This window comes from Argiope bruennichi, chromosome 4 (assembly GCF_947563725.1).
Source record: "Argiope bruennichi chromosome 4, qqArgBrue1.1, whole genome shotgun sequence".
Classification (NCBI taxonomy): domain Eukaryota; kingdom Metazoa; phylum Arthropoda; class Arachnida; order Araneae; family Araneidae; genus Argiope; species Argiope bruennichi.
The window spans coordinates 26,166,560-26,421,740 of NC_079154.1; the positions used below are offsets into that span (position 1 = coordinate 26,166,560).

Here is a 255,181-nt window from a genome sequence, read left to right on the forward strand (position 1 = left end):
TTAATATTCATTCAAAATAAATTCTTTTTCCATTTAAAATTATAAACTACCAGATTTTGTTTTATATTAACCCTCTGATGAGTTTTCACTGATCCAGCAATAAGGCAGTCGAACAAAATAAATCTGCAGCCAGCTCCGTAAATTGTAGGATTCTGCTGTCGTATGCTTCCTTCATGGGTTCGATTTCGGGTCAAAATCAGTGGTCTGGACAGAAGCCAAGAATTATCAATGCCCATGGCACATGATTATTTTCGGATCCATTTTAATTTGACATGTATGAAACCTCGTTTATTCTACCTTTCTTACTTGTATCATCCTTTATTACAAATGTAATAAAAATTATATATCTTCTATCATAGCAAATAACTTTTGAAATAGTATAATTTTGTAATAAAGAAAATTGTAGGTGGAAGATAAAATATATATAGCAGAGCACAAGGTAAGCTTTATTGATGAGTAACAAGGATAAACTGTAGCAATTAATTTAGAACTGTCAATTAATTTTACTCGGAACATGTCTCACATGTATGTACATTCGGAACGTTAATTTTTTTTCACTAACTCCAATATTGTAATTTTATTTTATAATTGTTATACATTGTTGCAAGTGAAATTATACATTTTTTGGAGTTTATAGAGTCAAGAATACCATTCTTGGACAGAACAAGAATAGGGCCATTTCTATTTTACTAAAGTACCATACCCCCCGGGGGGCACCTCGAAATGAGGATGAGATGCTTCCGGCATGGTGGCTGGGTCTCGCCACCCTGGAGGGTGCACTAATAGGTGGGGGATCTGACTCTTCCCAACGATGACGGGATGTACTTCCTTCGGGGAGGGTTGTACCGTGGCCGGTGATGGCCCTTAGGACTCAACCACAGTTCCCGCAATGTTGCTGTTGCGGTGATCCGGTCATTCAGTTTTTATGGTTTAAATCCGTGTGCTTTCGTGGCGGGTCGGAGAGTTAGATGGCTGACTTACTAAAGTACTATGAAGTTTACCATGCGGTACTGTTTGTGTGCCTTTACCGTTTTTTCCCGTTTTATGTCTATTATGCCAGTACCTGTTTTTATGTCTTTTAGAGAAGAAATGTTTCGTCACCTCTAAATTCTGAATTTGTAATTATTGTTAATGGAGCTTATTCCAGTGTAATGCTGCTGTGACCACGATACAATCAATGAAATAAACTATACCAAATTTCAGCCGTCAATGCTGTTTTGATTTATAACATTCATAGACTGACAGATAAGCGTAATACCCCCCCCCCCCCCATCAAAAAATGTGTTTTTTTTTGGACTCGGAAAAACCTGAAATGTAGAAATTCATCAAAATTTGGATTTATAATTTTTTGATGGTTACAATATTTTCTCTGTCATTCTTATAAAAGAAAGTAAAAATAGAAGCATTTATCGAATGATGTAGCAAGTCAGACAGCCAGATTGAAATTCTTTAAAATATTTTAGGATGGTCTCAGGCGAGTTTTTGCTGCATGATGTCAACCAACTCACATAACTTCCATAATTTAAAAATACTTCTGTTACTTATATTACTCAAAACTCATAAATGAGAATGCCACAAGATCTGATTAACAACCTAACTTTTAGCATGAAGGCCAGCTTTAAGGCCCATAGATTATTTGGAATGATCACTCTTCGTCTGGAAGTTCATTCTTAAAATATTAAGTGTTTTGGCCATTTTAATCTTGTATAAATATTTGAAAAAAAAATCACTTCTTTTTATTATGCTATTTTACGGTTAGATATTGTTACGAAATTTCCGGGGTTCGTTTGGATAGTGGGAGTTATATGGTGTGGAGAACACTCAATCAGCAGGCGGCAGTAGAAAATGAAACAACGACGTTTATTTACATAAAGACACACAGGACAGCACAAGGACTACAACTATATACAGCACAGAAGACGATTATCTTCAGCCGAGACGTGCAGCAACAACAGCATACACAGCAGCATATAACAAGACAGACAGATAGTAGCGCACAGCTTAGTTCAGCACTAGCTTCACTCCGTCTCTCTGGAAGGCCAATTTTTCACCGTCGCTAGGAACCTCTCAACCAATCAGGAACGTTCGAGGCGTATCTCCGTTCCTACTGGACAGATCGGGAAAATTCTCGATGCTTCGGGTATAATCTATTTTGGCGCCAAAGTCGCCAAGTCGCCAATTGATCGCCAAGTTTGTCGCCAAGCTCCGGGACCTCCTATGGAACCAACTATGCTGGGAAGCAGCATCGCAGGTTCGTAACAATATCTAATAATATTGGGGAAACGTGTCCAACATTTCATTCCAGTAAATAAATTATTATCCGACATATAGCTTTTATAACCTAACCTGTAAACATAGTGTAGATGTTACGGGAAGTCTTATGCTTAAAATACGGTTTTTGTTTTCCTTCCAGGAAAAAAACCATTAAATTTCAATCACTAAGAATTTTAAAAGATTGTAATGTAATGCTTTATTTTAAAAGTCATAATGGTGATCTATTTCAGGATAATCTAATCTAGTCTTTAATCTGTTTTATTTTCTCGGTCCAAAAACCTTTATTGCGTATAAATTTATTTTTAATGGAAAGGAAATTTATATTGCACCATCATTCCATCACATTTTTTTTTTTGCAATATATAGTTAAATGACTTTCAATTATTTATCAATATGCAGCAGAAATATGCTTTTAATGAATGAATCATTTAATCATGTATATTTAATCAATTCTTTCAACTCCTTCAAACATTTGAAAATTAATCTATATTATTAATGTTAAATGTTTTTTGTCCTATTTTTTTTAATTCTTAAGAAATGAATACTGAATCAAGTTTAATTAAATTCATTTATTCATTCATTCATCATTTTTATGGAGATTATAAAATTATATAATTATTTTAACTGTTGGCTAAGCTTACTCTTATCCTTAAATTTAAAGTAGTAATTTAAAATATTAATAATTAATAATAATAAATATTAATAATAATAAATATTAATAATAATAATAATTAATAAAAGTAATCACTCATTTTAAATACGAAACATTGCTTGCTTGAAAATATCTTTTTAAGTCGAAAGGCAAAATTAAATTCTTTTTTTTTTTAACAACAAATGCAATGGAAAGAAAATTTCATAATCTTTCGCAATTTCCTCCCCTATTGTCATAAGAGTTGAAGCTATGAAGATGATAGAAAGTGGTAAAGAAAACTATTGATTAGCCTTCCAACGAAGTGTCACACGAATAAGTTAAAAAGCAATTAGAGTTTAGGGAGTGAAAAATTACTTTTTGGTTTATAATTTTTAACCATTAACCAATGAAGAACTTTCAATATAAACATTTATACTCATGATAATTCGATAATTTTCATAATTTTTATTATTTTTAAATCTTCAATTGTGACGTATGGCTAAAAAATTAAATTTCATCTTCTACCCTTTCACACCCCTCGTAACTGGACACCCATTCATGAATTCAGTTGATTTTTTTTTCAATCTTTTATATAACACATTCTTCGCCGGTTCAATTCTAATCAAAATTACTTTAGTCATAGTATTCGTTTTCGAATTTAGGCAGTGAAAACTATTGTAATAGGTAGTATTTATATATAATATAATTAAAAACTTTGTTGAATATTTTTTCAAAGGAAGAAAAAATAATAAAAATAATATTTTCAGTCAGTTAAAATACACCATATATCAATTACAAAAAAACCCCCATAGAAATGAATAAATAAATTTTATTTTATTTCATTGGAACAGAAACTGGTGTACTTAAAAAAAGAAGAGTAAAGAGAAATTGGTCAATTTTAACATTTAAAATAATTCATGTAATCTAGATAAAGATATGAAGTTCAAAGTCCCAGAGATCAAATAAATATATTCTGAATTTATATAAGGTACAATAAATAAATACTAAAATTTACAGAAATATAAGTTTATTTTGAGATGAGACTGCTTAAATAACAAGGGAATGACGTAACAAGAGAAAAGTGCAACCAAATCTAAGTATATTTTTCTTTCGCCTCTTTTGTCCTATATGATTTTTAAAAACTGAAATAAATACTTTAATATTGTGTATTTTTTATATTTTCAACTGAAAAATGGAAAATATAACAAACATCAGAGCATGATCAGGGAAGGGAGCAAAACATTCTTTGATCCCTTACTCCCCTCCTTTAACTATACTACTGAAATAAAACAAGAAATGCTCACAATAGTTTTATCATTTATGATATAGTTTTTTTTTCCTCTGCCCAATATTTCCCTACCACGTAGTATATCTAATTTATAATTGCTCTGAAGACAGACATCGGGACGCGGTGGCCTGATGGTAAGGTCTCAGCTTCGGAACCGGAGGGCTTCAGATTCGAGACCCGATTTCATCGAAGAATCGTCGTGTAAGCGTTTCTGGTACAAGTTAAATCAGGTGGGACCAAATGTCCTCCTGCTGGTGTAGAAGCGTGGAGAAGGGGTGCCAGCTCAAGTGTTTTCCACTTCATCTGACCACGGTTCAAAATTAGGCTGTCCTTCTCAAAATATCCCTATTGTTACTTTAAAATGGGATGTTCATATAACTAAACTGAAAGCTGACACAAGGCGAAAATTACTAATTGCTTTAATAAAGGTAACTATTCGCATCGAAAGCAACACAGGTTAGTATCACTCATTTTTGTCTTGAAAATATTTGTGAGGAGTTTCATAATTATTTATTTAAATAATTTTCTTTATACTTATTTGATTTCAAAAGTAAAGTTTTTTACTAATGAAATTCTACTTATATAATTTAAATTCCCTAATTAATAATTTAAAAAAATATGCAAAAGATTTTGTAAATTTTTTTTTCCTCGTAGAAGAATTGTTGGCCTGACCTATAAAAAAACTAAAAAGTACGAATATTCAAATTAAAATTAGGATGAAATAATATAAAAAGTAGCCTGTAATATAAACTATATTATATGCGACTAAACATAATAAAGCTAAATAGCACTGTCATATCAAAGGCTATTTATTTACTTTTTCCATAATTTCTTCTTCTTTATTACAGAGTGAACTTATTTTTAACCTGCATTGCCTGATCAAATGATCTCGTTTTACGGCGTTTTATATATATAATACTTTTTGCGTAATATGACAAAGAAATTTCATTCAGCTATTTTTAACTGATCGAGAACGAAGATATTGGCATGGGATGACGCGATTGGCTAATGGGAAATGCCAGTACTTTGTTATAAATGTTCCCGTTTGAAATGCAAGGGTCTCTTCTAAAAAAATATGAAACAGAAACATTTGGGTCCCCTAATGGCAATGGAAAAAAAGGATCTTGAAGTCTCGATTATTGGTGGTGGGCTGGTGAGTATTTTGATTTTTGTGTTCTCTTGGAAATAGAATTTAGTTCTACAATGTACGCTTTTTATTTTCTTGTATAGGAGTACATAAAACGAATATTCTCTGATGGCATGTTTATTCAGAGTACTCCGTTGAGGTACTACTGACAACTGGAAACAAGTTGGTGCTGTCAAATGGCGGCACATATTCAGAATTTTTCAATTTTACATAAATTTGTTTGCCGCAGATATGAACATTTTATCGAAAATACCAACATAGTAGTCTGTATTGTTTGACATTTTGATTAAAAAGTAGATCAAAGCTTTGTACATGTTAAAGAGCATAACTTGGAAGATAGAAATATTTTTTATTCAATAATGCATTAGAGAGGCAAAATAAAAATATTTTAAATAAATATGTTGGTGATTATTTTATTATAAATATGATAAAGTTTTAGTCTTATATTCTTCCCCAGCTCAATCTAATCTTTTTCTGATATCTCTTTCTTTAAAATTAGTATGCATTATACTATTTTAAATAATAGCAAAAGCATTGTATTAAAAAAAATGACAATTTTAAGTTGATTTTATTTACAAAATACTATTCTTTCCACTTCAATTTCGAACACAAAATGTAAAATTGGTGTGATAAATATATCTAGCATACAAAATTTCTAATTTGTTTTTTCATTTCCTAATTTAAAGCTTTTTATATATTCATTGTATAAACTAAATAATAGTTATTGATGGAAGCGTAAATTGTTTAATATCATTGAATTCTTGTATGCAAATATTTCGGTATTATTAATATTACTCTTTGACTATTCTAAAGAAACTTCTAATAAATTCAGGTTTAAAAATCAATGAAATACGTAAAATGTTAAACATGGACATAAAATCCACAAATTTATTGAATTTTATCTATATCCAGTTGTTTTTTACATTTTGCACCGACTCTTACCAAATCTGTGAATTACATATGATTAATGTCAAGATAAATGAAATTTCAATATTGCCAAGTATTTATTAAATAAAATTAAAAATCATTTACTCATTAGATGATATCAAATCGAAACTCATTTTATGCATATCTTTACCAACAGCTCTTTATTTACTGTCTAATGATAACTAAATTTTTATTCAGTACTCATATAAAGAGAGACTGCAAGTTTTATAATTAATAAGAAAATGATGCATGTTTATTATTTGAACTGATATATACAAGTAATTTTAAAAATTAAACTATTAAGGGAAATGATTTCTTTAATCATTCTAAGGGTATTAAATTCATCTTTTGTATGTAAGAGAAAGAAACAATTTATTTTTCTATTTTAATATAAAATAATCTGATTCAGTAATCAGTAAATAATCAGTAAATGCATATTACTAAATACTATATTAAAACATGTAATTTCAATCTGATAATTCGATAAAGGAATTAATTTTCTTATAGTTTAAGATTTTTTTTGTGTGTTATATATATTTATTATTAATATCAGAATTATTTTCAGTTTATTGTAGTTCTTATTTTTTTTTAAAATCAGTTCCTCTTTTTTACAGAAGGTTCTTTACAGGTTCTCTTTCACAGAATAAAACTTTTACCAGTTTTTTTAGTTAATTTTTTTGTGATTTTTCAATTAATTATATTCTACATGAACTTATATTCAAAAAGTTTAGTCATTCAGTTCATTTGTGTGTGTTCTTGTACTCTCTCAAATATTATCACTTTTAATTTATGTTATTCATGTAATGAAATTTTTTGTACACTCTTGTTTACACTGCCTTACTATGTTCTTTTATATATTTGTTTACATCACTATAACTATTCAAATTTTTTTTTATATATAAAGTATCTTAATAATAGGTTTTAATAATTCTTTTATACATTTCATTGAAACTCATTAAGAGTTTAGATGAGTTCAACATTATTTAACGTGAAATTTTTAAGGGATCTGTGATTTTCATAATTCTAGCTTCATATTTGAATGTCAACAGATGTGCCTTTTTTTAGCGGTAATTTAAGAAGCTGTTTTTAATAATATAAATAGTATATGCTTATAGTAGAAAAATAGAATATTAATCACTTATTTTCATTTGCAATTTTTCTATGAAAATTATTAAATTAAAACGGTTTTCTGAATTACTTTTTTACTGATATTAAAGAAATTGATGTCAACATTCAATACCAGCATTTCTTTGATGCTCTTGGACTGGACATTTTAAATTAAGAAGTACTAACCTTAATGTATATTAGAAAAAATGAAAGAAAATAATAAAAAGAAAAAGTTAATTTTTTGTTCATTTTTCAAAAATAAAACAGAATAAAATATATGAAACAACATATAATTCATTTCGTACCTAATTTCTTTATCGATCTTATACCAATGTAAAAACAGCGTGATTAAAATCATGTAAAACGAACTTTTTAAACAAAAAAAGAGTAACGCTTTGTTTGTGAAATAAGTTAAAGAATAAGAATAAATTTGGATTAAAAATTTAAAAAAATATTTACTGAAATAAACACGCACGCACATACACACACACACACACACACACACATTAAGCTTTGTTAAATTATATCTTTAATTATACATTTCATACCAGTTGATGTACTTTTGCAACTATGATTTTTAAAAATAATTTTATGGTAATAAGTTAAGATTTTTCTTTTGCTTGAAATGTTCATTGTCATTGTCGATTATATTCCTATAAATTTAATACTTTTTTTTGCATTATTTTCTTCAATATAAACGTGTTGGGAAATGAAGCATTTAATAATTGGATAAGATTTCAGACTTACTTAATCTGGTAATTACCAGATCTTTAAATCCACCAAATGGTTGGTCATCTGCCCATGATTGTGGGTATGAACATGCTAATTGAAAAAAAAACATGCTATATGGATGAGAGAGTTTTGATATTTGTAGATTTATCAATTTCTGGATTATTTATATCAAAAATTTGAATTCAATCGCTCTGAAAGGAGTTCCAAAATTCCTATCTTATATTCTTCTTTATATTAGGAAGCAGAACCATATTGTGTAAATATACAAAAAAGCTAATAGAAACATTCCTTTGTTGTTTTAATTAAAGATGAAGATCTTTACTTCTCATGCAATACTATTTGACTATTCCTCGGAAAAACTCAAGATTCAAAATTTTGCAGTTAAACTTTCTGCCACATCGGATTGTTTGATAGGACCCTGCTCCTAGACGTGTAATTATACCGTCTAAAAATTATATATTTTTTTGACTGGTCATTTCTTACCAGAGCAAGCTTTTTAAGAAATATTATTATAAAGCCCACATGAGCTAAATTTCGAAATAAAAACATAAATTATCAAAATTTGTTGTCAAAAATTTAATGGAGGACTTAAACAAAAAATGAGATCATTAAATAATGGTGCTTTTTGTTAAAAAAAAAATATGATTTCAATAAAATTGTTGGAGGAGGAAGTGTTATTTGATGGTAGACTGGGGCTAGGTATATCACTTCGTCAACAAAATTTAGCAATTTATTGTAGTGTTGCGATGTTTATTATTTTGAATGAAGAATTTTCTGGAAATCTTTTGATGAGATTTGCATTTTTTCCCTTGCAACAGTAATTATTTGTTGTCATTATTTTTGGATTTAGATACCAAAGATTTAGATTGCTCTGCTATAGGTTTTCGGCTTATACCTCTAATTTGCTTCGACTTTGTTGGTACAAACCATAAAAAAAAAATCTGGCACTTGTTATTACTGATAATCAATAAAACTTAATTTCAAGTTTAAAATGTCATTTAATAATGGAAGAATATCCTCTTTGAATATATATAAATTAGATTCGCATGAGGAGGCATCAATATATTTGTATTTTCATAATCTCTAAATTTTCCAATTGCAACCCCTAATATTTCCTATTTTAATTGATTCTGCATAATGAGAACCAGATCTTTAAATCCGTTCAAAGATCTTTAAATCCGTTTCCAGAACTTTAGAAAATCGTTTCAAAAAAGTCGGAGATATATGAGAAAAAAAGTTAGGGTATATTTCAATATATATACAACGTAACAAAGAGTACAATTAATATTTTTCTTCATTCAAGTTTTCATTTCAGTAGTTAATACGATAACTTTTCTGTAAGGAAAATTAAAGTTTATTTTTTATTTTTATTACTGTTAGTCTTTTACTTACTAATATACGAAATATAGATTAAATATAATAATCGTCAAAAATTTCGAACTAGATTTTGAAAAATCTCCACTTTTTAGACCTCTCTGAGCTGAAAAACACATTTTTGATCAGTCTATCTGTGAGAAAGATAACTCAATTTGAGCTCGATGAATGAAATTTGGTAAACGATGTTCAGACTAAATTTTTGGATTTTTAACAAATTTTTAGAAAAATCTGTTCAGAGGAAGTCTGTCTGTCCGACTGTCCGAATAAATGTTAACACGATAACTACAAAAAGAAGAGAGTTAGAAAGATAAAATTTTGTACATACATTTGACATCTATAGTATAGACATCAACCAAATTATGAGCCAAATCTAAAAAAGGGTTGATAGTCTATACTTTCAGAAACATATAAACGCGATAGCTCAAAAACCCAGATACTTAAATATATAGAATTTGGTTTGTGAATTTTCGGCTACAAGTGTGGCTCTGAGTAAAATTTTTGTTTCATTTGGTTTGAAAAAACGTGCTCTTAACCACATGCCAGGGTTTAATCCCCAAAAAAACTCAGCAAGGATCACACGATAGATTCAGTAAAAATGATAAATTCGTCACCAAAAGTTAGTATTTCATAATTATTGAGTGCCACATTAAGCGTTGTCTGAGATATTACCTTTATTAGAGACTATGCGAGAAACCCGCTGGTTTTAATTGTAATTGGCTCTCATTTATTTTGAAAGAAACTTCACTTAAAATATTATCAGAGCAGAATCTGTTATATGTACCGATTTTTTTGCTCTTCTCATCTCATTTATTTTAAGAAGCAAAAAAAAAATGATTTTAATCTAAATCAAAGCTGAAAGATATATTTTGCTTTTCATTTATTTTTAATGATTTTTTTTAGTCTTGCTAGAGAATCCTTTTTCAAAAATTTAATGCACCTCAAAAGATCTGAAATCATGCTGTTCTTAAATCTTGGTTATTACTATACAATAACTATTTGACGGAAATGGCTAAAATTCGGAATAATGCTGTTTTAGATCTTGATTCTTTGACTGACCTTAAGATTGTTACTATTGAACATTTTTTAATTTCTTTATTTAAAAATTGAATATAAGTATAAAATATACTTTCTTAACTTTAAAATTGAGTAATTTATGTTTTACTTACTGAATACTTTAATGCAAATTAAAAACATAGTTTTCTTATACCTTAAAATATATTGAAAAAAACAACAAACCGGAAATATTATTTAACATTAGAATTCAAATTTGCAATTGCTTGTCAACTATCAATCGTTTATTCAAAACTACATGTATTTAAGTTATTTTAATTTGAGGAATTCAGATTGGTATTAGAAATTGGGTATTGCTATTTCAAAAAATTGATTTTCAGTTAATCTAAATATGGTGACGATGCTTTATATGAAGATATAATTGATATTTTTTAGAAAATATATTTATAAAAGGATAGGCACTAGTTGCGGAATAAAGTACAGAGTCCGGGTACTTCTTTGGCAGACTTACCTTATTCTAAGAATAATAAGTCTACTAATAATAAGAATACTATTCGTATTCTAAGAATAGTATTTTTTTTTTAATAAATTGCAGGTTCAGTGAGGCCGAGCAAAGGGGATGTAATCTTTTAACCCTTTCTAGGGCTGTGGGAAGTATGCTTCACACCAAATTTATCAATCTTTGTATGAAATTATGTAGGTTGGCATAAGTTCTGACACATTTTTTTAGTAAGTCAGAAACTTAGATGCTTCAGTTCTTTATCTCAGACAAAATGATGTGTCTTGATTTGTTATTTAACTATTAATTAACCAAATTAATTAATGAATCAAATTAAATTTATCTAATAAGCTAGATGAATCCCTTTTCTTATTCTAATTTCAAGCCTAAAAATATTTTAACATAATATGACTAGAAAAAAATGGCCCTTTAAAGGGTTAATATGACAACAATTCAAAATTGTTAGATCTATCACAACATGGCCTTCCTTTAGCTTTAAACGTTATCTAACTAAATATGAAAAGTCTATTTAAATCAGAAATAAAATATTTGTAAGGGTAATTTTTACAGTATACGTTTACCGTAGGCATATTCTTACAGTGTGTATTTTCTTTTTCAGGTCGGCTCTCTATGCGCTTGCATTTTAGGGAATCAAGGAATTCGCGTGAAAGTGTACGAGTATCGAAGTGGTAAGTCTCAATGCTTCTTTTACGACTTATTTTATGTTTTCTTTTCATCTCGTACATTTGAGTGCACTGTACAAATCAAGTTATATGTGCTCATTTTTGTTTTTGAAGTAGCGAAAGAAAAACCTATATAAGAGTACAATGAATACTGAGTATGTGTGAAGTGATAAAATTTAATTTATGTTATCAAATGGCATATGCCACGCCATCTTAAGAATTTAATGATTACACAGGAGAATGAAAGGGCGTGACATTGCAGAACAGAGAGAGACTACGTGCAGTTCGATGACACGTGCACGGATGCGTATTACTTGGCAATGACATTCAGTGAATTGATTCTCGTGATCTTGTGACATATGTGAAATGTGCTACTGTAATTTATTTTTAAAATCCATTTCACAATTCATAAGAGAAAGGAAGGGATGTCACAGCACATTTGTAATAACGAATTCGTCAGTGAGCGTGTATTTCGATAACTGCGATAAATGAGGTTCAACTTTATTTTTAAAAATTTATATGAATAAGTTATAATTGAATAGTAATTTTTCATAATCTCTTTATATTTGTTGACAATTATGACTTGAGTTAATTATTTTGACTTTAATGATGTATTACATATTTTTTATGATGAACGACCGAAATTTTATTTAAGTTTGCTTATTACAATTTTACTATATACTTCACTAAATAATAACTGTTATTTAACGACGCAAACAAAAAAAAAATGACATAACGCTTGATTATAATTCGATAGAATTCAGATTACGATTTAGTTAGATGCTTCCATTTCAAGAAAATTAATAATACAATAATAATTCACATAATTTTCAAAATTTCTTGATAAAAATTCAAACAATTCTATATTTAAACACTATAATTTCAGTGATATCAAAAGTGGAAAGGTATGAAACAAAATAAAGATATTTTTATCTACGTATATGCTACAGTTATTGTGATAAATCGATTATTATTAATAATAACAAGCAAAGTGATTGTTTCATGTAGTCACTCAATCGTGCGTTTCGATGTATCACATGTAACAAATTTGTTGGCTATAGGCCTAATGGTCTGACTTGTAAAGCCTCCCCCCCCCTCTCCCTACACACTGCATTCGTATATATACGTATACGGCTTCTACACTAAACTACTTCCGAAAAAAAAAGTGTGTTAAATCATCATTATTATTGCGTAATGTGACCAATATGAATATTTTTAATTTTAAGTTGTTATGAATTAGAATCTTTTCTCTGATTCTTCGAACTTCCTGTTACATCATGTTTAGTTCAAAGAATACCACAGATTGTAAATTTTTTTAAAAAGTTCTTAGTTTTTTTCATTGATTAAATGCAGTCATACTTCATATGCAAGCTAACACTTTGGCCTTGCACTCTTTGGTCTTTCTGGTATTGATCATTTCTCTTGAAACTTTTTTGATTAAATGCTAATTCATTATTTGTACTCACAAAATTATTTTTAGGTGGCATTCGCAATGCAGAAATTGTAGAGGGTCGCAGCATGAACCTACTTCTGTCTGAGAGAGGCTTGTCCGCCCTGCGTCTAGCTGGAATGAAAGAGGAAGCCATCATTGATCTGACCATTCCGATCAAAGGAAGAATTCTGCATACTAAAGATGGTCAAAAAATACCATTTTTATCGGATCGTACAGGAAGAGTAAGTGATTTTCCTTGAACTAACTTTGCTTAAATTTAGCTGGGATACAATGGTTTTGCATTTAAATTGCTGTGGAAAATTGTAGATTAAATTGTTCGTAGAAAAAACGTGGAGGCTCAGCTTCAGCGCACTATTTCTATCTCGCCCTCACATTTTGATCGGAGCGGTTCAGCAATAATTTGGACAGCTATTAGATGAGAAACAGAAATTTCAACTATTTTTTAAATGTAGCATTTTATTTAAAACAAAGGAAAGAAATTTGAGGAGTGAAATATGAGAGTGATATATGTTATTATTGGAATGCTGTAGACTAAATGCTGTAGACTAATGCTGTTTTATATTTACTAACTGACAATCTGTTTGTGAATATGAAAAAAATCGATGAATTACGATGAAATTACATAGAATTACAATGAAATTCGATTTTTCAGATCAATTCATAAAGACGAACTTTTTTTGCACCGTTTGTGTGTATCTTAATTCGATTTCTAGGTCGTCACCCATTCTTACATGGATGTAAGCTTAATTTTTATTAAAGATAATTTTACTTAAGTTTAATTTTGCTTTTTAAAATTTGTTTTTTCTTATTTAGTTCTTTTTTTTCAAGACATTTATAAAATTTTAAAATTTTTATTAAGTAAAGTTTCAAAAATTACAAGAAGTTTACTATGAAAATGAATTTTTTTCATAAGCAATATAGTTAATATATTTTAGAGTATTGTGATTTATGCATTTGTTTAGATTAAAGAAATATTCTCATTAATAAAAAAAAGTTATAACTTATTAAAATATAATAACAACTCTATTCTTTATTAGTTACAAGATCTTTAAAAATTTCTTTGAATCAGTTGCATTAATTTCTATTTTTTCTTTTAGTATGTCTATTCCATAATTAGAAAAGATCTAAACGAAGTTATTATAGCAGGTATATTATTGATTTTTAATTTATTATCTTTATTTTTAATTTATATTATTATTCTTTTACTTAATATTTTGTTTACTCAATAGCTGCCAAAAAAAATCCGAACATTGATATCTTCTTCAAACATAAATTTATCAATTATGATTTCAAAATAAATAAATTCCAAATTATGAGGTGAGTAAATACTTTATTTTACATGCAATAGTATTATTTAAGTTGAAATTTTTTAAAGGTTTAAATTTTATCGCTTTTCTAAAATTTTACTAATTTTCTCCAGTTCAGTTGCTCTTTGTTGTGAAGAATGTTAAATTTCTTATTCAACTTTCCATATACGAGGAAAAAAATTTTAATGCTTTATATTAGGTGTAATGATAGTATAGAAATTATAGGGAGAATCTGATTATGCATTTGAAAGTGATTTATATATGTACAAATTAATTTTCAAACAACAGTAATTGATATTCTGTTTAATGAAATGTTTACATTTAAAACAATAATTGTTTAATTTTATAGATATGTTTCTGTAGTTCTAAGACACGTAGAAACGAGTAAAATATCACGTGTTACCCATAGTTTTCTAAGATTTCTTAATTTGAGCTATTGGAACAACTAATTCCTACCAGAAATTATCAATATTCATTCCGTGTTATTAAATGATAAGATCTCGGGTTAGAAACCAAAGTGCCCCATTCGAAATCTATTTTTGTCGAAGAGTTGCCATATATGGGGGGGGGTGGATTTGATGGATGTTAAATCTGAAATAGAGGAGTAAAGTTTCTTACACTGGCTTGGCATGGAAATTTGGTGATTGTGATTGGAACCAGCTCTAAGTTATCCAATCGCGGTTAAAATTTACAACATTAAAATCAATCCTTATTACACTGGTTTGGCATGGAAATTTGGTGATTGGAACAGGCTCTAAGTTATCCGACCGCGGTTAAAATTACAACATTAAAATTAATCCTTATTACACTGGCTTGGCATGGAAATTTGGTGATTGGAACCGGCTCTAAGTTATCCGATCGCGGTTAAAATTTACAACATTAAAATCAATACTCATTACACTGGCTTGGCATGGAAATTTGGTGATTGGAACAGGCTCTAAGTTATCCGATCGCGGTTAAAATTTACAACATTAAAATTAATTCTAGTATTGTATTAAGATACCAAATATAACCTAAAATTGTATTAATTAAGTCCACATCAGGTAACCTTGAGTTTCTCTTAAGAATTTGATATCTTCAGGAAAAATGCATCTTATCAGTCGAGTGGGCAACTTGCTAATCACGTGCATGCTATAGGTTTGGCCATTTGCGCATCGAAATCGTACTAACACGAATTGCTAACAAAGATGTTGAGGAAGAAATTGTGCTTATGCTTAAATTTAAAAGAAAAACCAAATTACATTTAAATATCATTTTATCGCAAACATTATGGCTACTTGGGGTGTCATATTCCGCGAATCGCTGTATCATTGAGTTTTAAACACGTTGGCCTTTAGGGAAATGTTTATGTATATTCTGATAATTGTTACAGTGTCAATATTTATCGACTTTTTAAAAATATTTTTTAAAGTTATGTTTTTATATGAGCAGACCAGATGGTGGAGTAGAAGAAAATTCAGCGGACTTATTGATTGGTTGTGATGGCGCCTATTCCGCCGTTCGCAAACAGATGCTGAGAACTCCGAGATTCAACCACAGCCAGTCATATTTTGAGCATGGTTATATAGAACTTGCGATACCGCCCACAAGTACTGGAGAAGTAAGTGGTTAACTGAAATTATATTTTTACTTTTTAAAAATATGTTTTAATACCTTTATTGCACATGTATAGTCAGCTGGAAAAGAGAAAATAAGAGGACCAAATGAACATGATTTAATGGATGAACATGAGTTTCAATTTAATTATGCTTTAAGTACACACCCACCTAAATCAAAATCTACTAAATTTAAGTGAAAATAGTGATGGTAATAATATTTATTAGTAATTATATCTATTATACTGTTGATTCAATTGTCACAAATAATTATATTTAATGTACTGTTCATCCACATTTAAAATAGACACATTGTGTACAGGAGAATTATAAAAGATTAAAATGTTATAAGCAGTAAGGATTATTCTGTTGGAAGTTATAGATACATGCCTTCTGATGTATCAACTCTACAACGTGCGTATTTTTCAACCATAGTCAATGAATTAAAGTAAGTTAACTTAATGGAAAAATCTAAAGGATGGATGATAAATTCTGTTGCAAATATTGAATCATTTTATTTCACAAATATAAAACAGAAAAGGATAAATTTATCCATAGAAATAATTTTTGCCTTAAAATATTCTAATCCACTAGAATTCAAATTCGAATCGAGTCTTCATCATAATAACCGATAATTAGCTCTGATAACCGATGATTATCTCTTAAGCCATTATCCACTTGTAGAAAGAATCACTTTAAGGGATAAGTAATGTGTCGCAGTTACAGATTATAGAAGCATTAATATCTGAGAGTTTTTTCTTCTTTTTAAGTATTTACTTTAACCTCCGATGATGAAGGGGACAAAGCATTTTGCTTGAAAAAATTTAGGCATTTGGCATGGGATACTGTTCCGCAGAATATAAAGCATACGGAGAGTTTTAGGATAAATTCTGATAAAATTCAAGAGATCATAAAGAATTTATAAACTATAAAAAGAGCTAGATAGATAAAATTTGATATACAATTTTAGTAACTAAAGTATGAATGCATAACAAATTTTGAATGAGATCTATCGAAGAATTGGCAGTCTTTCAGTTTACATATTCGCACTCATGTAAACTTGATAATTCAAAAGCGAATGATTTAGTTAAATGAAATTTGCAATACGATCATGTTATTGAATTTGTAGTTATGTGTTATATCTTGGTTTCAGCCGGTAGGCTAAAAAAGGATCAAAATACACAATCGGTTTTCATGATTTTGCTACGAAGCCTAAAACCTCACGTATGACACACTGAAAATAAAAATCTGAGTACTTGTCACGTGCATGATCTTAATAACGACCAGAAGTGGAAGGAGCGATAACACTTTAATTAGGAAGTAAGCGAAAATTTTAAATTCTCTCACGCTGCTCTCATTAAGCCTATTTAAAAAGAAGCAGTCTCTTCCAATAATCGTCCATTCTTTCAACGGATTCAAAAATACAGATATCATCGTCAAGGCCCATATCGTAAAGTCCATATCCCCTCAATCTTAAAAGCCCATATAATTTAAATTGTGGCATCATGGCACTAGTAGACTTAAGACTAGTGAATCCCTTTTTAAAATATTACAGTTCATGAAATTCTGCTTTCGTCTGATACTTTTATTAAATAAAAAGAAGAATAAAGGCTAAAACAATTTTTAATAAAATTAACATATAAAATATTACAAAATCCAAATTATTCTTACTGCCTGGAACATTTTTAAAATTTTAGATAATAATAACAATTAAATCAGATGATTTTTTTTAAAAAAAAACCTTTGAAAGTTTATTTTCTTTTTAGGTTATTTATAATTTTAAAAAAAGTCCTGTAAACATGATTAAATGCTAGAAAACTACATGTCGAATTTTATTAAATAAAAGGATTGAAAATACATATGATATTTTCATTCAATAGGATTAATGGCTAAAAATAAACAAATTTTTCTATACATGGAAATATAGTTTTTAACCAAAAAATAAAAATAATTTAATTAATTATCAAGAAGCATTCAACAAAACCTTCACTATGCTTCTTAGTATTTGGGAAGAAATTTCATAAAAATTAATTTAGAGCTTATTTAAGTATTCATATATATATATTTATAAAAATTAAAACACTTTTTACATTAAAATTGTTATGAAAAAATTTGTTAAAAAAGTTTTCTATTTTATTTGAAAATTGATTGAATAATTATTTAATTTTCTAAAAATTAAATTATGAAAGAATACGAACAACGTAATAAATTAGCACTGTGTATTAGCGGATATGCACAAATTGTGACTATTTATAATGATTTAAGGCCGTTTATGTTTTTGAATAACCTAGATCAAAATAAGATGGAAAGATTAAAAAAAAAAACCAAGAATAATTTTATTCTTCAAACCGGCTTCAGATTCTTTAATATCCTGGATGTAATAAAATATTAAAAAAATAGATGAAAATTAAAAAAAAAAAACCCTGTTTGGCGAAGAGGATCTGAAAACAAACATCTACTTGTACATTCTTAGTAATTATGAGTCATTTTTAGATTTTTAGAATACGCATGCATAAAAATTTCTTTTCCTAATATTTATTCTTACAAATAGTTTTCCGTAGTGTAATTTTTGGAAAATATTTTATTCAATTAATTTCCTTCTTTCATAATTTTGAACGAATATTTGTTTTTATCAATTCAGATCTGCATTTATTCCATACGTGCAGCTGACGTAAAAATCTAATAAAAAGTTTTACAATATTATTATTACAATATATTAGATTTACATTTAAAATAACAAGAAAAATTTAATAGAAGAATATATTTCCCTTGATTACCTTGCAATTTGTTTTCTTTTTATTTAAATTAAAACACCGATCATTTGTTCCTAAATATATTATTGCTTCTAATTACATGTTTTAAATTAAACTATAATACTATTTATAATTCTATATTTTAAATTAAATTTGAAATTCAAATTTTCACAACGTTTTTAAATAATTGAATATGGATATTTCTTTTCAAAACTATTATAGTCTTCGAGTGGGAAATTTCTTTCCCTCACAATTTGAAAAAGAAAATAATTCTGCTTACCAGTTATCGCAGACGATATTTTTTCTAATATAGCTCATGTTGCCAAAAGTTTTTACTTTTGTGTTTTATATATTTTTTTTACAATTTCAAATCAAAATTCTACAAAACTTTGTTTTCTTTAACTTTTATTATGCTGAATTTTATTTATTCCGAAAATACTTTGTTTGCTCCTATTTTTTTAATCAGAAGAAAGTAATTTGTTAATAATGTACATGCATTAAATACATATTTTTAAACAATCAAAATAAACAGATGAAGCAATCAATCTGTAATAAATGAAAAATAATTTTATACATTTGTTTTTGGCACTGATTCTTCAGTTTAATGACAAACAATTATACAAATACAATTCATATAATTCTGATTTTCAAAAAAATACATTTCCCTTTTTCTGATATAAAAATAACATCTTAAAATGTTTTGCGATTTAATATGCTTGCATATTCTAATCTTCCTGTAAAATCTGCCGCAACAAATGGTACCTGTAAACGAAAATGATTTACTTGCAACATTTCTAATTATTATTGAATTCTAAGGATTCTTTCTGGCAATTGGATTTATCAATCGTCATTTATTCAGAATAATCTATTAATGTGTGTAGTGAGCTTATTTTTACTTTAAAAAACTCGAATAAATCACATAATTTGAATTTGAAATGTAGGCCTTTCTGTAAATGAATATAAAAATTTAGGTAAATGAAATTTTTTGATATGGTTCCTTTATGAATCATTTAGAAATTTCTTTTAAAAAATATTCAAAGAAGGTTCTGTTCTTTAACTCGAACCATCACGGTATGATAATACTTTTGGCTTGATACGTTTATCTTAATTTAATTCTTAAAATTTGCTCTTAATTATGTAGTAAAAAGTTTTAAAATTTTACTCAACAAGTTCAACAAAAACGTTAAAAAAATTTAGAATTATATTCTATGTATTTGCTTAATGATAAGTGCATTTAATATCATCGAAATGAACATAAATATAAATTCAATATCTGAAACATTAAAATGCATTATTATAGAATTAAAAATATTTTTAAAATTAGGAAAAGCATACTCGGTAGTCAAATTGGTATTGCCAGAAAGATTATTCTTTGAATTTAAAAAAAATATATATTCTTATGTGTTAATATGCTGAGAATGCATTGGAAAGAAACTCATTAAAATTTTAATTAATTTTTAATTAAAAGTGCAATTAAATTTTTTAAATGTTCTTTTATAATGAGAACCTAGTAAGCGAAAAAAAAAACCAGAAACCGAACTATAAAGTGAATATGGTAATTTTATATCTAAAGTAACTCCTATTAACAGTAATAACAGGCCTTTTTTTCCAATCATGTATATCACGTCATACTTGTCACTATTTACAAATAACATGTCAACTTATAAACATTATTATATTAAAAATATTTAGTTCTAACAAATTAATGAATATAAATAAATGTAATTTAGTGAGTAACAGGGTCAGTTTGTACTCTCGGAATGTCCGTCAAGTACGATGTACTTGTTTTAGATCTGATATCTATTGACCATCTAATGAAAACACGTGACTCATGTCTAGCTTAAGACAACAAGCAGTTAGTTATTAAATGATAAACGAAATCGCGCATGTCATTTGTTGGTAAAATCACATGAACTGACTTCATTACTCTAATAACTACAGTTTGCCCAGAATTCACTTTCTAATGCATTTTAATTGAAGATAAAATTTTGTTATGGAATGATTTGTTTCAGTTTGCAATGGAAGGTGACTTTCTCCACTTCTGGCCCAGGGAAAATTTCATGCTGACAGCTCTACCCAACCGAGACTGTTCATACACTGTTTCTCTATTCATGCCGTTTGAAATGTTCGAAAAGTTCAACACGCCAGAGAAATTGTTTCAGCTGTTTAAAGAAAACTTCCCTGAGGCCATTCCTCTTATCGGAAAGTAAGAAAACCAAATTGATTATCCATTACTATTAATGAGATTAATGAATGCATTTATCAAAATAGATGTGTGAGTGGATGTACTGACAATGGCACATTTTCCAAAAATTCGCATTGAATTATTTAGCAGATTTAAAAATTGATTAATAGAAACTCAGTTTAAGAGGCGTTATAATCAAATGTCGATTTAGAAATCTGTGATAGTTATTGAATCAGCAGCTTTTATCAAGGAGTTTATATTTGAGAAAGTGACGAGTCACTGTAATAGTAGACGAGTCTAGTAAGGAGGAATCTTACAAAAATAACTTTATGAATTGTTTAGTAGATTTAAAACTTACAAAGCAGGAACACAGTTTAACTGCTGTGACAGTTCAGAGTCGATTTAAAAATTTGTAATAGTGTGTCAGTAGTTTATACAAACACGTTTATATATGCGGACATGATGTTTTTTTTTTTGTTGTTTTTTTGATTATGACTAGTCAAAAACACATTAGATCACCTGAAAAAGAAAAGAAAAGATTACAATTTGTTTTTGAAGACAATGGAAAACAGGATATGTTGTAATTTTTGATACCGTAAGTGAGCTACTACTACGTTAGTAAGCTACTAATCTTTAAACATTGCAATACAAGTACAGTACACTCCCGATTATCCGCAGAATTGGGTGGCGCGGCCGCCGCGGATAACAAAAATCGCGGATAATCCGAAAAAAGCTAAAAACGGGTATAGCAAAAGAGAAAAGTCATTCCAACTTTGAAAAATCGTTTTATGTACAATAAAACGTAAAATAAACAGCAGGAAATGTTTAACTAACGCTTACTATTTTAGTATATCACTCAAAACTAACCTAAATTGCATTTTGTTAATGAAAACAGAAAAGTGCTTTGTACTTACGAAAGGCATCAACGATACACAGAAAAATCAATACATATGTACTGTTTTAATACTGTAATGTATTATGTCATTACAAAAGCATAACTGTAAAACTACACCTTTTTGAAGAAATCAGTCATTTGTGTTTGCTTCTTGCTTTTGGAAGCATTTTCTCTTTGCTTAAAAGAAAAAAGAAAAAAAAAAAAAAAAAAAAAACTTAGTGCGGCAGGCGCGGATAACCCGCCCGCGGATAATCGGGAGTCTACTGTAGATCGAATTGAGAAATCATCAACCTGGCAATTAAAAGTTTTCATAAATTAACTTCTCTCTGAAAATTCAGTGTTTCGTGGAACGACTTCTATATGATCTTGCATTTCGAAGGAATATAATATCAGCATTTGCAGCTAGTTTATAGTCTATAACTAACTTCCTATGGCAAATGATTTGTTCGATTGGAATATTGACTTTATTAACTTAATATTAGCACAGTTTATACAGTGATAAAGAATCATGATCATAAAAAAAATCAAACCTGTGATTTTGATTAATTAATCCAGATCAGACTTCACCGAACACATTTTTGGAATTCTTCTGTCCGTCTGTCTTCCTTCGGAAGCCTTCTCCACTTTTCCTTTCCTTAGAATTTTAATCAGCAAACGTTTTTTTTAAACTTGATATTTGGCAACCACATTAATCGCTTATGCGAAAATACCAACTTAGTATAAATTTTATTTCTGTAGTATCAATTTTTATTTATCGATAAATTTTATTTGTGCAGTACTGATTTTTATGCTAAATATTCTGTTTTGTTTGTTAACTTTTCAAACTTCGAATTAATGGCATTCTTTAACAGATTTTATTAAGTAACTTTTAAATTGTAATGAGTATTCTTTACATGAGTGAACATGATTTTCACTGACTGTTGCATACCGAATATAAAACAAATGATTAAATCCTTCGAATATAATGTAGAATAAATTTGTGCATCGAATAAAAAAAATTAATATTTAAATACAGAATTCAATTAATTCTTCCCCTTCACGGTAAACACTCTTCACTCTTTTTAGGAAATAAAATCCTAGTAAACTAGTATCCTATTTTAACATTCGCAAACCGAATCAAGGAACTAACTATAGAAACGCACGGAAAGAAAATTTAAATTTAAAAATAAAATTCTTCACATCTTGACATGTACGGAGGGCGAAATAATGTCAAATACAAGAAGTTGAAACAGTTAAAAGTGGACATTAAATCATGAAGCTGTTAGAAATTTCATCAACAAGATAAATAATATTTTTAAAATTTAAACGTCCTGACAGATAATTCAAATTTTGGAATATTATTCTCCATATCATGATGAATGCGCCATGGTATACGTGAAATAATATCAAACATGGTGGCAAAAATGAAAAAAAAAAATCAAAGATTAATTAAAAAAACTGTCTAGCAATTTCATTAAAAAATATCAAGAATCATCTTATATCAATCCTTATCAATTAAACATTCATCATAATAATGATGTAAAATATATGTATTTATATACGATAACTAAATAGTTCCTCCCTCCCAAACCATATTAATTTGAGAACCTTATTTGAAATCATTTGTTTGAAGTCTTTTTATTAAAATTCTAAAATTAATTAAACCCTTAAAAACACACTTCCAGACTTTATTATAAAGGTTTCTTTAGACAGATTTTAAACACTCTTCATCTAAAATTTCTAGGTTTCCATTAGGTCCCTTATAACATTCAAGTACAAGAGAAAATGTAATATTACTGGTAATGGCACTCAAACGAATATTTAAATGAAATAACATATTTAAATCTGTGATTAAGTCAAAGTAGCAATAAATTTACAATGCAAAAATCACCTAGGTGCTCTTGAGTAAGTGTCTCTGTCGTCCTTTACTTTCTTGTTTGTATTGTAATAACAATATATGTTTCAAAGAAAATTTGAGGTTTGAAAATCTGAGATCTTTGAAACCAATTAAAAGCTGAACTATATTAAAGTGTAACACATTTTTAATGGCATTATCACTCTGTCGTGTATAGTATAGGAAAAATGCCCTTTATTGAACTTTTTTTATTTATTACTAGCCGCCTTTGGCGACCAGCCGGTTTGCCAATCTTAATGCTCGTTAAAATTTTAATAATTAAATATTTTATGTAATTCCTACTTTAATAGCTTCTTCATCAAATATTTTAAAGCTTCCAATTTTGATAGTCATGTAATTCACTCATAATAATATAAAGTCCTTCAGCCATAACATAATATGTATCTCTCTAATTTTCTGTTAGTTCCGGTAGAATTTATGCTTAAAATTAAAATGGAAATGACTAAACTGCAATTAATATAATATTTTTTACTGAAACAAAGCATTTTTTTAATAATATGATTACTGATAATAGCGTTTAGACTTTATGGGCACTAAAGAATATCTTTCTTAAGTTATGTAATATCTCAAGAATTTGTCAACAAAATTTTCTCAGATTCATCATGAACAGATCGATTCATTAACAATGTTTAATTTTAAATGCATCAAACTTTAAGAAAATAAAATGAATCGTTTAAAATAATCGGTCGAAAACAGGTTTAAAAAAATACTTTAAAAACGATGTACTTAAAACTATAAGCATATACAAAAAATATATATAACTAACATAAATACAATTTAATTACAAAAGCATGCAACTAACCTAAAAATAATTTAAATCATTGAAAACAGGTTAAAAAAATCTACTTAAAAAACGATGTACTTAAAACTATAAGCATATACAAAAAATATATAACTAACATAAATACAATTTACTTACAAAAGCATGCAACTAATCTAAAAATAATTTAAATCAACCGTTGATAACGGTTGTCATGGCAACAATCAAAATGCGCATGCGTGAATTTTCTTCGCCAGCTCCGGTAACGCAAATGCGTGAATTTTTCTACGCCAGTTGGGGTAACGCTATGCAGATTATACATTTTTAATTTCCTTTATTCTGTGTTATTTTAATTCAAAAGTACTTCAGAATGAATCTGAAACATGGATTAATTAATAATGTTTAATTTTAAATGCATAAAACATTAAGAAAATAAACAGAATCGTTTGAAATAATCCGCCGAAAAATGTTAACCCTAGCCTCATTTCTGTTGGGAGAAAAAAAAATTGAAGTTGGCGGTGGGGAAAATGGAAGATTTTTTTGGCGGAAAAGTTGGCGGTGGGGAAAATGGAAGATTTTTTTGGCGGGAAAGTTAGTTTTTAATTAATAATTAAAATTCTAATTAAAATTTCAAAAAAAGGGACCCCATGTGCACATTCCCGACCTCTAAGGTATATATGTACCAAATTTGATAGCTGTATGTGAAATGACCTGGCCTGTAGAGCGCCAACACACACACACACACACATTGAGCTTTATTATAAGTATAGATTTGAAAATTTGACGGAGTTTTAAATTATTTAGAATATTACAAATATGAAAAAGAAAGATTTATTTTGAATCTGTTTGTCGTTTTAAATGCAATTTTAAATTTTAATATATAAGAAAAGATAATAGAAGTTATATGTAAACATAATTTTCAGATGAAAATCTCAGATACCGCTTGAATTCAAAATAAATTTCATTATTTTAGAATCAAAATATATCAATTTACCTGACTGATGCCTGATTTTGTTTTTCAGGGAGAAACTGATAGCTGATTTTTTTAAAGCAAAGCCGTCTTCGATGGTTTCTGTCAAAGTGAGTGCTTTTCTAATCTTTTGTTTTCGATAGAAACGGAAAAAGAGCATACCTCATGCTCAAGGCCGGGTAAAGAGACAGACAATTTCCTGCGAACTGATTCCGTTTCAATTTTGTGTTTGTGAACTGATGTTTGTTTAAAGATATAATCCCAAATTTCTTCTGTATTGTTTATTACGTTTTTGAACAATCGTATTCACAGACATTCTTTGCATTTTCCTTTTTTGGACGCGTAGTATCTCGTATGCACAAAACAAAGTACTTTCAAAAATTGAGTTTCCAACCATTATTGATTTAGTATTTCTCATTTTCGAATATCCTTCTAGTTCATCCAGATTGTTTTTCTGTTTTATATTCTTAACTGATTCTGGTTTATTATTGTGCTTTTTGTCTCCTTTAAAAGTTAATATGCGAAATTTTCAATCGTCCTGTGGCGGATTGAATTCAGCGAGGATAGAACCTGGGACCTTGTGGTTCGCAGCGCAATAACATGACCATGATACAAAAGCAATTGCTCAAGCAGCGTAGCTGTTAACTGGCTTATAAGCTTTCACCACAGTCCCTTTCACTAATTCTGATAGAAACTAATATATTAATCAATTTGAGTTTTGTAAGAGGTAAGTAGATGCATGTAGATAGTTCATGTAGGTAATTAGTAGTTTATAGAAACCAAAAAGTAATGTAGAATAAACTGAAGTAAACTCACAATAAGCATTAAAAATGCTAAATTTTTATTGTTTGGAAATATCATTAAAGATATGAACCATTGGATTTATTGCATTGCGGTCATCTTTGTGTCTATGACAATAATGGACATTAATAAAATTTAAAATATTAGCCATTATACTAGGTTTCACATTAGCTTCTTACGATCTCAAAACTGTTTTCCAATTAGACAACCTTGTGCCGGTTGTATGTTGTGCCGGTTGTTTCGGATCTACTGTCCGTCCCAATTGACCAGTCTTCTTAATTGTCATTCGTATAGTTTGTAGTTTTGCTCTATTCTTATACAGTTTATGGACACTGCAGCTCTAGTCTTCATTTTAATTAAAATTATATTGACTAGTTTGTTCACTTAAACATAATTGTTTTTGATAATAGTAGCTTTAAATTTGCGAATGTGAATGAGAGTGATGCCTCTCTGATTTCTAAGGGATGTCATGTAATCTGTTTAAGTCATTAGGTCACCTATTGCATGATTTGCAGCCATCTTTGAATCTATGAGGAGAATAAAGCATCCATAAAACTCGAAAAAATAATCCAAGATCATCCAAAGAAGTTAAGACTTCTTTCTATTTGAAGATCTTGAATGTCTCCAATCAGCATCTAAAGGCAAGAGTTTTATCATTTCACATTGGCGAAGTAATCATTTGTGATGGCTTACCAGAAACAACAAGAAATAAAAATTAGGTATAGTCGAGATAATTAAGGGCTACTGTTTCTACCTATAAACTTTAATTTCTTTTGTGCTTACCACCAGTGAACTTCTTCTTATGTACAGCCAACCACTTCGCCACCACAGAACGGAGCAGTATCGACAGGATTTGTTGTGGTCTTTATCAAAATGCATCCATATCACTGGCCTATTCTTCGAACTGGAAATTTCTTCGAGGTGGTTGCGCCCCAGCCACAAAGTAGTCAACATCTAATCTTCCTCCTCATCTTCCCTTACACCTATCATTCTATTTTACGAGATACAGCCACCACTTTGAGAAAATCTTCTCAAAATTCTCTATATAATTCCAAATGTGCATTTCAACAAAGCAGAGGCAAACACTTTTAAATTTTTAAAAGTTCGCAAAAAACTATCAATTTCCAACACTATGTCTCTCAGAGTTTTAAGATTTTCTGGCGCCTTTAATATTGTGCCCAAGTCATTATTTTCAATTTTTAGATTATTTTTTAGTTTGAGGTTTCTATACATTTTATTTAAAAATAATAAAAAATTGTTCCAGTTCCTTCACAGATGCATTTATTTTCCCATGGGAAATTTCCCATATCCTGATATAATTTCCATTATTAGTAGATGGTATTTTCTTATTTGTATTTCTGGGTTAGGAATAAAGTCATAAGTTACTCTTCCTTTTTTGAACATATAAAGCATCTGTCTAACCATTGTAGCTTTATTTCTTCTCTTAATTCCCATTTTAAGACATTATTTGATTCGGGGACAATAATATCAGCAATCTCTCTCTATGCCACCAACATTGCACATTAATCCGACCTTCGTCACCGTATACTCCAATATGTGTCTTAACCCAATTGAAATCTATCCATTTGTTAAATTTTTTTTAAAAAATATTTTATTTTATGGTCTATATTTCCCGATTACAAATGTGAGAAGATTTTGTGGCTTGCAGGAACGAGCTATAGAGGATTGTGCGCTACTTTCTAACCGATCTTTGTATAATACTTATTGAAAAGGTATATATATTTTGGGAATATCTATATTTTAGTTCATTAAAATATAGATATCAAAAATTTTAATTTGTGTTATCTGATAAATATATTGAAGTAATCAATTTATTCTGAGTATTTTTTCAGTGTAATCCATACCATTGGGAGGATAAAATCCTGCTTATAGGTGATGCAGCGCACGCTATGCTCCCCTTTAACGGTCAAGGAATGAATGCAGTAAGTTTAATATATACATTTATTACACTCAATATTTTTAAAAGTTCGCGTAAATCTTTGTTCCAGTATCCAAACGGCTGATGTGATTCTGATGAAATACTGCAAATATATTTCTCAAGATTTATTAAAACTACTTAAAAGTAAATTCAACTAATTTCTCCCTTTTAGGCAAGGTATGTCTTTGAAATGCACTTGAAAAATGCAGCATTTACAATCAAATTTTACTGATATTTTTTACTCTAAGAAAGAAGATTATGGTACAAGATTTTCAATCAATCTCTCAAGATGATAAATAATTTTAGAAAATCAAGAAAGCATGTTTTAAAAAAAACTGGAAAAATTCTCAAAGTCATAGAAACTTCTGGAAAGTTTTGGAAATTTCCAGAGGCTTAAGAAGCTTTCTTGAAAACTGAAAGAAAGCTATGGAATTTAATAAATGATTTACAGATTGCCTATTCTAATCGTGGCCATCCATATGCATTGCTGTATGTTGACTGACGATTCTTTCTCGAAGAAACCATTGAAATTCTCTAAAATAATGGTATTCAATGTTGTATAACTCTTTAGGTCAAAATTGTATAACATGCCCAGGTCTATTGCCGCGTAGATGAGGTGAATGTAGTAAGGCCAATGAAAATGTGCGCACTCAAGATTTTATTACAAAATCTAACTGATTGAGAAACTACTTATATACATTTAAGGAACATTACAGACTTTGAAGTCTCGCAGAAAATTGGGAATTTAAATTTAAATAAATAACATAGATTTGCATAAAATTAACATAGCTTTGACATAAAGCAAATTGAAATTAAAAATCGATTTTTTTTCCCTTAATTTGCCTCGCTTGTGTTCGAACCCGCAACCTCCCGTTCAGCTATGAGGTGCTTGGTTGAGCCGACTGTGCTATGATGTGCTTAGTCGAATGGAACAATTTTCGCTACACCATTGTACTCAGCTTTGCCGACAAACTCGGGGATTAATTTTCTAGAAAATGAAGGATCCAGAATATTCGAGAATCTTTTAATAACTCCATCAGGAATTGAGTTCCTGAATTTGTTACAGATCATTCGATGGCCCAACGCGAAGGCTATAAAACCCTCAAGAGATGGAGTAAGTAGTTGGCAGGTTGGTAGAGCTCAAAAAGTAGTTGAGCGAATTCTCTCTTTGGAGTATTGATCTGCGAGTTCTCTCTGAGCACTTTATGCTGCTAGGATTATTTACTACAGATTTCTGCTTGTGTGCTAATGTTTACTACAAATTCTGTTTTGTGTAAGCTTCATATGTCTTCGTCTGATAGTAATATTACTAAACGGGATAAAATTTCAAGATTTTTCAAGGTAATGCCTGTGCTGATTAAGAGGAATCTGGCATTATACAATTAGTGACAGCATTCATTGAAGAAAACTGAAGAATTGGAAAAAATATCATCAAGATTTCGTTTTCCTCTAACAGGGTTACCGTGTAATAGTTTTTGTTGGCAGAAATAGTCAGGTGTTTGTAGTCAAATGTAAAATGTGCACGAAACTGAGGGCATATAACGAAGTGCAATTTTTTAAAAATATATCACAGTGATTTCTATATTCGTAATTAAAACTGATTGACCTATTCGTGTCTGTTGAGCTCATATATTTATTATTAAAATCATTGTATAGCACTAGAAAACTGCACTGCGTGGCATTTGGATAGTCTCATCACATTCTTCATTTGACTTCAAATATTGATTTCATTTACAACTTATGTAAACAAAAACTGAAATTTTACACGCAGTGCCTGTTGGGAGGTTTCCATTAGAAAGTGGTAACTGTTTTTGCCATTTTCATTTCATTCAACAAGAAACCGCTTCTAAGAATTTTATAACGAATTTCTGATGACAAACACAGTGATCGATCAGAAAATTTTAAAGTACGAGGATGATGTCGCAAAAATTGAAGTCCCTCTTTCATTTGGGCACGCTATATAATCTTTTTTTTAATTTGAAAATTATTTTGTTCTTATTTGCATAACTTCCTATAATAAAATAATATTAATTAAAATCAATTCGCTACGTCTTAAATAGTTATTAATGACTTTTTTTTAACGAAATAATGGCTTGAGAAATATCATCTTTTACTAACTTGTTCATTACACTTGATCCTTACTTCTTAAAAACTAAACTTCTTACTTTATATTTAATTAAACTTCTATAGTTAATAAGATTACCTAATTAGTTACCTAAACTTCTTACTTTATATTTAATTAACTTAATAAACATTATTCTATTTATAATAAGATTATTTGCCTCCTTGTCATCCTGTAGAGTTTTCGAAAAGAAGAGTCTGCACAATGTTGGTAGTCTGCGAATGCTAAAAAAAATTATATGGTTTTCAAAAACTATATAATATATGATCGCAAAATGTCTTGCACAGATCATTTGCCTATTTAGCATGTATTTAAGGAATCATAATGACAGAAAAACTAATAAAAGGTTTAATACATTGTTTTTTTTAAATATTTTAATTCATAATTCTTCATGCATAGTCTGAAAAATACTATCTTAATATTTTAAAATAAGAGGTTTTTAGGTATATGATTATCTTAAAAATGCTAAATAAGCAAAACATAGGGCCGGGATAGCCTGGCTGGTAGAGCGTTGGATTCGCGTCGCCTTTGGTTGCGAGTTCAAAACCCGCCGGCCGAAGATTCCCTGCGTGTTTGGTGGCTGGCGCACGTATAAATCTGTCGTGGTCACGAAGTCCTCCATGTCGAGAGTAATACTACTGGGGGTACTGAATCAGGGGTGATCGTTCTCTGATTCAGGTCTAAATTACGATCTGTGGATGAGTGAATGAAATGTATGAATGAAGTCCACCCCGTAAAAAGGGTTGTGACGTGTGTGTAGTTAAGTCGTACTCTTGGCCCTAGTTGGCTCTATGATAAAAACAAGAGGCGCTCCCCATTCGACTTAAATCGGCTGTCTTCGAACAGCGAGCTTGTCCGTGGCAACAACAAGCAAGAAATATTTGTCTTACAAATTTTCGATGCCTTTTATTTAAAATGAAATATTTAATTTGATATAAGATGACTTCAAATGATGGCTTTATTGTTAAAACTTGTATTGGATTTGATTAATATCATGTTTGAAGATGAGATTTTTAATTCATTTATTTCTATTTCCCTGAGGTGTTAGAAGTTAAGAATTTTGTTCTCATAGTTAGTTTTGATGAGATGCTTTGCCTCAGTATTTTCGGAACTTAAATATTATTTAATCAATTAATTTCAATTTGTATTCTATTTCAGTAGTGTCATCTGGTAATTAGTTTGAAATGTAATGGATTGCAAGAAAAGGAAATTAAAACTTAGATTAGCCATCTAATAAAAGGATATATTAAAAAACTTTATTTAATTAAAACTATTATTTAGCAGAAATTCCCAAATTATGGGGTGCAAATACTAGTGAGTTTGCAAGTCAATTTTTGATAAGTAGCGAAAAGATATTGAATGTATATGCATTTTCTCACAATTTACAAAAATGTGATGTATGTTTAAAATTTCATGAAGCACACAGTAGCAACGCGACAAAAGATGCGCAATAGGCGAACAAGGGATTCGTGTCAGCTGAAACACTGCTCTCTTAAGCAGATATGATTTCCGCTATGGGCATTCAGCTTAGTTTAAGTGTATTTTAATTTCGAAGTGGTTTATTATCTTTGGTATAAAAAGAATTCACTAGTATATTTAAAATTAATTTATTTAATAATAGATATTTTTATTTTATAATAAATGTTTATATTTAATAATAAGTGTTTTTTTTATTCATAAAATTTCTTTCGGAAAAAAATGTGTTGTTCGTTTTAAAAACAGCTTCGTTGTTCCGAGGAATAAGTGAAATTTAGTTCCTAAAAACCGTGTCACATTTTTTAAAGATTTCGAAATTCCTAATTTAATTTATGCTGCTTTAACGTCTTATTGGAAAAATATAGATATCTGCTTGGGGTGAAATTAAATTCTTTGTACTCCGAACTGCACTCATTAATACAAAAGGGATTTAGTTAACTCAACTATCTAAAGATAAGTAAATCCAAAAATTAGTTTTTATTATTACATTGCCATACAAGGTATACATATACTAGTGACCAAAATTCCAAAACTTCTGCCACTCGGAAATCTGATTATAAAATTTAAGAGAAATAGCTTAGCTCTATTAGTGCCAATTAATCAAAAGTTTGTAAATAAATAACGGTATTTGCAGAGTGGGAAATACCGTTGAAATCTTCAATCTCTTTCCCGATTTGATTATGTTGATTTTGGAACTACAAACTTTTGAATAGTCTGTCTTTTTTACCAATTTTCATACAATATGCATATGTAAGAGTAAAATTCTTTCCATTTAAAAGAATATCACCATTCTCTTTCTTATTAGCAAAATGCATACCAAAATTATTAATCTTTTTAAATATTTTACAGGGCTTTGAAGACTGTGAAATTCTTTCTGAATTGCTCAGCACTTACAACTATGACTTGAGTAAGTTTTCTTTGTTACTCAAAATGCTTTATTATTTTCACGGAAAATGCTTTTATGAAACATATTCTAATACCAAATATTTTCAGAGAAAGTATTACCGGAATATACGAGACGCAGGCAAAAAGATGCTGAGATCATATGCGATCTCGCAAAAGCTACTTTCAATGTGGTAAATATAATTATAATTATTTAGATGGAAGAAGTTATTTTTTTAAATATAAATTTTAATGAAATTCTTTCTTTCTTTTTTTTTTTTTTTTTGCTTTTTAATTTTAAAGATGAAGCTCCATACATCGAAGAAATTTTTATTTCTGTCCAAGCTTGACAATCTTCTTAATACAATTTTCCCACGTTCCTGGATCGTCCTCAGCACTGAGGTAAATATTAACGATATTTTCTTAATTTTATTAATCAAATGTAGTTTTTTAATAAAATTTCTTTATACAATGCTATTTATGCTGATTACAAGCTTCAACAACAACAAAACTAGCAATGATTTTGACAGGATTTTTTTTTAAAAAATATTTTAGCTATATTTTATGAGCTGGTTTCGAATATAAAAAATAATTTTTCTTTATAAGTTCTTCTTTTTCAATACAGTTAAATTCTGAATTGTTTAAAACTTGGTGGAAAAAAACAGTTTATCACTCGTACAGATGAATCTCAAGGAAAGAATATTGTCACGTAGGTTCTTTAGTGTGGAATGCAATGACACACACAAGAAGTAGAACTAAACTAATTTATTAACTCCACTCTGAACTCAGAACACAGTGACTGACAGATCTTCTGCTTTTATACTAGCAGGGAAAGTTCCAGAATACTTTTCTGGAGACAGTAATAAAAGTCCAGAACACTTATCTGGTAAACTAAAGAAATGTCCAGACTCTCCTGGAACATGAAATAAAGGAAAACATAAAATCAAGGAACTAAATATTTACACAAACTGTGAATCGCATTGTCTCTGATGGGATTCTCTTACGATCTCTTGATTATGAGACCAGTGCTATGACCATTCGGCCATGGAGATTCCACTGTCTATTTTCAATGCGGCAATAGTAACACTTGTCTATGTCGTGTAAAGGAATATGTTATGTAAAAATAGAAATATGTATAAAAATAGAAAAAATGTATAATAAATGGGAGTTGTCGCCTCGAGACTTTCTCGCATACTCTCTAATAAAAGTATGTTAACCTTATACGCCCTATAGGCATAAAAAGTTGGAGACTTAGAACACGAATGTGAATGCCACGTATGCTTAAAAGTTTGTACAGGTGGAAAAGGTGTTCTGCACAGGAGCATTTTACGGGGGTTAGAATTTTAACACTGGCAACACTGCTGTAAAAATGCCACGCAATAAAACCAAAGAATGTCACGTATACCACACGTTAGCTACATACCTACCTTACCTTTCAGAAAAAAAAAAAAAAAAAAAAACTCGTCCTTCCTACGTCACGCGCCCACGGACGAACTGATCCTTGTATTAGCTTGCGGTCTAAAGTAAATGTTGTCAGGATGTTTTCGAAACAAGAACAACGAAGTTGGAAAGAAATTGAATGTGCCATAGGTCGTACAGCACGACAATGTCATCTAGGGCTTCAAGAGGCTTGCGGGAAATCTGCTTTGCCTTACAGAACTGTTGAAAGATGGGTAAAAGCCTTCAATGAAGAACGCCAAAATGTGGCAGACATGCATCGACCAGGTCGTCCTAGTGACAGCGAAGCAGAAGTGCATGCTGTTGCCGCACTAATGAACAGTGATCGATGCCACAGCCTTCGTGAGCTGGCCCGACAGACAGGATTTGCGCATACGACTGTTCTGCACATTCTGAAGGAACGCCTGGGCATGAGAAAAATTGCTTCACAATGGGTCCCATATCATTTGACGGAAATGCAGAAATGGCTACGATACGATGCTGCTCGAACCCACCTGGAGCGCTATGAGCGTGAAGGATAGGCTTTTTTACGCCGTATCATTACGCTGGATGAGACTTCGGCCACATCGTACCAGCCAAAACTGAAACTGAATGGCGTCATTACGCGTCACCACAAAGTTCGAAATTTCTTCAGAACCCCAACGATGCGAAAGTTATGCTGATTCTCGTGCACGACTGTGATGATGTCATCCTAACGCATACCGTTCCCTCACAGCAGAGCGTCAATGCGCAGTACTACTGTTCATTTTTGGAGCACCATCTCAGACCAGCTTTGAGAAAAAAACGGCGACATTTTCTGTAGAACGTCCTTATCAATTGCATGACAATGCTCGGCCGCATGCAGCGCAAGCTGTGACTGATTTGCTCGATCGATAGGGCTGGGAAGACCTTTACTATTCACCATACTCCCCAGATTTAAGCCCTTGTGACCTTGACTTAATTCCTCAGATGAAGGAGCCACTTCGTGGTATTCACTTCAAAACTGTTCCAGAGATTCTTGCAGCAGTAGACCGGTCCATTCGAACTATCAACAGAACAGGCGCTGCTGCAGGTGTTCTACGACTTCCACATAGTTATAAACGGGTTGTACTGGCGACACTTTGATACAATGCTGGCGACTACTTTGAAGGACTGTAAAACATGGTGACATGAATCCTTTTTGTATTCCACGTAAATAAATAGTTGCCACTATTAAAGTTCCAACCCTCGTATTTTTCGCAGTACAGCAAAGAAATGAATATGCATTTTAGATGAATTATTTTTGGTCAACTTATTCAAACCAAAATTTGACGACATAATTATAATTGAAGCAATAAGATAATATATCAAATTTCTTTTATCTAATAGCTGCATTTTTTTAAGTTAGCGCAATAACATTTATGCGAATGTGTATATCCTCAAAAAGTCGATCTGTTCCCGGTTTTGGTTTAAAACTTCATACGTTCTTACGATTTAGATACCAATAATGTTTATCAAATCTTATTTTTCTCCGCGTTTATAGTCATAGTGTTCTCTTTTATTCAGACAGACTTCCTGCGAATGGAAATACTTAAAAATCTGATAGAAGGCTAAAAATTTTGGGTTAGGACAACTCACTCATTTTCACTCGTCTAGTTCAAAGCATTTTCGAATTATTGTATTCATAAAGGAGATAAGCAGAGAGCTGGCGTACTGGCATAGTGGTAGCGCGTCTTCCTCGTGATTTGGGCGTCCCGGATCTGGCATGGTTGCTTTTCTGTGTTCTATCTGTGAGGTGTGTGAATGTGCCCCCTTGTAAAGAGGGGTTGTGAAACGAATGTGAGGCTTGAAATTGTTGAATCGTACTCTTGGCCCCAGTTAGCGCTACTGAAAAAAACAAAAGATGCTTAATCTCTGACACTCGGCTTAAATCGCTAACAGACCTGTCAGCGGGCTTGTAAAGTGCCATAAGCAACAACAGATAAGCAGAGCGATATACCAAAAATCAAGAATAAAACGTGGTAAGTGAAAGCTTTGACGTGCAAGCATCAAAATCTCAATTTCGAATTTTTCGACGTTTACAATATTTTCTCTCTGTGCATTTCATATATGAGAAAGTAAAGAGAATCCTATCTTTGGTTCTGGAAAAGGACCAAATTTCAAAAAATAGAGTAATTTTTACTTTTCCTTGGGCTTTTTCCTTTCCTCTTTGAGTTTTGGAATTTTTTTCCTTGGTCAATAAGCAGACTCGAATTATTCTAAAAGAGCCTAATTACCACTAGAAAAGAGCCACTAGATAAAAAAAATAGAGATCTACGAGAAAGAACAAGGTTGTTGGAGAAAAGAATATCATTCGTGAATTGACAGATTCATCTTGCCTCTGCTACTTATAAAGCGATGTATAGAAAAAAAGTTCACGAAATTTCTTGATAGTAGTACAACCTTAACTTTACATATTTAGCTAAAATGACAGAAAATTCCTGGAATAAATTTTACAGAAACACTTAAATATAAAATTTTCGATGGTCCTCGAGGTATTCATCCATTCGTAGTTTCTAAGGGCCTTGAATCAGAGAACTCATAAAAGACCTTCATTTCGTGCATTCTATAGTTGAAGCAAAGCAAAAAAAGAGTCAATCTCTTTTCCGTCCCCAAAATTTTGCCACTTTGTAGTGATTACCAATTTTAAAAAAATCCGTACATAAAATAGCAACTGAGTTAACTTGAATGAAATTTTTTTAAGCCGATATGAAATTCTGTATTATTTTTACTTATAAATATTGAATAATCTTGAAGAAATATAAGCTTCGAAACTTCTACGATTCCGATATTGCTCGAGGACAGCGATTCTTAATCTTTATTTCCTTTTATTCCTCTCAATTAGCCACTTTATTTTCTCATATCCTTCCCTACAATTATAATCTTTCCAATCCTTTAGGCAAAGAAATTTTATTTTAATATCAAGAAATGCTTTATCATCTGGTTCTAGATGTTCAAACATTTCAATATAATGAAATATAATTATAGAAAAACAAATGAAGAAGAACATAATTTTTAATGTGTATTGAAACATTAAAATTGGAACCGATCCAACAAATATTTGCTCTTACAATAACGGTAATGCTTATGAACATAACATTATAGACATATGCCTACGTTCGGGATGTATTTTTTAAAAAACGTTCGAAAATAGTTATATTTTTGAATATTCATATTAAAAAAAGATTGAATCAATATCTATGAAGCCAAAATATACCAGTTAAGGGGCAAAAGTTTTTTTAAATTCGAAAAAAGGACATTATTTTTTTTTTCTTTTGCAGAAGAGAGGTATAAAACAAAAATCTTCTTATTTAGAGATTTATCAAATGATTTTCTTAAAATTTTGCAGATAGATTAAAAAATATATTTAGTTTCTGAACAAAAAAAAAAGCTGTATTTCTATATATTCTTTAAATATTGGGGTCGACAGACAAAAGCGCGAAATTTACAGTTTTTTCACATTGTGAAGGATTGAAACAATTGTGAAATCTTTCTAAATGAATAGATTATTTATTCTCTAATTCAGGAACTGCAGAATATACAGAGAAATTATTGTATTAATTTTGAATAAAAAAAATATCATTAAATTTTAATTTATGAGGTTTTTAGTAAGAAAATCCTATCAAAGTTTAGAATTTCAGAAAATATCATTAAAACGCATATAAATGTAAACATAAAAATCAGTGTAACGTATTAAAACCTGACCTAGAAACAGAATTCTAGAGTTTTAAGAAACTATTCAAACATTAAGAATATTAAATGAAAAAATCATAATTTCCCTAAAAAAATCGACTTTTCAACGTAATTACCAACCTGCACTGAAGTATACACCATTAAATATTTTTGAAATTCGTGTCAATAGTTTTTTTCTAAATACATCTCCATTTAATTTTTGTGTAAAAGGATATTCAATTTTAGTATATGTATTTTTATTTTTATTTTCATCATATTTTTTAAAATTGGTATTTAATGTCACTTAGGTCACTTTCTCCAAAATGCCATATTCCCAATGCTTTGCAAGAAAACAAAAACAAGATAAAGTAAGTGCATTTTATTTTTTAATTTTATTTAGATTTCCTAATTTTCTTTTTCTGGAAAAAATTTGCTATTATGCTCTATTACCATTTCAATATCGATACAGTTTTGTTTAATAATGCAGAAACCAATAAAAAAGTTACAGTGCAAACTGATAGGATAAACTGAAAGTACTACATTATGTTTCACATTTGTTTTTAGACAAATGGAACGAATTCAACTAAACTTTCTATATTAATTATTTAAGACAACGCAAATAATACTGTTAACGTTTCTAAGTGTAAAGTTTATTAAATATTCAATCAGAAATTAACTGAAATGTTAACGTTATTTTTTTCCTTTGAATCAGCCAATTAATCCGCAAGAAAAATTTTAATACTATCTTCAAATTCAAAATTATATCTTTATAATAAAAGCAAAATTTTGAATTTCACGATATACTAATTTCATTTTCGTGCAAATTGTCCTTCAATTTTTATTAATTTTTCAAAATTCTATAAATAATTGAATATTGCAGATTTGGATGTATTTTTCTCATTTGAAAGTCGTCTGCACTATTCGATGCAGACAATTTTCAAATGAGAAAATTTATAGATATTTCGTTGCTAGGCAACGGCGGCACTTTGAATAATTTTATCTTTATATTTTGATATTTCTATTTTGTTTTTTAAGAATATTTTGACAACACATTTATTTGTTCTAAAAACGATTTTTTTAAATTCGTTTAATAAGGCATAAGATACATAGATTTTGCTTACTTTATTAATTTATTTAAAAATCGTTTGCTTATGAATGCTTTGGAATTCAATTGAATCCTAAAATTAAGAACATTCTTACTTTTTTTGCATGCGTTGTATAATTAAATTTATATTCACAAATAATAAAATACGATTTAGTTGTAATAATGAATTTTTTGTTATAATTGATTTAACCATAAGTTTTCCATTAGCAAAATAAAAGAAAATTTCATTTCGAGCCACCCTGGGTGCTTTATTTGGTAGGAATATACGACAGAACTTTACCCGATGAGCAAGGGGCTGCATGAAGACGCAAAAACAATTAGCCAATAATAATTGGAAACTCATTTAGTATCTCCTTTTGGAGATACTTTACTTATACTATACCAAAGTACTATACTATACTTATACTATACCACTTATTCTGGTTAAGCTCAATGTTCTATTTTCACAGCGAAGATACACGAATGCTGAAATATTTTCGAAATACACCGGGCATTTCATAAAAATTTGTATTGTAAACAGCAGTTTATCAACATGTACGTCATCTAATTATTTGTAAAATATTGCATGTTTTCATACTCTGTCGGAAACTTAAATGTCTAGCCCAGAAATCCAGGTATGATGCTGACAAGCAGCGCCCTCTATTTTACACAATTGGAGTTTTCGGTTATAATCTCTTAAGCTGTTTTTATTTGTTTTTATTTCCTATCTTCCTTAACAATTTTGAATTGCTCGTATAAAACTTGTGATCATTAATATAGAATTATTCTCCTCAAAGAAAAAATAAATTATACTTTCTGAAAAATGTATTTTTCTTATAAAAAATTTATTTATTTATTTATTATTATTTTTTTATATTTCAGATTGTATCAACTGTACTTTGGTCTGTAGTGATCGTGGGATTTTGCTTTGCTGTTTCCATGTTTGCTAGACTCTGATGTTAATGAAATTTAGTTTAATACCCATTTATTAAAAAAAGCATCTTCCAATTGCTAAAACATCCTTTGATAGTTGTGATCTACAAATCGTGAAATCCAGGGGAACTGAATGTTCTTTGCTTTATGTTTTAGTAATCTGGGTAAAAAGGGGAGGGGGACTGTCCTACTGAAATTACGTGATTTCCTATTTAACATAAAAATTTTTGAATTATTGTTTAGATGTATACCTTTCGGTTGAAACTTGGGAATATTTAATGCTCTCTTTGCATTTTAATGAAATTTGCTAACATAAATATGAGGTAATTGAAAATCGAAGATATATTTAATCAAGAAATTTTTTATAAAATTGTTTAAATCCATACATATCTTTATAAACGAATGTAGTTTGACAAATTAATTCTATGGTGCTAGCTGCTACTACTTAATCAAGAAATCGTATTATAACCTAAATAATATGAGTGCATTTTTTGTTCAAGAGCAGATGCATTCCAGCAATAGCTGAAAAACTTTAAAATTGTATGATTTGAAATTTTTGATTTAAATAAAAGTATTTTGTTCAAATCGATTTAATAGTGGTTTTAATTATTTATTGCTTTAGTGGTATTCACTTTAATAGCTTTTATTCATTCTATAAATAAAAAGAAAGACGTCAAATCACTTTCAGAACATATAAAAGTAAATAAGGTATCTGGCTTATGAAAGAATTTTGAAACGTTAATTGAATTTGATTATATTTATTCTTATATTTAAACATTCAACTTTAAATTTATTTGCACTTTGTAGAAGATACTTTTTCCAATAAATTAGTTCTTTTGACTATTATATTGTTGTTCTTAATTAATGTGTTCCTTTTTACGAATTATATGTTTAAAACAAACAATGCGAAAAGCAAATTGCCTTGATATACTGGTTACACATTTATTGCCATTAATTAATCAAATAAATTAACATTTTCCAACAGATTTATATTTATTCAGTATAAAAAGAAATGGTCGAATGTCTTATTCCTTTTGTTAGCACGTCTGTTTTTTTCAATTAATACAAAACCGGCAGCGATGAATAATGTATCAGTAGATGAAATTTTATTTACAAAGATGTGACATAGCATACCAATCTAGGATCATTTATATATAAGTATATATTTATATTTGCATGCATTTTTTTATATAAACAACAGTTTTTGTGGAATATTGATAAAAATTGATACATGCATTCTTTAATAAGAGAACATGTCTACTGTCAATTTTTCAAAATCCCAAAATTAAATAATATGTTCTAATTAAAAAACAAGCAACTTTTTTTGGTGTTTCTCGAATATATCTTTCGAAAATGTTATCTCACAAAATCGAAACTTTTATAATTTCAAAATTTAATGCTACTAATTTTATTTTAGTACAATTTTCTCATTTTAAAAATTTTTTAAATTTCATTTAATACAGAATCTATAGAAATATTTTCATTGTCATGATAAAGTTCACTGTTTTTTCAAAAACTTTCAATCGCTGCGTTTGGCAATGCTAAAATTATTAGAAAAAGAAACTTTATTTGGATATTAAGCTCGAAATGAAATTTTTACACCTGTTTCTGTTACGTAGTATATATCTTTTTTAAATCTGCAATTTCAATAATCTATTCTATACTGATTCCATTAAATTCAAATTTTTCAATCTTATCAAATCGCAATGTGAAATTTTAAATAAATAGTATAACTGTCAAGATATTTTTAGCGAACAAATTGATCGCCAAAGGCGGCTAGTTTCCTATAAAACACATTAAAAAAATTTAACCTCTTGTAGAAGCAAAATTCACGGATGCGCGTGCTAGAAAGTCCACTGTAACTCGCAGCGAGGTCAGACAAAATATCTAATACCTTATAAAAATTGCAAAAAAAAAGATGTTCTAAATCAGGGATGGGCAAACTTTTTCGATCGCGGGCCAAGATAAATTTTTCTAAAATTTTAAAAACAATATAAAAGCATTACAGTTTAAATATATATTAATGCGATGAATGAAATAGCGATTTCATTTTTAAAAGTAACTTATATTGAGGTTCGAAGTGAGATGCACTGATTTTAAGGAACGAGGCTAAGTGCTCATCTGTCAGTCTACTTCTGAAATAATTATTTCTAAGGTTCATAGTTGAAAACACTAGTTCTCATATATAAGATGAAGCAAACCTAGCACTGATTTCTGGGCTTGAGATATTAAATTTGGGAAACTTACTTTCGATAATGATTAGTAAAACTCTAACTTTTGTGTATTTAGAAACAACTGCTTGAAATGATTGTTAGATTGCAACTCAATTAATTCAAGCTGCAAATCGATCTCGCTGCTTCACAATTTACGTTGAAAGGCTTGGCAAAAAGATCCAATTTTGTTTGAATGGCACTGAAATCGGTACAGTTCTAGAGACGGGTACCATTTGGCGATTTTCCGCCAAATTTTTCTCGCCAAGCCTCGTGGACGCTGTAATCTTCAGAATCTTCTCAATATTATGACGATTTTCAAGAGACGCTGGCGATTTTATCTTTAAAGTTTGGCGCCAAATTTGACGGTACCCGTCCCTAGGATTTAGCCCTGAAATCTTAAAATCTGCGTTAGAACTAAAAATGAAACTTTTTCAGGCCATCGTCGTAACTCTTAAGTTTCTCTTCATTTACTGAGGGTATTGAATTTAACCTCAGGAAATGAGACAAATCGTTCTTAACTAGCTGCCCAGCAAACAGTTTAAGTGTTAGTTTAAAAGCTTTGAGCTGGACCCAGATATCATCGATAAATTGATTTTTCTCTTGCATCTTGACAAAATTGCTCATATGACAAAGAAGATCTATGAAAAATGCAAAGTCCGAAAGCCATTCTGTATTTTCTAACATTTCGCACTCCGCAGAACACTGTTTCTCATGGAAGAACGACACAATGTCTTCTTTCAGCTGCCAAACTCGCTCGAAAACGCGTCCTGCACTAAGCCATCTTACTTTCATGTAATACAATACATTAGAATAAGATTGCACGTACTGATGAAAATTTCGAAATTTCCTGTGAGTAAACCCACGAGATTGAATAATATTTACAAGGTTCATGACTGCATCAAACACGGGTTTCATATTCAATGCAGATTTACATAGAGAATCTTTATGTATAATACAATGTAGAAAAACAACATTGTTCCCGGGAAAGTTTTGATTAAAGGGTCCAAGAAATCCAGATTTTTTTTCCTGTCATATTTGGTACTCCATCGCTCGTAATATTACATATATTTGCTATAGACACTTTCAAAGTTATAAGCCCTTTCTGAAATTCACGAAAAATATGACATCCCTTTGTAGTTCCCTTTTAAGAACGCATGCACGCCAGTTCCTCGGTAATTTCAAAATTCTCATCAACACCTCTTATAAATAATACTAATTGAGCAGTATCATTTATATCAGTGCTTTCATCCATAGCTATGGAGAAAAATTTAAACTGGCCAATCTTTGACTCTAATTGTGATGTCAAATTTTTATCGATGACTTCAATTCCAGAAGTCACCGTTTTTCGAGATAAGCTTACAGTCTCAGAATTATTTTTCTTGTCTGGACATAGAACATCACAAACTTGGAGCAATATTGTTTCTACAATGTAACTTGGATATTGCTGCTTCCTTTATTGAAAAAATTTTGTCGGCCTGATAATTTTTTACAAAGAGTTTCTGCATTTTGTTTCCTTTCATATTCGGATATTGCTTCGTAATTTAATTCCTATGCTTAAATGAAAATTGATGGGAAATGTTATATTCTTTGAAGATTGCTACAGCTTCATTGCAGATGAGACACACTGGTTTATCTTTTACAACTGCAAAAAATATTTCGAGGTCCATTGATCATTAAAAGCACAGCACTCTGAATAAACTTTACATTTTTAGTAGCCATTTTGAGGTTAACCCAAACAGAAATAACCCACACAAGCTCTAGCTACTCTATATTTTTAATAATTTCACCATTATTCACAATGATGCTGTACGTCCGCAATCTTTCCATACGCAATCAATAATATTAGAACTCGGGCCAAAAGAAAAAGCCGCTGGCTGGAGCTTAAAATGCGCATATTTGAGGTCTAATTCACCTATATTGGATTCCCATATGTCTGGTGCCCAGAAAGAGATACGCTTGTTGGCACCAATCTACAGCTATAACTAACAAAGAACTTCCTCTTTTAACACTTTGCCGATTGAAAGATGTCTGTGCTTGCTATTTCCGTCGATTTATGTTTTGTAGAACAAAAGTAGAGAAAGTAAAAAGATCATCAGTCCTTTGAAAAAAAGGAATTAAAAAAACTAATTCTTAATCAAAATAGAAAAGGAGATCAATATATAATATATAAATATATATTTCTTTTAATTTGCCTCCGACTGGCAAAATTAAAATTATATCCGCGGGCCAGATAGAACCATCCGGCGGGTAGGAGTTGGCTCGCGAGCCTTAGTTTGCCCATCCCTGTTCTAAATGAATTAATTTTCAACCTCAGACTGCGCTCCTGTAAATTGTGTTTCAACAAACAATCTGAATCTACGGATAGTGAACATTATTTTTACTTTTGTGGCAATTGTCTGCTGACGTGCGCAGTAAGTAATTGACGATTTTATGATAGAAACATTGCATGACATGTCTTCCCAGAGCAAGTGGTTTAGATAAGAGGTGGCAGAAAGTTAAGGTGCGTTTTTACATTGTTCTATGACAGCATTTTTTCAGACTATCAACTTTCCACTGTGTGAATTAAAAGTTAAGCAATTAATTAATTAATTTCCAGCAGGATTTATTTAAATAAACAATTTATTTCAACGACGATATTAATTATATATACAAAACAATATAAAATTTATTTGAATACATGTTTAACAAAACTGTATATCTTTTTTATTAAAATTTGTAAACATTTATGAAAAAAAAATATATCTTAAATTGGCAGTTAATCTATATTCTGGTAAATATGGCAATGATGATGGAAAATCCAATAATAGCAAGAGACCATAAAGCGGTCCATAGAATCTGAAAAAGAATTTGAAAAGGATTTCTGAAAAAAGCTCAATGAAAATGAACAAATAATATAGTGACATAAATAATAATAATAAAAACTCGAAATAAGCATGTACAAAAACATTAGGGATATTTGAATTTTCACTCTGAAACATAAAAGTGTGATAGGATTTTAGATTTGATTTATCTATATTTAATTCTTCATCTATATTTTTTTTCTAAAGTTTGCCTTGTTTTTCTCTAGAAACGACAATAGGCAGAAAAATATATTTAATACCATTGCATTGTAAGTGAAAATTAAACCTGAAACCTAAAGTAATTAAAAGTATTATAAAATATTCATAAAAACATTTTGAAAAAATTATTGAAGTCAGAGAAAAAATTGTAGAGAAGTAACACTGGTATCAATAAAAAGTTTTTTTAAATTTAAAGTTGAAGTATTCTAAAAATAGTTTCTGTATAGTAATATGATTAGAAATTATTGCGGTAAAACGAAGAAATTCCGTTTTCAAACAAATAGACTAAACTTTAAAACGCTCCTTCTTGGTGAGCATGTAATTCACAAAACGTACAAAAATCTGCATGTCGAGCATCTTAAATAATTACTTGATCATGCATATCGCATTACACAATTTATAGATCTATACCAACTTATAAACATTATAAGTTAATAAAAAACAAATCAAAAATAAATATGAATGATTGTTGGATACAATTAGGGATTGCAATACCGGACCAAAATTTCAATACCTGTATTCGGTATTTTTTAGATCTTAATACCGGTATTAGAAATTTTAGAAAAAGAAACAAAATACAAGCGTTTCTTTGTTTTATTTGCCAGTTTTAATTAGAGAGTGTAAATAACACAAAAAATAATTTATAACTTATAAATTATAATAATATATAAAGAATCACAAAAAAGTAAAGGAACATCTTATTTATTTAAATCACAAAAAAAGTGTAGATATCACTATTCAGTCTGTGGTACTATTACAAATTTTTGAAATGTGATCTTAAAAAACATAATGCATCAATTGTACTGTCATTAAGCCTGAAAAGTAATTTTATGTAAAAACTACCAGCTGTCGAAAACGCTCTTTCAGCATTTACGCTAGTTGGTGGTACTGTTAGCAATACGCGATATACTTTTTCCAAGTATTTACCTCTAAATCCCTCATCTTCAAATAAATCGATTTCTCGTCGGATGGTTTTGGATATAGCTGATTTCTGTATTGCATTTTGGTTCGTTGAATTTTTTTTATTTATCGCTAATTCTAATTTTTGTTCAAGAGACAATTCCTTTTCACTATCGACATTAGTGTCATCATAATCTTCGATAACTGAACCGAATTCTTCTGAATGTGAATAGGTTTGTGGGTACAAAATTTTAAGAAAATTTACTATAAACTTAATCAGATTGGAATCGGTTATTTTCTTTTCTTCTTTTTCATTTTTAAAATCATTATAATTATGTAAATACCGTAAGACATTTTCTATTTCGGTATGCCTTTCTTCTGTGCGATTTTTCAATGTAATATATAATTCTTCAGATAGTGATATGTGCTGTTCTTTCATAACTGCGACTGTGCATTTTTTGTAGGGGAACGTTTAAATATCTTAACAATTTTTCGAACTTTATAAATTATAGGAAGTAATTCTTGATGGGTTAATAGTTCATCCTCATTAGCAATATCTTCTTCAACAATTACATTGTCATTATCTTCATTGTCGATATCACTCTGACTATTGCTCTCTTCAAAGTAGGAATTAGAAGTTTCTATATCCACAGTATTTGGATTCTTCTGTTCTTTATTTTTTTGGTATAATACATCTATTACTCCTAATTGAATTCCATGTGCATAGCACAACTGCTGATTTGCACCAATCAACTTTCCAACTTTTTTCATAACTGTTGCTCCATTAGTCATTATGGATGCAATATCTTCTTTCAGGGATAATCCATGTTTCGCTAATTTAGATTTAAGCCATTAATTAGCTAATTAACTTCACCCATTAGGAAGACAAAAACATAAACGTATACTATTTTGCTATGTTCGTGATCCCTTAACATATAAGAGAGACAATTTAAAAAAAAATTAGTAAATACCGAAAAACCGGTATTTAAACTTGTGAATACCGGTATTGCAAAATTGTACAAATGGCTCAAAATACCGGTATTCGGTATCCCGGTATACCGGTATTGCAATCCCTAGATACAATAAGCTAAAAAATGTTATATATTGAATTATCTAAAAAATATATTAATTCGATAATATTCAAATTAATTTTTAAGTGAGTTCTTAGCGAGGAATATAATTAAAAGAAGGAATCCTGTGACATTTTGGAGCAATATTTTCTAAAAGATCAATTAGATATTGTTATCTAGTACCTAATTAATCATCTAAACATTCGTCAAATTAAAACTACATTGAATGATCAAAATATTAGGACCATACTTGATGCAATAAACCATATTCGATGTAAAATCTTTTGCCTTGCTCCAAAATTTCTATAAAAGGCGCAGTTTGTCTGGTTATTGGAAAAAGAGGCATATTAAGGATTTTTTTGTACAGCACGATTATGGGTACAAAAAGAGACGGTTCCAATTTTCACTGAATATTTTATATTTTCTTGAATAATAGTGCCCCGAGTCTTAAAAAAATGGCAACTAAGCTCCGGTTTATGGTAGTATCTTTGCGTGGAAAATTCCAGGTATGAAGTGGGAAATTTTATTTATAGCTACGAAATATTACTAATTTCAGAAAATTAAGATTCGCCATTTTGTTCGCAAGCCTAATATTCCTTCTGTAGAATCTGTGTTTAGAAAAGTATCTGTTATAAACAGAGCCAGCTGACGTTTAGCATGATTAAAATTGCATAAATGTGTATTCCTGTTACTTTGGTCCTTCAGAATACATATTTTGTACTTCATTATTTCTGGAAATTATTATTAAGGAATAATCTAATGCTTCATTTTTCCAAATTGTGTTATAAGCTGTCTGTAACGTAAAGGAATACAGTTGAATTAATTTTGTACGAAAATTACTCATCGTTAAATATTTAGTAATAAATCCAAAATTCACATAATCTTTGGCTTTCCTATTAGCATAAGATATTGTATGATAGCGTACAATATCCGATTTTCTAAACACCGGACAATTTTGTGAAGATATCATCATAATGTTGTTGTGATTTGAAGTATACTACTAGGCTCTGAATTTCGTAAAAGTGCCCAGATGGTTTGTTTCTAATCAGCTAGATTTCTTTTAATTTTAAAATTGGAAATTGAGATGGTTTGTTCAAATGACCTGAATGTCGAAAGAAAAACAGAAATAGAGTTTATATTTTTTCGATAAAATATTTTTTAAATTCGTATTTTAATTCATAATAATAACTTTCTAATTGAAATCTGACTATTTTCAAAACAAAAATTTTCTTACTTTATCTTGCATTTGCTTCCTAGAAATGCAATGGGAATATCGTAGTTTCGAAAATGTAACCTACAAAAGAAATTAAATTAAAAAAATATTTACGATTTAAGAAAAAAAAAGCTCAATTAATGCGTCAAAAATAAAATTTCTACCAAACACATTTTCAAGGAAATATATAAGAAGGGTAGATGATCAAATACAGAAGGAACTGTTAAAATTCATAAAATTTAAGTTAATCATATCCCGGATTTCTTAGTAACAAATATTTAGATTTGAGATCTAATTGATCATGTTATGTTTAATTATGCAGACGTCATATTCGGCCATACTATGAAAGATACACACTATATGGATGATTAAAATCTAAAAAGTCGTACACATGGATCAAAAGACATTTCACTACTTTAATGTTTTCTTTCTCTGGTGTTAACTATCAAAATGACTGGCTTTTTCAGCTTACATTTCCATTGAAAGCTGTGAGCTCAATTGTTGTCGAAGAACAAGCCAAGAAATTTAAATGTTTAAATTAAAATAAAATTTATAATTCACTTTAGAGAAGGTGTAATTTAATGATTATAATTATTCTGTTAAAAAATTATCGATGGATAAAAAGGTGATGATCTAAATGAAAAAAGAGTCGCAAATGTGTAATTCATTAAAAAAAGGCACTCCCTGGTGGCGAAATTTTGAACTATTTCTTTTATTCAACCAATGTCTATTCCTTCACTATTCTTTGACAACGGATTCTAAAATTCTCTGTGCTTTTGCGCATGCGTTAGGATGTGTTTAATTCGACAAAATAGGGGTGAGAGGAAAGATGAAAGGAGGAAATGTTTACAGTTAACAATAAAGTAAATTTTGGAAATGAGCACATCCTTCTGAGCCCCACTCCTTAGTGAGATATAATTGTCGAAAAGTGGTTGTATCAGGATACTACGCAGGATAAGTTCTACGCAGAATTTCATAACATTATGAACTAGATAAATGTAAAATAAGAGCATTCTGTTATCAATATCCTGCATTAATCTGAATGCGTACTTGATAAAGATTATTTTAAATTATTCATACTATACATGGGACAAATTCCTAATATATAAATTTTAATTATGTGGACTTAGTGTGAGAAGGCTAAAACCTCAAAACTCGGGGTAATTTTTTTCAGCTCAAAAATAAAATGGAATCGTCACTTCCATACGAGCGGCTGTTTGCGAATTACCTTTCACCCCTAAATCTCAACTTTTCACCCAAAAACGCTCGAATCATAATTTTGTCAAGCTGGGCGATTTGGGGTGAATCCGGAATAATAAGAATAAAGAGTAATTTATACAGTACAATAAACGGAAGTTTTCAAATATAAAAGAAAATCAAGTTTAACAAATTAAAGCATGTTAAAAAGGTAAGGAAACAGTTCAAACATACACTGTCATAATATAAAACAAATGCTAAGCTTCAGTAATTGCTTAACCCTTAACTGGGGTGGTGAAATTTTAGGACTTAACTGGGGAGGTGCGGTCTACAAGACCGCGTTTCATTTACACTCAAATTAAATTTTCTAATGAATGTATTAGTATGAAAAACTGCCTATATATTTTGCAGATATTTTTCTTGATATATAGATATGTTTTAGAAATTTTTCAAAATATATTATCATTGAAAAAAGTAAATGCGTTGGAACATACATTTTCTTCTCAAATTACATGTTACAAGACATAATATTCTTGAAAAAATATATTACTTTTTACTTTTTAAATCATATTTATTTTTACAGTATATGAAGGTACATAGAAGACAATATAATGTAAAATTCAACAATTATACGTAAAATAAAAAAAAAATTGACAATGACCCTTTTTAAAAATTGGTAAAAAGATAATGGCCCTTAAAATGGGTAAAATTGACATTTTTTTTATCGGTTTGTGTGACTTTCATAGCACGGTTTTCTAGGGCATTTTAAACATACAGGTTAAGAACTAGTATAAAAATCAACCTATAAATTCTGTATATATATCTCCTGGTATATTAATATATTTTATAAATTTTTCAAAATACATTATTACTAGAAAAATTAATTATGTTTGAACATACATATCAGAATCAGTTGAATGTGAACTTTCATCGAAAAACTCTTCTGTACAATTATCCTTATCACTAAAATAAATTTCTGCTTCATTTAAAAGTGTCTGGAGCACTGCTTCATTAAAGGATCAGTAAATTGGATGATATTTCAGGGCCCAATTTTTAGCGCTATCTGCTAAGCCTTGTTTGTCACTGGGACACTTAAAGAAATAACTGAATTATTTTAAAAAGCATCCGCTGAAATCAGTTGAAAAAATGCACATATATTGAAGGTCACAAAATAGGAAGCTACAGGGTCAGTACATTCAATTGAGCTAAAAGTAGAATAGGAGAGACCGAAAATCCATAGCTAGCGGTCTAACAGACCGCACGTCCCCAGTTAAGGGTTAATCACAATAAAAATCCAAGGGTGAGTGATGCCACTTAGGTTTGTATAGGAAATATTACTTTTAGAACAAAACAAATGTATCGATAAATATATAGAGGAAAGAAATAAATACGTGTTAAATGCAAATGAAAATTAAATTTGAATATTTATACTAAGACACGAAATAAAACAATTAGACAGTAATTAGATGTTATTACCATTGTATACAAAGGCATCCAGGCTTTAGGACAAACTGTAAAAATAAGCTCATCCACCATTTTCCTGAATAAAAAGGTTTTTGATGTAACAAGGTGCCTCATCTGAAAATTTAAAAAAGGGAAATTAGACAATCAGAATTTTTTAACAGCATCAAAAGATTTATAAGATTTCTCGAGTTTGATCACATAAATCACAAAACAAGTAAAAATTATACAAATTTCTTCATAAAAACTGTATAGAGTTCTTAATCTACATATCATAGCTGAAGTAGTTATTTTCAGCGAGTGATAATTCTTCTAATCGAGTCCATACTAATTATATAATATAAAAGGTAACATTTTCACATTTTCTTAGAAATATATTAAGAAGCTCAAAGACCTTTTTTTGCATGTCATAAAGTATATAATACAATAATAGAAAAAGCAATAGAAAAATTCATGTTCTTAATTTAAAGGGCATTCTAATCTGTAATCAATTTGTGAATTAAATGACATATCTGAATGAAAAGAAAGTGTACATATTTCATCTACAATTGGTAGGAGAGCGACTACAACTAATTTGGATATAGAGTATTTTTTGGATCTCTTTTGAGAAAAACAGCCCAGTGCAAAGATGGACATAGGCAAAGGCGGATTTGGAACTAGGAGCGCTAGGCAGCTGCTCAAGACATTTGGGTTCCCGGAGAGAGCGCAAGCGAGTCTATTACAATGTTATAGCCTGATTGCCAAGTAAATAAATTTGCAAAAAATATGAGTTTCATAAATTATCAACTATTAGAATATGAATGACATTTTGCCAAATATAATTGCTCAGATTCTTGCCTATTTTATTGCATGCGATTAGTTATTGTATTATTTATAAAGACGAAGTGTCTATTTAAATAAAAATGAACGGCATGCAGTCAAGAATCATAATATATATAAATATAAATTGCAGCTGTTCAAATTAATTGGAATAAACATACATGTTTACCATGTTTTTTTATTAAAAATATTCAAATAAACATATTAGATTAAAATTTAAATTATTAAAATCCTTCAGTATTTTGGGAATATATGAGTGTGCAATCATCCATATCTTTTGTAAATGCCAGATGTCCCAGCATGAAAACTACTAATGCCATGCATTCATAACTTAAAACAAGGAATATCCTTATTTTGAAATGCAATAAATAAGGAAATCTAACTCATCGAATGTAAAAATTACGAAACTCAAAAAGCAGGAGGAGGGGGGAGGATGATTCATAACATAATTACGTACTTATATGTCATATTTATAACTAAGCCACATGGAAGAAATAATTGGGAGACAAACAATTCAAATTCAAAAGATTTTTCATGCATTCCAAAACTAGAATTCCAGCAAGTAAGTCATATCACTGACTCTCCGACCCGCCTGTGGTTGAGTCCTAAGGGCCATCACCAGCCACGGTACAATCCTTCCCAAAGGAAGTACGTCCCGTCATCGATGGGAGGAGCCAAATCCTCCACCATTTTATATACCCTCCAGGGTGGTGAGATCCAACCACCATATCGGAAACATCTCATCCTCATTTCGAGCCCCTCCCCGGGGGGTCATTCCAGCAAGTAAATCATTTTGAGATGAATCGAGGTAATCAGGAAAAATAAAACCTTCCTGAATGTCTATAAGCTCATTTAGTATCTTACTAAATACAGCAATAAATTCAAGATAATAAGACAAAAAAATTAACAAAATCATTGTGATTCTATTCGTTTACTCACTTCTGTGTAATTATACATCGCTAAATCGCAGATGGCCACTGCATCTTGATGCCGACGCTCTGTAAATGCTGGAAGAACTCGTTCTGAAATAGAAATTTCGAGGAAAAAATATTATTTTTTACTTTCCTTTTTAATACTCTACATATAATAGAAATATTATTACAAAAATGGGTAGTAAAATATTCATCTGGTTTAGTAAGACTAACTTCCCAGTTTTAAGCTACAAAAAGGTTATTTTGGGTTGAGTTTCGCCCGAGGACAAGGTTGATACTTGAGCCAGCGCCCTCGCTTCAATATTATATTAACTCGACGTTGTTCGATCTTGAGGGTGTTAGCGAATATCAGATTCCGGTGTACAACAGATCTTTCTTGAATTCTCTGTCGCATGAAAAGGCCGCGGTGGCCTGGTGGTAAGGTCTCGGCTTGTGAGCCGTAGGGTTTCAGGTTCGAGACCCGATTCCACTGAAGAACCGTCGTGTAAGGGGGTCTGTTTCACGTTAAATCCGTCATGCCAAACGTCCACCCTCTGGTTTTGTGTGGCGTGGAGAGGAGGGTGCCAGTTTAGGTGTCGTCCTCGTCATCTGACCACAAAATTACGAGGTCAGTCCCAAAATGGCCCCAATGTTGCTTTACAACGGGACGTTAATATAGCTAAACTATCGTATGAAAGTCATTCACATAATTTAACAAGCCAAAATCCTACTGACAGGGAATCGCCTCTTTATAATAGCTAGAAACTAAGGTTAAAATAGCTAGAATAATGGTTTATTAAAAATTTAGATATTAGTAAAATTGGTAAAAGTTAAATATTGTTTAAAGCACATAATAACAAACACCCTTGACGATCAGCTGTTTCGCAGGGAATAATATTTATAATCTTTTAGAAGTAATTTCACATCCATGTTACCGACAAATTAACAGACATTAAAACCATGTTATTTTAATTGCTTTTGCATAAGCTCTGTTAATTGAGTACAAGAACTTTCTTAGTGAAGTCAAGTTCCATGACATCATAGCGTTCTTAAAAATATAGTTGTACGGCTCATTTATCTCTTAAATTTCGCTGTACGTACCAATTTTTTTTTTTTATTTTCTAGTATATGAAGCATAAAAAAATATCGCATTCAAAAATTTGTTGAATTTTAACGTTTCAGACCTTTCTGAGTTCAAAAAACCTATTTTGAACATTATGTTTGCCTGTTAATCTGTCTGAAACAAACGTCTAACTCACTCAAAAGAACTTTGAGTTAGGCTGGTGAAATTGGATTTCCGATCACATGCAGATATTTCTATCAAATTTTATATAAAATCTATTTATAGGAAATGGGCCAATCTGGTTGTCTGATTACAAATGAATTCGATAACTCCAAAAAGTAAGGAACAAAAAAAAACAAAAATTTGGTACACAGTTTTAGCAACTAAAATGTTGATTATTATGAAATTTTGCACCAAATGTATTAAAGAGTTGATAGTCAATCGGTCTGTACTTTCTTTCACATGCATGTAAATTGGATAACTCATAAATGGGATGATTTAAATCAATAAAATTCTGTACGTTGTCTTGTGACTACAACTGTAGTTTCGTGTCAGATTTTGGCGACAAAAGCGTTCAAATTCATTCGTAAATTTATCCGGTAAAAAGATTCACACCAAAGATCTATATATCGTAACTATGACTCGTCAACGCCATACAAGCATTCACGGCATTAGCCAATGTCCGCACTGTGACAAAACTTTAACGGAAGAGCTACTTTTCCGTTAGCCGGGCGCAACCGAAAAATCGCCAAATAATGTAGAATTCCGCCAAATTTCTTATGCCAAATTCGTGTTTGGTTCACAGTTGGCGACATTTGCGCCCGACTAACGGAAAAGTAATGCGAAAAAGCTTTGGAGAGACCACTCACTGATTTCCCTTGTAAACCTAATGCTTCTTCCTTTGCTTTCAACAATGGAAGAAACTTCCGTCATTATCAAGCAAATATTTGATATACCAAGAAATCGATTTGAATTTCAAGTCAACAATCAATTGTCAATAAATAAATAAATATTGTCAAAAATTAGGGGAAATTTATTATTAATTTGGAATCATTACACACACACACACACATGTATTATTTCAAAATAGTCAGTTTTGTGCAATAAGAAATTTGGAGGCTATCGCGGTAAAACCTCACAATTTGGATTAAATTTTAATTAATTAAAATTCTAAATAAAATTTAAAAGAAATCACTCTGATGTGAGCATTCCCACACTCGAAGATATGTATGTTTGCAAGGAAAAATTTGGTAACTATAGGCCAAACTATCTGGTCTATAAAGCGCCAACAGTCACAAACAGACACACACACATTCATTTATCTTTATTGTTAGTAAAGACACAACACACACAATTTGTACAAAAAAGTCACACTTCTCTAAATTCATTTAAGAGAGAAGTAAGAAATGTCAACAATAGAACAGCTGTTAAATTTTTAATAATATTCTTATGATAGATACATGAATATATCCATTTTTAAAATTGCCCTTCATATTTGTGGTTCAAGAGTGAAGATATTATAAGCAGTTAAAATAAATCTACATTAAAATTACAAACAATACTTACTTAAATCATAGCAATAGGCTTCTAGTAACTCGGATAATATTTCACAATCTTCAAACCCCTGAAGAAAAAAACATTTTTAAATAATAATTTTGATTTATAAAATCCAAAATTATTTTGGCACATTTAAAATGATCTGATACTTTTCAACATAGCTCATACATATGAATAAATCGATATGATATTACACTAATATATTCATAAAATTTACAGAAACGTTTTTAAAACGCCATGTTTCAGAAATACAAAACTTTTAGTTTCGTTTTTCTTCGTAAATTTTAGTTTAGTTTATTTTGCAGCGTTGAATTCTTTCGAAGAGAATTTGTTTGGATAGGAAAAGATAAACATGTCTGAATTTCAAAGCTGGTTGGAGAAGTGTCAGCCATATTAAGCATACTTTGAGTACTTTTTTAACGAATAGATTTTATACCATCAAAATATCTTTAAATTATGATCGATTTTAGAGTTCTTTTTTTTATAAAGTGGCAGAGGTTTTATCAATTAAGAGTTTTCAACCGAATTTTAGATTTTTTTTTTTTTTTTTTTTTTTTTTTTTTGTATACTCAAAATCAGTTTCTCACTTTTAGGGTTAATTCTAATAATAAATATTTTCAATCGGTAGGCTTTCTCTAACAAAACAATCTAAATCAGATCAATAATTTTTTGAATGTTATGCAACAAATACCTTTGAAATAGATATACAAAAGTAAAAATTATTTAAAATTCAAAAATATTTTAATCATAGCATAGAAATTTTTTTTCTAAGCTATTAAAGACAAGAAATTCATTTATTTCAAAATTCTGGAAAAGAACTAAAGAATTATCCATAAATAAATTGTTGAAAAAATTACAAAGTTTAGATTTTTCTACAGTACTGATCTTGCTAGTCATGGGTAATAAAACATATCTTGACACATCAATAAATTTTAAATTAAAAAAAAGCTTCATTTTTCTTGGATCAAAACTGAGTAGCTTACGAATATTTGAATTTCATCAATTTTGAGGCCATTTTAGACTATTACAATGGACACCTTTTGAGAAGATGTCCCAATCAACGTCCACTGTTTGAAATATCAATGGACTTCAGAAATATAATTACAACCAAAACAGCGACTTACTGCATTCATTCCTTGCCCATAAAAAGGAACCATAGCATGAGCTGCATCTCCAATAATGAGGGCTTTGTCGTCCACATGATAGGGATTACACTAGAATATACAATAAATAGAATTTCAGAAATAGAAACTCAAATTTTATTTGGCGTAAATTCAACTGATTTATTTACTCAAAAATTTGTAAATCAACATGAACAAACATAAGAAAATTACTTTTATGGAAACGAGAGCAGATGGTGGAGTTTTGAAGAAATCCGTAACCAGTTTCTCCCTAGATAAATATAAGACAGAAAATTAAGCATATATTTATTAAAAATTAATATACTCAACATATAAGTAGGTAAATAAAAGGAAGTATCTTCATTTTATCATGAAGAATATTACTTAAGTCAAGATTGGCAGCTGAGCATATGAATAGTGTTGTCACAAGAGCAAGAACTGATTAAGATAAAGTTATTTCTCACGTTCTGTTGAAGAATAAAATGGTCAATAGCAGTGTGTATCAGTAAGGAATAGAGAGTAGTCATCTGCTTCTTCTAATTGTAAAGAATTATAAGGACAAGATTAATTCACATAACATAAGAATAATGTTTTATTAAAAAAAATCTTATGTCTCATCATAGAAGTGGAGAGAACTCGAACCAACAACTTTAATGTATTAAGATCACAACATCTTCTCATTGAGATTCTTCTGTAGAAAAGCAATGCCCATGTAATTCATCTATCACAGATAAATGAATTATACGGACGTTGCTTTTCAACAGAATAATCTCAATGGGAAGAACCACAGATATATAGAGCACGGTAGTGATTTTAATACATTAAGGTTGTAGGTTTGAGTAATTTTCACTTCTATGATAAGATATACCTTCTACAGAAGGGATTGTGCCGTGGTTGGTAATAATTATTAGGATTCAGCCTTAATTCCCGCCTTCTTGTTATCACGATGGGGGTCATTCAGTTTATCTTGGATACATACGCAGTAAGGGGTTAATTTCGATGTAATGGTTATGGAACAGATCATTCTGATCAAAACTCAAACATTTATTCTCCTAGGGAATACTCACACTTGTAGATAGTTGAACAAAACGGTGAAAGTAAGGTATCGTCAAGAAATTGCTTTTTTACTCGTTTCTTAACTTTGTCAATTATTCTTCTAAAATGAAATTAGCGTAATTTTTTATTTACCTTTGTTGATTGTGTGAGGTCTGTTAACAAAAAGTCTTCAAACAAGAAAGACAAAAAATTATTACACCAGAGTATTTTATTTTAGACTGATTTGCTTCAAACTGCTACTTGTTATAAAGGTATAAATAAAGTTATTTTACGTAGAGTGATAAAAAATAGTACAAAAGAGGGGAAAAATTCCTGTCTGCCGACGTAAATAAAAATATAAGGCTACTCAAAATCTATGTTATCATTAACATATATATTGTAACATTCCCCTTTTTCCAGTACTGATAAGACATTTACAGCCAGCTGTGTCGACGCTGTTAAATACTAAAGTCCTCGAGGTAGCCAGGTGGTGGATCTTTTCACCACCTGCAAGGATGGTCTCGCGTCTGTTCATTAGCGACTACAGTGAAAGACCACATGTGGCATTCCTCGTCCAAGAGGTATTGATAGTACCTTCAAAGAGAAAGGAGTGTCCAAACATCTGGATGCTAAATGTTTCTCATTGTGAAAGGACCTTCCCACGACCCACTGGCGCCGCTGAGGGAGCATATGGCTGAACCTCGATTGGCCGAAAGAGAGCTCAAATGACCAATGTAAATTAAGAGGCGGAGATTGTCACCGAAATAATGTGCGGAGATTTTTTTTTTTTTTTTTTTAGGAGACAGAAGAAGCGAAAAGGCAGGCGGACTGTTGGAATACGCCCACGAGTTCGGAGTCCGAGAACCAACCGAGTTTCAAGAAAGCCTTCGACTTTGACTGTTGTGTCTCATACTACAGTTGTAAATAACTATTTATTTAACCAAGATTAGAACAAGCTTTTCTTTTGTATATATAGGGCTGTAAAATAAAGAATTGTCTGGAAATTCTGCTTCGTTATTTAATCAGTCTAGATCAAGACATTACAATATATATATAGTTAATTAAATATTTGGCGTGAAAAACTGCAAGAAAAATCCCATATAATTAAGGATCACTTACTTTCCAATGAGTGGAATTGAATCCGGAAACTGCTCTTCAAAAAACTGGAGTAGTTTTTCGGGTGTCTTTAGCTTCTCGAACATACTGAAGGGCATGAACAGCGTGACAGTGTAGGATGCGTCCTGGTTGGGCAGCGCTATCATCATAAAGGTGTGCCTCGGCCAGATGTGCAGGTAGTTCTTCTCCATCGCAAACTGCAACAACCCTTGGTAATGAGAAAGCTAGCTGGTGATAAATCCACCACCTTATATAGCATGTAAAAAGTGTCAATGAGCTCTTGTATCGAAAAAGATGAAAGTATGCAATATAGGATGGGCGATATTTATAGGATGCCCAGAAAAGGACTCAATGTTTTAAAAATAGAATGATAACAGAAACTGTCACAGTTATTTAAGTTATTCTTCTAGGAGATTCAAGAAGGAGACCATAAATTTATGTCACTTCTTTGTATAGATACCTAAAATTACCAATAGGTAATGATCCAACTAGGAACTTATTAGAAATTTTAAGGTAATGTTATAGAAACGTTAACATACATACAGTTACTTATTGCGAAAGGTATGAGAAATTCATATTATAACGCAGTGGCATAAGGAACAGAAATGTAAGGGAACAACGATACCCGACGGCCAGCTTTAGAGGGCCCTATGTAAAAAAAACATAACTTTTTATATCTAAATATAATGGTTGGGTAAGATATTATTGTATATTCTATGAACTAGTTCCATCCGTCAAGAAGTTTACTACACTTAGGATTTAAAAATAACCCTCTTTTTGATGTGGTCGTCATCTACTCTCGCTACGCCACTGTTACCAACGCTTTTTTGTTTTCCGCTGAAATAGTTTCATATTCATGATCGGTTAAATGCTTCAGCTCAGCAAGCGGTACCGTCATGAATTCAGGAACGTTGCGAAGGGATTCTGCATCTCCATCTTCTGATAGCCTCTCTTTTTTTTTATCTTCTCTGTGACCTCTCCCCAGCTATCTTCTTGTAATTTGGTTTTGTGTAGATTAGATAATTTGATAGTTCTTTAAGGAAGTTTAATGAAAATTATATATTCTTGAAAAACAATATTTTAATGAATTTTATCGATAAAATAATACTATTCATAATGCATTAAACATGTTGTCACAATAAATGGATTACAAAATGTACGCACCTTATTAAAGATTCTTTTATATTGCTATCATTTTTATTCTGCAACAGAAAATTAATTGTTAATTAATTAATTAATTTTTGATTAACACAGTAGATCATTCCAATTTCTTAAACTATATCCATATCCACTTTCCCACAACTTCTAACTGCTCGCGCCCTTTAAGAAGGCCTATATACCCATCTCTTTGGTCCTATCTTGTACAATTTCCTATTGGCCCCACAAAATAAAATTATATGAAGCTGAATAAAATTCCGTAGTTTATTATGGCTAAACCATATCTTAAAAAATAAAAAGGTGAACCGTCAATTGCATTGATGCAGTTATCAAAATATTCTTGATAGAAAGAGACAAATCATTTACTCTAGTAAGGGGTTGCACTGTCTTGCATGGACAGATAATTCCCGATAAATCATCCATGTTATTAGAGATAGCCAAACATTAGTACAAATTTTAAAATACCAACTTAAGTTAAATGTATCCCTACTAAAAACGAGTCCCCGGTTTTGTTTCGGAGGGATAAATGCCCATATTGTTTCAGTTGTTGACATGGTTTCAAGCCTTAAGAATAAACTGCTACTACATATTATACGCTCATAATACTTATTATAAGCTCATATTACTTAGATATGCTTTTATTATTATTTTTGGAGATAGAGCTCATGCACATTCTTCATACAACAAATTATAATTTTGAATGTAATGGAAAAAATGATTAAAAATATATAAAAATCTGAAATCTGCTATTGCAAATTTCATCATGTGAGAACATTATTATTTTTTTAAGCCATTGTTTGTCTTAATTAATTTAAGTCATTAACCAGTTTCACAGTCACACACGAAGAAGCCAGTTTGAAACAATCACGTGACTATCAGATTGCGCATGCGCCGATATTTTAAAAAAATGGCAATGATATTTTTTAAACGATATTTAAAAAAATAAAATTTCCATCTCAAAATTGGTCGAGCTCCAAAAGCTTTTCTTCAAGTCAATTTTTTTGTTGCAAAAATTCGGTTTAAACTGGTTTGGAAGGACTAGATGTCTATTGTATTGCGGAATCGTTAATTTTTAGAAAAGTGATGATTTCTCTTATATATATATATATATATATATATATATAACGTTTTCTTCTTTGTGTCTCTTCGGGCGATAACTTTTAACCAACCATGCCCTTTACTTATACAGGCCAGACAGGAGAGTCGGACATATGCGGACATTGGTGGAAAGTTGTAATTTTTGTTGCCAATAAGTAACAACCTTCTTTATCATTTTATAAAATTGATGTCCCAAAAGCTATAAATCGTCAAGTTTCTGCCCGAGCATTTTGAAGTTACAAAATCCTCAAACCAAAACAACATCATGTTCTCACATGAAAATAAATCTTTTTATCGATCATGGGAGAACAAAGGTTAATCAAAACTGATTTTTTAAAAAGAAAATTCCCTCAAAAATTTACATTCAATTTTATTTTCTCTATCTTTTTAATAATATTCTGACTGAAATGGAGCATTTTTAAGATTTAACAAATGACTGACTCGAAAATTGTAAAAGTAACTTAACATCCACAAGTATTTCCCATGTCCGTTCAAGAAAATACTTCAGGTTTGCATTAAAAGGTAGATATTATATGTGAGATAGCTATATTGCAATCATATAAAACAAATATTTTTATAGCCATCCTGAACTTAAGCATCATTTGCAAGTCTTTATGCAGCCTGCAAGCCAGAATATGAATACACATTGATGGTTTAAATTTTATTTCATGCTCGGTAACTTGTTCTTAAGCTGCTGGATTTTGAATTTAAGTTCATGAAATTATATATTTTTTTCTTTTAAGAATATTCTTTAATTACAATAATTGAATAATTGATTTGAAGTTACCTTTCTTCGTTACATTTGCATAAGTCATAAATTTTCTGATTTCCTTACCTTGTATCTGACATACAAGGTTATTGATTACGGCAAACCCAAAATTCTGTTACTCTGAACTAATAATGTATGAGGAAAAGTTTGTCTTTCATTTTGGCGCTCTTTATGTTTCGGAATTTTTCATTGTTAACTATTTTATCATTCAATAATTAATAAATTAGCAAAGTTAATGTCAGTCTCGAAATAATATTGATTGGACTGCTTATTGTTGTTTATACTTTTCCCGGCTATAAACATTCTCCATTTTTCAAAATATCTCGAAATTATACTGATAAAACGATTGAAAAAGTATAAACTACGAAAATGTCAGTTTTGATATTAAATAATTCGTTTTGAATCATTTACTGAAAAATCCAAACCTTATGTTTTATGGGAAAAAGGAATAAGAATCTTTAATGTTTCTTCGACCATTCCTAATCTAAATTTTACAGTGTTTTAGTTTCGGGAAGTGATAGAGCTTGCTCTTTATTTTTTGACAATATTACTAAATAACCAGAAAGAATTTAATTCTTTACCTAGTAATAAAAAAATTTGGTACTATCGGAGTTTAACCCCTGCTTGGCGCAATTTTCAAAAATCGCCAACTCGCCAACAACGGTCTTACGTTTCAGTAACGTGGAAATATTTTTAGTGTTCAAAAATATTAAGAATATTTCTTAATATATGGTATATATTATTTTCTGTGCATGGTAAAAAGTTTAAGACAATATTCCCCCCCCCAAAAAAATGACACTAGTTATATGTATAATGTTAATGTTAAAAATGTTTCTGAAACGAAGTTCTGTTTCCATTATTTTAGTATAATGTTAAGAATATTTCTTAATATATGGTATATATTATTTTCTGTGCATGGTAAGAAGTTTTAGACAATAATTGTAAACTATTCATGTTTAAATTTTACTTGTTCCTCTTAAATTCTAATACGTATTATCAGTTTCCAATACAATGTAGTTATCAATAGAAGACTGGTGCTGTGTACTGTGTTAAACCAAATGTCTTTCTTTGATTATAAATAGTTTCTTTTAATCTGTAAACAGATCTGCATCGGGCGAAAAAAATATATATATATTTCTTTTTGATGCTTCGATGCTGTTTTAAAAATGCATGTTGCAGCGACCCATTTCTGCACTATAGTTTGGATGATTACCAATTTAGTGGAGATTTCACGACATGCAGCTTTGAAAAATTACTAGACGAGGGTACATTTTATAGTAATGAACTTTATATAACAGGTACAAATTCGTCAAAATTCGTGTAGGCACATGATAACCTAAAATTTGTTACAGCTAAGTTTATATTAATTTATTCAAATTTATTTTTCTAATAATAAATTTTCTCGCGGAGGCGAGACGTTTCATAAGTTAAAGTTGGATATTATAAAGATCATTTGGAGCCAAAAGCAGCTTGCATCGGCTACAAGTCATAGAAATTGATAATGCTATTTTATTGCAGTGATTCTGACTTGGTAACATTTTTGGTGATTTTGCTACATTTTTTTGGCGACTTGGCAACTTTTTTATGATTTAGATACCTGATTTGGAGTCAAATGCTTGTTTAGAAAATGTCTGGCTTGCCGATACTTGGTTTTCGAGATACAAGGGAATTTCCAGAAGTGTCGACCCCTCTCTCATCCAGGCTATAAAAAGCGGAAACTACATTGATGCTTAGTTTTAGAATTGGCCGAGCTTTGAGTGCTGTAGAGCCTAATGAACTCTTCGAAATCAATGATCACTATATAGAATAATTCATACTCTACTACATTGAGTTTCGAATTATATGATCATATTTCTCCTCACATCTGAATTTGTGAGTTATTACACTAAAAAATTGTTTGTAAGTAAAATTATTTTAATCCAGGGAACCCCCATCATTATTTGCGCTTTCATTCCCACCATGTACTGTAAAAAACGATTGTGAACAATAATCTATGCAGTTAGAATTAAATTAATGGTACACGTTCTGTTCACATTTCAATCATCAACCCCCTTTTTTTAATTAATATCCCAAGCTTTCTACTGAGTAAGCATCTTAAATTCCTGTACAGACTTATCAACTTTTTAAACAATTTATGCGTTAGTAAAGGATTTCACCTCTCCTGTATCTGTGGGTGGAATGCAGAGTTCCAGGTAACCATGCTCGATGTACTCCTGGCTATAATTGAAGCGCGGTAGCTTGAGCATCTGACGACGCACACCAGAATAGGCTCCATCGCAACCAATCAACAGGTCTGCAGGGTCCTCCTCTTTTACATTTCCATCGGGCCTGGTGGAACAAGAATCAGTCTTATTTTTACATTACACTTATATACTTTCAATATAATATCTTTAAAGAAATATCTGTAATTAATAATTAATACTAATAAATTAATGTTATGTAACTTAGTTATAGAACATATATAAAACAATCGGAATTTAAACTTATTCTAGACTCAAAACTTTTGTCTATATTTAATTCTTTCCATTACAAAACGTCACTTTTTAAGGTGTTGTCAAAAATTAATTATGCTTCTTTCAAATGGCGGATTTGTCAAGAAAATTGAGTGAATGTGTCTCAATCTTCTTTGTCTTTATCGTTCTCTAGACCAGACTGTTTGACCAAGAGTTTCCAAAATTGGTCTTTATATATACTTAGAAGCATAGGAATATGTATCTCGGAAAGAATTTAAAAACTGTAATTATAATTTCCATCAATTAAAAATTAATAGATATTTCGAAGTTTTTCCACAAGTTCTTCAATAGTCCGAAAATATTCCAGTACAAAAAAAGAGGTTCACACCATTTTAAAATCTGAAAATTTATCTTTTCATTGATATCAGTATTTTTGTCTGCATAATTTTCTTCTATTTTCGATTAATTTAAAAAAAGTATTTTAAGCTTATTTTAAATAATATATTTAATTGTTGAAATTAAAATAAATCGTTTTCATTCCTGTTATTAACATTTCATCATGTATTTTTGTTCTTGTTGCTGATGATCAAGACATAAAAGATGCGAAATTATCAAAATACGACGATTCGCTTTTTCAGTGTCGAATAACTTTCATTATAAGGAATTTTTTAAAATTTTGTTGTACTAAAAATTATGATCTAATTTCAGAGCCAGAAGTAATAGTGAAGACTTTTTAATGAGGGTTCAGTTGTAAACATTATTTTTCTTCTCTATCATGTAATTGCATATAAAAAGATATAGACCGAAAATTAGAAAAAACATTGCAACAGAAAGCTTTAAGGTTTTTAAAATAATCTGAGTTATATGCTATCAAAATTTGAAGTTTAAAAATATTTTGCTGTGGTAACCATTAAGACCAAGTTGCACAGAATATTTAATTGAAATTTTTAGCAACTATTAATCTTTTAGAATTAGTTGATTGCCAAAGTCGTAGATTTTAATATAATATGCATAATTATGTAATATGTACTCATTTTATAAGCGGCAATTAACATATATCTATCTACCCCGTTTTGGTAAATTTGAAATAGATCGTATTTACTCTAAAAATATACTTTTAAATTATCTTACCCCAAGACTTTGAATTTCCCTGCTTTGAAATCGCAGTCCAAAAACTTGTGGTTGAACTTTATCTCTACGTTGGAACACTTCTCAGCGGCTGTTTGACAAATAAAAATAATAGTTAAAAGAATAATTGTTTAACCAGTAATAAAAATAACTATATTAATCACTGCTCACCATTTAACAGAGTTTCATTTAAAAATCTTCTTCCAACAGAATAGATACACTGAAAAAAAGAAATAGTAAATATTGTTGATGAAAATTTTTACTTTCATGTATACGTAGTATAGAGTATGTATAGAATAGCCAAAAATTCGAACTCGAGATTTTGACGAATCCCTACGTTTTAGACTTCCCTGAATTCGAAAAAGACACTTTTGGAAAATATTTGTCTGTCTGTGACAAAGATAACTCAAAAACGATTTAAGCTAGATGGTTGAAATTTAGTATATGGTCTTTATACCAAATTTGTATTGATGAAAATCCATTTAGAAGAAGTCCGTCTGTCCGGCTCTTCGAATATAAGTTAAGATAATAATTACAAAATGAAGAAAGCTAGATAGATAAGATTCGGTACACAGATTTAAGATATATAGTGTAGACACGTATCAAAGCTTGAGCCAAATCCAACAACAGATTGAGTGTCTGTCGGTCTGTACTTTCAGAAACATATAAACACAGTAATTCAAAAACGTATTGAGTTAAATATATCAAATTTGATATGGGATTTTGTGACTACAACTGCAGTTTTACGTCAAAATTTTGTTTCAATCGGTCAAGAAAAATGTTTCTAAAACACAAATTTGGCTTTCGGATACTATTAACCGCATGCGAGGGATTAATCGCCAAATAACTCGCCAAGAATGACACGATAGATTCAGTAAAAATGCTAAATTCATGTCAAAAATTAATATTTCGCAATTGTTGTACGCCAATGCTATGTAAGGAGTTCTCTGGCATGAAAAATTAATTAGAGAGTATGCGAGACATTTTTAGGTGGACCATTACCGTTGGTTTAAACAAGCACGTCAAAGGATAGAAAAAATTTATAATTTTACTGACAGTTTCATTATTTGACATAAAGATTATTGTATAAAAATTATGAAATTTCCTGAAATAAAGCTCGGCTTCAAAAACCTATTTATCATATCTAAAGTGCATTTCTTGGCAAGAAAACAATAAAATATAATGAATTTCTTTTATTTTACAGCTTTTCAAACTGATAAATGAAATCAACGAACCAGAAACACGATGTCCTCCCATGTTTAATATAAATATATTCACGCGCAGTTTTGCTTTATTATGCTATTTACAATGCACGTGTTGATCAGTTACATTAAAAATAAATAGAAATCCGTAAACAGTTCATACTGTTTTAACAATTCGATCTAACGTTCGTAAAAAATAGCCAATTTTATAGCAGCTTATAATAGAAAAATTTGAATTATTTATACACATATATGTACATTGTTCCATTTTACAATCCACTTAATCTTGTCATATCTTAAACACGTCCTTCTTTTAAACATAAGTTAACAATGCATACACATAATATAAATACATAATATAATATAAATATAATATATAATAATAAAGCTATATTTCAGTTCGCACGCTTGAATGTCTTCATATTAGATTCAGGATTCTATCATATTTCTGGTTCTTTGGTTACATAATTAATTTATATCATTGAAGAAATCTTTTAAGTGTAAACAGGATTGTAAAACAGTAAAGATTTATGTTATGTAGGAAAATAAATAATAACAATTTTCAATTTAAAAATTCTACTCACAGAACGTTGAAACTTATCAATAAAAATAGCGTTGTTCGCCTTTTACTTTGCACTCGAAGTAGTGCACGTAGTGAAGTGTAAAATTTTATTTCGTTTAAAGAGTTACTGAGCCATAGAAGTAAAAGACAACATTTACGATTTCATTTATATATACTATTGATTCGAAACATTTTATTTGAATTATATTTATTCTTTACATCGTATTTTTTTTAAACATTTACATTTTATTTATTTTGAATGAAATATTTTATTTGCGCTCATCCGTTTTTCGGAGTCAAGGAAGATACCATGTTACCTATATCCTTTGAAGATTTCTTAAATTTTTTTTTAATTTAATCAATGGCCGAGTTTTTCTTCAGTAAAAGAAAAATAATAATAATTTTTTTTCAAAGCTAAATTAGAATCCAGTTTGTGTCATCATTTTCCTGATAATCCATAGAATCAATATACTATTATATTTTATGCTATTAGTATGTTTAATTAATAATTCCATTCTTAAATGCCGTTATTTCATTTTTCTTGCTCATCTACCTTCTTTGAAATCTTGTATTATTGGTGTGTTTAATTCTTGACTATACTTTTTGAGTTATTTTTGACTTACCCTCCCTTTTTTATCGTACTTAATAGGTGTTCTCCAGCCATCCAGGGAATGAATCATCCTACCCCTCATAGGAATACCATGCTTATCGATCACCTCTTCCTCCAGACCTGCCAGCGCCAAAGCTGACCGTCCCCGCACAGATAAAGCCAAGTTGATACTACGCCCCTGCACAACTTCCATTTGACGGATATCTGGAGAGAGAAAAAAAAAGTATAGCTCCTGTGAGCTACGATTCTGCTTCATAACATTTTGAAGTTGATATGGAAAGGTTGAATTTCTCTGAACGCGATTTTAATAAATAAATCACCTATAAAAGTCATACCGCTAATCACCGTTAAAGGCATACTAACTGCAACCAAATTGTTGCGTTGTTTGGTACAAACTTACTTGTGTACTTACAAATTGTACTTACAAATGAGCCATCGAACTCAAACACGCCTCAATATTCTATTGGAATCGATATACTTAAAATAATAATGAAATCCAAAGATCCAGTATTCGTGTCCTAATCATTGGTTCGATTTCGATAGCATTTCTTTTATATAAAATCACATGACTACTAGATATATCGCCAAAAGTCAACAGTCTTTCAATACTCAACATTTTCGAAAAAAGTTTCAAAAGTAAAACTTCGCTATGCATTCTTCCATATAAGAAGAAAAAAGTGTGATAGTATTTCCTAGTCTCAACTACGGTATGTGATGGTACGGCGTTTGACCCCCTACACAAGTCATGAATAGTTGCCCCCCCCCCCCACCTACCACCAGTTCGAGAGATATCGCAAAATTAAACTTTGGCAACGCTCCAGCTTTAACATTTGGAGGGATTTCTATATTCCATTCGTCAATTTACATACATTGTTTACAAATAAGATTGCTCCTTGCTTCTTATTCAAATTTAATTTAAAATAAAAAATGATTTTTAAAAAAAAAATTGTATGTAGTTAATTTTTTTGTGTGTTTATTTTTAATTATTTTGTTAGTTTAATATTAAAACCACAAACGCATTTATGCTAATTTTTAACTTTATGACGAGCAATTTATCAGAGGTATTTCTGGAAAACTCATATGTATTGAAAAATAATTGATTTGGATGGGATTTATTGGGATTGATAATCCTAGGATAATTTTTAACAAAAAAATATGGCTTTTGTTATAGAAACGATGTATAGGCAGACGTTGCAAATAGTTTTATATTTATGAATAACATCCTACGCATTTTAAAATAATAAGGAGCTGAGTATGATAATTTCTTTATTATTGTAAATATAGATTAAATACTGTAGCGTGAAATTCAAAATTTGAGTAAAATTATAATTATAATTATTGCATTGTAACGAAATATATATATAGGTCTGAAAGAGAAAATGATTTTGAAATAAAAACTGGTCATGAATGTAATGTATATCTAAGTATAATCATCTCATAATTGCATTCATGTTGCCTTTTTGGGTATAAAGTGGGGTGTTTTTTCCTATGAATTAAATTCATTATAATCAACTTTGAATTAATAAATAATCAGATATATCGATTCTAATTATTTATTAATTCACCTACCAATTCAATACAAGACGAATTAATTCTTTCAGGAATGAGGAAATTCAAAGTGAAAATAAATTATATTCAAACTCATTCTATATTCATAAATAAATAAATGAAATATTTAAGATGTTCACATATTTGATAAATTCATACGCAGGAATGCAGTCAGTAAAATTCCGAGCCGTCTCGGCATATACATATTCGCACGTTTATTTTCGTCTATGTCAATATTAGATGGCAGCCACCTAAAAATAACAAATTCTGACAGTTAAATTTCGTGCAATGGCAAAACTTTTGTAATAATAATAATAAAAAAAAAAAAAACGATTTTCGTGACAGAAAGATCTCACAGACTGAACCACATTCAAAGTATATGAGCAAATGATGTGATTTAAAAGCTGTAGATCTGGGGACATAAAATAAAGAAGAAACAATTGTGCAATCTCAGCTGCGGAAAGATAATATTGAGAATAACAATTAAATGTAATATTGAGCCGTTTTTGACAACGCATACTCATTTTCATCTGTGCTCATATAAAATACTATCAAGAAAAAGATAATAAACTAACAAAAGTTTTCATAAAAAAATAATAAAACCTTAGTAACTAAATAAGAGTTTTTGCAATAGAATGACGCGAAAGACTAAAGACTGACGCATTTAATGAATCTATGCAAATGAAATGATTTCCAACAGTAAATCTGGAGACATAAAATAAAGAGGAAACAATAGTGCAATCGCAGCTGCGGGAAGATAATATTAAGAGCAACAATTAAAAGTAATGTTGACAACGCTTACTCATTTTCATCTCTACTCATATAAGACAATATTAAGGAAAAAAATAATTAACTGATATAAGTTTCCATATAAAAATGAAACATTTGTAAATAAATAAAAAAAAATTGCCAAAAAAATGATACGGAAGACTAAAGATTTCCGTATTTAATTGATCTCTTTATATAAAAAGATTTCCAACAGTAAATATGGAGATGTAATATAGAAAGGAAATAATTGCCACGATTACAGCTGTAAAAATAGAATATTAAAAAGGATATTTAAAAGAAATTGTTCAAAAAATATTCCTGGCAGGCAGATCTAAATTCCATCAGTTTAGTTTAGTATTAATAAATGTCCAGATCACTATTTCCACGAAGGTTATTTTGACATGATAAGTCAGAAAAATATAACAAATGAGTTGATATCAGCATCTTTCTTGTTCAAACTAACATGTGACACCAGCAAGATGGCATACCAGAATTAGGGGGGGGGTCTCAGTCTACATTGTATAGAAAAAAGCAGAATATAATTCTGTTAATTTCTATCAGGCCCATGAAGCTGACACAAAAGAAAAGTATTCGTTTCGGCATTAGTTAAATTCTATCTCGATTGCAGCCAATCGATAATCTCAGCTATCTCCTGTTCGCATCCGGTGGACACAAAGTATCAGGTTGTATATTGTATACAATATTAAGTAACCCTAGTCGACCATTTTACCTCAGTGACGCTTTAACAAGCGATACATTCTTTAATTATATGTATGTATTCTTGTTTCTACATTCTTTAATTATCATTCCCGGGAATAAAATAATTTTTCAGCGGTTTCTTTAAAATTTTTCACCATGATGATAATTAACATTATATATAATTCATAGGACTTTCTATGGATAAATAATTGTATTTTGTTTTAAATAATAATACTTTTATTTGAAACAAATAGGCATTGAAACAACAGAATTATTAATACTGAAATAAATTGAAAACAAAGAAGCATTAAATGTTTAACATGAATAGAATTTCCTGGATATTTAGTACTTAAAAAAATATTTAATTTATGACTAAATATTTAAATAAAAATGAAATTAAAGTCTTACAATCAATATTTTAAACTTTATAAAAATCCTTAAATAAAGTTTCAGAAAGCGAAGTGCAAAATTAAAATTAGCAATCGAAGTCATAGTTAATAAGCATTTGGATATACATAACAGTTTCTAAATTAACAACGAGATTCATTTTAATCCTGTTGTCCAATTTCTTAACAGTTACAATACTTTTCCTTTGCATACTTCGTAAATAAGGAATTTTTAAAAAAAATTAATATCAAAATTTTGGAAGCTTAACCCAATAATTAACGATTCAGTATGCATTATACATGGGGTCCAATTTTATTTATTCGATTTAAAAGGTTACCTACGACAGATCTTTCAAGAGTGGCACTAGATTCACAATTAGCTCAAGAATTATTGAAAGCATAGTTAGGAGGATTGGGTTTTGACTTTCTTTACAGAATAGCCAGGCACTGACGAGTTGATGAGCGTGACAAAAAAATTTTTTGGTATCAGACGAGTTCATCTTCAGAGGACAAAATGAATCAAATTATACCGTATCAGCATATCATGCGATTGAAGATATATTAATATTAAAATTAAGAAAAAAATATGTTGACTTCAATTCAATAGTATTTACTCTGCTACAATACTCCATTATTTGTTTTCAGTTTCTAATTTTCTCCTCCCAACAAATATACTTCGCATGTTTGAATTCAAGTTAATCGTCAGTTCGTCAGAGCTACAATAACAGAATCTCCTTTGGAAAGTGGAATGGAATTACCATGATATTCTCTTGCAATAAGAGTAAGAAAAACGTGAAATTACCATGTTCTTTTGCAAAAAGTACAAGAAAAAAGCGGAATTTCCATGATGTTCCCTTGTAATAATAGCAAGAAAAACATGGAATTACCATGAGGTTAGTTTGCAATCAGAGTAAGATAAGCATGAAATTACCATGATGTTCCCTTGTAATAATAGTAAGAAAAACATGGAATTACCATGAGATTAGTTTGCAATCAAAGTAAGATAAGCGTGGATGATTCCACGTTTATTGCAAGAGAGAGTATCAAATTACAAATGTATAATACTTACCATCTCTAAATTCATACAGTTTCACTTGTACTCCTTTCTTTCCTAAAATGCAAGCGCAGAGAGATCCCACCTAAAAGTGTAAAAAAAGGATATATATATAAATATATATAAAGTTTTCTTTTCAATACATATTTCAACAATCCTATTTCGTCGTAATCCAATAATTGAACATGAACCTAAAAGTGCGCACAAGTAGCTACCCCGGCCCTGCATTAGCTATAACAGAAATATGAGGGATGTTGTCTCTACAAAGGTTACAACGAACACTATGTTGAACGCATAGTAGACCCTATAATATGAACTCCCTCCTCTCTTTCATAAAGGAAGGAGTTATTGGAATAGAGAAAGCAAGACCAAACCATTATTGTACCTCATCAGAAAAATGAATCAACCATTAGGGCGAAAACTTCGCACCCCCATACATACATTATTTATTGTTAAAAAAAAAGAGGCAACATCCAGTCACACTAGATATTTGGAAAATGAACTTAAGATAACATGCTCTTTTCTAAAAAGTATAACAGCTATGAATATAAAGATAACGTCATAAGAAACAAATACATACATTTTTTTTGAAAAATTACAAGTATTCCATACGTCCTGTTTCCGTTACGCAGCACGTATCTATAAGATTGTGGTAAATAGCTTATAAACCCGTTAACAGCTACGCTACCCGAGCAATTGCTTTTGTATCATGGTCATGTTAATCGACTGCGAACCACAAGGTCCTAGAGGGCCGCGGTCACCTGGTGGTAAGGTCTCCCCTTCGGAACCGGAGGGTTTCAGGTTCGTGACCCGATTCAACCGAAGAACCGTCGTGTAAGGGGGTCTGTTGCACGTTAAATCCGTCATGACCAAATGTCCTCCCGCTGGTGTGGTGTGGTGTGGACAGGGGGGTGCCAGCTCAGGTGTCGTCCTCGTCATCTGACCGCGGTTCAAAATTACGAGGTCCGTCCCAAAATAGCCCTAGTGTTGCTTCAAACGGGACGTTAATATAACCAAACAAAACCAAACAAGGTCCTAGGTTCTATCCTCGCGCATCTCAATTGGTCACATTGGTGACCTCGGGCGATGAACCTTCAACCTTCATAGAGCTGTTGGGGCGCCATCTACCCACAGCAACCCAAAGTCGTCAGATTCACTTGACGCAGCAACAGCATCAGCAACCACTCACCCACACACCCTCGCTATAACGCTTGGCGCTTCTCAAATGCTCAAAGGGGTACAGGCGCATTAGAATCAACAGCTAATACATCACCACTCAACAGCCATATCTTTCGCTCACCTCCGACTCACTGGAGGGAGAGTCTGTGGTGAATAGCTTATAAGCCAGTTAACAGCTACGCTACACAAGCAATTGCTTTTGTATTATAGTCATGTTACTCGACTGCGAACTACAAGGTCCCAGGTTCTATTTTCACGCATCTCATACCGCCACAAGATAATCGAAATCTCCTCGGAGACGTTAGAACACGTCAATGGAAAGAAATTTCATTTATTGTAGCATCTAGATGCGATACAGTTTCAAATATAAATCGGAATACAAAATCTCACTAAAAACGTATATTAAAATCTTGGATATTTAGTTAACGACGACGAGCCAGTGCTCTTGATGTGGCGAAATTAGGACAGAATATTCTAAAAATTCAGCTTAATTATTCCATACTTTTTTCAGAATATTAGCTGCACTAAAATAAGCACACACACACAAAAAAAAAAGATTAAAAAAACGCATATCCGAAAACAAACCAGCGGAAGTAGCCCCCCCCCTCCCCGAAACTTTCTCGCATACTCTCTAATAAAGGCGTTGACCCAGAGAAAGCCTTACATGGCACTGGAGTATCGTAGTTACGAAATATTAACTGTTTGCTTGAATTTGGCATTTTTACTGAATCTATCGTGCTATCCTTGGCGAGTGTTTTTGGCGATTAATCCCAGACACGACAATATCCAAAAATCGTATTTGTGTGTAGACGCGCTTTTCTCAACGTCTGATATCAAAATTTGACACAAAACTGCATTTGTAGTTACAAAATCCCACTCCAAATTTAATATGTTTAAGTTAATGGGTTTTTGAATTATCGTGTTCACATATTTCTGAAATTACAGTTCGACAAACAGCCATTGTTCTATTTGGCATAAAATTTGACAGGTGTGGTTGTTGAAAGTGTATGCCTAATTTTATCTACTAGCTTTCTTCCTTTTGTAATTATTGTGTTAACTTATATTCGAATTGTTGGATAAACGAACTTTTCGTGAACAAATTTCACTCAAATTTGAAAGAAATCTGCAAATTTGGTGTAAAGACAATAATACATTTTTCAAAATATATGCAAATATGTAATATATTTTGCAATAATATTCTTCATCGTTTTAGTTACTAAATTCATACTCATATACATTACGGCAATATAAAATATATTTTATATGTGCACTTAATTACTATATAATTACGTGCGCGTAATTGCGATTACGATTACGATTAAGTGAGAGTAAATTTTAAAAAAATAAATAAAGATACACAAATCAACTTAACAATTTTCATATTACGATGTTTTGAATTAGAAGTTAGATCTATTTTACATTTAGTTGTAACTTTTTCATAAAAGAAAAAATAAGTAATTTTTAAGCAAAATAACTTTTTTGGAGATGTTTTTAATTAATCTCAATGTGACAATGAATGTATTTAATATTAAGAGACAATTTTAGGAATTAACTTACTGATTAAATTGATTGTTCTTTTGTTTCTATAATATAATCTTACAGCTATATTTTTCATAGGAAACTATTAAAAATATGTATATTTGTTTTCTTTAATTCATTGGAAATAATTTCATTTTATTTTTTTACAACCCGATAAATTGTATTATTCAGTTTTATCTTTTTTTTTTATAAATTTATATTAACATTTTTCTTTTTTAATTCTTTTTAAAGTAAATATTAATAATATAGTTTCACAATTAAAAATATTATATATTAATAATTATACAATAATATATATTATTGTAATTAAAAAACAATTAAAATAATATTAAATATGTGTATTTAAATATATATTTAAAGAATTCAGTTCTTCAAACGTATAATAATGGAATAAAACAGTGGTAAATATAAAACTTTCCATTTCATTTTTAAGAATTAATTGAAGCGCTGAACTTCTTTTATATTCATATAGTTACACCATATTCTAAATTTGTACTATAACGGCGAAATAAAGATTTGAAGATATTACAAGCAAAAGTATTTTTCCTCATTTTGATTTGCATTTCCTATAGTGATTTTATCTGCTAAACATTTATAAAATTACTGCTACATTATTGCGGTTTTTTTAGATTTGTCATTTTTTTACAGAACAGGTGGGCAGAGAGAAAGTCTTGGCGGTCCTTGGCGTTAATAATAGGCCAAGGTCGACTCAGAGACATCTTTGGGATAATAATTCTCGATTCGTGTTAAATTAGGTCTTTGAAGTTATTTTTGATTTCATTTTATGATAGACATCCCGAAATAGCCATTTTATTCGATAATTTATTGAAAATATTTTAATTTTGCTATATTTAGCTAATATTACATGCACGCTTCCAGTTATTGCAACTGTAGCAATTCAAGATTTGGCGAGGGAAAAAAGTAGTTATATAAATAACTTTACATTCAGAGCATGAATAAGCGAATAATTTGCTCGCTTTTGATTCGATAATGTAGGCAGACGACTTTTAGAGACTTCATTTAAATATAGAGATTTGAAGCGAAATGTAAAGTAAAATTATATAAAATAGTGACATAAAATAACATTTTTGGGTTCTTTTTATAATGTAAAAAAATAATAACAATACCTTAAAATTTTTATCAAAGGAATTTTTTTAATAAATTTTTATTCTTTCTTTCTATTCTAATGAAATTTCAGAAGATTTATGAACATAAAAACTCATCCATTTGTTATACGTTAATTTTAACATTCATAATTTTGACAAAATTCAAAAAGTGTTAGAGAAAAATAGAAAATAAGTTCATTTAAAGTATCCTTACAGAAATTAGCATTTAAATTGAATTCATCACTGATTTCTTAAATATTTTACTAAACTTTTAATTGAAAGTACAGAATGTACCAAAAGTTTAGAACGAAATACTTTAAAATTAAATATTAAATTAATTTAATAATAAATTAAAGTTTAGTGTATATTAAAATTATTTTCATTGTGTAAATTAATTATTTAGCTTCAAATAATTTATAGAAATGGAATGATTCAATAAAAATAAATTAGTTCTGAATTCTGTAAATAGACGACTTTATACCTTGACAACATTTAAGAATAATTGATGACAATTTGATAACAATTAAGATAAGAATTTAAAATAAGCAGCTGCATGGAATTTATTTCATCAAAGAAGTTTACTTAACATTACTCTTGTACAATTTTCAATCATATTTTTTTACTGACCGCTTTTTACGACTAGCTGGTTCACCTAAAATATTAGTTGTATTCAATTTCAAATACATTTTTAATGCATATCTTAATGTTCATTATTCCCTCAGTGAAGTACTTTTAAGCATTATATTGTGATAGACATTGAAACTATGATACTTTAACAGCCTTACACCTACTTTTTTTAATGAGCAAATGAACCCTCCTTATGGAATCTAGTCCCATGACATCAAAGTATCATTAAAAACGTAAATATCCAATTTACTCATCCTCTAACTGCCCACTGTTTTTAGCTGTGCTCTTACTTCACTTTTCTTTTATGAAATGTGTGGATAATAAACTGAGTTTTCTTTTTTAAACATTCAAAAGTGAGAGAAAAACCACGTTATTAATGTATTATGTATCAGGGATTTAATGAAGCATTGAAAGCATTTTAAACAAGGGATTACAATATTGAAAATTTAGCAAACTTTATTTTTAAAGAACTGCAGATATTCAGAAAACAATGTCATAAGCTACTATAATTAAAGAACTAATTTTTTTTGTTTTGTTTTAAAAGAGTATAAAAATCCTTTTTGTGCAATAATTTTTGGAAGTTATCATTGAGAAAGTCAAAATAGTGCTTACTTTTTCCTTAATTAATTTTTTTTAATGTTCTGAGATAAACAATCCTGCCTTCAAAGCAAGTTTGTTCCAAATTTGGCATACCTTACTCATATTGCCTCTGGAGTACCAACACAGATACACGCGAACTTATTTTTCAAGAGGATGCAAAAGAGTTTTTTTTTTTTTTTTTTTTTTTTTTTTTTAAGATGTTGCATTTTTTTAACGTATAATTATTATATTAAATGTACTCTAAAATTTGTACATTTTTATGTTTTAGACTATTTTTAATTTTCAATATTTTATTTCGATTTTTATTGTCCTTAGTTCACTAGACGACATCACTGTCTCGAAGAAAAATAAATTATCAAAATTAACATTATATATTTTTACTTTGTTTCCATAGCTTTATTTTATGTAATTGTGGTTTTGATTTTGCTTACATTTAACATGAAATGAGCAATTATGTTCATCATTTTCTGCTAGAATTGTTATTTCATTCATATCACTTCATTATCATTTTCTGCTAGAATGTGATAGGGGGCCGCGGTGGTAAGATCTCGGCTTTGGAACAGGAAGGTTTCAGGTTCGAGACCCGATTCCACTGAAGAACAGTCGTGTAAGGGGGTCTGTTGCACGTTAAATCCGTCATGACCAAACGTCCTCCCGCTGGTGTGGTGTGGTGTGGAGAGGGGGGTGCCAGCTCAGGTGTCGTCCTCGTCATCTGACCGCGGTTCCAAATTACGAGGTCCGTCCCAAAATAGCCCTAGTGTTACTTCAAATGGGAAGTTAATATAACTAAACCAAACCAAACTAGCTAGAATGTGATAAAATCTTTATGTTAAAAAATTAGGAAACATTCTTATAAAATTCTTTTCAATTTTTTAAAAAAGTAATTTCAAATTATAATATGTATTTAAAAATTCTCTAAACAAAAAAATTTAATATTAATTATTAATTTATTATTTTTTAGCAGTTATATTGAATTTTAAAAAAATCAATGTTCACGATTTTCGAGAAAGGGTTCATAATTGAATCATTTTTAATAACAGATCTTTTGAAAAGCTCTACCTGATATGTTTTATCAGTTACTGATAGCGAAATTCAGTTTCAAGTAGAATCCCGCTTCTTCGAAAATCAAATTGGTAATTTATCTTATAGAAATGAGTAACAGTGTCTTTAGAAAATGTGAGAGATATTAAAACATTGCTATATAACACGCAAAAAAAATAAAATAAAAATACGCACGACTTTAAATAATATTTCAAAAAGCTATACTTATCCTACAAATATAGGATTAACCCCTATAATTGAGGGATAACTTGACTTTCAAACAATTTAACTATTTAAATTTACAAATATTTCTAATTTAGCTGCATTGAATTTCGAAAAGCAAAGCTGATAGGAAATATATATAAATTTATAGGAAAACAAATATGAAAATTTGTTTTCATATTTGAAACCATATAGGCCAAATACAGTCAAAATAAATTTTATTCTAAAAATTAGTTAAAAAATTATAACCCTAGCCGAAACAATTTTTCTTATCATCAGTTATAATAAAGAACTTAACCGATCTTGTAGTTTATATTTTTATATTCATTGAATTTAATCAACTTCTTAGGATATTTACGGAAAGAAGGATATTTATTATTATTTTCCATATGGTATTCAAAACTATTAAAATATATGTTACTATTAAAATATAAAATTTACTACTTTATAGAATAACTATTTCATGAAATAACTAGTTATTCTATTTAATAACTGATTAATTATTTCATGAAATAGCTAAAAATTCTATAAAATAACTGAGTTATACACTTTAACAATAACATATATAATCAGATTAAACTATTATCAGAATGTTACAGAAACTGAAAACTTCTTAAATGAAATTCTTTCTTATTATTTATGAATGAAATAAAAGTTCGAATATACTTTTTTTATTTTTATAATTTTTGAACAATATAATGCTTGCACTTGCAATACATATCCGGATTTTTATTAGATATATCGTATCGTATTTTAACCCTATTAATTCATCATGAAAAATAGATTATGTCATCTAACTGGAGATCCCAGGAAAGAAATTTTAAACCCGATCACAGAAAAACAAAGTTACTTAGATGTCAGGTTACACAGCAGCTGTCTACGAGTAGAAAAACTCGAAATAGAATTTTCTTTACCTGAGTTACGTAATGTTCACCACTTGTTTGCCATTTTTTTTTTTTTGATAAAGCAGGTGTTCGTTAGCTATTACATAACATATCATTCTTATTAGTTCTTTTCTAAAATAATAAAACAAATTTAAATACTTGATTACGACATAATATGATATTCGAATAAAATATGTCTAAAGAAGATCTTTCATAACGTAGACAAGATCTTTTATCTCAAGACGCCGTAAAGTTGTTATCTTCAAAAGGTACTTTATGTTATCTTAGAAGATATATAATAAAAACATCAAAATTTGCCATCACCATCATTTTTAAAAGTTAAAAATGATTTAAGAATGGTTTTTGTATAACAATAGCTCTCAACTTATAGAAGAAAAACGTAAGAAATTCTATTAATTTTTCAGTTTTAAAACTAAAACTTTTTAAACTAAAAAAAAATCTGAAAATTCGTATTTAAATAGCATTTATTATACAAAAAATAATCATTGAACAAATTTGTTGGTTCTTGATTCAACGGTTTACCCTTGTAAAGCTTTTTCACCAACTTCTACACCAGCAAAAACACACTAATTATTTTATAAATTTAATTTTAAATTTTAAGCATAAGTCATTTTTTTAAAAAAATAATTTCAAGTTTTAATAATATATATTTTTTAATTTGAATTTGTACATTACGTATGTCGCAGCTTACGACAGCATGTCCGCCTATAAACATTATTATGTCTAAAATACGACATCTGTTGCGGAGGGTTTTTTCCCTTTTTATTTAGTATAAAATTTTAAAAGTACAAATATGAAGAAATAACACATTTTAAATATCGTCCTTATAAAGGATTGCGTTGTTATTTTGTATGCGCACGAGTAGAAAAGGGCAGGTCTGAAACAGCACTATCCGTGCACGAAAGAATATAAGAAAAAAGAAAGAATTCAAAAAAATACCGATGTATGCTTAAAATACATTGCAATTAAATGTTTATAAAAAATTTGCAAGATTTAACGACCTCTGGCAGAATAGCCAACAACAAAGAATATTTTCTTAAAATAGCAAGATATACTGAATACAGGTTCTGTTTGTTAGTGCATGCATAGTTGGTTTCTTAAAGATCAAAGAAAAAGCAATATCTCATCAATCAATTTATTTTCCTTCTCTCTGTCTCTTATCCAGATGGTAATTGAGATGCCAGGTTGGCATATTATTATTTTGTTTTATCGCTTATTATCTTTTAACATTTTATCCAAACGATAGTTAAGCGGACGTCGTAGTACTTAATTTTGCTATTTTGCTGTCATAAATTATTTATTTAAAATTTATACATTTAAATAGGACACTTCGTAATAGAGTCTCATAGTAAAGGATATTATAATGATTCATGAGCAGTAATAAATTTAATAAAAACAACAATCATTTTTATAATAATTCAGAATATACCTATGACGGATATGTTATTCCTTGGTATGTTTGGTTCTGAATCAAGTTAACCTGACATGAAACAGCCCGATTTCATTCTGACTAAGCTATTTCACAAGTAAAAGGATTTAGAAAGACTGAGTTCTTCTCTTGGATTTCTTGTATATTTCACAATAAGGCATGTTTTAAATTTAGTTCGTCGAACAGTGAAGTAGGAATTGCGTGTCTTTTTCCACAGATTGACTTTGTGCATCCATTCAATATGTTGATATAAAAAATTTAGATCATACTTAATTTATTTGACACGTTAAATTTTTCATCCTCTGTGCTCTGATGACACGGATAAAATGATGGTTTATCCTAAATAAATATAAAGGAAAATTGAAAACAGATTTGTCAATTTGATGATTCCTCAAACTAGCTCGTTTTAGTTTTGGTATTTGATACATACGGACAGATGAACAAACAGATAATTCATTGATGGATTTTACTCGAATTTAGATAAATAACTATAATTTTAGAGAAAAGATCATGTACTAAAATTCACAAGGTTTTTTTTCGCTTTCGAATTTATTTTCGCATTGAAAAAGTGAAAGGTGGCTAAATAGAATATTAAAGAAATCAAATTTTCCGAAATTCAACTCAAACCCTTTTATATAACTCGGGGCAGAACAAGAAAAAGCCAAAGCGTTTTAAGCCAAATCATCGAAAGAAAAATCGTATCGTCAAAGCTAATTCATAATATTTTTTTGATGAAATAAAATAACAGAAATATAAGAAAAATAAAAGCTTCTAAATTTAAATGACACTTAAATCTACCACATAACTACGCTTCATATGCAAAGTGTCACAAAAATGGCACAAATGTTTATTTTCCTAAACTTAACACCTAGACATATACTAAATGTGCCTAGACGTGGATGATGTACTATTAGACAGATATCATTTGCATTTTTTTTGTATTAAATAAATTTTTATTTTTGAAAGAAATCTAATAGACAGTCTAAATAATAACAATATAATTCTGAGATAAATCATTCTATATGTAGAAATAAACATATATCTACAAATTTTAAAGACAGAAGCCTGAAACTTGGAGCTAGCATAGATGAATGTGAGAGTAACATTTTAATAACTGTCGCTTTCACTCTAAATAATAAAAAAAATTCATCTTTTAATTATCAACTTACACAAAAGTCACACATTTATCCGTTTAATGAATGGACAATGTTTGGTCGTAATATGTAAGGAAATAAAAACATGTCCAAATTTTTTAGGACACTATGTGCGTGCGTGCGTATGTGTGTGTGTGTGTAAAATTTGGGCACTCCGAGAAGTTCATTTTTGGCTATTTTGGGATGTTTCTTTGCATAGGTACTGCCATTATTTGAATTGGATGTACTGTAAATCTGTACCAAATTGTAAATAACCTGTACCAAATGTCGCTGTTATAAGTCCAGCGCGCCGGCATTCTGGCATAGGGGAGGAGCGTCTTCCTCGTGATCTGGGCTTCCTGGATTCGAGTCACGGTTCGGGCATGGTTGTTCTACATCTGTTCTATCTGTGAGATGTGTGAATGTGCCCCCCTATAAAAAGGGGTTGTGCAAGCGAATGTGATGCGTGAGTAGCTAATACGTACTCTTGGCCCTAGTTGGAGCTACTAAAACAAGAGACGCTCCCTTGGCTTAAAATCGCTGGCTTCGTCAGCGAGCTTGTCCATGGCAAGTGCCATTATAAACAACAAGTCCAGCGTTCTGGCCTGGTGAGCGCGAGCAAGCAAACTAGTATAAACACGTATTCCTCTTTATTATTAACAGAGATAGAGATTAATATTTAGTTGCTCTGTAATTTTGAAACGTAAATGAATTGTAATTTTTCGATTCAGTGAAATGATTGAATGCTTATGAATTAATTTAATAATACCTTCAACATGCAAAGTCGTACTCTATTTGTGCAACTAACCTTCCAGTAGGATAAAAGTCTAACTTAATCATGCGTCACAATTATTGGCATAATTCATAACATTAGGGAGATATTTGTAAGCTTAGTGAAGTTAATCTAGATTGGCTATTTCGGATGTTATTAAGGTTGTAAAAGTCGCCTTCAATTAGGGAATTGCTGCATATTTAAAACAACTCATGACTGTTGTTTAGTAATGCATGCGAAGTTTCTCAAGTACATATGGAATCTATTAACGATAACGGAATTTCGTCAAATGCGTTACCAACTTAAATTTAATTTTGAATAAATAAATAATTGTTTAATAAATTTAAATTTTATTTATATATCTATTTTATTTATGTGTTAATTTTTCGAATACATAACTAATTTTAAATAAATTTTATTTTGAATAAATTTAATTTTGAAAAAAAAAATTAATTTATAGATTCACAAGGCATTTTTAAAATGAAAAAAGATGTGAGGTCATACCATAGCCTTGGTAAATTATTAGAATACATACGCCTTTACATTTATCATGTGATTTCAACATGACTTTGTCTGCCACCATGTTTCAGCAATCATTAAAACATGATTTATTCTTTTTACTTTTATATTCTTCTATTAATATGTAGATCATCCATTTTTATTGCATGACCATGCATTTTCACTAACATTTTTAAAAAACACGCAAAAAAGTTATGCAAATTTTAATAAAAATTCAGAAAAAAAAGGAGATTCGAATCTCTATTTCGAAATATTGTAGCAATGGTTTTAAGCTTTATTCCTCTTTTTTATTTTATTTTTAAAACATACTCTTATTTTATGGCTCATGCATGTATATTTAAAAATGACAGCACGTGTTGATAAATACAGTAATTAAAATAATGAAAAGTATAGATAAAAATTATTAAAATTGCAAAAAAAATTCTACGGAAACACAACTGGTATCAATGAAACCTTTTTTTTTTCTGAAATTTAAAGTGAAGTAAAAATAAATTTTTTGCAATAATATGATTTGAATTTATTGAGGGAAAATATTAATAATTCGAGAATTAGTAATATTAAAAATTAGATAATAATAAATGTTAAAAATTCGAAATTGAGTAATACTAAAAATTAGATAATAATAAATATTAAAAATTAGATTTTTAATTAATAAGCGAGGATTAAAGAAAAAAAACGTTGTTTACTTTTTGCAATATTCATAAGCATAAGCCTTATCTATATTTACAATGTTTGAACAAAAATAAATTAAGTAATTAATATTAAAACAATTAATTTAATACTATTTAATATTAAATTTTCCTAATATTATATCTTAAAGATTGATAGTGTCAGTTTATAGGAGTTCTCTTAAACAATCCCAAAGCACCGTAGCATCGTAAACGCCTGCAATGATATTCTAACTTATATATAGAAGATGTTTAAGTTCTTAAAAAAATAATTCTTTTCTTTACTAATTAAAAAAAAGGGCAAATTATTTATTTAGATAATAAAGTAATAAAATATAGTTAAAAAATCATAAAAATTCTTTGCAAAGGTACTAATTACTTCGCCTTTAGATAGCGAAACAAATTTAAAGATGATGCAAAAATATAAAATAATTATTAGATAATACCTGAATTCAGAGTAAAACCTCGAAACAAACAAGAACCGAAAGTACCTCTAAATCTCATAATGAAGTTGCTCTTTCTAGCTCAGCACGTCTTTGGACTTCCGCATCACACGCATTTAACTCGCAGTAGTTCGTATGCATACAATACAATCTTTGGCAAGGCGACAAGAAAGGGAAATGTAAACTTTCAGATCACGATGCCGAGACTAACATCAACTATCATGGCCTCAAAAAACAAATATCGCTTTCTTCCGAAATCTAAATTAATATTACACGGTTGGTGTATTTTTTTTCTCTGTATGATTGATATTCGAAACATAAGTTGTTGGCTATTTTGTTGAGCAATGATTGTTTTGTTGGCTGTTAAAACGTGTCGAAAACCATGTAATCCCCCTCCCTTTTAAACCTGTTAAGTCGGTGAAATGCAACTCATATTTCATTGTTTGCACAATTTTACAATATTAACCGTTATCAGAGACTCATTTGTCGTATTGTATTATAATGCTACATTCATTGGATATCGATAGTGACTCAGATATGTCTAAATGATGGTAAAAAATAGCAGTTTTAAGTGGTACAACTTACATAAAATAGGCATTCAGTGCCTTTCATATTTATTCTTGATTTTTTATTAATATCTGTATTATTTTATTTGTGAAAAATATAGATATTATCAATAAGGTCTGTATTTTTACACAATAAATTAAAACAGATTTTAATATACTGTTGCTATTCAGTAAGTCAGCAACAGTTTAATGTAATATATGAAATTATTTAATTCATATAATTTAGTATTCAAGACAAAGTTTTATTAAAAATAGAAACTACCATATATTCAGTATGCTTTTCACCAATGTAAAGAATAAAATGTGTATATAAAATATTTGCTGTTGGTCACTGGTTTCTAAAATTTAAAAGTCTGAACTTTACAGATAGTCTCAATTAGATAAGTCTGTATTTAAACGCCGATAAATTTAATTTAATTTCTGAAGAAAACATAAAAATTTCATATTCAAAGTGTTCCCGAATTTTTTTTTTAAAATCCTTAAATAATACACATTATTTTTTACTTTTTTTGAAATAAATTTTATCTGGAGTTTAGAATTCAATCGTCTAAACTTCTATATTTTAATATGCTATTTTTATTCGTTGTTTAGTTGTAATTCCTAAAATTATGTAATTTCTAAAAATTTAAAAGTCTGAACTTTATAGATAGTCTCAATTAGATAAGTCTGTATTTAAACGCTGATAAACTTAATTTAATTTCTGAAGAAAACATAAAAATTTCATATTCAAAGTGTTCCCGAATTTTTTTTTTTAAATCCTTAAATAATATACATTATCTTTTACTTTTTTGAAATAAATTTTATCTGGAGTTTAGAATTTAATCTCTAAAATTCTGTACTTTAATATGCTATTTTTATTCGTTGTTTAGATGTAATTCCATTGAATGGATCTAAATACTTCTACAAGGGAATGAAATCCGTAATGCTGCATGAGTATAACATAATTCGTTAAAATTTATTTCAAATAATTTTGCCCGTGAAATCATTTGGAATAACGAACTTAATTTCCATGTTGCCACACACAAGAGAATTACTATTTTTTTCATGTGCTTCTGATATTGTATAGATGAGGTTTTCTTTTTTATTTGTATATTTCGAAATTGGATCGCAATTAATAAATCTAAAGAAAAATTTTATATAGAATAAATTTTACACTATGAAAGTAATTTAAATTAATTCTCTTTCAAAAATCAAATTTCTAAGTATATTCTAATGCATGCTATCGTTAAAGTACAAAATCCATTTATTTTACAAAATAATCCATGAAATAACTGATATTTCATAGAATATTACTTCATGAAGTTAATAAATGTTTAATGAAGATAATACAACTAGGAATTCTATGAATTAATCTAATTATGCACTATAACGGTATATATATAGAGAGAGAGATTAATCAAATAGATGAAAAATATCTAATAAGTAGAGATAATGTGAAAAAAAAATTCTTGGAAAATCAAACTGATCTAAAATTACCTTAAATTAAAAATAAATTAATAAATGCTATTTAATATAATTAATAAATGCTGCATTAAAAATAAATTAATAAATGCTATTTAATTTAAAGATATTTGTCTATTTATTTTAAGTTGCACTATTACACTTCGCCCTATTTCCTAGAATCAAAATTGAAAAAAGACACCCTTGAAACTAAAATTATTCGTCTTCAATTTTAAACTTCAGGTGGAAAAGAACACTCACCAATCCGCCGCCTATAATCGACACGTGAAGATCTTTAGCCTCTTTCATGATCGTCGCTCATGTGTTTGTTCTCAGCTCGAGGAGAAACTTGAAAACAACTCATTTCGTCCCCAGTCGGGTTGCAAGATTCAAGTCTGAATCGCCCAATAAGAAAGTTCATCTACTCTTCATGAATGAAATACAAAGAACGGAGACCAGCTCCACAACTTAGAACTGAAAAAAAAGAAAAGAAAAAGAAATAACTGTATTTAATTATAATTTGGACTGTTTCAGAATGAAGTTTTTCCCATTCTATGCAGACGAATTTTAAATTCAATTTTCTGTATGCATTCCATTGTATTCAAACGATTTTTAATTCCAACATTGCGTGGTTGCAATAAAAGAAAATATAATATGTGCGAATAATATAAAATAAAATATTGTTCATGACCAAATTTTGAAATGTTGGAAAAGAAAACTTCAGTTACTTTAGTTATGTTACTTTATAGACTGCATTCATATCAATAAAGTTTTGGAATTAATTTTTTGTTACTTTAAATGAAACACATAACTACTGAAAGTATAAAACATAAAAAAATGCATTGCAGGTATAATTTGTATCGAATATATGGTATATCAAATATCTAATTTAAATTGCCGATTTCATTCACTTTCAAGTTTCTTAAATTCTCTTAAGAGTTCTGTAAATAATGCAGACGATATTTTTGGAACTTTTTAAAATGACTTTGTTTTACACTTTTCGTCAGTTAATTGACAACTTTTGATTGTTTTTTGCTCCAATCTTTATAAGAATATAAAGGATTGTAGAGATACTCAACATGCAAGAGAGAATTTCGGTATTAAATTAATTATGATTTAATTACAGATTTAAATATCAAAAATTCTGCATTTCAGTATACGAGAGTCAGGTACGCCATTGTATGTGACGAAGATAATTTTTTCAATCTTTATAAATGCAAATTTTATCTATTTTTGCTTTTAGCCTACGCTGCAATAACGAGTGACTTTGCAAATCTGTACTGAATTTCAATAATTACGGCATAGAATTTTATTTTGTGGGCATGTAAGAAGCTATAATGATTGAATGTTTTATGCAATGGCATTCTTAAATATTCATAATGTCTGGAATATGTAGAAATGAATTAACGATACGAATTTCCTCTTTAAATACTATTTATATAAGGGTTTTTACATTAAAGAAGAAAAATCTCAAGTTCTGTATAAAAACAATTTTATTTATTGTATAAAAAACTTTAATCGTGAATTTTCTACATTATCTATTCTTGTTTTCTACATTATACCTATCGTGACCATTGTGAAGAGTTCACATCTGTTTATCATCAGTAAAAGCAAAGCGAAAAGAGAAAAGTTCTGATTAGGTAGAATCCGAAATTATGTCTATTCTGTTGATTCAGCATTCCAAACAATTTCGCAATTACTTTATTTAACATTTTACAGCTTCACCTGCCCGAAAGGATGTGAGGCTCATGGAAACAGGTGGGGAAGATCTACAATAACTTTAACAGAATAAAACATGAATAAATATTAAGCATAGGTTAATATTTGGAACACAATTTATGGGAATTTAGAATAAATCAAAAATGTTAATTTATATTTAATATAATCTGAACAAACCTATCTTTAAGTTCATAATAAAACCACAATAAGTGAAGGTAATATTAAAATATTCAAACTAAAAAAGCGAATTAATTTAATTACTAAACTTCAGGACTTGAAAATATATTAATCACGTGCATTAGTTACATTTAATAGGAAATGAGCGAAAATAGTCTCCTCGAAATCTTCCCGCAGATTTTCTAATAAAGATGTTATCTCCTTTTCCAGTGATATAACATCGTAGACCTTGGGCAAGCCACGACCTTCAGCTTACGAAGGTCGCGGACAAGGCCGGGTGATGCTACGAGTGTTCAGATTTTTTAGTGTCAAAACTTCGCACCAGAATTATGTGCTTTATAATAGAGTAAGGAAAATCCTACTTATGTATTATTAACCGCATATCAATGGCGAACCATATTAGCGAAAGAGAGAGTCTATAAGTGAGTGACCTTAGACTACTTTTTTTAGATTAATTGCAGGAATGCTGTTGATACATCCATACCAGAAAGTCGAATATGTATTTTGGAAGCCTATTTTCCAACCATTTTTGACAATTCGATACCGAATTGCAATTGCACTCAAAAGATCACATACCAAATTTCATTTATCCAAGTCGTCGAATTTTTGAGTTGTCTCATTCTCCATTGACTGGCTGTCAACCGCTTATCGGATTTGTTCGAAATTTAACATGGATCTACATTTTAGATGGCATCGTAAAATGGAAAAATTTTGCTAGTTTTTGAGAAGAATTATTTTTGATTCCTTAACAATTATTCCTTCCAAGAACAATAGTCCATGGACCAAATAGTAAAGGTGCCATTGAATTCGTCTAACTAAGAAGGCATTTGACGATATTCTTTTTGTACAATTTTTTACTACATTTGTACATTTTATGTTAAGTTTTTTACAAATTTCAATCAACTTTTTTGTTTTCAACTTGTTAAACAAGTGCTTGTGATAGTCAAATAATTCGAACATTTAAATATAAATAAAAATTAAACTATTTGTTTAGCTTAAGGCAGCATATAACTCCACTTCAGAATCATTTTTAGATTTAAATTCTGCATTGCATTTCGACACAATAATATAACTTTAAAAAGTCTCACCAGAAATCTGGCTTAAAAATCTCTGTCAGGCTAGAGTTTTGTCTTTTTCTCAAATTCTTGTATGCATTTTTCAAATTTTGTGCTTTTCGTGTTAGTTTTATAAATATTTCAAACGGTTGGGATAAGTTGAATAACCATAGGTATCAAAATTATGAGGACATGACATTGAAATTTGCTCTCTCTGTTCATATTAATAAGGAAATTACCAGTGGAAAGACCTTTGAAAGTTGTAATATACCTCATCAAGAATAAAAGTCAAGAGTTTCCTATAGAAGAAGCCAAGATGCGAGGAAATATTTCTTAATGTGTCTTTTTAAAGAAAAATAATCATCCTTTGGGGGCGCTATAATCACAATTCCACAGTTAATGGGAAAATACTAGCCCCTTCGAAATATTTCTGCAGTAAGTCAAATTGGGGATGAGAGAATCATAAATGGAAGAAAAATCTATGGAATGGCCTTAACAGTAAAGATGAATCTGCTAATACATTTTCTTTACATGACACATTTGGCGAGCATGTTGAAAAGTTTCACGCCAACATGACCAAGTGATTAATGGTACTTATGGTCTTCAAAATTAAAACTTAAAATGTTTGTTTTGGTAACGCCAAACATTTTGGTGATAAACTCTCTTAATTGTATGGAGATAGGGTATCTCATTTTCACTAGAATGACGAAAGGAAAACCTTTTCTTTTGTAAACGTGCTAAGAACTTTTACTGAATACACAAGATATTATACACATAAATAATCCTCCTTACAACGAACAATATTTCTGCATATTATATTTTTCTTTGCAATAATATATTAATATTTATGTGTAAAATGCTTTCATGGTTTCAAAAAAAAAAAAATTTTTAGCCTTTTATTTTTTAGAGGATTTTGATTGGTAACACAGTTGAGGAAAGCTTTGTCAGCCGTGTTTTTAACACCTAATATGTTATCTTTTACTTAAATTGTCATGTTTCAATAGAATATAAATCACACACTGACGACTTCGACCTGCCAGAAGACACAAGGAATAATCTCATTGACTCGATCGCCGTAACAACAACACTGTCGAGAACTGTGGTTCAGTCCTAAGGGCCATCACCGGCCACGGTAGATCCCTTCCCTAAGAAAATACGTCCCGTCATCAATGGGAGGAGCCAGACCCCCTCACCTTTTTGTATACCCACAGGGGTGGCGAGAACCAATCACCATGCCGGAAGCTTCTCATCCTCAATTACGAGATGCCCGCCCCCCGAGGGACTTAAAAGAATATCAAACTAGCAATCGAGAACTCATGGTTTGTAAGGCTTTGAAGAATTTTTGATAAATTTCTAATTTACAAAGAAGTCGAAAGAAAATATGGCAAAAGTCACCTAATTTAGGGTAAACCTATTTACTAAATTTTATACCTCTTTCTCACTTCATCTTTTAATTATTGTGCTATCTTATAGTCAGACATCTGGAAAGACAAACTTCTTCTTAATGGATTTCATTTGATAGAAATTTAAAAATTAGATTCGATGATTGTAAGCCAAATTTCATTTGTCCAGTGCAAAGTGTTTTCGAATTATCGTCTAGCTTAAAGCATTTTTATTCCACATGCAGATAAAGAGGTATTATTCCAAAAATGTGTTTTTCAGATTGAGAGAAATCTGAAACATGAAGATTCGTCAAAACGTTGAGATTTATGACGATCTTATATTGGATTATCTAATAAATATCTGGATACTTCAGCAATAAAATAAAACGTTGACACAGACCTCAGCCTCGACGTTTGAAAAGGGTTTTTCAAGTTTATTTGCTATTTTACATGCATATCTGACCAATCAGAATGTCTTTTGTTTATTGTGCAAGTATGATTTAAATTAATACTTTAATTTTATATAATAAAATACAGTTAATCAAATTAATTTATACTAGTTAAAAGTTATTAAATCAATGCATAAGCGGGTGATCTTTTTTTTAAAAAACCAGTTACTGTTCAGTAAAATTATAGACAATTCAAAACATTTAATTCAAATTTAGGACAAATGGTAAAAAAAATTTAGAATTATTCATTATTTTACTTTATTATTATTACTTTACATTCACGCGCATTTTATGTTTTTGACTATTTCATAGATCTTCATATAAAGTAAGTTATATAAAAGTATGCTAATTATCCTACTTTCGAGTCTATAATGGCAACCACTTCCTTTAATTATTTACTGAACTTTTAATTTCTTAGAATCTATTTCATTATTAGTAGTTGAAATTATGAAATTTTTTCTTCAAATATGAAGTTAAAAAATAGATACTTAATTATTTAGATCAAGATGCAAGTAATTACATTGAAAGTTTGGAAAAAAGTATATTTGAAATAGAAATCAGCTGAACTTTCCTCTTCATAGATACAGAATTTTCACAGTAAACTTTGAAAAAACACTAATTCCATAGAAAATGATATTTCGGGATCAGTTAGATTTTATATGAAATAATTGATAAATCTTTATCAGTTATTTCAAGAAGTAACTAGGAATTCTATGAAGTAACTGAATTATGCATTTTTTGAAAACGTTTTAAACTGTTTCTCTTAATATCTGCAATGACTGCATTAGCAATAAATATAAATTTCAAATATACATTATTTCAAAAATTATTTTAATTTCAAATGCATTTTCAAAAATTATATATTTCAATAATTTTAAAATGACGCAGAACCAGTATTTGTTTCTGGATTAAGAATGAACGTGCTTTTTATTATTTTTTCTTTTTGGCTTTACCTGAAAACGAATTTTAATGTTGAAAAATTCACAAACAAAACTTTCCGTCATCGAAAACTTCCTACTTCAACTGGAAGCTAGTGATAAGGCAGGTGATATGAGGAAGAAAGTTATGAAATTGCAGATGTTGTTTTCAATTTATCTTTAACGCATCTGGAAAAAATTTATAACACTACTGAATAAATAACGGTAAAACTGCCAACTCCTAACGACGTCTTTGGATTTTGAAATGTAATGTAAAAATTGTAGAGTTAAGTTAAAGTAAAAATAATAATGAAGTTATAATTTAGAAAATGTTCAGACACTTGATACTAAACATTCTCTTCCTTAAAACTGTTATCAAAAACCATTGTTATTTTTTGTAAATAATGAAAACCATTTTAAATTTCGCAGTCATTCGCAAATTATGAAAAGAGATAAAGATAAAAGTAAATTTATAAAATTTACTTTTATATTTATCTCTTTTCTTATTTCAGTTCTTATCTTTATCTCTTATCCTATTTCAGTTTTAAATTAGAAATATGACAAATATTAAAGACGAATTTTCAAATTATTATAAAGATTAGAATTATTTTTTTAAATCGGTGGAAATTTAAGATTTGTAATCACAGATAAAATTTGAATCGAATTTAAATTTTAATTATTTTATAATTGTAATAATATTATAAATACATTAAAATTTTGTTTACTGATAAAACAGCAAATTTTTTTTTACTTGTGCAATTTTAAATTCTTAGGTAATCAGCTTATAAAAAAATTTTAATTGCTGATCCTTTATCTAAAATTTAAATTCGTTTGAAATAAAAAAAAAAATAAACTTATAGATCATTTTTGTAATGAAACTTTGGGATAGGCAGAGCAATTTTTCAAAAGAATTAATTTGGTTTAACATATAATCTAAGAATTAAAGCACATTTGCAAATAAATGAATTATTTATTAAAAAATCGTTGATATAAATTCAGCAACTACAGTTACATAGCATTAAGAAAAAACGAACGAATTGCTGCAATTCTTAAAGCATTATTTGAATCAAAAACATCTTTAAATATGTATTTATTAATCAAATAAGATTAGATTTATAATTCAAATTTTTACAATATACAATTATACAGGACTACAAGTTTTTTATTACTTCATCGGTATAACTTCTTTGTACTCTTTAGTTTTTCTAGTCAGATTCAATACCAAGCATTTCAAGCTAAAAATGAAAATGTTGCACTATTCATTCTTCAAAAATGTAAAATTTTATAGATCAAGAATCCTTTTAAAAACCTTTAATTATGTTTTTCGGACGATTGGAGTAATTAAAAGAGATAAAAAAAATATTACGCAAATCTTTACATAAAAATTTGTTTTTTAATAAATATATTAGACGAGCAAATTTTCAAGTTAAATTAATAAGACAGTGAAAAAGAAAACTTACTATCTTTCGAATAAAAATAAACCTCTAGAAAAAAAAATTTAATTTGTAGAATTTTTTTTAGTTATCTGAATACCATTATCCGTTTTTAATTAAAGCATTTTTTATTCTTTTATTAATAAAAAGAAATTTATTAATTATTTAATTTTCTTAAATAAAAAATGTAGTATTTTGGAATCAATATTGGAAGAAATTTTTAAATGAACTCATTTATTTTTCGATAACCAGAATGAATGAAAGCAATTATCATTTCCACTTAAAAGTCTGTTTATTTAATAATAATAAGATAATTCTCTTTTTTCGACAAGTGAGTTTATTTTAATCTTTCTTGCGGTCGATGAATCCTTTTCTACTTTGTAGAGGATGACTGTTTTATTTTTAGAACAACCATCCTCCGAGTACTTAAACGAGGACATGCATATTACCGCAGAAGATGAGCAAGAGCGGAAGTCAGAAAAGAAAAAAAGAGAAGAGAAAGAAAAAGAGAAAAAAAGAAGATAAGATCCCACGTAACATAAAACAAATAGAGGACAGTGAGGGAAAAAAAAGACAGGTGAATCAAAAATTTTCGAATCAGTATCAAATTTCGAATGACCTCGGCATAAGACCGGTTTGCTTCCATAAATCTAAGGTGATGGACAACCCCTGAAGGCATGAGAATATTATTTGACCCTCAGACAGTTGATAGAGAATCGAATTTGGAAGGTTTTTATTACATAAGATAGATTTCTAAGGCTGAAATAACGAATAAAACCGCTTGTGATCGTGATAGCTGAAATCCTATCCAATGTCGAGAAGAGTGCATTTTCAAATATATGAAATAAAAGATTATTGGTTTCTTTTTTCAAATTCCTTCTCTTAAAAAGTTCTTTACTTGTTTTAAACTGTAAGTGCCATTATTTAAAAATAAGTTGCAGGCAAAAAAATAATTAATCTATGCTAAAAAAAAAGTTAGGTTTAAAATATGTAGAAAGATTTTATAGGTATGAAAACGATATTGAAATGAAAACTGAATATTTGTAAGAAAAAAAAAGGAATATTTACGTTCAATAGCAGTTTCATGATACATAGACCCTAGTATATTATTAATTTTAATTCACAAGTTCTCAAATTATAAAATCAAGATTTCAAAAAAGTTGAACATTGCAGAAAATCTTATTTAAAAATAGGCAAAAAAATAAATAATAAATAAAGGTTTGAAAAATACGGTATCCACTTTACAACAAAATATTATCTTATACCACAAGTCCTAAATTTTATATTTATCGTTCAAATAAATGCAACATGAAAATTGCTGTAGAGACTGTTATTTATTGTGTCCGTTTATGGCATCCGAAATAACCTCATTCTAATGCTATAAGTGTATAAATAACCCCTATCAACACATTCCTGATTTCTTTTATTTATTTAGATTTATTTTCTATCACTATGAAATTTTAATCTCAAAAGTATGTGCACATTCCGAACAACGTCATTCATAAGTTTCTGAAAAGGTTATATACCATAATTTTTGCATTTCTGTGAATTTTAAAGGAATTTTTTTGCAAATTTTTTGAAAATGAGCAATTAGATTTTTCAATTCAACACTAATGCTATTTCGTGTAAATAAACTATTCCAGAATTTAAATTTAAAATGCCATAAAGAGAATAAATGTTAACATTATTAACAGAACAGAACATTATTAAAATAAGTTATTAAAGTCTTCAACAGTGTAAAAAAATTATGAAAACGTTTCGAACTAAAGGCAGTGCTTAAAAAGAACATTGACAATCTATGTCCTTTAAACGAGAAAGTCGGACGATAAAAGAATATCCACAAATTAGCACTGATGTATAAAAAGAAATTGAAAAAAAAATGATGCAATCCTGAGTCTTGAAATTACGAGAAATAAGTTCCCGGAGTCTAGAAAATTCAAGAAATTGTAGTAGAGAATTTTAGAATAAATGCTAATGTTCTTTATCTTTTGTGGTAAAAACCTTCCTACATTAATGTAAACTCTGATGATATCAAACCATGAACGCGAGAACTAGTAGAAATAGAATCTTGATTTCCGAATCTAAGAAAATATTTTACTTATCTTGCAGTTATCTTTTTAGAATTAGAAAAATAATAAAAATTCGTTACAACTCAATCGCAAAAAACAGATATCGAGGAGGAAAGAATGTTTGGATATGTATCAATATTGTGGGACTAAAAAAAATCTTATATTAAAATAAAAACTTCCAATAAAAACAAAAGAATCATTTTAGTATCGACTTTAATTTCATTTTCAAGCAATTAAAAAAAACACTTTCTTTCATCGATTAACATTAATAGGTTTTAATATTCCTGAAAAGTAAATTTTCCAATTTTTTTGTTAACATGATGTTAATAAGTTGTCTGTAAATTGTGGCTGGCGTGATAAAAAAATGTACTCAAAACATTCTACAGGGCAGGGTTTTGTACCTCAAGCTACTAAATTCGGCATGTAGTTGTTTTTTGAATTGTATGTATTCACTAAGAAAAAGTTTCTCAAAATTTGAATTAATTTCATTTAAAATTAATTAAGATTTTTAAGTAAAAAAAATATTATTTTTAAATGAATTCTTTTAAAATAAAATGATTAGGTCTTGCAGAGGAAAAAACTTAAAAGTTTTATGGACAGTAACACCAGATCATATTAATACACAAAACTATTTTTGCAGCACTTTAAAATTCGAAAAATAAATTTTTCGGCGATCCAAATTCTGTTTTCGCATACTTTTGTTCAATAACTTTAAGTATAAATAAAAATATATTTTATGACAACGCTTTTCTCCATTTTAGTTACTAAATTTATACTCATGAAAATTGCGATGGTAATAAATATATTTTTTCGTGAGTGTATTATCACCCTTATAAAATTATATTTAGATTTTAAAAATAAAATAACTACAGATGAATGAACTTTAAAGCCTTATCATGCAATGATATTTCGCATATGAGCCTCAAATATGCTTTATTTATTACTTTCCCGTATACGTAATATAGAGAAATTATAGTTATTGTCAAAAGATTCGAATTCAAACTTTGACGAATCTCCAAGTTTTAGACCACCCTGAGTGTGAAAAACGCATTTTTTGAAAATGTCCGTTTATCTGTCTGTGACAAAGATAACTCAAAAGCGCTTTGAACTAGTTGCATAAAATTTGGGATACGGTATTTATAACAAATTTGTAGATTTCTATCAAATTTTAAACAAAATACTCAGAGGAAGTCTATCTGTCCGACTGTTCAAATATAATTTAACACGATAACTACAGAACGAAGAGAGATAGGTAGATAATATGTGAATGCATAGAATTAACATCTATATTCTAGACACCTTTCAAGTTTTGTGCCAAATCCAACCAGGGATTAATTGTCGGTCAGTCTGTACTTTCAGAAACACGCAAATGCGGCAACTCAAATACGCAATGACATAAATATATCAAATTTGGTACGAGATTTTTTGATTGCAATTGTAGTGTTATGTCAAAATTTTCTGTTCCAGTCGGTTGGGGAATGCGCAATTAAAACACAGATTCAATTTTATGTTCTATTAACAGCATTAATCGCCAAAACACTCGCCAAGTATGAACACGATAGATTCAATAAAAATGCTATATTCGCGCCAAAGGTTAATATTTCGTAACTATTTTGCACCAATACCGTAAAAGGCCTTATCTGGGATAACACCTGTATTAAAGAGTATACGAAAAAAAATTTGGGGAGACTTTCCAGATGATTTTTAATTTATTTATTATATGTATGCTTAAAAGAATGTTGAAGAACAGTGTCTATTTTTTAAAAATTTTAAATTGTTATTTCTGCAACGGAAAATGCATTTTCCCATTTCTATAATGTTCCGAAATAAAAAAAAACCCTTCAAACACTTTTCTTTCTATTGAATAAATCTTCTATATATCGCAAAACACCTATACCTTCTCATTTCGAAATTTGTTTTTGCAGTCTGTCACGCTGCTAGTTAGAATTTAAAAAATTAGTATGACACGGCAAACAAAAACACTACTTTTTTCTTATATTTCCGTCCCTGGAACTGAACAGTTTCATAAGATATGCATGCACAGTTGCGGATTTCTAAACATGCAGTCTAGTCAGCTGTCTATAGCCACAGGTCTTAGGACTGTCGCAGACAAATCACTTAAAAATATGTATCTATTGAGCTATTTAGCAAGATTACAATGTGTGTTTATATAATTAGTAAAATCATTGTCAATTTAATTAAAGATAATTAATTACTAATTTGTAATGTATTGGAATATTAGTCATTAATTTCCCTGGTTGAGTTCCGCTTGACAGGTCGTCTTGTAAAATAATAATTTTGAATATTACATCCATGTAAAGTTCATTGCTTTCTTATGATCTATTATAATGATTGAATACTTTCATTTGTAAGAAAGGAAATCATTAACTAATATTTATGGTAAATGTCTCAAAATTTTTTTGCCTTTTTCCATGTTTAAATGTATTTTCCAAAATATTAATCGTAAATAAAAAATATATATCTTTTTACAAAATTACTAAAATAAAAATGATTAATCGACTTGTTAACGATTTATTTTAGATTGATTTCAAAACTTTCTGAAATATGACACTAAATTAACCAATTATGAAAAGAAGGGTCTGGTATTGTGTACTGTATAGGGCCGCACTGCATCTAAATACGCCGCATTATGCGCATGCATATTTCTAATTTTAACAATAATTTTTGGATAAATTATTATGAACGGGGTTGGATAAATTACAATAATAATAATTAACCAGCGGAATTGGTTCTCCTAAAAACTTTCTTGTATTCTCTCTAGCAAACTCATGATGCCAGAGAGCTCCTTGTATGATACAATATAATGTACACTGGCAATACAATGTTTCGATCAATAATTAGGAAATATTAACTTTTGACGAAAATTTAGCATTTTTACTGAAACTATTGTGTCACCTTTGGCGAGTTTTTTGGCGATGAATCCCTGGCATGCAGTTAATAGTATCCTAAAATCGAATTTGTGCTTTAGACACGTTATTCTCAATAGATTGAAACAAAGATTTGGCACAAACTTTGCACATATAGTCACAAATCCCAAATTTAAGTTATTGCGTGTTTTAATTATCGCTTTCACAAGTTTATGGACCTACAGACAGTTGTTAATTTGTTGTTGTTTTTGTCTCGAACTTTAACAGCTGTCTACTCAAATCTGTGTGTGTCTCCGTTTTTTAGTTATCATTGTAATGTCTTGATGTAGACTGATCAAATAACGAAGCAGAATTTCCAGACAATTCTTTATTTTACAGAACTATATATACAATAGAACAACTTGTTCTAATCTTCGTGAAATAAATAGTTATTCACACCTGTAGTAGGAGACACAACAGTCAAAGTCGAAGGGTTTTCTTGAACTCAATTGGTTCTCGGACTCCAAACTCGTGAGCGTAGTCCAACAGTCTCCTGCAATTCGTTTCTTCTCTTCTCTTAAAAAAAATATCCGCATTTTATTTCGGCGACAATTTCCGCCTCTTAATTTACATTGGTCATTTGACCTCTCTTTCGGCCAATCGAAGTTCAGCAATATGCTCTCTCAGCAGCGCCAGTCGGTCGTGGGAAGGTCCTTAGTGTGATGCATCTTTCACAACTGACTATTCTGGAACACGGAGTTATCATAGTCCTTTCACAATGAGAAACATTTAGATGTTTCGACACCCCTTTCTCTTTGAAGGTACGATCAATACCTCTTGGACGAGGAATTCCACATGCGGTCTTTCACTGTAGTCGCTAATGAACAGATGCGAGACCACCCAGGTGAAAAGATCTACCATCTGGCTATCTCGAGGAGTTTAGTATTTAACAGCGTCGACACAGCTGGCTGTAAATGTCTTATCAGTACTGGGAAACGGGGAATGTTACATCGTGCTAACTTATATTCAGCAGCCGGATAGACGGGCTTCTTATGAACAGATTATAGTCAAAATTTGACAGAAATCTATATATTTAGTGTAAAGACCGTACACCAAATTTCGACCATCTATCTCAAAGCATGTTTGAATTATCTTTGTCACAGAAAGATGGACAATTTCCAAAAATGTCTTTTTCGAACTCAGGGAGATCTACGATGTAAAAATTCATCCAAATCTCGAGATCGAATTTTTTGACGATTACTATACTTTCTCCATACTACGTATAAGAGAAAATACAAATGTTCGAGGAATTGCTTATAAACTATAAAAGTTAAATTCAAGGAAGAAATGCCTTTCGATTTGGAAGGATATCCTCTTTAACTATATGTAAATTGCATCCATATAGAAAAGCGTCTATATATTTAGATTTGCATAAACTTGAAATTTTTCAATTGCAACCCGTAATTTTTCGTCTTTTAATTTGATTCTGTAAATAAAAGAAATCTGCAGATATAAAATTTTAGGCAAATCAGTTCAAGATAACTGGAGATATGCAAGAAAAAACATTTTGGAGATATTTTAAAGTATGCTAACATAGCAAACTATATATGATAACGAACTCAATAGCAAAAGATATTTACCTTTTTTCAAATTTTTGTTTCAGTCGTTAAGGCGGAAACTCTGCTCTAAGAAAAATTAATGTTTATGTTTACTGTTATTAAAAGTGAAATAATACTAAATAAGACTTCGAAATTCATGCTTTTATTTGTATATTTATTTGCAGATATATATCAAATAAACAGTATTTTCAAACGTACTGTTTAAAATAAGCAAAATTTCTGGATAAGTTTATTAATTAATATTAATATAAAAAGCTAAAACTTAAAGTTTTTGGAGTACTTGAAAAATAAAAGTCAGATGCTTATTTTCTAAAATATTTCTGTATAATTAAAATTTGAGCAATTTGGAAAACCACAGAAGTTTTTTAGAGTCTGTTTCAACCATAAAGTCAGACGTTTTCAATCAGTCAATGACATCCCTGAAGCAGTGTGGTTTTTGAGACATATTACTGTGCTATTTTTGTCTCCACCCTAATTATACAGAATTGTATAAAGTAAAAAGATCTTCTTTGAGGAGAATAGTTGGTTTGTAAAGATTTTTAAAACAAAGAATTTGGATTTTTAAAAAAGACAATTTTTTAAAAATTGGAAAAAAATTTTTTAAAGTTAAATAATGAAATCTCGAATTGGTTAAAAAAAGTATTTTTAAAAACACACTTGTGTCAGGTGATCAAAAAAGTTCTGTCATTTTTGTGAAACTACAAAGTTTAAAGACTATAACATGCAGTACGCAAAAGACAGCACAAAAATTCCAGCAATATTTTAATCAATATTTAATGCAGACATCTTCGATAAAGAGAAGCGGAAAGGTTATTTCTTAACATTATAAAAGTTTACCTGAAGATTACCCCAGGCTCTATAATTCTTTTAAATTCGAATGTTTATATGAGTTTTAAATTGGAACAAATATTGTTTAAGCTGCTGAACAAATATGCCATGCTTTCGGAGATGGTTCTATCAAAAGTGGTTTTGAAAACTTTCTTTCGGCGATAAATCGCTTAAAGATGTACCACGAGATGGTCTACCATATGCCATTAATGATGAAGAATTACAGGCTGCAATGGAAGAAGATTCCGTTCAAACTTGTGAAATATTAACACAAAGGCTCTCCGTAAGTGATGAAACTGCCTGTTTACGCTTGCATAGTCTTGGGAAAGTTTAGAAGCTCAGCAAATGGATACCTCATTAACTGACATCTGCCAATAAACTAGAACGCCCGAACCTTTATTTGGGATTGCTTCACAGCCATCAAACAGAACCATTTCTTGGCTGTTTATTAATCTGTGATGCGAAATGGCTCTTCTACAGCAATCCAAAATGATCACATCATTGGTTGTCATACACTGAAATGCCACAAACAAGCAAACTTAATATCATCAGCAGAAGGATTTATTGTGGAATTATTCACTATGAACTTTTACCTTCTGGTCAGACTATTAATACTAACGTCTACAAGAACCAATTCCATCGAGTTCACTAATCACTTTTGAAAAAATAACCAGCATTAGTGAACCGTAAAGGTGTTCTTTTCCTACACTATAAAGCTAGGCCTGATGTCGCACTTATGAGCTCTAACACAATTCAGACACTTGGATGGGAACCTCTTTTGCACCCTCCTTATTTCCCTGATATTAGCCCTTCGGACTATCACCTATTTTTAAGCCTAGATACAATTTAGAAATAAAGAGAATATGGAAACGGGACTTTTTCAATTCTAAAGATCGTAACATTTATAAAAAAGGGAATTTATTAGCTGGGGAAAAACTTATTGAATGTGAAGGTGGTTATCTTGATGAATAAATTGTATTATTTCCTATACATTTTTAAGACAGAACTTTTTTTGGTTGTCTGATATTGATTTAAATTATGATATTTTTCACTTTTATAATTTGCCATTCTTTAATTATTCATTTTTTTATTCTCTCACAAATTTTAAAATACTTTAAATTCTTAAACTCAGAAGTTGCGAACTCGGGGTACGCATATATGTGCGAGCAGGCATGCGGTGGACCTGTTAGAAGGACGCGAGAGTTATCGTGACCACGTAGAAAAGCACAAAACATAAGGAATTAAAACAATAAATAAAAAATCTCAATTTCCCCTTCCCCAAAACCGTGCGAATCCGAATACCATTTCATGAAATAAGGGCGGGGGAGGAGGAGAAGTTCATTATGATTTAGAAATTGATTTACAGTTCCTGAATCAAACCTTATTCCTATTACACTAATATGCTTGAGTCAGCCATTGCATTATTTAAAAAGTGTATCTACTATCTTCCATCCATTGTGTATCACTAATGAAGAAGAGGGGGATGTCAAAGTGTTACGTGGATGAAAAGTCGCTGGTTAAGTAACCAAATTTTCGCTTCCTCGGAGGATATTGCTAATTTAAAATCCTTTTATCCTTCTTAATTCAATAGTTCTAGCCAAATGTCAATGGCAGTCAATGCTGAAAGAAACAAACCAAGCATATCAGTAATGTTTACATACATATTATATAAATGGATATTAAAGAGAAACCAAACAACAACTCTGATTAATAATTTAAAGCTCATTTTCCTGAAATTTTAGCCTTGATAAGGATGTGAGGATGAGAATGCTAATTTTATGACCTCCAGACAGTGATAATTCAAAAATCAAGATTTTTCAAGGCAATGAGTAGTCAACGCCCTTTCAGTTTTTGCAAATATTTCAAAAATAATTTAATACATTGATTTAGTATCATGATCTGGCTGAAAAAATTCGATGCAAAGCACGATCGTCTTATTATTTTTTTATTGTTGGATTATAATGTATAATTTTATATGATGTAAAATGCTCTTTCTAAAGTAAATAAATTCAAGGTATTTAAGCACATATAATGTACCATTTTTTTATATTTTAATCTTGAAAAATCAAACGTTGTTGATGTTTTCCATAACATGAAAATGATTCCTTTAACACAGAGGTGGATATTTTAAAATGTTTTCTTAGCTATATTCATTTTTTTCTGTAGGTTTGTAAGAGTTTGAAGGTTTCTTTTAATTTCCTCTAAATTATGGAAATCGTTTAATTCTTTGGTCCAAAACATTGTAACAGAATAATATTTTATACTTTATTCTTATGTTTTCAATTTTTTTTAAAATTTGCTCTTCATTATATAACATGCACATAAAAAATGCATTTCATTTCATCGTAACGCGCGCATGCGTATAAATGTAGTAACCAAACCTATATAAGTATTGGTGCAAAATAAAATTTAAATATTTTTTTAATGCATGGAAATTTGTATGGAAATAGTATTGGTATCATCAAAAAGCTTATTTTTCTAAAATTTACAATGACTTAAAAAGGGGTTTAGTGAATCAATATATTCAGAAATTCATGTAAAATATATTTCGATTTATATTTCATTAAAAATATAATTAAAACGATGAAAACTCTTTCTTTGTAAAAGCCTATTATCCAGGAAGTAATTGCATACCAAATTCTGCTGCTCGATATTCCACATTTGCCCTAAAATGTGTTCTGAACGATCTTTACATTTTGCCCGTTCTCTGTAGCAATAAAAAATTTATAGATATTATCCAACCTATAAACATCACTTTACTAAGTCATATCATTTCAAAGATAGTTATAGCGTAGTTTGACTTGCTGTTAAACACTGCTTGATTTGTTACTATTAAGCACAGTTTACTTAATTACAAAGCAAGTTTTAACTTAATACTATAATAAAAGACAGAGAGCGTATCGTTTCCACCCAGTCAAATAATCCCTAAACAATTTTGATATATTTTGAAAATAACTATTATAATTGAAGAGAATTTCGTTTTAAATGCCGCCTTTCTTTATATTCCGTAACAAAAATTTAAAAAAAAAAAAAAAAAAATGTTGTGTAATTTTATGGATTCCCCCCTCCCCCCTTCTTTCTGAGAATAGGAGTTTTAAGAGAATCGTAATATGACTGTAGAGTTCTGAGAAGAAAAAATGAAAGAAAAAAAATCTTTTGTTCTGTCATTTTTGAAAAAAATATTTTACAACTTCTTTAATCATAATATCATTATAACCATATATAATATAAAGCTGCGTATTAATCCTAATTATTATTTATTCAGAGAATATTAGATTTATAATTTTCTTGTAATTATTTTTATACCAGTTTCATATCAAGACAACTTTTTATCATATGAGAACATGATGTTGTTTTGGCTCGAGGTTTTTGAAGGCAACAAATTGTTGAAGCCTCAAAATGCTTATTACAAACAAATTATCTCTTTTTTTTTATTTTGGAGTCGGCTTTCACAGTGCAGCTTTTGAAATATCTATCGTCTGCTAATGTAGTTTTATTTTGGAGTCGGCTTTCACAATATAGTTTTTCCATTATTTATCGTCTGCTAATGTAGTTTTTTTAATATTGCTTTTAAAATTATTTATTTACTTGATTTTTTAATTCTATATTTGAGTCGTTAATTTTAGCCTTATTTATAAATTTGCACAGCAAAATATAATATGTAATAAAAAAAGGAAAAGAAAGGCGGTACTAGAAATTTAAAGACCAGACTAAAATTAAATTTAAATATTTCAGAATAAAAATATCAAAATAAAAAAATAGTACAGTAATCACTGCTTATAATGGTCACGCATATCACAATTAGGGATTGCAATACCGGACCGAAATTTCAATACCGGCGTTCGGTATTTTTTAGATCTTAATACAGGGATACTGGTTTTAATACCGGTATTAGAAATTTTAAAAAAGAAAAAAAACACAAGCGGTTCTTTGTTTTATTTGCTAGTTTTATTAGAAAGGGTAAATATCACAAAAAATAATTTGTAAGTTATAAATTATAACAGTATATAAAGAATCACAAAAAAGTAAAGGAACAACTTATTTATTTAAATCACAAAAAATTGTAAATATCACTATTCAGTCTGTGGTATTAATACAAATTTTTGAAATGTGATCTTAAAAAACATAATGCATCCATTGTACTATCATTAAGCCTGAAAAGTAATTTTGTGAAGAAATTACTAGATGTCGAAAACGCTCTTTTGGCATCTACGATACTTAGTGGCATTGTTAGCAATTCGCGTTATACTTTTTCCAAGTATTTACCTCTAAATCCTTCATCTTCAAATAAATCAATTTTTTTTTATCGGATGGTTTTGGATATAGTTGATTTCTGTATTGTATTTTGGTTCGTTGAAATTTTCTTAATTGTAATTTTTGTTCAAGAAACAATTCCTTTTCACTATCCACATCAGTGTCATCATAATCTTCGATAACTGAACCGAATTCTTTTGAATGTGGATAGGTTTGTGGGTAAAAAATTTTAAGAAAATTTACTATAAACTTGATCAGATTTGAATTGGTTAGTCTCTTTTCTCCTTTTTCATTTTCATTTTTAAAATCATTATAATTATGTAAATACCGTAAGACATTTTCTATTTCGATATGCCTTTCTTCTGTGCAATTTTTCAATGCAATATACAGGGTGTTTATAAAGTCCCGGACCCATTTTGATGTTTAATAACTCATAAAATAATAAAGATATAAACACACTTATGGCATTTATTGATGGAATAACTCATATATTTTCCTTTTCAGGTTTGAATATTTTTACTTTTGTAAATATCGTCTGCGCGTGTGGTTAATTTCAGATAATTTCATTTTCCAGTCTAAATATCTGTACTTTTCTAAATATTGTCTGCTTATTAATTGCATTTTTCTCTCTTTTGTTTTTGGCAACTATTGCAATGTTATGTTTACTTTTGATGTGTTTGTTCTATGTAGTACTTTTGTATGTGATGTTTTATTCTAGCGGATTTTAAGGAGAATGCATACACCACAAGAGAAAGCACAGATTTTATGGTGGTTCATAGAAATGAAATCGATAGTGCAAGCACAGAGAAATTTCAGAAGAATTTACCAAAAAGATCCTCCATCCAAAAACAGCATCTTGCGGTGGAAAAAGAATTTTCTAGAAATTGGAAGTATCGAAGATAAGAAACGTTCCAGACGTCCTTGCACAAGTGATTTTGATGTTGAGCGTGTCAGAGAGACATTTTTACACAATCCTAGAATATATGTGAGATCAGCGGCAACAGAATTGGATATGCCAATTTCGACGGTGTACAAGGTTATTAAGAAAAAATTAAGACTACAGGCATACAAAGTTCAAATTGTTCAAGTTCAACCGAACGATAGGCCTAGGAGGATGGCCTTTGCAACAGATATGCTAAGGAGGATAGAAGATGCTGCTGATTTTCTGAAGAGCATAATGTTCTCCGATGAAGTATCCTTTCATGTTTCTGGCATTGTTAATCGCCATAAAGTGCGCAAATGGCTCTGTGGATGCCGACATGCTTGTCGCTACCTGGCGTGAAATTGACTATCGACTTGATATTCTCCGTGCGACGAAGGGGGCACACGTGGGAGTTCATTGACAAGGGTCATGAAACTTTTTGAGTCTATTTAACCATTTATGTTATTAATTTAAATCTATCTATTAATTTAATCTAAATCTAAATATTAATTAAATTATTAATTAAAATCATTATTTTATGAGTTATTAAACATCAAATTGGGTCCGGGACTTTATAAACACCCTGTATAATTCTTCAGATAGTGATGTGTTCTGTTCGAGTGTGATGTGTGCTGTTAGGAGTAAACGGTTCCAATGAGTTTTAAAACCTAATATTAACATATATTCTGTTTTATTTTCAGTTAGTATGTATTTTAGTCATTTGTCATCTTTTATAGGGGAACGTTTAAATATTTTAACAATTTTTCGAACTTTATATATTATAGGAAGTAGTTCTTGATGGGTTAATATTTCATCCTCATTAGCAATATCTTCTTCAACAATTACATTGTCATTATCTTCATTCTCAATATCACTCTCACTCTTACTCTCTTCAAAGTTGGAATCCGAAGTTTTTATATCAACAGTATTTGGATTCTTCTGTTCTTTATTTTTTTAGTATAATACATCTATTACTCTTAACTGAATTCCATGAGCATAGCAGAATTGCTGATTTGCACCAATCAACTTTCCAACTTTTTTCATAACTGTTGCTACATCAGTCGTTATGGATACAATATTTTCTTTCAGGGATAATCCATGTTTCTCTAATTTAGAATTAAGCAATTAATTAAGCCATTAATTAGCTAATTAATTTCGCCCATTAGGGAGACATAAAAACAAAAACGTATACTATTTTGCAATGCTGGCGATCCCTGAACAAATAGTGAAGACAATTTTAAAAATTTCTAGTAAATACCGAAAAACCGGTATTTAAACTTGTGAATACCGGTATTACAAAATTGTACAAATGGCTCAAAATACCAGTATTCGGTATCCTGGTATACCGGTATTGCAATCTCTAATCACAATCAATCGATTGTATTAATGAAAATAGCGGAATCCCTATCTAAATTCTTATATCTTTAGCAATGGATCTCCCTATCTAAATGCGTTGAAATTCCACCAGTTCTAGTGATCAACATTTCTCTTATAGTGGTCAGTTTCGATGTCCAGATAGTCCGGCATGGAGGTTTTATTAGGACCAATCAAGAAGATGACCCTGAGATTCATTGAAAAGTCAGTAGACATTTTCGTAGAAAATTATGGGATCTAAATCAACATTGATGTAAATTGGAAAAAAAAATTAGGAAAAATGTAGATGAGACAATTAGTCATGCACAAATGAACCGCAGAGGTGATGACGTAGAGCATGAGAAAAACGATGATGAAAGGGAGATTGAATAGAATTCACTATCAGCCCTCAAACTCTCCAAGACATTCGACATTTAAGAAGATTAGCCCAATATCGTGCTGAATGTATTGATGAACATGAGAAAGGTAATCCAAATAATGCTTGATAATTCAATAACCTCGATAACTTTTTAATAATATCTATTAATATTCTTCAACTCTAAGCGTTGTGTCAAATTTCCTAACTAAAATGAATGAATAATACGAATGATATTATATGGAATGCCTTTACTGCTGCCCCTGTATACATTGTATTGTCTTTAAAGCATTTGGATACAATCATCATGTGGATGTATCGATCGCCTTGGCATGAAATCAAAGTAATCTTTTTAAACGGTATCCACTGAATATGATAAAATATAAAATATTCAGAAAGGGGGGAAATGAATTGAAAAGCTACAAGGGGTGCTCAAATAAAAAGTTCCCAAATGGCACTGTGGATATAAATGAAGATTTTATTCAAAGTATACACCATAGGTCTGAGCACAACGATCCCATTGATTAACGAGCCGAAGGATTCCTTGTTCCAAGAATTCCTTTGGTCGTGACGAGAACCAGTCCTTCACAGCTTCCTTGAGTTCGCCGCTCGAGTTGAAGTGCTTCCCTTTCAGATGTTTTTTCAAGGAACCAAACACATGAAAATCGCAGGGTGACATGTCCGGGCTGTAGGGCGGATTGTCGAGCTGCTCCCACTTGAACTTTGTCAGTTCTACGTGTGTGACCCTGGAGACGTGTGGACGCAGTTTCATCATGGAACAGAACCACACCCGCCGTGAGCAGCCCCGGTCTTTTGTTCTTTGGAGTGTCTCACAGTACACATTGTAGTTAATGGTTCATCTGCGCTCGAGGAATTCAACAAGAAGCGGACTTTGGACGGCAAACTCAAGGACGCTGTGAAGTACTGAGTCTCGTCACGGCCACAAGAATTATGGGAACAAGGAATCCTTCGGCTCGTTAATCAGTGGGATCGCTGTGCTCAGGCCTATTGTGTATACTTTGAATAAAGTCATCATTTATACCCACAGTGTAGTTTCGGAACTTTTCATTTTAACACCCCTTGTACTTTATTCTCATTGCTCCACTTTTACAATTTTAAATATTTTTTACAGCTTTAAAAATTTTTGAAAGAAAGTTTCTAAAATCAGATATCATTATTCACACCTTAATTGTGGGAATTAAATTTAGAATGAATTATACGCTTATATTTCTGACTGTTTGATTTTTTTAAATATGTTGATGAAATAAATGAGATCAATCCATTGTATGAGGTGTTTGATATCACTGCACCATTAACTTTTTGAGGGTCAGAGGTACAAACCGTCTGTTCACCTCTTTCAAACTCTTTCTTCGCTCATAAACTTGTTGGTGGTTACTTACTACAAGAATCGTTTCAATAGTGATGATGAATTGATTTACTTTTTTGAATGATTTGAATGATTTAATTGTTTTTGAATTTAATTTATTATTGAAAATTAAATGATATTTCCTGAGAATAGTTTAATAATTATGCCTTTTGGGATGGTCAAATTTTGGATGCCTTTTTGGATGGTGAAATTTTTTGGACTTGTAGAATAAGGAAATATGTTTAGGAATAAATGTATGAGGTAGTGAAAATCCTTAAAGATTCAATTAATAGATTCGAAATAAAATAGATTTTTATAAGTATCTTGAGTTTTTATTATTAGAACCTAAGTATGCTATGCTTCCCTTATCAAAATTGTCATCCAAAAATTGATGCAACCAGCATCCATTTGAGGCAACTCATGGCTCAGGAGGGAAAACTAATGACCACGCTCAAGCTTTTGCTTTGCAGATCTACCATTTGATTTCCTTCATTTGAGAATCAGAAGACATCACGAGATCAAGGAAATTTCGAGTGTTTCTAACAAGATATTGATGTAAAATCGTAATTGTCCCTAGTTATGTCAATTATAAAGTTTATTATAGCAATCTTAAAGTTAAACCTATTTTGCACAATATAAATATAAACAAATTTTTTCAAAAAAAATAAAATAATAATGTCTCAAGTGTGTAGAGAATTTTTTCTAGTTCTTTCTGCTGATGATTCTGTATCAAATGCCCGGAAAGAGCCTCATGCTATTTTGGAAAATTCATTCAATACATATTTTTGTTAGTTAAAACAAAACATCTTTTTTTTAGTTGAGTTACAAATCTGATAGATATATTTAATTTTTCAAAAATATATTTAACGTTCTGAAAAGATGCTGCGTTGTGCATGAGGCAATAACTTTCTTGAACTCTTAATTATTTTTTGAGTTGTCTGTCAATTTTTTCCTTAAATACGAAACACTTTTAATTTTTTTGTATCGTGGTACGAATCCTCCTCTGGCACATAAAATCTTTCCTTTTTGAAAAGTTTCTCATGGAAAAAAAAAATTCTGTTAAAATCTCTCTGTAAAGAATTGTATCTGATGACAAAATTTAAATTAAAAAAAAAAACATTTGAACTTAGGTGATTCTTATGTGATAGTTCATAGCTCTTACTAAATCGGTAGCTATCCGATTTGCCTTAAATTTTCGAGGAAATATATTCAGTGTATGCAAGGGACAACATCACCAATCATGCCACTTTTCCTCAAGCGATAATTTGCAATTTAATAGTTTTTTGTTGTGGTAGCTTTCTAGATACTTTACTCAAATCTCTATGCCGAGATTTAATGATAACAAACACATGCAGGGACAGCAAATTTCAGTTTCTTCTATTTTAAAAGGTCTGTAAAAAGAGATATCTTGAAGATAAAATGAGTGGCTTACAGAAATATCACGTTTCTATTAAAATTGGAATTCCTAAAGCTTTTATTTTTTAATTAATAATGCACATAACTTTTTCTGTTGACAATGCTTAATGGAGTGCAATTTAAATGGGAATCGTAATTCTGAAACTCTTTCGCACACTCCATAATAAGAATATTATTCTTCTCCCGTCACATGAAAACTGTGGATTTTGAAATAGGTTGTAAACCCTACGAATGCTCAAATTTTTATTTTCAAAACCCCGCATATGAGTGTTTTTATTTGAAACCCAATATATACGTTGAACACACTTTTGTAGATCGATTGAAGCCAAAATTTCACAGAGAAATACAATTTTAGCAACATGACTATATACCAAAGTTCATTGATCTAAATCTTTGTAGTTTTGAGTTTTGACATTTACAAGTATACAACAATGCAGACCAGAAACATTTAATTCAAACTTTCATACGGATCTGCATATTTACAGACAAAACCCGTGTATCAAATATTATCTATTATGCTCTTTACCTTTTGAAGCTATTGTATTCACTTGTATTCGGGCAACCATACAAATTTCCTCTGAATGGATTTTTCAAAATTTGGTATGAAGTCTATTTTTCTTAATTTCATTCATCTAATTCAAACTTTTTTTTAGTTAATGTGTTAATAGACAGAGAGGCATAGTTAAAAAAAATACGTATTAAGGCAAATCTTAAGCGTAGAAATTCGACAAAATTTCGAGTTTTAATATTTGATAATCCAATTCTTGTATAGTTAGTATTAAGAAAGTAAAAACACATTTTTAAGGGTTTTAATACAAATTGAAAGTCATATTTCGAGTTATCAAATCAGATGGTGGCCTCTCCTATCGTCACTTATAGATATTTCATCTTGCCATAGCATAACATCAAAAATTGAATATGAAGTTTAGATTTCCTTTTCCTTCCAATCAATTATATACCATCAAACTGACCTATCGATGCAATTTGTCGAAAATTTGATATGGATCTACAATTTAGTAATAATACATCGTGTAAAGTTTTATGAAACACACTACAGTTTTGAGACATCGTTTTCACACACAGACATATTAATTCTCTCGGACGATTTCATCCATATTTCGATAGTAAAGAAAATTGACTGATTGACTAGGGTTATGGGAATTTTATCAAATCATCTTACCAAATTCCAGCCATTTAGCTTTTTGACATCTTCTCAACCATCGGGCGGCCTCTCAGGTTTGAGAATGAGAAGTTTCTAATATAGTGGTTGATTTTCACCACACGAGTGGGCACAGAAATGGCATGGGGCTTCTAAGAATGACGGGATGGGATTCCCATGGGAAGGATTTATATATGGATTGTAATATGGACCTTAGGACTCAACTTCAGTTCTTGCCATTGCTGTCGTGGAGGTTCGGTTTGTCAGATTTAACTGTGTGCCTCAGGACGGGTCAGAATCGTCAATGTGTGATCATTGCTAAAATGGTATTTGCAAATTCAGGATGATCTAAAACATAAGTTCATGAAAATTCAATGTTGAATTAGAATCACAAAGACTTTTTTTCGTATATTTCGTATTCGGGAAAATAAAAAGAAATATTTAAAATGTCTGTGTATGTATTCACAAAGAAATATTTAAAATGTCTGTGTATGTCCTATTTGGTAATAGTGACAGCCGAACTGTCACTATTACCAAAATTTTACAATATAAACTTTATCTTTGCCACCAAAAAAAAATTTTCCCCCGATTATTAAGAGCAGCTCATATTCAACTCACTTTCACTATCAACTTTGTTTATTCTATCGTTGACGGGAAGCCAAAGGTATTGTTTTCGTTTTGAATTTATTTGTAATTTATTTTAAATATCGGTAAATTGATTTACATAATTCTTTTAATATTTAACACACTATTTAATTTTGATTATATATATTTTACTGAAATAACATAGTTTCTGTTCTTTATTATTATACATACTAAAAATATTTCAAACTCATTTATTTTAGTGGAATTCTAAACACTTAAAAGTTTACGAATCTAATACATTTTGTTAAGTAGTATAAACTAATTTCATCAATCATTCAAAATTCTCTTTCTTTACTATTTTGTAATACTTTCGTTTTTGAAGTCCTATTTTGATAAGCCACCGACAAATGTATAGTTCTTCAGAATTTCCCATTTGTAAAATTTTTTTTCTTTTAAAATTATTTTATGCGTAAATATAATTTGAATGGCATTTTATTTCTATAACTTTGTTATTGAATTTTTCATTTTATAATTGTTTTTCTGGTATTCCTCTCATGCATTAAATTGTTATTTTTCAGTAATAATGACGCAAAATTATTTTGAAATATTTTCCGTTTTCCAGAAGTATATGGAAGATGAAGAAGCAGTAAGAGATGTAAGTATTTGTTAACGAAGGAATAAAATTTAAATGAAACAATACAAAAAGTCATATTGCAAAAGGTTTATTATATGCTCTAAAACATGAGAAAATTAATTGTGTAAACTACAATTCACTTAGATCTAGGCAAGTTTATTTTTGAGACGTTTTATGAAAATCGCTTTTAGCTATTCTGAATGATAAGGTTGTTGAATTGTTGAACATTTCTGTAGTCATTAATTGTTAAATTAATATATTAAATATATTAATTCCTTTCTTGTCAAAATTGATGTAAATTATTTTTCTGCAGTTTCGTATAAATGTTATATCAGCTACATTTATATTGGGTTGGTGGTATCAATATTTTATGGAACCTAATATTTAAAAATATTTTTTCTTTAATATCAAATTAAAATAAATCCTTACACAAATAAAATACTTTCATTTTTTAGCTCATTTATAATATCTGATATTGCAAGAAATATATATTCATGTATTGTAAATAAACTTATTTATAATATTTTATCTGTATGTCTTTATCAAAATTTCATTTAATATTGGAATAAGAATTCAATTTATTAGAAACTTTATCATTGAGAATATTTTTATACATAACTATAACATGTTAAAATCTCCTACTTATTCTAAACTATTACAAAAAACAAAGCAACAGTTTAAATGAAATATCAAGTTAGTGTGCTAAGTGAAAAATTTGTAAAATTATCTAATGTAATTGGATTTCTGATTTAAATGAAATTTTTTCCCAGCAAACAATTCAATGATTGAAATAGTCACAGAAACAGGGATATGAGATGACATTCTGATTATAAAATATCTAATAATATTTCTGTAGCATTTTATAAAATATAATGCTAAGTAATTAGTGTCAATTTTGCTTCATTTACGTTGTTTATTTTGCAGCACACAGTCATACAGATTTCATATATATGAATGCATCAAACATGCTTAATTAGAAAATAAATTTATTTCTAGTTATTCGAAACTAATTATTATTTGTGTGTTTGAAAAAAAAAATTCTTCTTTGGTACTGTTTCTATTACAGATTATTTAAACATATTTAACTTTTTTTTAAAGTTTTTTTTTTTTTTTTTTTTTTGTTAAATTTTCTCCTTTTAATGAATACTGTTCAGATGTGTGTTATATCTAATTGTCTAACAAACTATATTAATTTAGAATTTATTATTATAATTTTTTAGAATTCTTTTTATTAAAATTTCTCTTTTGTATAAACAAAAGTTTAATTGTTTGGAAAAGCATTTTTAACTTGTAAATGATTATTTCATTTTAGTCTATCAAGGTGATTACCAAAGAACTTGACCAAACAAGTCGAGAAATAATAACTATGCTTCAAGGAGTTCATAAACCTAAAGGCTTATCCCAAAGTTTGTATATATTCAGTTCTAGTTAATTCATATTTTATGTAATCTAACATTCTATATATTATAATCAATCATATCTTTGACATTGTTAATTCATATATTATGTACATGTTCTTGCATTATTATATTAATTAAGTATTAGAACTAATTGCTTTGAAATTAAATTTGACTTTTGTTTTCTGAGTTAGTAAATATTGAAATAGTATCAATGATTGTTATTACTGCATTTGCTGGAAATCTCAATTAAAAACCCATATTAATGTACTACTTCATATGGCAAAGAATGTCATTATTAACATAAAAAGTAAGCTGGCTGCTAAACAAACAATGCAGTATAAAAGTCGCAGTTAAAGATGAACTTTTCAATTTTACTAGAGATTATAAATCTTTATTAAAGAATTAAAATTTATGTTCTTTTATGTTTGTGACATTTATTAGTATTCTTAACTAGTAAATGTCACAAATTTATCTTCCAAAGTTTGCTTTTCAAACATTTATGGATGGCAATCATTCTAGTTTCTTTGAGTTCTGCAAGTAAGAATTTCTTTAATATTGTTTTGCCAGTCTCTGTAATGAAGAATTATAACAAGGCTTGAGATCCCAGCTGCATCTCAAATGAGCACATGGAAGAAATTTTCAATTTTGAAAAGCATATAATGGTTTTGCTAGGCATTAGAATGAAAACTTTTTAGTTTTGTTAATACATAGAAAGATGTTAGATACATAGAAAGGAGAAGTTTGCATTTTTTAAAAACAATACAAATGAAATTTGATGAATTAGATTTGCGATATCTGCAGCATCTGGTATCAGCATCTGTCTACATTTTTTTAATTTAAAAGAAAAGGGGAGCTCAGAGAATTCTACACAAGTAAAGAATATAATTAAAAAAAAGTGAAGAATAATTATATAAAGACAAATAACTTCAAAAAGTTCATTGAATGACAATTTTTCGTAAAAATAATACATTAAAAATTATTCATTAATGGACAATTGAAAAAAAAAGCATTTTCATTTTGAAAATCGATTTAAAATTTTCTTATTATTATTTAAAATAGTTTTATTTAAAATAAATAAAATTCACATTTTAATTTTTATGTTGATCATTTTTAATTTATTTCTTATATCCAGTTGTTGTAAAATGTGTGTGGTAAGTTGGTACATTTCAACAATTAAATGCATTAATCAAAAAGTTGCTGGTGTATTGGTTCTACTTGATTATTTGGGTTACCATATTAACAAATTCAAGTAGTTCTTTCAAGTTAATTTCGATTGAAATCTCTTGCTATTGCAAACATATTTGGTTTAGTAATTGATAAATTATTTTTATTTGATTGTCATTACTTGATTAAGTCAATATATTTCAATAAATATATATAATTTGATTTCTAACAATGAAGCATTTATTTTGTGCTTATGATGTCATTCTTTTTTTTTCCCCCTGGATTTATGTAATTGTTTGAAGAAACATAATAATCCAAAATATTAATTTAAATGCAGATATATGGATTAAAATAAATGTAGGAGTTTTCAGAAGGTCAAAAAGGAATGTCAAACAATTTTTTCATTGTACAAGTTGTTTCTTAATCAATGGAGAGCAATGTGAAAATTTGATTCATTTATTTAAGTATCAGCTGATATAAAGCTGATTTTTTTATATATCTGCTGATTTTTTAAGTATCAGCTTTGCACTCAAATTCATTAGATGAATTTAATGTGCATTGAATTTTTAATTTATTAGCCATTTAATTTATTATTTTTACCTATGTTTGTTTAATTAGCAGAAACTTATTTGATAATTTTTTATTTGAAATTATTTTTTTTAACTATGTAGATTATTGACCAAATTCTTATAAGTCTGCCTTATTTTCAGTATCAATTTTATGCCAAAAAGCTCGTGAACAGTTTTCTGCTGTTAAGAAACTTTATGCATCTTTGCAAGAAAAAGTGCCTACAGATGAATTCTACAGGTAAATATTGTAATATATTTAACTACTTACTTATAATGTGAAATTATTACAATTTTCAAATGACTTTTAACATTTAAAAACTTTTTTTTAATGTGCATTTCCATGATTGAAAAGTCAGACTCAACATTTTCTATGGTAAATTCAAAGACATATGTACATTGCGAATTTGTTCTTTTTACCACCGTTTAACATGGGAATCATTGTTCAAAATGTGATCACTAATTCTTTACATTAGTGTATGAAATATCTGTGAAATTTAGAATAAAGCATTTCATAAAATTTTGATTTATATATTCATGTTAAAGCCATTTCTATTTGATTTTTATACTAATCTGTAATGCTCAACTGAAAACTAATTTTATTTTTAACTATTCATTAAAATTTAAATAATGATTTGATATTATTTGTGCATTCATTCTAAAAATATTTTTACCTGATTCTGTAGTTGAAAAATGTATACTAATCTCAGGTCTAAAATTTGTGGAAAATAAGTTTCATGTTCAAAGAAGATTTTAATAAATTTCAATCAATAGCTGAGTATATTGTGACAATGTATATATGTATAACATAATTTTTGTAGATGAATGGTCGAAAGAAAAACAAATTTTGAATAAACTATTTATTTTACTTCAGTAGGTATAATTTGCACACAAGTGCGCACACACAGGAATGCATCCACTCACACCAGAACACAGAACGAAAGTGAACAGAAATTTCCCCCTGTAGTGATTGACTTGATTTAGTGATTTCCTTTACTAGATACAAGCAGTGGCTTGTTCAATAATAAACCATTTGCTCATAATTATTTTGATTTGTATATACCTTTAAAATGAAGTTAAGAGATTTGAATAGTGGTGGAACTGTAATGTTTTTAATATTTTTTTATGTTAAATTTTTTCTTGAAAATCCACATATTAATGGAAATCTCAAATTATTAGAAATGTAAATTTTTTAGTAATTTGTTTAATGTTAAACAAGTTTAGCAATGTGGATTTTTTTTCTCATAGTTTAACCCTTTTTAAAAATCAAATAAGCATTGTGTGTTTTTGTTTAAAATAAGGGTTTTCCTATGCTATGTTTTAATATATATTTTCAAACAAAATAAATGTTTAAAAACAGATATTTGTTGAATAAGTATTTTTCATATATTTAAAAACGTTGCATATGGATAAAATAAATTCTGATGGAAATTTTTAAACATTGACACAAGACGAAATTACTATCAATAATTTAAAATTATGTAACTTTTTAAGTTAAATGCCATTTTATTTTAGATACCATGAGCACTGGAGATTTGTTACACAAAGACTAGTTTTTTCTGCTGCTTTTATTGTTTATTTGGAATCAGGGAAATTAATTGGCCGAGAAGAAGCAGCTGAACTTTTAGGAAGTTAGTTATATTTTATTTTCCATTTTTGCTAAGTAAGTGCATTTAAATTTGCTTTAATTCATAACTTCAGAGGAAATGTGCTTTTTTTTTTTTAAAGCAGACTAATATATATTTTGTAAAAGTCTAAATGAAAAATAAATTATTTCAATAATGTGTGTTTTATTTAAATTGTTGATATTGCTACTTATTTTATTATTTTTTATTGCTATTTATTGATACAATAACTATTTTTTATTGGTTCAGCAAAAATAATACAAACTTTTTTGGGATTTATAAATTTTTAGACTTTTATAAATCTTTTTTTTTTTACAACTGTCATTTCTCTCTCTCTCTCACTCTCTGTCTCTGGCTGTCTGTGATATACATTTTGTTAATTGGCAAGGTTTTTGGCCAAATTAACCCTTACAATATACAATAATATTTATAATACATAAATTCATATTATTTTTGCTTTAAAATGCCCACATTCTTTTCTTTTACTTATTTTTAAAAATTTTATTAAATAAATTTTGCTTTTAAAATAAACAGTCTACATGAATTAAATTATTTTAAAAAAGAAGGGAATTCAATTTAGTATTTCACTGTTCATTTATTGTAAATAAATTTAGTTTAACTATATAAAAATTATATTTTTGTAATTTGTTTTCTTTTTGCAATTGTGTCGGATCATATTAGTATTAATAATGAAAAATTGGTTCATATTGAAACAGGAGATTGCAATCGCTTATGAGCTTTAATAAGAAACAAAGCTACCATAATGATGGCATTACTGGCATAGAAATTGAATAATTTTTTTCTGTAACATAAACAATATCTTCTGTAGTAAAATTTGATTATTATAGGTGATATTAATTGAGATAAATGAATTGTAAAACAAGGCAGTACATATAAATATGAACTGAATATATATCATTTTGGTTTCAGTACTATTAAGTTTTATGTTTAGAAACCATAACCTTCAACTGTTGTGGCAGTGAAAAAGATATTTATTTAAAACTAAATTCTCTATATTTTTAATACTAATTTTATTAACTATTCTTGTTTCTAATGTAGGAAAACAATAAAAACAAATTAGCAATCTCACTGAGTTTTATAAGTTGTGAAAGCATCTATTTACTAGAATTGAAGAATATATATATATGTAAGCATTTAATTTTCTAATCAGAAGGCAGTTTCAAAGACATTGGATAGGCTTTTGATTTTTTTGACGTAATTTTATTTTATTCAGGAGAGACACATTAAGTACAAGCAGAAGCGACGAACACACACATACGGCACAGAACAACACACAGCGAGATAGAAAAATGAAGGGCAACTGAACATTTTACACCTGTTCTTATATAACCAGATTTCTGACACGTGTCGATTATGTTTGAAATTCCTCACACATGGCGACCTTGACAAAAGAAACAGAGGGATCCCTTCACTCGGCACGTGGAACCAATGATGCAGTCATTTTTACAAAGCTTCAATTTAATTAATTAGAAAGAAAAAGTGGAATAGGATCGGGAAATAAGAAAATATTTCAGAATGATTTTCACCTGGGCTGAATTAGGCTAAAAAATTAGGAAATTAATTAGGATTAAATTAAATTTTAAAATACCATTACATATATATATGTGTAAGCATATAATTTTTCAATCAGAAGGCAGTTTCGAAGACAGTGAAGAGTCTTTAGATTTTTTGACATCGTATCTTTAGATTTATTGACTTTTTGATTCAGGAGAGGCACACATTATGTGCAAGCAGAAGCGATGAGCACACACACACAACACAGAAGGAAAAGAGGGAAAGCTGATGAACATTTTATCCCTGGTCATATGTAACATGAGATATTGATAGGGAAAATATTTTTTCACAGTGCTTATACAATGATATTTAGATAGGAATTATTTCTTTTTCTACTCGCGTACGAACCAGGCAAGGAAAACACAGGGATCTGTTAAAAGAGAATTTGTTAAGTCAGAGCTATTTTGTCCCTTCACTCCGAGTGTGGGAATGTGAGTCTTTTAGCCGATTCAGCAATTTTGCAAAGCTGCTGCTAAATTAATTAGATAGAAAAAGTGGAGTGGGATCAGGAAATAAGAGAACATTTTGGAATGAAGTTACTATTGGCTAAATTAAGATAAAAGTTAGGAAATTAATTAATTTTAAATTAAGTTTTAAAATATCATTATATATATATATATAATATACTTTTTGTCATTTACATCTTAAAAAGCTCATCAGTCTTATTTTAGCAATCCAAATTTCCACATTTTTTTTCCACAAATATTATTCTTTGAATAGCATCTATTTTTTGTTTGTAAAATGATTTGATATATTATTATTAACATTGACTATTGCCAGTTAGTTTTTAATGATGTAAGCAAATGTAACTATAATCATAATACAAAAAAAAAAAAAATGTGAAAACTGCAAATTTGTGACATCATGCTAAATTGCAATCAGTTATTTCACACTTTTTTTGCACAGCATAGCCAACATTAAGCATTTCTGTCATTTTTTTTTAATATTTTTTTTTTATATTATATGCTAAAAATGAGTTATGTCTCATTCTATTCTTTTTTCACTTTTTTATCATACTCCTCATTGTTATATTGATTTTAAAATTATTATTATTATTATTTTACTATTTATAGTTAGTCCTAATCCTTCAGATCCTTTCCATGTTGAATTGGATGATTTCCTAATAGGTCTACTTCTTCTAGCTGAGGAACTGGTAAGTATAATGTAAATGTAATATAAATGTATGTTACATAGAATGTAAAGTTGTTTGAATTTCCATGTTTTTATTTTTCTTATATTTTTTTTTTTTTCTATTTATTTCTATTGTTCTATATTCCAGAAGAGAAAAAAATAGTTTTTAAGTTCTCGAGTACTTTCTCTTGTTCTTTATTCTAGTTTTTATTTTCAGACTTATCCTTTATTTTTTTATCTTATGTTGAATTTTAATCCCAATTTATAACAAATTATTGAAGGACTGTTAACTTTTTTGCAGTTTAGTTATTCAATTAACCTTTATCGTGTCAAGATTGCTTTTTTGAAGAAAAGCAAAAAAAAAAAAAGTGTTTAGGTAGCTTATTTTATATTTTATATATTTTTTTTATATTTTTATTTGTTATTTTATATATATTTTTATTTTATAGTGGTAGTATATTTTTATAAAGTTGTATGTATGGTATACTATACAAAATGAACATAAGGGTTAAGAAAAATTATTATTTTTAAAGCCATATGACACAAGGAGATCACAACAAAATCAGTTAAAAAATTATATCAAATTATATTATTCTTTTTTGTGAATTAATTGCATGGAAAATTTTATTTATTTCTGCTTTCAAGTGCTGAATTTCAAACAAATTATTATGTTTGTCATGCCTTTTTTTATTTTGGAAAAAGAAATAAACATATATAGTATAGATTTTAAGCATTTATTATTTGTTGATATATTTCACGTTATTTCTGTTTTAGTATATGATAATGTGTTTATCATCATACTTTCCTTTATCATGACTTTCCTGTATCATTATATTGAAAGAAATGAAAGCCCTTTATAATAGTATTTATAATATTCTTTTTAACTGTTGTATTAGTAAATGAATCTCCATAGTTTAATTTTGCTTGGAGTTCTTTTTACTTTTAATCATATTTAAATTATCACAAAAACAAAAGACCTGTATTTAACAAGTATATGCTCAAAAAAAAAAAATTCTAGAAAGTTGGCAACTGACTAAGAAGAAACTATTGAGAGAAAGATATCAGATTCAGCAAAATTAATTGGGCTTTTTTTTCTCCATTGAAATCAGTTTCATTTGTGAATGATGCAAATTAAACTATTCATTTATAAGAATGTATCTTTAAAATTATTTTTTAATATATATATATATATATATATATATATATATATATATCCTCAAAACCAAAAAATACACACTTGAATTTAAACTTCTGTAGTTTTTGGCTTCTGTAATTTTTGGTGTGTTGCTAAAAATTGTTTCATAAAGCCTCTTTAAGATGCAAAAGTGTAGCTATTTTGTCGTAAAATGTTTTTGATCCTCAAAAATGCCAAGAGAATAGAAAATAACTTCTAAATGATTTTCTGGGGATTAGATATTTGCATTATATGTGTGCATAAAAAAAAATAATAAGATGTACGAAAACACAAAATAAATGTCACCAAAAGTTTGGAAATAGATTTTACATTTTTTTCCATAAAAGAATATTTTAGAATTATTTCCTGTGGCATTATCTCTTAAGTCATACAACTTCAATTTTTTCTTCAAATTTGAATCAAAACAGGAACTTGTCATCAGTTTTTAAAAAACGTTACACAAATTTATTGCATTTTTCAAGTTTGTGTGGTTTTAAGTTGTTATTTCTTTTTTAGTTTCTTTAAAACTTTTACTCTTAAATTTTTTCTCATAATATATAGACTTACTGATTTTGTTTTTCTGTGTAATATTTTTTATAAAGTAACTAACTATATGAAGTTAGAATTGTTTCTTTACAAAATAATGCATGCTTACTTAATAGTTAATTGTCTGTTCTTTTAATTTCTATTGTTAGGAGGGAATTCATACTAATTTTATTTTTGTATATCATACTCTTCAGTGACTTTTTTCAATGTAGTTCTATAATAAGGTTTTTTCCCCCAATTTTTTATATTTTATTTAAAGCAGTCATTTTTAAAAATTTATTGGCATTTGCTTAATAATAGGTTTATTTTTCTTTAGACACGCCTGTCTCTGAATTGTGCAACTTATGGAGAATATAATCGTCCAATACAGATTGCAGAATTTGTTTCTGAGATGAATGTTGGTTTCCGTCTTCTGAATTTAAAGAATGATCTTTTGAGGAAAAAATTTGATGGCTTGAAGTATAATCTGAAGAAAGTTGAGGAAGTTGTATATGATTTGTCTATTCGTGGTTTAATACCTGTTGAAGGATCTCAAGGAGATAAAGTTGCCAAAGCATAAAGTTGTTCCATGAAAGAAATATTTCGCTTTTAAAACAAATATAAATTCATTCATTTTCATTTTTTTTTTCATAAGAAAAGTTGGCACTTTGAGCTGTACATTTTTTTAAATAAAGTTTTAAAGAAAGTTATACTCATAACTTGTATTTTATGATTTTATTGTATTAAAAATTTTATAGAATCTGTTATATTTAATGCTGATTTAATCAAAAATTATTTTTTATTATAAGTTGAATTACATTAAAATTTGCTATTATAGCACATTGTCATTAATAGAATGTCATATCTACTATCTTATTTGAAAAAAAAAAAAAAAAAAAGAAAGAAAGATCTATATACTTATTACAGGATTTTAACATTTGAAAAAGATAAGTCCTTAAATTTTTTTCTGAATTAAGCAGATGGATTTTAAGATATGTTTAAAAAATAAATTATGCTTTCTAATGAAAACTGAACTGTTTCTTTAAATCCGAGTTGTCATTTTAAGTTTTAAATACAAAATTTTGTCTGCTGAGTTATCAATTTTTTTTTTTTTTTTTTTTTTACACAGAATTAATATGAACACATTTTGATCATTTTTTAAATGCTCAAAAATTGAATGTTTTTTTATATTTTGTTTGCTAAAACAAATTTTTATTAGATATTTAATTATTAAAATTTTATGTCTCAATCTTAGTGTCTTTAATATCCATTTCAGTGGTAATATCATGGTTGAGAGCTTTGCATGAATGTAATTCACCTTTTTTTTGAGTTTCATTGACTTGGGTAATTTGTATATTTCTGCTTAAAAAATTTAAATAAATTTGTATATTTGCTGCTTTAAAAAAAAAAAAAAAAAAAAAACCTTAGCTTTGATATTCTTTTCAGTATATGAAATTGCTGTGCGAAGCTCTGTATTGCACATTCTCCAACAGTTTTATCAATAGATATATTTACATTTTTTTTAAACCATGTAAAAGCATTTAATAAATATTTTGACAGAATATAAGCTGCTATCCTAAATTTAGCCCCAGTCTTTTCCAGGTTTTGTGATTGTTTCTTTTTGTAGATTTGAAATAGCATCTAAACATCTCAAAATTTCCTTGGATCTATTACTAATCATCATTTTATGTGATTAATGTGCGCAGTGTGAAATTGTTTTTTAAAAATAGAAGTGCCTAATTCATCTGAGGCTATATACTTACCTATCCAAGGATACCTGTCGCTGCTTTTTAATTTCATACATTTTAAAAATCTTTACTATATTCCAGTTCTGTACTTTGCTTTTTTGAATCCCTTTTATTATCATTAGGATTTATATAAAAACCGACTTTTTGAAAAACCGGTTTCAAATTCCATATTTCCAAAAAAACTGGTTTTCGAATTTTTGTCAAAAAAAATTACATATTATTCACACAAAATAACAAAAGCTTAAACAAAATTTTGAATAATATTTATATTGTTTTCATTCATTTTAATTTCTCCTAAGAAAATAGGATTTTAAAAAACATAAAATATCGACTGAACGATGGCCAAGTTTTAAAGCTAAGTCTAATTTTGGACACAATATTGCCTGAAATTGAAAATACTCGTTCACTAACTACTGAGCTTGGTTTTATAGTTTTCATGACATCAAATAACAAATCTAAGATTTTTGTTCTTTTATTCGTTGCCTCAAATAATGAAAATTCAGCTTTCAGTGTCTTTGGATTTGCAAGTTTTTCTTCAGGGTCTTCAAGAAACTTGTGAATTGATTTTTCCATGGCTTCTTTTAAAAAAGCATTACTCTGATGAGTAGTTTTTTTCGATTTGCTCTTCATCAGAATCGGTTTCCACATAAGAATTTGAAAATATTCTAGACAATATCTTTCCAGATAACTTAATAATTTCGGTTTTTGAAACCAAAGAAAGTACACTAGATTTCTTCGCTGTACTAGAAGTGTGCGAATACAGTGAAAGAGTCGCTAATTTTACTTTCTTGAATTCGTTCTAAAGCATATAATAATTTCAAACTTATTTCAGTGTTCACATTTTTTAGTTCATTTAACAGAAATTCAAATATACCTACACTTGTTAATAAATTCGCATCTCGTCGCCTTAAGCCCCCAGTTGCTAGACAAATCGGTCCCAATCGATAATTTATTTTTATTTTTTATTTATTTATTTATTTTGAAGAATTGGAATATCCAGGCGTTCCGGAAAACCGGTTTTATTACTTTAAAAACTGGTTTTCGAATGTAACAAATTTACTTTAAAAAAAAAACCGGTTTTTTTAAAAACCGTCAAACCCTAATTATCATCTCTGCTTTAATTCGCATAAGTACTTGAATGTTGGTTATCAAGGTGTATCTATGAATTTTCTTCATTTAATTTAGAGAAGATATTGCTTTGTACAATATTTGTGAAAAATCATCACTGAAGTTTACTTATTGTCATTGTTTGGAATATGTTCACGTGAGATAAATAAAATTTTAGATATAAACCCGAATCGGTTTAAATTCCGAAACATTTTTAGAATTTCCTTTTCTGGTAGGTTTTTTTTATGACATCACAAGTGAAAATATTTAACAAGTGAGTGACTCAAAGTTAATAAATGTTTTTTGCCGCCATTTTTGTTTATTTATGCACATTCTTATCAAATCATATTCAAATGTCAATAAAATGAAGGACAAATAGGGTGCATATTAAATTAGGATGAAAAACTCAACATTGTCAGCAATGTTTGATCAGTGGGCTAATTGTCCACAGTTTGTCTCTCATTTATACAAATATATACATTTATAGAGTCGATAAAACGAATAATAAAACAGAAAAGAATAATTTTTATCTTTATATTCTTTATGAATAATTAGTAAAAATCAATGAACAAAAAAAATAAATAATCGAAGAATAAGCAAGGAAATAGAAACAAACAAGGAATGTTTGATTTTCCTTTGCAGTCGAAATGACCGCTCCTTTATTTATTGAATATAATTTTTCCATCATTTAAAAACTTAAAAAAAATATTATTATCAGTTTACTTCATCGCTTTTTCTCGCATTTTAATAATTTTTTTTAAATATTACAATACTATTCATTGTTATGATGAAATTCAAATTGTTTTCATTGTTCCATTAAATCTTTTATAAATTTTTTAATTCTCTGTTTTAAGTTATAACAATATGTATTATCCCCTTATGGATTTTATCTCTTTCATGTATCTTTTTTTTAATTAGAATCTGTAATTTTGATATATTCCATTAATAAGAATTTTGTGCAACATATTTTCTTCCATGTTTTATATTCTATTCTCGTACCTTTAAAAGTCCCCTATTTTTGAAAGAAAAATCACATATAAGAAATCAAATTATAATTTATTATCCTTATGGAAATAAAAACAAGCCTAGATTAAATAATTTTAATAAAATTTACATGATTGAAATAATGATATAAACCATGTAGTTTATTCGAGTGATTTTGAATTCTATAATTAAAATTAGTTTCTTGAAAATTGAATATTTTAGATGATGAGTGTTTCAATTTTATCATTTCATAAGATTAACATTTTAGAATAACATACATATGATCAAATAGTTATCAGCATTTTTCATTATCTAAATGTCGATACTATTGCAGTATTTTCTTCAAATTCTACATAAATTAAGAAATATGGATGAAATAATAATATGTGTAGAAACTGTATTTACAATATCCATTACATTTGAAGTCACTCTCTTTATTCTAATGATATTAAACTTACAGATAAATCACTTCAAAAGCAACATCCACTGCTCCACAAAAAAATAAAGATGATGCATTTTAAATAAACATTATTGCACAATTCTTATTAAATTATTGCACATGATCACATAATCATAACTTAACATCACATACATCTAATCTCTTTAACTCAAAGAAATGACTCAAACTATCAGCAATATCTTGCATTGCACACATACGCATGCAATGTCAAACTCATCAATCAATTGACGAGTTTTGTTCACTGAATTGATCATAAAGATGACATTTCCTTGAAGGCACTGAATCGCAGCCTCGATTCTCTGCCCATGACACTCTTCAGTTAACTCGGTAAGAGAAAGTTTTCAAGAGTGTCACGAAAGTAAGAGTCTGGTTTCATCAATTGTCTCCGGAATGATGATCGCTCCGTAGGAAGGGGGAGGAGGATCCCCATAGGCGGGTGGATCTTTTGGCAAGATAGGAGCTTTCTCGGGAATAATCTTGACGGGTATCACGTGGTAGCCCTTGTTACAATTCTGGTAATAGTCAGTGGCCAATCCCATCATGAACATTACGACAGTCACACCCATGATAAGATAGACTGTTAAAAGAAAGAAGGACATTATTATTATTAATAAAAATAATTTTTATTACACATACTTTCTCTTACACATAGTATAAAGAAAGTATACAGGGTGATTCAAAACTTATCGTTCTAATTTCGTTGGGAGTGCGTCAGGAAACCGATTTTACATAGGAAAGTATATCCGCAAACTTCATCTGCATGGACAAAATGAACAAATGAAGTGAGCACAAGGTAACAGTACAATTAAGTGGTAACGAATGTGACTTTTAATTGGAACTCTGTCATGTTGATACCACATATCTCGGCGGTGAATGCCGCAGGCATTGTCCGTGATATGCCAGGAGTTTTTGAAAACTTTCAGTAGTCGATGCAAAGGCACTGTGAATCCTGTGTTATGTAAATGATCGCAATTTTGAGTACCTACTGGCAATGAATGTACTTTACCTTGTTAGAATAAAGGTCACATTCGTTACCACTTAACTTTACTGTTTCCTTGTGCTCACTTCACTTGTCCATGCAGATGAAGTTTACGGACTTATTTTCTTATGTGAAATCGATTTCTTGAGATATTCCCTACCTCCCCATGAAATTTGAACGATAAGTTTTGAATCTCCCTGTAGTAATCGTCAAACAATTCGAACTCGGAACTTTTGATGAATCTCTACGGTTTAGATCTTACTAAGTTCGAAATACACAATTTTGGAAAATATCCATCTGTCCGGGATAATGGTAACTCAAAAACTCTGATCTAGAGGCATGAAATTTAGTGTTCGGTCCGCTCAAAGGAAATCTGTCCATCTATTATTTAACACGATAACTACAAAACGAAGAGAATTCGATAAATAAAATTTGATTTACAGAATTAACATCCGCAGTCTAGATATCTTTTAAATTTTCAGCCAACAAGGGGTTGCCGTCTGTCGATCTGTACTTTCGGAAAAAGCAATGACAAATATTTTAGATTTGGTATGAGATTTTGTGACTTTGTGTAAAAAACTTTGTGAAATTAAAACCGCAGAAAGCATAATTTTGATAACTTATTGATAATTTTTAAAGAAGATTTTAAATTTAATTAAACAGCGCGATAGTAATCTAAAAGGGTGTTTACAGCTTTCAGTATGAAAACATTTCCAACCTGTATAGCAATTTAATTCGTCGTCTCTATTAACAACAAAAATGATTGTTTGTGCCTGTATACCGATGCTCTACTGAATAGAGTGTTAGAATTTCAGCTGCCAAATTTGGCCTAGGAATATTTTGGAACGTGAAAATATGCACTTTGAGGCGAAAGGAAAATTTTGATTTTTTTTTCTCATAATGTCTAAAAATATTACAGCACAAAAATAATTTTTAAATCACATTAAAAATTCAAAAAAATCTTATTATAACTGGGTTTTTTTTGTAAATTTTTAATAAATGTTTAAATTATTATTATTATTATTTTATTTTAGAGCAATGTGTTTCATTGTTGACATGAAACACAAAACATTTTCATTGTTGCTATAAATATTTCGATTTTTCTTCCATTGTTTTTAATGAAGACATAAATATATGATTCCCCAGCCCCCCATATTTCATAGATTTTGCAAAGAAATTTTAATTTAACAAATTTTTGAAATTTTGCTGTTCTTACAAATAAAATTTAATTTCAAAAGCAATTGATGTTTCGTTGTAAATAAAAGTTTAAATTTTAAGTCAGATGACAGAAAGAGATATTATTTAATAACTTCATTTGCACAATGAATAGAGTAGTGTAAGGTTTCTTAAATAGTTCAAGTTCCATATTTATTAAAATATGAAATTTAAAAATACTTCGCTGAGGTAATCATTGAGACAGAGTTACATGAAATATTTAATTGAAGCCTTTAGCGAACATTTATCTTGGCGAACCCGATCGTCAGCAAAGGCGACTAGACATGAATATACTGCCTGCTAGAAGCACACAAATATTGTACAATACTGTATGACATTGATCAATATTCTCAATATTGTTTAATATCATATAATATAGCACAATATTGTTCAATACTGTATGACATTGATCAATATTCCCAATATTGTTTAATATCATATAATATAGCACAATATTGTTCAATACTGTATGACATTGATCAATATTCGGAATATTTTTTAATATTGTGGAATATTGTTTAGTATTCTATAATACCTCACAATATTGTACTATATTGTGCAACAGGCTGTGCTACTGGGGCCACAAAGGTATGAACTAATTGGTTTACACTTGTTTCAAACAAGAAATTCAGTTACAGCAATAAATAGAGTCAATACATACGCACGTGGCATGCATAATGTACAATTTTTAAATGCATTTCGCATCCTACGGGGATGTGTGGGTATAAAAGCGTTATGTCACTGTATAAGACAAATATAATTTTTACATATCTATGATCTTGCGCGAGGCGACTCCATTGCATTTCACATATCACCTTAATGGTTTATAGTATCATAGTAATATAATATAATTACGTGTTGCAAGGAATCTGTAAAGTTCAACGTGTGGATGTTGAACAGCCAAGCCTGGTACAAAGTCTCCGAGCCCAACAGTTGTCAAAGAAATGAAGCAGAAATAAATAGCATCCAAGTATGACCAACCAGCTTCCAAAGAATAGAATACCCAAGCTGGCAGAAAGAAGGTTCCAACGACAATAAAAACCTAGGGGTTAAAGATTTATTCAAATGAGATATACAACAACAATGTAAAGAAAGCTGCATCATTTCAGTATACATTTTAATTTTATTCGGTATTATTTATCTTAAGGTATCCGATTAGATTAAAAAAATGAATTTGAATGAAAATTCTCATTTTCACTTATTTATTTTTGCTGTTTCAAAAAATAGGTACGGTTCTGCTACCACTGTTTAGTTTAATTATTTTAACGCCTGTTTCAAAGCAACACTAGGGCTATGAGGTCAGATGAGGAGAACGACACCTGAGTTAGAAACCCCCTCACCAAGCTTTCACGCCAGCCCAGCTTGGAGAACCTTTGGCCCCGACGAACTTAGCGTGCACCAGACCCGCATACACGACGGTTCTTCAATGGAATCGGATCTCGGATCTGAAATCCTCCGGTTCCGAAGCTTAGACCTTACCACCAGGCCCTAGCGGCCCACTACTTCTATTGATGTATTTATTTTGTCTCTATGTCAATCAGAAGTCATATTGTAAACTATTGACATGTAAGTGATGCTTTGTTTTTAGCTTTTTAAATTTTTAAGAATATTTTCTAATGAACGAAGTTTTTCATATTTCTGCTATACGAGTATCGTCATATCTAAAAAATAATCGATATCTTAGTAAAATTTATAATTAGAATTCGTTATGTTATGCGGAATATAATGAACTATGAATTTGATGTTGAAAGCTCTAGATATAGATTTGTTATTCTTTAATGTAAATATTATTATTTTTTGTGAAAATCCAGTCATTCAGTTTTTGGCGGACATTTTTGTGATAAGTTGCTTTTATTTTCTCATATGCATCGTATACAAAAAGTATAGTAATCGTCAAATAATTCAAAAGGGAGATTTTGACGAATCTCCACGTTTTAGACCACCCTGTGTTCGAAAAACACATTTTTGGAGAATGCCCGTCTATTCGTGACAAAGGTAACTCAACAACGCTTTGAGCTAGATGGTTGAAATTTAGTATTCGGTCTTTACTTCAAATTTGCAGATTTCTATCAAATTTGAATAAAATCTGTTCAGAAGAAGTCGAATATAAAATAGCATGATAATTGCAAAACAGAGAGGTCTAGATAGATAAGATTCGGTACACAGATTTAACATCCATCGTGCAGTCACCTGTCAAACTTTGAGCCAAATCCAACTACGGGTTGACTGTGTGTCGGTCTGTACTTTCAGAAACATGTAAACTCAATAATTCAAAAACGTAATGGCTTAAATATATCGAATTGGGTATCGGATTTTGTAACTACGAGTGTTGTTTTGTGCCAATTTTTTTTTCAACCGTGTGGAAAAAATGTATCTAAAAGAGAAATTCTATTTTAAAATACTATTAACGAGTGCTGGGGATTAATCGCCAAAAAATTCGCCAAGGATGACACAATACATTCATTAAAAATGCTAAATTGAAGCCAAAAGTTTATATTTCGTGACTATTGTACTCAAATCCCAACAGGTTCTCTGGCATGAAAAATTTAGTAGAAAGTATGTGAGAAAATTTTAGGAAAACCACCCTTGTTATTGTTGTTTTTACTGTTGATTACTCACCTATCGTTTAATGATGGAATTGATAGTCTTTTGATCTTGATAAGGTGAGTAATTATTCAACTGTGTCCATTATTACACCCATGGAAACGCGGCTTTGCAAAACATTAGCAAATTACTACAAAATATATGATTAATTTGCAAGCTGTTTTAATAAAGAAAATTGGATTGATTACAGATAAATAATTCGAAGAAGTTGTCATTATATAATTAATCACTTACTTAATTCATTATGATGCATGATAAGAATGATTTCCTCCATGAATTTTTTAATGTATGAACGCTAAAATAATTATACAATAAATTCTACTTGAATCATTTTTACTTTCTCGTAATCATACTATGGGGAAAGCATAGTAGTCGTCAAAAAATTAGAACTTGAGATTAGAAAAAAATTAGACGAATCTCCTCGTGTTGCACCTCTCTGAGTTCGAAAAACACATTTTTGGAAAATGTCCTTTTGTCCGTGACAAAGATAACTCAAAACCACTTTGAGCTAGGTCATTGAAATTTGGTGTATGGTCTTTATCCCAAATGTGCAGATTTTTGTCAAATTTTGGGTAAAATCTGTTCAGAAAAAGTCCGTCCCTTTGTCTGTTCGAATATAAGTTAGCGCCATAATTTGAAAAAGAAGAGAGCTAGACGAATAAAATTTGGTACACAAATTTAACATCTAAAGTGTAGACGTACGACAAATTTTGGGCCAAATCTAACAAGTAGTTGAGTGTCTGTCGGTCTGTACTTTCAGAAATATATAAACGCGATAACTCAAAAACGCAATGACTTAAATATATTAAATTTGCTGTGATTTTGTGTCGAATTTTTGTTTAATCGGTTGAGGAAAACGCGTCTAAAACAGAAATTTGATTTTTTGATGTAATTAACGCATTCTTGTAGTGAATCGCCAAATAACTCGCCAAAGAAACACGATAGATTCAATAAGAAAGCTGAATTACGCCAAAGGTTAATATTTCGTAACTATTGTACGCCAATACCATTTAAGACATTTCTTAGATATTAAGCGAGAAAGTTTGGAGGAGACCGCATTCACTGGTTTAAAATTAAAATATTTTAATATTTAAGCATTCTGTATCAAAATCGATGACTATTGCTTTACTTGTTACTAGAAATATTATCTATGTCTTTAAAATTGTAATTTAATTAATACTTTGTATTTCCTTCATTACCTTTACATTGTACCTTCGAAATCTTTTGAAATTTTGTTTCATTTCGTAAATCAGTTTATCATTTTTTTAACAGCGAATAAAGATCGGGAACAATAGTATGATATCAATATAATTAATATTTAGTTCTAGAAAGGTTATTTTCAAATTTGTGACGTCAAAGTTATGTTATTATTGATTTATAATCAGTCATTTTACGTATGTTCTTATGTAAATGATTGTTATCTTCACAATGATAACAAAAACCAAGAATGTTATCTGCTCATCTGAGATATAATGCTTATGACGTAAATTAAAAAGGAAGACAATAAACTAAAATTTGATATTAGTGTTAAATAAAGAGTGTCCCAAAATTAACGCAAGATTTGAATTTGCCACCATTCGTGCAGTAAAATGTTGGCAACCCTATTAAAAATACCGTTTGAGCGCTGATAGTTTAGGGGTAGTAAAAAAGGAGAGTAACTCGATAGAATAACGTGTATTCATTGTTAAACAATATTTCGAAAATAATGAAAGTCTGGCGGCCACATTTCAAAAATCTGGCAATTGGCCCCCTAGATCATGTGGTTTAACACCGTTGGATTTCTTTTCATGGCGTTATTTGAAGTCAAAGGTCTATAAAAAGCCTACAAACACGCGTACATTGAAGAAGGACATTCAACGCTGCATCAACGAAATTCCACATTTATGCAAAATGGTCATTAAAAATTTCAAAAAAAGAATGTATATGTGCCTTTATTTCAGTGAAGGCCATTTACCCTATATGTTATTAAATACATAACCCTATCTTGTGTATTTTACGATTAAATAAAAATTGAACAATTTAAAGAAAAAAAACTGTGTTTTTTATTCAAGTCCTGCGTTAATACGTTGTTTTATCATGTAATGCTCCATTTTTACTAACCCTAAACTATCAGCTGTCAGATGGTTTTTTTTAAATAGTGTTGCCAACAATTTACTGCACGAATGGTGACAAATTAAAATCTTGCGTTCATTTTGGGACACCCTTTATAATATTCTCTTTAGATATATTTATTTAAGACGATATATTTCATATTAAAAACATAAAAAGTGGTGCAACATAATATTTTATATTCCAAAATAAAATAGAAAGCAATATTCACTGTCATTTGTCTCACAATAAAAAAAAACTATTGTAGAATAGCATTTGTTTCCCCAACATAGCATAACTTTTCAACCATATGTACCATTTTATAGTTACAATAAATAAAAATAGCTTTCTTACCATAACGGAAAAGAAGTGCAAGGTTCTGACAAAAAATGGATGTTGGAAGCCCAATCTTCGAAAGAGGTTCGCCTTGTATGCATTCGAGATGCTGGTTAGCATGTCTACATGCAATGCCAAAATAAGGAGAGTAATAGGTATACCAATGGCAGTATATATCATGCAGACGACTTTACCAATCTCAGTTGCAGGCGATAAGTGTCCGTAACCTGTCAGAAAAGAAAAAGAAATTCCATTAAGCAAATTATGCTTATGTCGAGTTTACACTAGGGCAATTACAAGACGGCCAATAGGCAACGCATGCGTAGAAAGGCTGAAAAAAGCTGTTCGGTCGATGGCAATTGTCCCGATGGAACAACAACATGTCGCTGTATTGTATTTTTTTCTTACTGCGCATCCGTTTGTAAAATTTGGTCGGTTTGTTTTCCCATGAAGAAATTGACACTTATCATAGATGAATTCCGACATTTTTTTTTATCTTTGTTCCTTCTGATGCAAGGTTGTGTATGTGTGTTTCATTTTATTTGCCTTTTTTCTATTGTTTTCCAAATTTAGATATGTTTTTTTGGTTAAATAACCATCATTTTAATACGATACGCAATAAAACAGAAGAATTCAGGGACGCCAAAACTGCAATTTATAGCCAAGCATGGAATGCCTGAATCTATCTTATGAAATCGTGGCAAACATAAATTAGTCCCTTTCTGCATGTACGCTGCCTCCTGGCCGTCTCTTATAACGGGCTGAGTGTAAACCCTGCATGATAATAAATTACAAAAGTAGGAAATGGAATGTTTTAATACATAGTTATATCTATCTTATTTATTAAAAAAATCTCATGTGCATAGGTTTAAAGAGAGTAAAATTCATTTTGGAACTTTTTAAAAAAAGTATCGTTTTCAAAATTATAGCTATAAAGAAATGGTTAAATTTGCAAAAAAAAAAAAAAAAAATAAACTTTTTGCACTAATTTAAAATCTAGAGTGATTTGTCGCATAGAGTAAAATTTTAGATTCCCTCTTTAAATATGATAACGTTCATAAACTGGTTTACTAATATTAAATTGCGACATGTGTGATGAAAAAAATCGTTCGCAACATTTTACATGGCAGACATTTGGAACCTAGATCTACCAGGTTTTAACTACAAAAAGTAATGTTTAATAACAATATTGGAGCTGTTTTAAAACAGATTTCATAAATTTGAATCCAGGCCACGTGATGAAGGTGATACCTGAATTGGCACCCTTTTTCCCAAGTTTCCGCGCTGCAACAGCAGGTTGGCGTTAGGTCCATTATGTCGGATTTGAGGCGTACAAGGCCCACAAGGATGACAAATCTTGGGCAGAATCGTATTTTGAATTTTGGACTCTAAGGCTTTGAGACCAAAACCTTAAAACTGGGTCATCTCGGTGACACAACATGAAAAAGATTATAGTTCCAGGAAAAAAGTCTCAAACTTTACAAATGTGTTATATTTTTTTATAAAAAATATGTTAAAGCTCTACAAAGTCGGATTATAGATTTTTTTTTTTATAGTTTAGGATATTATTCAAAATCAACAAAATGAATATCTAAATTTCAAGTTTTGTTTTATCCTCATTTTTAAAATATAATTTACAAATTTCTGTTTAACGAATTTTCTTAATAGCAAGTTTTTTTTAATGGAACAATGAGACCTCGTTAAATAGAGATTCGGCTGTATTTTATTTATTTTATCTTTTTTTATTTGGGATATAATTTAAAGTTAACAAAATGGACATTTATGTTTCAAGCTTTGCTTTTGCCTCATTTCTAAAACTTAATTTACAAATTTCTGTTTAACGAATTTTCTTTATAGCGAATATTTTTAAATGGAACAATGAAACTTCGTTAAATAGAGATTCGATTTTATTTGATTTATTTTGTCGAGGCTTTTTTTTTTAACTTAGGATATAATTTAAAGTTAATAAAATGGATATTTATGTTTCAAGCTTTGTTTTTTCCTCATTTTTAAGACTTAATTTACAAATTTCTATTTAACGAACATGGCATTTATCTTCCAATTATCCTCTTTCATTTGATTATAAAAGAAGCAATGACTTCCCTACCAAAAAGATTAAATAGCTTTTTTTATAGGGATGTCATTGCACTAAGTTTGCTTAAAGTATTGTACAAAGAAAAGTACATACCAATGGTGGTCAACAAGGTCATAGCGAAGAGAAAGGAATTTCCGAAAGTCCATTTAGCAGTATCATTTTGAGTCACAATTCCTTTCACTCCTGCATCGGACAGCTGGGAATACAAGTGATCAATGGCTCCTTCTGTTTTTTTTTTTAAAAAGATCAAATTTGTTAATTTTGGAAGTAGTTGTATAAAAAAATGATAAATGTTTAATAATTTTCCATACAAACATTTTTAACATGCAACGAATACAAGGCAAGTTTCAAAACAAAAATGTTAAATAAAACATTTTATAATAGAATATTTTTTATTTTATAAACCTATTGATTAAAGAATATTTCGTGTCGAACCCGAAATATTTTTACTTGGATTATGCCAGGCCGAATCTAAATAAATTCATTTTTAAAAAATTTTTCTAGAAAAGTAATTTTACATTAACTATTTCTACCCGTAATGAGGTCTAACGGATAAATTTGAGTTATCGAACCGGCACCACAGCATTGGCGAAAACTGAGGTTGAGTTCTACAGGCATCACCGGCCGCGGTACAACCATTCCCGTGAGAAGTAAGTCCCGTCATCAGTAGGGGGTAATCGACCCAACAACATTTCTGTACTCATCCGGGTGGCGAGAATCAATCGCTATGCCGAAGGCTTCTCATCCTTATATCTGAAATTTCCCCGGTGGGGTCTTCAAGAAAACTGATTTTATAATTGAACTGAATCAATAAAATCTATTCCGAAAAGTAAGCAAAAAAATGTTTATTTAATTATCGAAATTCAGAAAAAGATTGTATGAGAATTAAATTGGTATCAATAAAAATTTAATCATTCAAATTTTAAAATAATATAAAATCTAATATATGTGTAATAATATTTTGTTAATTATCGGAGGAAAACGTCAAATCTTGCTTAATTCTTAATTAATTAAAATTTTATTAAATATTTTTTTTAAAAAACTAGTTCTGAGGTACGCCCTTCCATTCTCCAAAGTGTTTCTTGCCAAATTTGGAAGCGTTTATTCATTGCCCTGTAGATTATTACATACACATATTCTCCGCTATTAGTGGTAGAAATTTACTTAATTTTTGAATTAAAATTGTTACGAACAACTTGATATTGTCCTCGAAAAATGGTGGAAATTGAGTATTTTCAGCTTTATATATATATATATATATATATATATATATATATATATATATATATATATATATATATATATATATATATATATATATATATATATATATATATATATATATATATATATATATATATATATATATATATATATATTTCAAACTAAGTGTTGACAAATATACAAAAGTATTCATAAACTATTTTAACATCTTTATAATTCAAAAATGATCAAGTTATAAAAAATCAACAGCTCAATTTTATTAATTCATCGCAAAAACATTATATATTTGAATATCTTAATATAAAATCTGAAATTAATTTATTTAATTTTTAACTTAATGCATAAAATGTAACCAACATAGCTTAAACTATATTAACATATATAACTTAATTTTATAAAATATAAAATAATCTTGCTGCACACTTATAAATCTAAAAATAGCTTTGAAAGAAATATAATTGCACACTTATTCAACACGAAGCAATTTCTTAACAATGATATAAGTTACGCACAAATGACATCCAGATTTCTATTATTGTGTTCGACAAGAAAAAAAAAAAAAAATGATAACTTCATATGTTTCGTTACAAGATAAGGCATAATATTGACAAGGCCTGCGATAATTTGCGCAACTTGTGAACGATCTTTCTTCCGTTTTGCCGATTCTTTGTTCAACACTTGAACTTGAGAATACCGGTTATTTGCCGAAAACTTTCCGACGCCCCCAAAACCTCTTGTCGACACCACTCGAAAAAAAACCGACCGAATCCGATTCTCGTTCTTCTTCCTTCTTTTTAAGTCTTTGGTTTTTGATCTCAAGGTAAGTTTCCGAAGAAGGATGACACAACGAGTACCATTGTTCCTGCGCGTTTATTTATCGAATTTTGTCAAGAAATTCCTACCCCTTCCTCCCTTGTTACTTTCTCGTATACGTAATACAGAGAAAGCATTGTAATCGTCAAAAAATTAAACCGCCAGGTTTTGACGTATCACCCCGGTTCAGACCCCCCCCCCCCGCCAGAATTCGAAAATGTGACAATGATGACTTAAAAACGCTTTGATTTAAACGGTTGAACCGTCTGCAAATAGGCATATTTCTATCAAATTGCGAGCAAAATCCGTTCAGAGGAAGTCTGTCCGTCTGACTATTCGATTATAAGTCAAAACGATAATTACACAACGAAGAGAGCAAGAGGAACACAATTCAGAACACAAATTTAATATCTATAATGCAGGCACCTATCAAATTTGGAGCCAAATTCAACAAGAGGTCGAATTTCTATCGGTATGTATTTTTAAAAACATGCCAAGGTGATCATTCAAGAACGAGATCATTTAAATTCATCAAATTTGGTATGGGTTTTTCCAACGTTCAGTGCAGTTTTATATCATTTTTTTTTGTTTGTTTGTTTTAATCGATTAGGAAGAACGCGTTTGAAACCCAATTTCGATTTTCGGATACTACTAACCGTATGCCAGGGATTAATCGCCAAGAGAGTTTCAGAAAAAATCCTAAATTCTCGCCAAAGGGTAATATTTTACAACTATTATACACAAGACGTTCTCAGTATAATACATTCCTTGCAAGAAAGTTTTCGGGAGACCACACCCGTTATTTTCTGGTATAGGTATAATAAAGAAAGTATTGTAATCGTCAAAAAATTCGAACTCTAGATTTTGACGAATCTCCACGTTTTAGACTTCTGTAAGTTCGAAAAACACATTTTTGGAAAATGTCCGCCTATCTGTCTGCGAAAAAAAGGTAACTCAAAAATACTTTCACCTGGACGGATTAAATCTGGTATACTGTCTTTATACCGAATTTGTATATTTCTATCACATTTTAAGCAAAAATGCGCTCAGAGGAAATCTATCTGCCCGGCTATTCGAATATAAGGTAACACGATAGCTACAAAAAGAAGAGAGCTTGGTAAATAAAATTCAGAAAACAGATCTAACGTCTATAGTATAACTTATCAAATTTTGAGCTAACTACGGTTTGACCGTCCGTCGGTCTCTGCTTTTAGAATCAAGTAAAAGAGACAACTCAAACACACAATGATTTAAATATCTCAAATTTGGTTTAGAATTTTATGACTATAAGTGAATTTTAATGATAAATTTTTGCTTCAATTAGTTGGAAAAAACGCGTCTAATACGCAAATTTGATTTTTGGATACTATTAAACGCATGTCAGGGATTAATTTCCAAAAACTCACCAAAGATGGCATGATAGATTCAGTAAAAATTGCTAAATTTGTGTAATATTTCGTAACTATTGTACGCCATTGCCATGGAAGGTATTCTTTTGGATAACACCTTTATTGGAAAGTAAACGAGAATATTTTAAGGAGACTACTCTCGCAGGCAAAAGTTGTTGCATAAAAAGAAATTTGTGATAAAAAAAATTGCTAACATTCAGCTTACAAAATAAAATTAAAATTAAATTTTTCTTGAAGACACTAACCTGTCATGATTTTAATCTTTCTCTTTCATAAAAATAGATTTAAAAAAATTTAATGCAAACATTGAAAATTTTGCTGTCAAGATTTTGATAAAAGAATCAGATCGTCGAAATTCGGAGAAGAAACTTTTATCACATGATTATATGTTTAAAGCAAATAAAAAATAAAAAGATAAAAAATAAAGGTAACAAAAAAAAACCCGAAGAAAATGGGGAAAAAAAATTAGTAAAGTTGTCAATATCCCCACTATATCCTCACACTGAATATTTATTTTCAAAAAAATATAAATAGGGAAAAAAGCTAATGAATTCATTTTCTAATCAACGAACGTGTTATATTTCTTGTATACTTATATAAAATACACGTTGTGTTCCGTGTTTAAATTCGTACTACAATGTACATTTCAGATTTGTTTCCATAGGTCAATTGAGTTCAAAATTTATTGCAGATAATAATTTTAGTATCATGTACACACGATAATTTTCAAACGCAGTGACTTAAACGTATCAAATTGGGTATGTGATTGTGTGACTACAAGTGTAGTTTTCTGTCAAATTTTTGTTTCAGTCAGTAGGAAAAACGTGTCTAAAACACAAATTTGATTTTTGGATATTATTAATCGCAAGCTAGAGGTTAATCGTCAATTAACTCGCCAAAGATGACACGATAAATTCAGTAAAAATACTAAATTCAAGCCAAAAGTTAATATTTTGTAATTATTTTACGCAATGCCATGAAAAGTATTCTCTGGGATAAAACCTTTATAATAGAATATGGGAAAACGTTCCGGTGAAACCCACTTCCGTCTAATTTCCGTCGAGGTATTTTGCTGAAAATTTGGGACAAATATACAAACTTTGGTGCAATGACCTTATTCTAAATTTCTTTTGTTTAGTTTCTTCGAATTTGGAGTTATGTTGCTCTTTGGCGTAAATACTATCGTTTATCTCGAAACACTAAATCTTAGCGTCCTCTATTAGTTGATTATGTAAGGACAGAAAACTTGTACAAAGTTTAGCTTTGTATTTCGTGTTTCATATTCAATTTCTCGCTTGTTAAGTATTATACAAAGAGAAAGTGTTGTAAACGTTACAAATCTGACCTCGAAATTTTGACGAAATCTCCATTTTTTCAGACATTACCGAACCCTCAAAATACATATCTGATTTTATGTGAATATATCCATTGGTTCGTTTATGTATCTCTCTGTGAACACATTAATTCAAAAATGCTTTGCGCTATACAGATGAAATTTAGTATATGGACTTAATATCAAATTCCGAATAAAATTCATTCAGAAGATGCCCAGCTGTCCGTGTGCAATGGGAAAAGAAAATCATAAAACATTAAAACAAAGATATTTAAAATGTACATGAATTTTGAATCTAAAATGTAAATCTGTGTATAATTTAGAACTAAATTCCAACTATGCAATTAATACACTATTATTGGTTTTCTTTACTACATTATGAAATAAACAATTATCATCTTCGGAACTCTGAAAATAAAAATATGAGTACTTGTTATATTCACAGGAATATCCACGGTCCACAATTTTTGCAAGAGGATAACATGTTTGTTAGATAATATGCGAGGTAGTTTTGGGGAGACCTCCCGCTGGTTTAGTTATCGTGTTCACGTGTATAAGAACAGGCATTCAGACGGATGATCGATTTCGTTGTTGTTTCGAATGGCACGTGTCATAGATAAGCACACTGACTTTAGAAGCCAGTGATTTTAAACTAAAGGTGCATCTCTTATTTTTTCAGTGGCGCCGTCTAGGGCCAAGAATACGACTTGGCTATACACACGTCACAACCCTTTTCACTGGGCGGACTTCTTTCATGCATTTCACTCACTCAGCCACAGATCATAATTTATACCTGAATCAGAGAACGATCACCCCTGATACAGTACCCCCTGTGGTTTTATTCACGACATGGAGGACTTTGTGACCATGCCAGATTGATATGTGCGCCAGCCACCTCACACACGAGGAGTCTTCGGCCGGCCGAAAACGCAACCAAAGGGACTCTAATCCAATGCGTTACCAACCAAGCAATCCCGAACCACCAATTTCGTAAAAGAATTTATTGAAGTGCATAAATTTGTTGCAAAGATAGACAGTCAAACATAATTCTAAAAAAATATAAGAAGAGTAGGAAATGTGGAAATTAATCACAAAAAAAGCCCCTCGAAGTCGAATTTTCTGACGATTACTTTCTCTTTTTACAAAATACAAAAAAAAGGAAAACGCCATTTTCTCCTTTATAGATAAGATAATTGGAAATTAAATCGGTTCTACAAGAATGCACATCTTTTATTAATCACACGTTTCTCAATTAAGGTGCAGTAGCCTAATGAGAACGTTTCTGGTTCTAACAAGTGTTAACTGAAAAGGCACATTTCAATTAAGTTCAATCAAGGACACTGGATTAATCATCTTCGACCTTGGTCAGACCCAAAACGAATTCCGAGGTAATGCCTGACAAGAATCGAATCATTTTTTTTTTTTCTCCTTCTAAAATACTGGATTATTGAAAATTATTTTTTACACTTCTATTTTTAATAGAATTAGCTCTGCTATGTTGTATTTAATTTTTTAAACTTCTCAGACTTCCTCAATTCACTTGAGGTTAGCGAGATACAATTTGAATTTGAAATACTATCAAAATACACAAGTCATAGTTTTATTTAAAGCTTGAAGAAAATGTATATAATGTATAAAATTAAATGTAAATAACATAAATAAGGGGGAAAAGGAAACATTTTGTAGCGCTGGTTTAATTCTTTTTAATTCTATACTATAAATATAATAAAATAAAATAAAATAAATAAAATCGCTTTCATCTATAAAGAAAACCGATCACGTTGCATTATAAAAAAAATTTTAAAATGTAAAGCCTTTTAATAATATTTATTTCAAAAATGAGAAATTGATCATCCATATATTATTACTATTAAATTACATGAAAAATAAACGAAAGTTTTTTTGGAAAAAATACGCCTCGACCAAAACAGTACTAAGACTAAATTCGTGTAAAAATTCAATTTAATGAAAACAATATCTAAAATCATTAAATAATGGATAAATATCAGTTTTTAAAAATTTTTGTAAACTTTTTAACCTTTTAATTAATTTTTTTGTAAATCTGAGAAATTGAATATTCATATATTATTTCTATTAAACTGCATGAAAATTAAACGAAATTTAAAAAAAAAATCGCTTCAATCAAAACAGTATGGAGACTAAATTCGTGTAAAAATTCAATTTAATGAAAACAATAACTAAAATCATTGAATACTGGACAAATATCAATTTATCTATTCTTTTAACTGTTTTTTAAACATTTATTTAAAATCCCCGAGAAGAAACAATAGATTTAATTAAAATATGTATATTTTTTTCTCAAAGTGAGAAGAAAAAAAAAATGTTCTTCTCCATGTGATTAATTTCCTTTTTAAAATCTAGTTTACTTTGTCAGAGGTTTTAAATAATTTATTTTCACTTCTTTTGACCCTCAACTTCTAAAATGATTTCCCGATTGTAAATGTCTTGCAAGTTAACAAATACTGATAGCAAACCTTGTGACAATTGTTTTGTTTACCTAACATTCTTTTGGTCAAATTAACTATTTGATTTCCCTATTATTTTAACAGTAATTTAACTATTACTTTTTTCACCGTTAAAAGAATTTCAACAATAATTGAGGCTCCTGTCAAAAGCACAATTATATCTATTTTTCTATCACTAATACAACATGCATAAAATATTGATTAATTCTAAAAACCACTCAGCCATAAAAAAAATAATTATATGTGTGCAAAATATATTTCCGTCTCTAAAAATACACAGAAATTAAAATGTAAATGTTAACCTTATTTTTATAACTAAAGATTCTACTTTCCTTTCAGATAAATTGAAATATATTTTTGCAATATGACATTTTTAGTTTGTTAATTCATAAAATCAGAATAAGATTATTTCTTATAAGAGGAAATTAATACATCATACATGCGTTAATTTTATTTAACTATGAATTAATACCCAATTTAATAATATTTTCCATTATTTTTATTTTCTCATCCAATGTCTCATATTATTTCCATGTATAACTTAAAAACAGACTATTGAGACATTTTAATTTCACATATTTCCATTATATATCTACTCTACTTTATCTGAATTAAACATTTTTGAATAAGATATTTTAATTCCTTCTTACATATTTTTTTATTTTAATTTTTAAATTCATCATTTCTTTACTTTAGAAATATTTCATTCTCTAGACAACAACAAAAAAAAAAAAAAAAAAAAAAACACCTTTTAAATTAATAGACAAAACTTTTTTTATTCGATTTATTTAAGAATATCAATAATTTATTGAATTTTATGACTTGGAAAAATTTATCATTAATTGTAACATAATAAACTTATCACCTTTTCTAATATGATAAAATTAAAATTTGGAAATTTAAATTGGGTGCATTTATGCAATTAGAAATCATCTTCCAAATGCTCATATTGAGATAAAGTTCTCTCCGCAAAACATTACGAAAGCCTTTTTTGTGACACTTTCCCAAAATCAGTTATTGCATTAAAAGAGTAATATATCGTGAAATGGGTTAGAATTACTTAAATTTCAAATAGAAAGTAACACTGTTAGAAACACTTTACAAAAAATGAAATGGAGAAGATAAAATTGTAATCGGTTCCCATTTAATGCAACAAACTGTGCTAAATTAATCGCTTTACTTTAAAAGCGAAACCAAATAACTATAGATAATATGAACTATTGTTACTGATACAAAATGCTTCAAATTTCTTACCAGGCATGTTTGGGTACATCTCCAACATGTTGGACTTCACTTTCTGTATTTTTTGTCTCTCCTTAGCTTCGTTGGGTGCTTCTATCATGTAAAAGATGTAGGCTCCAAGAGCAAGATAGCCAAGGTACATGATGGTGGCGAAAAAGCGGGAGATCCCCTTTTTGTGACCCATAATAAAGTTCTTCTGGCCGATAAAAAATCTCGTCAAAAAGGCCAAAAAAGTCATAGTGGCACACAAGATATTCTTTTAACAGACGATGATGAAAACACTGAGATTCGAGGCGCTGATCAAATTACTGGGAGCTTGTCTGTCATCTTACCTGACCGTAAATCCAATGAAGTTGCTTCGAACATGTCAATTTGGATGAGGAACTCATGATTTCCAAAAAGTTCATCTGGATGTTGGGAACTCTACTGCAGAAAATGGTTGCTGATGGAGCGTTTTAACCAGAAAAATGAATGATTTTTAACTTCTCTTGTAGATTCTTTATTTATAGAAATGATTCTTCTGGAATATTAAGAAATCTTTGAAGAAAATTTAATGATGGATGACAGTGTCTATGACGAACCACGTACGGTTCGAGATGAGGTAATTGCTTGGAACAACTACAATAAAGATGGTATTGTCCAGTCCAATCAAATTACGAAACTCAATATATGACCTATTTTCGAGCACAGTGGATGCGCTTTCTGTGCGGTAGCATCACGTTAACTCGTGTGGAGTTTTTCAAGAGAAGACTTCAGCGCAGATGAAACAGCACTCAGGATCACCTTGGAATCCCCAAGATTCAGAAACGTTCCACTCGTTTCGAGCACTAGGAAGAAGAACTGGTAACTGGAAACAAAACGGAAGCGATTTCTAAATACTTGGGGATCTTTTGGCCCAAGGTGACAAGCGCAGTTATAAACGCAGACGACAGTTTCTGATTGATTCTCAACTTTGAGCAAACTCTATTCGATAGCGGGCATAAATAGGCCCGAGGTGACGTCACTTTATCTGCGCTCTTTGATTTTTCCTCATTTTATCTGTGTTTCCCATTCCGCCATTTTTAACCTCGGACGAATTCGATAAAACTTCGAAGAATATTCTCGGCGTCTTGTTTTTGACTTTAGACTTTATGACAAAATAATATTTTTTTTCCAACGGAGTTGAATTTTGAAATTATCTAAGCATTGATACTTTTGTTTGTTCTTTTGTATTCCGGTTTACTATCGAATTTGATCGAAGAAGTTTATTATATTTTGAAATATATTATATTTCCAACAATCTTTGGTCAATCTTATGCAAACATGTTTATTTGAATTTAGTTAAAAATAGAATAAGGGTAAAGGCTAAAAGATTCAGAGTCCGTCGTGGAACATACGATATTGAATAGAAATGTCCGACACTTTCTATTCATTTATATACAAAAAGTGTTTTCCTTTTCAATAGCTTTATCTAATATGAAACTTTCTTCCACTTTTTGAATAAGAAATTGGAACTTTATTTAATACTAGCCGCCTTTGACGATCAGCCGGTTCGCCAATCTTAAATTTTTATAATTAAATATTTTATGTAACTCCTATTTTAATAGCTTCTTCATCAAAATATTTTAAAACTTCAAATTTTGATAGTCATATAATTCATTCATAATATTATAAAGGCCTTCAGCCATAACGTAATATGTATCTCTCTAATTTTTTGTTAGCTCCCGTAGAATTTATGCTTTAAATTAAAGTGGAAATGGTTAAATTGCAATTAATATAAGAACATTTTTTACTGAAACGAAGCATTTTTTTAAATATGAGTACTGAAAACCGAGTCGCTGAGTATTTAAACCTTATGAGCACTAAAGAATATCTTTCTTAATTTATGTAATATCAAGAAGTTTTCTATAAATATTTCTCAGATTCATAATGAATATATCAATTAATTAACAATTTTTAGTTTTAAATGCATGAAACTCTAAGAAAATAAACAGAATAGTTTGAAATAATCGGTCGGAAACATGTTAAGCTTATCAAAACCAAGTCCGTATCCGTTGAAAATAGAGTTGTCAACAATCAGAACACAATGCGCATACGTGAATTTTGAACTCCAATTATGGTAACGCAAATTTTTTACACCAGTTGGGGTAACGCTACGCAGATTAGAAATTTTTAATTTCCTTTATTCTATTTTAATTCCAAAGTACTTCAGAATGAATCTGAAAGATCGATTACTTAACAATGTTTAATTTTAAATGCATCAAACACTAAGAAAATAAACAGAATCGGTTGAAATAATCGGCCGAAAACATGTTAAGCCTAGCTTCATTAGCGTGGGAAAAAAACTGAAGCCTTACTCATTCGGCGGTGGGGAAATGAAAAGATTTTTTGGCGGGAAAGTTAGTTTTTAATTAATAATTAAAATTCTAATTAAAAATTCAAAAAAGGAACCTCAGGTGCATATTCTCGACCTCCAAGGTATGCATGTGCCAAATTTGCTAGCTGTAGGTCGAACGATCTGGTAGAGCGCCAACACACACAACACACACACACACACACACATTGAGCTTTATATAAGTCTTATCTTTCGAAAAGAATTTAAAAAATCAATCGCTTTATCAAAATCATACAGTTGGAGAATATTTTTATGAATCGCTTCCAAACTGAGTGACGCAGAAATAATTTAATAAATTTTATTTGGCACATTTTTACTTTCACATATACAAAATAAAAAAGAAGTATTGTAATTGAAGAATTCGAACTCGAGATTTTGATAAATTTCCAGAATCCAAACCTCCTAGAATCTGAAAAACATATTTTTACATTATGTCTGTCTGTGAACACGATAATCGAAAACCGCTTTGAGCTAGATGGCTTGAATTTGGTACATGGGATTACGACCAAATTTGCAGATTTCTATCAAATTTTGAATGAAGGAAGAATTTGGAAGAAGGAATTCAAAGGAAGTCTGTCTGTCTGAATGGTCTAGTACGAATTAACTCGATAACTATAAAATGCGAAGAGATAGGTAAATAAAATTTGATTAAGAGATTTAGCTTATAAGAAAAACATTCTTATTAAAACGCCACAAATTGAGCCAAATTGGTCAAATGATTGACCGTCTGTCGGTCTGTAATTTCAGATGCAAGTAAATTCATTAACTCATTAACGCAAAGACTCATTTCAAAGTAATTAGGTATGTTACATTGTGATTACAACTGTAATTTTGTATCAAATTTTGAAATCAATTAATCGGCCAAAAGATTCCAAAAGGAATATTCTTGTAACAGATTCAGTAAAAATGTTATATTCACACAAAAGAGAGATTTTTCGTTACTGCCGTACACCAATGCCATAGAAAGTATTCGTGATCTTACCAAAAATTACCAATTTTAAGAGGAAGAAAATGGATAAAATCTTTATTGGAGAATATGCGAGAAAACTTCGGAGAGAATACCCCTGCTGATTTTATAAATAGTTATAAATATGAAGCATATTTTTTAGTAACTGCCTTAAATTATAACTAAAATTCTCAGACAAATCATGTATAATTTGATGTCGCACAATATTTTTTTTTTTCGGAAAGAGTTTAGAGATACTGCCATTCTTTTTTTAGAATCCAGGAAATCTTTTTGGAGAAAGAGTACCATGTTAGATATGAATTAAAGATTATTATAATTCTGATTTCAATGTCTGGACGACCTTGGCCGCAGATGCGATTATATTCTTAGTAAATAAATAATTTACAGGCGAACGTGTCCGTCAAGGTTATAGTGAAAACATTTCAAAAACAAAAATTAGCTTCTGAAAGATCATCGAATAAAAATATATATATATCAAAAATAATTTTCACATAATAATTCTTACCTCTCTATAATTTGATTTCTATCTCTTTCTACATAATACTGAATTTTTTAAATATAGATTTTAAATAATTTGAAGTAATGGATTCCTATCTTTTTCTGTCTGTCGATTCTTGAATTTCATGCACAGATTTAACACTAAATAGCTAAAACACTGGATAGTTTTTATATTTATTACTGAAATGCACAGTTATTGAATATAATGTAGTATTACAGTAATAGTACATTGCATAATAATGTCTAATTACTAAAAGTCATGGACTATTTAACGATGCAGCGCTAACATCTTTAAATAGTTCAATGACTTTGTCTCTGCAAGATTTATAAAAGTTTGTAGCTAGGTAAGAACAGCAGAATATCAACAATTTGTATGTTTCTTTTTACTTATCTATATGCGAAATGTCGAAAGATAATTGTAATCGTCAAAGAATTCAAACTAAAGATTTTGACGAATCTCCACTTTTCAGACAGCCCTACATCCTACAAACAGATTTTTAGAATTATGTTTATCTGCGATTACCATAAATATAAACCGTTTTGAGTTAGGATGAAATATGGTATGGGATACTACATAATTTGTATGTTTCTTTTTACTTATCTATATGCGAAATGTCGAAAGATAATTGTAATTGTCAAAAAATTCAAACTCGAAATTTTGACGAATCTCCACTTTTCAGACAGCCCTACATCCTACAAACAGATTTTTAGAATTATGTTTGTCTGCGATTACCATAAATATAAACCGTTTTGAGTTAGGATGAAATATGGTATGGGATACTACATAATTTGTATGTTTCTTTTTACTTATCTATATGCGAAATGTCGAAAGATAATTGTAATTGTCAAAAAATTCAAACTAAAGATTTTGACGAATCTCCACTTTTCAGACAGCCCTACATCCTACAAACAGATTTTTAGAATTATGTTTATCTGCGATTACCATAAATATAAACCGTTTTGAGTTAGGATGAAATATGGTATGGGATACTACATAATTTGTATGTTTCTTTTTACTTATCTATATGCGAAATGTCGAAAGATAATTGTAATTGTCAAAAAATTCAAACTAAAGATTTTGACAAATCTCCACTTTTCAGACAGCCCTACATCCTACAAACAGATTTTTAGAATTATGTTTATCTGCGATTACCATAAATATAAACCGTTTTGAGTTAGGATGAAATATGGTATGGGATACTACATAATTTGTATGTTTCTTTTTATTTATCTATATGCGAAATGTCGAAAGATAATTGTAATCGTCAAAAAATTCAAACTCGAAATTTTGACGAATCTCCACTTTTCAGACAGCCCTACATCCTACAAACAGATTTTTAGAATTATGTTTGTCTGCGATTACCATAAATATAAACCGTTTTGAGTTAGGATGAAATATGGTATGGGATACTACATAATTTGTATGTTTCTTTTTACTTATCTATATGCGAAATGTCGAAAGATAATTGTAATCGTCAAAGAATTCAAACTAAAGATTTTGACGAATCTCCACTTTTCAGACAGCCCTACATCCTACAAACAGATTTTTAAAATTATGTTTGTCTGCGATTACCATAAATATAAACCGTTTTGAGTTAGGATGAAATATGGTATGGGATACTACATAATTTGTATGTTTCTTTTTACTTATCTATATGCGAAATGTCGAAAGATAATTGTAATCGTCAAAGAATTCAAACTAAAGATTTTGACGAATATCCACTTTTCAGACAGCCCTACATCCTACAAACAGATTTTTAGAATTATGTTTGTCTGCGATTACCATAAATATAAACCGTTTTGAGTTAGGATGAAATATGGTATGGGATACTACATAATTTGTATGTTTCTTTTTATTTATCTATATGCGAAATGTCGAAAGATAATTGTAATCGTCAAAAAATTCAAACTCGAAATTTTGACGAATCTCCACTTTTCAGACAGGCCTACATCCTACAAACAGATTTTTAGAATTATGTTTGTCTGCGATTACCATAAATATAAACCGTTTTGTGTTAGGATGAAATATGGTATGGGATACTACATAATTTGTATGTTTCTTTTTACTTATCTATATGCGAAATGTCGAAAGATAATTGTAATTGTCAAAAAATTCAAACTAAAGAATTTGACGAATCTCCACTTTTCAGACAGCCCTACATCCTACAAACAGATTTTTAGAATTATGTTTGTCTGCGATTACCATAAATATAAACCGTTTTGAGTTAGGATGAAATATGGTATGGGATACTACATAATTTGTATGTTTCTTTTTATTTATCTATATGCGAAATGTCGAAAGATAATTGTAATCGTCAAAAAATTCAAACTCGAAATTTTGACGAATCTCCACTTTTCAGACAGCCCTACATCCTACAAACAGATTTTTAGAATTATGTTTATCTGCGATTACCATAAATATAAACCGTTTTGAGTTAGGATGAAATATGGTATGGGATACTACATAATTTGTATGTTTCTTTTTATTTATCTATATGCGAAATGTCGAAAGATAATTGTAATCGTCAAAAAATTCAAACTCGAAATTTTGACGAATCTCCACTTTTCAGACAGTCCTACATCCTACAAACAGATTTTTAGAATTATGTTTGTCTGCGATTACCATAAATATAAACCGTTTTGAGTTAGGATGAAATATGGTATGGGATACTACATAATTTGTATGTTTCTTTTTACTTATCTATATGCGAAATGTCGAAAGATAATTGTAATTGTCAAAAAAATTCAAACTCGAGATTTTGACGAATCTTCACTTTTCAGACAGCCCTACATCCTACAAACAGATTTTTAGAATTATGTTTGCCTGCGATTACCATAAATATAAACCGTTTTGAGTTAGGATGAAATATGGCATGTGTTACTTACACAAAATTTGCAAATTTCTATTAAATATTAAACGAAATCCATTTAGAGGAAACTTATATGTCGGCTATCCGAATATAAGGTCATAAGATAATTTCCACACGTCAAAGTTAACTAAATAAAATTCGGTATACAGATTTAGCATCTAAAGTATGTATCTGTATCAAGTTTGGAGCCAAATCCATCAAAGAGTTTACCATATGTCAGTCGGTAATTTTGCATGAATATAAATTGGATAACTCCAAAACTCAATAACTTAAATAAATGAAATTTGGTATGTGATCTCATGACTTCGATTTTAGTTCCATAGAAAATTTTTGCTTTAATTTTTTAGAAAAGGAGACTTTCAAAATACATGTTCGGTGTTCTTGTGCTTGTGTATTAATTGCATTCCAACTATGAATCGTCTGTAAAAAGCGGCCAAAAATGCACGCTAATAGGCTCTTTCATGACTTATATTCGTCAATGGCATGGAGTTAATAATACACATCTATTGCAGAATATACGAGAAAATTTCCTTAAGAATCTTTTTAAAATTTCTCTGAATTTCTACTAAATTTTGAATAAAACGCTTTTAGAGAAAGTCTGTAGGTCCATGTGTGCATATACAAATGAAACCATAATAAGAAAGCAAATTGATGTAAGGAGTTATAGGCTCTTTAACAGCTAAAACAGCCTCGAAAGATGGTCAAATGCGACTCTCTCTAAAGCAAGAAAAAATTCTTAAACTAATAGATTTTTTACCACAGTTTTATAAGACATTTAATCTTATAATTATGAATTTTTAAGTTAGTGAAACAATTTTCCTTTATTAAAATATATGTGAAAAACATGTTCCGTATAAACTGTAGAAGACAGAATTTGCTTGCGCACAAAATTTTTCAAAAAATATGCAACATATTTATAAATGTTACACCGATTTATTTCCAAAGAACATAACTTGATAATCATGCAAAGTGATAAATATTTTAACATATTTGCTGGAGTTATTTTACTTTTTATATTGTTTAAACATGATAACGATTTTTTAAACGTTTTTAGCAGATTAGCAAGCACTGAAAAAAAGTACACATAATAATCGTTTTAATTTTGCATCATTTTTGTTATTTTATACCTAAAAAATTTTATACTGATACAATGAACCATTTTTGTTTAATCCAGCACGCGAGCTCTGAAAATGTAATATTGAGAAAAAATGATTTTTAAAGTAATCGTTTCTAAATGAAAAGTCTATATAGTGACCTTCACGTTTTTGATTGTACATTTTACTCTAATTAAAGGACACACTTGTACAATACCAAAAATAAATGTTCAAAAGGATTTCGACTACAATAACTCCAGCAAATCGGCTATAATAATCATAAAAAGAACTTCGAATAATCAAAGATTTAAAGGCCCTATAGCTCCTCAATAAAAAAAAAACCTGTTTCATATACCTTCTTTACACTTTTTTCCTTTCTCGTTGGCAAAGTGTGCAAAGAATAAATGTTGAAATCTTCTAACAAATTGACCTCGAGTTATTGACAAATCTCCACGTTTTTGGTACGTGATATTAGTACCAAATTTGTAGATTTCTATTAAATTTTGAAAGAAATCCAAATGAAGTTCAATGAAGTCTGTCCGTCCAAGCGCAAGTCATACAATAACTACAAAATTCAAAGAACTAGATAGGTAGAATTCGATTACACAAATACAAAAATTTAGACTGTAAAATGTAGATTTATATCAAATTTGGAACCAAATTCCTTCAGCCCTTGACTGTCTGTCGGTCTTTACTTTTTATATTTATGTACGAGCGATAATTCGAAAACTATAAAAAGAAAAGATTTAGATAAAAAGAAATTTAGCGTGAGATCTCGTTATTAAAATGCTGTCAATATTGGTATTGTGATATATTCTGAATTCAGAAAGTCAACAAAAAGACAAAACCATCCAAAATACATATTTGATTTTTTTTACTATTTAACGAAACATAAAAATATCGTGTGTATTATTCTGAAGATAAAAATCTGACATATATGAATTTCTGAAAATAAAATAATTTACAACTTTGCGCGAGGTTCACAATTTTTTGAGGGAGGGGAGAGGGGGGGTTGACATCTGTATTAGAGAGATGAAAGTTTAAGGAAGATCATTAGCGTTTGTTTTCATTGTCAGGGATATTTGTCTTGAATATTTTTATATCGATAATTAGCTAATAAATCAGTCTCGGAGTGTGATGGCAATGGAGCATCAACTTAGGATTCAATCGCATGGTAGGTAGACTTTACGTATTCTCAATTTTTCGAAGCCCAACCCTAATTGTAGTATAATTTTTAAGCACTCAGACGTTGTGTTAAAAAATACCAGAATATTAGAACAATTTAAGGAAATATAAAAGATTAAACTCTACGAAACAATTTAATTCTCTAAATTTTTATCTATTAATTTGTATATATTTTGTACTTTTTTCTTTATTTTGTATTAAGATAGTTCTAGATTTGTGTTAGGCCTTTTTCAGGATATAAATGGCTTTTATTTCACTTCAGATCATTGGCACACTTAAAAAGAGCATTAAATTTTGAATATTAAAGGATGCTTTCGCTCTTTACGAGAAACATTGAACGATATTCTTTCTGTAATCTCTTCTTTTTTGTTTCTAAAGTCAAACATTTGTAGAAAAACATTTTGAAATGACGAGTTATAAAATGTATTGCAGATGTTATTCTTAGTATAAGAAATATTTCTAGAAACAGGTCATTCTGAAATTTTACATTTGGATTACAGATTTCTTATGCTAATATATTATTATAAAACTAATTTATTTAATACTTAAATCGCATTGCGCAAGTAAAAATGAAAGAATGAAATAATTCTGAATTAATCTTTAATAATCCATCCGTGAAAAGCCAATGAATTGTTAATTTTATTTATACTTTAAGATCATGTTTAAATGAACAATTCGCATGTTTGTTTTTTTTTGTTTTTTTTTTTTTTTACTAATCCTAAATTTATTTCTCTGTACTAACAACAACAATAACAACAAAAAACCAAAAAAGCTACTTTAAAAAATCTTCTTAAAAATATTTCTGTAGTTTTTTTTTCCTGAAAAACAGCAGTGATAATATTATGTACATTTGTAAGCGTTTTTTTTTTTTTTTTTTTGACGAAATTGCATAACTTGATATTGTGACCTTACATGTTTCATTGCACTAAAATGATAAAATATTGTTACGAAACCTCACTCTGCTGCGTGATATATCCTATTTCAGTAAACTGAATTTCAGATATTCAAAAAGTCACTTACTTCATAATGCAATTCGGTAGATTACCTTTATATGAAGTTATACTAGCAGCCTTCGGCGATTTGCTGTTTGTCCCTAAATAATTCATATTAATTTAATAATTTCAATACCTAAAAATTACATCTTATCATACCAAATAAAAGAACTGTTTTATATTAGTGCAATAAACACAGAACCTTCTATGTTTATTGCTTAGCTATTCAAGACAGGAAATTAATTGGTGGCGAAATTCAGAGAAGTCGGTCCAGTTCTTGAGATTGACACTTGTGTCAAGTTTTTATTTTGCCATTTCTTTAGAACAGTTTAGGAAAGACGACCATTTATAGCATATCTAGGATCATTATCTTTCACATGATGAAAAAATTGGCAAAATTTATACAATGATTATGGCTGGATAATCCTGTCGTACGTTTCCCCCATAGAAAATGATCAGTGAAGTATGTTTTAAATTATTTTCGATGATTGTAATGATGTAATTATTGGGACAGGAAAACTCTGTCGTGTACCCCCCCCCTCTCCCTGCAATCGGGTTTTATGTAGAGTTCTTTTTCCCTCTCCTTCTGTTTTTGTACAAAAGAAGTAGCGTTTTTGAGATTTCTTTCGAAACCGGGAAGTCTTGAAGGGTATGCGACTATTGGCGATATATTTAGGACTCATGAGCTTCCAAATGTGACAAAAATTGACTAAATCGGTAGTAGCGGAACTGGAAATCCAATCCTTTATTTTTGCTAATTTTTTTCTATATAGAATCAAATATCGTCAGAATAATTTTATTTGACATTCCTTTTTTACTTTCTTGATTACTAAGTCTAGAAGTATAGTAATTATCAAAAAAAAAAAAAAAGAAATATCCGAAGAATTTGACGAATCTACGTTTTTGACCACCCTAAGTTTGAAAAACATATTTTTGGTATTATATACATCTGTCTCTTTGTTAACAAGTTAACTCAGAAATGCTTTGAGATAGAACTGGTATATGGAAAAACTGGTATATGGAATTATGAACAAATTGGTAGATTTTTATCAAATTTTGAATGAAATCCATTTTTAGGAAGTCTGTCTGTCTTACTTTTCGAGTACAAGTAGGGATTGCAATACCGGACCAAAATTTCAATACCGGTATTCGGTATTTTTTAAATCTTAATACCGGGATACCGGTTTTAATACCGGTATTAGAAATTTTAGAAAAAGAAAGAAAACACAGGCGTTTCTTTGTTTTATTTGCCAGTTTTGTTAGAGAGTGTAAATATCACAAAAAATAATTTGTAATTTATAAATTATAATAGTATATAATCACAAAAAAAGTATTGAAACATCTTATTTATTTAAATCACAAAAAAGTGTAAATATCACTATTCAGTCTGGGGTACTATTACAACTTTTTGAAATGGGATCTTAAAAAACATAATGCATCGATTGTACTGTCATTAAGCCTGAAAAGTAATTTTTTGTAAAAATGACCAGCTGTCGAAAACGCTCTTTCGGCATCTACGCTAGTGGGTGGTACTGTTAGCAATGCGCGATATACTTTTTCCAAGTATTTACCTCTAAATCCCTCATCTTCAAATACATCGATTTCTCGTCGGATGGTTTCGGATATAGCCGATTTCTATATTGTATTTTGGTTCGTTTAAATTTTTTTATTTATCGCTAATTCTAATTTTTGTTCAAGGGACAATTCCTTTTCACTATCGACAGTAGTGACATCATAATCATCGATAATTGAACCGAATTCTTCTGAATGTAAATGTGAACATATAGTGGTTGTGGGTAAAAAATTTTAAAAAAATTTATTCTAAACTTAATCAGATTTGAATTGGTTATTTTCTTTTCCTCTTTTTCATTTTCATTTTTAAAATCATTATAATCATGTAAATACAGTAAGACATTTTCTATTTCGGTATGCCTTTCTTCTGCGCGATTTTTCAATGTAATATATAATTTTTCGGATAGTGATATGTACTGTTCTTTCAGTGACTGCAACATGAAATTTATTGCTGCATTAGCTGTTAATAAATTAGAATCTCTCCGACATAATGCCTCAATAGTCAGTTTTATTGGAAGTAGAGCTGACTCTTACTCTCTTCAAAGTTGAAATCCGAAATTTCTATATCCACAGTATTTGGATTCTTCTGTTCTTTATTTTTTTGGTATAATACATCTATTACTCCCAATTGAATTCCATGTGCATAGCACAACTGCTGATTTGCACCAATCAACTTTGCAACCAATCAACTTTCCAACTTTTTTCATAATTGTTGCCCCATCAGTTGTACAATATTTTCTTTCAGGGATAATCCATGTTTCGCTAATTTAGATTTAAGCCCTTAATTGGCTAATTAATGTCGCCCGTTAGGAAGACATAAAAACAAAAACGTATGCTATTTTTCCATGTTCGCGATACCTGAACATATAGTGGAGACAATTTTAAAAATTTCAAGTAAATACCGAAAAACCGGTATTTAAACTTGTGAATACCGGTATTACGAAATTGTACAAATGGCTCAAAATACCGGTATTCGGTATCCCGGTATACCGGTATTGCAATCTCTAAGTACAAGTGAACTCAGTAACTACAAAACGCAAAGAACTTGGTATATAAAATTTGTCACACAAGTTTAGCATTCAAAATATAGATTCGTAGTAACAAAATCTGTCAAACGATTGACCTCTGTCGGTTCGTACATTCTCAAGCATGTGAACGAAATATTTCGTAAACGCAATGATTAAATAAGGAAATTCGGTACATTATTTTGCACTATATATGTCTACAAAAAGATATGCAAATTTCGTCTTCTCTAGGTTGATCCATTAAACAGGATGATCAAGAAATAACAGGAGGTGTTCGGAGCCCTGAAGTGTGCTATGTACTTTACGAAATATAACAAAATTTGGCCACCATGCACATTAATATATGCGGTTTTGATTTATCAAAAAAAAAATAGTACCGAAAAACAACGCCTATAGGAGAAATCTTGGTGCTGCAAGCGCATAATTTGTGGAAAAAGAATACGTAACTGCCAATGGAAAAAGTAAATAGCAACACACTAAATACCAATGTAAAACGTTTATTATAGCAACTTACAAATTTGGCTCAAGGCGACCACCAAATCGATGTTCCAATAATTGCATGCAGTACATAAGGTTTTCGACGGGGGCTCGCAACATATCGGCATTTACTCGCCTGACACGTAACGTTATTTGATCTTTTAAAGTAGGAATGTCAGAAACATGTCCTTGATACACAATGCCTTTCAAGTGAACCAGAACCGCCCCACAACCAGAAATTGCCAAAATTCAGATCAGTGTCATCAGTTAATGGGTGTTATCTTATACGGATAAAATTTCAGGATCTTATGCAATATATTCTGCACCGTCGAGAACGGGATATCTGTTTGGCATGATATTGGACGCCCACAGCTGGCTTATTAGCTCTCGCTTGATCCATAACGGTTGTTGCAACTTCTTCAACTTGTTCCTGCTTGATATCTTTACGTCTAGGCCCGGTTGCACACCAAGAATTCCTGTTGTTTCAGATATTTGAACCATTCTTCGTAAATTATTTATGGTAATCGGTCCTCTACGTAACTGCTTTAACCGCTGGTATTCACGAAGAGCAGCACTGGCATTTTCATCTCGCTGATGAAACAGCTTGACTAATAAGGCGTGTTCACGTAGTAACAACGCAATCAACGGGCGAATTCTTGGAGAATAACTTGAATTCCAACAAACCTTCTTTTTAACTTCGATGTCATGTCACAAAGTACCAGTATAAGCAAATTACATAATAAAGTTTTCGATCGCAGAACAGGATTTCCCCTATAAGTGTTTTTTTTGTACTAATTTTTTTCTTGATAAATTGAAACCGCATACTTTAATGTATATGGTGGCCAAATTTTGTTATATTTTGTCGCTTACATAACACGCTAGCTCCAAACACCTCCTGTTACTTCTTGATCACTCTGTATTTCATAACTGTTTTTAACCACTGCCATGCAAGGCATTTGCGGCCTTACCCAAGGTACCCAATTTTCTGTTTGTTGCCCTGAACTTCCAGCAACTGATCTTAAATTTCAAAAATATATTAAATATTTTATTGAATTAAATGAAAACGGTTTGGATTTTAAGGCAATAATATAACCTATTTTAATATAATGCTCTATTCTAATATAATTATTATTCAAATATAACGTTATAAATATTGTCTAATATAACTAATAGATTATAAGTAAAAAGAAAAAAAATATGAAAAGTAAAGATATTTCATTTAGCCTTTGCTCATAGCGTTTGCAAAGGTTCTAGAAGATTGCGATTCTGTTTAATAACGATATTAAACAGAATCCTTTGCCCTGAACTTCCAGCAACTGATCTTAAATTTCAAAAATATATTAAATATTTTATTGAATTAAATGAAAACGGTTTGGATTTTAAGGCAATAATATAACCTATTTTAATATAATGCTCTATTCTAATATAATTATTATTCAAATATAACGTTATAAATATTGTCTAATATAACTAATAGATTATAAATAAAAAGAAAAAAAAATATGAAAAGTAAAGATATTTCATTCAGCCTTTGCTCATAGCGTTTGCAAAGGTTCTAGAAAATTGCGATTCTGTTTAATAACGATATTAAACAGAATCCTTTGCCCTGAACTTCCAGCAACTGATCTTAAATTTCAAAAATATATTAAATATTTTATTGAATTAAATGAAAACGGTTTGGATTTTAAGGCAATAATATAACCTATTTTAATATAATGCTCTATTCTAATATAATTATTATTCAAATATAACGTTATAAATATTGTCTAATATAACTAATAGATTATAAATAAAAAGAAAAAAAATATGAAAAGTAAAGATATTTCATTCAGCCTTTGCTCATAGCGTTTGCAAAGGTTCTAGAAAATTGCACCGTTCTCTTGAGAGGCATGATATCATCTCTTATGACATAAAAATGGCTGCGCTCCGGATTCTTTACGATATAAGCAAACGATATTTTAACGAAAGCAGCTACCTATCATGCACGTGGGCAGATAACAAATTAGAACCATTTTATCGCTAACTCCTCATTTTGCAGAACTTCGATCGCCCCGCGTCGCAATTTGTTGACAATTATACCGCGCTTTTTCTTCGAGAACTCTTATTGCATCTCGGATAAAAGCGAGAAATTGAGGGAAATGACGAATGGTAGAGGCGATACAAGGTACAAGTGTATTCAATCTCAGATTCAAAGTTCTGCCTGCTGTTGCTCGAAAGATAACAAAAGCAATTGAACTGTGTAACGCACGAAACGCTGAGACAACCGAAAACCGATTTAATCGGCTGTTTTGTTGTGTACACAGACTCTGACAAGTTCACACCAGTTCTAATCCCCAATTAACTTTAAGAAAAATGTTGACAATTGATAAGTTTGAGAATTTTATTGCTCCCGTGATAACGTGTGTTTTGTAGATTGGTCAGTTTGTGTATGTATTCTATGAGAAATAGTAAACAAACTCTATGGGAAATAGTATGAGTTCAATTCATGACTCATTTCATTAAAAGTATATTTATCATAATAGAAATCAAAGTGAGAATTGTCTCCCAGAAACTTTCTTGCATACTCCTAATAAATATGTTATTTATCCCCCCCCCTGCATAAAATTTATAGGCTTTGAACAAGGCCCTAAATGGTCACGAGTAATGAGATTTTTATTAATAAATCTTCAATATACTTCAAAGAAATCGAATTTACATTTTGGAAGTTTGTTTGTTTTTTTGACAAATTGTAATCAAAATTTGGCACTAAATTACTATAGTACAACCTCACATATTAAATTGTATTCATTTGTCATTGTGTTTTTCAGTTGTCGCTTTAAATATAAGCGAAATTGCAGACAGATAAACGATCGACCCCTTGATGGATTTGGTTTAAAACTTGATACAAATCTTTACTTTTAATGCGAAATCTGTATACCAAATTTTATTCATCTAGCTTTTTACCTTTTGTAGTTGTCATGTATGCTTGTAATCGGACAGCTAGATAGATAGACTTCTGCAAAGACTCCTTTCAAAATTTGATCGAAATCTATAAAATTTTTGTATAATTATCACATACCAAATTTCATCCTTCTAGCACAAATAATTTTTGAATTAACAGGTTCACAGAAAAAGACAGGCTGGTGCTGTTTCAAAAATATGATATTCGGAGGAGGGCTGAATGGGGAAATTTGTCGAGATGTCGAATTCGAATTTGTTGACGATTACAGTACTTTCACCTTGTACACTTCACATGCGAGAAGGTAAAAATAAAGATTTGAAAAAAACTATATTTAACACAATTAGCAAAACAAAAATATCGGTCCCCCAATTTTAATCATTGATACGATTTGGATCATTTTTATTTTACATGGAAGTTTAAGACTCATAGAAATATCATCATTAGATGCTTGCCCTCGCCCCTCTATTTTGGAGGAATATGTAAAACACTACATCAGTGCTCATTCTTTTTGGGGGAAAATACCTTGGCAGAGCACTGCAGACAAAAAGCACTGTACTGATATCACCATTTTTTTATTTCATGTGAAAATTCCGACAAAATTACCGAAAAAGGTTCGTTATTTATTATTTTATAAAAACTAACTGTTAAATTCGGAAACTAATTATTGTAACTAAACAAAAAAGGAACCTTAAAAATATTCAGTGGTTTCGAAGTATTTTAGTTAAATGCGTTGAAGTTCGTTTTCAAATTTGCATAAACTTTAAATAGAATGTTAGCAAATTTAATGCCTTTGATCAATTTTGTCTGTCATTGCATTAAACTAAAGAATAAAATAATTTATGAGAGATTATGAAAATCAAGTTTCTTAAAATAGTTCAAATTTCGATCAAATAATAATCATATTAATAGGATTTTATTTAAAACTCTTGGTTGGTTTTCATTTTAAAATTTTGATTTAATCAAATATTTTTAGCCGAATGGCGGAAAACCTGAAAATACTTATTAATGCTTGGAAATTAAATAAAAAATACAGATTTTAAAACAAGTATTCTTAAAGAAATAAGAAAAATATGTATTTCTATCTAAAAAAAAGTATTATTTAAAAAAATATTGAGACATTTAATGAAAACAATAAAACCATATGATTTGAAAAGTATAATTTAAGAATTTCTTACGACTTTTAATCAAACATTTTTTTTATTAGTAATAAAACATATTTTAATAACGAATAAATAATTTTCTAAATAAAATGATGCATTATTTTTTCCCCTTGAAATATCACGAATTCCTCCAAAATCTCTAAATAACTGGAAAATACTTGACTTAAAATTTAATTAAACTTAATTTTTTCTTACTTTAATCATATAATCTTAAGTTCAGTGCAGTTATATCGAAGAAGTGTAAAGCAGCTTGCATATCCATGTCATGTCAATGAAATGTTAGTACTCCAGTAATAATCGCCAGTGCTAAAACCTGTCAGAATTGGCATGGCGTGGAGTGAAAGAGTGAATAACCAACTCGCTCTAATTTCCATCAGTTTATTATTATCGCACCATTTGGAATATGCACAACGAATATGAAAGGGGAGGGAGAGGTTTGTAGAAGGGTGTGGAGTGAGGTTGCAGAGGATTGTTCATGAATGAACATTCCAAATGCATAGGCTAAAAACTGGGAAACTTAGAGTGGCAACTCTCTATTTGAATGGCTTCAAGTGACAGTGAATGATCGGTTTAAAATTCCAGAAGTTTTATAATATAACGAAGCTTCCGTTCATTATTGTTTCACTTAAAATGTCAATTTATGCAAGTCCATTGTTACCTAATTAAAAGATTGATTTCAAAGAGTTGAAATTGCTCTGAATATCGGTAAGAACATAATAATCTTAGTATTCGCTTGTTTATTGCATACATACAAGTAATAGTATCACTAAACATCAAGAAAATCATACAACATACCTATTGCCATTTAGAAATTTCCAACTAAGCTATCCATCCAATAAAGTTCAGAAACTTTGTTACGAGTCCATATATCACAATGCATTTCATAACAGAAAATTCAAGAATAATTTTGACATCAACTTAAAATTCCAACAATTATCTTTTCATTGCTATATATATATATATATTATATAGTGAAGTTTTCCTATAATTTTAATAAATTCTTTTAATATTTTTAAATACGATTTGCAACAGTAATTTTTGAAAATATATTTCATTATTTCATCAGATATTTAAAACGTTAATATAATATATTAAATCTTTAAGAAAATTTATATTTTGATACAATAGATGCCGCATTATAATATTTCAGGTTTCATTTGTATATCTTTATTTTATTTTTATATTTTGTTCAATTTTATAACATTAAAAATTCTCTAAATTATATAGACACAAAAATGTATCTTATTTTGCTGCACCGTAGGTGTAAATAAACGCAGTTATCAGCACAATGAAAAATGTCGTCTTAAAATATACTAAAACAGATTGTTCAAAAAAATTTTAAATTCAGAAAAAATTGTTATTTTATTTTAATATTTTTATTAACTTTATTTTTTTAATTTTTGACATTTTTTTTTGAATTTTGAAGTGGTGTAAAAATTATATTTCAATTTATTTAATAATGATTTTAAATAAATTATTTGACATAAATTATAAAACTAAAACTATATAAATAATCCTAATATTTTATGATTTAAAGAATTTTTTTTGTATAAATTTATCGATTTGGTATTATTTTTAACTGATTCCTAAACCTCCACTCATCTAAACGGTCCTTAGCTCTCCGGTCTGACTGATTGGAAATCTGCAATCTAGTCTTGCATGTCTGTAGCATCATCTGAAAAATTGGGCAAAATTCCACAAATATTTTACTTGGAGTCGTAATTTGTCATATTTTATTCTGGAATAATAAAAGAAAAAGGTAAGAAATCATACAAACCCACGCAATTACCAACTGTTTGCTCACAGAACAAACCGTATCAATAACATCCAAAGCCGTCAAGTCAATCCAAATTAAATTTCTTTCCATCTGAGAAAATTACGTTGCTCCATGTATTTCTAAGGACAATATGCTTTTTCCCATTCTACACGATTAATTATTTGTAGTTTTGTAAGTGAAGGTTGTTGATTCATTTTGATATATTTTACATATGAAGATTTTAAAAGTATATTATACTCAGCTCTATTCGATCAAAACAGTTGAAATTCCTATTTAATTTGAACAGAAGATAGCAGTTGAAAAAGGGCTCGATTAATTATGGCTGATCGCTTAGATAGAGAATGTTTTTTACCAGATCATTTATATAGTATAACATAGTAATCAGGATATCTTTCAAGAAATTATTCGATCGCAACACTTTTTGAGCATCTTAATCATTTTGGAATTTCTCTGGAAGACAAACCACATTCTCTGAAACTGAAAATTTTACCTCGTTTTTCTTTACGCAACTTTTTTCTTCCTCCCGTAATTGAAAAAATATTACAGTTTCATAAAAAAAAATTTTTAGCCGATTACAGAAATAACGTTCATAGATAAGCATTTGTTGTAAAAATAAGAGAAACGATAGAACACAATATAACAACGAAGAACACAGAATATTTTTATGAAAAGAATAATACAAATTTTACTATCAAAACATATCGTGGAAATAAACAATATCGTTTGTGGTATAAAATTAACATACGCAAATTAAAAGTTTTCAATAAAATCGTTTGCTTTTATAATTGAATTCTAATAAACTAAAATCGTTTGGAAAAGCCATTTGTACCATCTAATAACTGATTCAGAATAAAAATAATGAATATTAAAAAAAATATTTATTATTTAGAACATTATAAAAAAACTGAATGGCCTTTTTTATGTTTCGAACTTTCACTCTGTACATATGTTTTAAAATCTGATTAAAATATAAAACAATAAAAATAATTACTAAACTTTTACTAAAAAATAATTTATTTCTCACAGATATTTTATAAAAATTTAATATATAAAATTATTAACTTATTTCTGATATAAAATTTAATAAACATCGGAAAATTATAACAGGCGCTATCTTTTTTTTTCCCACCATTGTTTTACACTCGCATATTTTCGTCAGTGTTAAACTTATGATAAAATACATTGCTATTTTTGGACATCAACTTCAAATTAGATTTTCCACTTTCGCTTTTATGAACACGATAATGTTTTTAAACAGTCAGTTATTTATTATACATTGTTACGTACAAAATGCAACAGCTAATGTAATTAAGACAAAAATAATATAAATTCTTAATTTCTAAAACATTATCTTACAAATATGTTTCCAATTAAATGTTTGAATTTTATAATTATTTTTATTTTAAATTGAAATAAAAAAAAGATGTTATTTTTTTTACTTAAGATCTCTACTTTTATCTTTATTTTAAATTGATATAAAAATTATTTCATATGGAAAGCTTATTTATTTAAATAATAATCTTCAAAATTCTCAATATTATGAAATTGTAAGAAACAAGGCAAATCGTTGCACATGATAATTATAATCTCTTTTGGAGGATCTTTTGTAATTTCCATTAGAGAACGTTTTATTACAGAATAGGCAAGCTAGCTTATATTTGGTCAGAACTTATAAAGGATTTATTTGTATTCAAATGTAAGAGAAAATCAAAGAAAAAATATTTTCATTTCATAAAAGCATACTCTAATAAACGCGCCGTGCCAGGGAACGCCTTGATTGGCATTGGTGTACAATAGTTACGAAATATTAACTTTTGGCGTGAATTTAGCATTTTTATTGAATCGATCGTTTCGTGCTTGACGAGTTATTTGACGATTTATCCCTGATACACGTTAATATTATCCGAAAATTGAATTACTGTTTTAGACGCCTTTTTCCCCAAGCGATTGAAACAAAAATTGGACACGAAACTGCACTTGTAGTTATAAAATCCCATAATAAATTTGATATATTTAAATCATTCCGTTTTCGAATGATCGCGTTTACATTTTTTTGAAAATACAGATCGACAGATTGTCAACCCGCAATTGGAATTTGCTCAAAAATTGCAAGGTATCTACAATATAGGTGTTAAATCTGAGCCTCGAATTCTGTCTATCTACCTTTCTTCATTTTGTTATTATTGTTTTAACTTATATTCCAACAACCGAATAGACGGACTGACAGATAGAAAACGGCAAATTTGGTGTGAAGATCGTATGCCGAATTTCAAAGAGTTTTTGAATATGCTTTATCACAGACAGACAGACGGACATTTTCCGAAAATGTATTTTTCGAACTCGGAGTGGTCTAAAACATGGATATTCGTTAAAATCTCGAATTAAAATGTTTTGCGATTACGATTACGATATTTTCTCTATACTGCGTATACGAGAAAGCAAAAAGGTATATTTATCCTTTTGGAATGGTTTAAAACTGTGCCTCATTGTTATAGCATTTTGACATATATTTCAATAATTTATAATTCTGAAACTATTTATTTTATTATAACTGTTTAATTACTTAAATATTTTTAAATTTTTTAAACATGTTTATACTGCTATCAACAGTGTACACAATTATCAAGAAAAATCTAGTTTTTACTTTTGCTGTAAATAGGAAACATGAAGCGGAATCATATTGAACGAAGATATTATCGATTAACAGATCTAACAAGTTTATTGTTTAGTGCGGCTTTAGTGCAAGTTCATTTGTTTACTGTTTGTTTGAACAAACACCAATCTATATTAATACCATTTAATGATTAATACAATAAAAAATACATTTTAGTTATGTTTAAATTAGAATCGATCATTACAATTTAATTTTTTCTTATCACGACACTCCAAGCCATTTTTATCATCCCTCCCCACTTCAAAAAAAAATTCTATCAACAATAACACTTCGATTTACGTCAATTGATTAATGTAATTTTTAATCGTTATTCATAAAATTTATCTTTGCGATAAAAAATGAGTCACTGTGGGGATAACAGATAATACTTAAATGTATAAAATTCCAATTTCAGGGGCTTTTTTTCTTATTTTGCTTATTTGTTAAAAATTTCTGCTAAATGAGATAATGTTGTAATTATCAAAAAACATACATCAAGTTGAATTCCTGCATTTCAGACCTGCCTGAGAACGAAAATGAAGTTTTTATCATGTGAGAACTTGATGTTGTTTTGGTTAGGGGGTTTTGAAGCTCGAAATCGCATAGGCAATGGATAAAGCATAAATGACCATTTTCATCATCATCTTTTAGTCGCATATTTTTTTACCTGCTTTTACCAGTATTGCATTATTATTACGTATGCTTCTTTGAAGCAGGTGCTTTTTGAAAAGGTTGACGCAGAACTATGACATCATAGCTGTTATTTCATCCCAAAATCGGTCGAGCTCCAAAACTTTGTTTGCCAGATATATAGAGATAGAGACCTATAGTGAAATCTCGTGATTGTTTCAAACCGGTTTAAACTGGTTAAAGACTTAAATTAATTAAGACAAATAATGACTTAAAAATAATAATGTTCTCACATGATAACTTGAAATTTGCGATCGTAGATTTCATTTTCATTTTTCTCCAGTTTTTTTTATATGTAATTATGTTTCCGAGAAAGGAGAAATCAAAAAAAAAAAAAAAATCAAACGATTTATCTAAATGAATCGATGCATACAGTCTTACACAAATTGTAGATTCTTTTTATCGTTGAAAGAAATCCTTTAAAAGAAAGTCAATCTGCATGGTAAATGAATAATATTACTTATATAAATAATAATAACAACTCAACCAAGTGGCGTGGTTTCCCTAGAACTTTCTCCCATATTCTTTATTAATATGTTATCATCCCTCCTCCTCTGTCCTGTATGAATATTGTTCGCCTTGGGCAAAAAGGTACATCTATTAAATACAGTACGAGCTCTGATTTATTTATTTATTTAGTTCTAAAAATCTAAGAATGGGGCAAAGTGATGGCACAAATAGATTGCTCCACCTTACTCGTTTCTCATCTCGAGAGACAGAGATGCGCATGAACACTTTATGCGTCGTAGTAAGGAGGGTGTAGAAAATCGAATAAGAATTTTGAACGTCTTCTTTTGACCAAATAATATTAAAATTTGGCACAGATATACAATTCTACTAACAAGATAAAGTAATAAATTTCATTTACCTAAATCATTGGGGGTTTGTTTTATCGCATCTACCTGAATTCGAATATGCAGACCAATAGATGATCATCTTATTGATGGAATTGGTTCAAAATTTAATTCAGATCTATACTTTACATGATAAAATTATATACCAAAATTTATTCATCTAGCTCATTTCATTTGTTTGTTATTAATCATTTTTTCTTGGACAGACAAATTTCTTGTGGTCAGATTTCCCCGAAAATCGATAGAAAATTGTAAATTTAGTATTAAGACATCACCCAAAATTTCATTTGTCTAGTTCAAACTATTTTTGAGTTACCATTCTCACAGAGAGACAGGTGACAGACAGATAAATTTCAAAAAAAAAAAAAATTCAGTCCCAGAAACGTTTGAAACATGGACAATCATGAAATTTAGTAGAACGATTTTATATATATATATATATAATTACGATGTAGATTTCATATATGAAAAAGTAAAAAAAGTTTCAAACAAGATGAATAAAATAAGAAGCATGATTTTATGATTAAGAAAATTGGAAGCAATTTTATCTTCAAAGAATTGATTTTCCAACTTTAATTTAATAAAATAGGAAACATTTCACTGATTACGGAAATGTATAATTTCTTTAAGTTTTAAAAGTTGAAAGTTTATCAATTATCTTTTAACAATGAATTTAAAAGGATTTCCTTCAATAGCAAGATTGAATTTATTAAATTATTTTAAAAGCACATTTTCTTCAATTTCGGTATGCACAAAATGCATTCTATTTCTTACCACCATATAAATTCTTGTACAACATTTACAACATTATACATCTGTTAAATATATAGTTACAAATCTGCAATGTTGCTTCCCAGCACAGTTAGTTCAATCACTGGAAAGACCGTTTTACGATCAGTTCTGTTGGATGCTGATCATGGGACGAATTTCGCGACAAAATACATAACACTGGAATTTTCCAGAATTTTGATAATAGAGCCAATAGGAACAGAGATATGCCTGATTGTTCCAGAACCTTCTCTGCCCGGCTCCGGAAATTATAAAAGGTCGGCAATCTCACGACAAAGACAATCGTGTACAGCATCGTGAAAAGAGTCGCCGAAAGGTTTAGAGTCGCATATCGAGTCAACAGCGAAGAACAACAGTTGTATGGAGTTCAAGAGGTTGCTGAATTGAGCTGTGTGTCGAGTCCTGGTGTTTATTGTGGAAGCAGCATCGAGTCATGTGAGGAGTAGCCAGTCGTGTAGTAATGACTCGGCAGTTGGAATCAGCTTAATCGAGGAGAATAATTGCAGGCGTTTGGAGAGACCGTAGAGAGAAGATACGTAGATTCCCTTCTTCTGCTGAATGCTGCCTGGCCGCTTTGTGTGCTGTGGTTATTATTACTACCTATTTCTACTTGTGGGTTACTGTTTGTTGTAATGTGCTGCTGTATGTTACATATGTGTGTCTTGCCTGTATATTTGTTGTCTGGGCATTCTTGTCTTCGTGTTTAATAAAAGTCGTCGTCTTTGTTACTAAAACCTGTTCACTGCGTTTCTTCATCGATCAACAAATAGAAAAGAACCCCAAATTCACGCGTCATTCATTTGGTTCTGACTACTATATTTCACTGCTCACACTTCGAAGCGGAAGTTGAATATATTTATTCTAATATTTAGTTATAAAAATTTTGTGTGTGTGTCTAAATAAAATCGTGTTTTTTATTATTTATTTATTTTATTTTTTTAAGTAAAAACGCCTATAAAGATAAACTTAAAAAGAAAAACCTTACCTAAATATAAAATTTGACCCAAATCGTTAGAGCCATTTCCGAGATACACGAATTAAATAAATTCATACATATTCAAGAATTGTTTGTTTAAAGTCATTAGATTTTGACTCAGAAATATTTTTTGAGAGTACCGATTTATAGTTATGAATTCGAAAACTATTCAATATCGTTACACATATATGTGACTTGCCATTAAAAAAACCCAAAAATTTAAGAAACAAAAGATATTTCTCAATAATTAATATACAGTGGCACAAAAAATTGAGAGTACACCTTACTTTTATTTGATAAATCTGATTTTCAATATAAATAACACATTACCGAGATGAGCAAACATGTTTTTATTTTTACACATAACAAATGGTTTAATTTAGAGTAAAATTAAAGAAAAATCAACGAAAAACATCTAAATTGAAAAGTTTCAGAAGCATTTTAAATAAGCATACTCAGATTTTTGCCTCAAAAAATTGAGAATACACCAATGAAATTGTTGCAGAAACAAAGTGTCACTGTTAAGTTGCATGTCTTTTGGCTCCTATAATGACCTCTAAACGTCATGGTACCGATTCGACCCATTTTTGGCTATATCTGAAGATATTTTATCCCATTCTTCTTGCAACACTTGTTTTAAATAGGTTTTGACTTTTAATTTTGTGTTTTTGTACCACTTTTACAACCCACGAATATTTTAGGGCATTGTTATCGGGGTACTGTGGTCGTGTGTGTAACTGCTGTTTACAATGAAAAAGACACCGTATTTTGATGTCACGTGCATTCTATTTGGGGTCGTTGTCCTGCTGGAAAAGGGAATTTACATCTATACCCAAATTTATAACACTTTTCTTTAGATTGCTGCGACCATATGGTTCTTCCAATTTGCTGCAGAAACTTCTCAAATCATGGGCAGAAGTGTAAGTGCTGAAACTGTGCGAAATGCCATTAGACGAGCTGGATGTAAAAGTTGCATTGTTAGAGAGAAATCGTTCATCAGCTTGCAAATTCAGATAAAGCATTTAAAGTTTGCAAAAACTCATTAATTGAAGACCAATAACTTTTGAAAGAAAGTTATAATTAATAATGAAAGAAAACTTAACATTTCTGGCAGTGACAGCCATCGTACTGTATGGAGAAAGCCTAATACTGCTTTGGATCCAAAAAATTAACGTCCTACAGGTAAACATGAAGGTGACTAAGTAATGAATTCAGGTTGCATGGCTGCATCCGGGGTAGGAAATTTAATTCTTATATATATCATTATAAATCATACGATTTACTTGGATATACTTCGCAGCAATTTAAAGGAAAGTGCTAAAAGTTTGGGTTTAGATGGGAATTTCATTTTCCAGTAGGACAACGACTCCAAACAGAATGCTCCTAACGTCAAAATGCGGTGTCTTTTTCATCGTAAACAGCATTTACACACACACTACCTCAGTACCCCTACATCAATGCCATCAAATATTCGTGGGTCACGCTCGAAATAGTGGTCCAGAAACCCAAAATTAGAAAAAAAAAAAAAAAAAACCTTTTAAAACAAGTGTTGCAAGAAGATTGGGATAAAATATCTTCAGATACCGCCAAAAATGGGTCGAATCGGTACCATGATGTTTAGAGGTCATTATAGGAGCCAAAAGACATGCAACTTAACAGTGACACTTTGTTTCTATGCGAGATTTTGCAACAATTTCATTGGTGTACTCTCAATTTTTTGAGGCAAAAATCTGAGTATGTTTATTTAAAATGCTTCTGAAACTTTTCAATTTAGAAGTTTTTCGTTGATTTTTCTTAATTTTTACTCGAAATTAAACCATTTGTTAGGGGTAAAAATAAAAACATTTATGCTCTTCTCGGTAATGTGTTATTTATATTAAAAGTCGGATTTATCAAGTAAAATTAAGGTATACTCTCAATTTTTCGAGCCACTGTAAGGAATTGAGAACTTCCCAATTCCTTAAAACTCTATATTTCCATCAAATTTTTTTCAAAATTTAGAGGGAGGACCAAAGGGTGGGCTGCTTTTTTATTTTTCTGATTTTCTTTTTTTTTTTATATGAACATAATAACTCAAAAATATAACATACTTAATAATTCATATTTGATATCAATCTTGAATCAAAGTTATAGATAACTGACAAACTTTAAATCCAATCGATCAAGGAAAAGGGATCTAAATGCTGTTTTATCTTTTACTCTATCAGCTCATTAAAAAGTCGAAAGGGGAACAATCCTTCTGGTTCAAAACCAAATTTTAACTAATTCGTCTGAAAATAAATTTTCGCATTGACATTCAAGTAAATAAATATTAAGAATTTCCAAATGTTTAGTTAAAAATATTTTGTTTGAATTTTATAACTAAAGCAACTGTGCATTTCCTGCCTGGATATTGTGATTAGATATTGCACAGCGTGCTCACACGTGTTCATTAAGAAACGTGCAAGTAGGAATCACGCGCTTGTGAGAGTGACTAAAAATATATTTAAATCTTGCAAGTCATTCCCAGACAACAATTCTAGAAACGAGGTTATTTCTAGTAACTAGAATCGTCTGATCAATTAACTACACAATGGCTCATTAATACGACAAAGATAAGATCTTGCAATGGTGATAATATAAATACGTTAGTCAATTGACGTAAATCAAGTTGTTTTTGTTGACATGGTTTGTTTTTATTTAAAAAGAAAAAAGAAAAAAGTAGTTTATAACATTATCGTGATGATCAAAAAATTTTTAAAAAAATAGCTTATCTGTGAGAGATAATAAATTGCTTTTTTATAACAAGTATTAAATACAGTGTCTGAAAAAAGAATTATTACAATTTTAAAAGAGCGAGTGGTATTCTCGGAATTTTATCGCATACTCTCTAAAACATTTGTCATGCCAAAGAATGACTTGCATGGTATTGGCTTACAATAGTTAAGAAATGTTAACTTTTAATATGGATTTAGCATTTTTACTGAATCTATCATGTCGTCCTTGGCGAGTTATTTGGCGATGAATTCCTGCCATTAATAGTATCCGAAAATCGAATTGGTGCTTTAGACATGTTTTTCTCAACCGTTAAGAACAGAGATTTGACACAAAATGGCCCTTGTATCTGTTTTTTCCAATTCAGGAAGATCTGAAACGTGGAGATTCGAAAGTGAATTTTTTGACGATTTCAATACTTTCTCTACACTATGTATACTAGAAAGTAAAAAAAAAAAAAAAAAAAAAAAAAAAAGCCTTCAAATTCTTACTGAAATTATTAATAGTAATCACCATAAAAATCCCAGAGTCCTGGCATAGGGGTAGCGTGTCTTCCCCGTGATCTGGGCGCCCCGAGTTCGAGTCCCAGTTTGGGCATGGTTGTTTTTCTGTTATTTTATCTGTGAGATGTGTGAATGTGCCCGCCTATAAAAAGGGGTTGTGCAAACGAATTAGTGATGCGTGAGTAGCAACGTCGTACTCTTGGTCCAAATTGGCGCTACTATAAAAACAGAAGACGCTTTCCCTCGGGCTTAAAATCGCTGTCTTCGTAACATCGGGCGTGTCCGTGGCAAGTGCCATAAGAAACAACAACAATAAAAATAAACGAAATAATGACAAAAGTATTTATTTGGCTTGTTATACTTATAAATTACTCCACTATTACAGAAACTATCATTTGCTAAAAACAATAAGGCATTTCTGTTGTTTTTGTGACTTACGGCACTTTACAGGCCCGCTAACAGTTATCTGTCAACGATTTAAGCCGAATGAGCGTCTCTTGTTTTTTCAGTAGTGCCAACTAGGATCAAGAGTACGACTTAACTACTTCATGCGTCACATTCACTAGCAAAACCCCTTTTTTATAGGAAGGTACATTCATACACCTTACAGATAGAACACAGAAGAAGAAGAATCATGCCCAAACCGGGATTCGAACTCAAAACACCCAGATCACGGGGTAGACGCGCTACCCCTATGCCAGGACGCCGGCAGGAATTGTTACGTAAGCATGTTGCCCCGCCTCTCACTTGTAACGCCCTCTAGCGGTATATGTAAAAAACTATCAGTCTTTGTAACATCATTGACCAAGCAGCAACGCCGAAAGGCAAGGCTCAATCCAACTCCCGAAAGCGGAGAAACAATAAAAATCTTAAAAATACAAAAAAGGTCCGTCATCATTATCGAACCTCTCCAGGAATTTCTTATTTCACCATTTATGCTAAGATTAATTTTAAAGTATGTATTAAATTATACCTTTTAAATTGTGTTTTTAAAAAAAACAAGGATTAAAATAAAGTTGAAATTAAATTTCCTGTAATGAAATAATAATTAAAAAAAACATTCCATCTTTCCAAAACAGCGCATTTGAATACTATATGAAAGTAAACTGAATGTTTACTTTTTAATGAATTTTCAGAACCAAAAACTTACTAAACTACTCTATTTATTTTGTAATCGAGTATCGAACCTAGATTACTCTGATACCAAAACCGATGCGTTACTACTAAGCCCCTGTGGCGTCTTCTGCTTTCACATAAACTTAAACTTTCGTTTCAATAACCTCTCAAGTTTCCAAGGATAAAAATGCAAAAGAAAGACTTCTAATAGTTTATTAAAGCTAGCTCAAAATATTCAATGAAGTACTTTTTAAGTGTTTACGTTATGCTATTTTATAAGTGATTGATTTTAAAGTGTAAATTTATTGAGATTTACTAAGTACTTATATATTTTAAATTTAAGCTTTATTAAATGTATAGTATATTATATAAGATAAATTATTATCTAAAGATAATATATTAAAAATTATATATTATCTTTTTCTGGTAGGTCGCAGTATATTTTTATCTTAAGGCTTAGTAATGTATAAATTTGGCCCTCATTTCAAAAAAGAAACAAAATAGGAAAGTAGCAAAAAAAAATTAAAAATAGTAAGAAAAAATTAAATAAAAATTTTTACTGTTCTGGATAAAAGGGTAAACTCTTGATAAATTTTATCTTCATTATTATTATCATGATCTTTGCCACTCAAGGTCAAGATAAGCGTCCTCTGCACCGATACTCTTATATCAGACAAATACCAGTACAATTTTTCTGTCTGACTAATTTCTAATTCTCCACGTGATTCACTCTTTCTGTCTCTATGCGCCTTCTTTTTCGTTCCCATTTGTCTTACTCATTTTGAAACGTTATCATTAACTTAAAATGGGTTTTCTTTTCTTTTAAAGTGATTATCTTCCGTTTTTATTATTCTTTTGAACAAACGCTGTAGCCTAAATATAATGACATCAAAGTATATAAGGATATATTTAGTACAGTTACTTTTCGTCTAGTGTCCTTCTGTCGCACAAATATTAGTTCAATAGCCAGCTCCGAGTAGCCATCTTAAAAGTGTATTAAATAAATCGAGCCTACAGCGATGGCAAGAGGAATGGGACAATGGCTCAACTCGCAGAAACATTTATCTAATTATTCCCAAAGTCTCCTTTAACCCTTCATCTTGGAACAGGCTAGATATAATCTTTGCAACTTGGCATGGCTGCGATGAAGTGGGCGATCCACTTCTTTAAGCCACTAGCTGTCCTCTCACAGCATCTTTTCATCTTAATAAACTCACTCACAACCTCGTACGAATCTGGTGGATCAATGTTATAGGAAACAAGATATTCAAAATCAAAATTAGAAATCTTTTGCGGTTTCTGCAAGACAACGAATTTATCTCCCCATACCCAAGCGCTGAATAAATTTTCGTCTCGTATCTCAACCAAGTCCTTCTTCAAGAAATATTAACTTCGTCGAAATTCTTGAACTCATACAGCCCACCGAACATTCCCTTTTTCATTATTATATTGTGTACAGTTATTATTTTATGTACTGTAAGTAAACTTTAACATTTTTTTCTTTTTAATAAATCTTTTCGAGTATATCCATTTAACCGACAGGGAATCCTTTAGATTCCAAATTCCGGGATATTCTGGGGAAAAAAGAAAAGAAAGAAAAAGAACAATTTTGTGCATGCGCGCGTGTGCGCGTGAAAAATAAACACATTTGAATTTTGAGTGGGATCTTGTGATATCATTTTATAGATAATAGCAAACATGTCAAACTTAATCAGTTAAATATACTATGTTCAACACCAGAGTAATAATTTTATTAGGAAAACAAATCAATCAGTTGAGCGTACGGTGAAAAATGCTGCAATCTCAATAACGAATGACAACACATTTTTATACACGAGAACACGACATTTCCCAAGTTCTACATTACACGAGTAACAAAACACAGGCGAAGCGTGCCCAAATGTAACACCTACAATAAAAAACAGCACACAAGCTATTATTAAGTGTTATCGAACGCCTGCAACAGCACAAAGCACTCAGGGAGAAATCTGGTAATCATTACTAATCTGCTTTTATACGTCCCATTACAGAGCATCGAATATTCCAAAAAAAAATGCGTGGATATTTATTCCTAATGGAAATACTGTCAAGATTCTCGAATATTCACGATTTTTCATTTTTGTCACCAAATGGTCGCCAAAGGCGGAAGGCCATTAACTGGCATCCATTCAGTGGCCATTAAAATATCTCTAGAATTTTTTTCCTTACCATAGAACTAATTGTTCAGGAAAGCAATATTATAGGTTCGAAACAATATGTAAGAAAATGGATTAACGTAAATAAGCATTGCCTTATATTAAGCACTATTTGGAATACAGCTCTTAAATTCAATATATTAACCTTTTACAAAATATAATTTAATACTTTCAAAGGAAAAAGTAACATTACACATCTATAAACAGCGGTAATTAAAAATTTAAAAAAAAAAAAACATTCTTGATAAATTTTATTTATCTAGTTGATGCACTTTCGGGGTCATAATGTTCATATACAAATGTACTAAGAAAACTAAAATTCCATAACTGCTATTATTCGGAAGTATGTTGAACTGAAACATCGAAATTCGGCAAAATCTGGGTCGAAAAATTGAAAATTATGATTGGCAACATAATCACTGAAAGACGACTTTCATACTTAACGAGTTCACTATAATTGAACAACGAAACAAACCGACATCCTCTGAAGGATTTCGTTCAAAATTTGATAGAAATCTGCAAATTTGATCTAAAGTCCAAATACCAAATTTCATCCATCTAGAGTTATCATGTTCATAGACAGATGGGCATTATGCCCAAAAAAATATTTTTCGAACTCGAGGAAGGTCTGCAAATGAAGTTACATCAAACCTCATATTCTAATTTTTGGATGATTACTGTACTTTTTCAACACTTCGTATAAGAGAAAGAAAAATTCCGAAATCGCGTTTTTAAGTGTTATCCACGTTTTAAATAATATAATATCTCTTATAATATTGTTTAAATATTATGCACATGTATATCAGAATACGATAACTCTAAAAGGCAATGAGCTAGATTGATGAAAATTGTCAATTGGGTGGAATATGAGAGTCTATTGTCCTTGCACAAATAAAAATTATATTTTATTCATACAGAAACATAGAAATCAATTTAGAAGAAATTATAATTTTCATAATTTTAAATAGGAAGTTATTTGTTAAATAGTTTATTTACTTTTTTTATGATATTGGCTTTTTTCCCTTGCATTAATGAAATAAAAAGAAATTGATACAATTGTTAAAAAAATTTATTTTTTTACGATTGTATCAGTTAACAATTTACCGTGAGATCTGGATGGATTTTTTGTTTTCTGAATTTATATCCCCTCTGAAGTCCCCCTCCCCACTTTCAAAGAGAAGTGGGGTTGATTTTTTTTGGATGTGAACACGATGACTATAAAAACTTAACAAGTTAAATATATGGTCCTACTTCCAAAATAGTAAATCTACACAAAATTTCGGAAAGAATCCGACAAGAAGATGAACAATTGTCGCCATATATCGGCCCTCGTGATACGATAAGTATAAAAAATTCAAAAAGACAAGAAGCTATATGTATAAATTTTAATATATTTACTTCTTAGCAGTATTGTAAATGTGTATTAAATTTTAAGGCAATTGGCCCACTCAAATTTTGGTGCAATCGAAAAGAAGTCCAAAATTCAAATTTGTTTTTCTTCTGTGTACTACGAAGCTAAACACAAAATACACCATTTGGTGTAAGTATATGAGAAAGACGAGAAGAGAACATTCCTGTTGATTTTGCTAAAGAAATGTATGTTAGATCATGTATTCCGTTTCGCTGGAGGGGTGTGAGAAGTGAGGGAAGAGACAAATCTTTATTTGCTCACTCGTAAATTACAAATTTTTATAAAGCGAGAATAAATTTCCTCAAAAATATTGAAGAATGCCGAAAATACTTTCTCATTTCATTTTTTTAAAACATTTTTTTATTTTGACGATCCATTTAATAGAAATTTTAAAATCTGTAATATAATAATGCTGTTTTTGTTGCAAATATTTTACTAGAATCGTAATCAAAACTTTCTTCGTAGCTATGAATTTTTAAAACAGATTTTTTTAATAATCTTTTAAACATAGCAACTTTTAATCAATAATTTGTAATACAATTTCGGGAAGATGGCGCCACATACCGCTTTGAAAACTCCAGATTCAATTTCAAACAGCGTTTACTAAAAGAAGTCTGAAAATTAAAATAAAAAGTGTTTTTTTTTATTATTATTATTTACCAATGACTAGAAAATTTATTCGAACTTAAATTTTGTAAATCAGAAGTTCTATCTTTATGTATGCTCTTTCAAATTTTAAAAAGAATTTAAATGATATAGGGACGTTCTTGCTAGACGTTCCTAGGTGTTCATTTCAACAGATATTCTTAAAAATTTTATTTGGTGAAGTGCCACCACTGGCATTTATACAGACCTAGGAACGTCTAGCAAGTGACTGTTGTACTCTTTCGCAGATGCCAAGAATTTTACGAACAATTGTAGCAGCAACTGGAAGCTTTGTCGGAAAATTCGAAAGGTCCTCATCCGAATCAACTGGAGTCTCTCAGACACTGCATTTTCCCGCCTTTCTTATACTTACTTACATTTAATTATTCCACCAACATTTTCATTTCTGACTCCATTCTGTAATATAGAAAAAAATTGTTTCTTTATACCCTTAAAGTTTGACACATGAATTCAGGGACATCCTTCTTATATTGTTCAATAATAATATAAATCAATTCTTTGCACACAAAATATTCCGCTAATTCAACGGATGGTTCGCTGTAGTGGGTGTATGACGACACAAGCAACAGGCCTCAGTAACAAATAACGACACTTATTAGCACGAAGACATGAATACACAGACGACAAAATGCAGTCAAGACGTATACAAGCAACGCACAACAGCACTTACAACAAACAGCAGCTTACAAATAGTACTCCGAAGTAAACAACCACAACATCACACAAAGCGGTCAGACAAAACTAAGCAGAGGAGAGAATTCATGTAGCTATTCACTTAGACCTCTCCAAACGCCGGCTATTCTTCTCGCTTTAGCTGTACTCAGTTGTCGACTCGTTTTTCAAGCTTACGCTTCGTGGAACTGATCCAACTAATTCGTCGCTGAATCAATTCTGACTAACTATACAGCTTAATCTCCCTGCGTTTTATAGCTTGTGGAGTAGGGCATGGAAGGTTCTCAAAAAATCAATATAATTCACTTCCTATTGGTCGTATCGTCAAAATTCCTGAGGACTTCAGCATCATCCAAATTGTTGCCGAAGTCGACAAATTCATCGCCAAGTCACCAAATGGTTTTCAAGTTTATCGCCAAACCTGGAGGGGGGATCATTCACCCAGCATCCGGTTAGCATTTAATGGATGCTATTTGTAAAACTACCTTTCTTGCGATATAACTAACTGTGCTAAGAAGCAACATTACAAATTCATAACAATATATCGTCAAAATGCCTGAGGATTTCAGTATCATCAAATTGTTGCCGAAGTCGACAAATTCATCGCCAAGACACCAAATGGTTTTCAAGTTTATCGCCAAACCTGGAGGGAGAATCATTCACCCAGCATCCGGTCAGCATCTAATGGATGCTATTTGTAAAACTACCTTTCTTGCGATATAACTAACTGTGCTAGGAAGCAACATTACAAATTCATAACAATATATACATATATTCCTTTATTTTCGTTTGTGTACATAGCGGAAAAATGTACATAGCAATAAAGCACTTCACAATTACCTTTTAGTACATGAGCATGTTTTTGTTTTTGTTTTTCATTTTTTTCACTTTTGTATTCGTCTTGTTATTTTTTTTTTCTTATATCTGTAATATGTTTTTTATCATCATTTTCTGAATTTTGTTACCACAAATAGACTGTATGTCCATTTCTATAGAACAGCATGGAATTTCAGCTACCTGTTGATATTTTGCTTACAAAGTCACTGCTGTATCTTGCTGGAATCTCAGCCATCTCTTTGGTCTCGACTTTTGTATACCTAATGCTAAAACACGCGTACCAAATTTTAATCAATAAATGTCAGTAGCAATAAATTGTTGAGAAGCGTCTTCTGATGTCTCACTCTCTTTATCTCCAATACACTGCTCTAATAACCAAAAGCTTATAATGGCAGGGTCATTAAGTGGTGCTATGTCTGTTTGTCTGTCTGTGTGCATGATAATTTAAAACGTTTTGACGACCGAAATTTGGCTTATAGAAATATGCCCAAATTTGTAGATTCTTATCAAATTTCGAATGAAGTCCATTCAGAAGAAGTATGGCTGGATGGCTGTTCCAGTACAAGTGAATTCGATAAGTACAAAACGAAAAAGTAGATGAAATTCGATGCATGGATTTAGCATCTAAAATATAGATATCAAATTTTTAATCAAATCCGTGAAACAGTTAATAGTCTCTCGGCCTGCACTTTCCCGTGCATTTAAACGCAATGACTTAAATCAATGAAATTTGGTATATTATCTTGCAATTACAATTTCAATTTTGTGTAAAATTTTGATGCCAATTGGCCGACAAAAAAGTGTCCAAAATACATATTCAGGTGATAGATTCAGTAAAAATCTATATTTCTTAAACTATCGTTCACCAATACCATGCAAGGTATTCGAGGCGTTACTCAAGGTCCCTAATTTTCAACGGAACAAGGGGAATAAAGTCTTTATTAGAGAGTAGGAGAGAAATTTTCCAGGAGACCATCTCTACTGGTTACTTTCTCGTATATGAAGTACGCTGGAAATAGTACTGTAATTGGCAAAAAATTCCAACTCGAGATATTTACGAATTTCCAGAGTTATGACCTTCTTGAATACAAAAAATACGTTTTTGGTGATATGTCTGTCTATTTGTCTGTCCATCTGAGTGTCTGTAAACACAATAACTACGATGGAACAAAAACGCTTTGAGCTAGCCGGATGAAATTTGGCAAACAACCTTTCTCTGAGTTTTCCAATCCAAGTCCATGAAGAGGAAATCTGTCATTCTCGTTGTTCGAATAAAAGGTAATATATTAACTACCGAACAAAGTAGAGTTAAATGGATAGCATTTGACACAGATTAAACATCTAAAATATAGGTATGTCTGTATCAAATTTGGAAACAAATCTGTTAAGGGGATGGTCATCTATTGGAAGGCATGTTTATATGAATGTAAATGCACCAAATCAAAAACGTTATGATTTAAATCAATGAAATTTGGTATATTCTGCAGTCACAGCTCTGCGTCAAATTTTAGCAAAAAATCGGTCGCTAAAGAGAAATCCCAAACACATAAGCCATTTACTGGTACTTGTTTATTTATCGCATTACAACGAATAATCACCAGTAGCATGTGGTTAATACACAAGTACAGGTTTTCTTTATTAAACTACGAAGCACACAATTATCATGTGTAAGATTCTGAAAATAAAAATCTGAGCATTCATGGCATTCACGTTCCTGCCCATGGTTGGTGATTTCATGCGAGGGTAGGGAGGGAACGACACCGTTATTAGAAAACAGGGGGGAAGGAAGTCTGTATACCTAAAAACAGGTGAATGTGATAACTGCAAAACATAGAACTAGATGAATAAAACTTAATATACAATTTTAACAACTAAAATATAGATCCGCATCGAATTTCGAATTTAATCCGCGTAGGGGTTGGCCGTCTGATTGTTCTCTCGCATGTACACAGTAGCTTAAAAACGTTACGGCTTGCACAATTAAAAGTTTGTAAACAGTTTCAGTATCTAAAGTATAGATTTATATCAAATGTTGAATTAAATTCTTCTAGGGTTCGAGGACTTGGTCTGCCTGTACTTTCGCATGCATGTAGACGTGACAATTGAAAAACTCAACTACCTTACCCACTGACAGTCAAATATCCACCATATGAATCTTCGTAAAATGGCAGTTATCATAAAAGAAGAAAGTACTGATGATTTTTACATCGGTGACGATCATAGAACAATTTTCAGAAAAACGATTTACTACGTTTCAGTCGATTTCCGAAAATAATCGAAGTACGTTTCTCTACTTTATAAGAGTGACTCGTTGGGACAACTTTCTACGTTCAAACCGGTTGAAGAGTTAAATAAGTGAAATTGTGGTGAAGCTTTATAAGCCAGATAACAGCCTCCAGGCGGAGGTGATCACTTTTGTCTAGTGGTCATGTTACTCGCCTACGAACCCAAACGTTGCAAGTTCGGTCCTCGCTGTCACCAAATCGCTACAAAATTCTATGAGTAATTTCGTTGCTAAAATCGTGTTCTGTGTCAAGTTTTGGTTACATCAAACGAATAAAAGATCTGCCTCTCGAAATGAATTTCCATGTTTCTTTACTATGCTACAGAACAAAGAATGCTCATATGCCGGAGTAAAAATAAAAATCTGACCGTTCATGACTTTGCCAAAGGCCCACAATCGGGAGATTATAGGCTCTGGTAAAAATATTGTTTCTGTGAAATTTTGTTCGATTTTATTATAATACTTTGCAAAAACAACTGTACGCTGATTTATATATTTTGGTTTCAATTTACAGCTGTTGCCATCGAATGAATTACATAATTTTAAAATTCTTACCTCGGAGTTATCATAAAATTTTCTCGGTTCTTTAAATTTATCAAATATTAAACATTACATCTCAAAATGTAATGTCAAGATCATTAATTTGCTTATAATCAGCACATAAGTATTTGAGAAAACTGAGTAGAGTGTTTATTTATATACGAGATAAAGAAAGCGATAACAAAACTTGAGTTTTGAGTGCATTTCGGCTAAAATGTTTCAATAAGGTGCGTTATATCACTATGGCCTTGATCTAGGGCAAGACAGATGGCTGGCATGTGACTGAAAAACATGATTTAAATTGATCTCCGCTTGACGATGATATAACACAGCTTAAAACATGTGATTGTTTATTTTATTTTATTTATATATTTGTATACATTAAAAATTATATGTGCACTGTATTAAGTTCTTAATAATTTCAACCAGTCTAATTGATCACCCACCTTATTATCGGCTTCAATTTAATAACTTCATTCAATTTTTACATGTTAATAAACCAAACGAAAGTAATATTTAAAATTATTCTTGCACTGTAAGGATAAAATGTTTTCACTGATTAACATCAACTTTAAATGGCCAAAATCAGTCTTATATAGGTTGAAGTACTGTCAAAGTTTAAACGCAGTATCTCTCAAAAATAAAAAGCAAGTGGCTTGTGATTAGGTTCCAAATGAAATAAAAATTAGCGAAATTGGAGCAATAATTGGAGCTGGTGGGAATTCTGACATGCTTTTTTACCTATAGAGAATGCATGAGTAAGTACTTTTTTAAGATTTCTGTTGAAAAGAGTAGAGGTCGGAAGTATGAACCAATGATAACATATCTATGAGACATGAATTGAATATGAAATAAAAAAAAAAAAAAACTGCAAAGTTCGGCCAGTGTTTGGATCTGGAGGCGCGGAAAGGCTAATTCTTTGGTTTTGACAATTACCTTAAAAATTTAGATGATATAGCAATTATTAAATGATTTCAATTTCTGTTTAGGAATTATACCAAGAAATGCATCATTTTTTATGGTGGTTTTCGAAAAAATGAAAAGAAAGCCTTTAAAAATTTCAAAAAGATATTTCTAAAATTATACGTTGGATAAATTATATTTATAAAATTAAAATTATAAATACTAAAATTATATTATTTCTATAATTATATTAAATTATCCAACCCTCCCTCTTCCACAAGAAAATGAAGGTCAATTTCGACAATTGTAAAAGCTATGCATTCAAGAGAAAGAAATAAAGTTAATAACTAGAACTTACTTGATACTTTTTTTTCTAATTTTAAAATATAAAAAATCTTAAAATTTCAGCAATACCATGCTAAAAATTAATTAATTCTAAAAATAACATATGTAGGATTTTTAAAAAGATGGAAAAAATATTCTTTTTATCATGCAAAATTCTGATGATGCTAAATTTCATCGACCTAATTTTTCATATTTCTAAATCATCGTGTTCACGCGCGTTTGGATGGACAGACGCCTCATTCTGGGAGGAGTTTGTCCAAAATTTGATTTTAAAAAGATATACCATTAGGATGTAAAAATTACAGATATACAATTCTAGAATTAGATCTAAAAATTCTATTTAGCTCATTGCGATAATTCCAAATATACATTTTTTAATTAAAAATTCGTCAAAATCAAGAAATAGAGATTTCTGGCGACTACAGTAGTTTCATTTCTCCCTATTAGCAGAAAATGCCCAACGACATTGTTAAGATATCTACATGATGTTGACTGGCATTCAGAATGGCGGATAATATCATGGGGATTTTGTGCAGTAAGCTTGTGCTACTAAGGCTATAAATCGCATACACGAAAGTTTAAAAAAAGTATATTAAATATTTTAAGACAAATTATTAAATTTAAAAAGTATTTAAACTAACAAGACACTTGCAATTTTGATGAGAAACTGCATCTGATTTATACCTTTATCATTGCAAGTATTAGGTCCTCTGTTAACCCACCATACATCGACATCTGATATATGAAGTGAAATTCTCTAAATAATGAATGTCAAATATAGAAATTTTGAACAGTTTCATGTTACTGTACCTCTTCGTATCTATGCAGTCGAACAATACAATGAAAGAAGGAATATGGCAGAGTTATAAATTATTAGCAGGAAACTGAAACAAAACGGCTAATCAATCTTGATAAGAAGACTCAGATATTAAATTCTGTTTATCATTCATTTCTCATATTGAAATCTGTAATCTAATTCATTTTTAGAAGCAGCTGAATAAGATTTTCCCTCAGGAAAAACTTATCAGTAATGTCTTTTCTTGCTCTATACTAATGAGGCCGCTTTTTATTTTCTTTTATATGAAATATAAAGAAAATATTGTAATTGTCTAAAAATTCGAATTCGATATTTTGACAAATCTTTGCGTTTTACACCTTACCCCTGAGCTCTAAAGACATATTTTTGGAAGATATCTGTACATCTGCCTATTTGACTGAATGCCTGGGTCAAAAATAACTCGAAGCGGCTTTGCACTAGGCGGAAGAACTTTGGTCCATCTATAGAATCGAATCGAATCCATCGAATTTGTAGATTTCTATCTAATTTTGAGCTAAATCCGTTCAGAAGAAGTCTATCTGCCTGTCTCCCCTAATATACGTTAACATGATAATTACAAAACGAATATAGATAAAACTCGATACACAAATTTAACATCTACAATGTTGGAATTTATCAAATTTTAAATTAAAAGATGCAAGCAAAAGCTTTAAGCAAGTTGTTGGTCTGTACTTTTAGAAACATGTAAATACGATAACTAAAAAACTCAATTACTTATATATCAAATTTGGTATGGGATTTCGTGACTTCTAGTGTACTTCTGTGCCAAATTTTTGCTTCAATCGAGTGTGAAAAACGCATCTAAAACACAAATTCGACTTTTGGCTTCTATAAATAATATACTAAAGATTTAATCACCAAAAATTTCGCCAAGAATCACACAATAGATTCAGTAAAAATGCTAAATTCCCACCAAAGATTAATATTTCGTAATTGTTGTTATCCAATCCCATACAAATTATAACCTTTTACGAGACAATTTTGGGTAGATCCCCCTTCCTTCCTGATTACTTTCTCGTACACACAATCTATAGGAAGTATTTTTTTGTAAAATATTTGAACTCGAATTTTTGACCAATCTCCGCGTTCAGATCTCTCTGAGTCTGAACTTCGGAACTGTGTCTATCTATCTATCTATCTGTGAATACGATATCTTAAAAACACATTAAGCATGACATCTGAGATTTTCATCAAATTACGCCAGAGCCTTCAAGATCTCTTGGCAAGAAACGAGTTCTTCAGCATCAGAGCGAAAATGCAGAAAGAGAATCGTGTTATGTAGACTTAAAACTCTCCTTTGAATATTCACAGTCAATTCAAAATTATTAAGAAGAAACTTTGAAAACATTTCATATAATAATCGTCTTTTTTTAATTGCAAAACTTGAATAATATTAGCTCATTTCCATTTAAAAAGTTTCTGAATATGTAACTATTTTAGAATAAAATATTGCGTTACATCTCCATTACTTTTTTCGGTATTCTTAATACAGTATAGGGATGACGAATATTTTACGAGCGGTTATTACGTAACCAATATCAAAAAGTCACAAATATTTTTCAAAGAGGGGTGTGATTCAAATCCTTGATACGATCTTACTGGTGATATTTCGATTACAGGTTTTGGATCACGATAGAAAGTAACGATAGAAAGTCCATACGATATCACTGAAATTTACCGGAGCGGTGACTTCACTGGAAAGTAACAATCGATACGATCTGTCCAATGGAAGCTCTCGAACATAACAGAAAAGGAGAAATCTGTGAACGGATTGAAAAGTGAACGGACCGGTTATTGGAATCATCGTATCACTGAATTGCATATTACTGAAATTTATCGGAGCGGTGACTTCACTGGAAAGTGTGAAGTCGCCGCTCCACTTCATGAGAGTAACCGGTCTTACTGGTATTCGTATGCGTTGATGCACTCACTGTTCCATACAAATCGTTCTTAATTGCTTGTGATTTGACTTTGCATATATTTCATTTACTGCTGGCGCCATCTATTGGTAGAATATAGAACTAAAGTAAACAATTTAAAGAAATAACATTTATATTTAATTCAAATTTTTCAGAAAATGGTTTACTCCAATACAGAAATTAAATAAATAGTTTTGAAAAAAATCAAATTTAAGAAGTAAGCTGAAATAGATCAATTAATTCAATCACACGTTACTTCAATTAGTAAATTAAGTATTAATTATAATTAATAAATTTTATATTTAATATTAAATAATAATTTTCAAATAATAATATGATTGAAATAACAGATATTTGGAACAAATATTTAAAAATAACAATAGCAAAATTATTTGTTATTCAAAAAATCGTGGATTATGCATCTCTAATACAGTAGAATATCCTGAAGATATTGGGTATTTTGCACCAATAGAGAATCAATGTAAACTCAAAACGAGATTAGATGGAAGACAGATGCGCATTGTGTTATAAGCATGGCAAAATTAATTGCCTGTTTAGCTATGACAATGACATTTATTATATAATGGAGTAATGACATAAACTGGCTTCTATATGAAATAATATGATAAATCGAGCAGTTTCCAATTCGAATAATAGTCATACAAAAATTGTTGTAAAGTGGTATAACATATTTAGAATCGGGACATCAGGAGTTCGAGTCCCGATTCCATTTAAGATCATTTGAGCCGAAATCCTGTTTATTATAATTACATTCTCAGTTGCTGAAAATATATCAGGTTAATACTATTTGGAACGTTAGTGATAATTCACCGAGCTTTTCATAACAATGTCTTATTACAAAATTAAACTTTAAAAGAACTTGCAGAATTAAAGAGACCTGAAGTGGGAAAACTTCAGACTTAATCTTAATCAATCGAAGATCAATTCTAGTTTATCTCAAATCAATTGTTTCAATAAAATCCTTTCTAAATAGAGATGCATAATCCACGATTTTTTGAATAACAAATAATATTGCTATTGTTATTTTTAAATATGCGTTCCAAATATCTGTTATTTCAATCATATTATTAATTAAAAATTATTACTTAATATTAAATATAAAATTTATTAATTGCAATTAATACTTAATTTACTAATTTAAGTAACGTGTGATTGAATTAATTTATCTGTTTCAGCTTACTTCTTAAATTTTATTTTTTTTTTCTCAAAACTATTTATTTAATTTATTTATTAGAGTGAACCCTTTTCTGGAAAAGGTGAGTTAAAAATATATGTCATTTCTTTAAAATGTTTACTTTAGTCCTATATTCTACCAATAGATGGCGCCAGCAGTAAACAGAATACATGTAATCGAAGTCAATCATGTCACGAGCAATTAAAAATGATCTGTATGGAATAGTGCATCATCAAATACGAATATCGGTCACTCCCGTAAAGTGGAGTGATGACTTAGCACTTTCCAGTGAAGCCTCGCACTTACCGGTGAAATCACCGCTCCGATAAATTTCAGTGATATGCAATTCAATGATACGATACGATAATTCCAATAACCAGTCCGTTCACATTTCAATCCAATCACAGATTTCTTTCGAGAGCTTCCATTGGACAGATCGTATCGATTGTTACTTTCCAGTGAAGTCACCGCTCCGGCAAATTTCAGTGATATCGTATCGATTGTTACTTTCTATCGTAATCCAAAACCTGTAATCGAAATATTACCAGTAAGATCGCATCAAGGATTTGAATCACACCCCTCTTTAAAAAGTATTGATTACTTGTATTTGTGACTTTTTGATATTGGTTACGTAATAATCGCTCTTAAAATATTCGTCATCCCTATTTCTAAATACTCTTTCTACTAATTCAAAAATTATACTATATTTAAACAAATCAATTTACTGACCCAGCGTGCGGATAAGATTTTAAAAAATTATAATATGTTCTGAATTATAATTTGAATCATTTAAATGTTACTAAATTTCTTTTTGAAATTTCAATTTCTTTCAAACGGCTGAAATACGCAAAAATATATTCTTCAACTAGAAATATATAATTTAAAACTAGTCAAAATTTATCTTTAATTAATTACGAACTATTTTTTTAAATTTTATCCTAGGATATTTTGATTAAAAAAACATTTCATAGAAATTGCTCAGTCATTTTTTTTTTGTCTGCTGTCTGTTATTATTATTATGATTAATAAATCATACTTTTATTACAAAAATGCTCCGAATCTATAATATTTTGTAGCTGCAGTCTAAAAAAAAAGATGTATATATTGAAATTATCTATCTATTTCCTTTGGGCTAAAAAAAAGACAAAAAAAAATGTCTATAAAATCTTAATTGCTTTCCATCTCAATACAAGATATTGCATTACATCACCATAATTATTATTTCATACGGTATTCTAGGCAATATTGGAGAAATATTGTAACTATGCTGTTGTACATTTTATGCTAATAAGAACATAAAATTTTTTAACTTAATTTCGTTTTAATAACTTATTGCAATTTAATTAACTTGTGCAAAAAAAACTCAGCTCACTCCTCTAAATAATTTCAAAATAATTTTACTAAAGTCTCAAAAAATTAGTAGAAATGAGCTAGTTAAAATTAAATCCCAAAGCGATGTGTAATGCTACGTTCCTGAAATGCAATGATAACCATTACTTGCCAGAATTAGCAGCAGATTAACCTCTCAACTCTACTAGTCTTCTTTTTGACACATTGTAAATAAATACAAATTTGCCATAGGTGTAATCGTGTAACAATAAAATAATATTCAGTTTTAATCGTTGATATATTTTTTCACCATGGGAAATGCTATTAAACCACACATAAAAAATGCTGAAAAAACTGGAGTTTTACAAATCGCTAATACAGGGTTACATGAGGTAAGTATTCCCATAAATTATGTTTTTCGTAAAATATTACACTATTTTTTTTCTCCCATTTTTCTTTTAAGAACTTGTGGTATATTTTACAGATGACTGCTTTTGAAATAACATTATTATTAGTCAATTCAGCCTATTAATTCTGCCAAAGTTAACTGTTTAATAAGTTATTGAAAAAGTAACTTAATTCTAATTCCACTGTTCCGTTTGTCAGATAGGTGACTTTCACTAAATAAGTCAAATTATACTTTTCCTTTAATCTTATCTTTTTACTAACTGGTTTTTAAATCGAATTTTAATTTTGGTAATTATTATTCTTGTAATGCTCTAGCCAAGTTTTTACCGATTTACTTTAAATCTAACATTGTTTTCTTTTCACACATGAAGGGATTTTTTTTTTTTTGTTGTTGTTAATTCTGCTCATTAATTTACTTTTGTTATTTTATTTTTGAAGTCTATGACATAGCATTAAAGTTGTTAACAACAATTTTTATTACAAGGCATCATATCCAATTTCATTCATTGTGTTTTTCTATTATTTTATTCATATACACATAGATATAAAGACCAGGAGGCAATCTGTGACTTGTTGGAATCGTTTCAAAATTTTTATTAAAGCCTTGTATCAACGGGGGTTGTTTTTTTTTGTTTGTTTGTTTTTTTGTTACTTCTACATGCACATAGACGGATTTTCCATTGATAAAATTCATTTATAATGTGTCACATAACAGCAATTTTGTTGTAAAAACCATTTATCAATTTAAGTTCATCAACATCATTATGTGTTATCTGTTACATAAATTGTTATTTTTGGGAACTGAAATTAATATTATGATAATTTCTTTCTTGTGTCCCATAATAGTTTTGCCAATGGCTGTATTTTTGTAATTATTGTAATTATCTTTGTATTTAGTTTCCTCGAGAGATGTTTCAGCTAGTCAGTGTTCTTCGAACGTTAGACATCTCAAACAACAAAATTGGTAATCTACCTCCTACAATTGGAAATTTTACTAATCTCAAGAATTTAACAGCTTGTCAAATAAGGATAGGTAATAATTGTTTTGATATTTTTACCAATATAATTTTATAATAGATACATGTAATTTTATAATAGATTTGGAAATATTGTAGTTAATTAAGTTTGAAAAACTTATAAGGATACTTTGAATTTTTAATTATCATCGTATTTTAATTCAACAATTTTATATTGAAAGTTATATGAAAACATTTTGCATGAGGGAGTCAATTCGTGCAAGATTAATCACAGGATCAACCTTGATCTTATAGCAAACATCACTGTGCATATCTTAATTCATACCTAATTGTATGCTCTATTTCCCTGTGCTCTGACTGGTAATAATTGTAAGATTTACAATGAATTTCAAAATTAAAATGCTGTGCTGCATTTAATATTTTGCATAAGCAGGAAAGGATTTATTTTTCAATTCATCAGTCATAATGTATCTTATTAAAGAGATTTTAACATACTAGATATGCACTATAGCTTGGTGAAGTATGCATGCTTTTTTTAAGTGAGTGATTGAAATTTGTTATCTTTTATCTTTAACATTTTAATTATATTTGCTGTGAAATTTGTTTAGACTATGTGATTTTAATTTCACAGTCCATTCATGGAAAGCAAAAACAAAAGGGTTGCAAAATCCACTTACTTAAAAGTAACACATGTCTGAAATTATATAAGAAAAAAAAATCTGTTTTTAATTTTACTCAATGTTTATTCCGATCATATGGCACAACTAATTTGTTAACACAAAAGATTTTGAAAGTCCAAATTTAAATGAATCATAAGTAAAGAATTAGATAGTTGAATTCTGCTGCCATAACATCAGGTTTTTTATAGTTTTGGCTTGGTACTGAAATTATGTCATGTGAGTAATGCATTATTTAAAAAAAGTTTGGAATTTATCAATTGCATTTTTAAGTCTAAAGAGGAATGTGTACAGCTTTCTTTAATATAAAAACTAATACCCCCTCCTCCCCTTTTTTTTATATATGAAATAATGAACAATGTCCAAATAAAATGGATTTTCTTTCAGCATCTCTACCAGAAGAAATTGGAACATTGAAAAAGCTTGAAAGTGTGAATTTCAGCAATAATGAGCTGACAACTCTACCTGCCTCATTTGTACAACTTGTTAATTTAAGGACTATTAATTTAAGTAACAATAAGATCACAAATTTGCAACCTGTTTTTGCAAATATGAAAAAGCTTGAATTATTGGATATGTCTCATAATAAGCTTGTGGAAGTTCCTGACCATGTGAAGGAAATTGCGGCCATAGAAATAAATTTCAATCAAAATCAAGTAAGGATAAAAAATATTTTTCTGGTGTTTCTTGATCATATATTATATTAATTATTAATTGTGCATCTGAATTAGCGAGTGAGTTTGCTACCATTTATTTAATTAATTAATTAATTTCTAAGTTAAATTTAAAGTTTGTTTTATATATTATATATACATGATTTACTTTAATTTATAATTGTTCAGATATTATTTTTTCATTACTTTTCCTTCCTTATCAAAAAAGACTTAGAAATATAATTTCACAACTTTATTACTATATTTCAGATGTGTACGTTTAGTTCATTGATACGTTAATCTGTTTTAATCTGAATCTGTTAGAAATCATGATGTTGTGTTCCTCATCTTATATAATTAAAGAAATATGATCAGGAGAAGCTAGTTAATTTTAACTTCAATTCTGTGTGATATATATATATAATATATAACACATATTTTTTAAGCAGTTTTGTGAGAGCGAAGACATTTTTGAAAATTTTAAAACTTTGCTTTATTTCATCTCGGGAAGCATAATTTATGTACAAGCAAGAAACAACGAGATGCGTCCATCCATGACACATCAGAAGAACAAAATATTTTTCATGAGTGATTTTATGCTATCAGATTCTGATAGGGATTCTTTGACAGATGTAGACTTAGAAAAAGGAAATATAGGTATCTTTTAAAAGCATTTGTTTAGTTAACAGATTTTTATCCCTTCACTTGGAGTGTGTGAAAGTGCTGACTAAAGCAGTTTTGCAGCTTCTGTAGCATTAATTAAATAAAAAAGGTAGAATTAGATCAGGAAATAAGAGACCATTTTAGAATGAAATTAATATGGGTTAAATTAAGCTAAAACATTGGAAATTAATTAAGATTTAAATTAGTTTTTAAAATATCATTATATAAGTGAACATTTCTTAAAAATTCTTTTTTTTTTAATGTTTGATATAAAATTATATTTTGGCTTGTTTTAAATGTATATTACAATATTTTTTGCAAAACATTGCTTGAAAATTGATACAGAATATTTGTTTTCAATAAATTTTTCTGGTTTTTAATTAATAATCCAAACTATAAAGTTTTTGTTTCTTAACATTTATACCTTCTCTCTTCTCTTCTTTTTACTAAATGTATCATAGTAAAACATTTAATAATTTCCCCTTTCAGATTTTAAGTTATTCATCTAAAATAATCATTATTTCATTGTGAAATTGTGCTTAAGTTTGAAGCAGATCTTTGTCTTGCTGCTTTTTCTTAATGGATGAATCTTCATGAGATTTGCACTTCCGCTTTCAAGCTAAAATTTATGCTTTTGTGTAAAATCATTATCCTTATTCAATAGAATACTTATGAAAATATTGCATATATCAGCTTGTAATATTAGAATCCATCTAAAATATTAGAACTAATAGATTTCATCATTAAAAATATACCAATATTAACTGTACCTTGTTTACCTAATTGCAAAATAATATTTAAAATTCTGCTTTGAATTTTGTTATTGTTTATTGTGTGAACATTTTATATAATTTTCATGGACCTAATTAGTTTCCTATTCTTTTGAAAACTTTTAAAAAAATAAAAAAAAATCGAAAATATGATGTTGATTTTAAAAAACAAGGTTAATCAACTTTTTATTTATTTATGTAGATATCAATAATATCAGAAGCAATAGCAGAATGTAACAGGCTGAAAGTTTTGCGATTGGAAGAAAATTGTCTTCAGCTGTCTGCTGTGCCAGAAAAAATACTGACGGATTCCCAAATATCCCTTCTTGCAATAGATGGAAATTTGTTTGAATCCAAAGATCTTCATGCTCGTGAAGGATGGGAAAAGGTTGGTTGGATAATTATTTCGAAAATTTAGTTGCATAAATATTTAACTTTTGCTTCATGTATTATCTTATTATCCTTATTATATTGCTGAATCTTCCCTTTTATTTTTTTATTATGTTTGTCTTATAAATGAAGTATGAATGGTTGCAATGTGCATCAATTTGTTATTCCTTTTTCCAAGTACTTTATTTATTGCTCTGAAAATTAAATGTAAAAATAATTTTGAGACTTTTATACTATGAAACTCTATTCTCTTACTGTTTAAATTATAATTAAAAAAATGCTTTACCAATTATTTAAAAAGTAAATTTTGCCTTTTTTGAAAGTTGTTTTTTGTTGCAATAAGATACTGATAGTTATTCTAATTTCTCTTGTCATGTGGGATATTTTATAGTTATTTAATTGATTTTAAAAGGCATGTTTTTGTGAATCATGCAATCTATTACTAAAGAAACCATCATGTGTAAATTTTAAAAGTTATTTTCTCCATTCATATCATATGATTTTGATTGCATTTATTTAATTTTGAATTAATTCATATTGCTGTTCCAACTTTAGTTTGATTTTTTTATAAGTATTCTTGTATGAACATGCACTATAAAGAGCTTATTTTTTTATTTTAAAGTAATTTCATTATATTCATATTGTGAAAGTATATTCTTAAAAATTCTTTATACATAATATAAAGAATTTTCACACTTTTTTTTATATAAAAATACTTTTAAAAGTTTAATAATTTCTTATATATTTAATTAAATTAACCAACTATATTCTTTTAATACAGTGTTTTTGAATAAAATTGAACATTTTATGTCATGAGAATAATTATATATTTCTTTTTTTAATAGTTTATAATCAATATTTATTCTCACAATACAGCTTTTTAAAGATATTATATTGCATAAAACTAGCGTCTTTTTTTTTTCGTTCCCATTTTCTACTATTTAAATATGTATGGCTGAATTCTAATGCATTTATTATTTTTCTTTTTCAGTATATGGAACGATTCACAGCAACAAAAAAGAAATTGTATTAAGTTTTTTCATTACTGTTTTAAATCACTTGATTCCTTCACGTTGTTTCACTGTGCAACAAAGTTTTCACTTAATCAATTGAACAAAAGAGAAGAAAGCTTGTATTTAAATACTTTATATCATGTTACAAAGCATCATTTATCAGTAATTTGTCTTTAAACTAAATGTTTCAAATTAAAATTATCTGCTTTTAAATGTTTTTGCATGATTTCTTTGTGCATTGTTGTCCTTCAGAACACCTTATTTATCTGAATAATGTATTTTAGAAATATAGTTTGAAATATTTCATTTCATTTATGCTTTGTTATGTATTGTTAATGTAATCACTTGTTTATTGTTAATATTATAATTCTATAAAAATTTACTGTAAACATTAAATTATTTGCAATGATACCTTTTTAAAGCAGCAAAAATCAAGAATATTATCTCTTTAACTTTCCAAGGGGTGTGCCCTTTATTTTGAGATGAAAGGTAATGTATATTTCCTGGATAATTGTGAAACATAAATTTTTAGAGGATAATAATTAAAATTAAGTTGTAATGACATAATAAATACAATTTTCATTTTAAAATAATGTAAACATAAAACACAAAAACAATCTAAAATGACCAAAGAATTAAATTAATGTGAAAATAAAACAAATGATATATAAAAATTTTCAATGTTTTAATTAAATATTTACATATATTAAACTGTAAAAACAATATGAACATGAAAAACAATTAAAATTATATATATATATTCATAAATCATAAAATTATATATTGCTTCATTGCAATTCAAACAAATACACTTCAGCATATAAATTTCTGGAAAATGTCACAGGTAAGCCTTATGATTCTAGTGTGTTTGTCATTCTTTTCTCCTTTCTTTCTTATTTCCCCCCCCCCTTCTTCTTTTCAATATTTTTAGCCTGTTTTGTAAAGAGGTAAGTGTTCTTTGCTCAATATATTCTTTTGCAAGAGTCTTTCCCAGTTATTACAAATATTTCCTTCAAGGTAGATTTTCTTTACTATTTGTTGATTGAATAATGTGGCTATGATTGCAGCTACATTCAACACAGAAAAAAAATAAAGATAAGAGGCCAATACCTGATTTTTCTGGCTGCTTTATAGAAAATACAAAGTTTGTCTGCTGTGTTCATGTTTCCCTTGGTAAGGTTGAAGAACACTTTGATTGTCTCTCTCTCTGGCTTATTACTATCCTTTGCAACTTCATTGATTTTTGCATTGTCATGATATCTTGTAATAAAAATGATATTTTTATAAAATGTTGCAACATAGGAGAATAGGATCATATTGTTTCTAAAGCAGAAAGGATTATTGGATTTTCTTGTTCTATTAAAATTTATTATGAATTTGAGTTGTTGTTTTTTTTCCTGCAAATTAGTTTGTATTTTTCTAGAATTAAATCTGAACTCCAAAGCCAATTGTCCATGATCACATTTCTTCAAGTCTCATAAATATGTCAGCCTTTTAGCAACATCCTGTAGTTGATTATTCTGGGAATAAATTATTCAAAGCTTGAATTTTATGCTATATTTATTTTTTTTCTTTAGAGGATATACTGTATGAAATTATACCTTTCCTGAAATGATTCTAATTTCTCATCAATTTTAATTTCCCACTGAGAGGATACCACTTCCTGCAGTTATCAACAAACCTTTAAAAAAATGCTTCGTATTGAAACTAAGCAGGAATAGCCAAAACCATGATTTCCTAATACCCTCTAACAAAAAAATAATAAGAAATTCTTCTTGAAAGCTTCACTCAAATATACATGCCTGTTGGAAGGTTAAATTTCTTTGCTGAATATGGTAAATTGTAAATACAGCTGAACATAATTTTTTAATATTGTTTGATTAAGTTGAAAAGTCAAAAACTTTACATTCAGAAAGAAAAGTAACTCGAGATTTCATACTTTTATGAAGTCTATTGAATTTCAAAATAATGTAATATACTAAAAAATAAATCAAAACTTCAGATGGCAAATAAAAATATTTGAGAGAATTTTTAATGATTCACAATTTTTTTTAAGAATTTAAAGTATTTTCTTAGTTTAAAATGAAATTACTAATATAATTTGTAATAACTACTATTATAACTAATATTATAATTTGTATATTTTAAATTTCAGTTCTACATAAGATTTGCAAATTATATAACTAGTAAAAAATAGAATTATAAATCTAAAAAAAAAAAAAGCAAATAATCTTGTTTAATGTTAACAGAAACTTGATGATTATTAATAAAAGCAATTTGAATATGAAATTGGATTACATTTTGAGATTATCATTATTTTAGAAGAATTCTTTGTTAATTTACTGTATAAAATTATGTTATTGCATTTTACACAATATTTCTGAAAAATAGATCTTTTGTTTAGCTTCATTTTATAAAAGCTTAAAATTTTACCAATATAATTAATTGAACAAAATTTCTCAATTTAATATGTTTAGTCTCAATTATATGTTATGTCTCAATTTAATCTAATTAGAGATTTATAATTTAAAGAACATTAAAAGAAAAACTTCTTTAAATGTTTCTTTCATAATTTAAGAGAAAAATTTTAATATTCTTGAGATTGCAATAAATGCTAACCTATTGTTATCAGAAAGCATTTTAATTGTTATCTGTAATACACTGGGGGAAAACTGAATTGAAAAACTGTGATGTTTTTATGACATAGTTGTTTTAACTCTGTTAACTGAATAATTTACTGTATCTTTTTTTAGAATTTTAATTTTATTCTTAAAGTAATGCACAAATAAAAAGAATATTTATGAAATTTCAGATAGTTGTTTTGTAAATTTCTTACATTATTTGTACTGTATTATAGTATGCTATATATGCAAATAAATATTTATAAAATATTAATAGTTTTTATGATTATTGAATAACTCAGATACATACAATTGCATTAATTTTTTAAGTGGAATTTTTAAAGTTTCAGTATTATTATTCCGTTATATTCTTCTGGTTGATTATTCTACTTTCCTATCTTATGCAGTCACCCTGCATGTGATAGGTATATTATTTGCTCGTAAAAGAATAGATAGATTTATAGAAACTACAGATATCATTTTCCAATGAGTTGAAAAGGAGAAAACAATTTCCTTTCTCCTCTTAAAAATTCTTATTTTAAAAGAATGTTTCTAAATCTAGTGGTTACTCCTTTGTTACGAAATAATTTTTAAAGAAATGCATATTATTGTGCTGCATTCAAATGGTCTATCTAAGCCATTTATTTTATATCTGAATATGTCTATGTAAAGCAAATAATCAATTTGACACAAGTAATTCATATGTGAAATGCAGAACATTTAAACGGCATCTTTTGACCATATAAAAATGAATAATAAAATTATATATAAACAACTTATTTAAAGTTTTATAAAAAAAAATATGCCTGCATATTATTTTGTTTGTAAGAGTGAAAAACTAATGAAACAAAAATATTTCACTTTGATGTAGGGATTTTTTTTTTTATTATTATGTGTTGTTATTCATTCATGATATTAAAATTTTAATTCCTTAAATAAATTAACTCAGTATTAGAAATTGAATATATTCCATATATATAAGTCATGTGTACTCAAAATGCTCCAATGCAATTAGAAAAATGGGAGACAGATTATTAAGATTTTTTTTTCTGTAATACTTTTAAGGTTTAATCAAATTTTTAATAATTTTCTTTTGGGAAAATGTTTAATAAACAAATAGTGATATTTTCTTTTAAAATTACTTTTATATTTAAGTATAAAATAGCCGGACAGGTATTAAATTTATTTCAAGAGTTGTATAACTTAGATAACTCATTTGCTAAACAATAATGTCTTTATGTTTAAAATATCAACTGTAAAGAATTGCAAGACTTTAAAAATAATTTGAAAACATATTTAATAGAAAGTATCTATTGCAAGCATAAATAACCTACATATCCATCTTTGATATTAATTGAAAGTTAGTAATTAAGTAGTAAAATCGTATTCAAATTATGTTAATTAACTAAAATGTCAAGGATTTAAACTTTGATAGAATTTTGCATTCCAAATTTTTTGTTTAAAATGCATTTGTGCATTTCCTGTAAAGCATTTAAAACGGAAAATTTGCATTTTAGATATTCATATTTCATGCCCTTGTGTAAAATGAATTCCATTTTATTTTTAGGAACAGTTCCACTTTTTTGGCAAATTATTATCTTTAAAATGATTGAATTGATGCATTTATAGGTGCTGCTTAGTAAAATTTCAAAATAAGTGGACTTTCAAATAAAAGTTCAAAATAAGTTTTAAATATGCCTTTAAAAGATAAAGGCATATTTGTTGGTAATGTTATCAGATGAAATTTATTAATAAAATGTATGCAAAACAATATAAATTTATGATAAACAGTTGTGATGTTTCTAAAGAGAAAAGTATAGATAGTGATGAACTATAGATAATGATGAACTGTACATTGTAGTAGATGAATTTGCTTTCCTTTATACTTCATGGGTGATATAAACTATTTAGCTCCATAATACCCTAAAAAAATATAGAAACAGTATTCTATGATTAAAAATATACTCTCCAATATCCATCTGAATAAAAAAATATGAATTATATTTTGATAAAGAAACTCAGTTTAATAATTTCAGAATGTGTATATTGTGTTTCAATGTAACTCTTAATTTTCTTTAATTTCACTATGCCTGTTTTTTCTGTAATCAATAATTCTAAAAAAGTCAACTTTTAAGTGTGAAGGACTCTGGGATTTTATCTGGGAGAGATAAAAATGCAACTTATCATATGAAAATATCTGTAACTTTTTTTAAAAAATTATTAATTACAACTATAGTAAGTGATCATTCATAGATATTCTAGCACAAGTTTCTTGTGACTACTGAATTCTATATTCAAAAGCCATTTTATGTTTTAGTATGCTTGTTTTTTCTATTGCACATATCGCCTTAACACTTATGTATTGTAAGATAAATCTTTTTTCCTCCTTACTATTCAATTTTGAAATAGATTCACTTCCAATTCCTTCAGAAAATTATACCTTAAATCAGTCATTAACTAATATTGCAGGCTCCTTCAAAACACTGAACTGGCAAATTATTATTATTGTCTTACATTAAATAAAGAATTTCTCATTTCCATATGGTAAAATATGATTGTGACTAGTTTCCACATTCCTACATAGTAAATGATATTGAGTTGGATTTAAAAAAAAAATCTTTCTCATGTCTTTATTTTTTTAACAATAATTTTTTTAATAATGACTCATTCTTTAAGCATTTGAAAAAATATGATATACATTTGTTTTTATATTTTTATAAATTAAATGTTATACACCTAGCATAATAACCTATATATAAAAAGAAAATAATAATAATTGAAAAAATAAAATTTAAAATGAGATGCTTAAAAGCCATTCTACACTTACTCACATTTTAATGTTACAAAAACTTATACAAATTTATATTAAACATGGGAATGAAGAATCAAGTTAGACATTCATAAACCAATATTGTTATTAAGGACAATCTTCTTTTGCAGGGAGCATTAAAATGTTTAAATTTGAAGGTTGAAGAGCATTTTAATACACTGTTTTTGGATGTTCTTGCGATGTTAGAGTAGATTTGTTGCTACTGTTGTTAAGGGATTGGATAATTTGTATATTTATACCATATCATGAAAAACAATTTCAGATTGCTGATTTATAATTCTGGATTCTACTATTCTTAACAATGTGTCAGAATGTACTTCTTACCAATATATTTATCTTAATTTATCTTTATATATATATATATATACATATATACTGTAAAAAAAATTATTGAAATACAGCTTATTCAGCAGAGGGTGTGAACTTGATTGTTTAAAGTCCCAAGATTGCAAATGCCATGTTCTCAATACTTTAAGCAATAAAAAAAGTTACAATGAAAACTAGATTGCACAACACAGTTTTAAACACAAAATGCTTCTGATCAAAATTATATAATGTATAGAAAAATAAATATTTCAATATAATTTGAATCTTCCTGTTAATTTCTTAAATATATATATATAAGCAAATTGCTAACAGTTTGGGAGTTTCCTTAGTAAAATTTGGAAGTTTCAAATGCAAATTTCTCACTATTTACTAAAAAAAATTAACTACAGTTTCTTTTAAAAATAAAAAAAATTAAAGAAAACCAAATGTTATGTAAAATTTTCAGTTGTAGAGTTTATATGGACTTTATTTTCAAATTCTCATGTAAATCTCATAAATGAGATAAATTTCTTAATTAAAAGTCACCCCAAATATTTTAATTAAAATACTATCAGAATATAAATATATACAATTTTTTTCATAAATAATTCCTTTATCATAGCTACTAAAGAACTTGGATTCTTACTAGGTGAGAAATAAACTGTTTTAGTAAGGGAGATTTAATAACAAAGTTTCAAATGCATGAATATTTAATTATGCATTTTAGTCTTTTACAATGCTAATAAGACAAATTAATCATTAAATAAAATTACCTGCTTTTAAGATGAGCACAACAGTTTAAATTATTGTAACTAATAAATATGAATCAAATTAAAAACTGATTAGAAAAATTATCTTTTTATATGTACAATGCTTTCAAACTAAATTAAGAAAGACTTTTGATCTCAAAGGCACAATTCAAGATGGAGCTTCGAAATTTTGTTTTACAGCCCAGTTAGTTAATAGTTAAATGATAGGACAAATTATAATACAATTTTCTTTCTTGAAGGACTAATAAAATAGTCCATAAATAGATTTTTGGCACATATTAATTTTTTAATTATTCTAGGTTTATATTTCATTTTTATATATAATAAAGAATTACTTTATGAAACTTTAACTCATTCTTTTTTTCCAACTGATGGTACAGGTTTAAAAAAAAAAAAAAAAAAAAAAAAAAGGGAAAAAAAACCAACTTGGCAACACAAAAATTAACCTGATAACAAATTTCCACTCAGGGGATTCTTGAAATCTAGAAATTAAATACTTCTTTCCTTAAATAAAATTAATCAAAATAGTTCAGAAAAAGTATTATTTTCAATAAAGAAGATTATGCTAGAATTCAATATTTAAAAAACTATTTTGTTTGCTCTTATTTTAAAAAGCTTGCAAAATCTCAGAAAAGCATGTGCGTTTATCTCATAAAATTATTTTATTTTAGAGGTTGAATTCCCGATAAATAATAAGTTTGATATTAGGCAAAATTTTCTCAAAAATATTTAAAAAATGAATGAGATCTTAAAATATTTATGGCACTGACTTTACAAATTCATGATATAATTCCTAGATCTTAATATTCAAAAGAACTAAGCCTACTTTCAATAAAAACCACAATTAATATTCAATATTTTAATTATAAATTAAAATTATTACAAAAGGTGTGCAACACATTTAAATACATCACAATGAATTAATGGCATTTTTTACAATGAATGGAAGTACACATGATAAATAAGAAATAGACAATACAAATTTCATGGATTACACATTTGCATACACTTTATCATCATCACATATAAAATACACATATAATATAAAATATAATAAATAATAATAAATTAAACAGCTCTAATTGGGACGGTAACATCTTTAAAAAATGGATGGCCAAGAGCATTCTTGGCTGATAAACGTTTCATTGGTGGATATGTAAGCATTTTAAGAAGGAGATCAGCACCTTCCATATCAAGCATGGGTAATGTTGCAGTAATATCCCTTGGTAACCATTTAGGGAATGTTGGTTTGTAATCCATCAAACTGGAACAACCTGGCCAAGTTTCTTCATCTGGCGTACCCATGGTCCTGAACACACGAAATAATTGATCAATTTCTGAATCTCCAGGAAACAATGGACGTTTAGTGAGCATTTCTGCAAAAATACAGCCTAAGCTCCAAATATCTACGGATGTACTGTATTCTTTAACACCCAGAAGGATTTCTGGAGCTCTATACCATAAAGTAACGATTTCATGAGTGTAGGCTTTTATTGGAAGAGAAAATGCCCTTGCTAAGCCGAAATCGGCAAGTTTAATATTTCCTTCATTGTCAACAAGCAAATTCTGAGGTTTTAGATCGCGGTGCAAAATTTTTCGAGAATGGCAATATGCCAAACCTCGCAACAGCTGGTACAGATAGCTTTTCGCAACACGTAGAGAAAGACCATTAGAAGGAAGTTGATCGAGCTGCTTTTTCAAATCAAAATCTAAGTATTCGAAAACCAGATAAAGTTTTTGATCAGAATATACAACATCTTCAAGTCGAACTACATTTGGATGTTCCAACTCTTTTAGCAAGCTGATTTCACGAAGAGCTGTGCTAGGTACCCCTTCTGTTTCACATTTTAAACGAATTTTTTTCAAGGCTACGAGTTTTTTTGTGCTTTTATCTTCTGCTTTATAAACTACACCGTAAGTACCCTCTCCAACTTTTTCGATTTTTTCAAAATTCCGTAATTCCGCCATTTCATAGTAAGCGGGATAAAAAAAACTGTTGAGCGGCAAAAAGTTTTCGCTCAAAGTTTATTTTGGCTCGTATTTCCCACTCGAGAGTAGAGTTGCATTACATGGGTGCTGCTTTTCATTTTGTTCTTGAAAAATAAATTTCCATATTTGCATTTATCAATAAAATCAATATATATTTTAAACAATAAATCATCATCAATATATTTTTTCTGTTTTTTCCTTGATTAGAAAAGCTTTTTTTTTAATTTTGTTAATTGACGTGAAAAAAAAATTTCACGGACATCAAAACTTCGCCTGATATTTGTTTACCGCTTTTAGTGCGTGGTTTTGTTTTGATTTCGTTCTCGGCTAAACTTATTCTTGCTTTTGTGGAAGAGGAAATTTATTTTCTTACTTCATGTTTGATCTAAATTTTGTCCTATTATAATAGGATTGTTATAAAATTCATTTCTCTATTTACATAATTATCTGAAGTAAACTTCAAAAGCTGATTTCAGATTTTTGCTGTAAAAATTGTCATGTCTCATCGACATGTGCTTTTGACTGGACCACCTGGTGAGTATGACATTTATTGAGTAAGTAAGTGAGTAAGACTTAGACATTTATTTTTGTCATTTTTACTTTAATATTCTCTCATTATTTGTTTCATTTTGCAGGGATAGGTAAAACAACAGCCATAAGAACGGTATGTGAACTTTTAAAAGAAAAAAATGTGAAATTCCAAGGATTTTTTACAGAAGAAGTAAGAAATGGAAGAGAAAGAATTGGTTTTGATATTGTTACAACTTCTGGAAAGCGTGGTAACCTGGCTAGAGTGAGGTAAATGTCCACTTCTTGTTTTTTGTTCTGTATTAAAGACAAAATATACTTCTCTGTTTTGTAAATCTTGTCATGGAACACTGAAGTTACTTCTGAACATGCTGAAAATTACTTTCTACTATAATAACATAGTTTCTGAAATAGGAACAGTATATGTAACATTGTCATATTTTTTTAAAAAAAATTTTTAATCTGGACATGCTAGGTGGGGAAAGGAGTTGTAATGTTTTGAGAGTTGAAGTATAGTTAAATATTATACAATAATTCCTGCCAATAGCCCTCTTTAATAAAAGTTTGAGAAAGTGAAAAAAAGAATTAAGTCATCAAAATACAAAGACGGTTTGAGTTATTATTGTCTGGTAAATCAAAAAGCATATTAATAAATATGAAGAACAAAATAAAATTACTAAAACTTTTAATTTTTAGTTTGAGCTAGCTCCTGGATCAAAAGTTTAATTCACTTTCTCATCTCCTTTTATGCTTATTTTTTTCCAGCAATGCACCTTTTAAGTTGTACTATGTGTGTAAGCAATGAATTTTATTTCAATTAAGAATTGAAATAAATTAATTCATTGTTTAATTTTATTACTATTTTAGTATACTACATTTATTCTTTGGCTTAAATTTGAATAGGTTGTCACTCTAGACTCTAAGCATAGAACATGAACTTGAAATCTGAACTTTTGATTAATGTTATTCAACAATAAAATAGAAGCAACCGAGAGACTTAAAAAAAAAATCAAAATATATATATTTTTTTTTAATTCAAAGTTTTGGAATTTGAAGAAATTAAAAAGGAAGTCATAAGGAGGAGAAAATTATAATTTCATTAGTGCTAATTCAGAGATTTTTTTTTAAGTAATTTATACAATTTTTATTTAATGAATCCTAGTCTTCATATCTATTAAAGCAGACCTCAATTAATGGTTAATAACAGTAATAACAAATAACAGTAGATAACTGGAGGTTTTAGCAAATGTGATATGATTCAAAGCTATGCAGCAGTGTGAAGTAATTTTTATGTAAGATTTTTAATTGCTTATTTGCAAAAAATTTAAACATTTAATGTTATGATTCTTTTAGTGTAGATGACCATATATGTCCACAATGGCAGATTTCCAATTAGGCAGCTGCCTATCTATGAGGATTGTTGCTAATTAAATAATTGGTCAAAAAGTACAAATCCAATAAATTATAAAAATTAGAATATCAACATTTTGCCAACTGTAATTGGTCAGTTCTTAATTATTTCATTGCTTTCTCTTGGTTATTATTATATTTATAAGTACTTCTGTTTATCTGCTTAAAAACTGATATTGTGTGCAAACATGTAAGTGGCTAATCATGAGTTATAATAAATAAGTAAAAGCATATATGTTTACATAAAGTTATTAAATTAAAAAATTAATTCTAAATAAATCATTTACATGTTGATTTAATTAAAAATTAACTAAATGTGAAGCTAAATTAATCAATTTATTAAAAGAGAGGACTCATAGTTTACATCACCTAAAGATGGAAAGTAAGTTTATGTTCACTAGTTTTTTTCAATACATTTAGTTATTTGATGCAGTTTTGATTATAGAAATTTTTTGATTTAAACATATTTCAGATGTTTATTTCTCCTCTTTTTCTATTAGTATTCTTTTATATTATGTAAAATAATTTGCTATTTGTTGTTCCACTATTCATGTTTGTTTTACTGAATAAACATCATATATTCATTATTTTATTTTGTATTATACCTACAATATTAATATACATTTCACATTTAGTTATACGTCACACATCAAAATTAAAGGGAAATTTACCAATTGTAATAATGAGGGAAACATAGAATTATATTTTGGAGATTAAATTTTGAATATGTGCAATAGATTTTGCTTAAACTAATCATTTCAGGATTTTTTATCATATCAAAAAAAACAAAAAAAAACTAATACCTCTGGGTACTACTTTTATTACTTATAAAAAATTTTTTCAAAAATAATAATTAAAAATATTTTATAATTTTTGCTTATCAACAATATTCCTCAACATTTCACTTATATACTGCTCACTTTTTTTTTCCTTTTAATTTGTTGAATTATGCTCAAATACCAGGTTCTTGATTCATCCAGCTTTAATTGGAGGGTATTCTTTGGCCCATTTGTCCTTATAGAATCACCCAAGTTTTCTACTTGATCTTCCGCACAGAAAACAAAATTTTTAACAAAAAGTGGCTGTGAAATTTTGATTTGTACTACAGCATTGCATTGACTCATTTTAGGTAAACTTTTATACATGTTAAAAATTCTATTTAAAAAATCCAATTTCCATTCTTTAAAAAAAATACAATTTGCTATTATATTTCAATTACGGATGATGGTGGTTTATGGCTGTTCAATAGATTTCAAGCCAGATCTGACAGTTTAAAAGTCTGTTTAAACCAATCTAGATTGCTCTAATCCAGATGAAGGAATGTAAACCCCCATCTCATGGGAATGAAAATTCTCAAATGTTTTCTTACAAGTGGAGCAAGAGGTTTTACAAATGTCAATTGTTGATTCTGGTTGAAAATGAAGAATTGCTTACTTACCTAATTTAAAGTGATAGCATTAAACAATATAGTAATCACATTAAACAAATAGTTTAATGTGCATTTGAATACATTGGTTTGGGACCAGAGAATTTTGATAATGTAAAGCAAATGATAATATTAATCATGATCTCATTTAGCAATGTCTACTGAATTCAATTGTTTGTTACTTTAAATGCTGCTTCTGTTGTTAATGTTTTGATCTCATAATCATGAGAGATGATCTGAAATCATGAAGAAATCTGTTACGAGCTATTTTCTGAGTAAGAATAGATAGATAAATTGGAGTAAAAATAGATAATGTTTTTTATTATTATTATTATTTATTCTTTTTACCGTATAATTTTAAATCTTATTTTTCTATATTACAGGGAGTAATTGTACTATAGTGTAAAGTCTCGATCCAATAAAAGGTAGCGTTATGATCAAATTTATTATTTACAGCTTTATTTACATAAAATTACAGTTCATCATCTAGGTTAAATGAGTTCTAGGTTAAATGATTGTTATTCGACACAACAAGGATAGTTCCTCGAATTCTTTCAGAGAAACCTCCCTAAGAAACAGCTAGCCGACTCTTTAGCTTTCTCGCAAACAGGCCGTAGCTCCAGGGATCCACTGAATCTTCTTGGGTGGAATTCTCGTCGGACAATCCGCTCTCTGCCTCCTTCTCTACAATTCTTCTTTCTCTTCCAATCTCCTCGCACTTTTATCCTGTTCCCACCCTCATTCACATCGGACCATTTTCCCGGTTATTCAGTAGTCGTTCAGCAACAACTTCACTGGTCTACCGTCGACCGTGGGAATCCGTTGGGGAGCCACCCTCCACAATGTAAAGAATCCAGGTTTACATCTGTTTCAAATACAATGCAGGTGATGTCCCTTATCTGGACTCTCACTAATTGCCCAGATGTCCTTACTTTAAAGGGGCTGACCACCTGGCACTTCTGGAAGCACTTACACTGCGGTAGGGCGTTGCCATTGCTGATACTGCTGCCTGGATGCTAATTATGGAGCGTGGGAAAAGAAACGTCACCATAGTCAAGCAGGGAAGAAGCTGAATCATTACAATAACGTCTTACTATAGTTGGGAGAATTCAAATCAAAGATATTGAGTGTGATAACTTAAAAAGTTTCTCTGTTGTTTATACATTATTTAATTTTTCAGTAACATTTTTTATTCATTGTGATACATAACAAATGAAAGCTTCCATTATTTAAATAGTGCTATTTGAACTCAGTTTACCATTAAAAAGAAATTCTCTTGTATATTATTATACGTTCAAAACTAATGAAAAATTTCACAATGCTACTCAAATTCTTATTGTAAGAATGTTTATTAGATAGAAATTTGTAAATTTTATTATTAAAACAAGGGAAGATTGACTTTAATATGTATCCTGAATAATAATAAAAAAAAGTCAGATTTATTATAAAAAACACATTTTTTCTTAAAAATTTTCATCTTTTTTTAATGATTGAAATGCATTATTTCTTACTTGATACTTAAATCTTCTCTACGTTGAATTAAATGGCATTAGCATTTCTTCTTGTTGATATTTTTTAATTACCTCATTCTTATCACTCATTTTAGCATCTTCCTTACCTTTCATAAAACTGCAATGTTTTCCTGCTTCATAGAATATTCAACTATCTGAATGCTTCATAATGCGGAGAAAATTGGCAGCTTTATATTTTCAATAATTCCAATATCTTTTGGATACTGCTATTATTCTTGGCAGTTGGTTCAGTATTTTATTTTATTGGGGGGGGGGGGCTCTTCAACAATTGAGGATTTGCAAAAGGGGGAAGGAAGAAAAAGGATAGTTTCATTTTATTGAATTTATTTTTTTTTAATATGAAGAGTAAGTAATATATGTCAAGGTCATTTAAAGCCAAGGTTCTTTGAAAATTTTATTAAATAGAAAACTTTATTCATTGGGAATTTTTAATTTGAGATTCAACTATATATTTTCAGCAAAATTCTAAAAGAATGAATTTTTAAATTCCTTCCTTTTACAAAATGATGATTTTCAGCTTGCATTTGAACTTTTTTTTAATGACAGTTGCAGTGAACCTACTTCACTTTTTTAAAGCACATTTTATGTAATTATTGAAGACAATAATTAGTTTGATGATGAGCTGGATGAATTATTTCTACCTTTATAATATTTTCATTAAAATATGCTACTGTTGATTTTAAAGCAATCCAAGAATAACAAAATATCATTTATAAAATCTTGTAATGTAGTATAACAAAGTTATTGTGAAATTAATTTATTCAAATGTATTTCTGGGAAAAGTAATTTTTGGAATACATACCTTAAATATTTGGATTCTGTAATTAAAATAAGATTAATTCATCATATTATCAATTTCAATTACATTTCACAGATGTTGTCTTTGATATTGTAGAATTTTTTAAAAAATATGATTATACTTGCATGTTGTATTTGTTATCTTTCATAAATATTGTTCTTGTGTTAATAGCATGAAGTTAAAATTTCTATGGCTGAGTATATGTTTTAATTTAACTTTGTATTGAGTTAGAAATTTTTTATATATTATTTATTATTTTGTAAATTTAAATAAATAAAAACATTTTATTATCAATGTAGAGAAATAAGTTATTTTTCTGTGGATGCAATCCATGAATAATAATCTGTTATTGTTTCTTTTCATTGGAATGTTTGTTTTATTTTTCAAAAGAATTCATAAGATGCTATGAATTCTAATTCAAAGCATCTTATGAATTAGAATTCTTTTTTTTTAATTAAATTTTTTTCCAGTGCTCCTGGAGCTAGCAAAGGACCAAAAGTTGGAAAATACACTGTAGATGTGTCTTCATTTGAATCTCTTGCTTTACCTGTGTTTGAATGTCTGGTGAGAATAACTATTTGATTTATTTTTTGTTGATTTTTAAAAATAATATTTTTAAATTAATATTCCTGAATGCTTTTGTGTATTTTCTATTCACTGAAATGTTATTATTGATAACACCATTTAAAATCTTAGATTTTAGGAATTGGTTTACTAATTATAGTGAAATCTCTTATGCCATATGACAATCACATAAACATAATTAAATACAGGGTGTTTATTTTGTCCCGGACCCATTTTGATGTTTAATAACTCGTAAAATAATAAAGATATAAATAAACTTATGGCATTTATTGATGAAATAACTCATATATTTTCCTTTTCAGGTTTGAATATTTTTACTTTTGTAAATATCGTCTGCACATGTGGTTAATTTCAGATAATTTCATTTTCCAGTCTAAATATCTGTACTTTTCTAAATATTGTCTGCTTATTAATTGCATTTTTCTCTCTTTTGTTTTTGGCAACTATTGCAATATTATGTTTACTTTGGATGTGTTTGTTCTATATAGTACTTTTGTATGTGATGTTTTATTCGAGCGGATATTAAGGAGAATGCATACACCACAAGAGAAAGCACAGATTTTATGGTGGTTCATAGAAATGAAATCGATAGTGCAAGCACAGAGAAATTTCAGAAGAATTTACCAAAAAGATCCTCCATCCAAAAACAGCATCTTGCGGTGGAAAAAGAATTTTCTAGAAATTGAAAGTATCGAAGATAAGAAACGTTCCAGACGTCCTTGCACAAGTGATTTTGATGTTGAGCGTGTCAAAGAGACATTTTTACACAATCCTAGAATATCTGTGAGATCAGCGGCAACAGAATTGGATATGCCAATTTCGACGGTGTACAAGGTTATTAAGAAAAAATTAAGACTGCATGTATACAAAGTTCAAACTGTTCAGGTTTTGGAACCGAACGATAGGCCTAGGAGGATGGCCTTTGCAACAGATATGCTAAGGAGGATAGAAGATGCTGCTGATTTTCTGAAGAGCATAATGTTCTCCGATGAAGTATCCTTTCATGTTTCTGGCATTGTCAATCGCCATAATGTGCGCAAATGGCTCTGTGGATGCCGACATGCTTGTCGCTACCTGGCGTGAAATTGACTATCGACTTGATATTCTCCGTGCGACGAAGTGGGCACACGTGGAAGTTCATTGACAAGGGTCATGAAACTTTTTGAGTCTATTTAACCATTTATGTTACTAATTTAAATCTATTTTTATTATTTTATGAGTTATTAAACATCAAAATGGGTCCGGGACTTTATAAACACCCTGTATATCTAATTTGATGTTGTTTTATTCTAAGCTGTGAATGAACATCCCTTTTTCCTCGTACAAAATGCATGATAGCTTCCAAAATTAAATCACTGTGGCACAGATTTGTAATACATGACCACTTAATAAAAAGATGATTTTAATGAATATTATATTTAGTTGATAGGTTACAATTTAATTTCCTGCTTCAAGTCTAGTAATAACATGTAAAATTCAAACATAATACAAAATTATGTGGACGATCAAATTAATAAATATTTTTTATAGATGTTAACACTCTATCTGGTTTTAATGCTTTTCAACTGTTTGAAATGAACTAACACTATTTTGTTACATGGATATAAGACAGTGTTTACATGAATATAAGACAGTGTATCATTCATGTTTACTTAATATCATTTGAAAGATATGTACATATAATTGCAAGTTCAGATGCATTGCTGCAAATTAAGCTCTGCTAGATGGCTAACCTAACCTATTCATCACAAATTAAGGAAAATCGTTTCATTAAATATATATTTAAGCATCTTAATGAACACTATAAATCATGTTTTGTCAGTGATTGAGGTGCAAAAAGTGGTGTTCATCCTTAATAATAGAATAATTCCCAAAACTGTACTACAAAAATCCACAGCATTAATACTGTCACCATTTAGTTTAGGGCAAGTTTATTTCACCATATTGTTTTTGGGTGCATCATACAATACTGGATGCAAACAAGCATCCACAAGCAACCCAACTGCCATTGCATCTTAGAAATTCAATCTATCAATTTGGTTATATGTTTTTCTCATTGATATTTTAACTACATCATAAATAGTACTTGTTACTGGTTTTGTAACACAATGCCATAATTTAAAAAAGTAATAAGTTGTAATCAATTGAAACAAGTGCTAAACTATGAAAAATCATAATTATTCAATAACATAAAACATTTTATATCATAACTAATAGAAAGCATTACTTTCTGTGACCCAAGTCTGTACCATTAGAGAGCACTGTTATGTACAAATATAACATTTACCTGGTCATTGTATTGTATCTTCATGATTTTGATATCATTTTGCTGTAATGGACCTTGACCAGCATCAGTTCAGCACACAGAAGAGAGATAACAGTTTTTTAATACTAAAACTACTGAACCAGTCGAAATAACTGGTCCATCTCTAGTAGAATCTATGTCTATACCAATATTTGGTAATATTAATGTTAAACTGATTTGGCTAAACTGAAACTAGTCATTATAACCTAACCAGTATCTTGATACCATTCTGCAATATTAACAGATGACTTAACATGTGTATAGCATATAATAACTATATAGACAAGAATAAGGTTATGGGAAGTTCTTCTTTTTGAAGACCATATATTTGTCTCTAATTTATGAGATATTAGATAATATTTTTCATTGTAAATCTGATTACCTTATTTAATGAACCACCTTCATAATCTAAGAATAAAGACTATTGCTAAGTTAATGACTATTGAACGAAATGAAATAATCTAAATTAAAATTAATTTATCATGAGTTATTATTAATTATAATAATAAATTATTTATTAATTAATTCAATCTATTATAGTAGTTTAGTAGTCTATTATAGTAGATATTAGTTTTTTTTAATTAATTAATTTTTAAAATTAAAGGTGTATAACATGCTTTTTAATTTAATTGGATGGATCAGTTGTTTCAAGTTAGAATCATCTCAATAGTATTTGTTTGCAAAATAATTACATAAATATTGTTACTGTTAGACCTTGTTAAATTTCATTCCTTGTAAAAGGTAACCAGCTTTTCTTTGTAAATATCATTTAATATATGTTCATAATGTGTATAAATGAATTAAAAAAATCACTTACATTTATGTCATTTTTATAAATATTTTTGTTATTAATTTTTCTAAACTTATTTAAATAGCCTTCATCGATACTAATTTTAGATGAAATTGGAAAAATGGAGGCATTCAGCAAACCATTCTTAGCACGAGTAAAAGAAGCTTTTGCAAAACCATCTATAAATGTGTTAGCTACTATACCTGTGGCAAGAAATGCCCTTCCTATAGTGGATGAATTGAGAAATCGAAAAGATTGTTTGCTCATTGAGGTATACCAATATTTTTACAATATTAATTTTATATATTTTCTATTTCATTATGTAGAGACAGGCAAAAATAATTCAATCTAGATTAATAATTGTTTCTTAGTTTAAAGAATTTTTTCATTATGTTACTATTTTATAATTTGATTTCATGGATTTGTGCATAGAAGATTGATACACAAGGTGATTTCAAAAGCATTAGATGAAAACTATGTCTCAACAATAAAGAAACTCTTAAAGTAGTCAAACAACTTATTTCATTTTGTTAATATAATTAAATATTATCTACTATAGGTTTTTCCATTGAAAACAAAAATTATACAATTTTTAATCTGTAAATATATTTATTTAGGTTATATGTTTAATTATTTTTGTTTGCATGCCACACAAAGGTTTTCAGATTTTCTTATATTTGCTTCTTTTTTTCATAACTAAGGTAACTAGAGAAAATAGAAATGATCTGCCAAATGAAATTGTTCAGTATCTTTTGAAAACCTGAAATTAATTGAAGTGAGTATCTATTAAATAGTTTTTCATCTTGCCAAAAATATTTTTTTATTAATACCTTGTTATGACTTCTCTGGTATCTTATTATTATTATTTTGCCAGCAGTAATGTTATTAATTAAAGTTGAGCTGTGTGTAAAATTGTTGGTAATATAAATTTAATAGCTAAAAAAATGGACAAATTTACTTATTTGTCTTATTTTGTATTGTTACTTATTTTGTATATAATTTAATTATATTGAATCTTATAAGTAATGAAATGTTGATAGTATATTCTTATGGCTTATTTCTACTACTATTACCTTTTGTGCTTTATAAGCATCTGAAATGCACGTGTGTGTGTGTGTGCGCACATTCATTAACATGAATGAAGTTAATTTCTCTTTTGTTGAAAGTAGTTATCAGTTTGTTTGTAAAACAAAGCTAAGCCTTCTTTTTATCAAGCAATGACACTTCTTCTGTGTCTGGACTTCAATAATACAACTTGTGTGTCTAGATACTGGTGTAAAAAACTTTTTCTAAAAGAAAGGGGAAAAAAAGAAGAATGGATTTACCATGTAGTTTGGAATATTTCTTACAATATACAAATAACAGACACATCATGTGAATGAAACTTTGAAAGAAATTATTTAAAGGGTCAGTTGGAAATGAAGCATAATTGTCCTCATTTTCAACTGTACTTATGTAAATAAATCAATGTTAATAATAATGTTTATTAATAACTCTTACTTGTATATTATAAGATTTTGATAGTATTTCATTGAAAAATGAATAAAATTAATATTATTCTATTAAATGGAAATAATTAAGCATTAAAAACAATTCCTTTTACTTTATTTCAGGGATACAATTGCAGCTACTACAGTAAGAGATTTTGTTCCTATGGAAAAGTGTTTAAGTTCAACAAGTTAATAAAATCTGTGATGATTATATTAAAGTTCATGACTTTTGATTAATTATTTTGGTATTTTTATTGGTATGATAAAATTCATATTATTTAGAAATGGTAAAAATAATTTAATTGTTTGTAAAAAAAATGTAAAAACTTTTATTATGTAATCAAATAAAGTTTATGACTTTTGTTTAATTTTATTGGGTTCCAGTTATCTAGAAAACACATAAAAAGCTTTAATTAATTTAAGCTTTGTCAATTTCCAATTTATGCAATAAAAGTTTGAAATTGAAAAAATTAATATACTTATGATGAATCAACATCATCTGTCAGGCTGCCAGTTTGCCTTCATTTCAAGGAAGTTGTTATTTGTGAATTTTGATACACAATGGAATGTCTGCTGCTAAAAAAGATAACAATTATAAATGAAGAATAATAATGAAGAATAATAATGCTCTTCTGAATAGAATTTTACTGTTCTTAGTTCTTCATGGTGTGAATATCTCCTCCCTTTCCTTTGTTTTTTATATTGTCTAGTTAGTATTTATAAGGATTTCTATGAAGTCACCTTGCCACACTTCTGTGTATGAAGAAATACATGATTTATACGTTGTATTTTATTTTTATTGCAAAATTTTTCGTTATAAAAGCAAAATGGCGGTGAAACAAATCGTTTTTTGATTTCTTCACTGAAAATTTCCAACATTTCAACAAATAGTGGAAATGTTATTTAAATATGATAAAAGAATTGTGCATTTTTAAGGTAGAATTATTTTATTATTATCCTAGTTAGTTTTTAAAACTAAGCTTTTTAAATTTACGAATAGTTGAGCAATTAATTCTTAAGAAGATATTTTTTACATCTGCTGTAATTGTCCAAGCAAAATTTATTTGAATTTTTCAAAGTACTTCCTATGTTGAAATATTTTTAAATGAAAAACAGAAAAAGAGATGGGAATTGATTTAATGTGATGAAGAAATTCCAACATGATGTTTGATATCTATTTTGCTTTTTCAGACTGATAAAAATCTAGTGGTATGCATCCATTTGCCTTTGTTAAAAGTCTGATTTTTGATATTTTATACCCTGAAAAATAATACATTCCAAGTTTTTCCTTTGCTTGTAAGCATCTTCAAGTGAAGAAAGAGTTAAATGAAGTAGCTTTGCATTGGTTGCATAAGTTTTGGTTCAGAAACGAGTTGGAATGACTTTTATTTTTCTATTGCATATTAAATAATATGGATTTTGATACTATTCAAATAATGAAATTTTCAAAATATTCGGAATTCTACCATATTGTTTCTGTTTCGCTTTGCATGCCTTTTTTTAGATGATGACTTGTCTGAAGATATTGGTTTAGAAATACATTCTAAGTGTACTCAGGCTAGTCTATAAACTAGATAATTTACGATGACTTTGGAATGTCTGGACATCCTTGAGGGATCCGTATCTGGAATTCCTAAATATTTAATGTACATTACCACATTTTCAAAGTACCACATAATCCTATATCTAACAGAATGTGTTGGTTAATCTTAATAGTATATTATGTCAATATATTTCCTAGATTATTTGATTTCGAATTTTCAAGTGAGTTATTTTGGGTGAAATCTATTTTATACGTTTCAGTCTTTATCAGAAGATGAAGTCTTGTTTTTTTCCATATGTTAAAGAAATAAAAAATATATATATTCATTGCCTTCTCTTCTTGTAATTAATTTTTTTGCTTCTTTTTCTGTATTAGATTTTAATATCTGCTTTATTAAAATTTTACCATTAAAATTATCATTCTAAACATGTAAACGTTCTATCTTATTTAAGTCACCAAAATAAGAAGAGAGAAATAAGTCTTAAATAATCAAAATGATATATATTCATATAGTATTTAGGAAAAGAAAAGACGAAATGTACCAGAAAGTAACTTCACTGCCGATTATAAGACTGTGTTTACTCTTGGTTTGTTCCTGGAGGGGTGCACCATCCGACTGTAAATAGAACCTCATTTAACGAGCGATGTTTCGCAGAACAAGTGGCGAGGAGACTGTGATGTCACATGCTGAATTAAACTGGATTGTATCAGTCTCTGTTGAACGTTTGTTTGAAGAGAGCCCTTAAATTTGCATGGAAGAAGTTTTGGCCAGGTAGTATTGTTGAACGCGCTCAAAGGGGTCAGAGCAAGAGATGGTGGAGTTTTAATATTGATGAGATTGTATCTTTGGCAAGGATTATAAGGCTGGACGTGGATAACAACGACACCAAGGAACTGGTGGAAGATTTTAACCAGAAATACCGAAGGACTTATGAGCTATATTCTGTGTCACAGCAAAAAGCTGCGGAGGAGATTTGGTCAGGAAAAAACGAAATAATAGGTTCAGCAGAACAACAATCTTCTAGTGAAATAAGGGCGATGCTGAAAGCTTGAGAAATTATTACATAATACGTTGAGAAGCATTGCCCTAATAAGGCAATAGTGCGTATTATAAATTAATTTACGATAATGTTGTGTCTAAATTCCGTCTTAGACAAATGCCTTTAGACAACTTTCTTGTAAATAAAAAACATATTACATTGTTAAAATTTTGTGTGCGTATTTTTTTTTTTTTTTTTTTTTTTTTTTTTTTTTTTTTTTTAGGAATGGAATGCAATTTTACATGCATTCCTATTAAAAAATGTTTCACTCTACGAGTGTTTCGCACTACAAGTAAGATTCGGAAATCAAGTATGTTCTTGTATTTCGGAAATCAAGATACTTCTGTATTTACAGTCAAAACATAAATAATTCCAATAATATATTCACGTACATTTAAAAAAATTAATGATTTTATTTCAAATAACACATCGTAAAAATTGAATTAATTATTAAGAAATATCTATAAATAATTATCTATTATACCCGCGCCGACCCAAGCAAGGTTAACACAGGGATCTTTTTTAAAAGAATGTGCTTACTGGACAGTTTTCTATCCCTTCACACAGAGTGTGGGAACCGCTGACGAAAGCATTTTCACAGAACTTTTGTTGCATTAATTAAATAGAAAAAGTGGAATGGGATCAGGAAATAAGATAATATTTCAGAATGAAATTACTATGGGCGGCTAAATTGAGCTAAAAATTAAGAAATTATCATTACATACATGCATATATATATATATATATCATTACATACATACATACACACACACATATATATATAGTTACAATTACAGTCATGCAGATGCAGTTATTAGTTACAAAAAAATTAACTTGAAAATGCATTTATTTATTTATTTTTTGAGAGAGAGAGAGATAGCTTTCTTTTCAAAACTTAATAAAAAATTACTGATGTCATATTTTAGCAGAATTAATTATTTCACTGTAAGAAATTTGCTGTACTACAAAACATAATTTGAGTTGTTTGAATTTATGTTGTAAACTGCTTTCTCTGATATATAGTTTGCAATAGTGAATTTAAATCCATAGGAAAATAGTCGATTCCTATAATGTATAACCACGTGTTAAAATAAGATTGCATTTTGAGAGATTTGTAGTTGAATATAGCTTATGCAAAAGTTAATAAGAGTGTTCAGTTTTTCGTTAAACACACGAATTATCGAAAAAAATCAGTCATTTTGAATAAATACAAAAAAAATATATATATAAAAAACCTACATTTAAGGTTGTAATGTTTTGCTACTACATACTACATTTGGCCAGAAATCACCAAAAAATTTCTTTAACAATTGCAGTTTATTCAAGTCAAGCTTAACCTTGAATAACCATATATTAAGCATCCAATAACATCATTCTTACTGTTAAATTTAAGAGAAATAAAGTTTATCCGTTTACATTCTTTTTTTATTTTGAAATTATAAAATTATATCACTTAAACCAAAGTTTTTTGTTCCATTAATTTTCTAGTAATGTATTAAAGATTCATTCACAAAGTTGTTTAAAATGATCCATTTAAAAATCTTCTTGGTTTAGATTTAATTTTTCTTTGAAAATATTTTATTACTACCTTTATCTTAGAAGCCAGTGTTTCAGTATAACAATAATTATCTTTCTTTTTGAACTAAAAAATTTGTATCTTAAAATTGATTTTTCTTCCTGACAATATTCTTTTATTATTATTATTTATTTATTTATTTAATCTAGACAATGAGAACTTCATTGTTCATTTTGTTTATTTCAAGAAAATAGGTTTGCAAAAACTTTTGGATAGAATCTTTGTATAGTTAATAGTTTTAAATAAAGGCATAAAGAATCATTTGGGCAAACAATTGTGTATTGCTGCAGAAGTTAATGAACCTAGTTTTCACTGATATTTACACATGGCTTAATGAATTCAAACACAAATGATAATTTGACTAATTATAGCCCAATTTTGCAAATAAAATTAATAACTTCTTTAAAAGTGTGCCCCATATATGCATAAACTAAATAATAAAGAATTTTAACAGAGCGGAAACCTCTATTTCACAAAATAAATTTATATTTCTAAAATGTGTGCCTTTTATAAATGCATATCTCAATATGTTAAGAGAGAATTGTTTAAAAAATTCGTCAGTTGATTTCAGAATATTTTTTTAACTAATTATCAGAATGCAAAACATATAAAAATATTTTCATCTTACCTCGTTCTAGAAACCAAATTCTCATATTTTATGAATATTGTGACCATATAAATTATAGAAATATTTTTGGGAACTAATCATATTCAGATATGATTTATGTAACTTTTAAAAAGTTCCTGCCTTTTAACCTTAATAGTAACTCATCTTTGTATCCCAAAGAATATGTTCTTAGAATATTAATGAAAACAGATATAGGGAAGCACCCTTCAAATTTTATTAAAATTCAGTAAATTGTTTTTTTTTTCTTTCTTTTTGTATGTGTGAAAATAAGGTGTTTTCTTTCCTTTCTTTTTTTTAAAATTTTATTAGGTAACATTTTCGGTTTTATTCAACTATTATTAGCTTCAGAGAGCAATGTTAGGAAATGAAAAAAAAATATTATAAATTACGGAAACATCCAACCAACTGTTATGAAATAACTAGAGTTCGATTAAAGTCCACTTCCTTTAGAGGATTCCAAATTTTGCTTAGTGTTTGGGTATTATGATTTTTTTTTTTTTTTTTTTCCTTAATTAGAAAACGAAAATTCGTTCCTGTGCTCTGGAAAAAAAACTTTTCTGTTATTTATATATATAAAATTTCTATAAAAAGGCAATTCGCATAAAATTTAAAATAAATTATAGCAGTTCCTACCATCAAAATCGGATTAGATTTCTTTGGAGTAATTGTTCCTTCATTTATGTATAAGAAGCGGTGACGAAGCTGACATCCGTTCACAAGCGATACAAGCAGAAAAGACCGAAATATTTATCCCCATTGATTATATACTGTGATATTCTAATAGGGATTTCTTTACACGTGTCGATTTAGGTAAGAGACATTTATATATCTTTTAAAAGAATTCGCTTAGTTTGACAGATTTTTATCCCTTCACTTGAAGCGTGTGAATATTATTGAAATATATTTATTTGTTATGAGTCAGTTATTGAAGATTTATTTGTGTTTATATTAAAGATTATTATTGGTGAAAAAATTGAAAAACTCAATTTTATTAACAATATTTATTTTTTCACTTTTCCATCGGAGAAATTATTTAGCTAATTAAAAAAAGTTTGTTTTGACATAAATAAAAATGACATCCACGATTTTACCAATGACTAATCGAGTTAGTCATTGCCATATAGCTTCAAATATATATTCGTTTTGATTAAGCAATTGATTCGATTCGATGCAACAAAAATCAATAGTAATATATATATCAACGAGATAATTATTTAAAAAATTTCTCATTGGATTAAATTGTATAAGCTACTGCAGTTATTAAGAAATTGACCAAACATAACTAGAAAATAAGTGGTTAAGATGATAAAAACAAAGAAAAAGGAAGGGGAACGATCTTCATTTTATGGTCTTGATTTGACAGAATACAACATATTAAATTTTTATTCGATCATTAGCATTAAACGAAAGAGTTACTTTTATTAACTTAAAGTACCTTTAAATAATGTGTCTAGGATTGTGAATAAAATTTGTAAATAAATCAAATGTCCAACAAGTGGGTATAAAATATACTTGAGTTCAAGAAGCGAAAGAAATGCCATGACTTTATATTTCTTTTATGTTGATATGAAATAACAGTATATTGAGAAATGTAATAATTTTACTCGAAGAAGTATTTTTATTCATAATGGCCTGAAAGAGAAATAAACCAAGACAATGCAATTTGGTATTATTTAATCTTTAATGTTTTTATATTCAATGTGAACAAATTAAATGGAACATTTCTCCTGGTTGGAATTAAACGATGACTATGGTATCTATCCTAAATGCTAATTTTATGTGGGAGTGAAAAGAATGTTCTTTTTCCTTACCACCGTATATTAACTGTTCTTTTTTGATTCTTAGAACATAAAAGTTATGCATCGTTTTATATTATTATTGATCCATCTGTAGAATCAGAACACCAAAAGTTACCATAACTGAACAAATAGATAGGATTAACCCGTAATTAATTGGAAACATACCTCCTCCTGTGACTTTCAAGTCTATTTTCATGACGATTTCGAATAAAAAATTGAACAATTGCATGGCCGAATGAGGGGGAGAATAACGTAGAAATTTATCTGAATATTCTACCATTCTTAATTTCGCTTCTTCGCCTTTGTCGATAATGTTGGACCCGTAACGAGCCATCCTGAAAAATGTTACAAACGAGATTGCAAATACGAAAGCAACATAAATCTTCGCAAACATTGAATCAAAAAACGGATTTTTACTGGCCAATACACTTATAGCATTGAACAAAATACTTAGCATTGCTCCATAGAATAAAAAAACATAAATATTTATGGCATGGTCTGTTTCGTGAAATCTCAAAGCGAGGTTTTTAAAGACAGTTATGTCGTCCGGTATAACTTCCACATTCCAAGCCATGCGTTGACTTCGTCCTTTCAGTTTCTCTGCGTATACAGTGATAAGCTTCTCCAAAACATCATATAGATTAATACTAAGAATATAAAAAAATCCACTAACAGATACGCTGAGACCAAAAGTAGTCACAAGGCTTAAACTTACGAAGTTCCAATATGATTCTTTCAAGCTTTCGGGTATGAAATATGGAACATAAAGTGCATGAGTATAATACTCACGTTTTTCAATAAAAAGAAAAAGTGCAATGCAGAACATCATTACAATGACAGCTGCAAAAAATAAAACCAGCTGATACAGAATGGATTTGTTTCCGATATACACACCTGGAATCATTACTGAAGACAGATAAATCAAGTTTTGCATTGCTTTGTACAGTTTCTTTCGATTCCGAATGAACAGGATCATTGTCACAAATCCACAAACATTATAACCATAAAATGGTACACTGATAGACGCTGAGGGTAGAAATTGATTCATGTAACCTAAAGTAACTAAGAACATGATTGTTTTCACTGCTGCCAGAGCGTAACACCATAGCTTAATTAATATGTGAACATCATTTTTATTTTCTTTAATTATCGATGATGATAATGGAAGTCCTATAAAAAAGCCTGCGGTAAATAAGATGTTAAATGCATTTCGTTTTATAGAGCTTTTCCAGTATTTATTTTCATTCATCCAATTATAGTTCAACACGTCAATTCTTTTAGTTTTGTAGAACATTTTTTCTATTTGTTCTGCTTGTTGAAATCAGTAAAAATATCCAATGATAAACATATGTCCAGTGTTTTGGGGAATGTTTTGAAATAAATAATTTTTTTAAAGGCAAATTCGGTTTTTCCAGATTTCTAATATAGTATTGGTCGTTTTCTTTCATTCGAAAAATATGTTTTTTGTATGATCTGACATTTTCTTGCAGAAATTAAAACTAGGTCAAGTAATTTTTTCTTGAGCCACAGAGAAGGAGTCCTCTCCTTTTCTGTGTCTTGAGTGTAAATAATCTTCACAAACAAAAACTTGAAAAATTCTTTTGGAAACTGCATTAAACTTTAAGTTATTCTTATAAGCAACTCAAAGTCGAATTGTGAAAGCATTCTAGTTGAAAATCGTCCTTACTCTACGAAAATATCTCATTATTCATAACGAGAGATTAAATCATTACGAACAGTTGATAATTTCGAAGAGAAAAACAAATCGTTTAATCGGACGAATTCTGATGACTACTAATTATTAACTTTTTAAAGTCAATTTTCTAAACATATTGACTTAACTTTTTTCTAATCTTTCCTTGACTTAAGGAAAACAAACAAACTGAAATACATGAGCAGTACACGTAACTTTTTTAAAGATTTTTTTTTTTTTCATTTCGTTCTCCGTTGAATTACGATACAAAACAATTATTTGAAAAGAAAAAAAATTAGGAATAGGGTCGAAGTCTTAAAGGTTATCTATGCTTAAGCATACACTGGAATTAATTATCTTCGCAACACGAAGGGTTATTGTTTGTTTCTTGCAAATTTATTCTGCTTAAATATCTAAGTTAGCGGTTTTAGAATTATCAGTACTTTAAAAGCTTTCTAATTATCGTTTGGAGATTGACAGTAAAAATAAGTGTTGGACTCACGATTCTTTAATACATGCAGCTTTGTAATATGTTTTTTGTTTTCGTGATATACAAAAGTGTTACTTAAATAAACAGAAAAACTTATGAAGCAAATATTTACCACATCACCTTTTCGACTCTTAACATCTCATATCAATTTAAATTGCAATTGATTAGATCTGACATTTTGTTTTTCAGTGGCTTACTGATTAAGTAAGCCACTGATTATAAGTAACTTAAGTTTGTTTACGTTTTTAATGCATTTACTCTATAAGTTAACTATTCGAAATAATAATAGTTTAAGTGAGCTTGCAAACACTGAAGGAAAATTGTGCCTTTTGTAGGTTTAAAAAAGTGCGTGTTAGCACATAACAGTGCGAAAAAACGTGCAATTGAGTTATTCGATGTAATGAACAATTACGTTTACTACAAAGCTGTGACGTCACATGATTTGGCTCTGTTCTATTTAAAGATTATTCTCTTGTTACAACAATCGATATTTAGTCGACATTTAATAACACTCCCTAGAAAAAAAAAGGTGCTCGGTTTTTTTTTTTTTTTTTTTGCTTGTTTGTTTTAATTAAATTGATAGTTTATTTTTGATTAATGCACCCTATTTAAAAATGCACTAATTTCAGTTTTTATTATTATTATTATTACTCAATTGTCTATGAATTAACCCTAATCAATTGAATAGAGCAATAATTACAACAATAAAAACCTTGATTAGACGTTTAAATCATAAAATTCTGCGAAATTTTTTTCAAATTATTCTCTTTCTTTGTGTGTATTGGCAATCTAAACGGCAGCTCATTTGACCTATAACCTTAGAATTTAGCTTAAATATTCAGTAGTTATAGTCAAATTTTAATAAATCTGAACTATAATATATTTATAAAATATTGTCCCGTAGGTACTTGAGTGTGGAACTCAATGACACACACAAGAAGTAAAGCTAAACCAATTTATTAACTGAACTCTGAACACAGTGACTGACAAATATTCTGCTTTTATACTAGCAGGGAAAGCTCCAGAATATTTTTCTGGAGACAGTCAGAAAAGTCCAGAACACTTGTCTGGTAAACTAAGGATATCCAGAATCTGCTGGAACATGAAATAAAGGGAAACATAAAATCAAGAAATTAAATAATTACACAAACTATGAATCGCATTGTCTCCAGCGGGATTCTAACCTACAATACCGTGACCATTCGGCCATGGAGAGTCGGCAGATTCTTTTCAATGCAGCAATATGTTTTGGATAGAAGGAGTAAGTACTTCTGATTGCTTCTTTTCAAATTTTGATAAATTTAGAATGAAATGAGATTTTGGTGTTTTTCACAATAATTCACAAGAATATTATTGTTCCCTTATTTAATTAATCGTGTAGTGTTTTGAAGCAGGTAAACAAAGTTTTCGCTAAGATCTTTAATTATTAGATGTGAATATTTTCTTAAGTGTAGACCAAACATTTTAATATTTTTGAGCGACATTATAGAAAAGAATAGGGCAATGAGCAATTCGGTGCACACCGTTTTTCAGTATTAAAAGAGCGGAAGATGGTTCTCGACCCCCTCTCTGCCTATATGGTGGGAGGGAAATGTATTAGAATATATCTCCTCGCCTTCTAGTTTCTCGATTTTATTAGAACATTCTTGGATATTGGAAAGAACCGTCTCCTCACAATTCTTTATAATTTTGGACTTCAAGTTTTTAAAATAAAACTCCCTTTATGAGCAATTCCAAATATTGTAAGACAGCGTTTTTCAATACAGTAGGCAATTTTTTTTTTTAGTCCGTTTAGCGAATTGCAATTGAAACAATGAATAAAATTCTGCATGGATAATTCCGTTCAGTAAGACAACTGGTGCGTAGTATTGCCCGTAACAAAAATGAACGTGAATAACGTGAATAATATCGATATTATTCACGAAATACTAATACGGAATCTAAAAATCAGACTTAACTAAAAATAGGGTGTTTTTTTTTTTTTTTTTTTTTTTTGGACATGGAGGTTGAAAAATTGAAGTTGTAAGAAGATCTTTCAGAATTCCTGAAATACGAGACAAATTTCTATAATATAATCTTTCCGAAAAATACTTTAGATGAAAACCAGTTTTCTCAGTTTCTTAAGAACAGGAACGTGCTGAAGCTAGCTATGTTACTTTTGGATATTCGAAATCTGGTGTGCAATTTTGCTGAACTCAACCGGCTCAAAATTAATTCAATAAATCGACAAATATAGCCAGGTTGACGATAGCGTGTCTTAAATGCACTCTGCACATACCATTAAAATAACACCAAATCAACAAGCATTACTGTACCGATAACTTTAACTTAATGAAAGTCAAAATTTAACCAATAATTTGCAAAAAATATAAATTAATGGGCAAAATGTATTTACAATGTAAACGAAACCGAATAGCAGTGGTGCAAAAACGTGCGAAAGTATTGGAACAAAAAGGGACGGAACAGTTCTGTGCTTTAAAATGCATAGAAAGTGTAATTTACGCAAGAGAATCTGTACTTTCAATATTGCAGCTTTGAAAATAACCAAAATGGTAATGAGTTTAATTAATCTATTTACTCAGGTGGAATTCATAAATATTATTCCAGATGAAAGTTGTATAAAATTTAATTTTGTTTTCTTAAATTCTTAATTCACTAATTCAGAACGGAATTATTCACCATAAAGAGAAATATTGTGTTTTTTAGAAAATTGGTTATTTAAAAAAATAGTAGATTGAACAAAAAAAGAACTGTTATCTCTTTGCATGCAATGGCTGAACTACAGAATATTCAAAATTGATCAGTGAGAAATCTTTACTAAATTTACAATTACGGAAATTTCTTAAATGTGTGGAATTCTTCTCCTACAGTAGAGAATAATTTAGCAAACGATTTTTTTAATTATTATTTCTATCTTGGTATATGATTTCCTATTCGTTTTTGATAATTGTTAATGGAGTCAGTTCATATGTGACGTCGTTAAAGTTTTAGATCTACAATTACGTGTGCAATTATGGTATTGTATAATTTTTTTTTTTTTATTATTTATTATTATTTTTTTTTTTTTTTTTTTTTTTTTGCTAATTGAAACAATTACTTCTTTTTGATAATAATATTCTAGTTCATACAATAGAACTTTGATTAAAAGTTTTCATTCTTATCTTTTTTTTTCAATTCTTTAATTCTGTATAATTTATTTAATATCTTTTACTACTTACGTTAGAATCATTAAGATATACAGCTATCATATTTGTCAGTTTTATTAAAATTAATTTAATTTAAATTGAAGGAATTTTTTTTTTGAATTTATAAAATATTTGAAAGATTTTCAAAAGTATTCCTACATTTTGGAACTTCGTAGAAAAAATTAATTTGATTAAATTGAATTTGAAACAAGAAGTTCAAAATTTCTTCATATTATTTCCGCGTGATTCTAAATACAATACGAGTGAAATATAATATATATATATATATATATATTATTTTTAGGAAGATTTAAATATAAATAATTAAAGTAAAAAATTACTACAATTACACGTAACATGTTTGGAATGTATTCGATAAAATTGTTGTGTTCTTTTTATTTGTAACTTTTGATGGCGAACAAAATTATGAGTAATATACCATTTGTCATTAACAACGAATGTTTGATAAGAGCACATCGTCTTGAGAAATTGATCTTTATACTTCTACATCAAAATTTGGAAATATAATTTAAAAATTACCGGAAACAAAATAGTATTTTGTATGAATAAAATGTACTTTATAGTTCAATTAATTTTACTTTTTTTGAAACTTAAAATTTTATGAAATTAAAAAATGTTATTACTATAATTTATGCATTTATTGGAAAATTTGGAAAAAAGCATTTCTTCCTCTTAAAGCTTAATCAATAAGAATTCTAAAACAATTTTTGAAATAATGCTTAATTGATCATATTTATATTGGCTGAAATATCGTTTCATTCTTCCATTTGTTAGTTTATTTTGCAAAAAAAAAAAAAAAAAAAAAATATTTCGTGAAAAATTGCTTACAATCAAATTTTTTTAAAAAACAAAAGGATTTCTTTTTCTTTTAATTTTCAGTAAGTTTTTTAAACAATTCTTCAAGTCAGCATTGTACTGAAGATTCTATTTTTATTTAACATAATTGAAGAAATGAAATGAAGAAAATTTGTGTTTTATGTTACGCATTAAATAATGCTTCCTAGTACTTCCCACAGAGAAGCAACCTTTTCATCAGGGAAAAAAATAGATGATTCATTAAAATTTGTTTATCGTGGAACTGACTGGTATATTTGTTATGTCATGAAAGCCGGGAAATTTCATTTTCTTGCGGATAGAATTTGAGGATAATTTTCATAATATATTCTTTCTGTTCTAATTCTCAATGAAAACTTAAACTGTTGTTGTGTAGAAATCGCTGATCGACTGAATCACAGATGGAAAAATAAAACATCACCATTCATAGTGCAAAAGGTCGTATATTAAATATGCTTGGTATTCTTTCATGTCGCCAGTGGGTGACAAATTGCCACTTCCATCTTTCTTTACAGCATTATCACTGATATGTATTTGTGTCTTGGAGGTATAAAAAACTGTATGTAGTTAAACACTCGCTATTTCAAATTAGAATTTCATTTTATAGGATATAGATAACTAATGTTTAAAATAACATTTTGATCAAATGCACTATTTGCTTTTAACTGTAATAAGATCATTTTCAAGAACAACATAATAGATGTAATGACATTGCATAAAAGTAATTTTGTCACTTATGATTGTGGACAATATCAGAGCAATCCATGGTGTTTTAATGGTAATAATAAATGTTTTTTTCCAATACCACTGTTTTTTCCAGTGTAAATAGAATAGCTTTAGCTAGACAGCACTTTTTTCGAACACTAGAGTTTACTTTTTGAGATAATACTTTGAAATTTCATCTTTCCATTATTTGAAGGATTACTTACAAAATATTTTAGGAAATCCCACAGGAATTCTCATTTGAATATTATCCTACTTTGTGGTCTCGAACAAAGTATTTTTCATTTGCTCTACCGATAGATGCATTCATTTATTACATATACAAAATTTCTCAATATTTTTAAATATTAAAGGAAAACACAGTCATGGCATGACAAGATAATCCCCCAGTAGATAACAAATCCTCCTCTTTTAGATGTCATGTTAACTTTTGAAGTCACACTTTGCAAAGGTCCTAGGTATATAAAAAGTGCTCTGAGAAAAACGAAATCCTTCTTCTGAATCTAATAGGATGCGCTGGCTAATTTAAAATATACAATATCCATGCCTGGATTAAGCTGTATGGAACACTTAGTCATACAAATTTCGGAGCTTTCTTTATCTTTTTAAATTTCCAGGACTAAAAAAAATTTGTTGGTTTTAATTTAGTGTCTATATTAGCAAGTTTTTAAGTAGCAAGTATTACGGCAATAATGAAATAGCAAAACATTTCACTATGAGCCACCTTCAAAAAAGAGTCAATTCTTATATGGTGGATGCAAAAAAAAAAAAAAAATTAAATTTAAAAATAATTTAAATCAAAATGGTTTTTAAAAGTTACCAATCTTTTTAATATATTCTAAATTCTCAAAAACAAAGTTTTCTTGAACTGTTGAATTCAGTCAATTGGATAAAGCAAATGAACCACAGTGATTTGTAATTTGATTTGGAAACATGGCAAAAAATGAGCAATGTGAATATAATGTTTTGAAACTTAGAAAATACCTGATTCTAATTTGATTATTATATTCTAGAAAATACCTGATTCTGATTCTTGATTATTATATTCTAGAACATAGTCCTTTTGAATCAAATAGAAGCACAAAAGTAGGTTATCCTGAAAATATTATAAAATTATCTCTATGCCTCGGGGCCTCCTATAATTGCGGGGTTCCTAGGCAGTTGCCTATTTTACATATTTGATAACCCAACCCTGATAGTGCCCAGTCATTTCCTAGATTATTAGATTTGGAATCTTCACACGAGCTATTCAGGGTCAAGTCTAAGTATTTCATAATTTTCAACGGTGACCAGAACATGAAGATTTGGCATGATCAGATAAAGAAGAAATAGTGAACAAGAAAATGCAGCGTTTTTTCCATTAATTTTCTATATTTACTTCATAAGAATTTTATCTTTAAAATCATAACCCAAATAGATTAGCAAAAATACAAACATACTGAATATATGGTCATGCTATCATCTGCCATAAATCAATAAGAAAAAAAGAGCTAGAGCTTGAAATTAGCATATCTATCATACATGCATAAATTAGCATGTATCATACATACATATCATATATGCATTAGGAAATAAGTCAAAAAATATGAAGCAGTAACTCTAGTGCCGGTTTACATAACACCGTTTACTCACGATACGTCTCTGGAGGGGTATGCACTATTCTTTTGTCTATATTAATAGTCAAAACATAAACAATTCAATTATCAATAATTTATTTACATATGCACATAGAAAAAATTAATGATTTTATTTCAAACAGCAAATCACGAAAATTAAATCAAATACTGTCTATAAATTTTCTAGGGTCGATATGTTTATATGCAAGAAATGTATTTTAATGAAAAAAAATGTATACATTACATTTAAATAAAATCAGTTATGCAATTAGGGAACAAGTTCCAAAATATTTATTTTGAGAGATAGCTTTCTTCTCGAAGCATTATCAGAGCTATCTAATGTTTTATTTAAGCAGAATTAATTATTGCATTATAAAAAAATGTTCTGTACAATAGATTGAAGTTGTTTAAATTACAAAGAAAATTTCCTATTCTGGGCTCAATTTAACGATTCCTTGTCAAATATAATAATTCGTTCGTATAATATAATATAATATACAGTTTGAATATTAATTCTGCAGTCTATAAAAAGTGATTGATTTCCTTGTGTTTGAAGAATATAACCTTGGTAAGATTTAAAAGAACATGAGTACAGTTTCTGGCCAAACAAACAGGGTTGGCAAAAAACTATGCCAACTGCCCTTTACACTGACTACAAGAAATGACACAAGTGCTTGTAGGACTGCTATAAAAATTGTCACAAATTTGGTCAGGTATCAACAAAAAAATTCAACTTCGGCAATTGCGAGCGTAAACATGAATAACCACATCTTAAAAGCCCAAATACAATTTGTTGTCACGTTTAAAAGAAGTAAAACTTCTCCACTTATTTACTTTTTTTATTTTCAAATTGCAAAACTAGATAAACATGGAGCAAAATTATCTTCTCCTTTTTGTAATTACTTTTCTTTAAGCGATTAAGAATTTACTAGCAGTTTGTAATATCATCCAACCAGAAAGTTCCATAAACCTCTGCGTGATACATAAATTTAAACGTATACTCTAGTTTTTTTAAAAAATATTATAAAACTTTCTTTAAAGCAAGAGTATGACACCTGCAACACTTTCAATAATTCTTAATAAGCTCAAATTAAATGGGCCGTTTTTCCTAGCTGAGACTGAACAATAGCTATGTCATATTATGTACAAACTTTATTTGACATCAAACAAAATTTTCCTCATGTGACGTACCAGTTAATTTCTTCTTTGATTCTTAAAAAGTAAAAGCTATATAGCTCTTTAAAATTATTTTTGATCCATCTGTAGAATTAAAACACCATAAGTTACCATAACTGAACTAATAGACAGGATTAATGCATAGTTAATTGCAAACATGCCTCCTCCAGTAACTTCCAATTCCATCTTCATGACAATTTCGAACAGGAAATTAAACACCTGCATGGCTGAATGAGTTGGAGAAGAATGCAGAAATTTATCTGTGTATTCTACCATTCTTAATTTCGTTTCTTCTCCTCTGTCGATGATGTTCGATCCATGACGAGCCATCACAAAAAAAGTCATAAACGAGGTAATGAACATGAAAGTAATATAAATCTTCGAATACGTTGATGCGAAAAAGGGACTTTTACTGGCTAATATACTTATAGCATGGAATAAAACACTTATCATTGCTCCATAGAAGAAAAAAACATATATATTTATCGCATGATCTATTTCGTGAATTCTCATTGCCAGATTTTTAAAGACACTTATATCGTCTGATATAGTTTCTGCATTCCAGATTTTACGCTGTCTTCGTTCTTTCAGTTTTTCTGCATAAACAGAGATTAATTCCTCCAAAACTCCGTATAGATTAATACTAAGAATGTAAGAAAATCCACTGACGGATACGCTGAGACCAAATGTAGTCACGCAGCTTAAGCATACGAAGTTCCAATATGATTCTTTCATGCTTTCAGGTATAAAGGACGGAATATAAAGTACATCGAAATAATAATCACGTTGTTCACTAAAAATAAAAATCGCAACACAGAACATTAACAATAAAACGGTGGCAAAAAATATGGCTAGTTGATACAAGATAGATTTCCGTCCTACGTATACACCTGGAATCATCACCGATGATAGATAAATCAAGTTTTGCATGGCCTTGTATAACTTTTTTCGATTCCTGATAAATGTAATCATTGTCAAATATCCAAAGACATTGTAACCGTAAAATGTTACACTTACGGATAATAAAGGCAAAAACTGGTTTATGTAACCCAATGTAACTAAGCACATTATGGATTTCAATGCTGCCAGAGCGTAGCACCATATTTTAATTATTATATGTACATCATCTCTGTTTTCTGTAATGATCGATGATGATAATGGAAGTCCTATAAGAAAGCCTGCAGTAAATATGGCATTGAATGCATTGTGCTTTATTGAGTTTTTCCAGTATTTATTTTCATTCATCCAGTTGCAATTTAAAACATTATCTTTTCTTGTTTGGTAAAACATTTTTTCCAATTGTTCTATTCGGTCAATTAAAATATTTAACGATAAACAGAATTCTTATAGTTCTGGAAATTCTATAAAATAATAATTTTTGTAGTAAATTCTATTTATCAACATTCTTGTTATTCAACATCTATTTATCAACATTGTTCTAACGCAATATTGGCCGCTTTCCTTCATTCATAAAATTTCTTTAGAATCTTAAATTTACTTATATCAATTAAAGCTAAGTTAAAGTAATCTTTTATTGAACATGAATAACTTCCATAAACAAAAATCTGTAAAATTCTTTTAAGAATTGCCTTAAAGTTATTCTAGTGAACTTTTCAAAAACAAATGGTGAAAATGTTCTAGTTGAAATTGTTCTTACTCTTCTTAAATATCTCACCATCTATAACGAGTAGTAAGTCTTCATGATTGAAAAAAAAACATTATTTAATAGAAAAAATTCTGATGGCAACTAATTACTAGTTTTTAACTAGTCAATTCTGTAAGTATATTGACATAACTTTTTCCCATCTTTTCCTTGAAGTAGATAAATAATAAAGTAAAAGTTATAATTATTTTTGCAGGGTTTTTTTTTTTTTGTATTATAGATTTTTTTTTTCATTCTAAGTTGAATTACAACACAGAAAGCGTATTAGTGAAACAAGAATTGGAAACAATGACAAAAAGTTTAATGCATAAGGTTACCAATGCTCAACCATGTAGTGGAATCAATTATCGTCATAATAAGGAAAGAGTTTTGTTTGTTTCTTGTACATTTATTCCTTTTAAATACCTAATTTAACTGTTTTAAATTACCTGCACTTTAAATAGGTTTCGAACCTCTTTGATAATATCTTGTGTAAATTGGCAGAAAAAATTAATTATGCTTTTCACGAATCTTTAATGCATGTAATTTTATAATATGTCTTTTGTTTTCATTGTACGCAAAATTTTACTAAAATAAACAGAAAAGCTTATAAAGAAAATATTTACCAACTTCACCTAATCGATTCTGGCAATTCATATAAATTTAAATTCGAATTTATTGACAGTGCTATTTTATTTTTTCGGTGGCTATTATAAGTAATAAAGTTAATTTTCTTTTGTGTATACTTTTAATGCATTTACTATATGAACTTTTAATCACTCGAATGAAAGATGTAGTGGAAATTTGCTTAAATTTGAAAACTCTAAATAGAAATTGTGTTTTATACAGAAAGGAAAAAATATACGTTTACATGACAATAAAGATTATTACTACACTCTTACAGTTAATTATATAATATAGGGAATAATATAATTTTTTTGAAAAATTTTCCTGCAGTAAATGAAAACACGGGCTTATCTTATCTAACAAAAAAAAACTACCAAAACTAACAGAAAAAATTAACTTATATCAATATTTTTTAAAAAAATGAAAAAAAGTTTATACTTTAACTTCAAATAATAGTGGAAATAACGTCAGACTTAAAATAACAATAGATGAAAATGAACAATTTATTAAAACAAAACTTAGTGATGTTACAAAATATATTTAAAAATTAGCTACTGAAAATTGTCAAAAATACTTTAAAGATAAAATCGATAAAAGATATAGCATCATTAAAAAGATAATTTTTTTTTAAAATTATAAAGTAAAAACGGAGGATAATTTTATGTTACTTTTTAAAAGGATAAAAGCAAAAAAAGATGAAAAGATTTGATGAGACTATGAAATCAATTTGATTCATTACAATACAAAAAATGTTACAACAAATCATATTTAAAAGTAATTGAATCATTTCTTAAAACTACAGAAAAATTATATGTGGTAGTGGTATAATTGAAAATACAATTTTTTGGAATAGTGCAAAAATAAGTTTTAAGGTAATATTTTCAGACATCATTGCTGCAAAGCAGGAACATACTATTTAATTAGTCATTAATTAAAATTCCAATTAAATTTCAAACGAATCATTTCAAAGTATCTTCTCTAGTCTCCCTTTCTAGAGTTTGGTATTAATATTAGCAGATTCCAGCAATTTGCCCACAGTAGTGATAACAGACAAATATACACATTTGTTTTTATTCTTACATTCCAAAAATTTAAACCATTTTTAATGAATAAATTTTTAAGACTTTCTTTCTTTTTTTTTTTTTTTTTGTGCCTAATATGAGTAAATTGTACAATTTTAATTTAGCAGTTAATATAGTAACAACACTGTTTTAGTGCCTAAAATTTAATCCTAATATAATATCATCAAATCTCAAATCATTTTAATACTCTTAGTATTTTTAGAACCTCTCGTTCCTATTACTTTGTTAAGTTCTAATTCTGCTTTGTTTATATATTTACAATTTTATTTATCAAGTTGAAGAATGAGAACTCCATAAGTCACCATTACTGAAGCGATGGTCAAAATTAATCCATAATTAATAATGAACATACCTCCACCGGTGACTGTCATATTTGCACTCATGATAATATCGAACAAAACATTGAACACTTGCATTGCTGATAAAGATGGCGAATACCGAATAAATTTATCAGAATATTCTACCATTTGCCTTTTCACTTCCTCGCCTTTATCATAGATATTCGATCCAAGATGCGACATTCCGAGAAGCACCCAAATAGCTGTTACTACTATCCAAATAATGTAAACAATACTGGATGTAGTTTTGAAAAGTGAATTCTGAGCTACAATGACACTCACAGTATTAAAGAATCCACTGATCAGGGCTCCGTATAAAAAGAACACATACATATTTACAGCATCGTCTACTTCATGAATTCTGAAAGTAAGTTGTTTAAACATATTGATGTCGTCTGGTATAGTTTCTGCACTCCAGGCCATGCGTTCACTTCGTTTTTTCAATTTTTCGCCATACACAACAATTAATCGTGCCAAAGTTTCATACAGGTTGCTACAGAGTAAGAAAACATATCCACAAGCCGATACACTGAGACCAAATGTGGATATGACACATAATTCAACAAAGTTTCTAAATGGTTGTTTCGAATTTTCTGGAATAAAAGATGGGACATAGAGTGTGTTTTTGTAATAAGCTGCTTGATCGTGGAAAAAGAAGACTGATGTATCAACCGCTAAAATAAACAATGATGCAAAATAAGTTAGCAAATAAAAATTGATATATTTTCCACCAATGTAAGTACCAGGGTTCATTACTATTGAGAGATGTATTAGATTTTTGGTGACTTTATATAATTTTTTACGATCTCGTATAAAAATTAACATTGTTAGGAATCCACATACTGTGTAACCATAAAAGGTTATACTTATAGATGCGACTGGTAAAAGTTGATGAATGTAAATCATACTAATGATGAACATGAAAGTTCTGAATACTGCAGAAGTCCAACACCAAATTTTTGCCATCATCTCTAAATCATTTTTATTTTCTTTTATGATCGATGAAGACAATGGTAACCCGATAATTAAACCAGCGTTAAAAAGAGTATTGAATGCATTATTTTTGCAGCTTTTCCAGATTGTATCTTCTATTATCCATCTGGAATTGAAGTTCTTGACTTTTGCTTTTCCAAAAGCCATTGCTATTCGTCTGGAATTATCTTCTACAAATGTTCTTCTCGATGAAATGCAATTCTACAAACAACGAATATCAAAATGAAAATTTCTTTTTCATCATTTTTTTTAAATAAAAGCGAAATGTAATTATATTTTACCTTTTTTTTCCGATGTTGCCTAAAAAAACATGAGATGAATTTTATTCTATTTCTTTATATTCTTTAATATGGCATTAAGATCAAAAGAAAAGAGCAAAGATCTATTCTATTTCTTTATATCCGTTTCTAAATGGCATTAAATTAAAATTATTACCTTTTTATCATTCTTCCTTTATTCTGTATATTAATATATTGACAGAATAATTATTTTCACTCCACATAAATAAACTTCCCAACCAGTAATTGTTGACTCCATTTCAACTCGAGACATTATTTCCGATAGTTTCTTTTGTTCTTGTTTCTTTATACAAGTTCATGTGAAATAAAAGCAAATTTAAATTCTAAACATTATCACTGTTTTTATCGCACATATTCATGATACGTATCTGAAGTTAAACTGACTAAAATGATCGATGATCTGTGTCAGATTCTTTTAACTGTTAATTTCAAAAAAATCAATTCCATAAATAACTTGAAAGCTGTACTGGGCCTCCATTGAAAGATTAAAAGAGATATTTGGTAGATAATGTGACATTTTTATAATTTTTTTCTAGCGATATATTGTAAACAATGTCACAAAGACAGTATTGAAATAAGTGTACTTAAGTAGATTTTTATTCTAATGGAATGGGCTGTTTCTATAAAGAGATATCGATGTCAGTATTGAATACACAAAGTAACAGCAACAACAAAAGGTTTGCCACTTGTTTTGATAAAATATATCTACTGACAATTTTTCTTTTACCAGATAATACAACCTGAAAATAAATTTTGTTTTAAAATATTCACAAAAAAAAAAAAATGACATCAGCCATTTTCGTAGCATTTAAAAATAAAAATTAACTGCTTATATATCAAATCAAAATATAATTTTTTTAAAGCGTTTGTCTTTATAGATAGATTAGATAACACATTAAAAATATTTTATATATATTGTGTTATTTTTGTGAAATATTTTATTATTTTTATTATTTTTCTCTGAGAATTTTTTATTAAAAATTAAACTTCAAAGTGAAGAGCTAAATATAAATCAATAGTTTTTATGTCCGATCTTGCGAATAGCTGGTTAAAAAATCGTTAAATTGCTTTATTGAATATGTTAAATGTAGACTTTATTATTTTGAGGAATTTTAATAGCAAGTAAACACTTAGAGAGATGGAATGCGATGATCTACTTCAGAATAGTTCATTAACCTACCCCCCCCCCAGTCTATTTTAACTCGCTTTTTCAATAAATGTCATTGTTATTTCTTCATTGATCTATCGTTATAGAAAACGACTGAAAATTTATCATAATATCTGTTGTACTCAGAAAGAAGATTATATAATTAGGAAAATACTATAATGAAATATGTGGAATATTCAAAAGTTATTCCTCATTTTTTTATGCGAATGCAGTCTTATTTGACTCTTTATAAATAAACTACAAAAGAAAAGTTGCTGTATTAAAAATAAATATTGTTACTAATAATTATAATATTGCTTTCCTGTGAAGTAAGTTTTCTAGTAAGAAAAGTGGTTTTACATATGTAATAATGAAGACTGAATGGATCTCGAGTCAACGAACCCTGGGCTTGATGACTCGGAGATGAATTCTTCAAAAAAAATGAAGGACTCGGAATATTCGAGAATCTTGGCGATAGCCTCATTAGGACTTAAGTTCCAGTGTGTGTTCTCGAACATCAGATGACTTGTCACAGGATCTATAAAGAGCGGAGTGCACAGACGTGAATGAGTGATAGTCAACTCAAGTGAATAGTTGAACAAAGTCTCCAACCAGTTCTCTGCGCTTTTGCAACTGCTTAGTTGCGATTTTCTGCTGGGAATTGCTGCTTATTGAAAGTGTTGTTTTTGTGTATGTTTCGGCTGTGATTTTCTTCTTGTGTATTCGAGTAGAAAATAAAGCGTCTTTATCCGTTACTGAACTTGTAGGATTTTTCACTGTACACCTCACGGACAGATTGCATATTTTTCCACAATAATATTTTCAAGAGTACTATGTATTCTGTATCAACTTTTTATCTGAGACTTTTGGGTATCTTGTGTCCCTAAGATAATTCTGAAATGGTAATATCATTAAAGTAAAATTATTAAAGGTGTACATAATAACTGAATTTTCATAATTCCGTCCTCTTGTTGTTGTTAGTTATGGCACTTGCCATAGACAAGCCCGCTGTGGAAGCCAGCGATTTTAAGCCAAGTTTGTGCAGTAGCTTCTGAAGGTAAAGACTCCTGAGCACCCGAAGGCAGAAGTCTGACTTCTACCTCAAATGAAGATCACACTCACACATTCGCTTGCACCACCCTTTTTTACAGCGGAACTCTTTCTCGCGCCTCACAAATAGAACAAGGGTAAAGAACAACCATGCCCTAACCCGCGACACCCAGATCATATTGAAGACGCGCTACCCCTAGGACAGGACACCGGCATTCTATCCTCTTCAGAGCCGTTTATTAAAAAAAACAAAAGAAAAAAGAAAAAATTCAAAAAAAAAAAATTGTTTTTTGTTACAAATAATGAAGAAAACTAGAAAATATTATTTCATTTGTTTTATATTATTTCATAAGTTAGCGAAGAGAATAAAAGAATTAATTATTCATATAAATTTATTTTCGGAATTATTGCGAAACAATTATTTTGTCATTCAAAAAAAGTTGTTAGGCGCTGCTATGCTCTGACTAACCTTCCAATAGCCTCTTTCCAGACCTCCCTCATCGTAAAACCACATGTTTGGAGTTGTGTCTATCTGTGAACACGATAGCACAAATGTTTTGAGCTAGGTAGATGAAATTTGGTATGTGATCTATCAAATTATGAACGAAATCCATAGGAATCTGTCCATCTGCTTTTCTATCGTTAACACATGCGTTATTCATTATAAATACTCTATTACCTAGAATATTCCAATTATTTACTTTAAACATTTTAAAAATGTTTCGCTTGCGTAAAATCTCCTAAGCTTCATAATATTTGGTTGGGAACTCTGCATGTTCTAAGCAGTAAACTTGCTGAGAAATTTTTTTGAAAAAAACTGTTGATCTCTTCGAATACATGCTTGTTTCGTTTTTTTAAAGAATGCGCATTTTTATTAGGCACAGCAAGCGAAACCACTGAAGAATACTGTAAATCATTATCAGATCTCTGTGAAACGGTGTAGATCCGAATTATTGTCATCCATTTCAGGTTCTTTAAGAAACTTCGGGACTAAATTTGCCTTGTCCATGAGAAATCAAGTATATTTGTTATTACCAGTATATGAAATGCCGATATTCCAGAGAATACCTATGCACTTTACAGAACGCCTGGCGTTTTTAAATTATGAAATATAGTAATTGTTATATATATTTTCCTATACGTATATAATGCCTGGGTATTCTACAGAATGACAAATAAATAAAGTATGGAAATGAAAGATCATGATAACGCTATTACGTATACAGTTTATTAGTTTAGAAACAAATATCTTACACAGTATCATTTTTATCATCTTTACTAACATGACCCACAGAAGATAAGAATTTTTGCATTTACACTTTGTACAAGTGTATGCCATCATCATGTTGGTTTATTCACTATAGAATATAATATCCAGTTTTTTTAAAGCATGCTCATTTTTTTTATCATGTGAGAACACGATGTTGTTTGGGTCAGCTGTTTTTTTTATATGCCCTATTATAACACAAATATCACCTTTACTAACATGCCCTATTATAACACATATATCACCTTATGCCCTATATGCCCTATTATAACACATATATTACCTTTACTAACATGGCCCACAGAAGATAAGAATTTTTGCAGTTACACTTTGTACAAGTGTATGCCATCATCATGTTGGTTTATTCACTATAGAATATAATATCCAGTTTTTTTAAAGCATGCTCATTTTTTTTATCATGTGAGAACACGATGTTGTTTGGGTCAGCTGTTTTTTTTATATGCCCTATTATAACACATATATCACCTTTACTAACATGGCCCATAGAAGATAAGAATTTTTGCAATTACATTTTGTACAAGTGTATGCCATCATCATGTTGGTTTATTCACTATAGAATATAATATCCAGGTTTTTTAAAACATGCTCATTTTTTTTTATCATGTGGAAACATGATGTTGTTTGGGTCAGGAGTTTTTATATGTCCTATTATAACACAAATATATATTATCTTTTCCCATATTATCTTGTTAAGAGGGTAATTACAGTAATTTTGCTTATATTTTAATTGGCTTGGAATATGTGTGTTAGAAATATAAAAATCTCGGACGAGTTCGTAAATGGCCCCTCTAACTCAAAGGGGGTGGAAATGGTGAGGGGTTGAAATTTTCATTTCGCTGTAACTTTCTTTATGTTGAAGATAGAAAAATAAATCCAATTAACCAAATTAGAGCTTCATTAAGACAAAGAACTTTTTTACATAAAGTGTTTCGATAACTGCAATATCTTAGAAGTTAGGGACTGAAAAGTGATTTTCAAACCCTAATGTTGTTTGTTTCTAACATCAACAATTTATGTTGCAGATAGTGATTTAGATGCAAAGTAATCTGCCTTTGCTTATCAGCTTGCTTAGAAGAATTTTTTTAAATTTAAATTTAAACTAAGAAAGGATTTTTAATTTCCTGAAGTTACAACAGTCCTTCCTAAGATCTGAATAACGTAGATTTTCGGAACATGTCGAATTAGTCAACTTTGAAACTTTGTCATAATCTTTAACCTACAAATGTCGCACTACTTTCCGATGATATAACCTGGTGGCCCGTGATTTTTATTTTTATGAATTCCACGGAGTGTATCAGTGACAGAAGTGAAAGAAATCCTGATAAAAGTTTTGATTTCCGTTCCACCCAAATTCTACCCGAAATTCAATGGACCGTCCGTAGTGGTATCTTCCATGGGTGATCGAAGAAATCTTGTCCACGCCTCATGATTTGGACAATGCAATCGGATGTCTTTTGTCTCTGAAATACTCTGTTTCGCCTAGTATTGCATTGTTTTGATGTCGTATATATATATACATATAACACGAGTTGTACTTTCTCGTGTAAATCACTTTTAAGATACATGAAATGATATAACAAGCTCGTTTGAGAGATTCTATTTTCCAAAGATTTTAAGCAGCTTCTTAACAGGTAAGTTAATATATTTTACATTTTATACTATTGTTCAGAGTTACTAGCAGTGGAATATCAGAAGTATATTTTATATTCATATTAGTCATCTTTGGCGACCATTTGGTTCGTCGGAATTAATAGTTGTTTATATTTTCAATTAAATATCTTAAATATCTTTTAATATTGCTTAAAATTTCAATTACATGTATATAAATTTTTATTATTAATTAGGCAACTTATTAAATTTTAAAATTGTGTAAAATTCTGTTTCCTCTAAAAAGGACGCCAAATTCTCGCTTAGTTTTTAATTAAATAAAATTCTAATTTAGTATCGGGGGGGGAGAGTCAGGACTGCATATTCCTGTACTCCACAGGGCATCTGTATAAAAATTTAGTAGCTCTAAGTCAAATAATCCGTCCTATAGAGCATTAGAGCTCTCATGTACCTTCATCTTTATTATTAATAGCGACGCAGTCTTCAATGGAAATAAAAATCAGCACTTTTAGCACTTCAAAAATAAAAAAATGCACTTTTAGTAACAAATCCAATACCTAATTCGATATATTCAAGTCATTTCGTTTTTGAATTATTACGTTAACATGTTTTCGACAGACAATCAACCCTTATTTGGTTTTGTCTCAAAGTTTGACAGTTGTTTACGCTATGGATATTAAATCTATGTTATTTACCTAGCTGTCTTCGTTTTGTAGTTATCGTGTTGACTTATGTTCGAACAGTTGGACAGACGGATTTCCTCTGAACAGATTTTACACAAAATTTGATCGAAATCTGCAAATATAGTGTAAAGAACGTATGCCAAACTTTTACCATCTAGCTCAAAGCGTTTTTGAGTTATCTTTGTCACATACCGATTGGCAGACATTTTCCAAAAATGTTTTTTCGAACTCACGGAAATCTAAAACTTGGAGATTCGTTAAAAACTCGATTTCGAATTTTTAGACGATTACTATACTTTATGTATAAGAGAAAGTAAAAATTTTCTTTGTTAATATGAATTTAATATTTATAAGAATCTCTTAGATTTACTTTTCAGTTAAATATAAACTGTTTTTCAGAGATTGACATCGCTATTTTGCCGTTGTTAATTCATGTTAAACTCGGTAAAAGCCATCATTTTTGAAAAATTACTTTTCTTTTTTAATTTCTGAGTCAGTAACGATGTTCTAAATTTTTATATTTTTATACTATTGTTTAAAACTTATTTAGAAATTATTATAAAAATTCATTTCTTAATGAATTTTGGAATTCATTTTTTAATTATAAAAATAATAATTCCTTTTTTAGTTATAAAGAGGCATAAGGAGCATTACATTTAATATAACGTTTTTAATAATATTTTAATATCTTTATAACGCTTTAATGATATTTATTTTTTTAAATATGAATTTTAATATTTGAATTTCCTCTCGTTATAACGCTTTAACGATATTTTTTTTAAATATGAATTTTAATATTTGAATTTCCTCTCGTTTTATGTAAAGAATACTTTTTTTATATAATAACTACGTGGATAAAAAAAACCTAATACTAATACTGAAGGAATTGAGTTTCCTCGCTATGATGGTTTCATGTAATTTATCAAATATAATAGAACTATTTTTTAAAAAGTGATGTCAGCATTATTATTCGTATTTTCAAGAACTGAAAATTCCACAAATACATATTTTCACATACATTAACTTCATTCAATAGTTCTTTTCATTTTGAATTTTTCTCACAGCAATCAAGAAAGGAACAAAAAAATTCACAATATTGAGAATTTAAAGATTTTTTATAAACTTAAGGTATCTCTTGAACTGGATTGAGATGTCGCGTTTTTTTTTTTTTTTTTTTTTTTTTTTTTTTTCTATCATTATTAGATTTCAGTATGGTACATAATAGCTCTTAGAAAAAAAAGACATACCGCATACGATATAATATATACAGTTATAATGGAAAACAGTTCGAATTTTGGAAGATTGTTTGATAATAGAATAGTTGAAAACGAGTTTTAGTGGATTATTTTATTGATTTTGAAACTGTATTGCATGACAAGAACATTTCTTCGAATTTTTTCATTAATTTTTTTTTCTTTCTACAAGATACTGACAGTTGTCGTTTGTTTATTTTCCTGTTTTATTCCCGGAAGGCTTCAAATAGATTTTTTCTGGACTTACTTAAAATACTGTAACTATTTTACATTGTGAATGATAATATTCTTACTTTGTCGCATGTAATTTCTCTCAATTAGTCACGGTCCTCAGTGTAGACAGGAACATTTTGTAACGAAATGACATTTAGTGATTACAAAACAATGAAGATGTAATTTTAAAGAGGTACCTCTTTATCTTCAGCTGTCGCGTGCGCACTTTCGACACGCATGCATCATCAGCTTTTAATTCATTCATCTTTTGCAAAAGTAGACTTATTCTTGTCTACACCATTTGTGAACTGTTTTGTATTGGGATTGACATACACACATTCACATACAAATGACCTTGAATATATTTCTATCTTTCGTTATTATATTAGGAATACTGAGAACACAAAAACAATTATTAAAGAGAACAAATCGATTTGTTTAAAAATATTTGAAAAGGAGAATATAATTCTTCTGACATCTCTAACTTGTTTCGATGGATGTTTTGAAAACCGATACGAAAAATAATCGCTTCATTTAAGGGGGACTTTTGTGTGTTTAGAACACTTAAAAAAAATACAATAATTAATTCATTTTTCTACTCATGCAATATTATTATGTAAATCATTCCCGGTTTTATTCAATAAAAGCTGTTTTCCAAACTACTATTTCAAACGAAGATGAATAAATTTAGAATAGAATTTAAAGGAATGGTTTTTTTTTTTCGTTTCCCAAAAGAAATGTTTATTATTTATTTATTTAAAAGAATAACAACAAGTTTAGATGTTCATATTTAAAAACAGCAAATTCTGAATATATGAGGGGGGGATTAAATATAAATGATAATATCTTGAAATATATTTCCTAAAATATTAATTATCAAAATGATACTAATATCTTTTTTTTTATGTATTCTTCTTTATAGAGTTAATTTATTAAAAAAATTTTTTAGAAAACGGACGTATACGAGATCAAATGCTTACAAATTCATCTGCTTCTTCATTTGATATATTTTTTGTCCCACTAACATCCCTTTGAAGAAGTTCTAAGAAATGATAATCTTAAAGTGCTATGTCTGGCTTTTAAGAAGGATATTACAAAGTTTTTAATTTTCCGACCGTTTTCAGCTTCATACTACCCTGGAGTAAGGAAATTTATCAGATAGGACAACAATGTTTTTTCGTGTCAAAAATCTTCCCAAAAGCTCAAAATATTATACTGTACTAATGGTTCATCCTCCATGAAAGAAAAACGATATTTATTATATTCTGTGACTTGTTCTCTGGCAATGGTTTTTTAATTAAATTTTCTTAAAACAATTTCTTCTTTTTAAAGCCATTTTTAAACATATTGTATCATTTGCATATCTTATACATCAGTAATTGGGTTTATACAAAAACCGACTTTTTGAAAAACCGCTTTTTAAATTCAATATTTCCAAAAAAAAAAAAAAAAAAAAAAAACAATTTTAGTCGGTTTTCGAATTTATGTAAAAAAAAAAAAATAGAATAGGGAAAAATATTTTTTGTATTGATATAAAATAACAAAAAACGAAATCTATATCAAAGTCAAAATATGAAAAATTAAAAAATAAAAATAAAATTAATATAATTAATTTTTATAAATTATTTTAATAAAAATTAAGAATTACATAAACATATTACTTACACAAAATAACGAAAACTCAAACAAAAATTTCAAATAATATTGATATCATTTTCACTAATTTTAATTTCTTCATAGAAAATAGGATTTTAAAAAAACATAAAATATCCACTGAACAGTGGCTAAGTTTTGTTCTTATTTTGGACACAATATTGCCTGAAATCGAAAATACTCGTTCACTAGCTACTGAGCTTGTTTTTATAATTTTCATGGTATCAAATAACAAATCTAAGTTTTTTTCTTTTATTTGTTGCCTCAAATAATGAAAATTCAGCTTTCAATGTCTTTGGATTTGTAAGTTTTTCTTCAGGGTCTTCAAGAAACTTATGAATTGATTTTTCCATGGTTTCTTTTAAAAATGCATTACTCTGATGAGTAGTTTCTTCGATATGGTCTTCATGAAAATCGGTTTCCACATAAGAATTAGGAAATATTCCAGACAATATCTTTGCAGATAACCTAATAATTTCGGTTTTTGAAGCTGAAGAAAGTACACTAGATTTCTTCGTTGAACTAGAAATGCTTTGTGGATTTTGCAAATACAGCAAAAGAGTTACTAATTCTACTTGTCTTCTTTCTTCAATTTGTTCTTCTAAAGAATATGATTTCAAACTTATTTCAGTGTTTAAATTTTTTAGCAGAAACAGAAAACAGAAACATTTAACAGAAATTCAAATATACCTTCACTTGTTAATAAATTGGCATCTCGTCGCCCAAAGCCTTCTGCTGCAAGACGAATCGGTCCCAACCGATCAAATTCAAGCACAAGTACTGGCCAACGCAACTCGCAACGTTGAAAAAAAATGTGTTTGCTGCTCGTTGCATAGAATGAATAACTAATAAAATAAGTATAAAATTAATTTTCACATAATAACATGAATTTTTTAAGCCGATTTTCAAATGTGAAAATTTACTTTAAAAACCGGATTTTTAAACCGGATTTGAAAAACCGTTAAACCTTACCGTGTAGAAATTTATCTAATTATTACGAGTTTATTTAGAAGTTATAATTACGTTACAACTTGGTGAAAGTTGAAAGAGAATAAATATTCCGAGATTTTGAAGAAACTTTTTAATTCATAGGAATAACAATTTGAAGATGATCCAAAAGTCATTTTTGTAAAATAATATTTTCTGAAGATTTAATCAAAAAAAGCACCAAATATTTGCTTTATTTTATTTGGTTTTCCAATTTGGAAAGTTGGCAGTAACCTTCCTCTTATCTTGAAGGTCGCATGTGCCAAATTTCATAAAGATAGGACACGAATTATAGATTTATATAAAAGAACATGTAAACAAAACATTTATCTTTATATAATTTGGCATAAATGATGAATTTTTATCTAATATTCTTACTACGATTGTTAAAAGAAAATCTTAATTTGTTTGTGATTTTTCTGAACTATTTTTTAAAATAATTTTGCAGGAACGATGTTTGCAAATTACGGCCTTCTCTTGGTTATCTACCTGACGAAATGCATTTGTGAATCAACAAATATAGGTGTGTATTTATCATCACAAATATAAAATCAAATGCTTTATTAAATTTTAAAAACGAAATAAAATTACTTTACTGAAAAATTAATTCAAAGTAATAATTTGTTGAATTTTTAAATGAATATAACATAACTTGGATACTTAGTTCTGTATATAATATTGACTGATTGATGAATGTTAGCAAATAAGGAATCAGAATATATTTTTACTATAATGCCATGTACATTATGTTTAAACAAATTTAAAAAGACAATAAAAGAAAATTGATGGAGATTCAAACCTCTAATCCGAAACATCGTATTAAGATGGTTTAGAAATAATTCATATATATTTTTATTATTTAAAATTTACTTTTAATTATATAGCTATAATGTACATGCGCAAAAAATAAATATTGTCACAAATGAATAGGAATACGACAAATCCAGTAACTAAAACAATGAAAAACATTATTTAAACAATATTTTTAGGCAAAATGTACCTATAAATAATGTTAAAATTTATTAAAATTAAAGAAAAAAATGCACATAAACAAAATTGATATTATGGTAAAACTAATTTTTTGTATAAAAATGGTTCCTTCTACATTATTATATTTTGAAATTATTGAAGAAAAATACTTAATTTTAAATTAAAGATATAATGAAAATTTTCAAAACTTCTTTTGTGATCCCCTATTATTTAAGAAATAACAAATAACAAATTTGATAATTCTACATTTAAAAGTCTATCATGTAGAGTTTTTTGAAAAGTTTTTAATCTAGCACATAACATCAATTTCTATACTCTTTACTGATATTATAACAGTCTATAAACATTGTGTCTGTTATAAGTTGGTTAACTTAAACATTAAACTTGGCAACATTGAATCTGAAGAGAGCGTACAAATGTTTCATTTAAAAAATTTGCCTTAAAATATAATCGCACTCTCAGAATTAAATTTTCTCTGATATGGATTTTGGAACGATTGTACTCCTATAATTCATCATCTTTCATATTGTAAAATTATAACTCCCATTAAAAAAATCATATTTAAAAACTTCAGTATATTTAAAATTTATTTTTTTAATGGAAATAGAAAACAATCAAAATAAATTTAAAAAATATATATATTAAATAATTCTTACAACAAAGCATGATGTGACAGCAGAAGTAGAAAAACGATCGTTGAAATTTTTTCTTTCGTTTATTGGTGTTTTTTTAAAGTTTATTAGCACATTGAAAGTTACATTTAATAGCATTTAAAAGTTTATTAACTTACATTACTTATTGAATAATTTAAAATTCACACTGCGAGATTTTTATAAAAGCTAAAACGGTCAAATGGCTTAAATCATTTTCATTTTTAATAAGAATTCAAAAAATAGAAGAAAAAAATGTTTCCACACTTCAAAAATTATTTCCTCTCAACAAAACAATTAAAATCATGACTATTTTCTGCAGAATCGCATCTCTACCAGCTGCGCAACTTAACATCAAGTGAATCCAGGCCAACATTAGTTGGGGAAAATTCACTTTCCAAAGTAAACGAACATGCGCATTACGTACAACCACCAGAAGAATACCTCCAAAATTTCGAAGATCTTTTGAAAAGTTCTAATCGAAATCAACCCCTGGATTCCATCCATCGAAATCCACATTTCTTAAACATCGACATTCCACACAAATCATCAGCATCTATTCCGAATGTCCAGATGTACCGGCTGATACCGTACCAAGAACGTCTTCTGCACCATATCGACGATGAATCCGATTTCACCTTGCTGAAAAAACACGATTTCCCAAGTGGCCAGGACTTCGGTTGGAATATTTTCCCTACTGGTCATGGCAATACTGGAGGCTTCGGATTAGGTCATGGTAACGGTGGTGGCTTCGGCTCCAATCATGGTAGCAGTGGAGGGGCCCTAAAGAAAGGCAAAGAGGCGAAGACTTTGTTCATTTTGATGGCGCCTTTAATACTGCTGGCTGTTTTTGGACCAATTTTAGCCACTCAGGCCATGCTCCCATGGGTGGCCAATGGAGGGTTAACTTCTGTGAGCACCATCGCCGGAGGAAAGAGGCGTAAAAGGCAGACATCTCAGAATTTTGATCCGAGACAAAGATCGGAGATGGAGAGCAGATTGCATCTGTTCATGGAAGTCCAAGATTTTATTGCAAGAACCGGTTCACAGGATCTGGTGCAAGAAATGGGAGAAGCTTTCCTGCGATGTCAGAAGTACAGTGAAAGAAGAAACAAATGCTTAGAACGAGTTGCATGCGCTTTTACTGACCCTACATCAGCTATAGATCATGATGAAAGAAGAATAGGAAGAATGTGAGTATTCTTTTCTTTTTTCCAATTTCAATCTGAGTATTTCCTTTTGATTTGTAAGCAATATATATTTCTAAGCAATATTTTAATATATCTGCTCCCTTCCCTCAGAAAATGCTATTATGGCAAAAACCATGCATTTATTTAAATTCACATTAATGTATCTTTGGAACGAAATCTGTTATTCCATTTTCATGAATTGGCAGGCGCCTTTTGCTATCAGCTAAATCTAACTGTGTCTGATTTCTGCTTAATTTCTTTTGTATAACTTTGACGCCCATGATTTCCTCAATAAAGTATTTTAAAGCATCAAATTGTTTTAGATATTAAAATTACGTTTATTTTAAATAAGTTCAAGTTTATTCATGTGAAAGGAATCTTCCAAATGGAATCATAGTACCATTAAAAATGTATTCAATAACATGTCGTGGTTTGTAAAGAATAAAGACATCCAAAAAGATTTCAGCCTTGCTACCTTGCAGGATTTAAACCAGAGATTATCACAAACATTCTTTGGATGAAATTGACATAAGTTATAACATCGCAATAAAATGAAATTGAAAATTAAGAACTTACATCACTAAAAAACGCCAAGAGACCTAGTTATTTCCTCCATGCCTAAGTCATCATTATATCTTTACCACACCGACCTGACTCTGGACCGAATTTGCCGATGAACATTTATATAACATTTGTCTTCAACCTCCTCCCCCACTTCGAAATATTAGTAATCAGTTATATTCTTAATGCCTTTATTTATTTAAGCACAATCATTTGCTAATTAATCTCATTGATATGCTATTACTCTAACACCTGTTATGCCCAGAGGGTAAGAACCTTGTGTTCAAGAACTCCGTAACACACCCCTCAAATCGACAATCTGTTTTCTAACTTCATGTTATTTTTCCCGGTACTATAATTTATTTTCTTAAACTTCATATAAACTGTGCATATAATAAACGAAATGGGTTTTTTTTTCTCTAACTTTCAACAATGGAAGAAAATTACACGATTAAATATTTAATGCCGAAACAAGGAAAATGTTTGAATTTCGTCACAGTAAAATTTTTGAAAGCAATGTAAAAATATTTTTAAAAAAATAATAAAATTCCGAAAACAAATTCACTACAAATAACTCAGTACCATTAAAAGATTATTCTTTTGAATCTTAATGTGATGTAAAAATCATTTTGTACAACAATATTTTTGGAAATTATTACGACAAAACTCCAAAGTCTCTCTTACCTTTTAAATAATTAATTTTTAAAAAATGTTTCAAAGTGCGCAATTCCATTTTAAAAAGTATATTTGTTCCAAATTTAGTACTTTTAAAGTTAACCATGTTATGTCTGGCCTGTAGACAATCAATACACATACATTTTCCTTTATTATTAGCTGAGATAACTAAACATGCTTGATGGTTAATGTTTTTTCTCTCCTTCTTCATCAGGGTCCTGAGAAATGTGATGTCGAATCCTCTTTTTCCGTCTTCGCTCACTGGCAAACTCAAAAAGGGCTTCTTGGTTGGTAAGCATCATCCAGGCAACTGCGTCAACTTCTGGTGTGATGTAGTAGACAATCCGAAAAACAAATCCAAATAACAGAAGTTGTATTAGTTGGAAAAGGGATCAGATCTTTTGTAGCATATAATTTATTAAAGAAATTATGATTTAACAGAGTCGAAATTTAATTCGTATTGATATCAAAATACGTAATGTAATAATACGTATACATGTAATGATATGATTATACACTTTTAACACCTTTAGACTGTAGTGAATAGCTTATAAGCCAGTTAACAGCGACGCTACTCGAGCAATTGCTTTTGTATCGTGGTAATGTTATTGGGCTGCAAACCACAAGGTCCCAGGTTCTATCCTCGCGCATACCAATATGCTACATTGGTGACCTTGGACGATGAACTTTCAACCTTCATACAGCTGTTGTGGCGCCATCTACCCACAGCAAACTAAAGTCGTCAGACTCACTTGACACAGCAACCACATACGCTCGCCATAACGCTTGGCGCTACTCAAATGGGTATATTCATAAAATATATTATGTATATAGTCTCTACTAATTTCCAAAATATTTATCATTTCCATTCCTGCCTTGAAAATTTATTTCGAATTAGATTCAAAACATATATTTATTGCACTTTTTGCGTCCTTTTTACTTTCTCGTATACATAGTAATTGAGGAAGTATAATAAAAAAAATTCAAACTCGAGATTTTAAAGAACCTCGACGTTTTAGACCTTCCCGAGTTAGAAAAACACATTTTTGGAAAATGTTCATCTTTCAGACTGTAACAAAGACAACTCAAAAACTAGCTAAACGGTTGAAAAATTTGATAAATGATAAATTGAATAAAATCTGTTCAAAGGAAATCCGTCAGTTCGACTGCTCGAATATAAATTAATACGAAAACTACAAAACGAAGAAAGCTATATGAATAAGATTTCGCACGCAAATTTAACATCTATAGTGAAGATACCTGCCACATTTTGAGCCAAATCCTACAAAGGGTTGATTATCTGTCTGTCTATCTTCTCAGAAACCTGTAAACACAATAATTCAAAAATGAAATAACTTAAATATATCAAATTCGATAAGTGATTTTGTGACTACAAGTGTAGTTTAATGTCAATTTTTTCTTTCAATCGGTTCAAAAAACGCGTCTAAAACATAAATCTGATTTTCGAATATTATTAATCTGATGCCAGGAATTAATCGCCAAATAACTCGCTAAGGATGACACGATAGTTGCAGTAAAAATGCTAAATTCAAGCCAAAGGTTTATATTTCCTAACTACTGTACGTCAATGCCATGCAAGGAGTTTTCTGTGACAGCATCTTTATCAGAGATTATGAAGTAGAGAGTAGAAATAGTACCTAAAACTTTCTTGCTAGTTTATGTAAATGTTTGGTGCATATAAATATTATAACTAAATGACCATAATGAACGAATTACAAAATGTTATGATCCTACACCATCTTTTTATTTGATTTGCCTGCAGTCATAGGCAGCTGCAAAATCATGAATCCACCACTCATTATTTTCTAATAAATTACATTTCTAATTTTCATCAACTTTAACTTTTCACAGGATTGAAAGTTTTGTATAAGCGAAAACTTTCAATCCTATCCTATGAAAATAAGCCATTCCATTGTTTTTTGTGCATAATAATAATAATAATAATTTTTTTGCTTGTATGAATAATGAAATGCAAAATGATAATCAATGTCCACAATTATTTGGAGAATCGTAAATAGACATAAGATTTGTTTCTTGGTTTCAAATGTTCCATTGCTGATGATAGCATGCAATGAAACATATCAGTAGTAGATATCTGGATAAGATTCAACAATCGTCTTCACTTTATATTATCTACTTGCTTTGATTACTCACAACTGGATTTGAAGGTTAAAGACACGATTTCCAACTTTGTCATTTCCCAGTAGATGGCGCTGATACTGATATTCTTTGAAAGCGCTAATCTTCTGAATAGTTCAGTAATGTTCCATAAAGAATGTTAAACATTTCTTTATAACAGAAAATGTTTCCACAAATAAAAGAAATAAAGTGGATATATATATATATATATATATATATATATATATATATATATATATATATATATATATATATATACAGTGGCTCAAAAAATTGAGAGTACACCATATTTTTGCTTGATAAATCCGACTTTTAATATAAGTAACAAATTACTGGGAAGTGCAAACATGTTGTTATTTTTACACATAACAAATGGTTTAATTAAGAGTAAAAATAAAGAAAAATCGACGAAAAACTTCTAAACTGAAAAATTTCAGAAGCATTTTAAATAAACATGCGTAGAATTTTGCCTCAAAAAATTGAGAATACACCATTGAAATTCTTAAAAAATTTAGCATAGAAAGAACGTGTCAGTATTTAGTTTCATGTCTTTTGGCTTTTATAATGGCCTCTAAACGTCCTGGTACCGATTCGACCCATTTTTGGTTGTATCTGAAGATATTTTACCCCATTCTTCTTGCACGACTTGTTTTAAATGGGTTTTGTTTCTAATTTTGGGTTTTTGGACCACTGTTTCGAGTATGGCCCACAGATATTCAATGATATTGATGTCGGGATACTGTGGTGTTGTGTATAACTGCTGTTTACAATGAAAAAGACATCATATTTTGACGTTACATGCATTCTGTTTGGGGTCGTTGTCCTACTGTAAAATGGAATTTCCATCTAAACCCAAATGTTTAGCACTTTCCTTTAGATTGCTGCGAAGTATATCCAAGTAAACCGTATCATTTATAATGCCATCTATAAAAATTAAATTTCCTACCCCGGATGAAGCCATGTAAACTCAAATCATGACAGAGTAACCATCATGTTTCACTGTAGTATGTAAATTTTTTGGATCCAAAGCAGTATTAGGCTTTCTCCATACAGAACGATGACTGTCAATGCCAAAAATGTTACTAAATACTAACTACTAATTCATTACTAAATATAACTTTCTTCCAAGGGTTATTGGTCTTCAATTGATGAGTTTTTACAAACTTCATATGCTTTTTCTGAATTTGCAAGATGATGAACGGCTTCTTTCTAACAATTCGACTTTTATATCCAGCTTATCTAATGGCATTTCGCACAGTTTCAGCACTTACACTTCTGCCTATGATTTGAAAAGTTTCTACAACAAGTTGAATGAACCATATGGTCGCAGCAATCTAAAGGAAAGTCTTAAAAATTTGGGTTTAGATGCAAATTCCATTTTACAGTAGGACAACGACCCCAAACATAATGCACGTAACGTCAAAATACGTTGTCTTTTTCATTTTAAAAGGCAGTTACACACATCACCATAGTACCTTGAGATCAATGCATTTGAATATTCTTGGGCCGTATTCGAAAAAGTGATTCAAAAACCCAAAATTAGAAACAAAACCCATTTAAAACAAGTGGCGCAAGAAGAATGGGGTAAAATAACTTCAGATACAACCAAAAATGGGTCGAATCGGTACCATGACGTTTAGACGCTATTATAAAAGCCAAAAGACATGAAACTAAATACTGACACGTTCTTTCTATGCTAAATTTTTAAAGAATTTCATTGGTGTATTCTCAATTTTTTGAGGCAAAATTCTACGTATGTTTATTTAAAATGCTTCTGAAATTTTTCAGTTTAGAAGTTTTTCGTCGATTTTTCTTTATTTTTACTCTTAATTAAACCATTTGTTATGTGTAAAAATAACAATATGTTTGCACTTCCCAGTAATTTGTTATTTATATTGAAAGTCGGATTTATCAAGTAAAAATATGGTGTACTCTCAATTTTTTGAGCCACTGTATATATATAAACAGCATTTCTTGTATTTGTTTTAGGCAAGCTAAAAATAATATATTTTAACAAATCAGATAGCATATTAATTACTGACAAATCTGGACATTTTGCACCCTAGGCAGTGTGTATTAAAAGGCTTCTATTTTAATAACTGCTGAACTTAAAATTTTCACATTCCAACAAATTTTTAATGTTATCAACATTTATAATTTTTATTTTAGTAACTTTTCAAAATGTACTTATATTTTAATATGCATATCATTGGAAGCAAATGATTGATAAAGTACAATTCTTGAAAAATTATTCATAATTAATAATTTCGTTAAGGAATTATTATTTTTTAGGACCTGCTAAGTAGATTATAACAAAACCAGTCAAATGAATAACTAATAATCTGGTATATTACAAATAAAAAATTAATTTATCTCAATAATTCAGTATAATACATACTATATTCCTATATTTTATAATTCAAAGAATTTGTAATTTTTACCAATTTGTTTGATAATTAGGAAAATATCTTTTAATTTGACCTGTGGCCCCTTAGACCAATGGTTCTATTCAAAAGCCTAGTCCAAAATCCATCAATGATTTTAATATATTGAATCTTAATTGAACCCAGTAATAATAACCCAGCTAACTCACTACTGGTTAGTTGGTTTTATAATGGTTTAATGGCAGAAGAGTAAGATTTGTCTAACTTATACCATAAATACTGTGTAAATTAAGACAAACAAAAAGCCTCATGAAAGCATTTCATATTAAATATTTCTCTGTCTTTTCTATTTTATTCTTTAAAAGATGGTCTGTGATGGAATGTTTCTGTCATTGTCACATTTAGGGTTGAGAATGATATACTGGACATTTTCTAGTGATCTTATTTGTATTATAAATAGAAAAAAAATTTCAAACATCAAATATTTACCAACACAGCTTCAAATGATCTATTCTTCAAATGATTCTAATACCAGATGTTTACATAATTTCTAAGGAAATGGGAAGAAAAAAAAAAAAAAAAAAAAAAAAAAAACCCACCTCGTGATTATATAAAATATTGCAAGATTTACAAATTTTTCTCATCCAAAAAAAATTTTGAAATTCAACTAATGAATTTAGTTTTAAAAAATAAAATTAAATTCATTTCACTTTTTCCTTTTTGTTATATATTGGGGCAAACAATTTTCTCACAATCCTTGGAGTTTAAGAATTTTTTGAGTGTTCTAAGTATTTGCCAAAATTTCTTTCTAAAGAAATATAACATATCAAAATAAAGAAATTCAATCTACAAGATTTTGGGAAGAATTTAATAGTAGATAAGAAAATGTATTGCAGCAAATTTTATACAAAGGGTATTAAAAATAATATATATTTTTGCTACTTGAAAAAATATGACCCTGAGAATATTGAAACATTTGTGTCCCCTTTTCTAAACTATCAAAAACGATTGCTCAATCTTCTAATGCTGGAGCTTATCTTATTTGCCTAAACTGAGCAACAATGACTTCACCAGAATTTCCAAATCACATAAAGAATGTATTTCTCAAAAGCATTATTTTAAACAACACAACAAATACCATTTGTTCTTTAAGAACTTATTACAGAACCACAGTCATTTATTATACACTTGATGGAAGGGGGGGGAGGGGGGACAGGGGTTCTGAGAGGGTAATTAAATCCAATATCCTTGGAAAAACTTAATGCTTAACATTTATTTATAAATGAAAACAAGCTTATTGTCTGATCTAACTGCAAGCAATGTTTCTGATAAAAGAAAATCGTTTCATAATTTCCCAAATTAGCCAAGACGAAAATGATGTATTCTCTATCATCTAATGATTAACATATACAAAACTAAAATTTAATGGGTCAATCATATACATCAAGATACAGCTAGTTAATCTTTTTTTTCTTTTCAGAAATACAAAGGTTTGTTAAAACAGGTTTGTGATAGATAGGCACAAACATATTGATATAAAGAGAGCTGGATACTTTAACATGTTCAAAAATATTGCATTTAAATTTAATAATAATATATTGATTGACAAATCTCATCAATTTAAATAAGATATTACTTATGCCTTAAAAAATCAATGAAATCTCAAAAACTGTGGATTCTTATAAAGAATTAAATTGAAGTTTTGGTCATGCATTTAATAGAGGCTTTTAACTGTTGCCATTAAAACTGATTTATATTATGTAAGTACTGCATATTTAAACAATTTGTACTCTTGATATAGTAAATATATGTGTGGTTGATAATGACTGTTTATTTTTTTGCAAATGCAGATGGATTAATTTTGTACATTTCAAGCCCTGGAAACAAAATAAATTTTATAAACTTTTCCAAGGCAGTAAATTTTTTAGAGTTTATAATATTTATAGTAATTGCAAACAATTTGTTGGAAGCTAACAA

General features: G+C 29.2%; 7 protein-coding genes across 9 annotated transcripts; 4 read left to right on the forward strand and 3 right to left on the reverse strand.

Moving 5' to 3' along the window:
- The first annotated feature begins 5,208 nt into the window (after positions 1 to 5,208).
- Positions 5,209 to 40,441, forward strand: LOC129966778 (kynurenine 3-monooxygenase-like). Its single transcript, XM_056081340.1, has 14 exons — positions 5,209 to 5,346; positions 11,613 to 11,682; positions 13,157 to 13,350; positions 14,227 to 14,275; positions 14,359 to 14,446; positions 15,868 to 16,036; positions 20,797 to 20,990; positions 25,541 to 25,598; positions 28,143 to 28,232; positions 32,676 to 32,733; positions 32,820 to 32,902; positions 33,012 to 33,110; positions 38,144 to 38,203; positions 39,802 to 40,441. Exons 1-14 carry the CDS (start codon positions 5,269 to 5,271, stop codon positions 39,874 to 39,876), a joined length of 1,365 nt encoding a protein of 454 aa, XP_055937315.1. The 5' UTR covers positions 5,209 to 5,268; the 3' UTR covers positions 39,877 to 40,441.
- A 4,229-nt stretch (positions 40,442 to 44,670) lies between these two features.
- LOC129965725 (kynurenine 3-monooxygenase-like) lies at positions 44,671 to 86,612 on the reverse strand. 3 transcript variants are annotated; one of them, XM_056079847.1, is made up of 14 exons: positions 86,473 to 86,612; positions 72,038 to 72,107; positions 67,581 to 67,771; positions 65,365 to 65,413; positions 65,197 to 65,284; positions 63,769 to 63,940; positions 58,591 to 58,784; positions 56,650 to 56,707; positions 56,440 to 56,529; positions 55,325 to 55,382; positions 52,724 to 52,806; positions 50,981 to 51,082; positions 48,329 to 48,388; positions 44,671 to 44,900 (listed from the first exon to the last, which is right to left on the reverse strand). In XM_056079847.1, the coding sequence occupies exons 1-14, from the start codon at positions 86,518 to 86,520 to the stop codon at positions 44,826 to 44,828; spliced, it is 1,338 nt and encodes a 445-aa protein (XP_055935822.1). In that variant the 5' UTR covers positions 86,521 to 86,612; the 3' UTR covers positions 44,671 to 44,825. The 3 variants fall into 3 exon arrangements, with proteins under 3 accessions (XP_055935822.1, XP_055935823.1, XP_055935825.1); XM_056079848.1 differs by lacking the exon at positions 86,473 to 86,612 and adding an exon at positions 84,254 to 84,284; XM_056079850.1 differs by lacking the exon at positions 86,473 to 86,612 and adding an exon at positions 84,209 to 84,232.
- A 25,542-nt stretch (positions 86,613 to 112,154) lies between these two features.
- On the forward strand, positions 112,155 to 122,718 carry LOC129966011 (translin-like). Its single transcript, XM_056080342.1, has 7 exons — positions 112,155 to 112,236; positions 112,736 to 112,812; positions 114,104 to 114,197; positions 116,066 to 116,162; positions 117,437 to 117,552; positions 120,195 to 120,274; positions 122,289 to 122,718. The coding sequence occupies exons 2-7, from the start codon at positions 112,741 to 112,743 to the stop codon at positions 122,529 to 122,531; spliced, it is 702 nt and encodes a 233-aa protein (XP_055936317.1). The 5' UTR covers positions 112,155 to 112,236; positions 112,736 to 112,740; the 3' UTR covers positions 122,532 to 122,718.
- Positions 122,719 to 126,208: 3,490 nt separating this feature from the next.
- LOC129966736 (potassium channel subfamily K member 6-like) lies at positions 126,209 to 145,030 on the reverse strand. Its single transcript, XM_056081278.1, has 5 exons — positions 144,087 to 145,030; positions 135,661 to 135,792; positions 133,491 to 133,699; positions 129,300 to 129,486; positions 126,209 to 126,827 (listed from the first exon to the last, which is right to left on the reverse strand). The coding sequence occupies exons 1-5, from the start codon at positions 144,310 to 144,312 to the stop codon at positions 126,601 to 126,603; spliced, it is 981 nt and encodes a 326-aa protein (XP_055937253.1). The 5' UTR covers positions 144,313 to 145,030; the 3' UTR covers positions 126,209 to 126,600.
- Positions 145,031 to 188,682: 43,652 nt separating this feature from the next.
- LOC129967099 (leucine-rich repeat-containing protein 57-like) lies at positions 188,683 to 195,120 on the forward strand. The gene is made up of 5 exons (XM_056081771.1): positions 188,683 to 188,867; positions 189,781 to 189,916; positions 190,925 to 191,193; positions 192,826 to 193,011; positions 194,005 to 195,120. Exons 1-5 carry the CDS (start codon positions 188,787 to 188,789, stop codon positions 194,044 to 194,046), a joined length of 714 nt encoding a protein of 237 aa, XP_055937746.1. The 5' UTR covers positions 188,683 to 188,786; the 3' UTR covers positions 194,047 to 195,120.
- Positions 195,121 to 201,453: 6,333 nt separating this feature from the next.
- LOC129965856 (cyclin-dependent kinase 2-like) lies at positions 201,454 to 202,583 on the reverse strand. Its single transcript, XM_056080096.1, has one exon. The coding sequence runs from the start codon at positions 202,519 to 202,521 to the stop codon at positions 201,622 to 201,624; it is 900 nt and encodes a 299-aa protein (XP_055936071.1). The 5' UTR covers positions 202,522 to 202,583; the 3' UTR covers positions 201,454 to 201,621.
- Positions 202,584 to 202,838: 255 nt separating this feature from the next.
- LOC129965386 (cancer-related nucleoside-triphosphatase homolog) lies at positions 202,839 to 213,775 on the forward strand. Its single transcript, XM_056079222.1, has 6 exons — positions 202,839 to 203,076; positions 203,178 to 203,340; positions 208,708 to 208,801; positions 212,003 to 212,188; positions 212,619 to 212,692; positions 213,531 to 213,775. Exons 1-5 carry the CDS (start codon positions 203,040 to 203,042, stop codon positions 212,679 to 212,681), a joined length of 543 nt encoding a protein of 180 aa, XP_055935197.1. The 5' UTR covers positions 202,839 to 203,039; the 3' UTR covers positions 212,682 to 212,692; positions 213,531 to 213,775.
- The last annotated feature ends 41,406 nt before the right edge of the window (positions 213,776 to 255,181 follow it).

Excerpts from the sequence above, each read along its gene's own strand:
- LOC129966778 (XM_056081340.1), top strand. The coding sequence starts at position 5,269 with ATGAAACAGAAACATTTGGGTCCCCTAATGGCAATGGAAAAAAAGGAT. Across the intron at positions 16,037-20,796 it reads CGCCCACAAGTACTGGAGAA|TTTGCAATGGAAGGTGACTT; the intron begins GTAAGTGGTTAA and ends GATTTGTTTCAG. Across the intron at positions 25,599-28,142 it reads CTTCGATGGTTTCTGTCAAA|TGTAATCCATACCATTGGGA; the intron begins GTGAGTGCTTTT and ends GTATTTTTTCAG.
- LOC129965856 (XM_056080096.1), bottom strand. The coding sequence starts at position 202,521 with ATGGCGGAATTACGGAATTTTGAAAAAATCGAAAAAGTTGGAGAGGGT.
- LOC129967099 (XM_056081771.1), top strand. The coding sequence starts at position 188,787 with ATGGGAAATGCTATTAAACCACACATAAAAAATGCTGAAAAAACTGGA. Across the intron at positions 188,868-189,780 it reads CTAATACAGGGTTACATGAG|TTTCCTCGAGAGATGTTTCA; the intron begins GTAAGTATTCCC and ends CTTTGTATTTAG. Across the intron at positions 189,917-190,924 it reads AGCTTGTCAAATAAGGATAG|CATCTCTACCAGAAGAAATT; the intron begins GTAATAATTGTT and ends ATTTTCTTTCAG.
- LOC129966011 (XM_056080342.1), top strand. The coding sequence starts at position 112,741 with ATGACGCAAAATTATTTTGAAATATTTTCCGTTTTCCAGAAGTATATG. Across the intron at positions 114,198-116,065 it reads ACCTAAAGGCTTATCCCAAA|TATCAATTTTATGCCAAAAA; the intron begins GTTTGTATATAT and ends CCTTATTTTCAG. Across the intron at positions 117,553-120,194 it reads AGCAGCTGAACTTTTAGGAA|TTAGTCCTAATCCTTCAGAT; the intron begins GTTAGTTATATT and ends TACTATTTATAG.
- LOC129965386 (XM_056079222.1), top strand. The coding sequence starts at position 203,040 with ATGTCTCATCGACATGTGCTTTTGACTGGACCACCTG. Across the intron at positions 203,341-208,707 it reads GGTAACCTGGCTAGAGTGAG|TGCTCCTGGAGCTAGCAAAG; the intron begins GTAAATGTCCAC and ends ATTTTTTTCCAG. Across the intron at positions 212,189-212,618 it reads AAGATTGTTTGCTCATTGAG|GTAACTAGAGAAAATAGAAA; the intron begins GTATACCAATAT and ends TTCATAACTAAG.
- LOC129965725 (XM_056079847.1), bottom strand. The coding sequence starts at position 86,520 with ATGAAAGAGGCTAAAGATCTTCACGTGTCGATTATAGGCGGCGGATTG. Across the intron at positions 72,108-86,472 it reads CGATTATAGGCGGCGGATTG|GTGGGATCTCTCTGCGCTTG; the intron begins GTGAGTGTTCTT and ends TTACACTTTTAG. Across the intron at positions 48,389-50,980 it reads GGATGCCTTTGTATACAATG|GTTACATTTTCGAAACTACG; the intron begins GTAATAACATCT and ends TTTCTTTTGTAG.
- LOC129966736 (XM_056081278.1), bottom strand. The coding sequence starts at position 144,312 with ATGACTTTTTTGGCCTTTTTGACGAGATTTTTTATCGGCCAGAAGAAC. Across the intron at positions 135,793-144,086 it reads GATGTACCCAAACATGCCTG|AAGGAGCCATTGATCACTTG; the intron begins GTAAGAAATTTG and ends AAAAAAAAACAG. Across the intron at positions 126,828-129,299 it reads TTACAGATTCCTTGCAACAC|TCTATCTTATCATGGGTGTG; the intron begins GTAATTATATTA and ends TTCTTTTAACAG.